At 43.7% G+C, this 257,825-nt stretch overlaps 1 protein-coding gene across 7 annotated transcripts; it reads right to left on the reverse strand.

Moving 5' to 3' along the window:
• Positions 1–19,283: 19,283 nt before the first annotated feature.
• On the reverse strand, positions 19,284–216,855 carry STOX2 (storkhead box 2). 7 transcript variants are annotated; one of them, XM_070364374.1, is made up of 5 exons: positions 216,428–216,855; positions 215,794–216,236; positions 40,023–40,175; positions 31,145–33,410; positions 19,284–25,999 (listed from the first exon to the last, which is right to left on the reverse strand). In XM_070364374.1, the coding sequence occupies exons 2-5, from the start codon at positions 216,155–216,157 to the stop codon at positions 25,804–25,806; spliced, it is 2,979 nt and encodes a 992-aa protein (XP_070220475.1). In that variant the 5' UTR covers positions 216,158–216,236; positions 216,428–216,855; the 3' UTR covers positions 19,284–25,803. The 7 variants fall into 7 exon arrangements, with proteins under 7 accessions (XP_070220475.1, XP_005903216.1, XP_070220479.1 ...); XM_070364375.1 differs by adding an exon at positions 30,936–30,984 and having other exon boundaries at positions 25,860–25,999; positions 215,794–216,855; XM_005903154.3 differs by lacking the exons at positions 215,794–216,236; positions 216,428–216,855 and adding an exon at positions 126,820–127,225.
• Between the last annotated feature and the right edge of the window lie 40,970 nt (positions 216,856–257,825).

Below are 257,825 nucleotides of genomic sequence, written 5' to 3' on the forward strand. Positions count from 1 at the left end.
AATTAGACTTCTATCTGCATCATACAACATATCCAGACAGGTTTTCACCAAATGTAGAGTCATCTGACTTCAAAAAGAGAATGAGTGGTATGGTCGAAATTCACTTTGGGAAAGTGCCAAAGGAAACTTCAAAATGATAGTCTTTGTCCAGAACAGCAGAAACTAGAGTATAACAAAAGTCTCATAGGACTGAAAATTAGAAGAGACATCTACGAATATTAAGATGCCATTAACAAAAATCGGAGACATTTTGAACGTAAGCCCTAACCTGAAAATCACAAAGGCGAACACTTGCCTTCAAGATACTTTTCACGTGAGTCATTCTGCAGGCTGACCCAGGTGAGAGAGAGGAGTTGTTAACTACATGTAATGGTTAATGCTTCTCCAGAGAACTCTAGGAGATCATCCTGCTGAGTCACTTCAGTCGTGTCCGACTCTGTGCGACCCCATAGACGGCAGCCCACCAGGCTCCCCCGTCCCTGGGATTCTCTAGGCAAGAACACTGGAGTGGGTTGCCATTTCCTACCAATGCATGAAAGTGAAAAGTGAAAGTGAAGTCGCTCAGTCATGTCTGACTCTTCGCGACCCCATGGACTGCAGCCCACCAGGCTCCTCCGTCCATGGGATTTTCCAGGCAAGCGTACTGGAGTGGGGTGCCATTGCCTTCTCCGAGGGAGATCATGGAGCAGGTCAAAATAAATCAGTCCCTTTAGGAAAAAAAGTTAAATTATTCACTCAGTCAACATTAAGTCTGAGGAAGACTTGAAGCAACTTGGTGAAGCAGAGGCTTTGGGGATATAAGGTCAACTCACAAGTAGGGAAGAGATTTATAACAGAATTTTAAAATTATAAGTAACTTTAGAAAAGATCATTTTGCAGTTGGGCGAAATTAATAAATTGAGAGGTTAAGTCCATAGCAAAAAGAGGAAAAAAAAGTTCTTCTCCCTGGAGACACCCTATAATGTAAGGATAATAAAAGATTAAAAACATATTAACCTGCAGTGTCAGAGAGATTGGAGAGGGCCCATCCGCAGATGAGGGATTTCCACAAAACTCTGAAGGGAAGAAGGCCTGGGGAGCATGATGGATGAACTACGCAAGGAGGAGGAAGAAAGCATCGAGTACTCACCCGGGGGAATCTGGATCAAAGGGAGGGGGAGATGGTGCGCCCTGTGGGATTCCTCCAGGGCTTAGGAATTGGAGACTTCGGAATGGCAAGAGGGAGGTGAAACTTGAGGCTGCAAACATGTGGCTTCTTTAAAAGTCGGTAAATTAAGCAATCAACGTCCCAGCCTATTCCACAGAATGCTATGACCTAAGCATTCCAAAGCTGAAGAATCAGAGTTTCGTTTTTGGAAAATGAAATAACTACCTTCCCCTTGAAAGACCTCCACATTCTGGCTTTTGATGGACTCCTAATGGTAATAGCTGCCTTCCTGCCTGATAGACCTAACAAAACAAAACAAGAACCTTATTCCAGTACACAATGTTCTCAACCTTCTTTTTGACTCTTACTCTTAAATATGAATGGATAACTTGAGATCAATATAAAGTAAGACTTCATGATAAACAGATTGAAAATGTGATCCCAGAAGGAAGGAATGATGTGGAAAATAGGGAAATAACTAAATGAACACACAACTTTGGCATTCCCCGAAGATTGAAGAATGATATTTTATCTATAAAATTAAAGCAGGATGTTTTGATAAAGGAATGGATATGAAACAAGTTGAAAATTCTTACAAATTAAAAATATGAGAAGTACTTCCTTGGTGGTCAAGCGGTTAAGACTTTGCTTTCCAATGCAGGGGTGCAGGTTTCATTCCTGGCCAGGGAGCAAAGAGACCACATGCCTCATGGCCAAAACCCCAAAACATAACAGAAGCAATATTGTAACAAATTCAAGAAAGACTTTAAAAATGGCCCATATAAAAATATTTTTTTAAAAAATGAGAGGCAAGATGAAATAAATCAATAGGGTAATTGGAGGAAGGAGTCAAGGAAATCTCTTTTTTAAAAAAAAAAAACAACTGGGAGAGACATGCCTAAAAGAAACTATAAAAAAACTAAGAGAACTATATATGACGTCTTGCATCTTTTAGAAATATATATGCTGCTGCTGCTGCTAAGTCACTTCAGTCGTGTCCGACTCTGTGTGACCCCATAGACGGCAGCCCACCAGGCTCCCCCGTCCCTGGGATTCTCCAGGCAAGAACACTGGAGTGGGTTGCCATTTCCTTCTCCAATGCATGAGAGTGAAAAGTGAAAGTGAAGTCGCTCAGTCGTGTCCGACTCCCAGCGACCCCATGGACTGCAGCCTACCAGGCTCCTCCGTCCATGGGATTTTCCAGGCAAGAGTACTGGAGTGGGGTGCCATTGCCTCTCTGGAAATATATATGACGTCCTTCCAAATAACGGTTTGGGGAAGAGAGACTAGAGAAAATAGAGGAGTGAAAATTAGTGAAGATATAACACAGAAAAATTTCTGAGTTGAAAAATAAAAGTCTTTATATTTTCAGAGACCACTTGAATACACAAGCAAATGAATGCATGAAAAAAGGCTTCTATCCAAGCATATCTTAATGAAATTTCAGAATACTATAGATAATAAGAAGAATCTCATAACGTCTTATAAAAAAACAAGTAACATACAAAATGTGAGAAAACAGAAGCAACACTGAAGCCTAGAAAAAAGCAGAGGGCAAAGTATATTTAACTACGGCAATTAATTGATCAGTTTTAAGGGTGGATTATAGACATTTCCAGATGGGACAATCTGCAATTACTTGAAGATATGCTTCAATTAAGCAAAGAACAGAAACATAAAAGGTGAGGGGGAACAGAGGTGCAGGCAAAGTACAGGTGAAGGTAAGTCAAGGGAATTTCCATGGAGCAAGCCTGCAGAGAAATTAACCAAGCTGTTAAAGGATCCGCCTGCAATGCAGGAGACCTGGGTTCAATCCCTGGGTTGGGAAGATCCCCTGGAGAAGAGAAGGGCTCCCCACTCCAGTATTCTGGCCTGGAGAGTTCCATAGACTGTATAGTCCATGGGGTCGCAAAGAGTTGGTCACGACTGGGCGACTTTCACTTTCAGATCAGGAGAATCAGGGCTGTGAATGGCGGATTTCCTGGAAAACACTGGGCACAAGAGAAATACCTACTGTTACAAACCATTTGAAAAGTCTGAGGACATAATAAAGAAAAGCAATGAGAAAAAAGTAATAACAACTTAAAACTCCCAGATAGACAAAAGGGTGTTTACAAAAAGAAATCTCATGTAATTCTGTGACTTTTTAAAAATTGTGGTAAAATGCATATAATATAATTCACCTTTTTAACCATTACACAGTGGTGTTTGGTATGTTGACAGTGTTTCGCAACCATCACGTCTGTCTAGTTCTAGGACTTTTAGATCACTCCAGAAGAAAACTCCACGCCCACCAAGCAGTCATGCACCCAACACCACCTCATTCCCACCTTCGCCCAGCTGCAGTCATTGCTTTTCTGCTTTCTGTCTCTACAGCCTTGCCTATTCTGAATACTTCATATAAACGGAATCATACACGTGGGTTTTTGCATCTGGCTTCTTCCACTTGGCATAATGCTTTCAGTATCCACCCAGTTTGCAGCATATATTGGTACTTCATTCTTTTTGTGGCTGAATAACTTTCCTTGTATGAACACACCGTATCCACTCACCAGATGACGGACAGGACACATTTGGAGCCTATCTCAAGCTTCCGTGGAGCATTAAAAATGCAGGACCTTAAGATTTATGATTTAAGCTAGTTTCCAACAAATACCTCGTCTCCTTTTGGGAGTAACAGCTCCTAGCTTGCCATTAGAACCTGGGTAGGGGGCAGGGCAGAGGGGCAGAGTGGCAACTCACTGCAGTCCCCCAAATGACCAGACAGACACCTGATACTTGCCATTCGTGAACATGTGCTATCTGGTTCGCTTGACCATAAACTTGAACATTTCAAGAAGTGCTCAACCATTACAGAGAGATGATATACACAGGTTGATGCCTAACTGTTCCTGAAGGCACAGATTAGGCCCAGAAGCCAGTCAGTTGTACCCCAGCATGCTCGGACCAGCCACACTGGTGACCTCAGCTGATGCCCGTGGCCTTGTGGCGAATCTCAATGACCAACTGATGAAAAGAGATGGCAAGTCAAGCCAGATTTAGATGGCCTTCTACCAGATGCCTGCACCAGCCCAAAGTGGGCTGACAGTCATTGTAGCCCCATTGGGGGCAGCCAAGGACAGGAAATCCTCCCAGGGTAGCACTTTGTTTGTAAGGTGAGATGCCCTGGAGGAAGACCCTGGATTGATCCACGGAGTGGCTAATGGCTGGCCAGATGGTGAGAGAATGCGTCATGCTTAAAAGAAACCCCAGCCGTATATATATTAAATCATATGTATATTTTATATATAATTATATAAAATTAGACTAATGCTATATAGCATTAGTCTAACTTTATTAAAAGATTTTTATATATACAATATATACTGTTATAAATATATTAAATATGCAAGCCATATTAATACATATATGTTTATTAAAAGATGTATATGTATATACACGCGCATGGGTGCTCAGTCACTTCAGTTGTGTCCAACTCTTTGCAACCCCATGGACTGTAGCTCACCAGGCTCCTCTGTCCATGGGATTCTCCAGGCAAGAATACTGGAGTGGATTGCCGTGCCCTCCTCCAGGGGATCTTCCCAACACAGGGATCGAACCCTTGTCTCATATGTCTCCTGCACTGGCAGATGGGATCTTTTACCAACAGCACCACCTGGGAAGCCCTGTATATGCAGGTATACATATATGTGTACAAATAGTAGTATTAAAACTGTGTATACCATAATGTTAACATTATAGGTGGCTTTTATTTTTTCCATTTTTTTTTACTCATTGTGCATTATTTTTATAAACAGAAAAAAAAGTTAAATACTCTTTTAAAAAGAAACTTCCTGATGGCTTGGCTTCACAGAAACATGACGCTCTGTGGAATTTCTCTTGCTCTGAAGTCTGTCTTCTGTAAACAGCACTGTGGTTAGACTGTGGACACATTCTGCTGTGACCCTTTGCGAGCCTGGTTTGGCATGCTACACTCCAAAAACACTGGAAGCACAAATTGTATAAGTAACTCCGTCTTATAAATAGAAGGGGAAATGATACTTTCCGTTTATCTAAAAGTACAGAAGGCAGCCTGACATCCCTGAGATCTAGGCTTTGGGGTGAGGCTGGCTGGGGTTTGACTCCTGACTCTGCTGTTTGTCACTGTGGACAATAGACCTGACCTCTGAGTCCAAATCTCCCCTTCTTGAAAAGGAGAGGATGCCAGCTACTTAAGCTACCCTGGTAGTGTGATCAAAATAGTGGACAGTGGTGAGTTACGTAAGCCATCTAACTTCCAGGGCTAAGCTCTGCCTACATCTGATGTGGGCACAGGAGGTAAGGCAGAGTGGATGATGGGCGTGGATGGCTGAATATTTCCAAGCTCTTAAATGCTGCTTGCTTTCATCAGCAAGAAAGGGACTCAAAGTCTCGGTTTCCCTCCTGCCCAACAGACTCTTCCCTGGTGGTTCAGATGGTAAACAATCTGCCTCCAAAGCAGGAGACCTGGGTTCAGTTCCTAGGTCAGGAAGATCCCCTGGAGAAAGGAATGGCTACCTAATCCAGTATTCTTGCCTGGAGAATCCAGGGACAGAGGAGCCTGGTGGGCTACAGTCCATGGGTCACAAAAAGTTGGACAGAACTGAGTGACTAACACTTTCAACAGACTCTGATGGACTACATCATGGAGCACAGAGTGGAGAGCTGAAGAAGGCTTCTCACTCTCCTCCCTCGGAGACCTATTCCCTGGGAGGTTACATCCAAACACAGAAGCATGTGAGTCTCCATGCACACTCCTCAGTTAGATGGGAAACCATTGGCTAGGAAAAGTGTTTACAGATTTTTAAGCTCATGAAGCAAGTCTGCTCTGGTGAAAGCTTCACAGGGGTTGCTCCAGCATGGCACTGGATTTCCTCTGTGTCCTCTAGTTCAGGAAACTCCTTAATTTGAGAAAGATAAACTCCATTCATCCCGGGTGGATGAAGCTTGAGAGCAATAAGAGACAGCACTGCAGTTAGAAAAGCTTTTGATCAACTTCCATGGCCACAAGACAGCTTCCTTGGTAGCTCAGCTGGTAAAGAATCTGCCTGCAATGCAGGAGACCCTGGTTCGATTCCTGGGTTGGGAAGATCCCCTGGAGAAGGGACAGGCTACCCACTCCAGTATTCTTGGGCTTCCCTGGTGGCTCAGATGGTAAAGAATCCGTCTGCAATGCGGGAGACCTGGTTTTGATCCCTGGCTTGGGAAGATCCCCTGGAGAAGGAAAAGGCTACCCACTCCAGTATTCTGGCCTGGAGAATCCCAAGGACAGAGGAGTATGGTGGGCTGCAGTTCATCGGGTCACAAAGACTCAGACATGACTGAGAGACAAAGCACAGCACAGCACACGGCCACAGGAAAGCCCTCGAGTTTGTCTCTGTTCTGTTCAGGATCTTCCCCCACGTCAGGAGGAGGAATCCGGAGCTGCAGGGGCACCGGCAGTGAGCACTGAGCCCCGACTGTGGGCCCCCTAAAGGCAGAAAGAGCGCTTCTGCCAACTAGGTGGGTTTGGTGAAGTCATGCTGTTGTACTGAGAGCCTGCAATCAGAGGAGCTGGGAGCACTGAGTGCCCACGGGCCCCCGCACACGTGCATTAGAGTCACACGGGTCTGGATGTGCAGCTTGGGTCACCCCACAGGCCCCTGCACACGTGCTTTAGGGTCACACGGGTCTGGATGTGCAGGCTGGGTTCACCCCACAGGCCCCTGCACACATGCTTTAGGGTCACACAGGTCTGGATGTGCAGCTGGGGTCACCCCACAGGCCCCTGCACACGTGCTTTAGGGTCACACGGGTCTGGATGTGCGGCTGGGGTCACCCCACAGGTCCCTGCACACATGCTTTAGGGTCATACGGATCTGGATGTGCGGCTGGGGTCACCCCACAGGCCCCTGCACACATGCTTTAGGGTCACACGGGTCTGGATGTGCGGCTGGGGTCACCCCACAGGTCCCTGCACACATGCTTTAGGGTCATACGGATCTGGATGTGCGGCTGGGGTCACCCCACAGGTCCCTGCACACATGCTTTAGGGTCATACGGGTCTGGATGTGCGGCTGGGGTCACCCCACAGGCCCCTGCACACGTGCTTTAGGGTCACATGGATTTGGATGTGCAGGCTGGGTTCACATGTTTGGACCACATGCTCCCCTGAATCCTAGACCCCTCATCTAAGAAATCAGGGTGCTGAATGCATCCTTGAAAGTCATTGTCTCTAATCTAACAGAAGGGCCGGCATAATACTAGAGAAATGGGGGAGGTTCAATTATTACCAAGTTCACTTTCCTTAAGGCAGCTGGAGACTTCCTGGAATTTCCTAGGGAGCTTACAGTTCTCCCTATAATTCTAAGGCAACAAGGGCTAAAGCAAAGAGGACGGACTCAACCACAGCTCTGAGCAAGGAGAACTGCAGGAGGGACAACCCAGTGAACCACTGTCCTGCGATGCTGTTCACAGCCCCCTCTACATTGCCATGTCCAAGTCCCACGTCCGAGGTTGCCACCTCTGAGGTATCTCCCGACAACCCCAAGTCCTTTTGCCCTCAGCGCCAGCTGTGGTTACTGAAATGTGGGGCAAGTTATTCCATCAAATGTAGCTGCTGGTGCTGGTTTGGTTGCTAAATTATGTCTGACTCTTTGAGACCCCATGGACTGCAGGCCACCAGCCTCCTCTGTCCATGGGATTTCCCAGGAAAGAACACTGGAGTGGGTTGCCAGTTCCTCCTCCAGGGGATCTTCCCAACACAGGGATCGATCCTGTGTCTCTTGCACGCAGGTGGATTCTTTACCGACTGAGCCATTACGTGAGGTTACTTAGTCAACTTTCAAACCCCCTGAATCCTTTAGAAAAGAAAGAAAAAGATGTGTGTGTTTGTGTATGAGCGTGTGCGTGTGTAAGAAGGGGTGAGAAGGGAGGGAGGGAAGAAGTAGGGGGAGGAGGAGGTGAAGGAGGGAAAAAAGAGAGGAAGAAAGAAAAAGAAGTCACAGCTCTTTCCCTGATGTCATCTATTATGTCTGGGAATGACGGTCATGCAGAAACATCTGGGATTCATCACCTGCCTTATGCTCCACCAGAGAAGAGATGATTTCTGGATATTAATCTAACATGGGGGCACTCCATAAGCCTACCAAAGGGAACAGCAGGCTTTTCTAATTTATTGTGCCAGATGAGAGAATTTAGAGATTTGAGGGAAAGTTTTCATTGCAATGTCAAGGTGGGAGTCCTCAGGACTCCCCCCACCCCCTCCCCCCAAACCATCCAGATAAGTACAAGCCCCATCTGTTTCAGGGAAGACTCAGACTGAGGAAAACCAGCTCACATTCTTGCTTTAGTGCACACACTCGAAAGAAAAAAATAAAAAGTTCAAGGACTTTTGAGACTTTAGTCCTCTAGGGTAAGAGCAGAGTTGCACTTTAGACACAGTCAAGCTGTTTACAAACCACAGTTCTCTTCAGTAGATACTGATGATTACTGTACTAATAGCTTGAAAAAGAGTAACCTATAGGCAAGACTGATATTCAATTCACCCCTGGCGGAACCAAGTTGGTCAAGTAGAGAAATCACAGTCCAGAACTGACAGTGAATTTGTTATCACAGCTGACCATTTAGAGTTCACTTCCACCTCAACAGATCTCGGGACGATTCTGAAATGATTTCTGGGTTGCCCAAATTCCTTTTATAAGGGAGGAAGCTCCAAGTAAAGAGTATGTGTAGGAGTATGGTCCCTACAACGTATAAAACAGATGATTAATAACCAGGAAAGAAAGCAGCACACTTTCCAGAAACAATAGTATTTGTTCCTTAGATAAATGGAAAAGATGGTTTTAAGTCAAAAGACAGCTGAAAGAAGTGGCCTTTTATTTTTGATGGCTCTAAAAATATGAAATATTTATAGAATTTTTAATAAGAGATCATTTGCTTATTGGTAATTGAACTGTTATTTTAAATTAGGGGAAAAAAAGATCTCCAGCTTTTACATGTTAAAAATTGTAATTTTTATTAGGGGCTAGGGACCAAAATCTCTCATTTTATTGATGCTGATGACATATACTCGGCTATTAACCTCTGTCAGTGAAAGCAGAGCATGTCTTCTAAGTTCTAGCATTCAATGAGAATCTAAACATTTCCCCCTCAATATTCTTTTATTACAGACAATTTCTGGTTCAGTGAAAGTGCAGTGCATTATAAGACAACATTCGAAACACTAGGGAGAAATATTTTTTCAACTATTTATCACCCTACAGGGTTTTCATTTTCTGCTGACTGTTATAACTGGAGAATAGAGGGCCTCACTCAGGGTGGGGGTGGGAAGCTATTTATGAATAGTCTGTGATTTGGAGCAGCTGCTCTTCACTATATATCATCCCTTTTTGATAAGCATGTTTTCACCAAAAGCTACCACTAATAAGCGGGTGCATATGAAACAAACCGCTGCAGAGCTGTTACCTTGAAAGAAAGACGTCAAATAAAAAGCTTCTCCAGGTTGAAGTATCCTTGAGTTTCTTCATGATAGGAAAATAATAAATCTGAAAACACGTTGCATCTTGGGAATCTAATGTTCCCGATAGAGAAGAATACTGTCAAGGCGTTTCCAAGCAGCTTTCACTCTGGACTCAAATGAAAAACATCCTCAAGGGAATTAGAGACGCTTTCACTTGACCTGTACCCACAGGGTGAGCCTATCTGGGTTACGCTGCAAGTGTTTTTGCTGCCAAGCTGGAGACTTAATCATACTTATACTGTGCTTCCAACTTGAGACAACAAAGTGGGAACAACTCTGAATTGGAATACGGTTGTTGGCCATCCACGTGAAAAAGATACACAAGCAAAAAAGTTCCTTTCTCTCAACATATTTATGACAAGACATGACTGATTCATTTTCCCACGGTGTACTTATAAAGGTGAAAAAGTCAAAAAATCTGTTATCCTAATACTATTTTGTTAAAGCTTCATTAGGAGATGTGTGATATTAATATCTTTCCTGCTAAAGGCTCGATCAACAGACTGAATAATTCCACAGATTAGACACCAGAATCTAACCCTTGAATACAACTGGCAAAGGAATGGATACAGTTATAAACATACCAAAGTAAAACCGACCTTTAAATACTTTAGAACATAAATCTTATCATAACTTCTGGCAGGAGGGTAATTGGACACAACAAATTGGGAAAGGTAATGTGACAATATATTTTAAAAGTCTTAAACATGCATGCAGATTTTGACTCAGGAATTCTAATTTCAGGGAACATTCAGATTTCTTTAAGGATGTTCGCTGCAGCCCAAAAATTCCAGCATCAGGAAAACATCTAAAGAAAAGTTCAACAGTGAGAAACAGAAGGAAAATGATTCAAGGAAAGACCTATTGTGCAACCATTTAGAGGAACATGGCAGAAGAATATTGAAAGTCATGAGAAATGTTCATGAAAATTACGGGGGAAAAGCAGGTTGCAAAATAGTTTGGACTAGGTGGCCCCAATTGTGTTTAAAAATATGTAAAAATGTTAACAAGAAATACATACTGTACAATACTTGTGATCATCTTGGGAGATATGATGATGCATAATTCTTGTTTGCTTTTCTGCTTTCTTGTAATTTTCAGATTTCCTATAATAAAGATATATTTGTTTTTAACAAAGAAACAATATCAGTGAGGCATAGCACAAAGACCAGACATTCCAAATGTTTATCTGTTCCCCACCTATGAATGGCTTTCCCATTCCTCACACTACTTGTATGATACTGCTATGCTATTGTTTGTATGTGTGAATACATATGTGTGTGTTGGAATCTCTCCAGCCATGTACAATGCAGTGGTCATGTGGTACAAGGGTTCAGGAGAGATTCGTATTATAAACCTAATTCTAATTTTACTTAAGTTGGTGTTCAACTTCATAAATATGTGCTATCCCAAATATATTGCAAATATCATTGTTTCTGTTTTAAAAGTTCTTGATAATCACGCCTCGCTAGGAACGTTGACAAAAACGCCACCCCCACCTCCACATAGATATCAGAATCAGAGCCACATGGTTTTTCTTAGAGGCTTCTTGAAGAATGCACCTTTATTCCACAGTCTCTTCATCTAGTTAGCCACACTTTAAAAGCAGAATGAAATGAGTTCCAGGTGGCTCTCATGGATCTGAGTCTTTGTCGCAGGTCATCTTACCGTCAGTACCTACATTCCGTCAGCCACTCTCATGCACGCCTTCTTTTGTTCAAACATGTATCCATTCATTCCTTCATAAACATCGAGGTTTGTGTCTGCACAGGAAAAACATCAATGACTTAAGAAACAGGCCTTCCCCTCCAGAAGTTCGTTACAGACTGACGGGACAGAAAGACACATAGACAGACTCTTGTGAGATTAGGTGGAAGGTTGTGCCCCCTAGGATTCTCCTCTTGTAGGTTCTTTTATAACATGAACCCCTTTGGAAAAGAGAACTTTTCTAGATAGTTGTTGGCTTTCCTCCTGTATCCGAGAGACAAGGCTGTAGGAAAGAACTGATGAGCAGAGACCAGGACGAGGCTCATTCAACCTGTGTCTCAGGTCCACCCAGGGGCAGCCTTGGGTACGGCGCTCACTTCTACAGAGCATCCTTCAAAGGGTGAATGGGACATTGAATCCGGAAGCAATGGCTCCAGGGGTCTGTGTTAGTGAAAGGATGTGCCAACAGCTGGCACATTATTCACTTCTAGTAGAAACCTTAACATCTCCAGATTGTCTTAAGGATGAGGCTTTCAGTTTAAACAGGATTCTTGTAATTGTAGGGAGGAATGTTTTAGAGGACTTCCTGTCCTTGGAAAAAGTTAGTGGCTGTATAGAAAGTCTCCATAGAATGCGCTTCAGCTTGGCAGTGACATACCCTTGTGTTTGGCTTTTTAGAACTATGTCGGATTCTGTTTTGCTTATACATTCATTTGTATTATTTCGTGGTTATGAACAGGGAGCGGGAATGGCAGAGGGCAAATTGAGGGTAAGGGAGTGACAGATCCAGATTACTCTATGAAGATAGATAAGCTTGGTTCACGGGATTCTCCAGGCAAGAGTGCTGGAGTGGGTTGCTATTTCCTACTCCAGGGGATCTTCCCAACCCAGGGACTGAAACTGCATCTCTTGAATCTCCTGCATTGGCAGACAGATTCTTTACCACTAGTGCCACCTGGTAAGTCCATTATGTAATAGATATAAACCTTAAACTTACATAGTGCTGTATGTCAATTATAACTCAGTAAAACTGGAACAATTTAGACCTCATTTACTTTTCTAGTTTTGCAAAAATCTAGTCCACACCTACAGGGCCCTAAATTTTTAAGCTGCATCTGCTTAATGGACTACCTTTTTGAGGTGATACTTTTTAATGTCTATGATTGTGATATATTTATTAGAAATTATGATAAGAATTGATTAAGTACAACATGAATTGATAAATACTAGATTCCAGATGCAGTAGGAAGTATCTAAAGATTCTTACTTAGATTCTTTAAGAAAAAAAAATCTTTCTTCCTTTTTTAATATTTATTTTTTTGGCCAAGCCACACAGCATGTGGGATCTTAGTTCTCCAGCCAGGGATTGAACCCACGCCCCCTGTATTGGAAGCTCAGAGTCTTAACCACTGCACTGACAGCGAAGTCTTCTCAACTGGATTCTGAGGGCAAATGAGTTAGCTGTGATAAACCAATTGGGAAGAATGTTCAATTACTAAAGTAACAACTAAGGAAAAGGAATCAAGCACCAGCTTATCCGGGCTCCGAATGATTCATCCTCCCCCTGACGTGATGGCTTTTACTCTGTCCCTAAAAGGTAATCCTTACCTTTAATCCTGTTTTCTTCCCCCCTCTTAATCCTACCTCATCTGAGGAAATTCTGGATTGCCTTTTATTGAGACCAGGAGACTGTTTATGCTCTGGAAAGCAGGAAACACATAGATCTGCAACTTGAAAAATTAAGAAGGCTTTTTATACTCAAGAAAAATCTCAGGTTCAGCGTGTAGTCCCCATCAGAGGTGAAGTGGCCACAAAGAGCTGGGAGGAAAGGAAGGACTTGGCTGCCCAGGGAGGATTAAAACACAGGACGACCTCACTACAATTTTTCACCCTTCTTCGACTTATTGTATTCTTAAACGTTTTACATTTTCACAAAGAGTATTCTGACTCTAAAATAATATGTGCTTACTGTAGAAAAATTGGACTAGGTAGAAACTAAAATTAAGATGTGGATTTCATAGAGGCATGACTTTTAGGAAGAATGGAATTGGAAGACTATTCAAGTTACCTAAAACATCCCCCAGAGGGAACTAGACTATGTCATCATTGACTTCATCCTGACCACATCCCAGGGTAGGAACCGCAACACCATTTCTGAGCCCTGGGGCCACAGAGAATAATGCTGTTCCAGCTTACCTGCTGAAAAAGCAAACTCCCAATACCACAGCTGATCTAGAGCTTGGGGGGAGGGGATCTGGTACACAGTCAACCCAGAGCAATGTTTAAAACTTTTTTTAAAGCTAATTTGAATATTTGGGAGTAATAGCAAGGAATTTTGCTATTACCTGGTTGGGCTTTTAAAATAGTCACTGCTACAAAATGAGTAAGTCACAGTTGGGGACAACGTCATAGGCAGATGTGGCAACAATGATCAAGAAAGAAAAAATCAAGGACTTGTTTTAAAAGTGTGAGATGGGGGAGGGGAGAGGAATGAGCATATTAAAAGTGAGTTGTCAAAATCTCACAGATGTTAAAAAAGAAAAAGAGGTTGGAGGTTGGGGAAAGAAATGACAAGAAATAGAAAAACATGTGGTTAAGATAGGCGAAAAAACCCGTGAAATCCAGAAAGTAAACTTTTCATTATACTTTTATGGAACATTTGCATAAACATTTGCATAAACTGTCTTTACATTTAAGATACAGTTAAAAAGAAACATACTGTGTCCGCTGTCATCAACACCCCCACCACTTTGGGGAGACCCACTCTGCACCCACAGTCTCTTACACCCCCACAAACGGACTCCCCATATTCAGTGGATGAGGTCTGTTCCTTTCACATGTTAGACAGCTGCTCGTTCAGTGGCTCCCGAGTAACAGCCCAGGAGTGAAGGATGGGGATAACCTTGCAAAAAGGGACTAAAGCTTCCCATTCCGCTTTTAATAAGCCCCTAAGGTTGTTGGAATCCTGCTAGAAGCCACCTCACTGAGCCCATTTCTTGGACAGTCCAGCCTACCTGAACTTTCCAAGCTCATAAGGACCACTGAGAAACAGTCACAAGAGGAGATCCCCCCACCCCAACCCCAGGAAACCCGGTAAACATTATAAAAGTGGCATAAATTGTTTAGCTAATGTCATGGTTTCGGGTGGGAGTTCGAAGTCCTGACTTTAAAACGAAAATTGGGAACACAGAGTTGGAAACGGTACATTTATTGCAGGAGCAGGCAAGAGGCCATACTCTTGTCAGGACACAAAAGTGGGAAGGGATGTTCAGAGAGGCCTTGTGATGGAGAAGGCATTTGATCTGGCCCTTGGAATATGGTTACAATTCAGATTTGCAGAGACTGGAGTGGGGAGAAAAAAGTAAGGTCTTATCAAACATATGGATATTGCTCTTAAGTCAACATACCACTTTCTTTCCAAGTACTAACAGTGTGACATAAGGAAAGGAGCACATTAAATAATATTAATCGTGCCCTTTTACCCTTTGAACTTTAAAATTCTTTAGAGCAATCCCATTAGGAACTAACAAGCCCAAGGTTTACGATCTTCACAGTACTTCCGTATTAAGCAAGAATAAGTTGAAAATGTTCCATTTTTTCACTTCCATGTTTATCCATATTTATCTAATCAGCTTTATAAAATGCAAAGGATGAGCTACTATATGTGTACACTGTAACTGATTAAGTAAATGGATGATGGATGGTGGATGGTGGGAGCCAGGATTCTTCTCACGGCCGGGGTGGGAGGTTACAGATAAGCAGAGGCGGGAGGCAGAAGGATCTGTGTAGCAATGGATCAGAGTTGTATACATCCATGTCAATTCACATTTAGCTTATGAGAGATACCGATGTTCCACACAGAGATATTATTGACATGGATGTACACAGGTTAGTACACACACAGGTATCTCCTTGCTCTATCAGCTGAAGAAACTTAGGAATTATGGCTCTCCAGTACTGGTGGGTGTACATAACTATCTCCTAGATCTTGGTTTCTTAATATCATCCTTCAATATAAGAAACTACGTGCTCAGTAGAGAAGTGACCGATTCAGAGACTGGAGTGGGATATACAAAATGAGCCTAGAGCATCCTATAATGCCGGGAAATTAGGACGTGCTCACAAAGAAATGAACAAACCACCATGATGATGGGGGTACGTCAAAGGGATACGGGAGCCCACCAAAGGAGCAAACGAGAGCAGAAGCTGAAAAAGCTGAGGCATAACATACATAAAGTAGGAAAGGACTGCAACCCAACGCATAAAACAAGCAAGCATACACTGTGCACAGATACCGATGTGACTCAATTATGTCAAAACAAATGGGGAAGAAGACATTTCCTGTACAGAATTTCAAATAATCTATTTAAATTCTCCACCCTTCAAGAGATGGGGGGTAAATCCTGACTCCAGTGCGAGCTGAGCTTAGTGACTTTCTTCTGAAAAGGACAGCTAGAACTGAGGGATTGGTTCATTAATTATGACCAATGTACTGTACTAAAGCAAAATGTTAATAACAGGGGAAATGGTGATGGGGTAGCTACACAGGCATTCTCCATACAGCAGTCACAATAATTCTGTAATTCTAAAACTGTAATAAAATGTGTGTTTAAAAATGCAGTGGGGGGACTACCCTGGTGGCCCAGTGGTTAGGACTCCATGCTTCCCCTCCAGGGGGCCACAAGCTCAATCCCTGGTGAAAGAACTAAGATCCCACAAGTCGTGCAGAGCAGCCAAAAAAGTCTAAAAATGCAATGGAAGTGCTTTGTTCTCAGTAAGCTATCTACAAAATAGTCTGACTGATGAAGTCTTTAGGGCAGTCTCTCAAAGCACTGGTAGTTCTATCAATTGGCTAGAACAAAAGTCAGCTGTAAAAGATAAGCTCTAATGCGCCCGTTTGCCTGACTTCTTAAGAGGGCCAGATGGAGCCCCTGGTCCATCTCATTGGATCCCTTTTACAGGCAGGAGACACGGAAGGGATACAGCTGTGGAAATGGCATCTCCTGTTTCCAAGGGCATCTCTCCCTGAGAATCCTGAAATGTTCCCAGCCTGAATATCGATCTCTTGACAATTGACACAGATGTCCCATGACTGCCATCAAACACATCTGAAGAGAAGGAATGGAAAGGACAACGCTTGTCTTTTCCAATCCATTTAAGATTTGTTAGTCCGTCACATGTCCTGTCAACAATGACAAGCAGTGTGAAGCTGGACCATTGTAGGGCAGACCCACTGCCACCTTTCCAATCAGATGGGACGGCAACAGGGGACATCTCATGATTGTGGAAAAATTCAAGAAAGGGATTTTAAATGCTAGAACCATTGAACTGTTATTGACATTGAACGAGGTGCGTTACCGGGGGAACTTTTCCCCACAATATAGGATACAGTAAAGAATGGCAGATGCTGGCTTGAAGCATGGACACAAGAGGGTTCCAAACCAATTTCCCAAGATAACAAGTTTTCAATACATCATTAAAACATCTCGTTTTGTTGTCATTTACAGACTATAAAAAAAATACAGAAATCTTTGGTCTAATGCAATATCTATGTTATCATCTGTCTGTCTATCATCATCCATCTGTATATATGAAAGTTTCTAGTGATTTCTCAGGCCTTTGATAGCTGGTGATAAATTTATATCCCAGTGCTGGAGAAAAACAGCCTCTCAGTGCAAAGGTGAGTGGAAATGAGATTAAGCAAAGATAAAGGGCTTTGGATACAAGGAGTGTAAGACTATAAATGTGAAATTTAAAGTGCTAGTAATCAATTGTAGTTATATACAAAATTACTATGTATATAACTTATCACGTGTTATTATTACATATAATACAATATAAATATATATAATGTATATGAATCTCAATTATATACAAGTATACAGTAATATAATATACATTATATTAATTTTATATTTTACATTGTACTAGAATGTCCTTATTAACATAATCCTGTTGTTCAGTCACTAAGTTGTGTTTGATTCTGTGACCCCAAGCAGCACACCACACTTCCCTGTATTATTATTACTAATATAATTAGTGTTATATCCTATTCTGTATTATTCTATGCTACATTATTACAGATATACACTTGAGATTAGGAATGAGTCCAAGCATTAACAGACTAGAAAGCATAACACAAAAATTCTTAGTTTTACATAGAGAAAAGAGTAATAAAGTGAAACAAACCCCAGGTAATAGGAAAGAAAAGTGATGCCTGGAACTTCGCAGCAAGCAAGAGCAACAAGGGGCTGTGAGGGACGCTGGCCTGGAGGCCCGTGTTGGGCCAACTTTGGGGGCTAAGGAACCCACGGACACCGTCACTCAGACACGCACAGGCTGACACGTTCATTCCGTGTGAGCCACAGACACCAGTCCTAGATCTGACTTAGGAAGACAGAGTCCGGTCTTCACCGAACATCAGTAGTTCAATCTTGCCCTTTGAATTCCAAGCTAACATCTCTGGCCTTATTTCTCTTTTAACACACTGCATCTCTCTCCCCCCTTTTATCATCATACTTCTAATGCACTGCTTTTGAGAAGATTCACCCAAACCTCACCCAGGATATCGTGCATGCAGGTGACTTGTTTTTTCTTGACATTTCTGCACAGTGTGTGTTATGCTCTGTGAACATTCATCACACGCACTTATCCCATGGGTTAGATGACTAGCTGTTTGCTTTACAGGAAGAGTCTGGAGCCATGGAGCTCAGAGGGGGAATGTCACTAAATCCAGGTATTCCCACAGAAGGGGTAAGGTTTCACAGTTAAATAAATTATTAAAGTCAGGTGAATAACTTCTTTTTATTATTCAGCGGCTCTTGATTTCACAGCTGCAAGAGCAGAGATGACAAATACCGAGGACTCTGGATTTTCCTTATGGAGGAAAAAAACACACCACTCTAAACACTTAAAAATAAGTTAAAACCATACCATTTCCTTTCGAAAGAAAAGATTTTTATGAACTGTGACCGTTCTCTCAGAGGAGTCAGAATCCTGCCTTCCAGCTTCTTGGTGAGTCACTACATTTCCTCCTGTGTCCAGTTCACTGGAAGGTTCTGAAAGGAACAGACAATTACCTTTCCTCCAGCACAGAGGTTTTTGTTCCTAGCACACAATGCACAGTGTACTTCCGGTATTCTTGTTCCCCCTATTACATGCTTGAAAAATGAAGCGTCTGCATAGGCAAACAACTAAAAATAAGGCTTGTCCTTCAAAGGAGCCCCCTTAGGTTTTCCACACTTACCCAAATGGCTCTGTCATTGTTCAGAACACTTTGGGAAGTCTGCTTTGGGTATCGCCTTCACAAGAAAATTAGGCTAGACTTTACAGCTCCATATTGTTATCGACTAATAATGTTTCCCAGCTCCATCATTTGCTCGACAGCAGGTCACTTTGGGTTTGAAAAAAGGAGGTCCATTCTCCCAGGACAAAGTTTTGTCACCACTGAGGAGAGTCAGAGGAAAGGATAATAGATTCTGAAGGCAGGTAAACACAGAGGCATTCAAAACCAGTACAAAAGGGCCTCCCTGGAGTATGCGGGTAACTTCCGAGTGGGTGCTGGATAGGGGAACCACATTCAGTCGGGGGTAGAAGCTATGATACGAGTGATAACAAAACAAACTGACCACATTACTTTATAATTTCATTTAGAAAACTTAATTATATGCCTCTGTAAGCCTCACTCGGTTTTAAATTTGAATAGCTGGCTAAAAACGGGATCTTTTTAAACATTCCTGGAAAAGGTGTTGATCAGGAATTTCCATTTTCAGTTGTTTTAATTCAAAAGCTCTAATAACCAAGATTGTGCAATAAAATTTTGTTATGATGTAATATTAGTTGAGGAGAGAAATAAAGTGGTCTCACGTAAGGTATTTTTCTCTCAAGTACCAAAAAAAAAAAAAAAAAATCCACTTAGACATATAACCAAATGTTATTTAATATCTTAAAAAGTAACACAATCCAAAATGGATATTTCACACAACACTACATAAACAACATGAACACAATATTACCATATGGAGGGACTTTCAAATATAGACTTACAAAAATCCCTGTGCTTTTTTTTTAAGTTATTATACTAAGCATGACAAGTAATCCTCATTTACAATATGGTACACTGACACGATAAAAAGCATGTTACAAATGTGCTGTTATAAATCAGTAACATTAGGGAAGACATTTCATGAACTGTAATTATTTCATATGAAATACTATACAATATAAACAGAACATCCATCTTGGATGACCTTTACAGCAACCAGAGACCAAGTAATTTAAAATTTTTTTTTTTTCAGTGCAAACACATTTTATTCAAGGCAGTCTTGGCTGCAAAATTCCTTTCTAACATACAGTAAATCCCACTTGCACTTCTTAATTCATTTACCCTAATGCAATAGTCACATTCAGTCACTCGGAGAAAGATACCTGCAGAATTATGATCCCTTTCAACTGAACGTTGAAATTTAATTCTCTTCTAGACAGTTGTATCTATGTCAACTACTCTAAGGACCTTAATTTGTAGCTGTCAATACTTATATGAAGGTGACCCTAGGACAGCTCTATTCCTAACCCATCCTTGTGTGCACAGTACCACACACTGCTTTGCCCTTCTGATGTGGAAACCCTGGAGGTGTATCGGGATATAAGTGGGGAGGAGGCAGGGCGGGCAGACTGGGAGGAAAGGGGGGCGAGGAGCTGTGTGTGTACACGACAGGATGGATTTTGTATAACTGCAGAGGATTCGTGCTGGAGACCTCGGATCTCGGGTTTGGTACCTATTTCAGGAGGCGGGGTGCAAGGGAACAGGCATGTCAAAACCAGGCTCTGGACAAGGAGGGAGGCAGCTGTATGTGGACCAAACATTAAACATTCCTGGAAAAGACGGGTAAGGCTTCTGGCCTCACCCTGGCTTCCAGAGTCATGGCCACCTCACCTGGAAAACAACCCCTTTCCTCGTTGGCAGGGCGTGTGTGTGCATATGTTCACGTTTGAGGACAGCAAGGAGCAAAGAAAGCCCTGTTAACTGGTAATATACAATCATCAGAAGAAGGTTTAGTCCCCCTCGAGCCTTGTAGAATTCTGAACCTTGCAAACCAGCCACTGTAAGTCCTAAAACAACTGTAAAAACGACCCAGAAAGATGGTACGGGGAGGAAGGTGGGAGGGGGGCTTCAGGATGGGGTATGGGGAGGGAGGAGGGAGGGGGCTTCAGGATGGGGAACACATGTACACCTGTGGTGGACTCATGTTGATGTATGGCAAAACCAATACAATACTGTAAAGTAATTAGCCTCCAATTAAAAAACAAACAAACACAGGACTCTAGTGTGAGAGGAGCCATGGCTGGGATGGTGCTGTAAAAGACGCAGAGATGAACTCCATCGAGGAGACGCCAGTGTGTGGTTCCAACACCCCAGGAAACAGAGTAATGAATTTTCTCATAGATCTAATTTATGAAACCTCTCCCGAATAAAAAAATCTATGGGAAAAGATTGGATGTATCCGGAATACTGTAAAACCTTCTGGGAGAGTTGACAGAGTGATGGCTGATTCCTTTATCTTACTTGGCAAAGATCAGACCGATAATAATCTCTTTCCTGTCTGTATTCTACTAACCCAGAGCAAAGCAATGTCTTCCATGGCTTTTGCCTCCATTTTTCCTGCGTCCTAGCTTCCTCAAGCCCTCAGTGTGTGCAGAAATTTGAGGATGGTGGGATGATAAGAGAGCCGGGGTGGGTGGTGGAGAGTCAGGGAGGTTGGGGGGGAAGGAAAGGATCACTTCCGCGGGGGCCACTGTTGCCCGACGGCGCAATGCTAGCTGGTTCTGTGACTGGCCTGTGATAAACGAAGAAGGTCCTCGACCAGGATCTTTTATCTCCTAATTTGAGATTAAAAAAAAAAAACAAAAAACCCACTTGGAACTAGATCAGCTTCCCTGGCAACTCCAGATTCTTCAGATTAGGGCTCAGTATACTGAATTTCAGTTGTGCTGAGAAGCACTGTGGAGAGGACTCGATAAAAGGTTTTTTTTGTAGTGAAAGTTTCTGTATCAGCACCTTCCACTGCCAGGGGCAGTCGTGTTCCTGAAAGACGGTATTTTAGCACAGGATTGAGAGAAGCCCATGGGAAACTGTAAACAAGCGTGTGCGTTCCAGATCTACTTCCGACCCCAAGGGCATCTGGGCGGCTTTTTTTGTTTTTTGTCAAATTCCCAACACCCTGAACTTTTTGAATGAAAATGGACAAAGGTGTCAAGCTGTATTTGTTTTCTTTGACTTTATTAGCACACATCAGAAAAATAGCATTGTATTTCGTGATTTCTCATGAGGGTCTATCAAACAGATAGAAAATAGATCACTGATAGCTGCCACTGTGTTTCTGGGTAATCGTATGTCACTCCTTCTGTTTGTTCAAGTACGGGTATTACAAATAGGACCTGCTCTGTGAACTGTGAATCCGAATGCTTTGGAAGCACTTTGAGATCCCAAAATGAATGTGCGAAGTGCTCATAGGTTGTTCTTGGTTTTTAATCAAGCTCCAAACGCTGCCCATGTTATAAATTGTGAGGCTTTTCAAATCAAGATCACTACTGCATGGTGAGCAATATGCCTATCATTTAAGTTAAAAACGTTATTTTCAAGTACACTTTGTGGTGATAAGTGGTTTGTCCTGGGTAGAATTTTACAAAGCTGTGCCAACCTAAAAAACAAACAATGCTTTCATTGCTGCTGAACAGGTTTTTTTTTTTCTCCCCATGGTGACTGCAATATAATTTAAACTTACATTTTAGAAATGCTGGTTGGATTATGAAAAAGGGAGACTGAGGAACAGCTGGTGTTCACATCGTTGTGATTCCAGATTAACTTTCACTGGATGCTTCCTGAACTTGAACTTCACAACATCAGAAAAGCAGTCATTTATTACTTTTATCCAGCTAGTCCTCTTTCAAGCTCTTCCCGTTTTCTCTATTTGATGGCAACCCCCTTTCATGTGCTTATGAAGGTCCCCTGAGATGTGCAAAATATATAAAATGAAATACAAATTATGGAACGGAAATTGTGGATACAAAGCACAGCTCTTTTAATTCCAATGAAATCTGGGCTCGATACGGTAGCATGCAAGTGAAGGCAGAGAGGCCCAAAGTGCTCCAAAGTTGGCAGTCCAAATTTCTGGTGTGTCTTATGACCGAAAACCTAGAATTCAAATCAGATTTTCATAGGAGTAAATAGCTTGCTAAATCATGTTTACCAACTGGCTCTTGGCCAGAGAGAGCTCTTAGCAGGAATGAGGTGGGGGCAGGGGCGGGGGAGACAAGAAATTTAAACTTTTCATTCATAACAAAATCAAGTGCGCTTTCTGTGGGAAAGAAGAGAGATGGGTTTACAGCTGAGAATGAAATAATGCCATCAAAGAAAAACCATGGCAATGAGACAGTCACGAGTGCACACAGGCAACCACTGACACACACACAGAATGCCATGGCCTAATGGTTAAGAACGCTGTCAACTTTGCTTTTCTGAACAATACACTTGAACGCACTGCGGCCGCTTCATCAAATTTATGGAGGTAGTTATATGTAAAAATAAAAATTACCATAAAGTAATATGCTGTATCATAATAATACATAAGTGTGCAAAATGCCGACAGATGGGTTGACCCTTTAAAGTTGAACGCTACACAGAGATTCAACCAGATTTCAGTTTTGTAAACCTTTCAGTTGATAAACTCTAAGTGAAGTCTAGGTAAGCAGCCGTGGGCCACAAAGCGATCGTTTCACCGGAGGAAAAGGATGCGGGCAAAGCTTGGAGTGGGTTACAGAGAACATCACCGCAGACCATCTGGGGTCATACTTGTAACGTGCTTCCAGCCCCCTCTTCTCCCCCATTCATTCAGGCATCCCAATTCGATTCTGACGGGTATGTATCTGCATGGAACGTCTGCTCACACCATATCCTCCTTGAAGTCCATCGTTTCTATGCTAATGGCTGCTGGTCTAAGGGGGTTTGTTGTTGTTTTTTTTTCCCCTAAATCATGTACCCCATAGCATCGGGCAAAGAATGTATACATTTTATTCAAATGTCTTCTGTAAACCTATTTCTTGTGAAATATTGATAAATTCATATTTTAAAGCTTCTCTTTAAAGGTAATGCTTTTCTTTCCTGTTCACACAGTATGTGATTATTCTAATGGCTACTTTAGGAGGATCAACTAGAGGCTGATGTATTGTTTCAATGGTTCTATTATTTATGAACTGATTGTATGATTCACGCTGGAGAGTAGGTTTAGGGGTGAAAAAAAGAGAATTTAGACAGAAGAATTTAGTAACTGTGTGGTATACAACTCCCCAAGGACACAGACTCTGTGTATAGTCTATTGGATACGTTATCATTCCTTCTGGACAAATTTAAGCAGTGAGACAAGAGTGCATTTGTGAGCAATCAAGGCATGCCTTGGAGGAAATAAAGCATGAGACTGAAAGCCAACCGACAGAAGCATTTTAAAGGTGTGGGAGTTTGCCAAGAAACGTGCTCACGTTTCACTATAAGCGCAAAGAAAGGAAACTATACTAAACTCAACGAGTCCAGTTTGACCCAACGAAACTTCCAGCTATCTGAAAAAGCATGAGAGAGTCTCTAAATGTTTCAAGAAACAGCCCAACTGTGTCTATTTAAAGACTCTACTCTTTTAAACAGATGGCTAGTGACTCAACCTAATACTGAAGCAGAAGTGTTTTGCCAATTTATGCCAATTCCTGAAATCCGAGGTGAAAATATTTTAGATTTATTTTTGGGTATTTATTTTATGGTATATGGCTCCAAACACCACATGCCACTCAGCTAAATAAAACTTTTGGTCAGACCATTTACTGGTATCAAATGAAATCCTTTTGTGAATAAAATTTCCATTATCTACAGATTTATTCCATGGTTCTCCTAAAATAAGACATGGGAACTTTTGAGACATCTCTTTCCTAGAGAAATGAATCTTGATTATTTGTAATTCCTTTGTTGCTGAGAACCTTCTCTGTAGTCATCATGACATTGTAAATGGAAACAAAATGTAATTAACAAGCCATCCTGAAATAAATTGGGCTAAAAACTATACATCCACCTAAAAATGCCTCCTGAAATTGGTTACAAAGTTTCTGTAAACATTACTCTGGCATAGTTCATGTATGCATAATTGTTATTCTGATAAATTTAGGGGGCATACAGTTAGGGTTCCACCACACTTGCAGAATGACCACATTCTGTTGTTAATTACATGGGCACATGTATATTTCTAATCAAAAAGTATTTTAAAGTTTTCTCTATAGATATCTTCCCAGGAATAAAAGGCCTGAAGTTCAGCTCTCCCTAAATTTGCTCTTTCCTATAACCACTAAAAATTATCTCCCACAGCCTAATTTAGGCATTCTATTTAAAACTACATAAAATAGATTTATGTCCTTCCATTAGAAAGAATAACGTCCCCAGGCCATAGTCTTCATTTGTATCACAAAGAACATTTTGCTTTTAAACAAACTAATTATCGTTTATCTCTGATAGTAAGATAGCATCACCCTTAGGTCTCACAAGGAAGAAATGCTCTTCCTTCACTATCTGATGAACACCTTTTTAAAAGTCCGCATTCCCTCTCCCATCACTCAATGCTGTGCCCCAGCCAGGCTGGGGGACCCTTCCTTTGTCCATTTCAGAATCAAAGGCCTATATTCCTGTTTGTGATGATGGAAGGTTAAACATATGGGACAAGCATCCATGACACTTAAAAAAACAAAATCCTGAAAACAAACACTCCCAGTATTTGGATCACGACCCCTTCTGACACACTTCCATGGGCTCCTACAAAATCGTGTCAAAAAAAACTCACAGTGCAAAATGACTGGGGCCTCAGTGATTCACACACAAAGGGCTGGGGTCCCTTTTCATCAGTTTGGCATCGATTTCCCTCAAGGTAGACCCTTGCATTTGACATTTTGTGGTGGCTTAGTTGTTTATCTTTTTTTTGTTTGTTTTCTTTTGGAAGTGTCAAGGATCAGTTCTGTGGCACCATCTGGTCACAGACTGGGAGCAACACGCATCTGTGGCATTTTAAAATGGACTTGGCAACTGCAAGACATCGAAAATGCATATTACACTTACAGTGTCTAGACTTCCCTATGTGTGCTCAATTACAATTAGTGAAGCAAAAGTATACACATCACCCTACTGCTATTCTTGTTGCTACAGAGCCATAAATGTGAAAAGCAATACTCTGAAAGAAAGATTTTTCGGTTGTTGTTTTTCGCCCTAGCCTACTTAGCAGCACAGTTTAAGTCAACACAAAAACTGCCGTTGAGATGCTTGTCTTTCCAAAGATGTAAACACCAGCCACAGTGTCGTAAACTTGGCTGTATCGAATGAGACGGGAGGTCAGAGGCAGGATGACTATCACACACTAGTAACAGAAGCTTGCAAGCAGTTGGAAGGTTTCTGTAATTTCTCAGCTTCGTTGGTGGGGGGGTCCGTACTTGCTCGGAAACTGAAGGCCGGGCCAGCTCCACCGTGGGCTGGGCTCCAGGTAGGGTTCTGACGACGGTTACTTTCAACAATGCTTGATGTGTTGGAAGCCAGGCTCTCCCGAGTGCTACAAGAGTAAAAAGGTTTTGTTTGGTTTGGTTTTTAACATAAATAATTATATATCGAGCCCTAGAGGAAGAGCAAATGATGGAGTTAATGGATTTCCTCTGGCGGTTTATCATGTCATGTATATAGCATCTCATACTGATTATTCACATATGCTCCAGCAACTTGGACTCCAGAAGCTTTTCACAAGACATGTTATCATCAGCAGCACACTGAGTAAAGGGTTTTCATACAGCTAAATATGTCTTCCCTAGACTTTCATATTCAAGGAAACACCTTCAAAATCTGATGTGATAGATGGCTCTCGTGTTCCTTTTTTAAAAAGACTAAAGACTTTAAGAAGATTTTTAAAATTATACATAGGTAATGATTCCATTTCAGGCTCGAAATTCATAGATAGAATTGCTCCTGAATCAACTGCATACTTTTTTTTATCCTAATGATTCTGTTTTCATTCTTGCTTAGAAGATTTTTGACTCTGGAGGTGAACTTCAAGCAGGATACTAGCCAATTTGCAGCAGTGATGGGAATAACATTCTTTTTTAAAAACATCATACCTCTGTTTTAAATACGTAACACTTTAGTTAATGTACATTCTATTTTCAGATAAGGAATCTAAGGTTTTCTCTATTTACATTTATTTCTTCCCTTCTTCCACTTTGGTAGAAATATTTAATTTTTTAAAGGAATCTTTAGAGGTGATTTTAAAGCTTTAGTATTTCGATTTCTCTTTTAATTTTTCTAATTTAGAAATACTTAAATCTATTTTATTGTCCCAAGAGGTTTATAACATTTAACATGTCAAATGTGTAGGACAATGACAGATATAAGATTACTTGGCCTGACTGACGGGAACTGAGTGGGTTTCGTGTTCTAGGTCCTCAAAATGGTAATACGAAACTTACCAGCTCACAAAGAGGTAGAAGAAGAGGATGCTCAAAACATCCACCCTATTGGATAGATTCAAGGTTTATAAAATATTCTTCCATGTTGGTCCCCATCACTGATTTAAAGTCAATCTACCCAGTGGACATCCTCACCACCTGGCTTTCGTTCTCATCCAAAACCCACAGTGAGTCTGTCTGAACATTATCCCTTGGCAGCCATGCCTGACAGCGTATTTCATCCTGACCCTTTGTGGCCTTAAGCTTGCTTCTCTCATCAGAAAGCCAAGAGTTAGTTGTTTAAAAGGGAGTTTGTTCACCGACTACCAAAAAGACAACTGAACGCTTCCTGACTGCAGAGGGTAACTCCAGAGCATTCATAGAAGTAAATCAAGTTCTTTCATGATGCTTATGGTCAATCTGGGCATATCTAAGGAATACTCCAAATATCATCTTTAAGTGATAGAAAAACACTAGACTTACCTACTTACCTGCCTTACACCTCCTCTAAGAAAATCCATCAGTGTTTTTCCAGGACTACAACTGAGAGTCAGGTGGAGGAAGGAAAAAGGATAATAAACATGTAGAACCCCAGAGAGGTCATGACACGCTCCTTCGGTTGCATTCGTAATCACAATAGCAACTTTTTAGGGCATTTGACTCCCTCATCTTTAAAGCAGGTTGGGTTACATGCTGTACCTACTCAGTGACTCAGAAGAAGAAATAAGCAACCAGGAAAGATCTGTACACCCAAAAGCTAGACAAATGCGAGTTATTTCTGTTGTACGTCTGGCATCTCATGAAAAAAATCAGTCACTGTGGGGAGGCTTGGGAATCTATGTATTACTAGTGACTTTTTTTTTCCTATGGGAAAATGCATTTTGAGGTCCAAGGAATTCACTTTTAAACCACTTTTTGAGGTGGGAATTTAACTTGTCAAGTCTCTACTGTATGTCAGGTACCATCAACACACATCATTATAAGAGATGGCCTAAGGTGGGAGCTACACATGTTCTAAGATACCTCGGACTACCTTTGACCACGGCCAACATATTAATAGTGATAAACACAATGGGGCATTCCAGTGTCTCCAAAGGATATATCTCATTACTACTGCAACACTGAGTACAGTGTTTGACAGTCATATGGAAGGCTGTGGACATGACGATGAAACAATTCATGGAGATGGAGGGTGAGCGGTAACAACAGTCCTCACATTTAAAATGTCACACTTTTTTAAAGAGAGCTAATGGAGTGCAACCTATAAAAATCTATAAAACCTATAAAAACCGATAAAATCTCGGAATTTTACAGGCCGAAGAACTGAACCAGGGGCCCTGCTGTTCCGTGTCCCGCATGCACTCCCCTTGGGCCCGCACCTGGACAGCACCGGACATGTCAGACGTGCTGGGCGGCCTGGAGCCCTCTGATTCTTACATCGTGTTTATCAACAGGTTTTCAGCCTCAACTCTGGAATAGCAGGCTTTGCACAACAGGATTCTTCATTTGCAACATTCGGTCTCACGGCATACTTTAAATTTCTACCTTGTTTCCTTCTCTCAATGCACTTTGAAGTGAAAGTGTTAGTCGCTCAGTCTTGTCCAACTCTTTGCAACCCCACGGACCGTAGCCCGCCAGGCTCCTCTGTCCATGAGATTTCCCAGACGAGAATACTGGAGTGGGTTGCCATTTGCTTCTCCAGGGGATCTTCCTGACTAAAGAATTTTGGAAATGTGGCCGAACACGACTTCTGAGTCAGCACTGAAGACTTGACAGTGTGGAGATCCCCCTTTTTTTGGCAGGGGGAGTGGGGTGGTGGCACAGGTCGGACCTTTGTTGCTCAGTGAGCTCTTTCACTGAAAGATCTGAATAAATGGCCCCTGAAGATTCCTGTATCTTAACGGTGGAGCTGTGTCAGCATGATAATGCTATTTGGCAAAAAGACTCCTTACACTGGAGAGTAAAACTTCTTGTAACTCAAATATTCTCGTTCACAGACAATCCTCGTGCATCCGAAAGGTAACTCAGTAAATTTATCGAAGTAGAGGGAATATAGTTTAAAAATAAATATCAAAAATAAGTTTGCCACCCAGGTTCTAACCAAAGGATATGAAAACAAAAGGGGTGCGATCAGGAATTGTTCTATAGATTCTCTAACTGCATGACATTTATGGGTTATCTACATATTCCCGTAAAGAAAATTCTACCTAATAAGAGAGGGCAGATAGCTCCTGAGTGAAGACAGACTCCTCAGGATGACCTACCAGGACAGCACATTTGACCCTGAGTACATTATTAAAGCAACGCACATAAGCTTTGTTCAAGAAATGATCCCGTTCATCAATTCCATTATCTGTACTCCTAATTTAGAGATAATAAAATATATTCTGTGGAGAGACTGGTTCAACAATTACATGAACATTTCTGTTTACCTGCCCCCATACAAAAAACGTTCAATATTATGCAGTGGTCAGGTTTTGAGTGAGAACCCACTAACCTCTCAACATCCCCCTTACAACTATCTCTGGAGCACGGTGGTTTTCCCTCTGTGGAGGTCTAGGGGCCAAGAGTGCCCCGTGAAGAGCTGGAAACGGGTGTGCGGAAGCATCGAGCAGGGAGAACCCAGAGAATAAGAAACAGCAGAGCAGGAGGTCCAGGCCAATAACCCACACCTTCCATAAGCAACATAGCGAACATCTACCACCAAGGGCAGACTTTTAGTCACGCTTATCTGCTATCCCCTACTAGGAAATCAAGAGGAAAAATGAGAATAGAAGAGGGAAGCAGAGAGAAAAGAATATATTGAACAGTTGGTATATAAATTAAGATTTCATGTGGGATTAAAAAACATTCAGCAAAAATTATTTCTGAGCAAAGTCACGTAACAGGCCAGTAGTCTGCAGACTGAGTGCCATGGCCCCCTGAGGTTTTAAGGTCCCTGAGGGTGGGCAGAGGAGACCTGGAGCTCCTGGCTTCCATGTTAACCAGGGTGCCATGTCTGTGGTTTGTTTAGACATCAGACTTCCACATGTGTTAACTCGGAAAAGAAATGTTACTTGACAATAATAATAATGGTAATAAAGAACTAGCCCTTTAAGAAATAACCAAGGTCTAACAGGAGGCAAACAGATGAATGATTCCCTGTTCTTGTTTGGGGATGCTCTGTCTCCAAATTACCCAGAGACAGAGTCAAAGGATTACAACGCAACTAATTTTAATTCTTAATAATTAAAATAAATATAAGAAATATATATTCGTATCTTGGACTTGTTCAAATACAAACTGCTATAAAAAGTTGGGAATCACAACTAATGGGAGATGTCAATCTCTCAACAGTATTTCTGCATCTCAGAGTCACCAATCTGGAGTAGAATTCAGAAGGAGAGTCAGGTCCCAAGTCGCTCTTGGAAGAGAAGGAAGAATTAAGGAGAAAAAAAAAGGAAAGTGGCATAGACTCCCTTTTGCTTCCTAACCCCCTGAACCACTTCAGTGCCCTGGCTGTGGCCACTAGGCACTGCACACTCAGCTGTTAACCCTCTGCTGAATTACCAGCACCTACCAAAAGGAAGGCACCACGATCGGCATGCCTACAAAGTGCCGATTCTGCAGGAGGAGAAAAGAAAGTGCTGGCATGCACTTCGATCTAACGGAGCACAGGCCCCCAGTCTTTCTGGGACGGGACCAGTTCCACGTGCCTGCAGACTTTTGAGTGGTGAGAGGAAGGTGTATGAGAGCAAGGGGTGCAGGCTGCACAGAAAGTCAGGGTTGAGACGATAACAAGCTTCTAGATCTGCTGCAGAGGTTGTGAGATGAGCTATTATATTCTCACTAGATGGATTCCCCATCTTTGAGTCAATCAAGTTATTCCCAACCCCTACCTCCCACCGTCACACTGACTACTCATTTTACTCAAAAAAACTACTGTTTTTTGAAAGACTTAAAGAAAAAAAAAAAAAAAATGAACAACCCTTCCTTTATCAGCATGGTGGCAATATCAACATCGAAATACTGGGAAATGTTGGTCTTAGATTGGACGGGAAGGAGCCAACCCACCAGTCCAGATTGGTGATCTCTACAGCTGCAGAAACATTTGTTTCAATTCCTGAAAAAGAAGTCAGAAACAGGCTGTTAACAATACAACTCACACAACTCTTCACCCTCTTTCACAGAACTGAGACTGAAATTAGAAACTCTGAGTTAACCTGCATAAAGCCCCAGGCCCCGGTGGACGTTTGTGTGCACGCACAGACGCCGCTCCCTACCGTGGGGAGTTGAATCCACTGTCCACTGTGATGCTGCTGCTGTCCATGCTGTCTAGACGTGCCGAATGGGTGGCCCTCTGGTTGCTGCTGCTGTCGGCTTCCTTTGGGGCGAGCAGGGTGAGGTTCTTCTCAAATTTCCTCTGCAAGTCTCTTTCCTTCTCCCTCTCCAGGAGCCACTGCATGGTACCTACATCGTCTCTGTTTTTCTCCTCCTCTGCGTTCTTGTTGGCCCCTTCCTCAGACTCGTCGTCATCAGAGACGTTGTAATAGTCGAAAGAGGCCTCCTGGTTCCCCACTGACTCCTGCTGACGCTGGGAGGCCGGCAGGGCGGGGGTGGCCGAGGTCCCCAGGGACGGCTCTGGTTTCTCGCATCGGCCTGGCAGTGTGTCGGCAGGGGTCTTCGGGTGCGATTTGAGGAGGGACAGGGTTGATTTGTGATAGCTGTTTACAGACAAGGTGCTGTGAAGAGGTTTGAACAGTGTGTCTTTGCTGAATATCTCTTTCCTCTTGTCCAGGGTGCTGGGCTCGGCGCCGTGATGCTGGATGAGGCGTCCGTTGGCAAGGCCTTCAACTACCGCGCCTGGAGCGACTGGACCCCCGCCCGGCCCCTTTGGCGACTCCTCCTTGTGCCCTGCAGGCTCCCTGGAGGAATGAGGGGCCTGCCTGTCCGACAGAGGCAGCTTTTTCACCCCTTCCACCAGGGTCAGAGTGTCGTGGTCCTCTTTGTTCTTCCCCAGAGGAGACGGCGCCGTGAGCACCGTCTCACTGGAAGTGTTGCACTGGAAATAGTCATCTGCAGCCGTCTTTGCTGGACAAGAGTTGAGTTCACCAAAGGATGGCAAACTCTCTGGCGCTTTGCCTGGCTCCAAGAGGCTGCAAGCGCTGGGCGGTTCCTTGCTGCCACTGACTATTTCTGGAATACACACCTCTTTATAGCTTGCAGACGAAACGTGAGCCCTTTGATGACCGATAGTCTGTGTAGGCCTTAAAGTACTGTCGTCAATGTAGGATTGGCTGGGGGTCTGGTCATCTTGGCTACAGCCTTCGGCCAGGTCTTCAGGCGTCCCCAGAGAAGAAGCACCCAGAGGGCCTTTAGAGTTATCCATCGATCTGGACCTCTCCTTGGCCTTGTTGGATCTCTCATTCCTGGATCTTCGGTCCTGGGTATGGCTGTGGCTTCGGTGCACTTTCGAGTGTGAGCTTCCCCTGGAAGGCTCAGGAAAAGGCATTTCAGTCCTCCTTTTGGCCAGTTCCCCAGACACGTCCCATTCTGGGGTCATGGGGAAATGAGACTCAATCACGTTGGGGTTGCTATGCATGATGAAGTTATCCCCTTTGTGTTCGATGATGAAGCAGCCCTCCCGGGGGGCCCTGGTAAGAGGATCGCAAAAGTCATACTCCCTCTCGCCCGGGATATCCAGATGGGAACCATCGGATGGGTCTCCCTTGGATACTCGCGTCTTGCTGTGCGACCGAGACTTTCCGTGGGATTTGCGGTGAGTCCGGCTCTTTTTACTTCTTCCGCTGTGATGGGCGGAGGACCCGGCTTTACTCCGATGCGCTTTCTCTTCTTCAAGTTTCTTCATCAGTGCAGTGTGCCGCATGACGTTTTCCACGGTCAAGTCCGGGTTAATACGCCTGATGATCTCCATCTCCACCTCCCGAGGGATGGTGGTCGGCGTGTCCTCGTCTCGCAGGGGCCACTCTTCGGGAGGAAACTGGGCAGAGAAGTTGGCTAGCTGCTTGGTCTTGTCCTTCTTAAAGCTGAGCCGGAATAACTTGAGCCCGAATTTCTTGGACTGCTTTTCACCATCTTTCGGTTTGGAGAGGGTTTCCGTTTTGTACGAGAAGTTGACAGTACTTTTACTCTTTTCAGTGGCTGGCACCTGGCAGAGGGAAGGAGGGCAGTAAGGGTCTTTGCAGTCCTTGGCGGGCTTCCTCTGCAGGGTGGCCGCGTGCACGGCATGCACGTCTTCCCTGCAGCAGTGGCAGGAGTCGCAGTGGTTCCTGGGCAACGTTCTTTCCCTGACGCAGCCTGAGGCAGAGGGCGTGATGGTCCCCGGCTGGGGAGAGGTACACTGAGACCGATCAGGTATCCTCTCGTCCAGATGGTACCATTTACTGTTAGTTCTTATGAGGGAAGGAGTTATGAAATAAGTCTGTGGAGTGACGATGAAGTAGCCATCAGGAGTCGGGTAGATCTTCCTCTCCCGGACCAGCGTGTTCAGCGTGTGCCGGAGAATTTCTTGGCTTGGGGTGGGAACACCTGAAACCAAAGGACACACTCATGAGAATGGAAGGAGAGGGGTGTGGTTGATTCTGGAGTGTTTTGAGTCTGCTTATGGACTGAATGGTGCCCCCCCAAACTGATCCCCATGTTCAAGCCCTAATCCCCAGGGCGATCTACTAAGAGGTGGGAGTTTTGGGGAGGTGATTAGGTTCAGATGAGGTCATGAACTTGCAGCCTTCGTGATGTGCCTTTATGAGGAGAGGAAGAGACTAGAGCTCTCTCGCTCTGCAATGTGAGGGTATGGCTGTCTGCAAACCAGGAAGGACGCTCTCACCAGACACTGAATCTGCAGGTGCCTCGATCTTGGATTTTCCAGTCCCAGAATTGTGAGAAATAAATGTCTGTTGTTTCAGCCGCCCAGTCCATGGTATTCTGTTATAGCAGTCCACATGGACTAAGACAGAATCCTGTTAATTTTGCCCAGCTTCTAAGTATCATCATACAGCAACTAAGCAGGATTCAAAGGTGTTCATTAAGTTTAACGTGAATCCTGGTTTTCTCTGAAAACTCTTATAGAATTGTACTACCAACAGAACAGGAAAAGATAAACGCTGGGAAGAGAAAAATGGATGCTAGATGGAGTTAGGTGGCTACTGTTGTTACAAACCTTTACTGAACTGAATTGTTCAAGACAGAATTTTATTTTGGCTGCCCTGCATGGCATGACGGATTTTAGTTTGCCTACCAGAGATCAAACCTGAGACCCCCCTGCAATGGAAGTGCAGAGTCCTAACCACTGGACTGCCAGAGATGTCCCAAGGGCAGAATATCCTTAAATGAAGAAAAAACGTTTTCAGTATCTTGTAAGTTTACAGAAAAGACTTTCAATAAAAGCAACTAATGAGGTGGATGAAACTGGAGCCGGTTATACAGAGTGAAGTAAGCCAGAAAGAAAAACACCAATACAGTATACTAACACATATATATGGAATTTAGAAAGATGATAACGATAACCCTGTATGCGAGACAGCAAAAGAGACACAGATGTATAGAACAGTCTTTTGGACTCTGTGGGAGAGGGAGAGGGTGGGATGATTTGGGAGAATGGCATTGAAACATATATAATATCATATAAGAAATGAATCACCAGTCCAGGTTTGATGTAGGATACAGGATGCTTGGGGCTGGTGCACTGGGATGACTCAGAGGGATGGCATGGGGAGGGAGGTAAGAGGGGGGTTCAGGATGGGGAGCACGTGTACACCCGTGGCGGATTCATGTTGATGTATGGCAAAACCAATACAATATTGTAAAGTAAAAAAAAAAAAGCAACTAGGAAGTCATGGTTAAGAGAGCCATCCTGGTATTGAAAAGCAATCTAATATATATAGAGGCTACCACATACACTTGAAGCTGCTCCATACGCTCATTCCAAGATTAAGTTTATTTAATAAACTTAATTTTATAAATTATATAAAAGGGCAACTAGACTTGACCATTGTTTAGGATGTACTTTCCAATTTTGAAATCATCATCTTCAAATTTGAATGTGATGACAGCACTGGTGGTATTTAGGTGAGACCTTCCTCCCTCCTGTCATAAGCCAGCAAAAGGAAGGTGGCAGCAATATGAATTTTTCAAATTCATAGAGAGCTCTAATAAACACACCAGTGAAAGCTCAGAGGCTCTAAATCCATCTGATCACCGAGTCTCAAACTGCTGTATTCTCTACATAGATGTTCCAGAAGAAAATCACAGATACCCTTTTGTACAGTGACTGTTTTCAGAGTTTTGTGTGCACGTATAAGCGCTGTCTTAACACGCTTAAAGAGACGATTAAGAACATGCATTCTTCAGAGAGTATAAATTCTCCAGGCTGTAGCACATTTAATTTCTTTAACGTTCTCTCTTCCTCAGTGCCACAAATCAAGGGTGATCATACTTTGAAGACTGACCTGAATGATATCATTTGGAAATAGGTCAGGTGGAATCATCCTGGCAATATGCAACCATGTCTGACCCACAAAAATGGCAATTTCAGGGGAGACTGAACGCTCGGGCTCCTGTGTCAGACTGCAAGGATCCAAATTCCAGCTTCACCACTGGTGGCTGATGTTACTGGTTGAATTAAGTGTGAGTCCCCCTGCCCCCATATTCATATGTAAGTCCTCATCCCCAGTAGCCTAGAATGTTACCTTATTTGGACATGGGGTCTTTATAGAGATAACCAAGTTAAAGTGAGGTCATTAGAGTGAGCCCTGATGCACACTATGTCTGGTGTTCTTCTACAAAGGGGAAACGTGGACACAGAAATATCACAATGAGAAGAGGAACTGGTAGAAGGCAGATAACTACTAGCCCCAGGGAGAGGCTGGGACAGATTCTTCTCTCACAGCCCGCAGAAGACACCAACCAACCCTGCCAATATGTTGATCTTGGAATTGCAGCATCCAGAACTGTAAGATAATAGATGTCTGGACTTTGTTAAGACTGCTCTAGAGAACTACTGCAGCTGGTAGTTGAGGCAGTCTGAGCCTCGACTTAGTGCCATCAAAATGTAGACAATAATAATCTGTGCATGCTTAGTCGCTCAGTCATGTCCAGCTCTTTGCAACACCATGCACTGCAGCCCGCAAGGCTCCTCTGTCCATGGGATTCTCCAGGCAAGAATAGTGGAGTGGGTAGCCACTCCCTTCTCCAGGGGACCTTCCTGACCCAGGAATAGAACCCAGGTCTCCCGCCCTGCAGGCAGATTCTTTACAGTCTGAGCCACCAGGGAAGCAGGACAGCAATAGTACCTATCTTCAGAGGGATGCTGTGAGTTTAAATGAGTTTAATGTATGTAGAATAGTACCTTACATAGGGAGTGCTCACAAATAATAGCTATCAGTAGTCTCAACTTTGGGTCAGGACCCACGGAAACCCCGATTACCATCAAAGAACATTGTGTAACCGCCTAGAATAACTGGGTAAGCTGAGAGGTTTAGGCTCCCCCAGTCCTTCCAAAACTATGAAAGTAAAATACAAAAACACTAGAAATGGCCTGCAGTTCTCAAGGAGAGAGAGTCCATGTATGATGGAATCTACATATTCAGAGATGTAACAGATGCAAGTTCCAGCTCTGGGTCAGGAGGACCCCCTGGAGAAGTGAATGGCTACGCATTCCAGAACTCTTGCCTGGAGAATCCCATGGACAGAGGAGCCTGGCGGGCTCCAGTTTATGGGGTGGCAAAGAGTTGGAGATGACTGAAGCGACTTAGTACACATGCATGCTTCAGAAGGCACCCTTCATGACCAAGGTAGAAAAGGTTAACAGTACTTCTGAATGATGTATTGTTTAACATAATTATTTAATTTTTGAGCAGCAAGGTTTCCTTTTTGTTTAAGGCTCTCCTCTTGAGAAATGTATGTTGATTTGTATGCAAATGTATGTTGGTTATTAAGGCTGATATAATATCAAAAAAATTTTAAAACATTGTATGATACTTTCTGTTCAAAACAAGAATGAGTTTGAACTGAATTGGGTTGTAACCCAAGCCATATATTTGCAATTTGTGAGAGCCAATATACAACAGAAAATGCTTGCACAGAAGAGGAACAACGTAGCTTCTCTACCCTGTGAGTAGCCCTACGAACTATTCTAGTTCTGCTGAACAACTTCAGGGGGCAGCAGCCACACAGAATCCAACTCTCAGAATAAGACATTATTCACATTAGAGTCTCACGAACGACGACCACTAGAGCTGCGAACCACAGCACCAGATGACAAACTCATATTTGAAACTGACTCTGTCCTACATGGTAGCGTACTTTTGACCAACATTGGTAACGGAAGTTTTTCAAAAAATGGTAAGCCTCATTTAGAAGAATTCATGATTGACAAGTTACTACGCTATTACAATAAAGGAAAGCTGAAGGGTCATTCATTAAAAACAGCTATTATAACAAAAATAGCTATAGCTATTATAGCTATAAGACAAAAATTTCATTGTACTATAGAATCTGCTGATTGGAGGCCTTCCAAGTGCTGATCTTAGAAAACTCAGGGAACTACACGGAATCATGACTGCAATGTAATCATGTCTACTCACCAGGAAGAACATGCTTCCTGGTTGTTCACAAATGAAGGAATAAGAGTTTCCAGAGAGAATTTACAGCTAAAGTTTTGACGGGGATTTTCAAGCACATCAATCAAATAATGTTTAATTGGAAAAAACCAAGTAGAAACATTCTCTGTCCAATCCGTTTTCCATACCCTTAACTGGGAGTTTTCAAAGCTTTAGCTGAAAGTCACTGATGTCTATGATTTTTATTTTACTATTAAGCCTGAGTATAATGACAGATATTTCCAATTATCTATGAAGTTCAGGGTTCCACTAGAAATCTGTAGGGCTCACTTGTAAAGGGATGGCTGTGATGGAGACTGTCAAGGTTTGCATATTCCATCACGTCCAGATTCCATTCCCAAAGTTCATCATGAGTTCAGATTCTGTTGGTGTAAAGAGCAAAGGTGAGCTCTATATTAATATAGGGCTGGAATCTGACCTTTCTCCTTATCCATATCTTTCCATCTCCCAAAGCAAAAATAGCTATTTAAATATACTGCATGCCGATGGGAGGTTATTTAGACACATATTGCTTTAATCTTGCAAGTCTGACAACTGTTGGAACAGAGCACACGTGCTCATGTTCTGTATGGTAAGAACTTTAGACTGAAAACTTAATGGGTTTCTTCAGATGATTTCTTTGTGTTCATGAAGGACGCTGACCGAGGGAGAATTCAGTAGGAAGCGATTTAAGGGGATGAATTGGAGACAGAATACAGCATAGATCACGCCAACAGTCTCCAGCAAACTCCGAAGCCAATGTCAAGTCCATAAGCAGTCACTTTCCTCCCAGGAAGATCCGTGTGTAACAACTTAACATGTACTGGTCCAATTTAACTGATCATTCTGGAGGGATGAGGACCTATTTACTTATTCTTAATTAAAGTTTGGTTGATTTACAATGTTGCATTAATTCTATGGCAAAGTGATTCAGTTATACATACATATATATATATATTCTTTTTATATTCACTCCCATTATGGTTTATCACAGGAGACCAAATACAGTTTCTGGTGCTATGTAGTATGACTTTGTTGCTTACCCACTCGACATATAATAGTATGCAGACCTATTTAGAAAGCTGAAAAGCAACAATTGTTCTTTTCAGATCTTTTAAAAAATACCTATATTTCTGTAATGCGAACTGGTATATAAAAGTTGTTTTAAAAAATTCAAGCAATACAGAAGCATGATAAAAGGGCTTAAGTATCAGCCTACAGATATTTTCACTAGAAAACTCTTACTAAAAACTCTTTAGAATGTGAATGTCCAAAACAGGAATAGAGGTCAAAATCTAGACTATTTTTTCGACTTATAACATATGCATTAAAAATAAAAGTTTGACTATTTTAATAATATTCAGCTAGACTTCAAAACTTTATTCTCAAATAGTAAACTATGAAAAAGTAAACAGTCTAAGCTTTAAAAAACAAAAATATAAATATGACAGCTAAATCCTTCCAAAGTTGTAGAACTGTCATTGAAATGCATTTTTCAAATAGAATTTGAAGAGTATTAAGCTTTCTAAATTGTTCTGTTCTGAAGTAGCTTGCTGCTGCTGCTGCTGCTGCTAAGTCGCTTCAGTCGTGTCCGACTCTGTGCGACCCCACAGACGGCAGCCCACCAGGCTCCCCCGTCCCTGGCAAGAACACTGGAGTGGGTTGCCATTTCCTTCTCCAATGCATGAAAGTGAAAAGTGAAAGTGAAGTCGCTCAGTCGTGTCCGACTCCTAGTGACCCCATGGACTGCAGCCCACCAGGCTCCTCCATCCATGGGATTTGCCAGGCAAGAGTACTGGAGTGGGGTGCCATCGCTTTCTCCCTGAAGTAGCTTGCTGCTGCTGCTGCTGCTAAGTTGCTTCAGTCATGTCCGACTCTGTTCGACCCCATAGATGGCAGCCCACCAGGCTCCCCCATCCCTGGGATTCTCCAGGCAAGAACACTGGAGTGGGTTGCCATTTCCTTCTCCAATGCATGAAAGTGAAAAGTGAAAGTGAAGTCACTCAGTCGTGTCCGACTCTCAGCGACCCCATGGACTGCAGCCTACCAGGCTCCTCCGTCCATGGGATTTTCCAGGCAAGAGTACTGGAGTGGGGTGCCATTAAATGACACCAAAAGAAAAGCAGAAAATCAAAGGAAGAAAAGAAAAAAGAAGGGAGATAAGAAAGGAAGAAAAGAAAGAAAGCAGGCAGGAAACAAAACCTGCCATGAATCAAGATGCTCACGTACTTTAGGAAGGTTGAGCTGTAAAGGTTAAATGGAATTGTGGTAGTTTTCACAGACTTCTTTGTGGATTCTGATTTAGTTTCTTGCCCTCAATGCCAATGAGAAATTATTACAGTTGAAGGTGGCAAATTATTTTTGAGGTAACACTAATGCCTTGATTTTTAATTGCGGAGCTAAGAAAAGTCACTGGTTGGTTTTGGCAAAGACTTTTTTTTTTTCCTATTGAATTTAATCATGGGATGAAGTGTCCATATAAAGTCCCAGGGTGGCCAGAGTGCACATCCATTTGGAAAGTATATCACCCTTTTCCCATTACCTGGGAAACAGGTGGTCAGGTGCTCCATCAGTGCTTCTTGGGTGACAGGTTTTCTTGCCGAGTTCATTGCGGAGATGGCCAAGCAAAGGATTTCCCCAAGTGGGATAAACTGAGATTGACTGATGGGAGACATACTGATTGGTGATACATCACCTGCAGAAAGACAATTACCAAGTAAGCAGTTCGTTAAGACCCAGCCACTTGTCACAAACACACACACACACCCTCCAAAACACACACACACACACACACCCCTCCCATGACTCACCTATTCCCTGTGCTGCAAATACAATCAACCCTCAACCCTGAAATGTGTTACTGCCACAGCCACGTGCACTCAGGTGGAAAGACTTGCACAGAACAGCAGAAGCTTCAGCTGCCTCCACAAAGAAAACTTGCCTTTAAAACCTGAGCTCTCGTTGGAATAGACTTACTACTGAAAGGCGTGCAACTGTGAAGCTTTTTCCCAATGATCTCTGTTTTTTTTTAACTTGGAGCTGATTTGTTTAATAACTGTCATGCACATCTCGACAAGTGCACTTGTGGTACCTTGAAGATTCATTCATTCAAACGCTGGGTGCCCTCTGCACATCAGCATCTTCTGGGGGCTTGAGAAGCACCTTGGAGAGTGAATAAGCTCCCTCCCACCAACATCTCTGCCCTCAAGGAGTTTCTATGTACGTGGAGGAGACAGACAGACGAAAAGTTCCCTATGCAGAAGGCTGAACAATAATCTGGGGCAGAGGGGGAGGGTGACGAACACACCTGGAGGTGAGGATGGGACTGAGACGCAGGAAGTGAGAGAAGGTTTTTCCGAGGTCGTGTAACCTGAATCTGGGGCTGAAGTGGGAGTGTGCCAGCAGCCTGCGAGGTGCTGGGCTATTTTCTGGGGAGCCGCAGAGAAGGGGGACAACTATGAGCAAAGAACTGAGTGCCCAAGGGCTTCATCCTATGAGGGAATTCAAGGAGTGAGAGAGTCAGATGTGAATTTCAGGAAGAGACGCCGGTGGCCACGTGGAGGATGGGCCTACCATCCAGCAGGACCTGTGGCCTCCCGCACACATGGATCTGAAAGAGCAGGCGGAGGGGCCCCACATGGCTCTCGGGGAGGTGGCAACATTCGGCGCATGTAACTGTCTCCCTTGCTGCAATCTTGTATCACAGTGTGATTTTCAAGTCGTGTTCTGAGAAAGGATCTCCAGCGTTCCCCAGAGAGGCTTCTGCGGGCAGGCAGGGGAGCCCCCCGCAGAGGGAGAGGTGGAGGGCAGGGAAATCCCTCCTGACATCTGGGGCCCACCTGTTCCTACCTGGGGTTCTGTAAGGTCTCGCTTGAGAAAGGCCGTTCAGAAAGGGGGTGAGGCTCTCAGCAGAGTATCTGTGAGCTTTGAAGCTTCTTTTTCATATGGATTTACATAATCTCTCCTCCTCTGCTTCCAAGTAGGATTTCACCCTTGTTATAAATCACCCTGACGTGCCAAAACTGGATCCAGGCCAACCTGTGACACTGAGCAACCCCCCTCCACTGCCCGGCAGTGTCTGGGTGCTCTGGGGTGGACCACCTCCTGTGTCCAGACATGACTTCTAGCTTGATTGGGGCAGGGAGGAGTCTCGAGGGCCTTTGGGAAAGAACGTGAACCTTGCTTTAATGGACCAGATGGTTTGATGGATAAAACCAGGTAACAGCGCCTGGGATGAAAACCACGAGGTGAGAGGGTAAGTCTAAGAGGTGCACCAGATGGAGCAGTGGGACCCCAGGTCAAAGGCCCCCGACCTTGTCCCCAAGCCCAGCTCGGTCCAGTATTCCCATCTCCCCGGCATCCCTCGGGGCTCCAATCAGCTCTGCTGTGGCTCCATTCTCTGTAAGATGGGTCTGAGAAGAAGGAGACATTTCCCCTACAACCAGAGGAGGAGTGCCCAGGTCCAGAACAGCAGATGGCCAGTAGAGATAAAAACCAGCAGAAACCAGGAACTGAACCCACGAACTGCCAGGGCCTGTGGCATGTAAGTCTCGCAGATGGACAGACAGACCTTGGAAAGAGTCTTGCAAATATCTGGCGGAGTAGCAGTGGGTGGAAGATGGAAGACAGAATTTCGGGCTGTTCTCAGAATCTGAGTTTCACTCACTGGCTAGTGAAGCTCAGTTCATATCAATGACTCAAAAATGACAGAATCATGTGGGCTGGGACCATCTCCACCCTTCATTCAAACACAACCTTATTCCAAAGGCTTCTGTGTGAAAGATGAATGACTGGTGGTGCTGAGATGCAGTGGAGTTGGGGGGTGGGGGGCGTTTGGAGCGACTGATGTTCAAACCCCCCTCCCCACGGTGGCCCCATAGCTCAGTCATAGATACTCTAATGATCTCTCCTGTGCATTCCTCTCTCTCCTTCCACCTTCCACAGAAGAGGATGAGGGCAGGGAGGCAGGTTTCTTGATGATTTGCTAGGCTGGCCACATGGGGTGATTTTATAAGTCAGATGAAAACGACAATGGGGTTAGCTGACAAAGGGTGGGGAGATCAAAGCGCCTTCCAAGTGTATCGGTATATCGCTTGGGACGCTAACCCCTTCCAGAATTTGCCTATCATAATTATCATAGTCTCAGAAGACGAAAGATCCAAAAATACTACATATTTTCTTTTAAATGCGGGTCTGTCTATTTTCTGATTTTGTATAGGGGAAAGGGAACTTGAGCTTTCCGTAAAAATGGAGTGACCACTAGCAAAACCAACTGGTTTAGGTCATGCTAGTCCTTATGCTTTTAGTAGAAATTATTTAGTTTAACTAACGAAGGTCAAACGTTTAGCAGTCTTCTCAGTTAATTTCTTTGCTGCCAACTGTAAGAGGCAAGGAAGCCTCAAGTGCCTCTGAAATGCATTTATATTGAAAAAGCTCAGTTTCACTATAAGGCTGAATATGTGGAACGACTTTAAACTCAGGTTAGAGAACCAAATGAAATGTGGATGCTCTGAATAACTCCTCCACATCGTCTTTGTTTTTATACTGCACTAAGTACTTGGATGCAATCTCAAAAAAGACAGAATGATCTCTATTCGTTTCCAAGGCAAACCATTCAATATCACAGTAATCCAAGCCTATGCCCCTAATCAGTAATGCTGAAGAAGCTGAAGTTGAATGGTTCTATGAAGACCTACAAGACCTTTTACAACTAACATCCAAAAAAAGAATGTCCTTTTCATTATAGGAGACTGGAATGCAAAAGTAGGAAACCAAGAAACACCTGGGGTAACAGGCAAATTTGGCCTTGGAACACGGAATGAAGCAGGGCAAAGGCTAATAGAGTTTTGCCAAGAGAACACACTGGTCATAGCGAACACCCTCTTCCAACAACACAAGAGAAGACTCTATACACGGACATCACCAGATGGTCAACACTGAAATCAGATTGATTATATTATTTGCAGCCAAAGATGGAGAAGCTCTATACAGTCAGCAAAAACAAGACCAGGAGCTGACTGTGGCTCAGACCATGAACTCCTTATTGCCAAATTCAGACTTAAATTGAAGAAGGGAAAACCACTAGACCATTCAGGTATGACCTAACTCAAATCCCTTATGATTATACAGTGGAAGTGAGAAATAGATTTAAGGGACTAGATATGACAGATACAGTGCCTAATGAATTATGGACGGAGGTTCGTGACATTGTACAGGAGACAGGGATCAAGACCATCCCCAGGGAAAAGAAATGCAAAAAAGCAAAATGGCTGTCTGGGGAGGCCTTACAAATAGCTGTGAAAAGAAGAGAAGCAAAAAGCAAAGGTGAAAAGGAAAGATATAAGCATCGAATGCAGAGTTTCAAAGAATAGCAAGGAGAGATAAGAAAGCGTTCCTCAGCGATCAATGCAAAGAAATAGAGGAAAACAACAGAATGGGAAAGACTAGAGAGCTCTTCAAGAAAACTAGAGATACCAAGGGAACATTTCATACAAAGATGGGCTCGATAAAGGACAGAAATGGTATGGACCTAACAGAAGCAGAAGATATTAAGAAGAGGTGGCAAGAATACACAGAAGAACTGTACAAAAAAGATCTTCATGACCAAGATAATCATGATGGTGTGATCACTCACCTAGAGCCAGACATCCTGGAATGTGAAGTCAAGTGGGCCTTAGGAAGCATCACTATATACAAAGCTAGTGGAGGTGATGGAATTCCAGTGGAGCTATTTCAAATCCTAAAAGATGATGCTGTGAAAGTGCTGCACTCAATATGCCAGCAAATTTGGAAAACTCAGCAGTGGCCACAGGACCGGAAAAGGTCAGTTTTCATTCCAATCCCAAAGAAAGGCAATGCCAAAGAATGCTCAACCTACCGCACAATTGCACTCATCTCACACGCTAGTAAAGTAATGCTCAAAATTCTCCAAGCCAGGCTTCAGCAATATGTGAACCGTGAACTTCCAGATGTTCAAGCTGGTTTGAGAAAAGGCAGAGGAATCAGAGATCAAATTGCCAACATCCGCTGGATCATGGAAAAAGCAAGAGAGTTCCAGAAAAGCATCTATTTCTGCTTTATTGACTATGCCAAAGCCTTTGACTGTGTGGATCACAATAAACTGTGGAAAATTCTGAAAGACATAGGAATACCAGACCACCTGACCTGCCTCTTGAGAAACCTATATGCAGGTCAGAAAGCAACAGTTAGAACTGGACATGGGACAACAGACCGGTTCCAAATAGGAAAGGGAGTACGTCAAGGCTGTATACTGTCACCCTGCTTATTAACTTCTATGCAGAGTACATGATGAGAAATGCTGGGCTGGAAGAAGCACAAGCTGGTATCAAGACTGCCAGGAGAAATATCAATAACCTCAGATATGCAGATGACACCACCCTTATGGCAGAAAGTGAAGAGGAACTAAAAAGTCTCTTGATGAAAGTGAAAGAGGAGAGTGAAAAAGTTGGCTTAAAGCTCAACATTCAGAAAACTAAGATCATGGCATCTGGTCCCATCACTTCATGGGAAATAGATGGGGAAACAGTGGAAACAGTGTCAGACTTTATTTTGGGGGGCTCCAAAATCACTGCAGATGGTGATTGCAGCCATGAAATTAAAAGACGCTTACTCCTTGGAAGGAAAGTTATGACCAACCTAGATAGCAATATTAAAAAGCAAGACATTACTTTGCCATCAAACGTCCGTCTAGTTAAGGCTATGGTTTTTCCAGTGCTCATGTATGGATGTGAGAGTTGGACTGTGAAGAAGGCTGAGGGCCAAAGAATTGATGCTTTTGAACTGTGGTGTTGGAGAAGACTCTTGAGAGTCCCTTGGACTGCAAGGAGATCCAACCAGTCCATTCTGAAGGAGATCAGCCCTGGGATTTCTTTGGAAGGAATGATGCTAAAGCTGAAACTCCAGTACTTTGGCCACCTTATGCGAAGAGTTGACTCATTGGAAAAGACTGTGATGCTGGGAGGGATTGGGGGCAGGAGGAGAAGGGGACGACAGAGGATGAGATGGCTGGATGGCATCACCGACTCGATGGACATGAGTTTGAGTGAACTCCGGGAGTTGGTGATGGACAGGGAGGCCTGGCATGCTGCGATTCATGGGATCACAGAGAGTCGGACACGACTGAGTGACTGAACTGAACTGAACTGAAGATAAAGTATGTCCCACTCCGGTCCCACCCCCAGCCCCATCAGCCATCCTATATCCACTGTGCCCACATGTTTCTCTTCTCTCCAATCCATCTCCAGTGCGACCCCTACCCCAGGCCTCTGTGCCCTCACCTGGTCCATCACAATAGCTTGATGATTCCTAGCCCTCCCTCCTACCGCACACTCCCATCTTTGCAGAGCAGACAGTTCTTAGAAAAACTGAAAACATGCCGCGTCCCTGCCTGAAATTCTCCACTGCCTGCTGCACCTAGGAGGTGGGGACTCCTGCCAGGTCTACACTGGCCTAAGCCTGTCCACCCAGCTCTGCGAGGACCCCCCAGCCCCTCCCCACCTCCGCCTTGCGAAGGGCTCACCACTGCTGTTGTTCTTTGAAGTCACCCACCTTTCCCCACTCACAGCCTCTGTCTTTGTTGAGCCCCATCTGGGGGGCTCCTGGCACTTCTATCCAGACGGGCTGCTTTTCCTTCTCTGGGTCTCCTTTTAAACAGGGCCTCCTTGAGGAGCCCTGCCCAGGGCACCAGATCTAATGCTATCCTAAAACCACAGCACACTCCCTCTCATGTTACCCGATACTGCGGTTTACAATAAGAAATACATGTTTGGTCTTTGTCCTCAAGTCTGGCACAGAGCTCCTAAAACCCGTGCAATTTCCTAAGTGATGAGAGAGACCAAGGTATCCTTGTTGGAGAACCAACCACGTGGTTGTATGTGCATGCTAAGTCGCTTCAGTCATGTCCGATTCTTTACAACCTTATGGAGTATAGCCCGCCAGTCTCCTTGGTCCATGGGATTCTCCAGGCAAGAATACCAGAGTGGGTTGCCATTCCCTTCTCCAGGGGCTCTTCCCAACCCAGGGATTGAACCCGCATCTCTTTATGTCTCTTGCATTGGCAGGTGAGTTCTTTACCACTAGCGCCACCTGAAAGCCCACCCGCGTGGTTAGAGGGCTGGAACTCTCAGCCCAGCCCCCAATCTCCAGGGAGGAGACAGGCGCTAAAGGTTGAATCAATCCCCAATGGCCAATGACTTAATCAAGCATGCTTATGTTACGAAGCCTCCGTGAAAACCCAAAGGATGGGGTTCAGAGAGCTTCTAAGATTGCTGAGCATGTGGCAATTGGGGCAGGGCTGAACCTGGGGAGGGCATGGAGCTCCATGTCCTTTCTTTACACCCTGCACTGTATCTCTCCCATCTGGCTCTTCCTGAAGTGCATTCTTTTACAATCTTCTTATTTTAAACTATTTCTTACTCTAGTAACTGGAAGGTTTCTCCCCGTAGGCTGCTCCAGAAAAGTAACTGAACCCAAGGAGGGGGTCATGGACGCCTCCAATCCACTGCCTGGTCTTTCAGAAGCACAGCCACAATCTGGACTTGTCACTGGCATCTGAAGTCGGGCTTGGGGTGAGCTGGGGTGAGGGCAGTCTGTGGACCGAGGCCTGAACCCATGGGATCTGATGCGTTCAGACAGATGGTGTTGGAATTGCGGTGAATCGTAGGATACTCAGCTGGTGTCGCAGACTTGCTGGTAGAGTGGAAGCTCCACCCCCACACACACACACACACACACACACACACACACACACACACACACAAAGGAATTGGTACCAGGGCCTCACCAAGCCCCTGTCTTCACTCTCTGACTGCGTGCGTGTGTGCTTTTGTGTACCGCTTTACTGTCTGTCTCACCCACTAGAACACAAGCTCCGTGGCAGAAGGAAAGGTGAACCCCACATTCTCACTACGCTCTCAGTGCCTAGAATAAAGCAGAGCCCACACTAGACACCCAGGACATGTGTGCTGAATGAATGAATTTCCATTTATAACAAAATCTGAAGAAACGCTCGGGGTACTTAAAGGGTTATGATTTTACTCATATATTTTGCTGAATAATTTGCAAAACAAACACAAAATTTAATGAGAGAGCAAATGTACTTAACCATGCAATTTCTAAGATTCTCCCTGTTAATTTCTCCCCCAAAACACAGCAGTTACCACAGAAAAAATAACTATATATTATGTGAGGATTAAGACCTGCACTTAGGGAATAAAAGGAATTATAGGTATTGATCAACACAACATAACACATTATTCAAGGTTACCATAATTTTCTTTGGCTCTTAGGTCAAACCTACTTAAGGAGCCAACTAGTCACTCTTAAAACATGCTACTAGAAAATTCTTCCAATAGGTGGACCACATTTATGGTCAAAGAAGAAAACAAGGGAATATAAATACTGCTATAATGTTACTGGTCACCATAATCTACAGAAACAACCACATTTTGCATAAACGATGAATTGTTACTTGTCTAATTTATAGGATGGATTTTTCTACTGCCAGAATTAGTTCTGAACATATTCATAAAGACAACTCCTGTAAAAGCTCACAGCTACTTTGTGGGCTAGCCAATTCTTTCTAAACTGCTATAATGCTGTCCTATTGTTCTAGAAAGCGGGGATAAATAGGTTTTATTTCAGCTTTATTTTCTTACAAACATCCATTTAAGTACTGTCCTCAGGGGACATTTGTCAAATCCAGGATCGTTGGGATCAGGCCAAGTACAGTGCCTTGGACTGAGTGAGCGTTGAGCAAACTTCTGTGAAATGAATTTAAAATGTGAGAAGGCGTGGCAATATTACAATTCTAAGTACACATCTTTGATTTTAAAAACATTTCACATTTGATTTCAAATATCTCCGTGAATATGTGGCCACTGCTTTCATGTAAGGTCAGCTGAGAAGCATGAGGGCGGAGATAAACGTATCCATGGTGATGGGAGGAGGGAAGGATGGAGCAGCTGGACCAGAGGCGGGAGTGAGCATGCGCAAGGCTGAGCTGGGAAGCTGGGGATGTCCTCTGGCAGGGCTGGAGCAGGCTGGGGGTTGAGATGGAGAGAACCGTAGGAGCCAGATCCTGGGTGACCAGAAGGCTGAGACTTTACCCCTGATGCTGATGGGAACTCTGATATTTATACAGAGTAATTATCTATACATGACATGTTTGTGTTGGAAAATCAACTCTGGTGCAACTGTGGGGAACAAACCGGTGACCATTACCATCACTGAGAAATTGACAAGGAGGGTCTGGGACAACAGGCAGAAATCACCCATATGCCGACTTCCTCTTTCATCTTCTACAGCTGGTGACTTATACCTCAGAAATATTAGGAAAAATGCACGTGCATTTTTACTATTTAACTCTATCTATTCTCCCTTCCAACTTCAGGCCAGTTACTTTAGCTGGAATTGTTTTTAAAAATCCTCTCTCATATAATTCATCCTTTTAAGAAATCTATTTGAGTGTGCCTCTTAGATACCCCAAACCTCTGGGCACTAGAGTTCCAAAATTATTCCCATCTTGGTTCTTTTTGTAGGGAAAAAAAAGAACTATAATAAAGCTCAGTTTTCTATGAATGCCACTTTCCCCCCAGTTGCTAATTGAGGTTCTCTGGGCTCCACAACCTTTGCATATGGTGGGGACGCAGCTAAGAAGGCATGACTTCCATGGCAACTCACATTTGTCCCTTCCCAGATGACACCCACAGCTTTCCAAAAGATACCTACCAGAAAAGCAAACATATATCTATTTCCTTTCATCTTAAAGAACCCATATTCACGCAATTGTACACGAAAAGGAAAGCCATAATTTTTCCAGGTGGATCACATCACAATGAACTACAACCTTGCAAGTACCCTGAAGTTCATCTTCTGTCTTAGCCTTCTTTAAATAATTTCCCCCCACCAAATACTAGCATTCCCTTGGAATTATGCTGTTTTCCTGTTTATTTTTAAATGCTGTTTTCCATTGTAAATGTCAATTCATTCTGTACTTAGGATTCAAAAGTTACATTTGACCCTAACGAAGTTCATGAAACAAAGCAACCTCCTTGTAAATGTAGTTCTGAAACTGTACGAATTTATCATTGGGAAATTGCCAATAAAAAAGGCATTCAGGAGGTACTGTTAAGGACCTAGGCTCTTTTAACAAAATGCAATTATCCACTCTGTGTCTGTTTCCTCTCTGTAAGATAAGGGTTTGGATGACACGATTTCAAAGATTCCTTCAGACTCAAATTCTTTGATTCTCCATCAAGGCAGCAGAATTCTGGCATAAAAGCATAATACAATACTGCTGGCTACCTCTATTTCCATCTTGCCGGAGAAAACGATTTTAATGCCCATCCAACCTGAAAAAGTAGGATTTAATTTTTAAAAATGACAGAAAAATAGATTAGCTCTGAATTTTTCCCTTGTAATAAAGACTTCAGAATTTACTCTTTCCTAATTCAAAGTCGTGCTCCTTAGACCCAAAGGGTGCCTGTTTTTTGTTCTCTGGAGTGCCAACATTAACACTAAAGTTAAAATTATAGATGCCAGTAAAATTACCACACACAGTAGATACCATGACTCATAAAAACAGTCAAACATGCCTTTAAAATGTATGGTGGGTACAGCGATAATACAAGTCTATTCCTTTAACAAGCTGTTCAGAGGATGAAGAATGTTGCCAAGGTTTATCTTCCATACCCCTGGGGCTGAGGAAATCATAAGCTCTCTGAGGTTAAGAGAACAGCTTCTCAGAAGCAGAACATCACACAAATCTTGGTGTTTTACAATTAAGTTTAATTTATTAGCCCTGATTTTATGTATATATGTTGTTTTTGGGTCTTTTAACAGATGTTCTTTTTTTTTTTTTTTAAAGCCATTCTAAAAAAAAACACACACAGCCCCTTCCTATATACCCTCCTGCAGACAGAAATACCCTTTCAGCAGGGCAGAACACATAAGCATCATCAACTTACATGATGCTTCATTTTAAGCAGCTTTCCCTAGAAATCAAATTACGGTACTTGACTTTCAAATGTCTGTATCGGAAATTTAAAAGGAAACTGGCACTGAAAAAGGATCTTTTACCAGTTTACTGCATGTCTGGCTTAATGCCACTGATCTCAGAAATTTAAGGTTGAATCTCAATTGCAATCATCAATGGCACTGACAATAAAATTTTTTTTTTAATATTTAGAAACTCTCTAAATTCTTTCGAAAGCTCCCTGGTACTTTATTTCAAGTCTTGGTGTAGTTCTCATAAAAAAGATCTAACTCCTCAGCTATTACTTGAATAACTTGTTTTAATTCAAAAGAGAATGTAAATAAGAAGGTCTCGTTAATATTACTACAGTTAATGGTGTCGATCAGCTATGACTTACTAAGAAACTTCTGCTGCTGCTGCTGCTGCTGCTAAGTCGCTTCAGTCGTGTCCAACTCTGTGCGACCCCACAGATGGCAGCCCACCAGGCTCCCCCGTCCCTGGGATTCTCCAGGCAAGAACACTGGAGTGGGTTGCCATTTCCTTCTCTAATGCATGAAAGTGAAAAGTGAAAGTGAAGTCGCTCAGTCGTGTCCGACTCGTAGCAACCCCATGGACTGCAGCCCACCAGGCTCCTCCATCCATGGGATTTTCCAGGCAAGAGTACTGGAGTGGGGTGCCATTGCCTTCTCTGAAGAAACTTCTAATGAGAGTTACATAAGAGTGGTCACAGTGGCAGACGGCACATGTGCACAAATACAAATGGGTTAGTGTCCACCGTTATCACCTATTTCGCAGTCCATCTAATGCAGAGACGCACCAGGTAGGTCTAACGACAAATCAATTGCTCCACTGGTTTGCAGAAGAAACCTGTTATCTTCCCCAAGCTACAAGCTTTCATTAGTCATATTAGCTAACACTCTCATTACCGAGATTGGACTATTGATAAAAATAAATAAATAAATAAACTGTCTGAGGATAAGCAGAGATGGACAAACCACAAAGGGTGGAGAATCAGATAGGGAAGACAATCGATGGATAGGGAGAAGTGAGAGCTCCCTGGCTCAGGAGCTGTCTTCACCATCAGCAAGGATGATGACTGGCATCTCTGACCACAAAGATCGAACACGTCTAGACCATGCCACTAGTACAATAGATTGTGAGCTGAAAAGTCAGGATGGAAATAAGAGCCCCTGGGCCAATTTATCTGTTTCTGCAACTCACAAAGCTTTGCTAAGAAGTCTCCACATCATAACCCACGTGGTGTGTATATTTAGGCACTACAGAATAAACCTATTGACACGTCAGGCACTCAAATGCTGTCAAGCAAATAGGTACTACATATATAGATGAGGCAAGGTAAGACCCTGCTAGCCACTGAGATTGGGCAAGGAAATGGCAACCCACTCCAGCATTTTTGCCTGGGAAATCCCACGGACAGAGGAGCCTGGAGGGTTATAGTTCCCAGGGTGGCAAAGAGTTGGACATGACTTAGCAACTAAACAACAACAAACCACTGAGATGTTTTCCATCAGCAACCTCGCTCTCCAGTCCCTCATCCAGAGCTAAGTTAAGGCCGTTTACCTCCAGCAATAAAATCACAGTGAAATACCAGTCCTAGATGACCACAGGTAATAAGAGCTCTCAGATGTCATGCAATTCTGTAAGTGAAAGTCGCTCAGTCATCCGACTCTTTGCGACCCCATGGACTATAAAGCCCGTGGAATTCTCCAGGCCAGAATACTGGAGTGGGTATTAAGAGCTCTCAGATGTCATGCAATTCTGTAAGTGAAAGTCGCTCAGTCGTCCGACTCTTTGCGACCCCATGGACTATAAAGCCTGTGGAATTCTCCAGGCCAGAATACTGGAGTGGGTAGCCTTTCCCTTCTTCAGGGGATCTTCCCAACCCAGGGATAGAACCCAGGTCTCTCGCATTGCAGGTGGATTCTTTACCAGCTGAGCCACGAGGGAAGCCCAGGAATACTGGAGTGGGTAGCCTATCCCTTTTCCAGCAGATCTTCCCAACCCAGGAATCGAACCCAGGTTTCCTGCATTGCAGGCAGATTCTTTACCAACTGAGCTACCGGGGAAGCCCCAACTCTGTAAGGAACTTGGCTAACCGGAGTCCTGTGTAATATGTGTGTTTTCCTTTTCTTCGTTATAAGCACATCACATAGGACAGCATCTAAATTTCTATTTTAAGCTACTTCTCTTCTGTCTCCATTCCGTATGGGAACCTAGCCTGACAACAGAGACATAGCAGATGCTCCAAAATCCATGGATGCTATTTCTCAACTATAGTTCAATATAAATCAATCTAAAATTTCCAGAGTCACTCTCTTTCATTCTTCCTAAGTTAGAATCACCATAGCTAATTCTCAACCTTTGCAGTCTTTGCTTAATCTGTTTAGGTCCTAACTACACTGTGACCAACTTCTATAAAATACAATCATAATAGAACAATTAAATGCAGTTCAAAAATATATACTGATAATTCCCAAATTAAAATCAAATCATACAGAATGACTGCAACCAGCTCCCCAAGGACTGCACATCTACCACCCCTTCCAACTGTTATTGAAAGAACTATAGACAGGTACAAAGGGACGAGAGATACAAAAAGCCAGACACACACGCACACACACAGAGGAAACTCCCAACACACTGTACCAGAAGTCACTTTTCTTTCAAAAGTATGGCATTACAAGACAGTGGTAGAGGCCACGGACTTTGTTAGCCAAAACTTTAAGTTCAGAGCCCAGTTCTGTTCCTCATTAGCTGTGTCATTTGGAGCAAATTAATTTTTTTTTTTTGAGTCTCATTGTCTTTTTCCTAAGGTATACACTGTGATGCTCACCTCATAGAGTTATGGAAGGGATTAAATGAGATAATGGATGCTGAGTGCTGACATGGTCCTTGAGACATAACAGATATTTAATAAGTAGTAGTTAGTATTATTGGAGAAGGAAATGGCAACCCACTCCAGTGTTCTTGCCTGGAGAATCCCAGGACGGGGGAGCCTGGTGAGCTGCTGTCTATGGGGTGGCACAGAGTCAGATAAGACTGAAGTGACTTAGCAGCAGTTAGTATTAAAATGATCATCCCCAAGCCCACCTAAATTTATTCCATTTACTCTTTTACGATGTTTGAATTTCTACTAATAAAAAATAATTTGATCCTTTAAAAAAAGCTTTTAAGAAATAATCTAAGGCATCAGTGGGAAACAGAGAGGGCAGCAGTCGTTCTCACTCTGGCATGAATTAGATTGATCAGATTGCTCTCTTCTTGATTCTTGCCTGTGAGCATGGGCACTGAGTGAATGGAATATTTTGCCTGGGAGGCAGAAAAGTTAAGATATAACCTATTATAACATATAGCATTTAGGATGTATTATTGGGCTGGAAAGGATTGGGAAATATGCATTACACAGGGATTTTGGAAATAGAAAAACATTAAAAGACGGGAAATTGTTTGGACAGAGTCACAGGGATATAGAGAATGTTGGCCTATTTTAAGATTTTTGGCTGGGCCGATCTTTTACCTAAGAAAGGGAAAGGAAACTCAGCACTTCAGTACCCTTATGTGCTGAAGATCAGTGATGCTAGGAGTTAAATAATTTCTAATGGAACCTGGGATGCAAAGAGTCATCACGATCATTTCCTCTAAGGAAAACATCCTATAGAATTCAAAAAAGGGACTGCCATACAAAACATTAGAACTCTTTGCAACCCCATGGACCTTAGCCTGCCAGGCTCCTCTGCCCATGGAATTCTCCACACAAGAACACTGGAGTGGGTTGCCATTTCCTTCTCCAGGGGATCTTCCCGACCCAGGGATCCAACACAGGTCTCCTGCATTACAGGCAGATTCTTTACCATTTGAGCCACCATGGAAGCTTACTCCCTACTTAAGAACAGTTTGTCCAAGAATATTATTCTTCCTATTCAAGTAAATCATAACCAGTGTCCATATTTAAGGGACTCACCTTCATATCTGGTCTTAACAACAACAATCCTTTACCAGCAGTGTAAGCTGCTGTCTGTAAACATACCTCAAAGTAAGAACAATCATCATTTCTAGAGTTACATTTAACTCCTGAGGTCTACCTCAGCATTAACCCATCCCGAAGAAGACTGTTAAAATGCACAAACAGCATTCTCACCCTTTATGACAAATAAATGCTTTTTGAACCATCTCTGTTCTTAATCAACTACTTACTGCCCGCTTTCCATGTGAGGGCAACCGCTAGAGAAATGAATTGTAGAGGAAGGCACAAATATTCATCTTTGCCTTCAGCGGGCTTACAATTTATATGGGGAAACATGATATAAACGTGTAAAAATACAAGCAATTATAATGTGTTCAAATTACTGTTTCAAACATCCTTAGAAGAGATATAAGAAGAAAATACTTGAATGGCTAGCAGATTAACTCCTATAATAGGAATCTGGTCTAATTACATCTATCTATCTAGAGAAGTTAATTCTATAATAGGACTAAGACATGATCTCCTACAATCAGAGAAACCCTTCTGTGGGAGGCAGATTTTGAATAAGGTCTTTAAGGATGAGCAGAATTGATGGGTGTGGGGACACTATATTCTCAATATGGTATGACGTGACCAAACATCCTTTGAAACTGACTCAACATCCTCAACTTTGCTTTGAAGATGCCAAGTATTAGTCACAAGGAAGGTACAACTTCACAATGAAGAAAGGAAACAAGCGTTCTTTCCTTCAGTGAAAGGGTGAACTATGGGGGTGGATATGAGAGCAAAGAGAGTTCAAGGGGCCTGCCCAAGGTAGGGTTTGTACTATTTTGAAATGTTCTAGTTATTATCACAAATTGCACTTATGACTGTCAGAAATATTTTTTACTAGAAAGTGCTAAAACCATCAATTTGATGAGATTCTAAAACCATGCTTCCAGATTTGCCAAGTTTCACTTTGGAGCATGTAATGTCCCTTTGAGAACCAAATTTTATAGTCTCACCATTTGTTGTTGTTGTTGTTTTAAAAAGAGCTTTTGTGTGAAAAGTCCATGGATGTTGTAAGAAAACAGCCCTGTAATCACCTGGATCCTAAAACAGATGATGATGAGATACGCTTACTTCCTGAGCCGTTAATAGCAACCTCTGTCTGATGTTAGTGCTGGAAACAGCCCCTGCACATATAAATGAGGCTTTCTGGACTTCAGTGCATCGCATATAGGTTAACAGGCCAAATAACACACGAACGTTATTTAGGGATGACATCAAGAAGAAAAAGTTTGCAAATAATGTTTACTGGAATGCCTCCATCAGAGGGGATGAAAGAGCTATATTACAGCTGATGGGAATGTGGAGCTGTTTAATTATTTCCAATTCACATATCCTACAGTTGACTCTGGTTTCTGATGTGAGGCTGAGATGCATCAGGCTACGGAGGTGGCATCTCGCGGTCACCTCCACGGGGCACCTCTCCTGCCTAAGACTGAGATTGCAGAGGGATTATCACAGCAAGATCACATTTCAGGGGATAGGACACCCTTATCCAAGGGGCTGCAGACATTTGACCGTATTTCTTTGCACACAACCACTCTTGAAAGAAAACGAGGGGAGACCTACCTGGCCCTTTCTGGACTGGCTCCATCCCCCAGGTAGCTTTGGCGCTAAAGCCTGGTGCATGCTAGGGGTTAGCATTCAGGCACAAAAAGGAGCCAGTAACAGAAACGGACGTCCTAGAATCTGGAATAAGAAGAGAGAGTAAACTTTCCAGTCATAATATTCTAAATGAGCATCTCAGAAGGGCTACTGAGGGCCCATGGACCCCACAGGGATCTGGTACTTTACCTGAGTACATCTACTTGAAAAAAGAACTCTCAGCTCTTCTGACAATTCAGGTCTGGAGATACTGGCACAAGTTCAGTTCAAAAGCTTGGCACCAAAAGCACCTTGAAAAGGCTTTATGAATGGACTTTTACCAGTCATGATTTTAGGGGGAAAAAATAATCTTCTTTCCCCTTCTCCCCTCCTGTTCACCCCAACAGCTGGCATCCCAGCCCATGCCCAACCCTGTCCATCACTGGCCCCTGGGGGCCCTGAGCCGACAGCCCACTGCAGTGCCTTGGGAATCGGCAGTGTCTCCTCTGCTGCCTGTCCTCTGCAAAGTGAAGTCACAGGCGTGGATCAGCCAACCTGACTCCTCACTACCCTGCCCAGAATCCTTTGTGAGCCGAAATGAGTCATCACTCCAAGAAAAGCTACAGCCTCCGACTGTCAGTATGGGCTCCTTTGTCTGTGCTGGTGCAGAGACTTTGGGGCTGGGATCGCACCCCCCGCCGCGCCCCCTCGGGGGGCTGGGGGCCGCCAGGGGCACATGGTCCTCTCCAAGGGTGGCCCGGGCCCCCTACCATGCAATGAGCACCAATGCAGATCTTTTCATCATAAAAACAGGAAAAAGGGCAGATGCCTCCGGACTTGGAGAAAACACGCACACATGAACATTGATCTGGCAACGTATACTCACCAGTTCGTAATTATAAATCTGACACATGCGCGCTTTTTTTTTTTTGGGGGGGGGGTCCTTTTTTTTTTTTTTTTTTAAGGCTGGCTTTTCATGGCAGAGAAGGACGTGTCTTCCTCCTGTGTGTAACAGGCAGTGCGACCCCGTACCCTGGATCAAAGTTTAGCTGCAGCGAGCTCTTTTGTCATAAATTCCAGTTGCCGGGCAAGTCCTCGCAAGCCCGGGTCGCATCATTCCGGACGCGGCGCCAGCGGCCTTGCAGCAGAGGCGGCCGGGGAGCCGGCGCGGCTTCCGCCGCCAGGAGGGCGGAGTGGGGAATGAGGTCACTGTGTCAAGAGCTCGTTCCCGGCGTGCGGAGCCCCCCGGCTCCCACCACCACCGGAATTGCACGGGGTGGGATGAGTGCATACGATTTCTTTTACAGCGCTGCTCTCTCTGCTTTTTCTCTTTTCCTTTTAAGAATCGCTGTGCCTCAGATCCGGAAGGCGCGCGTACACACACACACACACACACACACACACACACACACACGATCCCTTCCAGATCTGTGCCAAAATATACCGTTTTCACTGCACTGTCTGTACCGCACCACACGCGCGGATGAGCCCCACCGCCGAGCCCCTCAGGCACAGGCACGTGTGCACACTGTATTTACACACCCACAGACACACATACACGCGGAAGAACTCATTTAGACAGGACCGTGGAGAAGAATGATTCATCTCTATTTACAAGAAACGACACAGAGATGGCTGGAGACGGAAAGAGGGTGGGAGTGGGGAGGAGAGGAAGAGAGGGGAGGAGAGGAACGCTGACCATCACGTTAAAACCAGAGAAAAATGGAGTCCAAGAGGAACGGAATAATTAAGAGCGACGTGAACGAGGGTGTGTTAATTCCTCCAAACAAAATAATACCCAGGCAGGCACCTCTCACTAGCTCCGCTCAGAAATGATGCTGATAAAGATAAATTATCCCCTACTCGGAAAGGAAGTAGATTTGGGTAGCCAAGGATGCCTGCACCCCAAATTCTCCCCCATCCTCTCCAGTAGCTAACCGACAATAAGGATGAAGCACTGGAGTTGGGAAGTACAAAAATGTCATGCATCTCTCAGTAAGACTATCCCGCAGCTCTGAGTTAGAAAGATCACCAGGCTAAAGCCTCAAGAGCATCACGTCATCTCTTCACTCCTGTGATTTAGCCTGTCTTTAAATTTTCTATTTATTTATTTTTTGGCTCGGCTCCATGGCATGCGGGATCTTAGTTCCCCAACAGGGATGGAACCCACACCCCTGCAGTGGAAGCGCAGAGTCCTAACCACTGGACCACCAGGGAATCACCTAGCCCATCTTCAAGGACCTCTTTCCACAGAGCTCAGCCAGTCCAAGTCATTCACATCCTCTGGTGAAGGTTTTCCCACCAACTGAGTTCTGTAACCCCACATAGCAGTTCCCATCCTGCTCTCGGAAAACTAAACAGTGTAGAAATCTGTCTGACAACTCATCCAATGGCTACAAATAATAATCCCATCCCTACATTCCAAGCCATCTCCTCGCTCACTGCCCACCGTCTGGGATACCATAGGTAAGTACACACACTCTATGTACATTTATGGATCCACTGGTACTTGTGATCCCAACATGGTTAAACAAAGCTTCTTCAGCTCCTTCTTCCAGCGGATCCCTCGCAAACTCTCTGCCCTCATGGCTCCTGCCTTTGCTCCCACTCGGGCATGTCAATCTCCCTGTAAAACTGTATGAAGACTCAGGTAGACTTTAGCCGTGTCTCCCCGTGGCACCCTCAACTCCCCCACTCTGGACTCTATATACACTTGGTCTGAGACAGTGGTAGGCTTTCGGCTATTGTCATACTGTCAACCCCCAGAGAACTTTTCTACATTATCTGTGATTAAATGAGGTCTCATTGACCCAATTAAAAAAAAAGAAAAGAAAAGAAAACCTCATCAATGATGCTGTAGACATCAGAAATAGTCTGATGGCAATTTTCCCTTCCAGGAGGTATTAATTCCCCTCATTGGACATGTGCCCTGGGCTCTATCCGTGACAATGACTCAGCCTGAAACCCACCACCACCAAGGAGGTCACCTTTACTCAACTGTCTCTGAGCTTGGTTCTGCTGGTGGTCGTTATAAATCCACCAAAATCCATCTAACTCAGCCCATTCCTCTTAGGCACAGTCTGATCATTATAAGGTCCAAAAGTGTCGTGTTAGTCGCTTAGTCGTGTCCGACTCTGTGATCCCAAGGACTGTAGCCCACAAGGCTCCTCAGTCCATGGGATTCTCCAAGCAAGAATACTGCAGTGGGTTGCCATTCCCTTCTCCAGGGGATTTTCCTGACCCAGGGATCAAATCCAGGTCTCCCGAATTTCAGGCAGATTCTCTACTGTCTAAGTCACCAAGGAAGCCCATAAGGCTCAAAGCCATGCCTAATAAATAAACCCTGCACTTAAGAAGGCGATGACGTACTGAGTAAAAGTTAAGATCTAAATGAGATATTGTGACCTCTGGCCATTTAAGAGCATCTTGGGAAGAAGTTCGAGACACTGGACCACCTCTTGACAGCTAAAAACTCAAGTTTCCTCTATGACACAAACAAGGTTGAATAAATGCATAAAGAAAAAAACAACAACAGACGTTCAAAGAAAAGGGACGGAAAATTACAACTAAAAATATATTCAGATTTTCTAATACCAAACATGTATATTTCCATCTCTATGTGGGCCTACTCTGCCCGTGTATAGATATTCATCCAAACTTTACAAGGACCCAATAAGGTAAGTACTGATATTAAAAAAAAAAAAATTTTAGATTGTGAATCTTTATTAATCTTTTTAATAATACTTTCCACCTTTTTTATTGGCAAATAGTTGCTTTACAATGTTGTGTTAGTTTCTGCTGTGCAGCAGAGTGAATCAGCCACACATATACATATATCCCTTTTTTGGGAAGATAAATATTGTTGTTATTGCCATTCTTTAAACTTTATTTTCTAGTGCATTCTTTAAAAAAAATTTTTTTTTGGCCTCATCTTTAGGCATGCGGAATCTAAGTTCCCGAATCAGAGATCAAACCCATGACCCTTGCATTGGAAGCTTGGAGTCTTAACCACTGGACCACCAGGGAAGTCTCTATAATCACCATTTAAAAAAAAAGATTAATTGCCTTCTTCAAGCTTCCACAACTGATTAAGTGCAGAGACTAGAGCTGAACCTGGGGCAGGAGGCCTTGGAGTCTGCCTCTCAACTATTATAATAAAATAACCACTGGAAACAAATTTTTTTTTTAATCCTTAAATTTTTACCTTTAAAGGGAAGCCAGCTCACCTCATCAGCACAGGAGACCAGCAGAGTGAGGCCCCTGGGCTGGGTCCCTTTAGCAGCGGTTGCCTCTGCTCAGTATTCCAGCCCCTGATGGAGTGTGTTCCAGCCTCAGCCGCAGACTATTACCGAATGGCCATGCAAAGGAGTGTAACTGACCTACCAAAACCACAACCACAAGCTCACTCTGTAGTCCTACTAGTAAGAAGATGAGTTTATGATGAACATGCATTCGCCTCAACTCAGAAACAAAGAGTTGAGGCTAATGCGAAGTCAAGGCACTCTGCTGTCTCGTGTGCCAGTCTCTGATGGAGAGACGAATGCGAGTATCGCCTGCAGACATAATTAGTGCTCCTTCTCCTCTGCCTCTTGATCCTTTGAATAACAGCTTCGGTGTTACAGGAATGATTTACAAACATCATATGGAATATCACATAGGTGATTTCCTTGGTGGATGAGGTGTGGGCAGAGGCTTCGCTGGGCATGTGACTGGTTCCTCAGCAGAGGCTTACGTAGCATCACCAGTCCTGACTCATTCAGGATCCTTCAAAAACACTGATGACTAACGGCAGAGCGTGGTCTTATGGCGACTGTACTTGATAAAGCAGAGAGCACCGGATGTTCTCAAATCAAAGACACTTACTGGAGAAGGAAATGGCAACCCACTCCAGTATTCCTGCCAGGAGAAAGAATCCCATGGACAGAGGAGCCTGGTGGGCTACAGTCCATGAGGTCGCAGAGAGTCGGACACAACTGAAGTGACTTAGCATGCACACATGTACTGAATATTTACATGGTGCACAAACTTTTTCATGAACAGATGACATGGTCTCCACTCTCAAGAGGCTTCTAGTGCACTCGAGGAGCTAAGATATAAAAAATACCAAGAATACAACAGTGTGTTCCAAAGGGAGGAACAGGAAGCCAACGGGTGGCTCTGAAAATCTGGGAGATCTGTGTCTCTTTTGCTGTCTCTCATATAAGGTCATTGTTACCATCTTTCTAAATTCCATATACATGTGTTAATATACTATACTGGTGTTTTTCTTTCTGACTTACTTCACTCTGTATAGTAGGCTCCAGTTTCATCCACCTCATTAGAACTGATTCAAATGCATTCTTTTTAATAGCTGAGTAATATTCCATTGTGTACATGTACCACAGCTTTCTTATCCATTCCATCTGGACTCTGTGGGAGAAGGCGAGGGTGGGATGATTTGAGAGAAAAGCATTGAAACATGTATATTACCATATGTGAAACAGATTGCCAGTCCAGGTTCAATGCATGAGACAGGGTGCTCAGCACTGGTGCACTGGGATGACCCTGAGGGATGGGACGGGAAGGAGGTGGGAGGGGGGTTCAGGATGGGGGACACATGTACACCCATGGCTGATTCATGTAATGTATGGCAAAAACACATTACAATATTGTAAAGTAATTAGCCTCCACTTAAATAAATTTTTTATAAAAATCTGGGAGAAAGAACCTGGGCTGCCACAGTCAGGAATGGCTTCAAGGGAGGGGCCAGCTCATCCTAGAATCTGGACAACGGGGAAAGGGCTACCATCAGGGAGAACATGAGCTCTGTGAAAAGAAGGGTTTTTGCATGCTCTGTTTTTTTTACAGACACATTCTTTTTCTAAAATTGAAGTTCAGTTGACTTACAGTTTTGTGCCAACCTTTGCTGTACGGCAAAGTGACTCAATTATACACATATAGACATTCTTTTTAAATGTTCTTTTCCATTATGGTTTACCATAGGCTATCGACTAGAGTGCCCTGTGCTATACAGTTGGAGCTTGTTGTTTATCTGTCCTACATATAACAGTTTACATCCGCCAGTTCCACACTCCCAGTCCAAATGCTAGTCTATAGCAATACTATATTAAACCTACCCTCATTCAATGTAATTAACTCAACAGTCATTTATGAAATACAATGTCTCAAACATTTATGAAATACAACGTGTAAGCCTCTCTGCTTGTCACTGAGGTCAGTACAAAGCTGAAGAAGTTACAGATCCTCTCCTCACAGCTTTGCACCAACGTCTGAGCCATTCAAGGCAAAGAGGGACAGAGTACCACGAGAACAAAGAAAGATGGTTATTTCTGATACAGGAGAAAGATGGCAAGGAAGCACAGTGGCCACTGGCCAGTGCTTCAGGAAGGAGGCAGCAGTTAAGGGACTTGCAAGATGGGTAAGGATGGGGGGAGGAAGAGAAAAGTCAAAGATGCCTTTCCAAGGAGTGAAGCAGTGTGCAGGGTGATGACGTGAAGTAGAGCGTCCAGGAGGTTTTGGAGCACAGCCGATGGACTATCTAGCGTGGCTGGCACAGGAAGATTCATGGAGGAGACGGGTAGAGATGAACCTGAACGGTGGGTCAGGCTAGGTAAGATTGTGAAGAACATGAAATTCTAAGTGAAAGTCATTAAAGGTTTATACAGGTGAGTGATGCTACTGATGCTGAAAAGTTTAGGTTACTCTGGCAACAGGGTATGGGATGCGTCCAAAGAGAGAAGATAATTCATTCCTGAAACAAGGGAAGAGCCTGTGATGAGAGGCCAAATAAGATGCAAAGAGGGCTTGGAGGCATACTTCCCTGTTCCACAGAAGGACCTGTCCAAAACAGCCAGTGGGAAACATTAGAACACCGTCAGAAACGCATTGCTAGAAGTACTGTGTACCTAACACCACTTGCCCAGAATCTACCCACCTGTATGTGCTATGGTCTGCTCTACAGTCTGGAGCAGAGTCCAGGGTAAAACAATAGCTCAAGCTGAGAAATAAAGGGAAAAGACAGAACCCTCGAGACAAAATCCTCTGGGCACTGATAAGAGCTCAGACTTTGCTGGTTGGATGAAAGCTGGGGAACAGGCACAAATTAAAATCTCAGCGAAAGTGGTTTCAGAAACAGAACGCTCCAAAGTTTTCAAAGCCTTTATAGCCCTGGGTTTACTAAGTTATGTGCCTTTTTATTAGGGAAGAAGAAACAATTTCAATTAAAGTTGGATTTGATGCAGCACAGTACAGGCAAGGAAACTAAATATTTAAAGAACAAATACACTTGGTATCCCTACAAGTGTTAGCGAGCACCAGTATCCACACAAGGTGAAGAGCGTGGCTAATATACATAACTTACAATTCTCAAACGCCTCTGGATCAGTCACTTCTCATAGGATTCTTTGTCTATTCAGTCACTAAGTCATATCCGATTCTTTGTGACCCCACGGACAGCAGCATGCCAGGCTTCCCTGTCCTTCACTATCTCCTGGAGTTTGCTCAAACTCACAGCCATTGAGTCGGTAATGCCATCCAATCATCTCACCCTCTGCCGCCCTCTTCTCCTTTTGCCTTCAATCTTTCCCAGCATCAGGAACACAGAATAATGGCATTTTCGAGCTGGAGAAGACAGAAAGTCATCTAGTACATAATCATTTGACTACAGGTAACCCTAGAGTTCAAGTGGGGAGGATGACTTGCCCAAGGTCACACAGAGTTGGTAGTAAAGTTAGGATTAGTATCTGGACCACCTGAGCCTCGATGCGGACATCTCTCTCTTATTCCACAACATCCTGTACAATTTATTCAAAGAAAATTAAATTCTAAGGCTTCTCCAGATCACTCTGGATATGACACTATAAATTAAGGAGGCAGATGTGCAATTTTCCATACTGCACTGTAGGATGGATTGTTTTTCTGCCCGCAGTTCTTCTCATCGATGTCCAAAGAAGGCAAGAAGGAAAAAGATAAGAGTGAGAAAAGATTAAGAAAAAGATAAAGTGAGAAAACCTGAGAGCCCGTGAGTCTTCTGTTTAGAAGACAAGAGTTGAAATATGATGTCTTGACTGGTAAGAAAACTATGGAGAAGCAAGGGGAAAATGAGAAGTTACCCTTCTCAAAATTATGCTTTTTCTTTTATTACAACAGCATTTGGATTTGTAGACTTTTCATTTCTAATGCACCTGAATGCATCTCAGACATTTCTACATCGTATTTTCCATTGTACAGGAGTGATGGGATGCCCAGAAAGGTTTTCAAAACGCAGGAAAAAAATCATTCTGTCTTGAAGTCTCCCTGAAATTCATACAAGCTATGGATTATACTCTCTAATAGACTGCTTTTGTCTAAAAATTATAAAAACTGTTATCCATTGAACACCATTCAACATTACTTCCCCAAATGTACAGGTGAACTGACCCTCTAGGAAGACTGTCCACAATGATGTTGAAGTTGTGGAAACCTTCAGTGAGGGTCCTGGTCCCTGGAGGCAACTATGCCTCCAATTTGAGAAGCAACAACTACACTTGAAAATAACCTGAAAGGCTATCTCCCAATTAGCTTTCAAAGTTATCCTCAGCGTTTCTGTTGCTTTAAAGAGATACCATTATTGAGTCCTAGAGCTCTTTTCACTGGAATTAGTTAGAAGGTCAAAGAGCGGAAAACTGAATTACTTTATCACTGGGTTATTTAATTACGACTGAGTTATCCTTCCTTCTCTGTAAGATGGAATCAGGGGAAAAAATATCAAAGTCGCAAAAGCTGCCATATTTTTTCAAAGGAGACATATCCGCAGAACTAACCTCTGACCTCAAGGTGCTTCCAATTAACTGAGGAATGAAACGTAAACACACATGAAAAGAAGGCATCACCACACTTCCCCACGAAATCCACGAATAGGAGGGGAAAATGACCGAAACCAGGTCCAGATGCCGGGCAAGTGAAGGAACGCCGGCCAAACCTTCCCCTCACGCAGCTGAGCTCCGCATGCTCGGTTATATGCGTATTTCCTATTGGCTCCCATAGGACCCATCAGAAGGGGTGAGCCGCTAAACCAACCCAGGCTTCAGATAACTTGAGTCTTTCCATAGACTGCTTTCCTGATATTTCAGTATGCCCTGCTGCTGCTGCTGCTAAGTCGTGTCCGACTCTGTGCGACCCCAGAGACGGCAGCCCACCAGGCTCCCCCGTCCCTGGGATTCTCCAGGCAAGAACACTGGAGTGGGTTGCCACTTCCTTCTCCAATGCATGAAAGTGAAAAATGAAAGTGAAGTCACTCAGTCGTGTCCGACTCACAGTGACCCCATGGACTGCAGCCTACCAGGCTCCTCCGTCCATGGGATTTTCCAGGCAAGAGTACTGGGTGGGGTGCCATTGCCTTCTCCGTCAGTATGCCCTGGGCTGACTGCTAATGGGTCCTCAATCCCTATTCCTAGAATGAGAACAGGGTTCAGACTGTATATGGAGGAACCCCAACAGTGGTTGAAAATAGTAGTTTCAGCCCTTAAAATGATCAATAGTTTTTGACTGAAAAAAAAAAAAAAAACATTATTGGGTTCATTATCACAAACTTCTTGTTTCCTCTAACCTCTTTTACTGACCTCAACTCTTAGGGTTATCTCCGTACAGTCTCATAGAAGTTAGATCACACACTTTTATTAATAAAGTGTTTATGTGTGCTCAGTCATGTCCAATTCTTTTGTGACCCCATAGACTGTAGCCCACCAGGCTTCTCTGTCCATGGGATTCTCCAGGCAAGAACACTGGAGTGGGTTGCCATGCCCTCCTCCAGGGGATCTTACTGACCCAGGGATTGAACCAGCCTCTCTTATATCTCCTGCATTGGCAGGCAGGTTCTTTACCACTAACCCACCTTCTTTTTTTTTTTTTTTTAAGGAATTTTTTTAGGAATTCCAGCAAAATGCTGAATAGGATATTGCTTTTGTTCCCAGACTTAAGGGGAAAGTATTCTCTTTCTCTATTAAGAATGATTTTAGTGCAGTTTTGTTTTTATCAGGTTAATGTAGTTGCCTGCTATTCTTAGATTAGGTGTTTTTCATCAGGAATGGATACTGAATTTCAACTGCTTTTTCTGAATCAATTGATATTATCCAATAATTTTTCTTCTTTAGTCTGTTAATAGGGTGGATTACACTGATTGATTTTCAAATGTCTTGTATTCCAGGGCTATTCCCAACCTGGTCGTGGTTTATCATTTTTATAAACTGCTGGATTCAATTTGCTAATATTTTGTGGAGGATTTTCCCATCTATGTTTATGAGGCACACTGGTCTGCAGTTTTATTATACTATCTTTGTCTAGTTTTGGCATAAAGATAATGCTGGTTTAATAAAATGAGCTATGGAGTTTTGCCTCCTCCTCTATTTTTAGGGAAAGACCATGTAGAATTGGTGGTATTTCCCCATAAATGTCAGGTAGAATTCTTCAGAATTCTACCTGAACCTGTTTCGGGGTTTTGGTTTCAGGGGGGCGGGTAAAAATTTTAACTATAAATTAAACGTATTTAAAGGATACAGGACTGAAGTTCCCAGGTGGTCCAGTGGTTGGGAAACCACCTGCCAATGCAGGGGACACGGGTTCAATCCCTGGTCTGGGAGGATTCCACAAGCCATGAGGCAGCCAAGCCTGTGCACCATAACTACGAGCCTACATGCCGTAACTACTGATGCCCGCGCACCTAAAGCCGTGCTCCGAAACAAGAGAAGACCCCACTCGCTGCAGCTAGAGAAAGCCTGCACCCCGCAATGAAGACTAGGCTTAGCCAAGAGTAAACAAACAGTTAAAAGGCTACAGGACCATTCAGGTCATTTATTTCTTCCTGACTGAGTTCTGAAAGGGTATTCTTTCTTTTAGAAAGAACATTTCTTTCCATTTCATCCAGTTGCTAAATTTAAGTGCATAGAGCTGTCTCTAGCAGTTGCTTCTCATACTTTCAATGTCTGTGGGGTCTGCAGCGATATATCCTCTTTCATGCCTCCTATTGACAATGTGTGGCTTATTTGTTTGTTCATCTGGCTAGAAGTTTATCAATTTTATTGCTATTTTTAAAGAACCAGCTTTTGACTTCACTGGTTTTCTCCATTAGTTTTGTTTTCCAGTTCATTGATATCTACTCTTTATTTATGTCTTTCCTTCTGCTTGCTTTAGATTCACTTTGCTCTTCTTTTTCTAGTTCCTTTAGCGAAAGCTTAGATTGTTCATTATAGCTCTTCTTTTCTTTTTGAACACAAGCATTTAGTCTTTTTATTTCCTGCTGAGCCCTGCTTTGTGTGCTTCACAGGAATTGTGATATATTTTTATTTTTGTTCACCTCAAAACACCTTCTATTTTCCCTGAGACTTCCTCTCTGGCCTACAGATTACTTCAAAGTACATGGTTTAATTTCCTAGTATTGGGATACTTATCAGTTATCTTTCTGTTATAGATTTCTTGTTGAATTCCATTATGATAAAATAACATACTTTGAATTATTTAAATTCTTTTAACTTCTCTTAGGTTTCCTTTTATGTCTCAGGATATCAGCTATCTTTGTGAATGCTCTCTGAGGATTTGAAAGGAATGTATATTTTGCTATTTTGAGGAAGAACACCTTATAAATGTCAGGTAGATCTTAGTTGCCTAATGGTATTGTTCAATTTTTCTATATCCTTCCTGCTTTTCTATTTACTTGTCCAATCAATTACTGAGAGAATGGCTGAATTCCCAACTATAACCATCCATTTCTCCTTTCAGTTTTATTTTGTCCCATTTACCCCGAATCTCTGTTGTTAGGTCTATACACATGTAATGTACTCTTTAAAAAAAAAAAAATTATTTTGATGAGAACACTTAACATGAAATCATTCTCTTAACAGATTTAAAGGGAACGATAGTGTACGATACAGTATTGTTTTCTATAGGCACAAAGTCGTACATGAAGTCTCTAGCATTTACTCATCCTGCGTTACTGAAATTTCACACCCCCATTTCCCCATTCCTCGAGCCCCTGGCAACCACCGCTCTATTGCCTGCCTTCACAACTTTGACTATTGTCTTTTATTTTTATTAATTTATGTGTTTTTGACTGAAATGGGCCTTCACTGCTGCACAGGGGCGTTCTCTAGCTGCGGTGAGCCGGGGCTCCTGTCCACTTACAGTGTGCAGGCTTCTCGTCACAGTGGCTTCTCCTGTGGAGAGTGGGCATTCAAGCTTCAGCAGCTGCCACGCATGGGCTCAGTAGTTGTGGCACACGGGCTTAGTTCCCCCAGAGCATAAGGGATCTTCCCAGACCAGGAATCAAACCGGTGTCCCCTGCATTACCAGGCAGATTCTTAACCACTGGCCTACCAGGGAAGCCCCAGACTTTGACTATTTTAAGTAATTTATGTAAGTGAAATCCTGCAGTATTCATCCTTCTGTGACTGGCTTATTTCACTTAGCATAATGTCCTTCTGGTTCATCTATGTTGTTGCATATTGCACAATTTCTTTCTTATTTAAATAAGGCTGAATAATATTCCACTGTATGTAAGTACCACATTTTCTTTATCCACTCATCTGCTGATGGACACTTCGATTGTTCCATATATCTTGCCTGCTGTGAATAATGTTGCAAGGAACACGGGAGTGCCAATATCTTTTCAAGATTCTGCTTTAAGTTCCTTTGGATAAAAACTCAGAAGTGGGATTTTTGGCTCATACGGTAGTTCTGTTTTTAATTTTTTGAGGAAAATTCACACTGTTTTCCATAGCAGCTGCATCATCTTACATTCCCACCAACAGTGTACAAGATTTGCAACTTCTCCAATCCTTGCCAATGTTTTTGCTTTTCTGAAAATAGCTATCCCAACAGGTATGAGGTGATATCTTATTGTGGTTTTTACTTGGATTTTCTGATGACCAGTGATGTTGAGCATCTGTCCATATACCTGTGGGCTATTTGTATATTTTCTTTGGAGAAATGTCTATTCAAGCCTTCAGTTGTTCAGTTACTACTTGTTTCTTTGTCTATTAAATTATAGGAGTTCCTCACATATTTTGGAAATTAACTCCTTATCAGACATGTATGTGGTTTACAAATATTTCCTCCTGTTCTGTGGGTTGCCTGCCTTTTAATTTAGTTGATTGTTTCTTTCGCTGTGCAGAGCTTTTTAGTTTCAGTATAGTCCTACTTGTTTAACTTCGCTTTTGTTGTCTGTGCACTGGGTATAATTTCTAACCATAATCACTGAAATCATTCAATGACAATCACTGCCTAAGACCAACATCATAAAGCTTTGCCTTTGTTTTTCCTCTAAGAGTTTTGTAGCTTCAGATCTTACATTTAAACCTTTATTCCAGTTTGAATTGATGTTTGTATATGGTATATGAGGAACATATACTTTTTAATGGCATATTGGTGAATTTATCCATTCATTTTTTTGCAATGTTCTTTATGTGTGGTAATTTTCCTTGCTCTAAAGTCTACTTTTTCTGACATTGATAGGTTCACTCCAGCTTTCTTTCTTTTAACTAACCTGGATTAATCTGATTAATCCATTCCATGTAATATTCACTTCTATTTATTTATTGTATTTTTATTAATATTTTCATGGTATATCTTTTAACCTTTTAACCTATTCATGTCATTATATTTAAAATATATTCCATTCAGTTCAGTCGCTCAGTCATGTCCAACTCTTTGCGACCCCAGGGACTGCAACATGCCAGGCTTCCCTGTCCACTACCAATTCCTGGAGCCTACTCAAACTCATGTCCATCGAGTTGGTGATGCCATCCAACCATCTCATCCTCTGTCATCCCCTTTTCCTCCCGCCTTCAATCTTTCCCAGCATCAGGGTCTTTTCCAATGAGTCAGTTACTTGTAGGCAAAGTAGCCTTTGGTCATTTTTTTAAAAACCCATTCTAACAATTTCTGCTATTTATTTGGTAGTTTATACTATTTATATTTGATGCAGTGAACGTTTTTAATAGTGTTTATTAATAGTTAAATAATCATGTAACTATTCTATCTGTTGAGCTTTTACTATATTTCTTTGTATAATATTTTTATTTATTGTTTTACACTTTTTCCGTTGTTGTTATCCAGTCAATAAGTCACGTCTGACTCTTTGTGATCTCACGGACTGTGTAACCTGTTTATGGAATTCTCCAGGCAAGAATACTGGAGTGGGTTGCCATTCCCTTCTCCAGGAGAATCTTCCCAACCCAGGGATTGAACCTGGGTCTCCTGCACTGCAGGCAGATTCTTTACAGTCTGAGCCACCAGGAAAGCCCCAGAGAATCCCATGGACAGTATGAAAAGGCAAAAAGCTTTCCATACACATACTTAACTTCAAAATCTACTTAGATTTAATATTTTACCACTTCAGGTGACCAACCTTACCACCACACTGGTTTCTTTACCCTTCTCTCTTTATATGTCATAGTTGCCATATGTATTACGTCTATACATAGTGAAAACTCCATCAGTACCTGTATCTGTTTTCCATCATCATATATATTTTAAAGAACTTAAGACTGGTTATAACTACATTTACCCAAATATTTGCCATTATTGCTTTTCTGTCATTCCTGATGTTTCAAGTTTTCCTCTGGTATTTTTTTTTTCTTGGCCATGAGGCATGTGGGATCTTAAGCTCCCCAACCAGGGATCAAAGCCACACCCTCTGCATTGGAAGACAAAGTCTTAAACACTGGACCACCAGGGAAGTCCCTCCCTCTGGTATTATTTCCTGTCCTTCACCATTTCATTCAGACCAGGTCTTCTGGAAGTGAATGCTTTGGTTTTCTTTTAACTGAACATGTCATTACTTTACCTTCATATCTGAAGGATATCACTGGGTATTTTCAAAATAATAGTCCACTTCATTCTGGGCTTTGTGGTTTCAAATGAAAAATCTCCAGTCTTTTCTCCTTGTTGTTCTAGTACGTGTTGTTTTTCTCTAAATGCTTTCGTTTTTCTTTTTTTAGTTTTTAGCAGTTTACAATATATCTGAACATAGGTTTCTTTCCATTTATCCTGTTTAGGATGTTAGCCTTCTTGAATCTGAAAGTTTATGTCTTTAGCAAATTTAAAAACGTTTGGTCACTATTTCTTCAAACTTTTTTTTTCCCCCAAATCACACCAGAACTTTGATGACACAAAAATTTCAGCCTCAAAAAGGTACCATTTCAGCTCATCTATCGGCCAACGTACCAAATAGCTCCCCCTACCCACCTCCGTGAGAACAGCAGACAGACATGTCAACTAGAACGGACTTCCTTTTTGGTGGGCCTGGCCTCTTTGGCACAATATTTGCTTTAGACTCACTAACGAGCAAGCTCAAGTGATGGACGTGGGTGCCGTGCTCTGGTTCGCCAAGTCCACGCTCTGGCACAAGGACTAATGAGCTTGGTCTTCCGTGTCAGAGGGACCGGGAGAAACGAGACGTGGATGCTGTCCACAAAGCAGATCATTAGCATCAGATGCAATTATTGCCCTGCTTCCGCCCCGCTCCCCCCGATCCCTCTCTTTCATCTCTAGCACACAGAGAGGAGTAGTGGGTTCTTCAAAGACCCCGCACTCAGCCCTGGTAGAGGCCACGCAGCTGAGACGGGAGAGAGGTGTGGCCTGAGGTTTTCACTCAAGTATGTCCAGTCCTCCTACTGCTACTTCAAACTCTTGGTATCTGGGGGCTTCCTAGGTGGCGCTAGTGATAAAGAACCCACCTGCCAATACAGGAGACACAAGAGATGCAGGTTCGATCCCTGGGTCGGGAAGATTCCCCTGGAGGAGGGCGTGGCAATCCACGCCAGTATTCTTGCCTCGAGAATCTTATGGACAGAGGAGCCTGAGAGGCTACAGTCCATGGGGGTGCCAAGAGTCGAATACGACTGAAGTGACTTAGCACGCTTGGCTTTTGGGGTCCCCAGAAGCGTGCCACTCCAACTGGTTCCTATCTGAGCCTGAGAAGCTTCTGCCCTCTATCAACTCAAAAAATTGTACCAAAAATAAAACTCTCAGACATGACCTCTCAACAATTATACCCCCAGCCATAAATAACTTGACCCTCAAACTCTAATGTTCTCCTCCCAGGGGGATACCATGCAATGGCTCCATTAGAAAGAGCTCTATGACCCAGAGGAGTGGGTTGGGGGTGGGTGGGAGAGAGGCTTAAGAGGAAAGGTATTTATGTGTGGTGGTGGTGGTTTAGTCTCTAAGTTGTGTCCAACTCTTATGACCCCACAGACTGTAGCCCACAAGGTTCCTCTGTCCATGGGATTCTCCAGGTAAGAATACTGGAGTGGTTGCCATTTTCTTCTCCAGAGGATCTTCCCGACCCAGGAATCGAACTGGGGTCTCCTGCATGGCAGGTGGATTCTTTACATAATGAGCTATCAGGGAAGCCCATTAATCTATATTTTATTGAGAGTCCATAGGTACCAAGCATTATCAAGGAGGCTTTACATATATATCCCTTTTCATTTATCTGTCACAAGCATCTTTTGAAATAAATCCTATTATCTCCAAGTTATGCATGAAATCTAGGAGAGCTGGGTAACCCCTAGGGACCCAGTCAATAAACAGCTTTAATGACAGTCATAATAACTATGATACTGATACAGTTATATCAACAGAAAGGGAAAGGTTTTAAGCAAAATTCGACAAAGGAACAATCTGCTTCTTTTAATAGCTCTCAGAAGTACTTAGCAGACTAAGTCACAATTTCCACATATCCTAGGTCATCCCCTCTAATGATAAACTTATGTGCTCACGTTGAAGATGGCCAACGACTATTTTTAATTCTGTGTTTCAATGTTAGTGTTTAGCGTCTTCCATCCTCCACAGCCATCTGTAATCCTTTTATTTCATGAACCGAACTGTGTGGTTTGGCTTGAGCACACAACCTCTGCTGAGCACAGCTTCTAGAGAGACAGGGTTCCTGCAAGGGGTGCAGCATGATGAAACGGTGAGGTCGCCGATGGACTCACGAGACCCATCAGTCTGTCAGTCAAACGCAGAAGAGCTGACTTAGATGACGGTGGTTCGTTCCAGCTTTGGCTTTGCAGTTCCAAACAGTGGACTTATCAATTTCTTTGGGGGAAACCAGTCATGTGTAAATCATTAAAGGGAAATCTGGACTCTAAATTCATGTCTAGGGTCTGAGTTTCCTTTGGCTGCTTCTAGAAAGGAGGGCTCGCCAGGGCGCCAACCTTCATCCTCCTCTCTGCCCTCGCTACCCCACTGTGAGGGGACGCCACCCACGATCCCTCCCTGGCTGTAACCCTCAGCTCCACAGAGCTGATGGGGGCCAGCCCTCTCTCTTTGGTCCTAAAACCTTCCCTAGCCTCCTGACTCATCTCTCTCTCCTCTGTCCTCACCGGACAACTCCATGGCCCCAGTGCCTCAAACTCAACATGTCCAAACTCAACATGTCCATAAACCCTGGGGTCTCCTAGTCCAGATTATAGCACTGGCATCAGTGCAGACACGTGACCGTGACCTGTTTTCTGGTCACTGACCATCCCTCACCAGCTCCATAACCTAAAGAGCGTCAGTCTACTCACTGTCTGGATGTGTCTAAACCTACCACTTCTCTCCTGCTTTGCTGTTAGCCAGATCTCTGCCTCACTGAACCGCCAGAAAACCATCTTTGCGGGTTTCTTCCACCCACCCTAAATACACTTGGGCGCCAGAATGCACTTCCTGTCTGATGTTCCTGCATTTATCTAGCATGTCTGGTTTCATACGCTTGAACGTAGGGATGTTATCAATATCAAAGACTCTAAATACACTGATATCAATGACATCCCTGATTTCAAGTGGATAAAACCAAGGATGTTAACATCAACACAACTGATAAAATTTTCTTATCATATCAGAAAGATATCCCTCTAGAATAACAGATCAGAGTTGAACAACAACAACAAATCATTTTTTCTCCTATCCCAGCAGGGAAGATAGCCCAGGAAGGCCAAAAGAATTTGGTCACTGGAGCAACAAAATGCCAACAGGATATAAAGTGTACTGGCATTTATTGAGCAGCTTCTACATAGCAGGGACAACGTAGCAGGTACTTTATGCAGGTAAACATAACCAATACAACCCTGTGATGCAGGGATAATCTTCATTTAAAGAGCTAAGACTAAGTAATCTGTTCTTGGTCTCCAGGAAGCAAGCGGTACAACCAAGATTCAAATGGGGTTTTGTCCAGTATTCCAAACCTCTACACCTCCATATCCCCTCTTCCCAAGAAAATGTCAAAGCTTACAAGAGCAGTGTGTAGATGAAAAATTCCTATACATGGTATAACTGCTTATATTTAATTCAACCATAATACTTCCTTTCACACTGAAACTTCACATTTCGGGAACAGAAGGCTGGTGCGTTGACTGAAGGAGGAACTAGGTAGAGATGAGAACTGTTGCTAATAAGGAAATTCAACAGAACACACAGCTAAGGTTTCAGAGATCCCTTCCATTTCCTGTGACTGAAGTCAAGAGTCACTTTTCCAACAGCCTAAATGGACACGACTGAGTGACTGAACTGAACTGAAATGTCTGTCAACAGATGAACAGATAAGGAAGATGTGGTACATATATACAATGAAATACTACTCAGCTATAAAAAGGGATGAAATAATGTCATTTGTAGCAACACGGATGGGCCTAAAGAGTGTCATACTGAGTGAAGTAAGTCAGAAAGAGAAAGACAAATACCATATGATACCACTTATACGTGGAGTTTAAAATATGACACATATTTGATCATAGTTATGAAACAGAAACAGACATAGAAAACAGACATGTGATTGCCAGGGCGGCAGAGGGGTGGAGTGGGCGTTTGGGGTTAGCGGAAACGAACTCGTATACATAGAATGGATAAGTAACAAGGTCCTACTGCATAGCACAGGGAGCTATATTCAATATCCTGTGATAAACCATAATGGAAAAGAACATAAAAAAGAATGTATATTTATGCATAACTGAATCACTCTGCTGTACAGCAGAAATTAACACAATATTGTAAATCAACTATACCTTCATTAAAAAAGAGCAACTTTTGACATAAAAACCCATCAATTTTTTTAACAACTTGAAAAAGTAAATGTAACAGCACCTACTTCATACTTAGCACTAGACCAGGCATTATGAGAACAAGAGGAAAATACAGATATGGTACTGTTCACCAAGTAAATGACCAACTCATGGATGCCAAGAGAAACATACAGTAATTGATAAAGGCAGCCTTTTCCAGGTGGCTCAGTGGTAAAAAGAATCCACCTGCAATGCAGGAGACCTGGGTTCAATCCCTGGGTCAGGAATATTCCCTGGAGAAGAAAATGGCAACCCACTCCCTCCAGTATTCTTGCTTGGGAAAGCCCATGGACAGAGGAGCCTGGAGGGCTACAGTCCATAGGGTCAGAAAAGTGTCGGATACGACTTACCAACTAAGCAACAACTGTCCAGCTCCAAGTAAATAATCTACTCAAGGATGCCAAGATACACATACAGTAATTCATAAAGGCAGCATTTGCTACTCCACCATTATACCATTAGATATTACATACAACTTTATCATGTGGGCAAACAGTAAGAGCTCCAAATACAAAAGGATTTGACATATGAAAATCATACAAATAGGTAAATTAACCATCATAAAGGAGACTCTATATCCTAAAGGCCTGAAAAGTTGTCCTTTCTAGACATGACCTTTGAATATTAATTAATAATCCATCTGAAGAACTGAAGTGACTTGCAAAGTTTATTCTCTAAAGCAGATCCTCTCCCTTGAGTGCTGCTCCCTCTTCCAGTGCTGTTAACTCAACTAGAAAACCCTCTCTTCATGAACGGAGGAGAAGTACTTTTCATACTAGCCCATGTTTCAATTTTTAACATATCAAATTAGCATGCTGTGAATTGCTAAGGTTTTATTTTTATCATATTAGAAAGAACATAACATTTCTAAATGGATGAAATCAACATGTAACACTGAGTTCCCTTTACAAGAAATTGTGTCAGTTACAACCATTACTTTAATGGCACTTGATTAATGAAGGTAAGTGTTGTACAAATGCAACTTCCTGATGTCATAATAAAGTCCATAAGAACAGAGACCATGGTTTTTCTCAACTGAGGATAAGAGTTACTACCTCCTCATGTTTCTATTTGAAAGAACTTCCCTTAGAATAAAGATCTGGGTGTGTATATGGGTCCCCTCCTTCTGACCTCTGGGAGGCAGTGACTTTTGTGACCAGCAGACAAGCGAGAAGGATCAACTTAGAGAGGATAAGTAACCAAAAGTCACACTGAAAGAAAGCCGAACAATTAGGATTTTGTCTAAATCCAAACCCTAAGACTTTTGATATCCTGCCCGGCAGAGGCCCTAATTTATTCTCCTTCTTTGTTTTTCCTGCCAAAACTTGCACTTCCAGTGTTCAATAAATCCCATTCTCTAAATATGATAGGCATGTTAAGCGTTTGTAAAGTGTGGATTTTTAAAGGAAAGTATTTTTAAACCTCGAGTCCCTCAAACTATCTAAAAACATATTTTTCCCTCTGGATTTCCCCAAAGGATCATATTTTTGAAAACTTTACAAACCATCAGTATTATCAATCACATGTTCCTTTTGAGCAAAGCCCTTGGCTAAGCCACTAGCTTCATTTGATAACATTAGCGATGCAAGGGAGGCCCTGCAATGCTGTATCTGCCATTAATCTCAAAGCATCAGGCTTCACACCCATCAGAAGTCATTTACTGTGGAGCCTGTCACAGGATATAAGGACTCATGCTAGGTGCAACTTGCCATTCCTCCTCTTCAAGAGGGCTTTCCAAACTAGCAAAAAGCTTGTGAGACAGTAAATTAAATGGCAAGTTTCTTGACTTTTCATTTCATTGTTAAATTAACATGGTAATTTTGCACGTGAAATGCTCTAACGTGACTTAATAACGAAGGTTTCACAATATCATAATCTGATCCACAGAGACACACACAAAATCCCCTAAATAAGAAATTCGAATTTTATTACTTGATGAAGGGAACCAAATTAGCATACAATCCACAAAAGAAAGATACCTTCTCCTAAAGGATGAATAAATATGATTTCCGAATTTTAAAGTATGGATCTCTCACAGCCTGCAAGATAACACGGGGTAACAAATCCTGCCAGTCACAACCAGACCATATTCCAAAGTATCCAATTCTCTGAAAACTCTGAATCATTAATGAATTTAAAAAACAGTTTCAATTAGCAAGGCATGCCTGAGATTTGCAGCTGCTTAAGTAATGTAACCCCAAAGAAATGAAGGAAAGGAAACATCAAATTTTTCATAAGAGAAAAAGTGGCTGTTTATCAACAGGTGGATTTTTCTTGCACACTTCACGGGGTCACTGCATTCTGCTTTGTTTTAGACAAAGACTCCAGCACCTGTCCAGGGCCTCCCCATCTAAGGTGTAAAGGCAGGCTGCTCAGCTGCAGCGTTTGAGCCACGAGACAGAATCAACATGTTGGCAAAAAGTCACAACCCAAGATTCTATTGGTGCCACAAGTATTTTGAACCCAATTATTTAAAACCTAGATACACTCTTCACATTTATTTATCCTTGGCTCTGTGTATAAGCCCTTGTTTACTTTACTTCTAAACAGAAACCATCCAGAGGAGTAAAATGAAGCAGACTTTAAAAGCTTGGAAAGACGCAAGCAAGCGCGGTTTGCAGCAAGACCAGATCCTAACTCGGATTCCGTGAATGGTGACGGTGCGGCTGGAGGATCATCGGGTTTCAACCACATGCCCGTGGCCTGACCTCAAATAAAGCGAGGGAGCTGGCAGAGTTCACTGCATTATGCAGGAGCAGCAGAAACCATTTGTTACCGTTAAGGTTTTTACTCTTTTTTTTTTTTTTATCCATTTAAAGGCTTATAAATTTTTATGAACTCTTTGTGAGGTAAATACAACAGGGTGGCAATACGACAGCTCAGTCCAGCAGCCGGCTCACCACCTTTCCATCTGTGATGCGCTGGATCAGGTCATCCACTCGGCTTCTCCAGGTTATACTAACAGCCTTGGGAGGTGCTGCCCTAACCTCTCCAGGGCACTAGGTTACTGTTTATGAATGTGATTTTAAAAAAAACCCCAAAACAGTCTCTCTAACCACCCGAAAAAACCCTGGCGAGAATCCAAGTCACATATCATTGAGGACCAGAATCAGGGCTTAGGATTGTAGCTCACGTGTCTGTGAGACCAGCACCTTGCTGTATTTGTTTCACAAGCCGGCCATAAACATTTCTAAATCTTTGCATCTGTAAATAGAGCTCCCCTTTACAGCTTTAAGTTTCAACTGTCAAACCATTATTCAGCATATAACTGTGGAGCAGTCAGATGTTACTTTCAATTAGTAAAGAAAAAAAAAAAACTGTATCAGATATACTAGGGTACAAACCAACTAATTTCAAGGAATCTAAAATGAACTATACACCTCCTGACCAAGCAAAGCCAACACTCTGTACAACCCCCTTTACATCTATTAAAAGACTTAAAATAAATAAAAGACTTCAGAAAGTAATCAACGCCAAAATAGTCTCTAGAAATGAACGAGTTTGCTTACCCAACATAAATGCACCTTAATACATCATTTATCCATCAATAGGTATTGCCACTGATGCCAGCAATCAAAAGAAATGTTGAGTCTAAGCGGAATGACTAATATGGAGGGTTATCTCTTTTTTTTAGAATACGCTTGAGATTCTATATGCAACATACACACGTGTTATCTATAATACACACATGCATGTACAAAAGGATGAATAAAAGCAGCTGTAAAACTTCTTAACATGGTATAGTCGGTCATTAAGGCAAATAGGAATGAAAACACTGGAGACTGCAGTCTTTTGGAGGCAGGAGCTCATAATCCCCAAAGATTCAGAAGCATTACCTCATTGCAGCCTTGAGACAAGCTGAGCATTCACTGTAGGTCTTACCCAGCATCCCCTGGTTCACACAAAGACAACAGAGGCGTGACCAATCACATTGTGGCTCGCAGGCACTGTTTCAAAGCCCTCTCCCAATATTACCCATTGACATGCTCGCTGGCAGCCTGCTGAACTTGTCGTCATGGCAACACATCCCAGCTGCTCACCGAGGCTTGTTATATTACTTTCCCTTTTCACCACTCACTTGGCTAATTAAAAATTTAGGACTATGTTTTGCATGTTGGATGCAAACTGAAACAATGCAGGGTCCTTTCTCCTTTCTCTCTCGCTCTCTCCTTCCCCCCTCCCCCCAGTGGAGCTTTTAAAAATGCTGGGAAAAGCGATTTGAAGGACACTCCCATGAAGTCCCAATATAACCAATCAATAGAGAGACTGCATGGAGCTTCAGCCAGATGGAATTTGTCGCTAAACCTAGTCTGCAGCAGAGCAAAACCAAACCCTGAACGTCGCGAAGGATGGTCTTCCTGTTTGGAAAGAGGCAAGCCAATTCGGCAAAGATGATTTACGTGGAAATGTTCGCAAGCTTCTCGGCCAAAAACGGTCTTTAAAAATATTTTTTTTAATTTATTTTTTGATTCTGATTTAAAGCAGCCTTTTACCCAGAATTCCACAATGCAAGCAGAGTAAATAAATAGAGCACAGAGGAAAAGACCCTATAAAAACTGCCAATATGGCAAGTGCCAGAAGAGGTTCTCAGCAAAAAAGCATGCCAGTGGATGTGCCATATATTTCAGATTTGCCCACCAAAATGTGCCACCATGGGGGCAGGATGAAAACAGCAGCTCCGCAGTTGAAAACCCACGAAAGAGAAATGCCAGCTTTTGTTTACCAAAGCTCAGCGAGATCAACTAAACCTCCCAAACTCTTTCAGAGAGGATGGGTGCCTCACAGAGATGGCCTTTTAGAAACTCCCATTCTATTTCCAGTTACACCTCATAACTAGAGCTGATACCATAGGCATTCTTGGAATTCTAAGGTCAAAACTTCTCTTGCTATTTCAGTGTTCCTCTTAACACATTTAATAAAGGAGAAATTACTGGCGTGGGTTGCCATTCCCTTCTCCAGGGGGATCTTCCTGACCCAGGGATGGAACCCGGGTCTCCTGCATTGCAGGCAGATTCTCTATGGTCTAAGCCAGGAGGGCCCTTAACAAAGGAGAAAGAACATTAAAATGTGAGCCTATGTTCACTGTAAAGAAGCAGAAACAGCAGACATGAAAGTGGTTTTGAAAACCCCAGTGTTACAGTTTATAGGAAAAGTCTGCACTCATTTCAATTAAATGGGGGAAATCAAGATATCATATTCAGACCTGGGTAAGTCGCTTGGTTTCCTCCCAGAAAGGTCAACTCCTTTCTCTGTCTGAAGTCATCTAGGGCTCTGCCTGACTGGTGGTACTGAGCCCACAAGGCACAACGCAAACACAGAATCAGATAGGCGGGCCATATCTTTTCCAGCATCATCCACATCTCTTTTCAAGTCTACCAACATTTAACACAGGAAAGAAGTCCCACCCACTGAGATGGTTACAAATAGAAACCTTGAGAAAGCCGTACAGAATTCTAATTTGTCAGGAAGGGCTATGGGAAGAACGTCAGCTGTGAAAGTGAAGGAGAGATGACTGGCAGGGCCGTTTCGGGTATCATCAAAGGTAAATATTGTCTCCTTTCTCCCTCCAAGCAACCAACAGATGGAACATCTCTGATGAGGCTCTTGGTTAAACATGGTAGACTGTCAACAGTAGCTCCCAACTCCCACAACAAGGACAGTAAGAGGAATAAAAGAGAAGGAGAGAGAAGACGAAAGCAGATGTCACCCTCAAATAATTCTGGAAACTGGACAAGCAGATGGATGAGAGGTAGCTGAATTAAGAGAGTGAAGAAAGTTTAAATATAATACAAGAGGGGAAAAAACAAACCACGGATGGTGGTGTGGGTGTCATCATTATGAAACAACTTTGTGTGTATGGTGAGACTGAGAAAATTCATAAATACACTGTGGGAGAAGGAATACACAAATATGCAGTGGGGAAAGGAGAGAAGGAGCTCTGTGATGTGGAAGTGTGTGATGCGTATCTGTGTGTGTATTTTTCCCCCTAGCTTCATCCACTGAAATCCCTAGAGGCAATGTTACACAAGTAGCAATGAGCCAACCTAGTCCTCATGATCTTGGGTTCTAAATACTATTCCCCACTACAAGGATAAAAGATTCCTTAGAGAAACGATTAACCTCCCCCGTGCCCCCAGGTCTGAGGCAGGAAACGCTTCAGTGCATCAACGACATCTTTTTGTGCCAGAAAGCAGGAAAAAGGCTCAAAAACTGATGGTGACACCTCAAGTGATTCAGGGACCAAGTTGAAAGGGTTTTCACGGCTAAATCAGTAACAAGTTAAGCATCAAACAGCATGTATGCAAAAGACAATAACACAGTGAATAAAAAAGAATCCAAGAGTTCACTGTGATTAAAATACAAACAAAAAATTACAGTGTGCAGAAAAGGAGAGTGCTTTAAAAAAAATAAATAAATAATTGAATGCCAATTCATAGCTTCAGAAGGTATTTTAGAACCAGAGTTGGCAATGGTCACCACCATTGCAATAAAAGTAATCCCAGCAAGAATTACTGATGCCTGGTAAAACCATAGGTTAAAAGGCTGTTAGAGATTCACAGTCTTGGAACTGTGAAGAGAACAACAGAACAATGAACAGACTACTTTTTAATTACAAACGATGGAGAAAACAAGCAGACACCACTGTAACCAAATGATCAAATATGGTATCACCAGTGAGACAGAGCCACCATGCCTGCCAATGCCACATACTGAAAACCACAGCACAACCTATGAAGGATTCCTGTTCCCCTCTTCTTCTGGCTCATGTGCTCAGTCGCATCTGACTCTTTGTGACCCTTTGGACTGGAGTCTGCCAGGCTTCTCTGTCCATGGGATTTTTCAGGCAAGAGTACTGGAGTGGGTTGCTATTTTCTGACCTGGGGATCGAACTCACGTCTCCTGTGTGTCTCTTACATTGCAGACAGGTTCTTTACCTGCTGAACCATTGGGGAAGCCCCTTTCTTGCCCCCACCCCCACCACAGGTGTTTAAATCTAATTGAAATAATCAGACAACTTCATATTGAGGAACGTTCTGCAACACCACCAGCCTGGAACATTCAAAAAGGTTAACGTCATGTCTGGTAGCTCAGCTGGTAAAGAATTCACCTGCAATGCAGGAGACCCCGGTTCGATTCCTGGGTCAGGAAGATCCCCTGGAGAAGAGCTAGGCTACCCACGCCAGTATTCTTGGGCTTCCCTTGTGGCTCAATTGATAAAGAATCTCCCTGCAATGTGGGAGACCTGGGTTCGATGCCTGGGTTGGGAAGATCCCCTGGAGAAGAGAAAAGCTACCCATTCCAGTGTTCTACCCTGGAGGATTCCATGGACTATATAGTCCATGGGGTCAGAAAGAGTCGGACACGACTGAGCGACTTTCACTTTCACCGTCATGTAAGCCAAGAAGAGCTAGAAAACTGTTTTAGATTAAAATACTGGAGAGATGCAATCAGTGCCACATGTGATGACTGATGAGAGCTTGTAATCTAAAAATAACATTAAAAACAGCTATAGAGAACATTATTGGGATCATAGGAAACATTTAAACAAGATCTGTAGACTAGATAATAGTATTCTAGCAATGATCCACTTTCTGAATTTGGTAATTCTAGCTTCATTATGAAAAAGAACATCCTTGCTCTTGAAAAACAAGCAAGGATGAAGTGTCGTGTTATTTATGAGTGCCATGATATTTGCAACTACTCTCTAATGGTACATAAGGTAGATACATAATAGCTGGATGGATGGATAGACAGGTTGTATTAAAAGTAAATGTACTCCTACAACTCTTGGTGCTTCAGAGAGTAAAAGTTACATAGTCATCATACCATGAACATTGATTATTGATTTTATCTATGAATTCCTGTGTCACTGCACTGGGAGGATAAGGGAATGGGAAGTCAGTATGTTAGGACACTAAATTTTCATTTACCCTATTTTTTAGACAAAAATTTTAACTTAAAAAACCAAGACACAGCATCACAAGCACATTGTTTAGAAACTTGAGTAAATACCAAAGAAACAACTAAAAGAGTCAAAAGGGAGTGCCCCTGGCAAGTGGGAATTAGAAACGGTGGGGGATGGAAGGTGACAGGTGATGGTATTTTTCATCACACAGTCGTCGCTTGGAACCTATGAGGAGTTGGGGGCATTCCAGGATGACCGAAGATACCAAAATCCAAGGATACTTAAGTCTCTTATATATCAGTTCAGTTCAGTCACTCAGTCGTGTCCGACTCTGTGACCCCATGGACTGCAGCACGCCAGGCCTCCCTGTCATCACCAACTCCCAAAGCTTACTCAAACTCATGTCCATTGAGTCGGTGATGCCATCCAACCATCTCATCCTCTGTCATCCCCTTCTCCTCCTGCTCTCAACCTTTCCCAGCATCAGGGTCTTTTCCAGTGAGTCAGTTCTTTGTATCAGGTGGCCCAAGTATTAGAGCCTCAGCTCCAGCATCAGTCCTTGCAATGAATACTCAGGACTGATTTCCTTTAGAATGGACTGGTTGGATCTCCTTGCAGTCCAAGGAACTCTCCAGAGTTTTCTCCAACACCACAGTTCAAAAGCATCAATTCTTCGGCGCTCAGCTTTCTTTATAGTCCAACTCTCACATCCATACATGATCACAGGAAAAACCATAGCCTTGACTAGACGGACCTTTGTCGGCACATATACAAAATGGCATAATATTTGCGTATAACCTTTACACATCTTCCCATATATTTAAATCATCTCTACATTACTTCCAATATCTAATATCAATATAATGCAAGTGCTATGTAAACAGTTGCCAGCACAAGACAAATTCGAGTTGCTTTTTGGAACTTTCTGGAAATTTTTAAAAAATATTTTCTATCAGCAGTTGTTTGAACCCACATTTGCAAAACCTGCAGACACAGAAGACCGACTGTACCAGACGGGGGAAATAGTGTGTATGTGCTTATCACTTGTAAGCACGCCTTAGACTGCAAGGAGATCCAACCAGTCCATCCTAAAGGAAATTAGTCCTGAATATTCATTAGGAAGGCTGATGCTGAAGCTGAAACTCCAATATTTGGCCACCTGATGCTAAGAACTGACTCATTTGAAAAGAGCCTGATGCTGGGAAAGATTGAAGGCAGGAGGAGAAGGGGACGACAGAGGATGAGATGGTTGGATGGCATCACCCACTCAACGGACATGAGTCTGAGTAAACTCCAGGGGTTGGTGATGGACAGGGAGGCCTGGCGTGCTGCAGTCCACGGGGTCGCAAAGAGTCGGACATGACTGAGCGACTGAACTGACTGACTGTTACAGTTGTTATCTGACTGTATACATAATTACCTATGTGAAAGTAAAAATCAAATTATTATAAAAACAAAACTGATGAGCAGCACAGGCTCAGGTACAGCAGATGTCAATTGATCAGTCACACCTTTACCGAGTACCTTCTCTGCGCCCAGCACTTATTACCTGTGTGACTTTACAAAAGTTTTTAACCTCCTGGGATCTTGGTTTCCCCATTAGTAATGTAAGTAAAGGGCATTCCCTGGTGGTCCAGTGATTAGGACTCACCATTTTCAGTGCCAGGGCTCAGGTTCAATCCTTGGTCAAGGAATTAAGATTCTGAAAGCCATGTGGCGCAGGCCCTCCTCCCCCACAAAAATGAGTATAATAAAAAATATGTATCCCATTAACAGCACCTGGCACAGGAAAAAACGCTGAATCAAGTCATCTATGACTCAGATTGTTGTAAATGGGGTCTTGGGCTTGCCCGGGGAACGAACAAGAGACAGTCCATCAATGGGCAGAGTAAACAGGCATTCACAGTGAAGACTGAAGAGGGAACAGGTGTGGGGTTAGGAACTACATCCCTGTACCCCACTTTATCTTGGCACCCCTGCAAGACAGATTAGCATTTCCAAAGGAAATTCCAGAAAACATTACTCTCAGAGAGCACTTCTTTTAAAAAATGTTTGTGGTCAAATCCATCTGGGAAGCACATTATACCAGTTGGGGAGAGTCACCACTCATATTAGCATATTTAGCACTCCAAGCATAATGAAAAGAGTTGAACTTTGTTTAATCCAGTGTTTCTCAGACCAACTTGACCATAGAACTCTTTTTTTTAATCAAAAGACCTGACTGTTCCTCCAACGGCATGTTCTGGGAGCCACTGCCATAGACTTTAAGGCTGTCCAGATGGAGGAATACCCCGAATATGCCCCCTCCTATTTCACGGCCCTTTAAATTCCCTTCCGGTTTACCCCCAGTTATTTTGAAAATTTTACAAACTTCCCAATTTTTAAAGCGGTGAACATATTACTTAATAGAAAACCCCCTAACTATGTGACTTTTGTAAAAAGGAATCTAATACATATTGAAGAAATCTGTATATACTTTTGACCATACAGCCAGTTTCAAACAATTTAGAGCCAAGGAAAAGCTCCAATGAAGCTTTTAGAACAAAGGTAGAATCAGTAATAGATTCTTTACTCTTATGTTTAGAAGAATATTCTGAATTGTGGTTAATTTGTGAAATGGTACATGTTATGGTTTCTGAGGTATATAGAACAAACCTCCCTCCTAAGTCCTCCGCTAACATACCTTTTATATAAAGCCACATGTGGGTTCTGCAGCAGTTTTCCTGTTTTGAAATATGCATGACTTGGATTATTTTACATTCATTCTCTTTCTTGTCTTTTGAGAAAACTCATACACACTTTCTTCCTGTGCTGAAGGTTTTTGAGAAAGGGAGACTAGAAATCCAGTGCTGTTCATTGCATAGAAAACAAAACCACTTTAACGGATAAGAACTAAAAAGAGTTAGAGGGAAAGCATGGGATAGTCAGAATGGTCCATCACCTACCTTTAAAAAAATTGGATGAGACGATCTTTTTCTAAGTCACCGATGGGACTCTCAGGGATGAGGAAGCTATGGGATTTCCCTTTCTGGGTCTTGCTTCTGTTCCCTGACCTGTCACCCCAGGCCCTTTCTCCACACTGCAGGAAAGGGGGCTTTGCAACGTGTCTCAGTGTGGTCACATCACTTCCCTGACACGCCTTTAACTGCTTCGGTTCGCTCTTGTTCAGTCGCTCAGCCATGTCCGACTCTTCAACCTCAGGGACTGCAGCATGCCAGGCTTCCCTGTCCTTCAGTATTTCCCAGAGTTTGCTTAAATTCAGCCGGTGATGCCATCCAACCATCCCATCCTCTGTCGTCCCCTTCTTCTCCCACCTTCAATCTTTCCCAGCATCAGGGTCTTTTCCAGTGAGTCAGTTCTTCGCATCAGGTGGCCAAAGTATTGGAGTTTCAGCTTCAGCATCAGTCCTTCCAATGAATATTCAGGACTGATTTCCTTTAGGATGGACTGATTTGACCTCCTTGCAGTCTAAAGGACTCTCAAGAGTCTTCTCCAGCACCACAGTTCAAAAGCATCAATTCGGCTTTATGAGGCCACCTGCTTGATGGAGGCAGCTGAGGGTGTCCCGCGGTCCTCAGGGTCTTCTCCCCCACCCCCTCAGGAGCCCCAGCCACAATGGAGTCCCCACTGCTTTCTGCAGCGCAGCAGTCTCCCTCCCAAGTCCCCGCCTGGGTCAGAGTCCCTGCTTCTCAATTTCCTGTCTGCTGGCTTCATTCCTCTCCTGGTCTGTTCTCGCTGTCAGTCGGAAGGTCCATAAGGCCTCTGCTCGCCAGCATAGAGCCTCAGATAAATGCCCAGCAGCATCTAGACCTCGGCCAGGCCCACAATCAACGTGCACTGAGTATAGGGATGAATTAATTTTTAAGTGATTTAGTCTACCCGGAGAAATAAAAACTAAAAGAATTTCAGCTACCCTTTCTAGGAAATAACAATGTAATTTAATACATGTCGTGCAGTTAGCACATTAATCAAATATAATAAAAATCCTGTACAATGGAGAGAATAGAATAGCAGGCCTAAAATGAAAATTTTACGATTTTTAATTTAAGTTATTACCTATCTCTGGGAGACCTTAAACCCCCTTGGAGGTACATACACGATGGCAGAAAAGTTCAGAAAGGTAACGTGGCCGGAGGTGGAGGGTAAATGCTCAATAAAATTGAAAAATTTTATTTTTCAATAAAAATAAGGGAAAGCACACAATATAGAGTATAATTTAGATAAATTTCTAGAATTATAAGACCCTCTCAGCCTGAAAAAACAACTCATAAATAAATATGACTAAAAATTATAAAAATATTTGATGAAAATTTGAAATAGTAAAATGAAGAAAGTACAGCAAATTTTAAGTCCAAAGCATTAAAACTATAAAGGCAGCTTCTGGAAGTTAAAGATATAGGAGAAAAGAAGGACAGTGATAACTTTGAATTCCCATGCTTAAAGAATTAATACTGTGATTCTTTTAAAGCCGGCCTATTTATTTGTTTGGGCTTCCCAAATGGCTCAGTGGTAAAGAATCCACTGGCCGATGCAGAAGATGTGGGAGACACAGGTTCGATTCCTGAGTCAGGAAGATTCCCCTGGAAGCGGAAACGGCAACCCACTCCAGCATTCTTCCCTGGAGAATGCCACGGACAGAGAAACCTGGTGGGCTACAGTCCATGGGGTCACAAAGAGTCGGACACGACTTAGTGACTAAGCACGCACACATTTACTTGTTTGGTTTGGCTTCTGAGTTTTTATGACTCGAGGTCATTTCTGAGCCCCCTTTCTCTCCCATATGCTATATTTATGCTTCCTCCTTTGTTGCCTGATCTTTATGTCTGGTGACTGGCTGTGAACACTGTAAACCCTCTCCCCAACTCTGACGGCAACAGCTTCAATTTCCCCATCAGGACATTAAAAACATCAAAATGAGAACTCCACTACTGTGTGGAACTTGAGTAAACACATAACACATATTATTTTTCTCCTAATCTATAAAGATGAGTATGGATAAACTGGGAGCAGGGAGAAGAAACGGTCTAAGATTTCCTGAGCACCACCAAAGAACCAGGAACGGGATTTTACATCATCTCTCATGTAATCCTAACAGCAACGCAGTTAAGCTAGGACTCATCACCTCAATTTTAAAAATAAAGCATTAATGAGTTAATAGCTTCGCCAAAGGCAACAGTCTCTAGAGTCACAGGCCCGGGTGCACCCGAGTGTCTGCCTGGTGATAATTCCCCAAACTCTGTGTGAAACCACCAGTGCTGAGGCTCTAAATTGGAAAACATTCCAACTGCCCATTCTGAAATGCTACATACCAGCTCGAGAACAAATTATAAACGTGCAACATAAAAACAGTCTATTTGTTGGCTTTTACTTTTGAAAGTAAAGAAAGCTCCACGTCCTTCTCAAGCATCGCTCTCGATTTTACCCTTACATAGAAACTCGCTACAACAGAGTCTTGTTTTAACTTAGGAGAGCACAGAATCAAGTGAAAAGCCAACTAATTGTAATTCAGTGCACCAGACGCAATATTGTTGTGTACAAAACGGTGCTGGGACGCACAAGCAGGAACATTAAGCTCTGCTTGGGAGCGCCCCAAAACACGCAGCAAAGAAGGTGACCAGCAAGGATTCTTCACGAAGGGATAGGGACAGAGAAGCACTTCAAGAAAGGAATATAATGCCCCAAAAGAGAGCAAATGTGTACTGAGTGCTGAAGAGTAAGCAACTATCACTTTACTTCATCCTCACAACTCAGAGAGGTCGTACTCTTGTTTGCCCCTTTTACAGACAGGGAAACAGGCGCAGGAAGGACTTTATTTTAGATTTTTTAAAACCCTGGACCACTTTGGAAGTCTTCATTGTATCTGTTATAATCTCATCTCCGTTTTATGTTTTGGTTTTTCTGGCCGTGAGGCACGTGGGATCTTAGCTCACCGACCAGGGGCTGAACTATATCCCCTGCGCTGGACACCGCTGGACCGCCAAGGAAGTCCCACGAAGAGATTACATAACGTATACAGCTAGAGGAAGAGTTGAATTCTTTGTATACTCAAAGGATGGAAGCAACAGGGCACATCTGGGGATGCACACTGTTAGAGAAGCAAAAGACAGATTGGCCCCACAAACACCACAATTAATACACCAGTAAATGCAGGTGATGGAAGGACTGACAGATTTCCTCTTCTTGGGCTCTAAAATCACTGCGGATGGTGACTGCAGCCAGGAAATCAGAAGACAACTGTTTCTTGGCAGGAAAGCTATGGCAAACCTAGACAGTGTTTTCAAAAGCAGAGACATTACTCTGCTGACAAAGATCCGTATAGTCAAGACTATGGTTTTCCCAGTGGTCACATATGGTTGTGGGAGCTGGACCATAAAGCAGGCACAGCACCAGAGAATTGATGCCTTTGAACTGTGGTGTTGGCGAAGATGCCTGAAAGTCCCTTGGACACCAAGGAGATCAAACCAGTTAGTCTTAAGGGAAATCAACACTGAATACTCCTTGGAAGGACTGATGCTGAAGCTGAAGCTCCAGTATTGAGGTCACCTGATGTGAAGAACCAACTCATTGGAAAAGTCTCTCATGCTGGGAAAGATTGAGGGCAGGAGGAAAAGAGGACGACAGAGGATGAGATGGCTAGATGGCATTACCGATGCAATGAACATGAACTTGGGGACAAACTTCGGAAGATGGTGAGGAACAGGGAGACCAGGCATGCTGCAGTCCATGGGGTCACGAAGAATAGGACATGACTGGGTGACTGAACAGCAACAGCAAATGCAGGAGATGCAAGAGATGGGGGGTTTGATCTGGGTGGGGAAGATCCCCTGGAAGAGGGCGTGGCAACCCACTCCACTATTCTTGCCTGGAAAATCCCATGGACAGAGGAGCCTGGAAGGCTACAGTCCGTGGGGTCACAAAGAGTTGGACATGACCGAGCGTGCACATACATAAATGCTGAGGCCAACAGTTAAATATTACTTACTATTACCTTCTTGCTATGTGCTTGGCACTTTTCACGTACATAATCCCACTTAATCCTCACATCAATTATCTCTGAAGTAGTTAAGTCTTATGACAGCAAATTACAGCTAAGAAAAGGTATGTAATTGGCCTGATGTCACACAGCAAATAAATGCTGGACTCAGAATGGGAAATCAAGTCAGGATGACAACAAAAGTCCATCATGATTTTAATCACTAGGCACCCTGCTCTTTTATTAAACACAAGAGGTCATTTGCAACAAACAAAAATCGTTTGTGACCTCGAATCCAGCAAATACCTCGCGTTTGTTTTAGAATGAGACCAGTTATACCTTGAAACGATGACTGCATGCTTATCAAAATGCTTACATCCCGAGTGCCCATTTGCATAGAAAATATTTTAAATTGTTCCATTTAAAAAACTGGCATCCTAAGGGAGCTATGTAGCTACATTCAAAATGTATTATTCAGATTTAGAACATAAAGCATTTCGTGAGTGAAGCTTTTTAAAGAGCTTAAAGAAATACATTCTCAAAGGAGGATAAGATGACTACAGTTCTTAGCAAGGACAGAGGGGATGACGCATCCTAAGAAAACAAACCAAAGATGAAAGAATATATTGAACAAGGACAAGGGATCATTCCCAGAAGTCTTACAGAGTCTTACAGGACTCTAAATTACAGAGTCCCTGTTGTTGTTTAGTCACTAAGTCGTGCGCGACTCCTCTTGATCCCATGAAATGTAGCCTACCAGGCTCCTCTGTCCATGGGATTTCCCAGGCAAGAATACTGGAGTGGGTTGCCATGCCCTCTTCCAGGGGATCTTCCTGACCCACAGATTGAACCTGTGTCTCCTGCTTCTCCTGCATTGCAGATGGATTATCACTGAGCCACCGGGGAAGCCCTGAGTTGCCACTAAAATGGTGTAGTTTGGCTTCAGGAATGTAAAACAACTTCACTACACATGGTTTTCCTCAACCTTCTGCATCATTTGTCATCTTCCAAGAAAACTGAACCTTTTTGTTTTCACAAAACTTTTTCTCCAGAGAAAGGCCAGGGCTGCCATTTCTAAATGTACTTCTATAGGCACTCGGAGAATCTTGCTCCCATCAGAACCAATGCGAGCGCTACTAACGTTTGTTTAAAATGCACATGCAACCTAGAAATGATCTATACAATCTAAAGGACAAAAATAATTTATTGGAGGGGGGGTTCCCCTGTAGCTCAGTTGGTAAAGAATCTGCCTGCAATGCAGGAGACCCGGGTTTAATCCCTGGGTCAGGAAGATCCCCTGCAGAAGGAAATGGCAACCCACTCCAATACTCTTGCCTAGGAAATGCCATGGACAGAGCAGCCTGGAGGGCTACAGTCCAGGGGGTCACAGAGTCGGACACGACTTAGCAACTGAACACACACATTATCATAAAACTTAAGAATAATTTCTATGCTTCCATTTCTCCTCATATATTTTAAATGCTCAATAGCTTTATTTCTTCATATTTTTATTTTAAAAACATTTTTAACATGGAAAATTCCAAACACTCAAAAGTTGACAGATTAGTATACTGAATACTCTTATCAACCCATTTTCATCCTTTTCAGAAACCCAAACTGGAAATCATAGATAATGTTTTATGGGTATGATTTTTGTAAGAAAAACTGTGCATACTCATATGCAAATAAGAGTCCTTAGCCCTACATCAAAATGGTATTTTCAGCTGAAATAAAATATTTCCAATTAAAAAGAAAAAAATGACTCCCTGCTTCAGCTAAGTTTATCAACAGAAAGACTGAGTTACTACTCCTGCTCATGGACAGAGGGTTCCTGGATTGTCAGCTTTGCAAACACAAGGTCACTGCCCCATAACATCCTATACCACCAATTAACGTACTTAAATGATTAAATGTGTTTAAAAATGGGCTGGTGTTGTCTTGCAGCCTAAACTTCCATCTGGAATAATGAGCCTTATTAAATTTAAGGATCTCTCAGCTTCTTTTGTATGCAACTCTGAAAGCTGAATGCATCCCAGAGTCATATGTTTTCCTAGAAAAGCTTTAACTCCTCACTGTCAGAATTGGAACTCAACATCCCAGCAGTTAGAGGAACTGACCCGTAATACTAAATAGCAACACAAAGACCAATGCCTATTTCTTATGACTAGGATAATGTTAAAAAATAACTTCATGTCAGTAAGAAGTGCTTTCAAAAGGAAACCAACTTTTAAAAAATGTGTTAAAAAAAAAAAACATGATAGAGAAAAAGCTTTATAAACATCATCTATCTCTCCATCTGAGCCTGCACTAGACTTGCAGTTCTATAAAGGTCCTGTCATCTGTTTTCTCAAGTTGAAACAATGGTTGGCCCACGTTTTACAAATAAAGAGCTTTTTTCTTCTCTTTCTGGAGTTCCTGAGAAGTTGATTTACCAATTCAATTATGCAATATGAAATTTTTTTTAAGAAGGGGAAGAATACAGTTGAAAGGGAGCTGGAGAACTATGAAAAATAAAAATTAAAGAAGGAGGTGGAAGGATCACATAGGTATGAGCTCAGAAGAATAAGAAGCCTCTTAGTGACCCTTCAGCGAATGCCTGAGACCAGATCTAAGACCTCAGGTCTTAATACGATGGAGTACTAAGGAGTACCAGACCTTAGACCTTAGGTCTGGTACGATGGAGTGAGTCATGAATGTTCTATAATTATCTGAGGGTTTTTTGTTTGTTTTGCTGTTTTTTGCAAGCAAGCTTTGCACATATGTGCATCACAAATGCATGAGAAAAGTGCCGTACAAATGTCTAAACTAAAACAAAATTAGCTGGTTGATCGATCAACAGCAAATTGGATTGTGCTCATCTACTCTCAGTGTCAAAGTTTATTTAACTGTTGGCTGCTGATCTGTTAACATCAAAATTACACTGATTGAGCCCAAATCAAAGATTCCTCTGCTGTTTACACATTAGGCATGAAGGCTAACTACTTACTAATCCTTGAGGGTTTTAGACACTTTTGATGTACTACATACCCCTGAGGACCATGCATATTTTCTAATGGGTTGAGGACAGATCCATCAACACATGTGCAATCTAATAACAGACGAGCAGTAATCGGCTGCCAGGCACGATGAAGGGACGAACATCACCAGGGGGCTCATCAGGTCTGTTAGCACAGAGGAGTCGCCCATTCTCTCTCCAGCCAACGTCTATAACAAAAAATTCACAATCTATTGATTTATAGGACATCCCTGTGCTCCTTCTGGTGGAGCTTTCTAATGCACAATACATGGACTTGGTAATAAGAATTTTATCTACTGGTTGCTAATAACTTATGTGCCAGTACTCTGCTACGTGCTTTGCGTATATCACGTGACGTCCACCTTGCTCATCATCATATGCTCAGTAGGCTGATGCAGAACAGATCCCAGTACATAAATACTGGGGTGCTCAAGAAATTTTTTTTTTGAGAATTTATTTATTTGGCTGCACTGGATCTTAGTTGAGGCATGTGTGATCTAGGGATCAAACTTGGCCCTTTGCATTGGGAGTTCAGAGTCTTAACCACTGGACCACCAGGGAAGTCCCAAGAAACATTTTTTGAATAAATGAAAGAACTGAGGAGTAGGAGGAGAACCAGAAGAACGGGTAAGAATGATTATTCTGAACCAATGCATATTACTCAAGGACTCCATCTGTACACTGACCCCAGAGTTCAGGATGGTCATCTTCTAGAGTAATTAACTTGGTTTATGAAAAGATAAACTGAAGATGACTAATGCTTTTTCAAATACTCTTAACTCATCATCTTCATCTCTGGCCTAGGCAAAAGAAGCTAGACCAGAGCTTGCTTCTTTAAAAATGTTTGGTTAGCTGTAACAGATCAAACCCAAAACAATCCAACACCAAGCTCTGTGTCTCCTGAATGTTTCCTCTCGGTGTTAGCCTAAATGAAACCTGGGCTTCCCTGGTGGCTCAGACGGTAAAGAATCTGCCTGTAATGCTGGAGACCCAGGTTTGATCCCTGAGTCAGGAAGATTCCCCTGGAAAAGGTAATGGCTACCCACTCCAGTATTCTTGCCTGGAGAATCCCAGGGACAGAGGAGCCTGGCAGGCTACAGTCCATGGGGTAGCAAAGAATCAGACACAACTGAGCGACTAACACTTTCACACTATACTTTAAATGAAAACTAGTTTATTTGACACAAGTTTCATCAACATGCATTTACTGAACAATTACTTTATGCAAATAGAAAACAAAATTTTGAAGCATTAAAATACATGGGGTTGGAAATGTACAAAGGCAATTTACGTTTAGCATAAACTATAGGGTGCCGATTATTTAGGATAATGAAGAAGACATTCTTACATCCAGGCTTTTACGTTGCTGATTAGGAAATAAATTTAGTATCACCAAATTAGAAAACATGATGACCTCTCTCGGACATCACACCAACAACCAGCTGGTGTTATCTCATGGTTTCAAATTGGATTGTGCTACATTTTCACTACAGCAATGTCTCTGAAGAGCTGGCTCTAGGGTGGTTACTTTGATCAAAAGCACCATTATGCAGAAACTGGCGTGGAGTATGAATAAGGGCGACAGTGTCCAATCTCATTCCCAGGTCTGAGAAGTTGTGAGGTGCTGAGCGTGTGCACGCATCTACTCAGTAGGTTACTGGAGTTATTTAAGAACCAAAAAAAAAAAAACAGTTTTCAAATTGCCACTAAACTGTTAGGACGTCATTTAAACACTTTTTTAGTCCTTTGCTGCTGCTGCTGCTGCGTCGCTTCAGTCGTGTCCAACTTCGTGCGACCCCATAGATGGCAGCCCAACAGGCTCCATCCTGGGATTCTCCAGGCAAGAACGCTGGAGTCGGTTGCCATTTCCTTCTCCAATGCATGAAAGTGAAAAGTGAAAGTGAAGTCGCTCCGTCGTGTCCGACCATCAGTGACCCCATGGACTGCAGCCTCCCAGGCTCCTCCGTCCATGGGATTTTCCAGGCAAGAGTACTGGACCTAACTAATTTGTAAACACAGCAATGAAGTGCTTTCTTGGCCTCAGGAGTGCCAAGAAAACAATAGGCATGGATGGGACTGTGAATTCACGAAGTCAGGGAAAACAATGAATGTAGAAAAGCACCTTGATTTCAGAAATGATAAAAAAGTGCATCTTCAAATGAGGGACCACCTTATTTGAAATTATGATCACCCCTGACATATCTATCACAGGTGGAGAATGTTCAGGCATACTGCATCTGCTCACCAGGTCACTGCAGAGGAGGAAGGTGAGGTGCAAAGAAACTAAAAAACAGGCCCCCAGGTCACAGAGCTAGGAGATTATCAGAACCTGAACCCAGATCCAGGGCTACCAACCCCCAAAATCAGCCTTTTTCACGCTACCACAGCTCACATGCTTCCAGCAACCACTGCAGCACATCAGGAGGTGCTCGGTAATTATAGGAAGATCTGTTACCATCCGTAATGGATTGAGTGGAGACCCTCAAAACCAGCAACTGAGACCCTATTAAAGAAAAAAGTCTTTGTAGGAAATTCCTGAGCTGTCTTGGGGTTAGGATCCTTGTTTTCACTGCCAGAGGTTCAGGTTCAATCCCTGGTCGGGGGAGTTAAGACCCCACAAGCAGCAAGGCACGGTGAGCAGTGGGGAGGTATTTGTAGATGTGATAAGTTGAGGATCGCAAGATAAGATCATCCTGGATTAGCTGCTCAGTGCTCAGTGTTAGTCACTCAGTCGTGTCCAATTCTTTGCAATCCCATGGACTATAGCCCACCAGGCTCCTCTGTCCATGGGATTTCCCAGGCAGGAATACTGGAGTGAGTTGCCACTTCCCTCTCCAGGGGATCTTCCCGACCCAGGGAACGAACCCGGGTCTCCTGCACTGCAGGCAGATTCTTTACCATCGGAGTCTCCAGGGAAGCTCTGGATTGGCTGGGTGGGCCCTATATCCAATGATGAGTATCCTTACAAGGGACAGAAGAGAAGACACAGAACAGAGGAGAGGTGGTGTGTAGACAGAGGCAGAGATTGGAATGATGTAGCCACGACACAAGAACAGCCTGAAGCCACCAGACACTGCAAGAGAGTGACAAAGACTCCCTCCTGAGACTCTTGGAGGGAGTGAGGCCCTGACAACACCACCTTGGTTCCAGACTTCTGGCCTCCAGAACTATAAGAGAATATATTTCTGTGGTTGTGAGTCACCTAATTTATGGTACGTTGCTATAGCAACCCAAGAAAACCAATACACCATCCTTAGGCCCAAGGTACCAAATGACTGCTATAAATCACTTAAAAATCCAAATTACCTGGTTAACTCTGAAAACCTTTACGCATCCAAAATCTGAAAACCGTCTTCTACCCTATATATACCAAAGCGCTGACTCTACTTTATCACAATGGCTCTCGTTTTAAAAACAATTCATTCAAATAAAAACTATCTATAATGAGTAACCTATTAAAAGAGCATTTTAAATCAGAGCTGACTGATGTTACTGTTCAGGGCTAGGAAAAAAAAAAATCTGAAGTGGGTTTCAAAACATCCTAAAATTAGGTAGAATGTAATCTCCAAAGTCACGAAGACTTATGGAGACCAAAGGTATCACACAGAAGCTATAGCAGTTCAAAGAGCAAACTCTGGTAATAAAATCTTACTGTATACAAAGTGATGGGAAATTAACTTGAAAGAAAACACTATCTTTTTTTAAAATAATAGAAAAAAATGATATGATAAGAACCCTGCATGTCACAGGAAAATCACAATGTATATGCATTTCTAAAAAGTCCCCAGATAAAGGAGTGTTTCTAAGACGTGCTTACAAACCAAATGTCTGCTTGTTACCACAACTTCAGACAGATTAATTATACCAGCACTTCTCAAACTATCTGTGGCAAAGGATACTTTTGCAAATACAATAAAAATGAATTCTTGGGGAAAAATGATATGAAAGACAAACTGCTTTTTTTTAAAAATATTTTTTGATGTGGACCACTTTTAAAGTCTTTATTTGAATTTGTTACAATATTGCTCCTAGTTTATGTTTTGGTTTTTTGGCCCCAAGGCATGCAGATCTTAGCTCCCCAACCAAGGATCAAACCTGCACCCTCTTAACCCCTGGATCTCCAGAGAAGTCAAAAGCAAGCCCAATTTTTTTTCTCTTTTTCCTAAATTTTTATCATGATATGCAGACATAAAATTACATCTCAATAAATATCATCAGAACAAATAAATCATAGGGAAAAAACAAATATTAGGTATTTTTGCTGAAAGTGTGTTCACAGACAATTCACTTATAGAAATCCTACTACACTTGTAATTCTCTTTTTATAATTGTGATGAGACAAAATTTATGGAAGAAAAATATTCCCCATATTAAATGTCTATACGCATACCCTGAACAAAACTAAGCATATCAATAAACCTTTTAATGTGACAAATGAGCTTGCTTCTTGCTTGTTAATTTTCTAATCTAAACTGGATGGATGGCAGCACTACTTAACAGGAGATAATACATGTCTAAAACGCTTCTGAGTTTTGTTTTAATAACAGTCATAGTAGAGACTTTTACCAGTGGTCATGTATGGATGTGAGAGTTGGACTAGGAAGAAAGCTGAGCGCTGAAGAATTGATGCTTTTGAACTGTGGTGTTGGAGAAGACCCGTGGACTGCAAGGAGATCTAACCAGTCCATCCTAAAGGAGATCAGCCCTGGGATTTCTTTGGAAGGAATGATGCTGAAGCTGAAACTCCAGTACTTTGGCCACCTCATGTGAAGAGTTGACTCATTGGAAAAGACTCTGATGCTGGGAGGAATTGGCGGCAGGAGGAGAAGGGGACGACAGAGGATGAGATGGCTGGATGGCATCACTGACTCGATGGACATGGGTCTGGGTGAACTCCGGGAGTTGGTGATGGACAGGGAGGCCTGGCGTGCTGCGATTCATGGGGTCGCAAAGAGTCGGACACGACTGAGCGACTGAACTGACTGACTGATAGTAGAAAAACCAGGCTCACAAAAGGCATGTTAGAGGGAATGGAGATTTTTTTTTTTTAATTCAACAAGGTTGGGATTTTTTTCAAACTTTACTCAAAGCCAGAGATGCCGTACTTTCAAAATTCATCTTTAATGCTCCATTGATGAAATTAATGCCAACAATTTATCCAGTAAAGTTAGAGATAAGTTTAAATCATCTAGCAGCAAAATAAATGGTTTTCAGACTTTACAGCCCTTTGCATTACAGAAACTAGTCCTTCCAAAAGAGGTGTCCACTGAGAACGCACCATCTGCAGCTCAGACCACGCCTGAACTCACGAGACAGGCCTTGGATCCCACTGAAACATCAAACTGCCATCAGCATTTAGATGCTGCTCTCGCTTTTTAAAATATATTTTAGACCACTTTATTGAGGTATGACTGACATACAAAAGGCTGTCCATGTTTGATGTACACAATTTGATAACTTTGGAGATAAGTGTATACCCGTGGAGCCAAACAACATCCACAGTTAACTATATTGAGTATATTCAAAATTTGCCAACAGGGTAGATCCTATGTTATGTATTCTCATCTCAGACACACACATACACACGAATTATAATAAGTTAAAAGGGCAGGAGGATGCTGGAGGATGATGGATATTTAAAAATTTTATCACATAGCCTTTCAGGCATGTATCTCGATATTATGTGGCAGCCTGGATGGGAGGGGAGAATTCTGGATTAATAATTTTTTTAAAACAGAAAGGTTTTTATCTCAGCTGAACCATCACATACATTAAATACTTTCAATGTGCTTGGGATTTTCTTTGCATATTGCTAAGCTTTCTTTTGGGCTTCCCAGGGGCGCTAGTGGTAAAGAACCTGCCTGCCAGTGCAGGAGACATAAGAGATAAGTGTTCCATCCCTGGGTGGGGAAGATCCCCTAGAGGAGGGCATAGCAACCCACTTCAGTATTCTTGGCGGGAGAATCCCATGGACAGAGGAGCCTGGTGGGCTACAGTCCATGGGGTTGCAAAGACTCGGATACGACTGAAGCAACTTAGCACGCACAGCAAGTTTTCTCTTAGGCAGGGCGTGACCCAGAGAAAGAAAAACGCATCAAATGGAATGGAAAAAAAAGTCCATCAAATGAAATGGAAATCACCACAGTCCCCATTAGTGGATGCTTTACCTGGGCATCTGATACCCATGCAGTGTTTTGGAGTTCATTAAAATATATGCAAGTGTAAATTCAAGATACTGTCATGATTTCTTCCCTCCTTACTCATGATGCCTAGTTCAGCAACTGTTAAAATTAATAAGATAATACCTTTGTATTAATATAAAGAAGTCACCATATTTACAGCATCAATCCTTTGGCCACAAAATTACATCTCTAGATGTTTTAGAGGATTGTCCATTCTTATAAAACCCTTATTTCAATAATTAGTTATAATGGAAATAAAGTGATACAGCATTTACAGGACATACAAATGGTTATAACAGATAACTGCATGAAGTCTGAAATAAAGACAAAAAAGTCACGTGTCACCAATCTTTTACAACACCTCCAGGAGTACAAGCAGGCTGGTAATTCTAAATAACAATTCCATGCACCTGCATTTCGCCTTTATATAAATTTATTTATGGTTAAATGTACTCCAAAAGCTCTTGGTTTTTCACAATCTGGTTTTTCTTTTTCACTTTCGGTCTTCCGACACAGTTCTGTCTACAAAATATTCCTGTATAATCACAATATCAATGCAGTGGACTGTATTTTTCATTTTTGAGCAGCTTCCTTATACAAAAACAGCACCACTACCATAGGGGCTTAGAAGGTGAAATAACTTGTTACACTAAAATAAAATCGTGTATTCAATGAACTCATGATCCACTGTGAAAGAAAAAAAAAAAAAGTAAAACCCTTACAGGAGAAATGTAAAAATATATACATCAATCACAGCAGACGCAGAGAAGCCAGGCTGAAGTGATAAGTAGAATCAGGTGGACATTTTACACAAGGATGACTCCAGCAGGTCAGGTAAAAAAGTTTCAAAAAGACAGCACAGAAGGACTCCAGAAGGAAGAACAGCCTTCGCTAAAACCAGGAGGAAGGCTGAAGGAGTAACTTAAGTTTAAATTCTACTACAGGGACTTTCTTGGCTGTCCCAGGGTATGGGTTCAAGCCCTGGTTGGGGAACTAAGATCCTGCATGCTGCTTGGTACGGCCTAAAAATAAAATAAATAAAAATAAAACAACAACAGTGTGAAAACTGTACAAATCTTAATTATGTTGAATTGGTTCATAATGCTTTTCAGGTCTACTATATCCTCCTGCTTCCCTGTATATTCATTCTATTAATTTTTGAGAGTTTGACATTGAAACTACTACTAAAAATCTTAATTTTTCTACTTAAAAAATAATTGCAATATATAATGAAATTATAACCTTGTCTGTATTTTCCAAGTCTCCTTTAAATGTGTTATCATATTTCATAATTTAAAAAATAAAAAGAGAAAAAAGAAAAAGTAAAACAATAATAAAACACCATTAAAATTTTTTTAAAGAATTTAAAAAATTCTATTATAGTAATCAGAAGTCAGATTGGGGTGATGAGACTTCAGGTTTAAGTTTATTTACAAGGGTAACTTCCCTGGTGGCTCAGACAGTAAAGCATCTGTCTACAATGTGAGAGATCTGGGTTCAATCCCTGGGTTGAGAAGATTCCCTGGAGAAGGAAATGGCAACCCACTCCAGTATTCTTGCCTTGAAAATCCCATGGACAGAGGAGCTTGGTGCAGGCTACTCTCCATGGGTTCGCAAAGAGTCAGGCACGACTGAGCAACTTCACTTTCACAACAAAATATTTCTTTTGTGATTTAAAAAAATATTCTTTTTTCTCCAAGAAATGTTTTGAAATGTAAACTCCACATCTAAAATACAGAGGCTCTGTTTCAACCAAAATTCAGGATGCTTCAGTGTACACAATGTACCATCTACATTATCAGGTTTTCTACCTCAAAAATTAAGAACCTAAAAATTAAGCACCTAGAAAAATTGCAGGGAACAATCACTCATACGTTCCCCCTCCTGGAAATGCAAACAGATTATAAACCTCTGCAGCAGATGGTGACTGCAGCCATGAAATTAAAAGATGCCTACTCCTTGGAAGAAAAGCTATGACCAACCTAGACAGCTTATTAAAAAGCAGAGAGATTACTTTGCCAACAAAGGTCTGTCTAGTCAAAGCTATGGTTTTTCCAGTAGTCATGGATGGATGTGAGAGTTGGACCATAAAGAAAGCTGAGCACTGAAGAATTGATGCTTTTGAACTGTGGTGTTGGAGAAGACTCTTGAGAGTCCCTTGGACTGCAAGGAGATCCAACCAGTCCATCCTAAAGGAAATCAGTCCTGAATATTCATTGGAAGGACCGATGCTGAAGCTGAAACTCCAATACTTTGGCCACCTGATATGAAGAACTGGCTCATTGGAAAAGACTCTGATGATGGGAAAGATTGAAGGCGGTAGGAGAAGGGGACAACAGAGGATGAGATGGCTGGATGGCATCACCAACTCAATGGACATGAGTTTGAATAAACTCCAGGAGTTGGTGATGGACAGGGAGGCCTGGAGTGCTGCAGTCCATGGGGTCACAAAAAGTTGGACATGACTGAGTGACTGAACCGAACTGAACTGAACTGCAGAAGGAAGTGGGCAGAGGAAGCCTGCAGATCTTAAGTACAACCTGGGTCCCAGGCACAATGTCAATGACTGCAATATATTATCATCCTATGAATTCCCATATTAACCCTATAAATGAGGCAGATGTGCTCATGTTGCAGGTGAAGAAAGAGACTAAGAGAGTTGGAAAGGGTTTTTCCAGATCAGGCAGCTACCAAGTACACCAAGGATTCAGTCTGGGTTGACTTCTCAGGAGCTACCAAACTGCTCTGCCCTTTCCACGCCCCACCTGTGCCTGCTCATCTAGCCTTTCACGCCTCTTCCCTCAGTTTCCCTTCTATTTTTCTGGAACAGGTAGACAGATTTATCCACTCTAGATCTACTCAGTCCTACAGTTCTCTAGGGAGTTGATCCTCAAATGCCACATTCCAGGTCTAAGGCAAAGGCAGCCCTGAACGTGAACTCATTAATACCTTTCTCCACCTTTTTGCTTCTGCTTCCACAGGGTGGAACCCACGAGAGAAGTCCGGGCCATTTGTGTGGCTGTTTTGTGTGCCACTAAGCCTGAGAGAGTGTCACCGAGGTTCCAAGAGGGAGGTTCCCGTGTGCTCAAGTGCTGCAGTGCACAGAGCAGACCCCCAGAACACGTGTTCCCCGAGTGTACCTTCCAGTGTTCGTGGTAGGGGAGGGGGGCATCCAAGCTGCTAAACGTTTATTTGTAATTATCTGCGCGTAGAACAGAACTCCATTCTATGTGTTAACACAGAACTGCTTCCCAAAGTTTTAATAAATGTTGACTTTTCCAGGATTACGACTGGACATGGAACAAACTTTGCTTTGTTTGAAATGTTGCCTTGAGTTAGTCCTCATTTCAGGAAACTGTCCACAACTGGCCAGGGGGATTATGGTTTGAGCCCTGCATACAGGACGCCTGGTTCAGCTGCCTTTGCACCTGTGACTGTTCTGGAAGGAACAAGCATCTGACGACTCCATCAGGGCTTCAGGAGGGCCCTTTCCAAGCATATGAAAATTTTTGTGATTAACAAAATACTATTTTATTATAAATTACCTTCTAATTCCCACTTATTTTTACAATGAGGTAACAAATCGATTCTTTTGAAATTACGTGTATAGGTAAGTTTATATTTCTGGGTAGGAAGAGAAGCATCACCAAAGTATTTGCAGTTAAAAAAAAAAAAGGAGGTCTATGAAGGCTAAGACAACTATTATGGAGGTTGACAACTACTTCTCTAAATTAAGGAACTATTGAATAAAAGAATCTGGATAGTTGTTTTAATTAACTCTGGCACCGCATGCTAAGTTGCTTCAGTCGTGTCCGACTCTTGAGACCCTATAGACTGCAGCTCACCAGGCTCTTCTGTCCATGGGATGTCCCAGGCAAGAATACTGGAGGGGGTTGCCAATTCCTCCTCCGGAGGATCTTTCGGATCCAAGGATTAAACCCGGGTCTCTGACCTCTCCTGCATTGCAGGCAGATTCTTTACTGACTGAGCCACCAGGGAAGCCCATAGATAGACTATATGAAAATAAAAGATGATTGTACACTTAGATCAGAATGTCAAATAAGCCTGATCCTGATTTAAGAGAATGGAATAGGACAGGGCATTCAGGAAGGAGGGGCGGTGATTGTTCACTGAAGTGCCCTCTTTATATTTAACCTTTAAATACGATGGAATTTCTTGTCGCTTCCAGTAACTACACTATCTTTGTGTGAGTTAAGACATCCTACCTTCAGTTTACTTCTCCACTTTTATTTTTTCTCCCTGTGTCCACTTACTTAATATTTAAAATCATATTATATTAAAAATCTCCCTAAGACATTTCAAATACTTTAGGGGGAGGGAGAATGAGATGGAATATAAACAAATAATAAATGCTTTTCCAAACAGAAGACACTACCATTTTAATTACCGTGTTTGAAATTGAAATTGTCAGGAATACCCAAATTGGGCACAATGTATTATGACATAAAACTCCCCTGTTTTTTAAAGATTTTTATGTAATCACTTTGATTTTAATACAATTAAACATACTTAAGAAAAGCCATCCTTAATTACGTCTTTTGCTAAATCTATGACATCAAATTTAAAATTAATCACTATTATCTAAAATGCAATAGGGAAAGGTGTGATATTTCTGGCCACGAATTAAAATACTTGTTGGATGCAAATTGGACATGTTGGATGGAAAATTCCGCTTCTGAAATCTTCTGGGAGCTTAAGGAGAAACCTTTATATTGATGCCCATTAAAAATATACATATTTGGAGAATATAAACATTAACCAAGTCATATTAATCATTGTCATTTGTAAAGTGAATTCTGCCTCTTGCCAACTTCCCATGTATGTTCTAAGGACATATGGAAAAATTAAAGCAAGCTCTTTAGAGTAAGTGCTTTGTAAATACTAGGTATTTTTGAAGTAGTCTTCTGCAAAACGCTACAAATATTGTTTAAACAAGGAGCTCTCAGGTGGGACATTTCTTTAGCTCTGCTGCTGCTGCTGCTAATTCGCTTCAGTCGTGTCCGACTCTGTGCGACCCCATAGACGACAGCCCATCAGGCTGCCCCATCCCTGGGATTCTCCAGACAAGAACACTGGAGTGGGTTGCCATTTCCTTCTCCATTCTTTAGCTCTAAAGGTGCAGAAACACCCAGATCTTCCAAAGTTCTGACAGGCAGCTGGGGAACATTGTTGCTGTAGGAAGCTGAGCTCCCCGCTTTTCTTCAAGAGGACCAGGGACTGACTTCCCTGCGGTCCAGTGGTTGAGAATCCACCTTCCAGCGCAGGGTATACAGGCTCAATGTGGGGTCAGGGAACTGAGATCCCACTTGCCACGGGGCAGCTAAGTCCTGGTGCTACAACTGGAGAGAGAAGCCCACACCAGAGCCAAGACCCGACACAACCAAACTGAAAGAAGAACCAGCTATACCCCTTCTCACAAGGCTCGAAATGGGAACTAGACTAGTCCAGATTGGCATGGTCCCTTGAGTAAACAAGGCAAATCTTCGGGCTCAAGATCTCAATGCGGAATAAAATCCATACGTAATGATATTAGTATGTTATGCAGATTGATTTTCAGGTTAATACATGAGAGAAAAAATGTCTTTCAAGCATGTCTATTGTCCCTCTACATAAGGGCTTCAAACACAACATGTCCAAAAGGGACCTCGTCAATGCCTCTCTCCCAAACTTGCTCCTCCTCATCACTGCCATCTCAGCAAAGGATGCCTCTCTCTTCCCCCAGAAACCTGGGGACCACCCTTGACTCCTGCATTCCTGCTCAGCTGCCGCATCCAGTAATAACCAAGGTCTGCTAGTTGGGTCTCCAAAGTACCTCTCAGGACTGGTCACCACTCTGCCTCTCTGCTGTCATCATGAGCTCCCAGTGGTCACCTTCTCAGGCCTGGGCCCCAGGAACAGCCCTTATTTGGGTCTCCATGCATCCCTTTCGGCCTTCCACAAAGCCAACTTTTACCACGTCACTTTCTAGATTAAAAACCTTCCTTGGTTCCTTGTTGATTGCCTTGTGAATAGCCTGCAAATCTCTTAACCCGATAAGGTAATCGTGTATCTCACAGGAGAACTGCAGCTTCTGCCTGCTATTCCAGTGTCTTTATTAATAGAGTCTCTTTCCCTGGTCCACACACTCCAGTTTGGAAGATAAATTGTAGGGTCACCCTCCCTACAAAGCCCTCCTGATTTGTCTGAGTCTTTAGGCTCAGTTCTGGCTTCTCCTTACCATGGACACTACCTTCCAGGAAGAGTGACTTTCTTTCGCTTCCTTTCTCTCCCAATTGCCTGTAGCATGGAGAAGGCAATGGCACCCTACTGCAGTACTCTTGCCTGGAAAATCCCATGGACGGAGGAGCCTGGTAGGCTGCAGTCCATGAGGTCGCTAAGAGTCGGACACGACTGAGTGACTTCATTTTCACTTTTCACTTTCATGCATTGGAGAAGGAAATGGCAACCCACTCCAGTGTTCTTGCCTGGAGAATCCCAGGGATGGGGGAGCCTGGTGGGCTGCCGTCTATGGGGTCGCACACAGTCGGACACGACTGAAGCGACTTAGGAGCAGCAGCAGCAGCCTGTAGCATCTACAAGAAGAGGAGCCGAGTTTTTTCCATCCTTAGACTCCTGGGACCTAAAATATTGCTTGTATATAGATGCTAGAGATCACTGAATAAACCAAGAGAAGAGTACCACGAATAGGTCACTCTATACGGAATACATTGTAGTAGATGATAAATGAAGATCTTTTAGGAAATTACAATGAAAAGTTACTCAGCAAGCCAGGGTTTAGGTTTAATACAGTCATTTCAACAACAAACTAACAAACTCTAGTTTCAAGATTAAATATTTTAAAGGCCATTTTGATCCTAAAAGACACTTTCATTATCTCCCAGTAGAAATTTCTATTATGGCTCATGCTCCGTCTCTCTGATACAAGGACATCTACAGAAGTCATCTGTTTCTTGGATCATCACTCGAGAAAGAAAGAAAACATTGTAGTTTTGTATCAGTATTCAGACCAAGTTTTCAGAAATACTGATGGATGCCATTAAAAAATAGCTTCTTCCTCCCACAAGAAAAAGGAAAGAAATATACCTTCTATTATTCTATTAAGCTTTAAAAATGAATACTGAAAACCAATTCCCTTCTTATGTTATGTAGCTAGGATAATTAGTTGTACCAGATGCACAAAAATAATCGGTGACCATAATGTGAACAAGACAGCTTCAGGACCTCAGAAACACATTTCACTACAAGCTCGTCAATGCCTTGGCCCTCCACCATCCAGTGCTGCTAAATGGTCTTTTTTGGGGGTATGTGTGGGGATGAAATGAGATGTATCAATCCTTAGCAAAACAGTCTCTTTGTTCATTTGGTTTTAATGCTTCCAAAAGGCTCAGAAGAACCAGATGTGACTATGTCCAGAGACTCTATCACTTTCTCAGTCTCACTTAGTATACTCGAAATATACATAACCCAGTCAACCAGTTATTGATAGAAATTCTATCTCAAAGACACACTCAGATAGAGAATGACCCAACATGCTGCTGCTGCTAAGTCGCTTCAGTCGTGTCCGACTCTGTGAGACCCCACAGACGGCAGCCCACCAGGCTCCCCCATCCCTGGGATTCTCCAGGCAAGAATATGGGAGTGGGTTGCCATTTCCTTCTCCAATGCATGAAAGTGAAAAGTGAAAGTGAAGTCGTTCAGTCGTGTCCGACTCCCAGCGACCCCATGGACTGCAGCCTACCAGGCTCCTCCATCCATGGGATTTTCTAGACAAGAGTACTGGAGTGGGGTGCCATTGCCTTCTCCGTGACCCAACATATCTGCACGTAATTAGTACAAAGAGAGGGAACATACTTCTAAACCCACCAGACCAAGGGCCATTCTTTTCCCTGAATTCCTAAAACACTTGTATCTAAATATGTACTGGGTTTTTTGAAGGAAGGCAAATGTCACCAAAGAATCAAAAAATAGCACAAAGCATTGAATTTAATTATAGCCAGTTACTTGATATACAGGGTACAGGTTTATAGTCTTTTGGTCTCACCCTATACGCTGCACAAAAAAGACTATAATCTTAGTGACGGCTGAGAGGCCAGACTGCAAAGCTGGCGACATGCAGAGCCTGTATCCAAGCTCAGGCACTCTTCTCCAAACCGGGCCCAAAGTCACTACTTGATGTTGACTCTACATTCAGAAAAACAACAAGGAAGTCCGTGTGTGCAAAGAATTGATAACTGGCTAGAAAAAAAGATTAAGGTCAGTGATTAATACTCCTTATCATGTCCTGTTCTGATCCTCACACCACGATGCCATTGTTGCACTAAACACAACTCTTCCCCTTTCTGTTCCTAGGATATTCTGTTCCTGATATTTTACTCACTGCCCAGTTTCCATCTCCTAATTCTTTTACAGATCTGGTGAAAAACATCATTTGCTTTACTCTAACTGTAAGCTGGAAGATAACACATTAAAGGTTTTTACTAAGAAAACTTACATCTGGATTTGAATCCTAGCTTGGCCGCTTATCAGATGTGCAATGTCCAACCCCAGATTCCTCAACAGCATACTGATATAATAATAGTACCGACTTCACCGGATGGGTTGTTGTACTAAATGGAAGAATGTAATTGGTATCTAGGAGGCTCCCAAATAAATGAAGGACATTATCATCACCAATTCTGAAATAGTCTTTGAGGAAAACAATGTGTTTATTATTTATTTATTCTGGGATACAGTAAATACTACCATTTTGAATATTTTACTTATTTTTGACTTTTATTATTTATTTTTGTCTTAGATTTCATTGTTTTAATTTTACTTTTTAAATTTATCTTGAGCAATTCATTATTCTTAAATATGTCATGTGCATATATTATGCATTTTAAGGTATTATTTATGAATTTTAAAAACACCTGTTCCCATATAGATGGTAGAAAAAGGTATTTCTTTTTAAATATAAAGCAAAAGGCCCAAGATGTCTTTGCTGTTCAGTTGCTCAGTCGTGTCTGACTCTTTGCGACCCCACGGACTGCAGCATGCCAGGCTTCCCTGTCCTTCATTATCTCCCAAAGTTTGTTCAAACTCATGTACATCTCATCCTCTGTTGCCCCCTTCTCCTCCTGCCCTCAATCTTTCCCAGCATCAGGGGCTTTTCCAATGAGTCAGCTCTTCTCATTAGGTGGCTGAAGTATTGGAGCTTCAGCATCAGTCCTTCCAATGAATATTCAGAGTTGATTTCCTTTAGGATTGACTGGTTTGATCTCCTTGCAGTCTTTAAGGATTCAGAATTACCTCATTCTCCCATAAAACAGAATTTTACTTTAATTTGAAATCTACCAATTTGGAATTTGGGGATTACAGAATAGGGTTGGGCTAAAGGTCATCTTTAGCTAGTATAAATAAGTAGCATTAATGAGGTTTCAAGGGACCATATCAATTTCTGAAGAAGGGAAAAATAACTTGCTTTCAAATAATAAAGGAGCAATGTCTTATGTGGCAACAATTGATATGCTAATTATAAATAATTTATCCATTCGTTAGATAGCCTAAGGACATGAAAGTAATGACTCCATTTCATTAAACATTCTATAAAATTTAAGTCTTTCACTTATTTAGACAAGTTTTCCTCCTAATTATCCCAAATTAGTGCAGTTCTAGTTCCAGTTATATTTATTACATTGTCTAGTGTGGGACATTATATACATGGCAAGTTCCTTCTGACAAAGACCTAATTAGACGATCAGTTTTTCTTGAGAATAACACCGATGGTTCTTAGGAAAAAATTCTTAGTGGCACCATATTCAGATTTCAGTTATTCTTAAAACAACTTGAAAAGTGAGTTTTGAACAACTTAGCTTGAGAATAAGAGTCAATTTTTTTGCCTGTTGTATTTCTGCCAATCCAAATTTAATTTGGATTCACCTTTGGAGTATTTAGAACACTATCATCAGACTATCAATGCTATCCAGAGGATTAAGCTGAATCCACAGATCACTTTCCCATCCACCCTCAAGGCCCCACCTCCAAATCAGCCTCACTCACAGGTCACGATACAGGGAGAGAAAAGATCAGCCTCCTGATCACTCCTGATCCTTCTGCATGGCCAAGTGCCAATCTCAGAAAAGTCCACATGTCTGGTTTTCCCACTTCTGCACTCAGATTAAAGACTACCAGTCATGAAAATACACCCAATCAAATTAAGTTAGCTTTAAAACTGTATTCAATCACTCAGTTGTGTCAGAATCTTTGCGACCCCATGGAAGGCAGCCTGCTAGGCTCCTCTGTCCATGGAACTTTTCAGGCAAGACTACTGGAACGTGTTACCACTTACTCCTCCAGGAGATCTTCCCAACTCACGGATCGAACTTGTGTCTCTTGCGTCTCCTATATTGGCAGAAGATTTTTTACCACTGTGCCACTTGGGAAGCTCCCATACTAGATCTTAGCCAAAAGGCCGAGAAGCCAGAACTTTAAAAACTAAATGCCATCTAAAAGTCAACAGCCTATATTCAACAGAAAACAAAACAAAACAAAAATCATGAACGATCACTGCGCCAGCTACGTAGAATTCTTAACACTTGCCGCTGGCTGTCAGCATCATGGAAACCCAGTTTCTCACTCCTCTTTGCCCACGATGAGGAAAGAGCTGCCTGCACAGTCCTGGCTTCCTAGCCTCTCCATGGGAATCAGTAACATGCTTGTGGGATAGGGTTTGCACAGGTAAAAAAGTTATCAGCTGAACGTCTGTTTCAGCCAAATAAAGAAGTTGCTTATATCCTGTGGCTAAGACTCCATGCTCCCAATGCCAGGGGCCTGGAGTTCGATCCCTGGTCGAAGAACTAGATCCCATGTGCCGCAACTAACAGTCTGCATGCCACGACAAAGATCCCGAGTGCCAGGACTAAAACCCAGAACAGCCAAATAAATAAACATAAATTTTAAAAAAGAAGTTTATCATCGATAACGACAACAGAAACTAAATGCCATCACAAAGTCGGGGTCTTCAGCCCCAGCTGGGCTCTTTACGTGGCTCCCCAATCCATACAGCACATCCTTCTTCTGGTACCAACACGGCGATCAGTATTAGAACTCTTCACCATCTCGCCTAGCACCTCTTCCACCTCTCATAGCCAATGGCCGACTTCCTGCTTCCAGGAAGAGCAAGACACCATCATCTCGAGGTTCCTCAATATTCTGACCCCATTACCCCTACGAGCACATCTGTATCCACTGTCCACCTACCAGCTTCTTCCTTTGGGTCCCTCGGCCCATCCTCCATCCTGAGCTGGGATGATCCCTCTCAACTGCAAATCCCAGCATCCCAGAAAAAGTTCTGTGACTTATTACCTTCAGGATGAAAGTGCAGATCCTCCACTTGAAATTTAAGACCGTTGCAGGTTGTGGTCTCTGCTCCCTTTGGTCGTCATCTCCCACCATCCCCAATTAGCCTCCAAAAGGAGAGGTCTGCCCGGGGGTCCCTCCCTTTTCCAGCCTCTCTCCTCCCCACAGCCTTCACCACGTGGCTGACTCCCATCAGACCTTTGAGGGCCAACTCGGGGCTCCCTGTGCCTCTTCTGAGGTCCTTTCCTGGCTCCGAGGTTTCCATTAGGCCCTCCTGCTTTGCTCTGGGACTCCTTACTCAGCTCCTCCACCTTGTGTTACAGCGTTCTGCAGCCGCCTCCACGAGTCTCCAGGGGATTGTGGGCTTCTCCAAGGCAAGAACTGATGGTCATTCTCTAAAGCCAAGTCCATGTACTCAAACCTTCACACGAGCTCTGGGTACCAGTTTGTTAAATGTGAGAGGAAGTGACTGAATAAATGAATGAATCAGCGGAGAGGCTCATAGTCCTGAGAGAGGAATGCAAAATTAGTGGCCCCCAAACCAACTGTCCATCAGAATTGCCCAGGGAGTTTCTAAAAACACAGAACCCTGGCCCTCATCCCAAAACTACAAATCTAAATATTGGAGGAATGAAGCCAAGATGCGTATCTGCTTAACAAGCTCCCTGGATGATTCTGCAGAGGGAACCAGCTCGATGCTGGTGCACAGACGGTGTCCCGGAGCCTCAGTCGGCACAGAATGTTCCTGCCTGGGCTGTGCTCAGGTGAGGATATCCAGAATGCAAGGCCAGTAACAACTCAGGGCCAGTAGCCACAAGCACACCACAACCCAGTGCTACCCACGCACCAGCTCATGGTGGGAACTTGGGCCTTTTCACAAGTCCCGCATTTTGCTCTCTGCAGCTCACCTCCAAGGAGATGCTGGGCTCTCAACCGGGTTTTAAGCAACCCAAGGGGAAGAAGGGCTCCTATCTTTATACCCCACAGCACCGCCTCCTGTCACAGGCCATGAACAGGAATAGCATTTGAATTATCAGAAGTTGACATTACCCATCATGAAGTATGTCTCTCATCTGGGGGAAAAAATAAGAATACAGTATTCAAAGAAAAGCACAAGAAACAGGAACCCTTTTGTTTTATTTTGTGTGTGTGTTTGTGTGTGTGTTTAGTCACTCAGTTGTGTCCAACTCCTTGTGACCTTCATGAAATGTAAACTATCAGGATCCTCTGTCCACGGGATTCTCCAGGCAACAGTACTGGAGTGGGTTGCCATTTCCTCCTCCAGGGAATCTTCCCAATCCAGGGATCAAACCCACATCTTCTGTGTCTCCTGCACCGCAGGCAGATTCTTTACCATCTGAGCCACCAGAGAAGACCCAAGAATGAGCCTTACAGAGTCAAATATGCTTGTAGCTGAAGCAGCATCTTCCTGATCTGAGCCGCAGGGCACAGTGAATCTGTGAAAGTTCTAGCTCAGATAAATGTAATTTCTGGATGTTTAACTTACTGCAGAGTGTTAAAACCCTTTTCTTTAAGGAAGTGGGTTTACCAGTCAAATCTCTCCCAGACTGCCTTCTTGGCAACAAGAAATTAAAACCATAGACATGCAAATATTAAGAAATTCATCTTAGGAAACGGAATACAAGGAAACGATCTTTTTCATCCTATGAGTTTATCTATCTCGGTGCCTTGATCCTAATGTTAAAAATACAGAAAAACTATAAATTATATTTTTTAATTTAAGAGCTGACAACTTTGTGCTATACATATTTGCTATTTTAAAGTCTAGTACATAGAGAATTAAGCGTTCACTAGTTAATCAGCCATAAAACATGGTGGGGGGGGGTGTTGGTTAAAAAGACATATAATTTTAAAGTACTCCATAGTGTGTAAAACCAATTTTTGCTTTTTAAAAAAATAACTGTATATCATAAAACTTTGAGGCTGTTCTTTAAATGTTCTAAAGGACAGGAGTTTGCTCCTGTATTTGTATTGCTTTAAATATTACATAATCCAAGGATTATGCAGGTGCTAGATTTTGCAAGTCCTCCTACCAGCAGAGGTACTAAATGGAGATTATCCATTCGTAGCGTTCACATTCCTTCCGTTGCCATGGGTGACTGAACTCCTCCTCCTTGACCACTGAAAAACTAGGAGAAACTGTACAGGATTTTCTCAGTGACTCCTATGGGGAAATCACAAGGACAGTTTTTTTCCCCCAAAAAAAACATATCTGATGTGTTCTAAATTGGTTAACTGACTTCTTGCTGTGCTTAGTCGCTCAGTCGTGTCTAACTCTTTTCGACCCCGTGGACTATAGTCCACCAGGCTTCTCTGCCCATGGAGAATCTCAAGGCAAGCATATTGGAGTGGGTTGCCATGCCCTCCTCATCATTAAAGATATGGTTCATTTACTCAATTTTAACCATCCATGCTTTTTAAAAAAAATTTTTTTTGATGCAGACCATTTTTAAAGTCTTTAATTTGTTACAATATAATTCCCATTTTTTACGTTTTTTGGGCCACGAAGTATGTGGGATCTTAGTTCCCTGACCAGGGATTGAACTGGCACCTACTGCATTGGAAGGCAAAGTCTTAACCAATGGACTGCCAGGGAAGGCCCCTAAATATCAATACTTTGTAAAAATCATATTCACCAAAAATCCTAGTTTATTAATGTCTTGATTACCTTGGACTTCATGCTATCTTATATCATTCAGACCCATGGAACCCCCCCTTTTTTGACCCCTGATAGCGTAATTTTAAATTACTGGGTGGGGTACTGTCAAATTATTCCATGATTTGTATCCTGGCCTTACTGGGATGCTCAGAATAACTGCTCAGCATAAACTCTTACAACAACAGATGGCAAAAGTTAGACTGCATGAAACCTCATCCTTCTCCAGTTCTTCCTAACAGAAAAAGTAAAGGAGTTCAGAGAAAATGAGTCAGCAGAAGAGAATGGTTTACAAATGAATGAAATTATGTCTCCGTGGGGGAACTTCTTTCCATCTCAAGTTTCAAACGTGGTTGTCAGGTACCTTTCGTACCAAGTAAGACCCAAGAGCTGTGCAATCCCAAGGATTTCATCTCCTCCAAAAAAAATCAGGGGTGTTCACCATACTGACGGACAGCTTCTGATAACACTGGGCCAATCAGGACAGCGAGGAGCTCACAGCAGAAGGATGAGAAACCCCCTCTACAGTGATAAGAGGAGGAAGCCTAAGAAACAGCAGCGCAGGAATATTCCAGCAATAGCCACCCATGCACCCCCGGACACCCTGCCAGGTTTTAGGAGACTCTTCCTATTCTTTGGTCAAAGCGTGGTAACTCTCAGAATATCAGCTGGCAGAGCTGGGATTCTTTTTTCCAATGACATACACAAATACTTGAGGTTAGACTTGTTAGAGTAAGCAGGAAACTCTAAATTCTCTCCTCTCAGTACAAGCCAGGCCTCTCCAACGGGCTCCTTACAGCAAGTACAAGATGAACCACTGGAGTGGTGAAAGCAAATACTTCACATTTACTTAAAAATAAGAAGTTAATTTTACCAACAGGTAGCATGTACACTGGGTTTCCCAGATGGCACAGTGGTGGAAAATCCTGCCAAAGCAGGAGACATGGGTTCAATCCCTGGGTCAGGAAGACCCACTGGAGGAGGAAATGGCAACCCACTCCAGTATTCTTGCCTGGAGAATCCCATGGACGGAGGAGGCTGGTGGGCTGCAGTCCATGGGGTCGCCAAGAGTTGGACACAACTGAGCAACAGAACAACAACAGCAAGCATGTAGACTAACAGTCAAGCACATACAAGATTTTAAGTGTGTGTGTGTATGTGTGTGTATGTATAAAATCTCAGGGGTATGGCCTGTGATGCTTCAAATATTCACCGGTGACTGCCTCCCAGGGCTATTCTGAGATGAAATGAGGTCATTCTTAATTAAGCATTGGCTGGTACCAAGTACATACTCAATAAACAATGGTTCCCTTTCTTGGGCGGAGGGAGGAATTGAGGGTTAAAAGGCCGCCTCTTCATGTCTACATTTTAGGAGGCCCTGGGAACTCTTATCTTGATAGGAAGCCTGTTTTCAGACCAACAGAGGAAACCCTGGGCTCATGGCCTGGGACCTTTGACCTCCGGCTTCCTACTGCCAGGCTGAACAGAAACCTTCTGGGACCTGTCTACACAACACGGCAGGAGGCCCTGAGCATCAAGCCTAGCCCAGCGATGCTCTGCCTGGCTCCACTGGGAGAACGCACTTTCCCACCTCCGGCTGCACTTGACAATGGAAACCATCCTTTCTGGCCCTTCGGCTCAGGATGGTACACCATCATTATGCCTTTGGCATCCCGAACAAATGTTCTTTGAAATTCTCCACATGTTGAAACCACCCACAACCAAGCAGTGTACAGCATATGGGAAAACAAGATCTGCCGTCTCCAAAAACCATGCTTTCGCCCACAAAAGCCAAGGCTTTTGTCTTACTGTGGAGCTATAATTAGAGGAGGCTTTTGAAGTTCAATGACTTGGCCGCAGCCATATAAGGCAAGCTACTTCATATATACTTCAGGTTCTCCTGCAGCTATCTTCCCCTGGACTCTGAAGGAAGGGAGACCTGGGGAGGGGCGATGTGTTAAAAAAACGGGAAGCTCTGAGTTCCCAAATCCTGGCCGGCCATGCTCCGCGTGTCTGCCTCGACAGTGAGGTGAGGCGGAGGTGGCCGCAGCTTCGAAAGCTGCGGAGGAGGGAAAACCCTCATCTCCTTCCCCGGCTCAGTCTGTCATCCCAGAGCCCCGAGTCCTGCTGCCAAGCCATCTGCTCGAAGGAAAGCTGCTGAAATATTAACACAAGCGAAAAGCGGATCCCAAAGGGTAGCACCCCCTTTCCGCAACCCAAGGGGACATGCTGACCTGAGATTCCAGGGCACCGGCCTGACTATTTAAAAGTCACCAAGGGAGGAACATGGGCTTCCCAGATGGCGCAGTGGTAAGGAATCCGCCTGCCAAGGCAGGAGACATAAGAGATACAGGTTCGATCCCTGGGTGGGAAAGAGCCCCTGGAGGCAAGCACGGCAACCCACTCCATTATGCCTACCTGGAGAACCTCATGGACAGAGGAGCCTGGTGGGCAACTCCATAGGGTCACAAAGAGTCGGACACGACTGAAGCAACTTAGCACACACACACGCTAGACAGGGCAGCATTTCCCCGATTTCAGGTGGAGCCAAGTTCTCTTAGATTTCTATCTCATGGGAATGTTGAAAACAACGATTCTCTACCCTGGTTCCTAAGATGGAAACTCAGGGACAAGTGAACCCACTTAGATGAATGAATAATTTTGTGAACCTTTTAGAAGATCACATACCCAAGTCAGGGGGTAACGGAATATTTGATTTGTGAGTAAGTGAGGACCAAAGTACAAGAATCAGATTGAAAGCTGTTTTTAACTCCAATCGACCCTGGACAAGTTATCTGTCATCTCCCTTCTTCTACATGGCTCAAGTATAAAATATTTAGGAACAAGTCACTCTTGTAGAGTTTTGTACCCAAAGAAATAATGCAGCAGCAAAAAATGTACTAAGTTCTTACTATGTGTCAGGCACGATGCTAATTATTAATATTTTGCATGCATTTGCTCATTTACTCCACATGGCAACTACACATTAGATACTACTTTATCCTCATTTTATAAATGAGAAGCAGAGGATACATTGCCAAGATTATACAGGTAGCAAGTGGGTACCAGGACACCAACATCCTGTCTCACTTTCGAGCCCTAAATCAAGGGACTTCCCTGGTGGGCCAGTGACTCAGACTCCTCACCTCCAATGCAATGGGGTGCAAATTCAACCCCTGGTTCAGAAACTAAGATACCACCTGCTGCGCAGCATGGCCGAAGAGTAAAATCAAAGCCCCAAGTCTAAAAGCCTGCCACTATATAAAGGAACTTTATGAACATAAGAAGCCACTATTTCAATTACGGAAAAATCCACCTGAGACTATGACCATCTTCACTGTTCAGCTCTTCTGGGCATGTCCAGATCCTTGGCTAAGAAGACTTTTTTAAAAACCTTTTTAAAAAAAAAAAAAAAAAAAACAGTTTACCAACAGTAGTCCGCTGTCTTCATTATAAATAACCAGTCAGCAAGTGTAGGAGGAAAAAAAAAGGTTCAAATACTCCCTTCAATTACTTTAAAACCAGTCAAAATGAAAATTCAAGTGAGTTCATTAGGTTCACAGGAAGCCCCATTATAAGCTCCAGCATCTAAAGGGATGTTTTATCCTAGAAATTTGGTGGATTCCAAAAAGCTATATTGTTTTATAATCTCATCAAAGATCCATGCTGGAATGCTTGAAATCCCAATATGGAAGCTTATACATGTACCAGACAGTGGTATCTAGAGTGCCCCAGTTTACTCCTTCGGCGCAGTGTGTGTGAATGGGTCAGGATTACTGATAGGGTACAAGGACCCTGGGGGCCTCTCATCATCAATCCCCAGGAGACTGACTATGACTGCTGTTACAGAAAGGAAATACAGAGTCAGAGATCTCACTGCAGCTATCAGGAATGCAGCAAGACAATGAGTCCCCGTAGATGCACCTTTCAGCTCCTACTGTAAGCCTACTACATACCCAGCAACTGCTGGAACAAAACCAAGTGAGGCTAGAACCAAGTTCACAAAGAGTGTACAGTCTAGAGGGAGGATGAGACAAGAAGATGACGACAGGTGTGTCCATGATATCAGAGGCACACAAGGATGCTACGGGAGCACGGAGAAGAAACGGCTTCATCAGGCCAAAGAGGAGAGCAGCTGAATGCGAGGCGGAGGGGACACTGGGTCTTACTGAAGAGGGGACAACAAGGGCCCTGAAGTCTTCACAAAAATGAAGACAACGTAGCTGCAGAGCAAAACTCAACTGTACTTTTTTAAATGTAGCTTATACGCAATTTACACTTGACAGCATACTTTGAAGTGACAATTGTGAGGCCTTGTTGAGATTCTATCTGCTTCCTTCGGGGTTCTTCCATTTCTATTCAACAGGAACCAAAGCAATACTTTACGCATATTAGTCACATAATTCACCCCAAACCGCATGGATACATACATGTCATTATTATTCCCATTTTACAGGTAAGGAAACTGAGGCCCTGCAAAAAGAGGTAACTTGTCCAAGTTTAGCCACTCAGTACTGGAAAAGCTGGATTATGAAGTGATCTGAGCTACATGTCTGCTCTAAATCATTCTGCTACATGGCCCCTCCGAAAAGGAATTTACTGAAAAGTACTGAGAAGCTCAAGATCACAGGAAGGCCTGGAGACCCAGGCTTGGAACTCAGAGCCACTTCAGTGAGGACACCATGGCAGCCACCCTGCGCACAAACCACTCTGCAGCGGGCACTGTCTACCCTGCCACACACAGGACACTGCCTGCAGAATGCCATCTTGCTGCCACACCACCACCACCCAGGGACCGTACCTCACTGCCCTACAAGCGCCCATGCAGAGTCTGGAAAGGAGTGAACACTTGGTGAAACCATGACCGCAAGGCAGGCGGGCCAGGACAGCGGGCCAGTCTCCACAGGGAAGCGAGGTTCATGGGGTCCATGGGGTCCCAGGGTCCATGGGGTCCCAGGGTCCATGGGGTGAGTGCACTGGTTTCCTAGGACTGCTGACAGAAAGTGCCACAAACTGGGTGGCTTAAAACAAAGAGAAATTTATTCTCTTGACAGCTCTGGAAGCCAAGAGCCAAAGGATTGTTTCCATCTGGCGATTCTGGGGGAGAAGCCCTTCTACGCCTTTCTCCTGGCTTCTGGAGGTTCCAAGCAATCCCCATACTGCCTTGGCTTGCAGACCCATCACTCCAATCTCTCCCCCACCTTCACATGGATGTCTCCTCTGCGTCTGTGTCTCTTTGTTCTTCTTATAAGGGCATCAGCCTTACTGGATGCAGGACCCATCTGACTCTAGTATGACCTCATCTTAACTTAATTCCATCTGCAAAGACCTTATTTCCAAATAGGGTCATATTTCAGGGTTACCAGGGGTTAGGACTTGGATGTTATCTTTTGGGGAGGACACATTCAACTCACAACAGTGGGGAGATACACAGACGGCAGGGAGGGAGTTCACCTGCTGGGCAGCCAAAAAAATGACAGTTATCCATGGTACCTCAATCATTATAGGGGCCTTCATTTTATCTAATAATGAAATAAATGATTTCAAAGCAAAAGTTGGATGTGCTGAAGGCAATAAATGGTCTATGAGCTCTCGGAGGGGAATCGGCTTAGACAGGAATCTGCAGTAGGGCTGAGGTGGGGGGTGTTAATTACAAAGTAGACAGTTCCTCTCTCTGAAACTACGGCCATCAGAAGGAGAGGGCTGGGCATAAGTCCTGCTACCTCTAATGCCCACAGGCACCTGCCAAATACTTCTCTTTTATCTTCAAAAAGAGAAAACTTGGCCTGGAGGGGCCATCATGGATTTACATAGGAAGATAAATGGAGATTTTTAACTGTGTATATGAGTTACCTAAGCCATAAATTTCCCACTGAATCGGTATATGACAGATGTTTGAAATATACATTATTTACATAGCTGGTCTAGTCTTTTGTGCTGCTGCCTGCAGAGCTCTAAACTCTTTTCAAACCTGAACTAGAGATACCAAAAGCATATCCCTTGTATCAACAACACAAGGGCTTCTGAGTAAGTGCAAACACTAATCAAACAAATGCAAGCATTAAAAAGCACTTTACTTTTAGGAAAAGAGAGCAGATGATTTCTAAATCCTAACCTTGAGTCTACAGGTTTTCAGAAACCCAAGTAGGATCCAACGTTAACGGAATCCAACTGACCTTCCATCTGCTGGAAATAAAAATAAGCAAGTCATCTGTTCCCCTTGAAGAAGCAGAATGGGAAATACAATGGCTAAGGTATTTCCATGTTCTCACTAACACTGCTAAGTGGGTGACCCCCAAACTACCCCATCATATGTATACCTACTTCTCTGCTTAGACAACCAACTCTTTAAGTCTAACATGGATCTCATCATCTGTTCCATTTCCCCCAGCCTCCTGGTCATGTGTTGCATTCTTCCAACAAAAATCTGATTCACCTTTGATTTCCTCTCCCCTCTTCAATCCAGTCACTTACAAAGGAACAGCCAGGTCCTTTCTTTTCACAGATGGTCCCTTTGCCCTTCACACTCATCCGTCCTTTTTTGGCTGATACAAGTTCTCACTATGAGGCATGAGTACCACTCAGGTACCTGAGTGGGGGTATCACCACATTTCAGGTGGTATCTGTCTGGATCATTTTTTTTACTGAGATAGTGATATAATAATAATTGTAAAGGGGGTCAGGAAAACAACTGTCAAATGAAACCCATTATTTCACATGAAGTTAAAAATGCTTCTTTTTTCATCCATTTAAATATAAAAGTGGGTAGAGTTCAACAGAACTATTACATAAATAAAGGCACAGATGGTATGTGGACACGGTTTGCAAGTTCTCAAGCGTGGTGTGCTAATGCCTAGGAGCGTTGGGAAACACTGCTCTGGGTGGTCCCTCAACACACTACTGCCTGATCAGTCTGTCCCGGCCACCACCTTCCAGCTGGTCTCCTAGCCTCCCAACTCTCATCTCTTCCATCTACCCTGCCAGCCACGCCCAGACCCCTCTTCCTAAGACGCTCCTTTCACTGTTTCTCTCTCAAACTCACAAATCTAATTTCTGCCCCATAAATTCTAAATCCCACCTACATTTCAAGATCCTGCCTGACCGAGCTACACATTATTTCTAGTTACATCCCACAGCTACAGAATGGCAAATTTCACGCTGATATGTTCCTTGCCGGCTGCATGCCTTGGTTCATACTCACTCCCCCAGTCCTGCTCCTCCTCTGTCTCCTCAACTCTTACCCAGTCCTTCAATAAGCAAGGAAATCCCCCCTCCAGGCAGTGTTCTGTACTGGCATCTCTTCTCTAAACTCCTGTTCCATCTACACCAGCCATATCAACCACCCCGCTTAACTCGTGATTATGTTCCAGTATTTACTGCTTTCAAATGATTGAGTCACGGAGAGCTGGTCCTACCAACCATAACAGGAAGTCCTTGAAGAGTAGAATCTTCGTGAGTACAAAAGGATGACTCACATTAGGAATTCAAGATATCTCTTCAACGAACAAACTTTTTAAAGAGAAGCCGTGTTTTATTCATTTGTCCAATACACAATTCCAGAGTCCCTGATATATGCCAAGCTCTATGGCTGGTACAAACACGTAATACCAAGACTGAGGGATTCACTGGCTAGCAAACCCGAGGTGCAATACAATGGAACTGTGTTGCTGCAACACACGCAGAAAACAAATGTCATGTGAGTGACATACTGTAGAAAGAGAGGGGCTACCTGAGCTTGTTCTGGAAGGCTCAACAGCATCAGCTTTATACATTAGCTAAATCTCAGACCTTTAAAGACAGAGAGCACATTCTCAGTGGAATGACATAAATCGCAAGAGGCACACAAACAGCAACAAGATGTTCCCAAAGGTAGAGAGACTCCAGAGCCTGAAACACAGGGTGGGTGGGGGAAGGAAAGGAAGGGAAAGTAGGGCAGGTCATGCCATGATGAGCCTTGGTCTCAGACTTCATTCATAGGCACAAGAAACATCAAAAAGAGTTGGAAAGGAATAGGATCAGTTTTGCTTTGAGAGGGATTAAAAAAATAAAGTCCCTCTGGGGACACATGGAGCATGAATTGGACATGGTCGGTTTAGAAGACATCCTGATGGAACAGAAGATTCAAACAACTGCGGTGAGGGGGGAGGGGCAGATTTTAGAACTATTTAGGTGGTAGAAATCAATGGGATGTTCTGGCCAACTGGTTGTGCATTCCGACGTCAAATAAAAATAGTCTGGAGCTTAACTACTTAAGGAAAAGTTTACTATCTACTTTAAAAATAATTACCCACGTCATTTCTCATGTAACTGGTGAGGGCTACATTATAGAGTCTATAGTCTAAATTCTTACGAACTACAAGAAGCTCTACTCGAAACGTGACAGATCAGGCCTCATGCAGTTTTTATGGCTGATCCACAAAACCTGTCCTAGTTGCGAAAGTCGGCCTGCGTTCCCACCAGCAAGGGTCCAATCATACTTCGCTCCTTGGTTCTGTCTGCACTCAGCATAAGCAATCTTGTACCAAAGAACAAACCAGTGTCTGAACTGCCCTAACTCTCTGGGGTAGAGAGAATTTAAGCCATAATTGCTCTGGAGGTATAAAAATGCTAAGGTTTTTATACAATATACTCATATTCCTTTTTTCAAATAAAAACGTTCTCAAGAGTATAAAAGATATTGAAATACCAAGAGAGGTGACCTTTTGCAACCACATTCACGTTCTCCTGGGAAATAAAGAATAAAGTCATTCACCACCAAGTGTAATATTCCTCACTTCCACGGGCCTGATGCAAGGAGTCAACACAGGTAGTTTCAAATTAAAACACAGTTGGAGCAGCGAGGCTGGAAATGGATCTCTGCAAAGACTGAATAGGAGGCAACAGGATGCTGTTTATGAAAACTCCAAATGATCAGAACCTGCCAGGGCTTCGTCCCTCATCCCCCCTACTCCCATCAGTCTGGTCACCAGGACAAGCCCTAATGCAGTCACTTAATGGAACATCTGGGGATGACAGGAAATAAGACTCCGTTGTCAAAAGAGCACTCTTCCCACACACCCCAGGTACGGAAGCACATGACTCCAATAAGAAAGGGCAAAGGTTATTTCTAACAATTTCTGTGTAAGTGCTCAGAAATCCCGCCTTGCTCAATACAGAGCCTCCACGGAGCCCAATCCTGTGATGGAAACGTGGGCCAGGAGGGCCCATTACAGACGGGAGAGGTCATGTTACCCACCAGGGACACAGCTGGTTTGGGACAGGCCCAGATTAGAACCTTGGGTGCCCATCCTCCACTCCCAGAAAACTCTCATGTCTCTCAAAATAACAGAACATAAGGAACTGGGACACACCATCCACTGTGCCCCAGAATTAGTTTCTAAAAAATGAAAACTAATAAACTCATCAAGGTGGTGTCCTGGCCATTCCTCCCCGCTGATTCACGTTAGTTAGATCAGCAGACCAAACTGACTTATATTTTCTTAAGATGTCAGTTTGGGGCTTCTTCTTCAAATCCTTTAAAACTCTCTGACTTACTTTTCTTTCAAATGACAAGTATCCATCGAAAAGTACCATGACTTTGGGATGTCGAGTTCATAAAGGATATCTTTCATGCACGTGTGCCATAGAACCTTTATAGTGGGAAAAAAATTGCTTTCCAATCTTTATCAATGAAATGTCCCCAAACTTGATGGCATGCCATGTGCAATATAAAGAAGCAGCTACCCCCTCTCCCCCAACCCCTGCCCGCCGCCCTGGCCCCAGGGCAGGGGGAGAGGAGAGGGAAGAAAGTTAAAAGTCAGCCGCATCATTTGCATAAAGAGGTCACAGTTCACAAGGTCCTAACAGAGAAAGTTCTAACTCCTTCATTAACAAAGGTACGGTGCCTTGAAAACCATTTCATGAAGGTAGGTAAGCACATTCCCATATACGAAGCCCTAAGGATTATATGCCGGAGAAGGCAATGGCAACCCACTCCAGTACTCTTGCCTGGAAAATCCCATGGATGGAGGGGCCTGGTGGGCTGAAGTCCATGGGGTCACTAGGAGTTGGACACGACTGAGCGACTTCACTTTATTTTTTCACTTTTATGCTTTGGAGAAGGAAATGGCAACCCACTCCAGTGTTCTTGCCTGGAGAATCCCAGGGACGGGGGAGCCTGGTGGGCTGCCGTCTCTGGGGTCGCACAGAGTCAGACACGACTGAAACCACTTAGCAGTAGCAGCAAGGATTATATAGCTACTTCCCTCTTTGTGGGGAGTTTTACTTTTCTAAGTAATATCATAATTTCTAGTTTCAGAAACTATGGAAAAATAACCCCACATTTATTTGACCTAACCCTTTTTCTTATTCAGATCATGGATGCATATTATTCATCTTGATTTGAACAAAAGGCAAGATTTTTCCCCTTCTGCCCAGAAACCACCTTTGGGAAATTAACATTCAAGATGAACAATGAACACATCTCATGGCCTGTGAACTTGCTGGTTGCCAGGAGGCCTGTGAATTCTTAGGATTATTTTTGATTTGGTAGCATGAGTTGGGGGCTGAAATAGTCACATAAGGCAGTCTTTAAAATTTAAAGTTTCAGAATTCTCTATCTAACCATCTGTTTGCAGGATCTCTTTAAATTTTAGATGTGTCTATTCTAACCTCTTGAGCTTAAGTGTAGTTTATCCCGAAGGTACACGAAAAAGCTAAGGCTAAATGTCAAGCCTATTGCTATAAATCACATTTCAAACTGGTAATTATGCATTAGTGAAGAAAAGACTGTTTGAAAAGGTGCTGTCTCATTAGAAACCTATTATGGAATGCCTGTAATTTTGCCTTAAATAAACACATTTAAACTTGAAATACCTACTGTGTGACAGTAGGCCAGACCAAAAGAAGAACTATTAAAACTTCTAAGGCTCTTTCCTTTCCTAAAGTTAAAAAAAAAAAGTGACTTTCACAATATTTTTAAGGAATTTTTTCAGATGGGGATTTCTAAAAATACCTCAACTGAAATTAAGTCATTTAGTGCTTCTCTGAAGAAGCTTATCTTGTCCTTTGAACTCAACAACAAAATCTCTTTTTACTGAGAAGAAGCACGATAAACACTAGTGGCTATTACGCCAAATGACTGGACAAACAGAAGAAATATGAAAAGCCTCATTTGTTTCTAAGTTGCTTCATTTTCTATTTCATTTTTAAATGACAAAGGCCTCTGTTTGCACCCAGAGTCACTAACTTGATACAAATGGATTTTCTTACATTTGTTAAGGGGAAGAGAACATCTCCCACATGATCTCCAAGTGTCTCAATATACCACCTATTACTATCAACACTTATATTTGGAAAGGAAATTGATAAGCTACTTCCAATCTCCCCCAGAAAGATGTGTATATAAGATTGCACCTACTCTCCCAGTGTTTATTGGAGGAGTTTGTTTAATAATTATTAGATCCTTCCATGAGCCCCAACCCCTTTTATTATATGTATTGGACAATAATTAAAACAAAGAAAAAATAACCACTTTCATCCTTGGACAAAACTATATTATATCCAACCCTGCAGCCCCATGAGAATCTAGCAAGGCTCTCTGCTTGAGGCAGGGGAGATTCCATGAAATGCTGAATGAATCACACAGCTTTTCTTCCCCCACCTTTGGGTTTTCTTTTCTCAACAGTAAGCTAATGTGAAATCTACATAGACCTCCACCAGCCTGAAAGAGCTGATCCTTCAGTATCCCCTGACCAGCTTACCATGTGCACAGCAAGAAATGAAACAAGAGAATCAAAGAAAATGAAAAGCTTCTTCCTCAAGCCCTCAAAAATACCTTGCAAAACTGGCAATAGCAGAGAAGTTCTTTAGCAAAGAAGGAAACAGTGATCATAATGATGCTATGCCAAGAGAGATGAGAATGGGCTCCATGGGTATGCGCCTGAAAGCATTACAGAGTCTTGCATGTCTGTGGAAGAAATGATGGCCACCTGCCCCCCTCCAGCCTCACACTTCGTATCAGTACTGATTCCTGAAGAGAGGTAAAAAGAAAAGAGGGGGAACCATTCAGAGTGGAATGAAGACATTCAAACCTCAAACATATGAAACCTGAGATTATCTGAACACCCAGAGCAGACATGGGTTTATGGACAGATGTGTTTTGAGGTTACATTTGGATTTAGCTGTATTTCAAAATTTACTGCCACCAGCCTGAAGAATAAAGCAACCACAGCAGTGATTGACTTCAATTACTGAAGCATAAACTGTAGTTGTCACTTCCTTTACAAATTTGGCTTTTCATGACCGGGAAAATCAAGGGAGCCTTATTGCCAAAACAGTACATCCTTATGTCACCAGATTTTGCAATTTAAAAAAGATGGTTATTTTATTTAGGTTTTCTACTCATGGAAGTGTGGTCACAAGACACTTTTAAAGCATGAAATACTGGGCCTAGGTTTAAAAAAAAAAAAAAAAACTTGCTATTTTAGGAGAAAGATAGTAGAGCTACACTTTAAGTACCAACTGTAAGCTTAAAGCAATCTTCCCAGGATTTAAAATGGTCTGGTACAGGATGTGTTTTCAAATATAATCTCAGTTCTTCCATGACATTTTGTTTCAAAGAAAATGAATTCATTCCGAATGAAAACCAAATCAACCAAAATTGGTGTCTTACACATCGCTACATACAAGTAGTCAACAAGTCAACAGTAAGAAGAAAACAAGGAGAAAAGAGTCTTACAGTCCTCCTCCTTCAGCATTTCAGGTATTTTATCCCTGGGTTCCCAAGACACACAAGCAAAGCCATTCCGCTGCATTTCCAAAGGAAACTAACTGGCGCCTTCAGAAAGGCTTCTATGTGTTTTAAGACGCAACCCTTTCTGAAGCCTTCATCCTCATTTACCGTCTTGTCTGTCTTTCCTGCCTGGCATGCAAACACATGACACAGCCTCCATTCTTCCCATACAACCTAATTCAAAGCAACATATGTTAAATGCACGCAGAATCATGTGAGCATTCAATCCGCATACACACCATTACCCCACCGAATGCATTCAATGAGCCGCGACACAGCTCCCTGCGTGCAAGCAAGCCGACCAGCCTGACTGCAACCTCTCCCCTGACTCAAACCATCCAAAACTGCATGGAACCTGTTCCCTTGTAAGCAAGAAGGGCTGTTTAAATACCCGGTAGGATATAATAACTGGCCACCGAGCGGGAGCGAGCCAGCCCGGTACTGAGGGCAACCGCGGACGCCGGCTCTTCCACGAGCCCAGGGAGGCTGGGCGCCCAGGCTGGCGGTCATTTATCCGTGCAGCCAAAACGCCTGGCGCGTCCCCCTCCCAGATTTTACCTAACTAACAGCTCTCCAACCCCATATTGAGAGGGCCTGCTGTGGATCTTGCGGAGGTACAAAATGGTGGATGGGAGCTAATTTTTTTTTTTTTTTTGCCCCTGCGTTCCCTATAACTTATCGCATCAATCACCGCGCGTCCCTTCCCGGGGAAGGACCCGAGCACACCCCGCGGCCCCGGCCCGCGGGGTTAGAAACGCGGTTACCAACCTGATGTCATGTAGCCCCGCGAAGCCTGGGGCGCGAAGGCCGCGGGGAAGCGCTTGTGCAGGCGGTAGTCCTTCTCGCTGCGGGACCTCATGCGGTCCGAGGCCCGGTCCGAGAAATCCGAGCTAGGCCAGGCGCGCCGTAAGGTTGTGCTCCGGGTCTTCTTCATGGTGGAGAGGGCGTCCCGCCGCCCCCGATCCTCCGGGCCTCAGCGCCGGGGCGCAGTGCGCGGCTTCATCCGTCTACGGCGGGCACGACCCGGGCGGACTCTGCGCTCATTTTCCCAGCCCCTCCTCGTCGGCGTCTACACCGCCAGCGGCGGGTCCGGCCCTCCCCACGCCCCCACACACCCCCACGGCGAAGGCTCCGATTTTACACACGTCCCACAATGCATTACACTTCATTTGCAATCCGCCCGGCTTATAGCTTCCAGATTCCTGGGGAAGGCACGTTAGGAGGCTCCCCGGCCAGGAGGAGGCGGGGAGCGGGGCGGGCGGGGTGGGGGCGCCGAGACTTGCAGCGTGGAAGCAATGGGAGAGCAGACAATGGCCCGATTCAGCGCTGGAGTGCTTAGCCAACTGTGAGCCCCCGGCACAAAAGCCCCAAACAAATGAGGAAGCCGGGGCCTCCGGGGTTGACCCGGGATCGGGCGCCCGGGAAGCCGGAGGGGGCGGCGGCAGACCCTCTCGGCACCGGGCAGCTCAGAGCGAGGCGTGGGGATGACAGCGTCCAAGTCGTGTCCCCCTGGGCCTACCGGCCGCGCGGCCCGCAGTCCCGGGCACGGGCTGGCTCTGCCTCCCCTGCAGTCCTCGGGAGGCAGTCTTCATTCCAGAGGCTCGGGTGAGGGGGTTGGGGGCGCGTGTGCCCACGATCTGGGGCAGGCTCTGCAGTCAGCAGCTGCGCCAGGCCGGCTCCTGCCGAATTCACGAAGAGCCCGAGTCGTCCTCGCAACTGCAGCGCCTCGTCGGTCTTCCTCCTTCCTTCCGAGGCTCGGGGTGGTGTGCGTGCGTGTGTGCGTGTGTGTGTGTGTGTGCGCGCGCGCGCCGACACGCATGTGCCCCCCCCTACACATGCATGCTCCTACTTACTGGCCGCGGCGGCGACGGGAGCCATGGCTGCCAAGGATGCGGCATCTGCCGGTCAACACCCCGCACGGCGGCACCGCGGCTAGGCGATCGCGAGCGCGCAGAAAGGCTATTGATGGACAGGGAGCCGGGAAGGTGCCCGGCCTCCTGCTAATCGCAGAGCTGCATTAAGTTAGAGCACCGATCCTGTCTGGCTTCTCAATTTCCATGCAAAACACCCGGCGGCGGCGTTGGGAACTCTGCTGGTGCCCCAGCCCGGAGTCCGCGCCTGGATATTTACATTTTTTTGAGGGTTAGCGCCTCCCCCTCGCAGAAAGGAAGAGAAACCGGTCAGTGGGAACGGGGCGATCCGCGGTGCCCTGCCTGGCCCCCACCTGCACCAACCCCGAAGGCAGCTACAGCCGGGGGAAGGGGGCGCCAACCCAGAGCTCCTCAGACCGCCGCCAGCGCCCGGGCACCTGGTTCCACGCCGCCGGGAGAGCGCGGCGGAGGCGGCTCCGACTTGTCCTCTCTCTCCCTCGAGCCCCCGGGGTCAGTTACTCCCAGCCCGACAGGCTGCATTCAGGTCCACAGCCCCTCTGCATGGCTGAGCTCTGCACAGCTGTTTCTGGTCCAACCAACCAATCGCTCAAGGACAACAGTGCGCGCGGCGCGGGACGGGAGGAGGGGGCTATGCGCCGCCCCAGCCGGGGCGCAGGGCTAGGGGCGCGGGGGTCATGCCGAGTCGCAGGCGCGCGGGCACATTGCGGCGAACCCCGACCGCGCGGCCCTGCGGCCGTTTCCCCAGCAACCCTGACCTTCTCCTTCGGGTTTCCAAAAAACGCCTAGGTGTTGTAAACAACAAAAATAAAGCCGATTTTTCTTACGCCTTTGCGCCTTTTCCCGTGAGTGACGATGCAACGTTCAAAACAGTATTTTATGCTGTTTTTTCATCTTCGCAGGTGCCAAGGTACAGAGACGGGGATATGAGGTTGATACCGCAAAAAAAAAAAAAAAAAAAAGCCCCTCCCCCGCAAAGAAAAAAAAAAGCCACCAAGTCCTAAATGGTTAAGATTCAGGAGTCTTGGCACAATTCGGTGCTTTTCCAAGGCATTAATTTTGGGGTGGGGTGGGGGAAGGGGGCAAGGTTCTTGGAGAACGACACAGTAGAGGGCGGAGCTTAAGCCACAAACATGATAGAATCTAGAACTTCCATTCAACATCTCCGGGCTGCCCTCTGTAACCTGGGGCTAGGGTTACTCATAAGCCTCTCTCAGGAAACTAGGGTAAACAAATAAAAAATCACTAAGCAGCCTATAGAACGTGTATTTACACTAATCAAGATTTAGTACCAACCCTACACCAATTAGCTAATGTTCAGTGACATTTTTTAAAAGTTAGAAAAGGACAGTTCCCCAAAAGGCATGCTAAAATGTCTTCTTTACTGTAAGAAGACGGCTAAGAACAGAAAGCCTCCAGCTTTAGAAGCTATAGAAGACTAAATGTGTAAAGAACCATAAAGGTAATAAAAATAATTGTATTAATGGGTGCATGAGATACTGACATTTAGATATCTCAACCCAATTCAACAAACAATTACTCTACCTCCCATGAGCCAAAAGTGGTTCTATGAATGATTATAATAGTTGTGACTGAAGGCTAGTGGTGATTGTTGTGACAGCTGTGAGCTTCCCAAGTGGCTCAGTGGTAAAGAATCCTGCCAGTGCAGGAGATGCAGGAGACCTGGGTTAGATCCCTGGGTTGGGAGGGTCCCCTAGAGGAGGAAATGGCAACCCACTCCAGTATTCTTGCCTGGGAAATCGCAAGGACAGAGGAGCCTGCTGGGCCACAGTCCACAGGGTCACAATTGTGTGACTGAGCACACACACACACACACATTGCAACTGTGATACTTATTCATTCAATAAATTATTGTTGACTAGTATATGCTGTGATGGGTGCTAGGCAAACAGAACACCACACATGGCCCCATGTAACTTACGGTCTAAGAAGTAAGCAAATAAATACACAGATTGTGTTGAGGTCTACAAAGAAGAATCACCTCTATGAAAAAATGATGGTTAACCTGAGACCTACAGGATATGGAGTCATCCAAGCAAAGAGTGGGGAGAATGATGTTTCAGAAAGTGGGAACAGTGCATGCAAAGGCCCTGAGGTAGGAAAGCATCTCGGTTTCCGTGGGAAGACGTGAAAGGAGGCCAGTGTGGCTGGAATTGGAGCGTAAGGGGAAGGCACATGATGAGATCATGGATGAAGCCAAGAGCCCGATCATGCAAGGGCTTGCAGGGCCTGTTAAGGGTTTCGAATTCTATTGTAGTAAGTGAGCCAATGAAGGGTTTTAAGCAAAGAAGCAATGATAGTTTTAAAATTTCTATATAAAGAGGGCTTAGAAGAGGGAATTTGTTTAGGGAAGGGGTCATCCAGGGCTCTTCTGGACGGTTTGATTTGAATTTGAATCATATGACTTAAAACTGAAAAACTGATTCATTGTTGGTATGAAGGAATGAGGGTGGGTTGATAGTTATTTTGGGAGGAGAGTTACAGCTCCACTTTGCAGAGCAGTGATATCACCCAGTGTCCATACTCAAAAAAGAGAACGTTCTCGGAGCCAAAGCCAAATAGCCAGACACAGAAGAACCAGGCAGTAAATAGGGTGGCTTAGCTGAATCAAATCAGTAAAGCAGGAGACTGGGGCTGTTAAGAAATTATCCATCCAAAGTAAGTGGCAACATCAAAAAAAGTTATGAAGGTAAGACTTGAACCTAGCAAACAACATCTTGTGAAACCAATGCCACGGAGAGGTGGAGTCGCATCACTAGAGCCACTGTTAAAATCAGACTCGGTGTGTGCATCCGTCCTGTGGAAAGATTCACTCTGGTCATACACAACTTCTAGGTCTCCAGTCCTAGTTTCAAATCTCTCAACCTACTTGAGACAATCAAGTATCTGGGTCATGACCTGTTCATTAAGTAAGCTCAACTGTGTAATCCCAGTGGTTCCTAGTAGGACAGTTTAGAATTAAATAGAGAAAACGATATAACAAATCACTTTCACAGTATTTGTAATTTTTTAATCAGGCTTAAGAATCATTTGTACCTTTGGTATTTACATATCGGATAGATTAGTGACACTAATTAGACAAACATTTGCTTTGTGATTCTAGTTCAAATGTATATAGTTGGCCCTGGAACAACTGGGTTAATTCAAGTATAATTTATAGCTGCCATCCCATCCATAGTTCTCAGATTTAATCAACCATGGACAGACCATATAGTATTTACTATTGAAAAATACCCACTTATAACTGAACCTGGGTGGTTCAAACCTGTGTTGTTCAAGGGCCAACTCTGATTTTAGACTTGTAGGTTTAAGTTGAAAGTCAGAATTTTTACTTTGATATGCTCCTCATTTAAAACTTTGGTTTATTAGATTTACAAGAGGTGAATGAATTTAATAGTTACAAGTATGTAAACTCCATGAAGGCAAGGGATACTTTTATTTTGCTCATTGCAGTTCATTGTTCTTCTTTGTTCATGGCTGTGCCCAGTGGCTCAGAGTAACTGGCTCAGATATGATGACTAAGGAAGCTTGATTAAGTACTCTGAAAGATTTGGTTTGAAGTCTTTCATAACTGTGTTTTAATTATTGAGTAAAGGGACTTTAGTCTTTAGTTTGAGTTGATCCAGTGCTTTTCAAAGGCCCACTGAGAGTTACAGTTTTTATTTGATCATCTTTAAAATACCAAATGTACAAACAAATAATGCTGATTATAAAAACTGAAGGAAATTTTGGTTTTCCAAGTTATAACTCTATAAGGGAAAATTTGGTATTTTGAATCTGTATATCTAGTACACTGAACATTCATTGAAGATCTAAATATCTATAAGTGATCTTTGCTGTACACAAAAAGTCCCCCTTTGGTATGGTAAGAGAGCTGAGTCTGCAGAAAGGAAACGGGTGCTTACATATTTATGTATGCTGTGACATGTGCATCGAACTTTGTGATTAAAATATTTGTTAAATAAAAATCAGAATTCTGGGGACTTCCCTGGTGGCCCAGTGGCTAAGTCTCTGTTTCCCAGATCAGGACACTAGATTCCCACACACCACACCTAAGAGTTCACAGGCCCCAGTCAGGACCCAGCACAGCCAAACAAATAAATAAATATTTTTAAAAAATCAGAATTCTGAGTCTGATAGTCATTCATCTTTCTGCTGCTTCTTGAAATACAATTTGAAAAAGATATTAACAATTTAACCTGAAAAGTGTGCTTAGTCAAAAGATACATACATATACACAGCTTAAAATCGGACGTTTGTATGGCTCAACTTATGAACCTAAACGGAATATGGAAAACAGTGTGTCCCAGGAGAGTGAGGCTTTTTCAGAAGTTTTTGAGCTGGAAGACTGGGAAAATTTCTTATGCAATGCATTCAGTGTGCTCAGTCGCTCAAGTTGTGTCCAGCTCTTAGCAACCCCATGGATGGTAGCCCACCAGGCTCCACTGTCCATGGGACTTTGCAGGCAAGAATATTGGAGTGGGTTGCCATTTCCTTCTCCAGGGGATCTTCCTGAACCAAGGATTGAACCTGAGTCTCCTGCATTGGCAAGTGGATTCTTTACCAATGTGCCACTTGGGAAGCCCACGTGATATGTCTATATTCATGTATGCACACTCATATGACCTGGGATATTTTGGCATCCAAAAACAGCTAATAAGGTGGACTATCATGTAATTACTAGATATATTTTGTCCTCCTTCACCCAGACCCCAAACTGCTAGCTTTAACGTTATCAGAAAGCTTGAGCATTTATTGTCTGTCTTAGAAGATGCTCAATCCCTGTGTGGACCTCCTGTATGGTTGCCAGCACAGATATTACACTGCTGGCATTTAGGTTCACAGCTCGCAACAGATAATTTGCTCTGGGGAACACTTGTCCTGAGATATGTTACCAAATATGACTTGAAAAGATGTTTCCATTGTAAGTTCAGTGGTTGTTGTTGCTCAGTAGCCAAGTCGTATCTGATTCTTTGCGACCCCGTGGCCAAAACCCGCCAGATTCCTCTGTCCACGGGATTTTCCAGACAAGAATACTGGAGTGGGTTGCCGTCTCTCACTCCAGGGTATCTTCCTGGACCAGGGATCAAACCCGCGTCTCTTGGGTCTCCTGCAGTGGCAGGTGGATTCTTTACCACTGAGCCTCCAGGGAAGCCTCTTTTCTTCTATACGGAGAAGTAAACAAGGCTAAAAAGAAGCCTAAGTTCAGAAGATATGTTCAAGTTACAACATATGCTGGACTTCTCAGAGCCTTTCATGTGCAAACACCTCTTGTAAATCTACCAAAAAAAAAAAGCCAAATTTCTCATCAAGCTCTATCCATAGGACCACTTCACATTTTGGCCAACAGATCTAGACTGGTGGTGGAAGGTGATAAATCCATGGGGTAAAACACATCTAGGAGAGGTCATAAGAATGATGAGACTGCACATATATTTCAGTCTTTTCATTCTTATCAAAATCTAAGCTGAATTTCTCTTAGTCTCTCCACTTAGGTCCATCGTCACCTATAACCCACTTCCAACAGGGCTATATTGAATCATGGTGCCCAGTGAATTCTACTCCCAAAGAAAGCAGTTGTTTGGGGATGCAAGAACTCACCAAGGAGAAGTAACTCAAGAGGGGCCGGAGTCTTTCGGACAACGGGGGCTGGAGCAGGTTGGCAGGATCCCAGTAACCATCTCTAGGCCAGACTAATGACAGTCAGAGTAACAGAGGGCGGTGAGGTGTGGTGATGCCAAGGAGACATGTCTTTGTTGGGGGCCTGGGGAAAGTCAGTCTTTGAGTTCTATTTGTTTCCATTGTGATGGTAATAATCTCTCTCTTAAAGTGCAGATCTGAGGTAAACCTATAAATGTACCCATTCACTGCTGGCAAGGAGAAGGCATCAAGAAAAAAACAGCCAATTTTTGACAAGGCTATGGTTTTTCCAGTAGTCATGTATGGATGTGAGAGTTGGACTATAAAGAAAGCTGAGTGCCGAAGAACTGATGCTTTTGAACTGTGGTGTTGGAGAAGACTCTTGAGAATCCCTTGGGCTGCAAGGAGATCCAACCAGTCCATCCTAAAGGAGATCAGTCCTGAATATTCATTGGAAGGACTGATGTTGAAGCTGAAACTCCAATACTTTGGCCACCAATTCTTTGATGTAAAGAGCTGACTCATTTGAAAAGACCGTGATGCTGGGAAAGATTGAAGGCAGGAGGAGAAGGGGACGACAGAGGATGAGATAGTTGGATGGCATCACCGATTCAATGGGCATGAGTTTGAGTAAACTCTGGGAGCTGGTGACGGACAGGGAAGCCTGGCTGTGCTGCAGTCCATGGGGTCACAAAGAGTCAGACATGACTGAGTGACTGAACTGAACTGATCCCTTTCTGGATTTTTTTGTTCAATCTATTAATCCTGCTCTGCATCAGATAACCAAACAAGCTGAATTCCAGGGGTAGACAGAGCTGCTACCAGCAAATAACAGAAACCGTGGGTGCTATTGAATTGGATAGCTGTCAGAAAAGAAAGAAGATACCCAGGCACAGCAGGTAAAGAATCCTCCTGCCAATGCAGGAGATGCAGGTTCCATCCCTGAGTCAGGAAGATCCCCTGGAGGAGGGCATGGCAATCCACTCTAGTATTCTTGCCTGGAGAATCCCATGGACAGAGGAGCCTGGTGGGCTACAGTCCATGGGGCCGCAAAGGAGTCAGATACAACTGAAGTATGTCATGGCATGGCACAATGTTCCTATCAGAAGCCCAACAAATGCCTATGAATTTGTAAGGTGGATTCCGGGTTATAAAGGAATATTACACATACTTTGTTTTCCCTCAGATCCACCGTGTGTGTGTGTGTTAGTTGCTCAGTCATGTCCAACTCTTTGAGCCCCCAGTGGATTATGTCTGCATAGGATCTTATTGACTTTCATAAGGTTTGAGGTCAGTGAGGCGAGATCTGTTATCATAATTAAAGATGAAAAAAACAAAGACTTAATGGCAGTATGATTTGCCCCCTAGTCATACAGAGGTTGAAAAACCCAAATTCCTCGCTTGAGATTCCCAATCCAGGATTTTTCCTGACCCCATAATGATGAGTGTGGGGAGTACTCGATTTGGGATTATCTGTTAATTGCTCTTGGTTAGTCCAAATGAAGTTCACAGAATTCTTTATATTGTCAGAACAGCCCTCCAATTTCTAAGTTATTAGTGCGTTTTATGAATATACATCAGAGAAGGCAATGGCACCCCACTCCAGTGTTCTTGCCTGGAGAATCCCATGGACAGAGGAGCCTGGTGGGCTGCTGTCTATGGGGTCGCACAGAGTCAGACACGACTGAAGTGACTTAGCAGCAGCAGCAGCGTGAACATATATGCGTGTAGAAGAGAAGACACATTTCTTCGGACAACTCAAATGACTCCCTTGATTGGTTTATACAGACTGTGCATCAGATTTATTTATTTAATACTTCTTTGCCTTTATTAATTTTTACTGGAGTACACTTGCTTTACAATGACGTGTTAGTTTCTACAGTACAGCAAAGTGAATCAGCTAAAAGTATACATATATACCCTCTTTTTGGGATTTCCTTCCCTTTTAGGTCACCAAAGAGCATTGTTCCTACACTCCACCATAGCAGCATGAGATTTAGACTTAAATCCACACGGCTCCTTCAGACTAATCGATCTTGAATATTTTCTTTCAATTCTGTTTGCAGGTCACCACAGACCAGCTTCCCAAGCCAAATGAAAAACCACACTATAACACAGATGGATTTTAAAGGATGAATCTTTTTTGCAACAAATGAAATATAACTGGCTTGGATGAGAGGCTAAGTATGTCCTAAGTATGCAACAATTATGAGAACATCCAATTTGCTTTCACGTGTCATGACAGACTATTACAATCACCACCGCAACCTCAGCAACTAAAGGGGAAAAGTTTGAGAAAGTGATTTTATGGACAAATGACCAAATTTAAGAGCTTTCAGCAGTACCCATGAAATCAGAACAAAAGCTTCCTCCAGCTGTGTACAGCTGCAGGCTTCTGGGAGGTGGCTTACAGCTCTAGGAAGGGAGAATGGAGAGGAGAGGCCTTGAATCATCCTGGAGGAACACAGTCTTCTCTGCTCCCCACTTAGAATTTTGCTAACACAAGGACTCCAAAATCACTGTGGACGATGACTACAGACACGAAATTAAAAGACGCTTGCTCCTTGGAAGAAAAGTTATGTCAAATTTGACAACATATTAAAAAGCAGAGACATTACGTTGCCAAAAAGGTCCGTCTAGTCAAAGCTATGGTTTTTCCTGTAGTCGCGTACAGATGCGTGAGTTGGACCATAAAGAAGGCAGAGTGCTGAAGAACTGATGTTTCAAACTGTGGTGTTGGAGAAGACTCTTGAGAGTCCCTTGGACTGCAAGGAGATCCAACCAGTCAATCCTAAAGGATATCAACCCTGAATATTCACTGGAAGGATAGAGGCTGAAGCTGAAGCTCCAATACTTTGGTTACCTCATATGAAGAGCTAACTCACTGGAAAAGACCCTGATGCTGGGAAAGACTTAAGGCAGGAGGAGAAGGGGACGACAGAAGATGAGATGGTTGGATGGTATCACTGACTCAATGGACATGAGTTTGAGCAGACTCCGGGAGATAGTGAAGGACAGGGAAGCCTGGGGTGTTGCAGTCCATGGGGTCACTCAGACGTGACTGAATGACTGAACAACAACAAGGATTTCCCTGCAAGGATTTTGCTAAAGTGGAACAGTTTAGGAGCTAAAAGTGAATGGTCTGGAGCACATCTGTCAGTGTCTGAATCCCAGCACCTCCACTTCCCAGCTGAGCAACCTCAGACATGCCCTGTCAACAGCTCTTCCTCTGGAACATGGGGGAAAACCTAAGTGCCAATTTAATGGAGTTGTTCTGAGGATTACATGATATAGGTGCCTGGCAATCAGCTAGCGCTCAGTAAATGTTAATTTAATTCATTCTAATTAACACCCTCTACCAGGTCCAGGGCTGAACACACCCACATCTTCTGACTGCCACGTCAGCGGCCGCATCCCTGAAAAGTTCAGGAAGTTCTTTACTGTGCCACGTTAAATCATTTAGGTCTTCTCTTTCTCTCTTAGTGACTTCTTTCATTCTTTCAGTGATTACCCTGATATTTCAACAAGCATTCTTGAACTTGAAAAAAAAAATCTAAGGATCACTACCTCTGTGCTCTCCCAAACAACAAGACCTGAGAACAATGCCACCCACGCTCTACAAACATCACCGGCCCCAGGTGACTGTCGACCAATGATTAGTTCCCGCCTTTCCTTCCTTCCTTCTTCCCTTCTTTCTTCCTCCTCCTCCTGCTTCTTTCCCCTCCCTCCCCATCTCTCTTTCTTTTACGGTTCTAAATAATCAAACCCCGTTGCAACTTACTCTGTTTACCAGTCTCTCTGCTCAGTATGAAGAGGCCAGTTCCCCTGAGGATGAGTTGCTAGTGGTACTGAAAGGTGAATGGAGCTGGGTTTGTGTTTTATGAGACTGAAGAGCCAAAACATGCTATGAAATATTTCACCTGGAAATTTATAGTGATTTTTTTTTTTTAATCAGGAGACTTTTCAGAATATATGGTCTGCTACACTGCTGGAAGGAGAAGGCAATGGTGACCCACTCCAGTACTCTTGCCTGGAAAATCCCATGGACAGAGGAACCTGGTAGGCTGCAATCCATGGGGTCGCTGAGGGTCGGACATGACTGAGCGACTTCCCTTTCACTTTTCACTTTCATGCATTGGAGAAGGAAATGGCAACCCACTCCAGTGTTCTTGCCTGGAGAATCCCAGGGACGGCGGAGTCTATGGGGTCACACAGAGTCGGACACGACTGAAGTGACTTAGCAGTAGCACGCTGCTGGAAATGGAATCAAGCAGGTCACTTTTTCTTTTGTCTCTAAACAGGGAGCATGTCTTAATAATTATAAAATCTGAGGTTTTCAACTGGAGGGGTGGAGGAGGAGGATGAATCTAAAATTTGGGGGCAGGGCGTCTTTTTTCTGCCAGATGGGAGTGGGGATTTCACTTCTGGTACAGGAGAGCTGAAAGGAAGGAACTGGCACATCGCTATCAAAACTAGGAAGGCTTAAAGGAAGAGGCAGAAAAGGGGAGAGAAGTTGACAGAGATTATTCCCGGGATATGGATCTTGTGCAAAGGACCTGAAGTCACGAATGAATGGAAAGGAAGTGTGGGTAGAGAGAAGCAGAAGTGAGCCAGTGACCCTGGACTCAGGCTGAGCCCAGCAGGTGCCCCTGCAGACCCCGTGTCAGTCCCCAGCCGAGGCCCCCCAGTGCCAAGGTCCTCTGATTCTAAGTTGCTTCAATACTGGAAAAAAGAAAGCCCACTTTCCACAAAGGCGCAGGCAGGCCCGTCCAACTTGGCTAACTAATGTTTTCATTTTTATTGTTCGCTCGTTTGTAAGAATTAGTTTGTATCTGTTTGCTACGGCTGCCATAACAAAAAGCCACACACTGAGCAGCTTCAGCCACAGAAACTCTCTCACAGTTCTGGAGAAGTGCACGATCAGAGCGTGGGCAGGGTGGGCTCCTTCTCGGGGCTGGGAGGCCAGCTGCTGGCGGTGCACTGGCCATCCTGGCCTTCCTCGGCTGCTGCTGCATCACCCGTCTTCACTTGGCGTTCCGCCATGTGTGTATCTCTGTGTTCAAATGTCACTGTTTTACAAGGACACCAATGACATCAGATTAGGGGCCACCTACCCGAGGATGACCTCATCTCAACTATTTGCATCAGCAACAACTCTACCTCCAAATAAGGTCATACTGGGGACTTTCTTGGCAGTCCAGTGGCTAAGACCCTGAGCTCCTAATGCAGGGGGCCCATGTTCGATCCCTGGTTGGGGAACTGGATCCAGCATGCCACAACTAAGACCCTGTGTAGCCAAATAAATAACAAAAACACACAGTCGTATTCTGAGGTCTCAGGGCTTAGAATGTCAACATAGGAATGGGGTGCTGCATGCTAAATCACTTCAGACATGTCCGACTCTTTGGACCCAGTGGATCGTAGCCAGCCAGGCTCCTCTGTCCATGGGATTCTCCAGGCAAAAATAGCGGAGTGAGTTGCCATACCCTCCTCCAAGGGATATTCCCGACCCAGGGATCGAACCCACGTCTTTTATGTCTCCTGCATTGGCAGGTGGCTTCTATACCACTAGCGCCACCTGGGAAGCCCAAGGAACTGGGCAAGGGAACCCAATTCGACCTGTGAGAATGTTATTGATGACTATCCTTGAACTTCTGCAAACTCCTAAACCAAAGTTGAATTCATTAAGAAAATAAATAAACCAAGCGAGATGGCCCAAGAACTTCCTTGGCAGCTTATGAAAGCAAACCTTCCCTTTAGAGTAAACCTGTGCAGATCACTCAGGCCGGAAAGAAGCCAACTTGTTTTTCCAAGCTTGAGAAGATGGGAGCATTTGTCCCCTCCCCTCGTCCGAAGCCTAGTGAGCCCACGGAACAAGGGGTCAAGCAGCCACCTCAAGGCCATCTGCTTGATGGCAGGGTTCGAGCACTTTCCAAAAGAAGGAAGTGGAGAACAGGGTGGGGAAAAGCAGCCCTTGAGATGTTTAACTCTCATTAACAGGAGCAAGAATCTGTCTCTTTCTGGTGCAGACTGTCTGACCCTCTAGCTCCTTCCTTGCCAAGCCCCAGGGCCCATAAATAAGCAAGTCAGAATAAGACCTAACCACGGGGTTGGCACCGAGCAGGCAGGAGCGTGCATCCAGATCCCAATTAGGCTGCGCTGCCTCTGCCAGACTTCACGGGGGCCTCCGGGTCCAGGCTCCTTCAAGGCCAGGAGGAAGCCAACAGCACGGAGCCTCCATGGACCTGGGACCTGGGTGGTACAATCAGAGGGCTGGGGGTGCAGAGACTAGAGGCCGCCTGCCTGGGTGAATGCCCTGGGCCACTAACAATCCCCACCGTGTGACCACCTGAGTCTCGATTTTCTCAACTGGAAAATGAGGATGCTAGTAGAACTCTTAGGGCTGCTGTAAGATTCAAATCAACAAATCCACACGAACTGCTTAGAGGATGCCTGCTACGGAGACGTCACTGCAAATGTTCAGTTCAGTTCAGTTGCTCAGTTGTGTCCGACTCTTTGCGACTCCATGATTCACAGCACACCAGGCCTCCCTCCCTGTCCATCACCAACTCCTGGAGTTCACTCAGACTCATGTCCATTGAGTCGGTGATGCCATCCAGCCATCTCATCCTCTGTCGTCCCCTTCTCCTCCTGCCCCCAATTCCTCCCAACATTAGGGTCTTTTCCAATGAGTTAACTCTTCACATGAGGTGGCCAAAGTATTGGAGTTTCAGCTTCAGCATCAGTCCTTCCAAAGAACACCCAGGACTGATCTCCTTTAGGATGGACTGGTTGGACCTCCTTGCAGTCCAAGGAACTCTCAATTCAGAGTCTTCTCCAACACCACAGTTCAAAAGCATCAATTCTTCAGTGCTCAGCTTTCTTCACAGTCCAACTCTCACATCCATACATGACCACTGGGAAAACCATAGCCTTGACTAGATGGACATTTGTTGGCAAAGTAATGTCTCTGCTTTTGAATATGCTATCTAGGTTGGTCATAACTTTCCTTCCAAGGAGTAAGTGTCTTTTAATTTCATGGCTGCAATCACCATCTGCAGTGATTTTGGGCCCCCCAAAAATAAAGTCTGACCACTGTTTCCCCATCTACAAATGTTAGCTACTATTATTACTGCTTGGGGGGCATAGGCTAAGGGGGCGGAACTTGTTTGAAGCCTTGAATCCCCATTCTTTGAAAAATGAAGGTGTCTCACGTGGATGGACCTAGAGTCTGTCACACAGAGTGAAGTAAGAAAGAGAACAAATACCGTATAATAGCGCATATACTTGGAATACAGAAAAGTGGTATAACGATCTTATTTGCAAAGCAGAAACAGACACAGACGTAGAGAACAAATATACGGACACCAAGGGGATAAAGGAAGGCTGGGATGAATTGGGAAATTGACATATACACACCACTACGTATAAAGCATAACTAATATGAACCTATTGTACAGCACAGGGAACTCTACTCAATGCTCTGTGGTGACCTAAATGGGAAGGAAATCCAAAAGAGAGGGGATTTATGTAAATGTATGGCTGATTCACTTTGTTGGTTCAGCAGAAACTAACAACATTGTAAAACAGCTATACTCCAAAAAAAAAAAAATTAATTTAAAAATTAAGTTGTCTCAGAAATACAAGAAAAATGGAGCTCTCCAACACCCTATCTTTTTTCCGTGGTGAAGGAGAATACACTTGGGTCTAAGATACTTGCCTCCATCTGCAGGTATTAGAAAGCTCCTGGATCTAACACTTATTAGATGCGTTACCTTGACCAAAGTCCAAAAATCTCTACGAGGCCATCATTTCCTCCAAGGAAAATGGAGGAAAGGGCTTTCTCCTACTGTTGTGTGAAGAATAAATATGAAAACGTACGTAGCACGCTCAGCAGGGTAACTGCACCACAAGTACTGCAGCCAAACGAATAAATAAATACTTTTTTAAAGTGCATTTTTAAAGGAATATGTCCTACAAATCCCATGAGTTACACACAAAAAGGTTGAAAGAGCAGGACCCTGGGAGTGAGGGAGACACAGAGATGCTGCTCACCCACCGGGCCGGCACATCTTCATCTTTTTACATCCTGTTCTGATTCCAGAAGCTGCGGCGTCTCCTCTTCCTTCCTCGGCACCACTAACACTGCGGAGATGAGGCAGCCGGCCCCACAAGGTCCCACAGATGCGGGAGAATCACCGCATCTCAAGGCCAGGGTGAAAGACGCAAGCAGGAGGTAATCATCGCAGAAGGCAGGGCTTCGGAGAGCCCAGTGGGCCTCCCGAGTCACAAAAACAGCCGCTCCAACCGTAGGATTTATCAGCGATATAATCCCCACCCTTCTCTCTCTTCTCCTGAACACTTGTGCTTCTTAGACCAGCCAAAACCAAAGGCAGAGAGACAAGGTAAAACAAGCACGCGACAACAACAGACACTAGGAAAGATGCGGAGCAAGGACTTTGTCCACGTTTGGAAAGGTGGTAGGGGGATGGGAACGGGAGGGAAAACCTTAAGCAAATCCCCAGGTGTGCCTGCGGGCCCCATAAGCACACGACATAGGTGTATTACGTCCCCGAAGTGAGTCTGGCCTAGACCGAATCTCCAGCTCGCTTCAGATCACATTTCTCTCTGCTGTTAGTTTCAGGGGTGTGACAGCAGGGCAGCACCAAGCACGCGGCTGTGCTTTTACGGCTAGTTTCTTTCTTTTCTCCCATCTGGTTGATTCTCTAGGGTGTTCACTTTCATGACTGCTGCCTTCAGGAAAATCTTGCTGCCTGCTTCTCACCACCCAGGACCCAATTTTCCTACTCTTTCTCTAAGGAATAAAAAGTCTCCTGTAAACAGGTCTGGTGTTCTCATGCCTGCCAAAACGCCTAGCTTTCTTATTACCAAAGACAAGCAATGAGATTTCTTTGTTTTGGACTTCATATCCTGCAACTTATATTCCACACCTATCTGAAGGTGTTGAGATGGGACAGTCATTCAAAAGATGCACTTGACTCCCGTCACTGAAGACATTTAAAAGGAGGAAATGAGGGCTTCCCTGGTAGCTCAGTGGTGAAGAATCTGCCTCCCGATGCAGGAGAAATGGGATCGATCCCTGCTCTGGGAAGATTCCACATGCCGCCAAGCAACTAAGCTCAGCAGCTCCACAGCTACTGAGCCTGCGCTCTAGAGCTTTTGTTGTTGTTCAGTCATCAGTCATGTCCAACTCTTTGCGATCCCATGGACGGCAGCACCCCAGCCCTCCCTGTCCATCACCAACTCCTGGAGCTTATTCAAAATCATGTCCATTGAGTTGGTGATGCCATCTAACCATCTCATCCTCTGTCATGCCCTTCTCCTCCTACCTCCAATCTTTCCCAGTATCAGATTCTTTTCCAATGAATCAGCTCTTCACATCAGGTGGCCAAGGTATTGGAGCTTCAGCATCAATCCTCCCAATGAACATTCAGGGTTGATATCTTTTAGGATGGACTGATTTGATCTCCATGCTGTCCAAGGGACTCTCAAGAGTCTTCTCCAGCACCACAGTTTGAAAGCATGAATTCTTCAGCACTCAGCCTTCTTTATGGTCCAACTCTCACATTCGTACATGACTACTGGAAAAGCCATAGCATTGACTCTATGGACCTTTGTTGGCAAAGTGATGTCTCTGCTTTTTAATACGCTGTCTGCTCTAGAGCCTGGAAGCTGCAGCTACGGAAGCCCACACGCCCTAGAGCTCTGCTCCATGACAAGAGAAGCCACCACAATGAGATGCCCGTGCACCAAAACCAGAGAGAAGTCAGCGCCCATCTCAACTAGAGAAAAGCCCGCAGCAAGTGACCCAGCACAGCCAAAATAAAAAAGTAAATACAATTATTTTTTTAAAAAAGGAATAATTGAAGAAATGAGAAATGCATTATCAACCATTTCCTCCAAAGAATCAATTAATCTTCCCTAATTTGTAATGAACAAAACCTGTCCCCAGCCAGAAAATATTTTATATCCCATGCTAGGAAACTAGAGCTCAAGGAGCTGAAGGTATTCACGTCTGCTGACGCAAAGGAAAAATCTGTTCTGAACCTGCCACCAAAAATAGCCACGACTCTCTCCCTTTCTGTGGTGACAAGTCTCTTTCATACCCTGATGCTTGACTTGAAGGGATTCAAAGAGAACAGCTGCAATGTCTTTGGAAAATATCACATGAAAATTTACCGTTTGGGTAGAAAGGAGAATTAAAACACGGCAAAACCAAGTGAATATCTAGTAAATTCCTTGCTGACTATAAATTCGTGACATGTTTTTATCAGTGATGTTTACAGTCGTGTATAGCCACTCTCTTTTCATTGACCTAAAACACCAACTATTCTTTTTAATTCATTTTATTCAAGTATGGGTGATTTACAACGTGTGTTAATTTCTACCGTATAGTAAAGTGAGTCAGTTATACATGTATATATACACACATTTTTATATTCTTTTCCATATGGTTTATCACAAGATATTGGAATATCATTCCCTGTGCTATGCAGCAGGACCTTGTTGTTTATCCATTCCATGGATAACAGTTTGCATCTGCTAACCCCAAACTCCCAATTCTTCCCTCTCTCATTTCAAATACCCACCATTCTTAACTGAGTTTGTTTCTCCTAGGAAAAATATGTTTGAAAATAAAATGATCATACATTATTTATAACAGATTTTTAAAACAGACTATAGGATATTTGATAACACTTGGAATTACTGCTAATTTATTTCAGTTAATAATTGTACTGTGGTTATCTTTTTACATGTCAATCTTTTGGAGATGCGTACTGATCTATTTACGGATGAAATAATACAATGTCTGAGTTTACTTCAGAATAACATGGGGTGGGAGAGAAGGTAGGGATACAGATGAAACAAGATGAATCATGAATTAGAAATGGTCAAACCTGGCTATTGGGTTTGTGTTTCTAGTCTCTCTACTTTTCTGCACATTAGAAATTGTGCAAAATAAAAGGGAAAAAAGTAACTGCTATATAAAGTGGTCTTTTTAAAAAATCTCCAATAATAACATGCATTTTTCAGAAAATGTTCCTCCTGAGTTTAGAGAGAGGTAAAAATATCACTACATTCTATTCTGATACAAATGACCAAACCACTGGTGCAAGAATTAGGTAACTGGGGTTCTAGCCTGGGTTTTGGTGACTCAGGGGGTAAAGAATCCTCCTGTAATGCAGGACACCTGGGTTCGATCCCTGGGTTGGGAAGATCCCTTGGAGAAGGGAACAGCTACTCACTCCAGTATTCTGGCCTTGAGAATTCCATGGACCTTATAGTCCATGGGGTCACAAAGAGTTGAACACAACTGAGTGACTTTCACTTGCCACTTACTGGCTTTGTGACCTTAAAACAAGTCTTTTGACTTCTGTGGGCTCTGCTGTTTCATTTCTAAAGCAAATGGGTTCAACCAGAAGTTTCCCAAGGTCTCCTCCAGCTATAAGATACTATGAAATATGAAGCCCACTTAAAAATAAGCAGCAAAATATGTCAGACAAGCAGTTTAAAGGGCAACTCAGGCATAGTAAATCCTAACAGCTGCTAAAACTCCATGGCACATTTGTCCAACTACAAGAACTAAGCAGTCAACCTAAACGTTGGGAGAAAGATATTTTTCTGACATTGGCCACAGTCTTGGCTTTCTTCCTCTTTATGTAGTCAGAATTGGGATGGAATGAAGTGACAGAATTTAACTGAATTAAGTTTTGCTGAACTCTAGAAATGGTCCAGGATTAACTGATCCACTGGGAAACAGGAAAGAGTTTTATGTCTGGGAAATACCCTGTTTTCTCTTTTATGATTGCTAAAAAAAAAAAAAAAAAAGGGCAGGAACCCAGCACTCAGGAACCCATAAAGATGGATGTGAATGGAGAGTAAAGAGTCAAAGAACAGAAAGCTCCATACACAGAAAAACCACGCCAGGTCTGACATGGATTGAGGGAATGGAGTTTCATCTCAGAGATTCGGTTTTCCAAATTCCATTTGGAAGTCCTTGTAAAGAGAGAACAGACTGGAATCTGTTTCAGAACAAACAATTCCACTGTAATTTTTCAGAACAGTGAGTCGGGTATTTATGTACATTAGATCTGAAGTTCTAATATCAGCCACTTACTCATACTTCTCAAATAGTGTAGTTGGTCATAAAGCATATTACAGAACGGTACTTTAGCTGGGGCTCTTGTGACATGTAATTAATTCAGTTCTAGGTCAGTTTAAGGGCAAACCAGGCGAAACCGGTTATTTTAAAGTTGTTGATTCAAAGTAACTTCCACTTCCCAAATGGAGATGCCTAAAGATATTTCACCTATTAGGATTTTTTGGTCATTGTTTGCCCGTGTCACAAAGCTACAGGCCAGTGAGACGATGAAATCAGATGGAAAATTTAAATTGTGGATGAAACAGGTTTGAGTGGGTATGAGAATAAAATAATTAAACATAGAACAATTACTCTTTCTGTGCCATTATGACTAAACAGCATTTTACATAGAGATTACATTGTTTTTATCAGGTTTTTAAGGCCCCCAGGTAGTACCTCATGTTGAATTCTGGTTTTTAACGATCAACACTTTGATTTAGTCATTTGAACGAACCGTTTAAGATCTTAAAATGTGCCACGGTGATGTCCTTTCAATTCACTGACCAAGCCTTTTCTTGTTCTCCATGATTTTGTTTAAGACTTCCTCTCCCTCTTGGTGCCTGAGGTTGTACTTCTTTCCTGGACAATCTCTGAGTTTATAGGTAACCTCAGCAGCAGTTGGAGCTCAGGTAAGATAATTCACTTCAATCTCACTGAAGGCAGAAAGGATTTTAAAGAGGTAGGGACCACTCTACAGTGTTATTTACAAAGTTTTCACCCTCATCCTTTCCCCCATATGCAACCAATTAGACAAACCTAACTGCTATCTATCCAGTGGTCTAAATTTTAAATACCCAGCCGTTGTATTCCTTTGTGAATATTCCCTCCTGAGAGTCTGTACACAGATGGAAAAAAAAAATCACTAAATCCTATTCAGAAATATATTACCAAATAGTCAAAACTACTATCCTACAATGTTCTTTATCTGTCAGGGATAAGATGCTAAAATTTCACACTTTGGTTGTCCAAACTTTAAAATGAGAGGAAAATAGTAAAATAACGTCCAATCTTTCTTCTGTCTCTTTCACAATTTTTTCTAGGTCTTTTCTTCTGTATGTCTCATCTTCATAGGCATAAATGCATAAATGCCTATGAATTAATCTTAATCTGAACACTTCAGTCTCATCTTTCCCATCTTCGTGGCATCCAAACATACTTTTCCTGGTATAGTTCATGTAGATGACAAAAATTACCTTTGTCTCTGATCAGGCCATGAAGTTATCTTTTTAAAAATTCTGACAGTATCTTTCAATTCCTCTGCAAAATTAGCACGATGTTTTATCCTCCACAGCATGTCTCTTGGCTTGTTTGGATGGTTGGCTGGCTGGCTGGTTTATGCCTGGGTACTTCAGGTTAGAATCGAGTAGTCTGATAATGGGCAAAGAAGACATTTAAAGCCGTCTGCTCCTACACGTGCACTATATGGTCAGGGAACTGAGCTACAGAACAAGTTTCCCAAGCCTGCGTAGCAAGTTGGCCGCCCAAAATGGACAAAGCCCTGGGTATCTGACTTCTGAATTCAGTGTTGTCTGTACCGTAACACACTATCACCTTTCCCTATCTCTCATCTCCATCCTTCCAAGTATACCTTATCTTTCTGTTTATCATCTGTTTATCTCACTCCCTAAGCCTCTGATGAAGCCAGCCACACACCTAAAACAGTTCCTGCTAACCCCCCCTTCAGCAGCAGCAAACCAACTATGCCACTTGTAACTCCTACAGCTGTGCCTCATTAGTTTGGGATTAATGGGTACACACTACTCTCTATCCCAGGTGGCTCTAGTGGTAAAGAACCCACCTGCCAATGCAGGCGACGCAAGAGACACAGCTTCCATCCCTGGATCAGGAAGATCCCCTGGAGGAGGAAATGGCAACCCACTCCAGTATTCTTGCCTGGAGAATCCCATGGACAGAGGAGCCTGACGGGGTATAGTCTATAGGGTCTCAATAGGACTGGGCAACTGAACATGCATGTGGGTAAGTGGTCAGCGGAAGCGAGGCTGAGGCTGTCTGAGGTCACTGCAGCTAATTTATACCAACTCCCCCAAACACACATATGCTCTTCAAACACTAATGACACATACAAGGTAATTTGGGAGAGACTCATGGCTCTTTATCTTTTGTAGAAACAGGCTGCGAGCACCTGAAATTGTCTGTTGTAGGTGCCAAGTCCTTTCATTACAGCAGCTATTTTTTCAATGACAGATACCATTGTGCTGATTTCATCACAGCTTATAGCTCCAAAAAAAAAAAAAACCTATCAATGAGTGAAGAACAATTCCAGTGAGTGGGGCTTTGGGGCTTTCATTGTAACTCTTTGGGGAAAAGAAAAACAAAGCAAAACAAAACAAAAAAAATTTGGTTTACCCCTTACGGGCTTTGTGTTCCTAATCTCAATACAAAGGTTAGGATTAAAAGCGTTGGCATTAAAATCGCCTGCAGTCCCTGCTTTGAAGTCTAATAATGACAATAGCTGAAATCTTTGGCAACTTTTGAGAAGGCAGAGTCCTCTGAAATCCTTTGAAATGTTAAATACTAAATTGAAGAAGTCGTTATAAAGGAAGATTTTTCATAAAAAGTGCACAATGAACATGCTTTTTAAATTCACACCCCTTCACTTTTCTTTCAACACCAAGACTGCCTGTATGTTCCTGATTTTGCTATTGTCTGCAATTCGAATTTCAAATCAAAATCAGGAACCAACTTCCGAGATTGAGAGCAAGAGACAACTGTTCAAACAGAACCATCAGTCTTTATAGGAGTATCAAATATTTCTTATTTTGGAGCTGCTCCCACTTTTTACAGAGCAAACCCTCCATGGAAGATCTAAGAGAAAAACCTTTCCCAAAAGTAATTAGAAATTGTTTAAAGTCTCCAGCAAGGCCCAGCCCTGGCCGAGTTACAGGAAAGGAGCTTGAGCTGGACTGCTCTCTAGGTGAGAAGCCTGAGCTCTCCCGGGTGCAAACTGCAGTCTTTCCGTCCCAGCAGGTGGCCTTGGAAGGCTTCCCAAGCTGCCCTGGTGCTCAGCTTCCTGTTGTAAAACATTCACGTGATCATCCTCACCGCAAAATACTGTTGTCAGGATTTAATGGGATAAATTATGTGAAAGAGTTAAGCAAAGTGTGGCATCAGGTAGGCGCTTAGAATTCTTCATTGAGTTGAAAAACCACCACCACAAAAATCCTTTTTCCTCAACCAGAAGCTCACAGCTTCCATGCATCCCACCCCAGTGCCCACGGGATACAAAACAACATCCCAACCAAAGTGTTACAGGCCTGTTTCCTTCCTGCATCCACCGTAATCTTCATGTATTTGAACCCATTCATTCTTTTCATCAATGAATTAATCTGAAGACTGCATTCGTGCTTACATACCGATGACTGTTCATGTCTTCCCCCACTCCAAAATAATTTAGCAGAACCCTCCCTGAAATGATATTCTAGTCCATTGCTTCTCAAATTGTAATCTTTGGACCCGTATTAAAATGTAGATGGGGTCTAATAGTCTCCACTTCTCTGGAGTTCTCAGTTGAGGCTGATGTGTTGGAACATGGACCACACTTGGAACAGCATGGGGAACAGAAATCCAAGACCGTAAGATTCTGATCTAAGAGAGAACTTAAGAGATTGGTATTTCTCCCAAAGATGAAAACTAGTCAAATTCAGCTCACATAGAAGGGTTTTCTTTTCATTTCTAATCCTTTAATATTTTTAAAAGTGGGGAAATTTTTACAGATTTACAGCATCAAAAAAAACCCTGAAGATACTGTAAAAAATTAATAAACAGAAACCTCGATTAGAGTTGGGAGACCAGAAGGGGGCACTCTCACGTCCTGTGATGTCAGCAGAGCCCTACAGGAAAAAGGAAGACGCCTCTTCTTTCCCAGCAAGGAAGGACCCAGCCAATGAAAATTGAGGGGCCCTTTGTTTACCACAGCCCCCCAACTTCCGTTTCCCCTCTTTTATAAAAAGAGTTCTCCTTCTCTTGCTGCGTGGGGACTTCGCTGCGGCTCTCCGTGGTTGCCGACCCTGAGTTGCATTTGTGTGCTGACCCCAAATAAACCCATCTTCAACTGCAGGGCTTCTGGCCCTCTGTTTGTCTCAGGTCAACACTAGCATAGCCCAGGGCCTTTATTCCTGAATGGAGCTGAGCCGTGCCCCTGTGGCTGGAGCCCACGGCTCCAGGGTCCTTCCCCCACCTCTGTCCCCCCAACAAAGGCCAAACATCAGTGGCTGTGCATCACGGTGCGAGCACCATCGGCAACTTCTCTCACGCTGAGATCTGGTTCTCCATTCCCAGGTCACAATGGTACCCGGAGGGCCACGAGTGTCAAGACCTTGACCCACCTTACTCATTCACAGCACCTACCTGGCAATCCCTCCGATCGGCAGGCGAGTGAGAGAGAGGGCCCAGCATTTAAGCCACGTGGCTTAGGCCACAGCCGGGCAGCAGTGGGGTGGGGGCAGGGCCCCTGCTGTGCAGGCTGCCCTGGGGGTGGCCTCCGTGCTGGTGGGGGTCTTTTAGCACCTCTCAAATTACTTCAGTTGGCAGTCTCTCCTCCTGTCCCCCCAGCTTAACTTGACTGACTACTTTCATTTTTAAAAACCTCCTCTCCGGTGGAGCTCCCTTTCGGGTTACTAATGCTATAAACAAGGAGTACTGGCTCACGGGTCAGAGCCAGCCAGGTAGGTGGCTGGGCCAAGGCGGGCACTGCCCCCGGAGGAAGTGACGCCCAGGCCCCCGGACCCGCCGCCCGCCCCCTGGAAGGCTCCCTTTGGGAGGCTGCCAAGAGCCTGGAGCCTGGCCAAGTCAGGGGTAATGGCTCAGACCGCTTGGAGTCTCCCCTTCAAGTTCAATGATAGACAAAGTCTCAGTCAAACAAGTCTGTGTGTCAGGGACAGCGTTCACGTGTCCGCAAGAAACAAAACTTGGGTCACCAGGAGACCTGGACCGCCAGAGGTGTACATGGGGCGTTGAGCATCAGCAAAGTGTTCCTGTAAAGATGCTAGTTCCCTTGGGGTCACCAGGACAACAATATTCAAAGTACTGATGCAAGATTAAAATAAGCCAAACACCCTCCCTCCCTCTCAAGAGCCAGGTCTTAAGTTGAGCCTCCAAACATAATGGCTCCCGGGACTACTCAGATGGCACAGTTGTGAAGAATCCACCTGCCAATGCAGAGGTCACAGGAAATGCGGGTATCATCCCTGGGTCAGGAAGATCTCCTGGAGGAGGAAATAGCAACCCACTCCAGTATTCTTGCCTGGAGGATCCCATGGACAGAGGAGCCTGGCGGGCTACAGTCCATGGGGTTGCAAAGAGTTGGACACGACTGAGCAAATAAGCATGCATGCACAGTGTCACTCAAGTTTCTCAGAGGCCTTTGCAAAGGGGCACCAACTACCGCTCCGTCAAAGGCAAAGCCAGAGGCAACGGATGGAGACACTGGAAGCTGGGCTCCCAGGGCATGTGAACAAGGATGCCCTGGGTCACAGAGCCTGGGGGCACCCAGTCTCTGGCTCTTCTCCCCAAAAGGACACCTGGCCTGGGGCACACATACAGACTCCCTAGAAAGGCAACTCAGCCTCTGGAAGGAGGAGAAAACAACCCAATCCCTCTTTCTTCTACCCCATCCTCTAAGACCCTGACTGTGGTACCCGCTACCGCCTGTCCGAGATCAAAGCCTGTAGGAAGAGGAGGGGAGAAAGAGAAAGAAGGGAAGACCCCCTGTTTTTAAGAAAGTAATAACTGAAAGAACTGGAGGACTTCCCTGGTGGTCCCGTGGCTAATACTCCTGGCTCCCTCTGCAGGGGGCCCCCGGTTCCATCCCTGGTTGGGGAAGTGTTAATAGTTCCTACACGCCACAACCAAGAATTTGCATGCCACAACTTAAAAAAAAAAAAATCACATACCACAGCTAAGACCTGGTGCAGTTAAATAAATAAATAAATATTTTGTAGTTTAAAAAAAAAAGAACTGGAGCTCAGCTTCTTCACAAGCCTCAACACATAAGGGCCCTGGATGACCACTGGGGCAGAATGCTGGCCAGTGAACGAGGCAACAGAGAACCACTCCAAGCCTGAGGAACAGGAGCTCTTGACATGTATGTGACTCCATTCTCGAGTGCGTGTAGAAACCAAAGGTTCCCCACAGCGTACAAACTCCATTATAGTGGAAAACAATATTCTCTGTGTATGTTTGTGCATAGATCTACAAATCGAGAGAAAATATTGGTAAAAGAGCTCTGTAAAATTACTTGCAATGATAAGTATGCTTTAAACACTCAAAAAAGTCATATAAGCTCATTCATAATCTCAGTCCTCCTGAGACTCTCTTGAGCTTTCGAGGAGTCAACCCAAGATGACAGCCGCTTCGGGAGAATTCTATAAATCCAATCTCTGGCCCCACGGCTCTCCCCTTCTCTAAGAGACAGTACATGTAAAAGACTTTCTTTTGCAGTTTTGACTGCATGGAGGGCTCGGGGTGCAGACAAAAGCAGACACCACCCCTGCAAAGAAAAGAAAGACTCACTTTTCCCAGGGAATGAGGACTTTCCCACAATGTCACTGATAAGCCAATATCCAACTACAGCTGCAGCCCAAGCGTGGGTAGCATGCACCCAGCTTTTTTTTTTTCCTCTCTCCAAGTCTCTGCAATGTGTTTCTTGCCATCTGCTAGGATGCTGGTGGAAGCCAGTCTGAGTGAGAGCACTCCTTCTCTAGGGAAGATGGAATGATGGTCCACTCGCCATGTACTTACAGGAGCCGCAGGCAAAGTGGGTCTCAGACATCCAGCCCAGGTGGGAAGAAAGGTGGGCTTTTGTACAACAAAAGACACGCACCTGGACCTCAGCTGGAGGAGAGAGCAAGTCCGGGAACAGAGCTTATCCACACTCTCTGATGGAGATGACGTCATTTCAAACTCTCTGCAGAGCCCTGGGATTACCATCCTGGGAAAATGAAGCCATTCCCAACTGGAAGGGTTGGGGGGGAAAGGTGGGCAGCCTTGACGGCTTCGGGCTGATTCAACTATCACCCTGCCTTACCGTGGAGCTGCCCTGTGCAAGTTTTAGAAGCAGCACAATAATAATGGGGGTGAAGCTAATTATATGCCTGATTGAAATAGCTCTCTTCCAAAGAACTCAAAAGCCTGTTCGCATACATTGCCTCACTCATCCTTTCAACATACCTGCGAGACAGTAAAAAGAGCGGCATTATTCCTCCCACAGCATGCATGAAAACAATCCCAAATCACGGTGTTTCAGTAGAAAAGTTGCAGCGAGGGCTGCTAGCACAGCCCTTAACATCGACAAGGCAGTCTTCAACACCCTTCTAGAATCTCGAGCACGCTAAGAAACAAACCGGTCCTCCCCATTTTCACTGTGCATAGTCCAAAAACGCTTACGGACAGATCTAAACAACGCACCAACGGGATGTGACATGCTGGGAAAAGATTTAAGACTCCCTCTGCATTCAAAATGAAGAGACAGCTTCTGAAAAACAAGTAACACTTTAAAAACCCAAGGAGAAACATTCACAGCTTAGGCACGAATCTCAGAACGAGACATTCTTAAATTTTTAGGTCTTCAGGTTGATTCCAGGGTTTTCAAGATTGTTCAAATTTTCACAGAAAAAAAGCAAATAGCAGAACCACAAAGATGACTGACTAATCTCATTAGGCAGATCTGAATTCCAAAGTGTCAGATACACAGATATTGAAGGGGAGAAAACACAGAATTAAAAAAAAAAACAAAAAAACAAGCAGATGGTCAATGAGCTGTGAGGACCAGAGACATCAATTTATGTGGGTTGATCTTGTTTGTTTACTCAGCTTTTGGCAAAAGCAGTCCCCTTACCCTAGCAACAGCTAAATCATATGCTTCTTAGGTCACAACATACCCAGCTTCTAATTTTAAAAACCACCACTTCAAAATCTACAAGAGGCCCAGGCCCCTTCTGTTATTAATGTTAAATATGCCTTTCAGGTCTCTGACACATAGCTTTCGTATTTCTTTCTTATATTTAAATTTTTGGAATACACTTGTGGTTTTTTTTTAAGTACATATAATGTTTATACATATTCTGGAATCTGACGATTACTTTGCCTTTGGGGTTTATACTTCCGTATAAGCCTAAACTGAAGATGTTTCTAGTAAATAAGCCATCTTGAGCAAGATCCGAAGGGCTCCCCTTTATAACATGCTCTCTTAGTTTAAGTTCTTGTTCACCCGTATAATAGGGGTTTTTATGCTGTAACCCTTTGTATTACATTATTGCATTCAGATACGAGGTACAAATGCTCATCCTTATGAAAGTAACTAACATGGATACATAAGCTCCACTATCTCTCCATTATAAACCCCTATTCCTGTAGTAAATTACAGCTGCGCGCTTTTTTTCTTTTTTTTTTTTTGTTTTTGTATTGAATGTTTCATAAGAAGAGCTCATGGTCTGTCAGAGAAATTTTCCAAACGATAACTTATTACATAAGGAATTCATTTTTTCCCCTAAAAAGAACTGGGCCTGAGGTGGTAGTTACAAGGCAGACTAATCGCAAGCAGATGTAAAAATACTTGCACAAAGTAAAAAAATAATAATAATAAAATAAACTTCATATGTTTCACTCCTTTAAAAAAAAAGTCAGATATGGCAGGCAGTAAGTTGGCCCCTGATTGTCATTAATTGCCATTATTATGTGCTGCTGATGGTTCCTAATGGCACTATTTTTCTGAGCAAGGGTTTTTGATTATTTTTCTGGCACAAAAACCTGTTCACACGTACCACAATGTTCTCACACCAGAACTGAAGTGACTGGGAGATTAAAAGCAATTAGCGTAATTTTACTCACTGGCATGAGTCCGGAAAGTAGATCAGGACACACATTTTTCAAGGTTCAAAAACTTTTTCAAGTTTAGCAATTTGAAAAAAAAAAAAAAGAGCAGGAAACGCCTATCAGAGGCACTAAAAAAAGACATGCCCTCTGAAAGGCAGCCAAGAAGAGGGCAAAGAATTCCTATGCCCTGCAGGGATTTCAGAGCCCTTAAAGGGAGAAAGACAGCTGAGAAAGAAAATAAAACAAAACCCCCAAGACCGTGGGCACACCTGGAGCGAAGACCTGGCCCCAAAGAGCTCCCGTGTCAGGGCGATGTGTACGCTAAAATTGTTTTCAGTCATGTCTGTCTCTTTGCGACCCTACGGACTTAGCCCGCTGGGATCCTCTGTCCATGGGATTCTCCAGGCAAGAACACTGGAGTGGGTCTCCATGCCCTTCTCCAGGGGATCTTCCCGACCCAGCAATCTCTTCTTAAAACCCAGGCAGGAATGGTGCCTGCTCCCCAGCGTAACCATCGCTGTGGCCTCGTTTTAGGGAAGACAGAGAAGGAACCAGAGAAATAGAAAGCTCATAAATAACCTGAGGCAAGCATGAAACATGCCACATAAAACCAGTATCTGCATGACATCTAGGTCTGAAGTTTAACTTTCAAGATAGAATCATGGAACTTTTCAGGCAAGAACGTTTTTACATTTGGGAAACTCCATGAATGTGGGCTTGCCAGGGGAAGAATAGCTGGAATTAATAAAAACTGTGAAATAAAGAATCCTTTTATATAATATTGTAAATCATCTACACTTCAATAAAAGAAACAAGGTGCTGTTAAATTTTTTTTAAAAGAATCCTCCCAGAAAGTACACTTTTATATTTTTAAGAATAAAGTTCCATCCACAAACAAGGTCCCATGAACAAGCAACCCCACTCTTAATGATGTAACAATGGAAACCTTCCCTGCTCAATGTAATGAAATTATGAAATTCATAATTATGATGTTGAAAGACTTAGTATGTTGGAAATGCCATGAAGATCATAATTGTGTGATACACGACTATTCAAAGAAAGACTCTTAAATCTCTCAATATTCGTCTTATTAAACAGTTTACTCCCACTCTCATAAATCAAATATGTACACAGGTGTTCTTTGACTTAAAATTTTATAAACCACAACCCACCGTAGAAGGCATTGTCCCAAGAAACATGTTATAAATGATAATGCACGTCATAGTCCAGAGTACAAAAAGCCAACATGGTCCCTCATATAGGTGAAATTACTTTATTATGAGAGTATTAATGTACTACTTTGGTGAACCAGCCCATCAAAGGCACCTTAATCATACTATGGTTCTAGCTGTCTAGTTCTAGTACATTCTATAATAGCACACAGCTTGGACATACTGCTGCTGCTGCTACTGCTAAGTCGAGTCAGTCGTGTCCGACTCTGTGCGACCCCATAGACGGCAGCCCACCAGGCTCCTCCGTCCCTGGGATTCTCCAGGCAAGAACACTGGAGTGGGTTGCCATTTCCTTCTCCAATGCATGAAAGTGAAAAGTCAAAGTGAAGTTGCTCAGTCATGCCTGACTCTCAGCGACCCCATGGACTGCAGCCCACCAGGCTCCTCTATCCATGGGATTTTCCAGGCAAGAGTACTGGAGTGGGGTGCCATTGCCTTCTCCCTGGACATACTAGTACTCTGATATCACAGCCACATGAAGAATGAAATTGGGTGGGTGGTTCAGTCTAAAAATGTATTCACTACTTTAAAAGAGTCTTTCCTTTGCAAATGAGTGCTGAGCTGCTCAAAATCAACTCATAAACAAATGCTGGTGAAGATCTCCATATCACATTATGGATTGTCTGTTTAAAAGTTGTCCTCTGTTAACCAGAGGCCATTCCTTGGTCTGGCCATAATAATGCCTGAAATAAATACATCACAACATCATACATACACACACACACACACACACACACACACAGAGCAAGGAAAAGCAAACCGTCTTCAGGATTCCTTTAGACTGAGGAATGATTTTTAAATAGCTTATCAATGTTTTTCAAGTAGAGGAAAACGTCCAGAGAATGGTCTCTTAAGTAGCTTTAAATAGTCACCGACTGTTTCTATTTATGCAATTATATAATCTAATTAGGCTTTTCACAAATTCTGAAAATAACTCTAGTCCAACTTTTGCCCTAATCATAAAATTTTAAATTAGTAAAGCCAAAATGAATAAAGATTGATTCTGAGTTAACAAATTAACGATGTGATAAATGACCATTCTAAGTATTCTTATAGTTACACCAAATTCCATCTCTACTGATTTAATCTAAGGAAAGACAACATTTCGTATTTTCAAACTATGTAATCATGTGGTATATAGATTCAGTAATACAAATTACCTCCGACGATGAAAATATAACTTAGCAAGTTGAAAAGGTGATAATTATAGCTTTTAACCTTCATGGGATTCTGATGGCTACAGTAAAAAAAGAGCTTAGAAATAACTTAGGAACATCTGTCTCTACCCATCGATCCATATACGCCATTGATACCAGACATGGTTTTGGAATAGCTTTCAAAGACAGTTTCTAGCCACCTTTAATTACATTTATTTTAAGTAGCAGGTTCTATTTTCTTATTGTCCATTTTCTTTCCTTTTGGTGGCAAAACTGTTGTAAGGTAACAGAAGAACATGTTTTCCGTTTGTCATAGACACTAAAAGCAGCCTGCATCCCACAGTGCTGCTGCTGCTGCTGCTAAGTCACTTCAGTCGTGTCCGACTCTGTTCGACCCCATAGACGGCAGCCCACCAGGCTCCCCTGTCCCTGGGATTCTCCAGGCAAGAACACTGGAGTGGGTTGCCATTTCCTTCTCCAATGCATGAAAGTGAAAAGTGAAAAGTGAAAGTGAAGTCGCTCAGTCGTGTCCTACCCTCAGCGACCCCATGGACTATAGCCTACCAGGCTCCTCCGTCCATGGGATTTTCAGGCAAGAGTACTGGAGTGGGGTGCCATCCCACAGTGCTGGTAAACTTTAATGTCACTAACCAGAACCTTCACATCGCACATGAAAACATAACTAGTGTCTTTTGGTTGTTTAAAGTTATAGAAAATCATCTGAATTTCTGAGAGCTACATTCTCATCTGTTACCATGAGATATAATACCAAAGTCAAATGAACTTGGGGAAATCCCCAAACCTCAACTAAATCCCAAAGATTCAAGGGTATTCACTGTATCATATAAAAGACATTTTCATGGACAAGAGGAGAGAAGGGGGAAATGGCTTACTTTTAATAAAAGGATTTCCTTTTTTAATAAAAGGGTTTACTCTTAACAAACGTTTGTGTGTGCCTGTGAAATCGCTTCAGTTGTGTCCGATTCTTTGTGATCCCATGAACTGTAGCCCACCAGGCTCCTCTGTCCACAGGATTCTCCAGGCAAGAATACTGGAGTGGGTTGCCATGCCCTTCTCCAGGGGATCTTCCCGACCCAGGGATCCAACCCATGTCTCCTGCACTGGCGGGCAGGTTCTTTACCACTGGAGCCACCTAGGAAGCCTGACCGAAGGGTTTACTCTTAATTAAGGCAGAAAATTCAATTAAGCCAGGTACCTTATTCCCACTCTTTGGAGGTTTTGCTACATTCCATAAGGTCTTGAACTGGAGGGAAAGGTTAGCATTGCTGCATCCAGGAGAGAAACCCGGCGTGTGAATCCTTCCTGGCCATCAGGAACTCGGTGCTCCTGGATACGCCTCCCCCCAGTGTAATTATCCATCCCTTGTTTCCCTGAACTTTTCCTGCGTACCTGGGCCACCTTCACCTCACGGATGACCTTCGTCTTTGCAGAAGGTTCTACCACCTCACCAGCCCACCTGGACACCCTAGTAAGATTCAGATCTGTCTTTCATTATCCCAACCCATAGGTACAGGAAGGACTTACAGCCACGGCTATTGCAGATTCTGGTGTCTTCTCTAAAAATGTCACTACACTTGACTAGCAAAACAGCTTCTGTGATTTATTGGCCTGATGTCCAAATGTTTTCTTAACATTTCACCTCAGATGCCACTTCAAGACTGCAGTCATGGAGAGAGAGATAATGCTAAAAGAGAGGCCTTCGGGTAAACACAGACTTGCCAAGCAAGAATCCTAAGCATGAGGTACACTCCAATGTTTGAGAGGCATATTAATTTCATGTCCTAGCCTACAGATTTCAAACAGCACAAATGAAAAGCTGAAGGAGTTCTGACTCCTCTTTCTGCCTCCCCACCTCTCTGTGGGTGCTCTAGCGACACATGGTGATAAATTGCTTCCCCGTCTGTTACCCTCTGTGGGTCTGTGAGATATCCAGAAAAGTGAGACTGAAAGTGAAGTCGCTCATCGTGTCCAACTCTTTGCGACCCCATGGCCTGCAGCCTACCAGGCTCCTCAGTCCATGGAATTTTCCAGGCAAGAGAACTGGAGTGGGTTGCCATTTCCTTCTCCAGGGTGAGATATCCAGAGGAGAGGCTATTTCCCTCTGTATCTCCTGTGCTCAGCACAAAACCTGGACCAGCAAAGGAGCCCAGTGATCATCAATGGAGTAAAAGCAAAGGCAGAAGCCAAGCATTAACGACATGAGAGACAAGAGCCTGGGTGGGGGACACACCCCAGGTTCTTAAAGAAGAATCTGCTCTCCTGATGACAAAGGACAGATAATGGCCAGTCCCACTGCAAAGCAGGATCTTGGTTGGCTGAGCCACTGTTCTGAGCCTGTGATCTTTTTATATACCTTTAATGATTATCTGATCAAGAAAGCTCATTTGGCAACACCGCCCTCAGGACCCCTGTCCAAAAAGTGACATGGACACTGGTCACTCACCACGTTGACCTTTGCTCCCTGGGCTCTTGGGCTTAATAAGTTCTATTCTTTCACCCTCTCTTCCTGTATTGTATTTTTGAAATTGCTCTTTAAACCCTCAGTCAAGAGTCTCAGTAGGTTTTAAAGGCAATCCGGGAGTTTCAGAATCAATCGGGATCTTCGTGGAATTTCCTAAAGTGCTATCAGGAAATGAAAATGGAGGTTTAGAGAAAAACTGTTTTCCAAAAGCTTGAGGGATGTGCCCATGGCGTGTGTATGGAATGAATACATTCCTATCCTGATTTACTCTAAAATCGACCAAATTGTTCATAGGCAGCTAAAGAGTTGAAACACAGTGACAGAGAGTGTAGTCACTGATTCCTTGCAGTCACTGATTTATGTAGTCACATAAAATAGCCCCCATTCGTGGAAAAAAAGAACAGCAAAGACAGCTTTTCTTTCTCTCCTTTAATTTGCACCACAGATAGCAAACATGAGGATGAATTGCTTCAACTCTAGACATTGTTGGTTTACAAAATAAAATACACTAATCATTTCATATACTTAAAATAGACTTATCTTACCTGCCCCCAACTATCCATAAGCTAATATGCTATTCCCTTTCAAGTGAGTGCAGAGTCTCAGTCAATCAAGACTACAATAAAATAAAGTCTAAATTTACAACCAAATTGGCAGTCCAAATATACTAGTCATAAGAAAACAAACTTCAAAGACTTCTACTGACAACCAGAAAGTCCAGGTGATTAAATGCTTACACACACCTAAATTTTGCTCTGTTCCTAGATTTCTCAAATAACATTAAAGAAAAGTTCAGTGTAAAACGTAGAGCAATAAGAAGGGTACAAAATGCGAAAGGGTGCAAAGAAGGTGCAAAATGCCAGGCAATGAAATAATGTGTTTCTCAGTGTAAATAATCTGTTAGCTTCTCAACTCACTTTTGTCTGGGAGCATGTTTCAATCAACAGTAGGATGAAATGACAGAGTAGCACAAACATATATACATTATTATGTGTAAAACAGATAGCTAGTGGGAACCAGGGAGCTTGGCTTGGTGCTCTGCGATGACCTAGACGGGTGGGATTGGGTGAAGAGTAGGAGGGAGGCTTAAGAGGGAAGGAATATATGTACACATATAACTGATCCACATTGTTGTGTAGCAGAAACTAACACAACATTGTAAAGCATTACACTCCAGTTTTAAAAAATCAGAATCTGTGTTTTAACATGATTCCTAGGAGACTCAGATATACATTAAAGTTTGAGAAGTACTGGGAAAAGAAAAAAAATACTATAAGAAACCAAAGATAAATCTTACAGATCAGATACTGAACTCAGAATGAGAGTAACAATCTGATTCAAAACTCACAGCTGCTCTAACATTATCACCATTGAGCACAGAGGTCACTAGTCACACCTCAAGTGTTGTCAAGGTATTGTGCTCAGGTTAAATTTGATTCACCAACAAATCTAACAGGTGAAAAAATGCAAACTCCTTTATGCTTCCTTCCTCTGTTGGCTATGATTATGCTTGTGCTAACAGGAAGCATTGACAATATTGCAAACTATAGTAATCTATAATCTGGAAAAAAACTCTTCATTCTATAAAATGACGAACTGCATGCCAGAAAAAATTATACAAAAATGAATCTTATCTAAAGGCGACATTTCTCCAGGAGACCCACCTGTCCCTGCTCTTCATGATGCCACAACTTCCAGCAAAGTTCTGTGAGGTCGAGTCATCCTAAAAGGAACCAGCCCTGGTCCTGCCTCTCTCTCAAGGGTTTGGTTCTACAGTCACACCTCTTTCTCTTACTGTCCTAAGTGATGGCTTCCTGGAACTTTAAAGCTTTGTAGATTGCTTGGTCAGTCAAGTTTTCCCAGAGAAGCTGTGATTTGATAGAGGTGCAGAAGAAAGAAAGAAATTAAAGCATTCTAGATTTGCTAGGAAAGATCACTGGATCCATGGGGAAGAGAGGGAATATCATAAGAAGATCTGGAGAAATAAAAAGGTTTTCAGGATGATTATAATACAGTTTAGTTTTACTGGGACAGATAGTCAAAGGGGTAATGGTACATAATGCTACAGGAATGATTAAGGAAAGTACAGGTTGAGATGTCTGGGTCTGATGCAGAGAGGGATTTGCAGAATAACATTCCTCTAAGATGCTATTAAAGGGGCTGAGGTAGAGGTTCAGTAGTATAAGTTAGGAAAACACTGTTCTATCTCCCTTTTGGAGATTAACAATGCATATTAGACTATTAAAGGCACTCAGAAGTCCTGCAGTAAAAAGCCCTATTTACCTCTGTTTCTTCATATTTCAAAAATTTTGTATTGAGAACTTAATTTAAGAAGTGCTGAACTCCAGGCAGAGGATTAAAATAAAGGAATGTTTTAAAAAGGGTAGACCACAGAGTTAAGAAAATGAAAAAGACAACACACTTGTGGCTGGAACTAGGAAACAGGGAGAAACAAAAGTATTAGGAGACGTGAAAATCTGTGAGAAATTATAAAGTTGAAGCTAGAAGTGAATCAGGCACTTTTCCACAAACTCTTGCCAGAATTCAGGAGGGTTTCTGTGAACATCTATCAGAAACGTTTCCTGCGACTTCAGATATAGTTTTGCAAATCCCTGGGTAAGAGCAGGGAAAAAAAATTAAAAGAAGAGGAATGCAACCAGGTAGAGAAGATTGCAAGCGATCTACAAATAGACTCTTTTCCACGTACACGGACATGCTTGTAGATGATAATCCAAAATCAAAGCCATGCGTGGTTGCGAACATTTATCTCTTAAACCAGTTAAGACTGGTTCCGGCTTTGACAACCAAGAATCCAGAAGTACAAGCCCATCCCGGCACCAGAGTAATGGAAATGCTGTGAGTTCAAAGGGCAAAGTAATTAACGTGAGTGTTCAAAACAGGAGTGGATTTATGATTTTTCAACACTTCGAATCTCCGTTTATCCAGGTTCTTCATGCTAAGCATATGGAAGTGCTTTACAGATGTGGTTTCTAATCCTTTCACAGAGACGGGAGTCTCAGGAAATAATTGAACTCTTTCAAGAGACCATTTAGTAAACACTAAATAGCACCTCCCCAGGCTGGTATTTCTGAATGGCATTCCCAGAACTGCCCCAGATGTTGATGGATGCTGCATATAAAGAGGGGCTCTGTGGCCAGGGGTGGGGAATGGCCGGGAACGTATTTCCCACTGCAGAACTTCTGAGTCTTTGCAACATTTGGCACTGGCACTCTGTGGGGTTTGCGGGGGGGATGCTGTGCACCATGTCCACATTTACTCAACAGGCACCCCTTGTTTCATGAGCACTGTCTGACTGATGCTCCACAAATAACCTTTTGGAGACACAAGAGTCCTCAGCCCTTGCAGGAGTCAATTGGGTTCTTAGGCAAGAAGATTCTAGGCTATTATGACATTAAGACTGCAAACAGAATAGCTGGGATCCCAAACCAGTCTGTTCTAATGGTAAAATTCACACGTGTTCCACTAAACCCTGCTTGAAAGACACATCTAAACTCCAGACTGGCACCCTGAGGTGTCCTGATCCTTCCCTAGGACCTTTCCTACCTAGAGACTGTCACAGGCCAAGGGTGACTGACACTTCTGTCCTTCATCCTCGCGGGTACCTATGAACCTCATAGCCTTTGCATCAATCACACCAGAAATGGTCGAGTCAGGTGCAAAGGCAGACAGCCGGCAGGAAGGGCTCTGTTGGCCCCAGAGTCGCAGGGGTGGGGGGCCCTGCCAAGGTGAAGGGACAGCCCCCTCTGATCTGGAGTAGGGGCGAGGTCTCTGGACTCCCCCCTGGGGATAGGGGCAGTTCCCTCTGCACCAGGGGGCTCATGTCTCCTTCTGAACATGAAACCTGACCACATTCTGGTGTTTCTCCCCAGGACACTTAGAACTGCTCTGAAAGAATAGCGCTTCTACTTAGAGAGATCTGGTGAAACAAGCAGCCATGGGGAGAAAACACACTTTGATTGTTTTTCCCCCAAACAACGACATGCATCACTGCACGCATGTTTCGTAACAACAACTGCAAATGATCTGTTTCTCCAAAGAGTGGGTCACCTTGGAGGGATTAGCCTGGCTGCCAAAATATGATCCCTCTGCAAACGACTCGTGGTAGCACAGATGGGTTTCTACAGGAAGGAGCTTGGCAGGCCAGCGCTGTGGGAAAGGCCCCCACTTACACCCGAGGAAACCCAGAGAAAAACGGAACTGTTTGCCTTTCCTTCCATGCGTCTGACAGATTCCCCCAGTTTCTACGGGGATTTATTATAAAGGTGTCAGACCCTATTGGAAGTTTGATGGCAACCACACATTATCAAATAAATGAAAAGAACCCTCTTTTGTCCTGCCTTTGAAGTTTTCTCAAGTTGCTCTGAATAGCATCCCCCCCTGCCAAGTTCCATGTTTCTTGCATAATGAGATATATTCTAATTAGCATATCACAAATATTCCTCATCTTCTTTACCCGTCCGGATACATTTTTAAATGTTTCTTTTAAAATACATCAGGATTTTTTTTTTACACCCTGGATAGAGGCAGAAGAACTAAAGAAATGTGTCAGTTCAATTCTCTGACTTTTTTTTTTCTTTTCTTTTCTTTTCTTTTTTTTAATAAAACTAGGATGAGGCATGGGGCAGTGGAAAGGTCATAGGACTTGGAAGCCAGAAATCCCAATTTTTTGTTTTGGCTGAGCTGCTCATTAGCTGTGTCACTTTGGACAAATTGCCGCACCTATGACTGCCTCAGTTTCCCTTTCTGTAAAATGAAGAGGTTGGACCACATGGAAAGTCCCTCACAGTTTAAAACACTGTGATTCTATTTGTGAAGACTGAATAGTTTCTTGTCTCCTTGTTCAAAAACTGGAGCAAGTTACTTTTTTGAGTTAAAAATTCACAATGAGTGGGTCTAGACAGTAAGAAGGGATGTGATTTTTAAAACAGAGATATTTAATTATGGGAAGATATATTACCTTTGAATAGTAAAAAGGGTTTTCACTTCTTCCCCAGAAAGGTATAGTTATAGGTTAGCCTAGCTTTAATGTGTTGACAAGTATGTAAACACACACACACACTTTCTAGTCTGCGTTTATATCAGTAAATAAAACTGACATGAATTAATCCTAATAAAAGAAATACTGTGACAATGAAAATACAGTCTTAGACACCATACAGGCTTTGTAGTCTCTTGCTAGACTAGGAAAAAACAAATCCAGTCAGTTTCATAAAATATTCTGGATTGCCCAGTAATATATGGGTTTCCAGATCTGACTTAACAACATCAAAACCAGAAAAACACAGAACTTGATCTTGGTTTCGATCATGCCTTCCTGGGGTACCACAGCCATGCTGCGTCTCTGTGCTTCACCATTTAGTTGGCTTGATCAGAACTGTCTGCTGGGCGGACTGACCCTTTCCTGCAGAGGCCCTCCCCTCCCCAGACCTGTCATCTCTTTCTTTGGGCTACAGCCACACCCACAATCCAGCTCCCCATCTTCCTTCCAAGGACTGTCCCCCTCACCCCATTGTGCAGACTTTCCACCCTCCCCACCCCATCCTCTCTGACCACCAGCTTAACTTGGTAAGCGCTGCAGCACTTCAAGTCAGGCTCCAAAGTCACCCCATAGAGCCCTCTACCCCCGTGGCAGGCACCGCGGTCCTGCCCCGTTGCATCTGCATGTTGACACAGCTGTCAAACACTTTCACTGGGCAGGAGCCAGGGCTGGGGTGGGAGGAGGGGCTTGGTCACTGGCAGGCCCAGGACACTGGACGGCAGTAAAAGGAGAGAATGGATGCAGGAAGAAGCAAGATGCTGAGCCAGGTGCTGGGGGCATGCCAGTAACTGTCCCGCCATCATCCCAAAGCCCCACCGTCCTGCAAGATGTATGGTAACCGCCAAAACGTGGCCTAACCTTATTCCTGACGAGGAAAGGAATGCTGAAGCCTGACCAAGTCAGAAAAACCTCTTTACATAAACAGGAAGAGGTGTGTGTGTGTGTACACGTGTGCACACACACACACACATTTGGGCAACAGAAAGCCACTGATGGTTTTTTGCATGAAAGAATAGCAAGAATAAAAAATGTTTTAAGAAGATGACCTAGCGGTAGTGCACCAAGGCACTGAAATAAGTGTAGAGATTAAAGTCCTGATTATTTCAAATCCTTATGCAGCCATGGAAAATCATTACAAATAATTATACAAATATAATACAAATAATTATATTTAAAGATGTCAAGGGATGAACATTTATGGGCTAAATACAAAAAAGTAGGCTCCAAAACAACATAGAGAATAGAACCACAGTTTGTAAGACAGTTTTCCCATTTTCACATATGAGAATATTCTGATGCATAGAGAGTGCAGAGAAAAGTTCAGGAGGTTAAATATCAGAGTTGTAATAGGAATGTTATCTGTGTGATGCGGCGTGTGAGTTTTCTCTTCTTCCCCTTGTTTTCTTCGTTTACCTGCATTTTCTAAAATTTTTCCACCAAGAACATGAACCACTTGGGTAATTTCTGTAAATCTCCTCTGAATCGGCAAATAGCCCATTTACAAATATTAAAAGGGCAGGAAAGTGGTGAGGATTTGGCCGCCGGCAGCGGCCATGGGAACAGAAAGTCAGGAGCAGAGTGGAGAGCGATTTCAGGGGACCCGCTGACAGCAGTGGGCGAGCGACTGGGTGAGGAACCGGAGGGAAATCTGAACTCTGCGTGATGCCCAGACTTCCAGCCTAAGGGGGTGGGGGGACGTGCTGGCTCCGTGGCCTGAAAGCAGACAGTAGGGGGCACACTGGGGGGAAAAGATGACTCCCTCAGACTTGGTGTGCTAGAGGTGGCGACAGGTCACCAGGAGAGACCATTCCCTCTTCATCCAAGAGAGACTGAAGTTCAAGAGAGAGAGGTCAGGGGTCCAGGGGGCTGTGGGTTTAGGACTCATCCCCCAGGTCAAGTCAGGTCAGGTGCCCGCCACGGATTCGCACAGGAGGCGCAGCACCCCCCGCCCCCCGGCTAGGGGCGGCTCCCCGACAATAAGGATGTGAACTGTGTGCCTGTCTCTCCGCCTCCCTGGACCACAAACTCCAGGAGGCAGGCACCAGTCGGGTCAGCGTTCCACCCTCCACGTGTAGACGGAGAGTAGGCTCTTAACCCACCCTGGAGAAGTGCATGACTGAGTCCTCTACTGCAACAGCTCAGGGAGGTGAGCGGATAAACCCAAGGGCAAGAATAAGGAGACGGGCAGGCCTGAAACTGGGGAAAGAATCACGGAAGCGTGGGCGGGAGTGGCACTGCCAAAAAGCGCATGCAAAAGAGATGCCAAACAAGAACAGCGCAACTTTCCAGAAACCAAGGGCGGGGAGTCACAAAACAGAGCAGGGGACCAGCCACAACCCCAGGCGCTGAGCGCTAGAGGAGGCGGGGCCAGGGAAAACGTTCAGCATCCCGAGGTTACTGCTGATTCCGGGGAGAATCATTTCAGGAAGAAAGGAACATGAAAGCACAACTGTCTTTTTAAGCAGCAGGTGAGGAGGTGGAGGAACAGAGCTCCAGAAGAAGCTGAGTCAGGACCGGACTTCACATCAGAGAGGGGGCTGCCTGACACGTTAGCATGAGGGAGGCACAGGATCAGCTGCTGCAGGAGTTGGCCGGGCGGGAAGAACCTTGTAGGAGGCAGGGGGATTACTGCTGAGGCAGATGAGGAGGCCTGGCTGGGTTTCTGTCCTCTGAACTCCTGCCACAAAGGGCCAGCACCACACGATCTGGCTCCAACCATACACTCACAGTATTCACTGCTGTTCCACATGCCCCACTTCTCATTCAGATGGCATGGACCAAGCCTTCGGGACTTCCCACAGCAAATTCTCCATGAGAGCTGGTAGCTGACTGCTTTAAGCTTAGAGGATAAGTACCAAAGAGAACAGAGTTCCAAAATGAATACAGGATGCAATCACTTCTCAGCAGACACTGCTGCAAAAAAAAAAAAAAAGGACTATTTTTAAAGTAACAATGTGACATCTTCCTTCTCTTTTTCCCTAAGAGCAAAACTCTCCATTATTCTCGGGCAAGGGTATCATCAAGCCCCAGGGTCGATGCCGGCTACTGGCAAGGCAACTACTCTATTATGATTCTGGACCACCCTGCCATCAGCTGCAAGTCAGTCAGGGGACAGATAGCCAAGGGCCTCTGTGGCTTCCGTGAAGGCAGACCCCCAGGGTGTCCTTCTTGTTTTGGATGGAGACAAATTTCCTAGGCCTGGCCTGCTTGGGTCCAGGGGTGCGACACTTAGCACATTTCCAACGAGATACATTTCTGCAGCAAGACTCCACCAATCCGGGAGCCCCCAGCGAGGCCAGGAATGAAACTCTAAACGGGAAACTGACTCAGAACAGACCTGCCAAGGCAGCTACCAGCTTCGGTGAGGCTTGCCCCACTTTTGACCCATGTCAGAGCAGCTGGGACCCAGAATTTGTGTGATGAACTCAAGATTCCTAGCGAGCTGGCACCACTAAGCAGCGAAAATGCCAAATGTCACTTCAAAAAGAAGGCAGGATGGAGGTGAAGGGCCAGCCTGTGCACTCCACGCACACCCCTTCAGACAAATCATTAACATTCCTCAACACGCCATTCCAACCATACCTTCTGCTCAATACAACCTTGTTGCTCATAAGTGTTTTGCAAGAGGAAAAATCAACTATGCCAATTTAGCATTTTTTCTCTGAAGCTTTAAGATGCTTACACAGACAGTTAAAAATGTTATAAACATATTCATAGATTTTATCAAAGATTTTCCTGCAGTGAGATATTTTTGAAAGGTTTGCTAAACGTGCCCATTGGTTTTTCTTCAAGAAGGAGCCAAGATTTCTAAGCCACTCTAGCTGTAAGTTACACTTTCCAGCAAGAAAAAAAAAATGAACATGTGGAAATTATATGAATGTTTTTAGGACACTGGGGTCCATTTAATATATTGAAGCAATAATTTATCAAATAGGACCCAAGAGTCCAGAAAGCCTTGTGAGCCCGTTCACATATGCTAAATTACTCCCCTGAGACTGGTCCATGAACTAAGACTCTGCGTCATTAATTAAAGAAATGGATTGGGCTGTCCTAACACGAAAGAACACCCTGCAGCGAGAGAGACCCGTATACACACTTTAATTGCAAAATGAACATTGGGATGAATAGCTTTCAGAATTAAGCACAATGCGTGCGATTCAATGTCGTTGCAAACCTAGGGTTCAACAGGTGTGGGACCCTTCCCTCATTTCAATTTGTCCAAACACTTCATATTAAATTATTCTGAGAATTTGAGGTGACTGAAGAAAAACACTGCAGAGAAGAATGTCTTGCTAAACATTAAGATTGCCAGGCTTGCAAGGAAAGCACAGATATATCCATGGAATATTTCATCTCCAGGAAACTAGTCTAAGAGCTAAGATTTTAATGTTGCCAAACTAGCCAAGAACTGCCAAGTGTTATACAAAATTCATATGCACGTTGAAAAAAAATACTCCCTGTTTATAAACAATCTTTCATATGTGTTGGATAGAAAAGCACTCAGTGACAATTAATTGGCTGACTTCTACAATCTGTCATTAATTGCTGTTTTCAAGTTAGAATCATCCCATTAAATTTTATTCTCAGAGCTACATATCAAAAGCTATTTACAAGTTTCTATTTCTCAATGAGATGTCAAATAGTTTACCTAATGGTCCCATTGACATAGGATTTAATTCTTTCATGTAAACATTTTAGATAAACAGGCCTCTCTTATTCACTAGTTGTTATTTTAAAACAGACATTCTCCTTTTATAAAAAGGAATAACCCATCTCCCCTCTTGCCACTCCTATCCCGAGCCCACTCAGTGATTCTCGCTTTTCAAGGGCTAGACTTTACAAGTTGAGGTCTCAGATCTCTGAACAAACATCAACCCTGATTAAAGCACACACAGTCAGAAACTTTTTTGTGTCTTATGTTTAGTCTCTATATAGGTTTCAACCGTAGAGAATGCAGCTGTTGGCTCAAATTATAACGTCAGTCAACGTGAGGCAGGAAATTAATCCAAAAATACTTAAAGACTGGCTCATCTGAAAGTACCTTCTTCTGGATAATAAACAGAAAAATATGAGCTAACTGATAGCTGACAGTGATGAGCTGATCAATTCATGACCCAAACACTAAAATGCGCTTCACCACGAACTTTCCACAACTTTCCAGAAAGAACACAAAAACACGATATACAAGAACAATCTGAAATAGAAGAGCAACTTACAATGCTACGTTTACAGAGAAACCATGAAAGTACAATGACCTGGTACAATAAAGGTTTATAACAATGGTAGCTCCCACGTGAAACACACAGGTTTTCAAGATAAACCATGAGGACATGGTTACCGGGAAAAAAAAAAAAAATTCGTCAGGTTTTACGAAGCGTTGTGTTCAAACATTGAGACCAATTTCTAACTTTCTTCCGTCTAAAAACATACACCAGAGTTCAATATACTTACTCTCCGGCTGGATCCTGGCTTTCTGGTTTTGCACAGGGTCTGGAAAACGTACAGATGGTAATAATCTGTGGCTTTCCTTCAAATCCCGACGACTGCTGTTTTTATTCTCCTGATTTCCTTTGGTGCCAAAGATGTCGTTCTGGTCCAGGGTTCCCGCATGTTAAGTGAAACTGCTGTCAACATTTTATTACATTCAGCATTTCAGGTTTCCTGAGAGCTAACTCCAGCAGTAAAGATAGCCATGCTCTATTTTTCAATCCTCTCGCTCTTTTTTTTCCCCCTCCGTGGAAGGGTGCTGGGCTCGCCTTAAGCGGCACAGAGATCTCAAGCTGTACGTTTCCAGACCGCATTAAAATAAATACGAGTGCAATTCATTTCTAGCTTCAGACATTTCTCTCCTTGCCGGGTCGCTCAGCAGTGTTAATTTTCCCACACTCTCCTAGAATGGTGAAGGCTTGTCTGGACAAGTAAGATAACACTTGGGCAGGAGATTAAAAGCCCACACTGAAGTCATTAAGTACCTACAGGGCTGGGCCCTGAATCCACTCAACACGGTCTCCAAACACCGTCACCTTGACTTGAAAAGCAACAGGAAAAGACTAAGACAATCTCATTTCAGCATTTCCAGGCCCTTGAACCACCTGTATTTTATATAACAAAACGGCGGCTTCAATATAGAGGCCAGGACAAGGAGGAAATGCCTGACTTTCATTTCGTTTCACCTTGAATTATGTGACCCGTGAACCACCACTGAAATCCAGAACTCCTGTGACCTAAGTCTTACATTGTTTTGCCCCAGACAATCCTAGTGTGTAACTACTCCAAACATTGACTTCTGATCCCAATAGTGTCCTGCTCTCAACAATATTGGTTACCTTACCTATAGCTTTGACTGCAGTTCTGGAAAGTTCTTTACATTTAGTAGGTGTGTTTGAAAAACTCATGGACACCTCTCCCCCCAAACTCACAAATGATTTTTCAAATAATTCATTCAAATAATGATTTCACTATCCTGACTGTTAAGAATATATACCTTTCTCCTAAGTATAACTTGCACTTAGGCATTCTTATACCAATTTATGAAACCAACAATTTGATGATATTGGTTTTAATTTTTTTTTTCTTTTTCCTTGTTAATATAAATCTTGGAAAACCCTCTCCAGCTTAATATGGAAGAAAAGAATCTTTTGTGGCTTTAAAGGAACGCTCTTCCGAAGTACAGGGTGTGGTCAGGATGTTGAGGCTGGAATAATTTTGATGTGGTTGTGATAAGACAGCATTTCCCATCCTCCCATTTGCTACATGATTAAAAAATGAAGGGGAAAAGTCACAACACATTCTTCTTTGGCCATTTTTAAAAAAACTATCACTAAAGAATCTTGGGAGTTACCCATAAATAACAATTGCTATGAAGGGAAATCATAAAGAATAAACACAAATCCTTGTCTGGGGGATGGGGAAGATGGTATCCTCTGATTTTTCTTTTTTTAAATCCTTAAAGAATTTAAATAAGCCTTTCAGACATGTGTGTTAGTCACTCAGTCTTGTCAGACTCTTTGCAACCCCAGGGACTGTAGCCCACCAGGCTCCTCTGTCCATGGGGTTCTCCAGGCAAGAATACTGGAGTGGGTTGCCATGCCCTTCTCCAGGAGACCTTCCCAACCCAGGGATAGAACCCAGGTCTCTCACATTGCAGGCAGATTCTTTACCGTCTGAGCCACCAGGCATAAGAAGATGCAGGTATTTGGGAAAACTAGGTATAACTGAAAACATGAAGAAAGAAGAATCAACTGGAAATATGAAGGATCTGAGAAAAGAATTCATGGAGAAATCAAATAAATAGGAAACAAATAACAACCACTGGAAGAAATAACTTCTTCTTGTGGCACATAAGCTGAACTGTTTCTCCACGCCCTCTATCTAGTCTCATTACATGACTATCTTGATGTGAATGACTCCAGCCTTCATTTCCAGCTGTAGTCTCTCTCCCAAGCCTCACGTATCAATTACTAACATCCCTACCTCAAGGGGTTTTAGCATCGAAAATGACTGCTGCTTGGACATTTCATATTTTTGTATAAAGCCAGTCACGGAGGCTCAAACGCCAAGATGCCTTTCCTCTTGCCAAGTCCCATAAATGCTACCTCCAAAATATTTCTTGGAGCTCTCCTCTACAGAGCTACATCTTTCCTTTTCCCTCCCCCATGGGACCACTTGATCCCCCGTCTGTAGTAGGTTCGGTCAGATCGGTCAGATCGTCAGTTCCCACCACCAATCCCACCCTGAGATGCTCGACCCTTCACTTAACACAAGCCAGCTCTGCCCCAGGGTCTTCCATCAGGTACCCTGGCTGCCAGTCCCTCCCTAAAGCTTTAATCAAAGGGCTCCTGGTTCCCTGATCCCAGCCTGCCTCCAGCCCTCAAATAACAGGGCTTCACCCTTAAGCTTTGTTCCCAAGCTCTTGTCTTGCTAACTGCCGGGTAAATCTGGCTCCTCCTGGAATTTGGGACTCTTGCCAGTTTCCCAAGTTGGCTCTGCAAAACCCTTTCCCAATCTCCAGTTCAGTGTCTGGAATCTGACTTGAGACCCAGAGTTAGCTGGTTGTCTAAGAGCCTGCAGATTGCCACACCTGCCAGAAGCTGCTTGCCAGCTCTAAGTGGAACATAAACTCCCACCAGCAAACACCAGAGCCAGGAACCAGGCACTCTGAAGGAGCCCATCTGTTCCACCTGGGCCGTGACGTGGGCTCCAGGCCCCCGTCCCAGCTTTGGGAACGCCATGGGCTTTGGCTCACTTTGGCCAAAGTAACCAGTGGGCATCTCTAGTTTTACCCCCATTATATGACTTTTGGACACTTAGTGTTTCTGATCCTCGTTTCTAATCCCTTTAATTCCCTAATAACAATGACACCTTGTTTCACCTTGAATCTTCCATGCAACCACCTCCCACCTTTACCTGCCACCCCTCCTAGTTTCTGTCCATGGCCACCATCCATTGCTACTGCTGCTGCTGCTGCTGCTGCTAAGTCACTTCAGTCGTGTCCGACTCTGTGCGACCCCATAGACGGCAGCCCAACAGGCTCCCCCATCCCTGGGATTCTCCAGGCAATAACACTGGAGTGGGTTGCCATTTCCTTCTCCAATGCAGGAAAGAGAAAAGTGAAAGTGAAGTCGCTCAGTCGTGTCCGACTCTTATCGACCCCATGGACTGTAGCCCACCAGGCTCCTCTGTCCATGGGATTTTCCAGACAAGAGTACTGGAGTGGATTGCCGTTGCCTTCTCCGCCATCCATTGCTACCTTCCCTCTTTGTTTCTGGCTTACAGAATCTTGATCCTTTGATCGCTCTGACTTCCCAGGTGGCACTAATGGTAAAATAACCCGCCTGCCAACTCAGGAGACATAAGACATGTGGGTTTGATCCCCGGGTTGGGAAGATCCCCTGGAGAAGGAAATAGCAACTCACTCCAGTGTTCTTGCCTGGAGAATCCCCATGGACAGAAGAGCCTGGCGGGCTACAGTCTATGGGGTTGCAAAGAGTCAGACACAATTAAAGCAACTTAGCGCTTCAACAGTATATTTACCTGGCTGTGTCAGCTCTCAGTTGCAGCACGTATCTTCACTGTGCCACGTGGGATCTTTTGCTGTGGTACACAGACTCTAGTTGTGGCATGTGGGCTTGTTTGGTCCACAGCATCTGGGGTCTTAGTTCCCAGATCAGGGTTCAAACCCAGGTCCCCTTCATTGCAAGGCAGATTCTTAACCACTGGACCACCAGGGAAGTCCCGGATCCTTTGATCTCTTGAGCGACAGGCCCTTGCTCAGCCCTAAGGAAAGAATCATAACTTGTCATGGAAATTTGGCCAGTGACTGAAATGAAATGGCATGGGACCTACTCATGGCTAATAAAACAGAAGTCTTCTGAGGAGAACTTTCAGCCCCAACATAAAAACAAGAAAACAAAAACAGAAAAAGACGTGGTGCATCAATTCCTGATGCACAGGGAGATACCTGGAGCTGCAGCAGCCACACTGAGATCAAAAGGCAACAACAGAGGCTGTAGGAGCCAATATTCCAATGACAGTGAAGAGAAAGACCAACAGGGCCTGCATGCTTGACAGCACCATTGGGCTACTTCTCTAGCCTTTGCCTGGCCAACCCAGGCTTCTCATTATCTGATATAAAGAAAACCCTATCTGTTTGAGCTAGTATTACTCAAGTGTCTGTTTCAGGCAACCAAACACTGTTTCCCTAAAAGAACAGACACACGAACTATATCACTTTCTAGGAAGACTGTGCTGTGTTTGGTGCCTGAGGTTGGGTCGATTAATATCCCCCTCATTTCCTTTTCCCTTCTTCTCATTCAATCTCTCTCCTCTCCAATTTGCTCTGTACCAAAGGTATTGGCACTCAGCTCACACATATGTTTTCTCTTATATATACAAGCACATGAGTGACATTTGTGAAAATAGTGGAGGAGGGAATTCCACGGGCCAGTCCCTCTACAAAACAGCTAATAAAAACTGTCAGAATCAACTTTATCTGAAATCTGAAAGTTGGTTAAAGGTTTACAGCAACCAGGTGAACTAAGTATCAGTATAAGAGGTTTGTGGCATTTTTAACTTCTCTGGTCCCATGGTCCCCTACCCAACTCAATGGTGGTTTTGAAGACGCAACCCACTTTCCTGGTGTGGGTTACGGGCGCTGGAAGAATCAGAGCAGACCTTGTTTTCAAATAATTATAATTAGGCTTGACCTGTCTCTCTCTCTCTTTTTTTTTTTTTTTTGGTTTGAGATGTTTAAGGAAATTTCTGTCAAAATTGCTAGCTGATCACTACACTAACCAAAGACATCAAGCGCATTATATGACAAAGAATAAAGGCTTCACACAATTGGTTCATAAAAAACACTAAACAAAAATCACAACCACAAAAATCAAGGATAACAAGGCCTAAAAAATTTTTTAAAAAAGAAGAACAAGGCCTGAGGAGCGGGAAACCTGATTTCCAACGTAGCCACAATATAGTATTCAAAACATTCAGTTTTCAACAAAAAAAAAATAATAATAATAAGGCATGTAAAGACACCAGAAAGTATGCCCATATACAGCAGAAAGAGAAAAAATAATAGAAATGGTTTCTGAAGAAGTTAAAATACCAAGCTTTAAATCAACCATTTTAAATATGCCCAAAAAGCTAAAGGAAACCATATACACAGAGCTAAAAGAAACCATGAAAATAACATCTCGCTAAATAGAGACTATCAATAAACAGTCTGCAGAATGAAACCAAAAAGAAGTTCTGGAGTTGAGAAGTACAGTGACTGAAGTGAGGAGCTCAACATCAGATTTGAGCAGAGAGAAGAATCAGTGAACTTGAAGATGAATTAATTGAGATTATCCAATCTTAGCAGAGTAAAAATAAGAATACAGAAAAAAATTGAACATAACCTAAGGAGACCTATGGGATCCCATCAAGCATGCCAACACAAGCATAATGGATGTTCCAGAAAGAGAGAAGAGAAAAAAGCAGAAAGAGTATATGAAGAAATAATGGCCAAAAACACTTAATCTGCACATCTAACAACTTCAACAAACTCCAAGTATGATAAATTCAAAGACGCCCACATTGAGACACACTGTAATCAAAGTATTAAAAGACAGAGAGAGAGAATCTCAAAAGTAGCAAGAGGTAAGAGACATGTCACATACAAGGAAGCCACCATAAGTTTAACGGCTGATTTCCTGTTAGAAATCATGGAGGCCAGAAGGCAATGTAATGACATTCTAAGTGCTTTAAAAAAAAAAAAAAAAACAACCTATCAATGTGGCACTAGTAGTAAAGAATCTGCCTGTGAATGCAGGAGATGTAAGAGACAAGAAGATGGTTTCCATGAGTAAAACTGCTGATTTTACAGTGAAATAAAGCAATCGTTTACCTTGAATTCACTGACCTACTAATGCCAGGCAAGCTGAAGAGGATAATGAGTTCACAGGTGTGATTTCCTAAGAAATCAACTCTTATCTTCCTGAAGACATTTTTCATCTCGAAAATTTTCAACTGGACCATGGGAACTCTCTAAGGCAGTGAAAAAAATTCACCAAATAATGATTTTTGTTATGATAATAATCTATTGAGACTATTAAGATTCAAAATTGGAACTGGATATAGATGATATTGGGCTTCCCTGGTGGCCCAGTGGTAAGAATCTGCCTGTAATGCAGGAGGTGCAGGTTCGATCCCTGGGTTGGGAAGATCACCTAGAGAAGGAAATGGCAACCCACTCCAGTATTCTTGCCTGGGGAACCCCATGGACAGAGGAGCCTGGTGGGCTGCAGCCCATGGAGTCCCAAGAGTTGGACACGACTTAGCAACTAAACCACCACTACATAGATGAGGTTATACTATGTAAAACTGATTATATATAAAGATGTTAACTGGGTAAAAATAAAAGTACAGGACTATGGGTCAACTATAATTATTAGAAATATATTGACACATGAAGAAAATAATGTAAAATAGATGGGCTATTTTATATAATATATATTGCATAATATAGTTATAAATATGTTTCTAATTAATGGCTTCCCCGGTGGCTCAGAGGTAAAGAATCTGCCTGTAATACAGGAGCCATAGGAGACACTGGATCGATCCCTGGGTTGGGAAGATCCCCTGGAGAAGGGCATGCAATCCACTCCAGTACTCTTGCCTGGAGAATCCCACGGACAGAGGAGCCTGGTGGGCTACAATCCATAGGGTCTGTTTGTAATTAACACTACAATTAATGTTCTATATAATTAATAAAGTTATAGTTATATTTTATATAATTAATATATTTTATAATTATACATGGACTTCCTTGTGGCTCAGACAGTATTAATTATAAAATAATATAGAATATTTTTTGAAAATTTCTCTGTTGTTATCTTTATAAGTGACCAAATCACAAAGGAAACAAAAAATCTAGGGTTTTTGGTTTTCAGGGCTTTGGGTTTTTTTTTGCTAAACCCAGAAAAAAATCAACCAAAAAAACTTTTTGTAGCCCTCAAGTTAGTGCATTGTCTCTCAACTTTTTTTTTTTTTGTCTCTCAACTTTTGATACAAATATATGTATTTGTACAAAACCCTTAGGAAAATTACTATTCTTCTGCTAAGTTTATAAACAGCTCTTACAGTTTACCGCACTGTTATTCTCTAAATTGTCTCTAAAAGTTAAATCCAAGAAGTGTGAAAAAAACTGACAAACCATGTTCTCTATTTTTTTAATTTGGAACAGAAAATTTCCTTAGCACCAAGTTTGGAAACAAAGAATTTTTGGGTTTGAAAGTAAAACTCCAAATAAAATGTTGGGTAATTAATCTTTTCTTTTTTTTAATATTGGTGCTTTTCTATTTAGGGCAAAGATCAAACTTAAAAAAAAAAAAAAACCTCTCCAAGCAGCATTTACTTCTTATAAATAAGAGAGGAACACATGCGCTGGTTATTTTAACATGTTTACTTTGTTTGATTTTCAGGTAGGCAATCCTGATAAAAACACCCCCTAAACTCTCACTGGAAGGACTGATGTTGAAGCTGAAACTCCAATACTTTGGCCACCTGATGTGAAGAACTGACTCATTGGAAAAGACCCTGATGCTGGGAAAGATTGAAGGCAGGAGGAGAAGGGGACGACAGAGGATGAGATGGTTGGATGGCATCACCGACTCGATGGACATGACTTTGAGTGAACTCCGGGAGTTGGTGATGGACAGGGAAGCCTGGCATGCTGCAGTCCATGGGGTCGCAAAAAGTCGGAGATGACTGAGCAACTGAACTGACTCTCTCCTCTTATTTGCCTGTCAGCTTCTGTTTCCTCACAATCCTCAAGAAATCAGAAAAAATAAGAAATTTTAGCCACTGGACCACAGCATTATTGCCCCACGATATTTCTTACTGTCACTAATGTTTCATAGTTTCAAATCCATCTTTTTAAATAGACAAACATAAAAGAAATGGCTAAAGTGCTTACAGATACTTTTTTTAAAAGTCTGAAAGCCACCCAAGACCTTCTTGGTTTATAGAGTGCATATTTTTACATCATTGATATTAATACGCTTTGTCTATTTAACCTGGCTTTGGCTATCGGCTGTCAGCTGTCAAATTCTGTTTAGTTTCCAGATGGAATGAGATATATAAAACTGTTCATAATTCGGAAAAGGTTCTGAAATATTACAACAGAAAGTTCTATAATGCTATTAATTGGTGGGCATTGGTGGATTATGAATATACTGAGCTAGAAGTTACTTTTATATATACTTCTTTCTTAAAATCTTTACCTTCCCCCAGTTTTACGTACTTGAAAATCTTCTGAGACTTCAGCCAAAGGAACTGCTTATGCTTTCTTTAGTGGTTATTTCATCTTGTCAATGAGAACGTGGAAAACACTGAAATTATACGCAAGAACTTCCGCAATTCCGTCCACTGAGTGTTTCTCTTCGTGACTGTATAGTGCCTGGTACGGCGGACACTCAATGAACGTGTGTCCCACATCTGTTGAATTTGTAAAACTAAGTCATAAAAAGATTGAATTTAGTAGTCCAAGAAATGCAGAAAGAAATAGTAACAAGTTTGCTGTCAATGACAACAACGTTACTTTTCATGATTACTTTCTAAAGTTCAAGAAACTCTGAGACTCTTTTATACAACCAGTAATGTAACATAACGTGTGCCTGCTCAGTCATGTCCGACTCCTTGCGACCCCATGGACTGTAGCCCACCAGGCTCCTCTGTCTGTGGGATTTCCTGGGCAAGAATACCAGAGTGGGTTGCCATGTCCTTCTCCAGCAGATCTTCCCAACCCAGGGATCGAACCCATGTCTCCTTTCTCCAGCAGATCTTCCCCACCCAGGGATCGAACCCACGTCTCCTGTCTCTTCTGCACTGGCAGGCAGGTTCTTCACCACTGTGCACCTGAGAAGCCGTAGAACCAGCCAGAGCACCATTTAATCAGTGTGGGACAGCTCACCCTGCTGACACAGAGGGTCACTGCAAAGCAGGACTGCTTTAGGTAGCAGAATGCATTTAGTAAACTGTCATTTAACTATACTTAATGACAACCTACTCACCTATGGGAGCGGCTGACTCTCGGAGAGGTGAACAATAGCTCTCTTTGCCTCAGAAGAAACAGACTCAGAACATTTGAGCCTTCTAACAGCCTCTCTAGTTATAATTAGGAGTTCTCAGTACTCACACCATCGCTGGTGTCATTAGATTCTATAAATATAAGTGCATCTCTTGTGCTTCTTTCTTTTTGGTCTCCTCACTCCTTCTTTGCAACTTCCATTTTAAACAGTCCTAAGACATTCAGGGTTCTGAAGTCTTCAAACAGCTCAAGGAAATGGTACCACCTAGCAATACAGATTCTCTGCCTGTGACCCCAGTGGATCACAGCTGTAACTCCCCTTCCTTAGGTGGGGTGGTGAGGAGGGGCTTGGGCAGAAGGCAGGAACCTGAATATCTAAAGAAAAATATGTGATGTCTCTTTGTTTCGAGTAAAATTTAAACAAAAGGGCATGAGGAAACCTAATGTAATGTTGGAAGACGAACAGCTCTCTTCCCAAAACCCTTTAACCTCTTGCACCAGCCTTTCTGGGCTTCTCAGGTGGCACAGTGGTAAGGAATCCGCCTGCCAAGGCAGGAGATGCAAGAGAGGCCAGTTCGATCCCTGGGTCAAGAAGGTCCCCGGAGGAGGAAATGGCACCCCACTCCAGTATTCTTGCCTGGTGCCTGGCGGGCTACCGTCCATAGGGGTCGCAAAGAGTCCGACACAGCTGAGCGCATGTTCATACACACACAGATATTTAAATGCCAGATTTCAGAATGCAAATGGAGAAACCCAGATTCAGATAACGGCAGGCACTCAGTGCCCTGGCAGGTTTCCGGCCCACCTGGCCGCTGCGTCTGGGGCCCGCACAGACTCAGCACCTCCTCGGAAGGACAAGCATGGGCTCGGCTGCCCGGGGTCCCCCAAGAAAGGGAAGACGCCCAGCAGACGGACAGCGAATGACCTTTTTACTGAGCAGTGGCTCCAGGCCAGTTACCATGCTGAGCAATGTGTCAGCTCCTCTCATGGATCCTCAGACTTTTGTCCAAGTCTGTCAACCTCATTCCACGTGTAAGGAAAGAAGATGGCAGAGGATAAGCAGCAGCAAGGGATGGGGCTGAGCCTGAAATCCAGGTTTGGGGACCAGGACTGCCCCAAGAGTTGTTCCTTAAAGAACTTGAAGCAATTCTTGGGGACCCATGTCAACTGCTTTCAGGGACCCAGAAAGTCTAGGAGAATGAAAGCCCCATTGCCCAGCTCATGAAAGTCAAGGAGGCCGGCATGTCCCTCTGTCTTTTCCCATAATGACTCGAGCTGCAGGAGTCATCGGGCAGTCCTGAGGTTCAGCTGGCCTCTCTTCCAAGCCTTGGTGAGATAAACATGCTCAACCTGAAGGAAGCAGCTCTACAAATGCGATTCCCCAGCACTGTAAGAAGTTCCAGCCTAGTAAAATCATTTTATCACCTAAACAGAAAGATTTCCTTCAGATAGGAGCCCTGAGTGGAGAAGGCAATGGCACCCCACTCCAGTACTCTTGCCTGGAAAATCCCATGGATGGAGGAGCCTGGTGGGCTGCAGTCCATGGGGTTGGTAAGAGTCGGACACGACTGAGCGACTTCACTTTCACTTTTCACTTTCATGCATTGGAGAAGGAAATGGCAACCCACTCCAGTGTTCTTGCCTGGAGAATCCCTGGGACGGGGAGCCTGGTGGGCTGCTGTCTATGGGGTCCCACAGAGTCGGACACGACTGAAGTGACTTAGCAGCAGCAGCAGCAGGAGTCCTAAGAGAACTGGATTCTTATCCTGAATACTTACTACCATTAGAAAATGACTTGTTCATGTCTTGCTTCTTTAAAAATTGTTTTTCTATCAGCAATGATTTTTGTTTTTTTTCCTTTCCTACACAAGTTTCTGCTTCAACCAACATTTCAACATAAAAATTTAAATTTTAAAATGCTTTATTCTGGACAAATCTGGCCAGTGGAATAAAGAATCACTGTTAATTTCCTAAGCCATATATGCCTATCCCTAATGTCCTAGGGAATTTAGCCTTAAATGACTACAACAGAATGATGACTTTATCCTAGCAGGAAAAAGGCTTTACCACCACCCCTACCCCCCACAAAATTTCTCCAACACTTAATTTGAGACACGAAATATCAAGACGATCAGAGATGACAGAGCTGGCGGGACACGCGAAGCTGAAACAGGAAACCCTGTTATCCAGCTTCCAAGATAAAGTTAAGACAAATGCTTTCCAACCACCCAGGAGGCTGTAGGAAGTAGCGAGATGTGACAATTACACAGGACACGAGTTTCAATCTCAGCTCTGTCACTAACTTGTGATGTGATCTTGGGCAAGTCTGTCCGACTCCCCACACTTCTGCGCTTGATCTTAACAGCCAGCAGGGTCACAGCTTAAAGACACTGGCCAACCGACTTGACAGGGCCACTGTGAATAGCAAATAACAGGGCAATTATAACACACACACACATACACGTGCATCACTCAGCCGCACCATTAATCTAGCACCGTGCCTAGGATGGCTGGGTACAAGGAATATATGACAAGCCACAAGATGCAAAACTCTGCATGGATATTTGCTGGAAGAAGAGGTAAATTTCAGCCTGCGTGTCAACCAGTTAAGCTCTTCTCCTGGCTCTGGGTCTTCTTTTAAGATTTTTTTTTTTTTGTGGACCATTTTTAAAGTCTTTATTGAATTTGTTACAATATTCCTCCTGTTTCATGTTTTGGTTTTCTGGCCACAGAGTAGGTAGGGTCTCAGCTCCTTGACAGGGATCACACTTGCACCTCCTGCATTTAGGAGGCAAAGTCTTAACCACTGGACCGCCAGGAAGTCCCTGCGTCGTCTTCTTTTCAATCCCTTCCTCCTACCAGTCTTTAAAACCTGTTGCTCAGCTCAGAGAGACAAACTGGGAGGTGACTTTTTGGTGACAATGATGTGGGGTCTTGGCAACAGCAAATACCGGAACTCACTAGCCCTCTGAGAGGATTCATTTCAATTTTGCTCTTCTTATGAAAATGGAAATAAGGAAGCTGAAGAGTGTCATGGACTGAATGCTTGTGTCCCCACCCCAAAATGCATACACTGATGCCCTAACCCCCAGTGTGAAGGTATTTCACTGCATCTGAGCACAGCGTACTGGAGAGAACTTTTGCACTAGGAATTAGCAGCTTGTGAGACACAAGGAGATCAGCCCTGGGTTTTCTTTGGAAGGAATGATGCTAAAGCTGAAACTCCAGTACTTTGGCCACCTCATGCGAAGAGTTGACTCACTGGAAAAGACTCTGATGCTGCGAGGGATTGGGGGCAGCAGGAGAAGGGAACGACAGAGGATGAGATGGCTGGATGGCATCACCGACTCGATGGACGTGAGTCTGAGTGAACTCTGGGAGTTGGTGATGGAGAGGGAGGCCTGGCGTGCTGCGATTCATGGGGTCACAAAGAGTTGGACACAACTGAGCGACTGAACTGAACTGAACTGAGACACAAGGTGGACATATAGTAGCAGCCTCAGAAAGAGAAAAGAGATCATCAGAGAAGCTGAAACAAACTACAGACGCCTCAATCTGAACTTCAGCTAAACACATACAATTTTTTTTACTCTCCTTTATTTTTTTGTCTTTTTTTTAAACTTCTTATTTTGTATTGGCATATAGCCGATTAACTATGCTGTGACAGTTTCAGATGCACAGCAAAGTGATCCAGCCATACATATACATGTATCCATTCTCCCCCAAACTCCCCTCCCATCCAGGCACCACATAACACTGAGCAGAGTTCCCTGTGCTATACAGTAGGTCCTTGTTGGTTATCCATTTTGAATATAGCAGTGTGTACATGTCCATTCCAAACTCCCTAACTATCCCTTCCCCCCTGCAACCATAAGTTTGTTCTCTAAGTCTGTGAGTCTCTGTTTTGTCAGTTCATTTGTATCATTTTAGATTCCACCTATAAGGGATGGCAAATGCTATTTCTCCTCCTCTGACTTAGTTCATTCAGTATGACACTTTCTAGGCCCATCCACATTGCTGCAAATGCCATTATTACATTCTTCTTAATGGCTGAGTACTATTCCATTGTATAAATGTACCACGACTTCTTTAGCCATTCCTCTGTCGATGGACTTTTAGGTTGCTTCCATGTCTTGACTACTGTAAACAGTGCCGCAGTGAATATCGGGGTGCATGTATGCTTTAGGATCATGTTTTTCTCTGGATATATGGTCAGGAACAGGTTTGCAGGGTCATATGGTAGCTCTGTTTTTAGTTTTTAAAGGAACCTCTGTACCGTTCTCCATAGCGGCTGTACCAATTTATATTCCCCCCAACAGTGTAGGAGGGTTCCCTTTGCTTCACACCCTCTTCAGCGTTTATTGTTTTAAACATATGCAATTTTTTAAAAAGCAATCCCTATAGAATGACCAAAGTAGGAATCAGCATACTAGGACCCACACACCAAATCCAGCTTGCGGTTCTCTGGCCCGTGAGAGAAATGCTTATTCATTTTCAAATGGTTGGAAAAAAGACAGTACTTCTTCACATGTGAAAATTATGCAAAATTCAACTTTGAGAGCCTGTAGAGAGAGTTTTAAGAAAAAGTTTGCCAATCCCTGATCTAAAGTTCAGTTCCCATGCAGGTAGACCAAAGCATCTGTACACAGACATGGCTGAGCAAGTACCAAAAATGAGTGGAAAATACACTCACTTTTGTGCCTCAATACAAAAGCAATTTCATCTTCGCCAGTGCTTTCCACACCATGTTCTGAGGGTTCCAGGGGTTGGGGCGAGGCCCCTCTGGGAAGACCTGGGCAAGGCTCTGAACGGCTAGTCCCTCTACCTTAAAAAAGTCATTCAGCCCTCATCCTTATATACTGGGATGCCGTGTGCAATTTCATTTGAAAAAAAGGGTTTCCTTTTCAAAAACAATAAAGAAGTTTGAAACGCACCGTGACTTATTTTATCATGGAGAGATGACTGCAAACTCGAGCACGTTTCAAAAGCAGTGGATGAAAATGGGACCATTATGCATGGAAAAACCGCACAAACCAGAGCTAAAACCCAATCGGCTTGATTTGCTAAGAACAGAATGCAGGCAGCCAACGTGGTATGTTCTGAGAAGACAGAATCTTTGTCATAAGGCACTTTCCCCCACTCCAGCTTAACCCCTTCTGCACATAGCCCTGGAGCATCCTTTATTAAATATTCAATATATAAAATCGCAAAGCAATTTGGTTCACAGGCCTGTACAAGGCTCACACACTCATTTACCTGGTGGCAACCCAATCAGAAACTTTAAAGAAACTTCAAACAGGGTTTTAGAGTACCTATAATTTATTTGTATAAGTAATCAGTCATTAGCAGCTACTTCAGTAGGTATTAATAATTGAAGGAAAACTGATAGAAACAGACCGTGAGGCTCTAAGTTTTCCTGTTTGTTTTGTTAGTAAAGCCATAGTCTTCTATATGTCATTCAGAGCACCCGAAAAGTTAGTTTAGTCATGCAGTATGGAACTAGTAAACCGCTACATGCTAGATTCCAACTAAAAGAGCAGCTTTGGTTTATATTTATTAAGACTGAGCCTTGCAGAATGCATGGGACAGTCAATACTTCTTAAAGTCTCAAATCAAGAAAGACAATAAGAACAACTAGAGAAATGAGGAATCACCTGTGTGTTATATTTTTAATAAATATGAAGTGTAATGAACATAAAAAGATCAAATGACTTCATCATCCACCAAATTTTTTTATAAGGACTAAATGAGGAAATTAATTACGTAAGCCACACACCAGCCAGAATAGAGCACTTGCTGAAAGCCAGGCCAGGACTCATCATCCCAAAGTCAAAGCTTTTTCCATATAAATGACTCTCTGGAATTGCATGCATCCATGATAAAATAAAACTCTCAATATAAGTATTTCTCTTACCCACTATTTTTCAATATTTTGATTCAGGCAAGGTCAATTCTGTATTTGGTTTTCACAGTTCATCCAACAACAAATCCTTAATGAGTTGCTTATTTTTCCTGCTCCTGTTTTCTAAACTTCTCACCTATTCTAAAAAGCTGTCCTGTATTTCACATTGCATGGTTGTCTGGCCATTAGGCTGTATACCTCAAATTTATGTTGTATGTCAATTATATCTCAATTAACTGAAAAAAAAAAAGCATATTTTAAGTTGTTCTAAGTATTCTAAAATAGCCAGTGAGGTGACTTCCAAATGTACCTCACTTTAAGAAGCAGTGTGGGTAGCAAGAGGCAGGACAGGACTCACCCTCAATGGAGGATTCTGATTATTTAATAACAGTATGATGAAAATGCTTTCCCGCAGACCTATAGTCTGCAGTGTCTGAGAACATACTGTAAACTACATGCCTGAGCACTTCTGTAGCCAGATAAATGGATTAAGACCAAACCACAGGCATGGAAGAGGGACGCTGGCAAGTTTGAAATTATGCATACGGGACAAGCACCATGGTGTCAGAATTCCCACTGAAACTGTTACCTGTGTCATAATCATTTTTATTAAAGGATTTCTAAGAAGCTAAGTTGAGTGTGTGTGTGTGTGTACTTTCAGCTGTGTCCGACTCTTTGTGACCCCATGGACTGCAGCTCACCAGGCTCCTCTGTCCATGAGACTCTCCAGGCAAGAATTGTGGAGTGGGTTGCCATTCCCTTCTCCCAGGGATCTTCCTGACCCAGGGATCGAACCTGCATCTCTTGTGCCTCCTGCATTGGCGGGTGGGTTCTTTTACCAGCTGAGCCACCAGGGAAGCAATTGTGGCAACTGTGGCAATGCTATGCAGTGAAATATAGCAAATAAACATACACACATACATACCCCACACACATGAAATCCCTCCTAGCTATAAACAGGCCATAAGAAAACGTCACCTCCGTGGATTTGCAGTGATGAAGCTGCAATCAGACTGACTTTGCTTTTCTTCGCTTGCCCCCTGGTGGGGAGACTAAACATAATCTACCAGATGAAAAGGAGACACCCCAAGAGCCAAAAGACTTCATCCTTCAGACAACAAGTATGGCTGTATCAGTACAAGGACAAAGAACAGACACCAGAAACAAACTCAGAATTTTCAAACAGGCAAGGAATTGTTATTCTTAACTACTCATCCATCCTCCAAAAAATCAGCCTTTTATGCCCAGTGCCTACCTCTAATAAGGTATTCGAACAGTCCAGTCAAGGTGCAAAAGACGCTATAACAACAAGTCAAGTTATGACTTGCATCCCCTTTTCCCGATCAACCCCCAACAGACACATACACCCATCCCACACACACACCCCACACACATACACACACACATACCCACCCCTCTACCCACACACACATTCCCCACACACACCCCACATACACACACAGGAAAAAGAAAAAAGTTTTGCAGGCTGAGCCTTCATGTGTCACCAGCCTTCTGCGTCCCTTAAAGGGAATATTTTACAAAAAAATAAAACAAAACCCTTAGAGTATTCACCAAAGCTAACTACAGACCCAGTACCAACTAATGTAGGTGTTTTGAAAGTGAATTACTTTGTAATTGTGTGTGCGCTTAGTAACTCAGTTGTGTCCAACTCTCTGGAACCCCATGGACTGTAGCCTGCCAGGCTCCTCTGTCCAAGGGGATTCTCTGGGCAAGAATGCTGGAGTGGGTTGCCACGCCCCCCTCCAGGGCATCTTCCCAACCCAGGGATCGAACCTGGGTCTCTCACACTGCAGGTGGATTCTTTACCATCTGAGCCACCAGGGATGCTGTGTAAGATTTCATCACATGCAACTTACATGAACCAACCAAAATAACTCATAAGTTCAACTTACTTCCATCAAAGTATGGCTGGTCATTAACTATTAACTTATATTAATTGTCAGGCAATGAATACAAATGACTAGAATGCCCTCAAATGGAAAGAATATGAAATGTAAAGTCCAAAAGACCACAGTTCTAACTCTAGTTTCTGTCTTTAATTTACTCTGTCATCTTGCAGCATACACTTCGGGGCAGTGGAAGTAACTTTCTCAACTGTAAAATGAGGGACTAGAGAGGAGAGGTCCCCTAGGGTCTCAAGTGTTGATGTTGTCTGCTCTAGAAGGAAACAGTAGATGAGGCACAAGGGAATCTTCCATTTCCCTTGGTCAGAGTGCCCTCTAGTGGCAGACAGGAAATTGCATAATTTGTAAACTATTTTTGCATATATATAGGAAATGGTTGGGAGAAGGCAATGGCACCCCACTCCAGTACTCTCACCTGGAAAATCCCATGGATGGAGGAGCCTGGTGGGCTACAGTCCATGGGGTCACTAAGAGTCAGACACGACTGAGCGACTTCACTTTCACTTTTCACTTTCATGCATTGGAGAAGGAAATGGCAACCCACTCCAGTGTTCTTGCCTGGAGAATCCCAGGGACAGGGGAGCCTGGTGGGCTGCCATCTATGGGGTTGCACAGAGTCGGACACGACTGAAGCGACTTAGCAGCAGGAGATGGTTGGATGGCATCACCAACTCAACCAACATGAGTTTGAGCAAACTCCAGGAGATGGTGAAGGACAGGGAAACCTGGTGTGCTGTAGTCCCTGGGGTTGCAAGGAGTCAGACACGACTGACCAACTGAGCAACAAGGAGAATGTTAAACTTGGTGGTACCATGCCATCCTGAGTAGGCCACGGCACCCAGATACTTGATCAAGCACCAATCTAGATGCGGTGACAGTATTTTTTAGATGTGATTAACATTTTGCCCATAGACTCTGATTAAAGCAGATGAACCTCCATAACGTGGGCGGGCCCCATCCAGACACTAGAAGCCTCAAGAGAAAAAGACTGAAGCTCCCCGAAAGACAAGAACTCTGCTTCCAGACTGGCTTTGGAGTCAGGATGGCAACACCTGCTCTTCTCTGGCTCTCCAGCCTGTCAGCCCACTCTGCAAAATCCCAAAGAAATGGTTCCTCTCCTGTAAAGCAAAGAACACTAATCACAGCCATTCTACAGGTGTGAACACTGAGACATGAGGTCACACATGGCTTGTCCCAGAATGCCCAGCTGGCTGTAACTGGAGGAAGGACATTCATGGCTGGATCTTGTGACAACATACTCTCACATCACTCTTTCTAACTGCTTTAGCTAAACTGCTGTCAGTCTGGGATGAAAAAAAAAAATTCAAGGTTATCTCATGCTTATAATATTTTCAACAGGGAGGACTGGGGCAGAGTAGTAAAATATAGACAAACAAAACAAGCAAAAAACCAGGCAAAACAAAGACTCAGAAGTGGGGACAGGGCACTTGAGGCCAAAGAGAAAGTGACAAAGAACGGGATTTTAAAAATGGGTTAAAAGTTTTGTTTCTTTAAGGGGCTTCCCTGGTGGTCTGCTGGTTAAGACTCAGCGTGTTTCCAGTGCAGAGGGCGCAGGTTTGATCCCTGGTCTGGGAACTAAGATCCCGCGTGCCAAGCAACAGGGGCAAAAATAAATAAACAAATAAAACCTATCATATAGATGGCTTTGAATAGTATGGCCATTAAAAAAAACCAACAAAACAGTTTTGGTTCTTATACAACACAGTCGAGTTTTTATGTGATGGGTCAGTTAACTCTTCACCACAAAATTCCAACACTGAACAAATTATCTCTAGCCCATTCTTTTCCCCATAATTGAAGTCTGAGAATCACCAAATATTTACACCTTTCTCAGTTTTCCATCAGGCTCATCAAAAAGTAATTTTCATGATGACACAATTATTGGAGCTTTCAGGGATGGTCTAACCCCCTGTTTCCTGACAGGGGCTGCAATCTGGCAGCACCAGGAGGAAGAGCATCCAAGTTCAAGGCAGAACCAGGGGCAGAAACGAGGACAAAGAGCCAAGCTCCTTTCCTGTCCAAACCTTCCTCGTGTGCGTAGTTTTCTGGGCGTGTGTTTTCAAAGGCCAACCTTTTCACCGTCTGTATCCTGCCTCTCGTGGCCTCTCCTCTCCTCTGCCTGCTAGCAGCAAACAACTTCCACGGAAACCCACCAGCAGACAGAATCCCACAGCCTCCAGTGACCGCAGGCTGCTCAAGCCTGAAGTTCAGCCTAGTTCTGGGGCATCTCCACCAAGAGGGGCTGAACCAGAATCCCACAGCCCTCCCAAGGCCTGTCTGCCGCTGCTTAGTCGCTTCAGTCATGTCCAACTCTGTGCGACTCCACGGACTGTAGCCCGCCAGGCTCCTCTGTCTCTGGGCAAGAATGCTAGAATGGGTTGCCATGCCCTCCTCCAGGGCAGCTTCCCAACCTGGGGATCAAACCCGAGTCTCCTGCATTGCAGGCAGATTCTTTACCATCTCAGCCACCAGGGAAGGCCTGTCCAGGGCTGATCTAAACCTCAGAGGGTACTTCTGAACTGAGACAACTTTACTGCACTAACTATGTAATTACAGGCAGCTGACCAAAAGATTTTATTTTCAAAAATGCAGCCCTACCTGTTAGAACCACCTTTTGAACGTTTTATGAACACAAAGCACTCTCATTCAATAGTCCTCTATCAGCGTGACTCTCCCAGATGTGTTGATGGTGGATCAGGTGACAAGGAAACCATAACAAATTTCCTAGTCTTGGAAGAGGATCCTTAATTGCTGCCCTTCATGTGTGAGAAAAGCACATGATTCATTTCTTGTCCATGAGCTGCTGGCCTAGGATGAAAAGATATGTTTTTCCACCCCAGCTAATTTCAGCCACCTCAGAGGCCCTGTGCTCCCTTACATGCTAAGTCACTTCAGTTGTGTCCGACTCTTTGTGACCCCATGGACTGTGGCCCGCCAGCTCCTCTGTCTGCTATGTCCTCCTCCACGGGATCTTCTCGACCCAGGGATCGAACCTGAGTCTCCTGCGCCTCCTGCACTGCAGGCAGATTCTTCACCATCTGAGCCGCCAAGGAAAGCCAGAAGGCCCTATATCACCCTGAAATACTTCTTCAAACCTCCACATGAGGAATGACAAGCAGCCAGGCCAGACCAGCCTGGCGCTCACTGAGACAGCAAGGTCAAAGGTGAAGTCAGTCCCAAGGTCAGGGTTCAGAGACAAACTTGACTGCCCTTCCCAATCCCAACACTTAGACCTTCACTCAACGTGTTTTGTTCTGATTTTTTTCCCCTCAAAGGATGATGTATTCAATCACAGCTTCATTTCACCGCCCTGTGGAATACAGAAAGCCATGCCATGACCTATAACGTAATCTCTCAGTGCATCTGGAAAGCACTCCAGCTAGTTCAGAATTTAATAAGTCACTTCTGCTTGCATTTGGCCAATGGCCGGGAAATTTTTTAATTATAGTCAGAAATCAAGTTACATCTGGCCCAATTTTCTACTACTCCGTGCAAAGAAAACAAGTTGGCAGAAAAGCAAGTCAGAAGGCACCAGGTGATCCCGACACACCTTTTATCAGGGGCAGGAGTGAGATTAGTCCTTGTCACACAGACACCGGAAACAGCACCACCTCCACGAGGCCACAGGCCCAGAGCTGGGTAAAGACCCATGGACAGCCCAGAGCCAGCCACAACCAGCCTCCCTCCAGCAGCCGTGGGAGACGTGGGCCCCAGGGCCAGCAGCAGCCACATCACTCACTGCGGCAGGAACAGGTGACGAGGTATGATGATGCCCACCTTCAGGACTGACGAGGAAAATGTCTGTAAAAACACCTTGCATTTGTGCCTGACACACAGCAGGTGTTCAATAATTGCTCCCTTTTCTTCATGTCTCTTTCGGAGTATAAATTCCTTGACCCAGAAAAGAAAATTATTCATGTTCATTTCCAACAGGAAATAGATCTATTTATAAAGTGCAGTAAGTGCTTTTGGCTGCAAGTAACAGAAACCCCCAGGAGAAGGCAATGGCAACCCACTCCAGTACTCTCGCCTGGAAAACCCCATGGGCGGAGGAGCCTGGTAGGCTGCAGTCCATGGGGTCGCACAGAGTCAGACACGACTGAAGCGACTTAGCAGCAGCAGCAACAGAAACCCCCAAGTCGAGCTGGCTTAAAATTGCAGAGGGGATCGTGGCTCACGTGACTGTGAGCCCAGAGAAAGGGCTGGACTCAGGAGGGGCGGGGGCTCAGATAAGGTGACCAGGGACCGATTTCCATATGAAATTCAGAAGGTGTTGTGCTCCTGATCCCAGGGACCTACAGTTTAAAAAACACACATAAGAAAATGAGGAACAATTAATAATCTTCCTGCTTACAGAAATTTTTGTTATTTATAATTTTCTAGATCTATAAATCGGAGAAGGCAATGGCACCCCACTCCAGTACTCTTGCCTGGAAAATCCCATGGACGGAGGAGCCTGCTAGGCTGCAGTCCATGGGGTCGCTAGGAGTCAGATACGACTGAGCAACTTCACTTTTCACTTTTATGCATTGGAGAAGGAAATGGCAACCCACTCCAGTGTTCTTGCCTGGAGAATCCCAGGGACGGGGGAGCCTGGTGGGCTGCCGTCTTTGGGGTTGCACAGAGTCGGACACAACTAAAGGGACTTAGCAGATCTATAAATACTGATGAGTTCTTAAGGTCAGAAAGAGCTACAATAAAGAGAAAGATAAGCAATAAAATGACAATGGACTGAGAGTTTTAATAGGAAAAAGAAACAGGTTTTTTCCATGCTTTCTCTTTTTTCTCTCTGCCACTTCTACAGCTCAATCCCAAAGCAGAGAATATGGAATATAGAGATTAATATTTTTAATATTTAAAAAATAACTTACAGATCTGAAGTTCAATTCAATTCACAGCAGTTTACAAGAGGGTGTGGAGAGAAGGGAACCCTCCTGCCCTGTTGGTGGGAATATAAATGGGTGCAGCCTCTGTGGAGGACAGACAGTACGGAGGGTCCTTCAAAGGCTAAAAACAGAACTACCATATGACCCAGCAACCCCACTCCTGGGCATATATCCAGAAAGACAACATTTTTAATTTAAAAAGATACAGGTACCCCAATGTTCAGGCAAAAACTATTCACAATAACCAAGCCATGAAAACAACCCAGGCACCCATCAATAGACAATTGGTTTAAGAAGATGTAGTTTGGGGGTGTGGAATGTTATTTAGCCACGTAAACGAATGAGATATTGCCATTCGTGCAACATGGATGGATCTAGAGTCGATCACACTAAGTCAGGTAAAGAAAGGCAAATATTACATGGCATCACTCATATGTGGAATCTAAGATATAATACACATCAATCTATATACAAAACTGAAACAGATGTAGGAAAGACACATGGTTTCCAAAAGGAGAAAGAGAAGCAGGGATAAAGTGGGAGTATCAGATTAATATATACAAACTACTCTACATACAATAGATAAGCAACAATGACTTACTATATAACACAGGGCTATTCAGTATCTTATAATAACCTATAATGGAAAACAATCTGAAAAAAACATGTATATGTAACTGAATCAAGCTAACACAAATTATAAATCAACTATACTTAAATTTTTTTAAAGCACATTGGATTAACTGTCTCACCAAAAATCCAGTAGTTTCATGATTCAGTTTTATAAATAACTTTTAATGAGTATGAAAAATGAGTCAGACAGGAATTCAAATAGAATTTCTCTAGCCAAAGAAAAATGTGATAGTTTTGATCGTTTTAAAAAAAAAAAAAAAACTGAAAACCACCTCTTTGGATAGGAAAAGAGTAAAAGTTTATTCCTAAAATCTCTTGTTTCTTAATGGAAGTTGGCAAACTATTTGTGGAGGAAATTAGTCAACTTTATAAGTGCTACTGAATAAAACAGCTGAAATAAGCAAATTGCTATTCTAATCTCCCAGTTGGCACCCAAATCAAACTGTTTTCTTTCTTATGCCTGTTCCAACTTAAATCTACTTGATGAAACACACATGTTTGTAGCAGCAAGTTTCAGCGGTAGATTTTTATAGCATATACATGATTCTCAGCCTAGTTTTAAAGCCCGATTCCATCAAACTCAAGGTAAATCACTTTGAAGTTAGAAAGGCCCTCAAACCAAAGGGACGAATAATCTCAAAGCGAATAGAAATATTTCACAGAATTTAATGTTTCCCGTTCTCTGAATGCTTTTCTCTTTTGACAAAACATTTTCCCCTCCATTAGAGTCAGACGGAACAATAAAAGCACATACCTAAAACCTTGAATCTGTCACCAATGGGATTATGCCACTGAAATGCGTGGATTTACCACCTCCCCCAACACACACACACATTTATTTACTTTACTCAAAGACACAATCGTCATGAAGCTCACCCCTAAATTTCTATCAAGATTTTTTTCAAGGAAAACAAAGCCAGCATCATGACTTCCAAGTTGCCACTGAAAGAAGAATCAAGTGGAAAGTCAGAGAAGAAGAATGGAATGCAGACATATACATGTAGGACAGAATATGATTTTAAGCTCTAACTACAATCCACAAGCCAGAGCCATCACATTTTTCCTGGGCTTGTTTTATTCTTCCACCTTCCCTTTCTCCGTCAAGGCTTCTACTCCTGCATCGCTCACTCCAAGCTTGTAACCTTAGAGGCAAAACAAGCCAATGCCCTCTGCCATTTATGAATCCTATCAGTCACCACGGCCAGTTGACAGCTCCCAGAAAATATCTTTCATCACCCTCGCATTGTGCCTTGCAAAACACACAGACATGTGATAAATATCTGCTGAATTAAACTCAGTAAGTAAGCATCTTCGGGTATTCTGCTTTAAAAATCATCACGAAAAATGGGCTATTTTTTTGTTTGGATCCTGATGTGAACCAATGAATTATTAAAAAAAAAAAGCTAATTCAATCGTCAGAGAAATTTAAACACAAAACTGAAGAGATTAAGGAATAACTGATAACATTTTTAAGTGTGATAAAAGCATTGTGATTATACTAAGAAATCCATCATTTATAGATACATACATAATTACTATAAGTACATAAGGCTTCCCTTGTAGTTCAGTCGGTAAACAATCTGCCTGCAGTACAGGAGACCCGGGTTCGATCCCTGGATTAGGAAGATTCCCTGGAGAAGGAAATGGCAACCCACTCCAGTATCCTTGCCTGGAAAATCTCATGGACACAGGAGCCTGGTGGGCTGCAGTCCATGGGGTCGCAAAGAGTCGGGCACAACTGAGCAACTAACACTTACTTACTTACTTACATAAGTATTTACAGGGAGGGTGTATGTCCAGGATTTGTCTCAAAATAATACAAAGTGGAGACAAAGGAGCGGGTGGGGATACAGATAAAGTAAGATAGGACATGATGATGATCACTGAAGTGGCCTAAATAGGAATTCATTGTATGCATCCCTCTATTTCTGTGTATGGTCAACATATTTTACATATGTAAAGTGGGCTTTTTTCTTACTTCAGTGCTATTAAGAGTACAGCGGAGGCAGCCAGGCGTTCTGAGTTCAAATTCTAAGCCTGGGCAGCTGGGTGCCCTTGGGCAGGTCCCGCAGCCTCTCCATGCCCCGCGTTCCTCATCGCGCGTACAGAACAGCACCTACCTCAAAGCTCTGCTGAGAAGACGCAATGAGTAACGCTCTATGCAACGTCTGGCACGTCACAAATACTTTATACGTTTGCTGTTACCGTTACCCCCACTGTCACTACTGTGACTGCTTTCTGTATTATCATTACCTATCAAGCCAACTAAGCTCAACGCTGAGAATAGAGGGGAACGAAAGCCCATTTTTTGTCTATTGAGGGTGTTTTGGTCCAGCTGGGGATTCAGGACACATAAGAAAAAGAGGAAGAAAGAACATTGGAATAAACACATCCTATGTACTAAGCATTAAACTTAAGTCTCTTCCCGGGAATTATCTCAGGAAACCCTGCAGGACCGGTTTTGCAGCACGAAAAATGGAGGTGAGAGTCGCTGCCAAATTCAAAGCCTGGGCTCCTCTGACACGCTGACAGCTGACACATCCCCATAACTAGGCAGTGTGGGGAACAGAAGCTGCAGATTCGCAAAGATGGGGGCGAGGGGCCACCACTTACTTAGCAGGGAGGTCAGGGCAGTTTTCTCAGCAAGAGGAAGAGAGCTGTGCCTGCAGGGCCAGTGGCGGACAGAGACAGGAGACCCTGGAACCAGGCGAAGGGGACGGACTGCCTGGGGTTGCCCTGAGGTTCCAATGGAAGCAGGGTCTGGAAGAGAACAGTGAGCGGGGAGGAAAGGCAGGAGGCCAGGAGGACAGTGGCAGGGAAAACAGAAAGAAGGGGCTGATCAAAAAGGCAGAAGAGAAGAAAGAAGCTCCAAACCTGATAGAACCTGACTACTAACCAGGTCAGCTTTCTCAAAAGTGGTCCTCAATTCCCCTGCACTAGGATAGCCTGGGATGCAAACTGAAAATGCAGATTCCCAGGCTCGCTCCCGGCCCCGGGAATGCAGCCCCGGAATCTGTTTTTCATGTGCTCCCTGGGTAGTCGGCTGTGCCCTGAACATGAAGAACTTCCGGGGAGACAAACAGGGAATGTCAGAGGAGGAAGTCAAAAATGACCCAGAAGTGCCGAGGCTGAAAACGCCATCAGTTTTCAGCTTGCACCCAAATAACCCATCACTGCCCCTACCCCCTCCGCACTAGGTCACCCTGTGGCCAGACCACCTTCCCTGAACACTGCTTGTCTCCCATCCACCTCTACCAAGGCGCCCAGAGCAGCTTCCACTGCTGAGCGAGGATATCTAACTCCCCTGGGCACCTCGGCCCCACAAAGTCGGGCCCCAGCAGCTCCCCGTCTCTCTAGGTTGAGGTTTCAAGCTGTCCCGGAGGAGAGCGATGGAAGTAAGTGATCATGGCTTTACACCCAGGCCTGGGGCAAGGGGCATCGGGGAGAAGAGGGGGCATCCTCCAAGCCCAGCCGGCAGGGCAGATCAGTTCTCATACATCTGTTGCTGCTGTTGTTTAGTCCCTAAGTCGTGTCCGACTCTTTGTGACCCCGTGGATTGTAGACCTCCAGGCTCCTCTGTCCATGGGATTCTCCAGGCAGGAATACTGGAGTGGGTTGCCATTTCTTCCTCCCGGGGATCTTCCCAACCCAGGGATCAAAGCCACATCTCCTGCATTGGCAAGTGGATTCTTTACCACTGAGCCAGCAGGGAAGCCCCTACATATACCTGCAAAACCCCTTCCAGTTCAGACTCCTGCACCAGAGAGCAACTATACACAGTCCTGGGCGAAGCCTCCCGCCCTTCTGCTTCAGGCTCCTCAATGTCCAGTGCAAGGGTGTTTCACTGGTGCGGCGATGAGAGGGGAGGCTAGGAGTTGACCTCTGCCACCCCAACACACGCTTACCACAAGCCAAAGCACGGACCAGCTTTTGATGACCCCCAGGCTCACCTTGCTCCATACCACTTTGAAAGCCCTATTCAATCTTCTTCTCTCCTCCTTATAATACCCCCTTTCTTCCCCACCCACTGCCTCTCCGTCTCCTCCATGAAAAATTAGCTCCAGATCTTCAAAGCATCATCAGGTGGCAAAGAATGTCACAGCTACGTCGAACAGAATCCCCAGCACTGACACCCAAGACCCTGGGATGAGCCTGAACTCTCAGTTTCTACATCGGCCCCTTTTTTATCAAGTGCCTCCTGGGTCTCTACGTGTCAAGGATTATTCACCATGTTTCTCCACAGCCCCCAAGGCTGTGTGAGGAGGGAGAGGGCTCTCTGGACGTACAGACTGGAAAGAAAGCCAACTTGGGGGCCTCACACTTTGTCCAGGGTAGGAATGCAGCTAGGCTAGTCTGACCTATCCCCCATCCAGAAACCCAGGGAGACTGCCCAGGTGCACAAGATTCAACCCTTCAGCAGCCACCAGTCTCCCCTTCCGTGTGCTCCTGGTAAAGTCATGAGCCCCAAGGGGCGCTGGGGCCAAATGCATGCAGTCTTTGGGTCTCCTACGGTGCCTGGTATCCTCGCATCATGTAATATACACAAAATGCTCCATCGATTGACATACCATTGTTTTCATAAAATGTACATTTTTCTCTCTGCTTCCCTCTGAAGTTTATCGCACAAGTCAAATAAGAGTTTCTGTTAACCAGTTTGTCAAGAAGTAAGTTTTCTGGAGAAGGAAATGGCAACCCACTCCAATACTCTTGCCTGGAAAATCCCATGGACAGAGGAGCCTCGTAGGCTACAGTCCATAGGGTCACAGAGTCGGGCACGACTGAGCGACTTGTCAATGTCAAAAGCTAGGAGGGATGGTGAATATACTTTAAAAATAATCTTGAGACCCACAAATTTTGCTCTTGTCTGACTAGAGAAAGGGCCAAATCCAGTAAGACTGAGCTCTCTGATCATTGTTGTATCAAGAACTCTAGCACAGTATCTTATATGTAGATGTAACTGTTGATTGAATTAATGGAATTGAATAAAATCTTCTTTCAATCAAAAAAAAAAAAGTTTTCTGTTTTGAGTGTTGTTGTTGTTTTGTTTTTACAATCACACAATAATATTTTTGTCATTGTTTATCTGTCATTGCAAGTTCACTGAGATAGCTAGCTGCTCCATTTAACTCTCTCTAGTGTGCTTTCGGAGAAGGCAATGGCGACCCACTCCAGTACTCTTGCCTGGAAAATCCCATGGACGGAGGAGCCTGGTGGGCTGCAGTCTGTGGGGTCGCTGAGTCGGACACGACTGAGCGACTTCACTTTCACTTTTTACTCTCATGCACTGGAGAAGGAAATGGCAACCCACTCCAGTGTTCTTGCCTGGAGAATCCCAGGGACGGGGGAGCCTGGTGGGCTGCCGTCTATGGGGTCGCACAGAGTCGGACACGACTGAAGCGACTTAGCAGCAGCAACAGCAGAAGTGGGCTTTTTCTTATCAGAGATAACCGATATTTATCTAAGGAAATTAACCAAGGCTCTTGGCCTAGGAAAATAAAATAGGCTTAAAGGAAAGTAGAACATAGGTGAGAAATAATTTATATGAAAACGTGGGGAACGTCGGGAGGTGGAAAGTATATTTTATTAGCTTTATGACCCAGAAAAAGAAAAAAGTAAAGTTTCATAGGAGCATATCTGTGCTGAAATTCTCCCACCCTGGCCAGTTTGGATTTATTATCAGATTATTTTAATCCCAAACAATTTTCAAGTAGGTGACACTTTAGGGGATGAAGCTCAATGAAACTGTTACACAAAACTGTCAAATTACTTGAACACTGGATGCCTCCTCGAAGCTAAAAGCACTTCTCCTGGAAAGGATGGCAGCCGGTTTTCAAAGTACAAGGCTGTGCACGTCTGCGTACCTGGGGAAACGATCAAGGCCCAAGGCTGCGTTTGATGGACAAAGCGGTATTGCATTGTTGTTAGACCTTTTTTAATGTACAGTGTACACCGCCTTTTACAATATTTAAAATGTGCCAAAGAATAAAACCTTCCCCCAGCGGGCATTGACAATCTAGGGGCGCGGATGGAAAGAGCCAAGGAAAACTGAGGAGGCTCTAGAAAACAGAAGGGCCAGCTCATCAGGCGAGTTTTCAGACCTGCTGGAACCGTCTCTAGCAGACGGACTCGGGAGCAACAGATACCTGTCGGCATCACTCTCACTTAGTGCTGAGAACTGTGACCACTTGCTTTGCTGTAATTTCTTGTGGGCCAAACATCTGACGACGTGACTGGGCAGGAAAAAGGAGTAGCAGAGGTGGGTGGGAAGGAAAGCCTTTTATTGTACAGTTTGCCTTAGACAGTCTCCTTCTGGACAGCCACGGCCTCTTGATGCTCGTTTAATCAAGAAAAGGAACACCTATTAGATTACTGTAGTTAAATTTATATTTTTTTTTTTTTTTTTTGCCTTGCCAGGCAGCATGCAATAACCCAACCAGGGATCAAACCTGTGCTTCCTGCAATGGGAGCACGGACACCAGGGAAGTCCTAAATTCATATTGGAAGAAAAAAATTGATTGCAAAAGCTTAAGAGAGCTCCTGAAGGTTACAGGGGAACCACAGTGGACCAGGCAGAAGTGGGTGAGTGTTTAGGAAGAAGGGTGCCCAGGAGTGGGTGGGGGGAGGCACAGAGGCTGGCGGATCTGGGGTGAAGCTCTGCACCGCCCCCTCACCTGTCTGACACTGGGTGAGACACGTACTCTCTGAATTTTAGCCTCTTATAAAATGGAGATAAGAAGAAATTCACTGAGTTTCTGTGAAGACTGAATTGCTGTTGTTGTTCAGTTGCTCAGTTATGTCCGACTCTTTTCGACCCCATGGACTGCAGCATGCCAGGCCTCCCTGTCCTTCACCATCTCCAGGAGCTTGCTCAAATTCATGTCCATTGAGTCAGTGATGCCATCCAACCATCTCATCATCTGCCGCCCCCTTCTCCTCCTGCCTTCAATCTTTCCCAACATCAAGGTCTTTTCCAATGAGTAGGCTCTTCGCATGTGGTGGCCAAAGTATTGAAGATTAAATATGTTCATGTATATACATGGCTACTTCAGAATCTACCATAGAGCGAAGGGACAGAGCTGCTGCTGCTGCTGCTGCTAAGCCGCTTCAGTGGTGTCTGACTCTGTGTGACCCCATGGACTGTAGCCCACCACCAGGCTCCTCTGTCCCTGGGATTCTCCAGGCAAGAACACTGGAGTGGGTTGCCATGTCCTTCTCTAGAAGGGACAGTAAGTAAGATCATTCTTAAGGCAACCCACTCCAGTACTCTTGCCTGGAAAATCCCATGGACAGAGGAGCCTGGTAGGCTGCAGATCATGGGATCACTTAGAGTCAGACACAACTGAGCGACTTCATTTTGACTTTTCATTTTCATGCATTGGAGAAGGAAATGGCAACCCACTCCAGTGTTCTTGCCTGGAGAATCCCAGGGATGGGGGAGCCTGGTGGGCTGCCGTCTATGGGGTCGCACAGAGTCGGACACAACTGAAGTGACTTTGCTGCAGCAGCAAACAGCAAAAGGGCCTGCTGGGTCTGGAAGGGCACAAGAACCGCATCCAGGCTCACAATGCGTGGGGTTGACCCTGCCGGGCCATTTCACTCCAGCCCTCGGGTGTGCGGGCTGTGGGTGGCAGCACCCGAGGCCAGAGCCCGAAAGGTCGAGGGGACCGGGAGGGAAGGGAGCGTGAGGAGGGCCGGGCACAGGCCCGGCTCCCAGGACTGTGAGACGACACAAACCCATCAGCTCTCCTCACTTCCGCTCCCACTGCATGAAGGGCCACCTCGGGGAGGACACGCTGGGTCCGAGGGGCCAGTCTGGATCCAATCTCCTAACCTCCAGGTCTGAGCCCCAGGTCCTCCCTCCTCCCCGCCCTACCACGCCCCGCTACTCGCCTACTCACTCACAAACCCCTTGAGGCGAGAGCTGGGGCCCAGCCCGACTGGGACAAGGATGGGGGTGCTGCCTGAGAGAACAAGGCCCCCTTCCCGCTGAACCCCGCAGCCTCGAGCAGGCGGCACTGCAGCCCCGCCCTGGAGACCCAACCGCCTCCCAGGCCCTCTGCAAGCCCTCCCCCAACCCCGGGCCCAGCACCTGCGATATCAAAGCACACAGAAATGCATGAAGCTGCGAGCCCTGACCTTTAAAATCTGGGTCTGGAACACCCTCCGTTCTCTTCAGAGTCGCAGATGAAAATATCCCAGATAGTAGCGGCAAGAGAACTGCCGTCTTCTGAACGGGCGAGCCGTCTGCGGGGCCCTGGCATGAACCACACTGGCGTCTTGCTTTCACTGCGCTTCATAGAAAAGCACCCCACCTGCTAGCACAGGCCCTCGCCTCTTCAGACGGAAAGGAAAATGAAGCCGTGACCCGCATTCCGTGAAGTTCCGTACAGTTACACGAGGGCACCCAGCCAAGGGAGGTCCTAACCCAGCCTCTGTGTACAACTCAGAAGCGAAATAAACGTTGTTACATTCTATTGGATTAGCATCAGGGGAGCAGGGCCCCACCGCCAACAGAACCCTGAGCGGAAAATAATTTCAGCTCAACTGTCTGCACGTCCAGTTTCAAGGTGACTTTGAACATCTCAAAAACCATGACTGGAATCAGCCAAATTCCACTCATCCAACAGCTTGGTATTCAGTCAGCCTCCTTGGAAACCAAGCACGAAAAATTCAGCCCTTTGCAAGATACAAGATATGTATATACTAATAATAGATCGTTATGTAAAAATAAGTAGACCGACCAAAAAAATAAAAAAGGTTCAGTTCAGTTCAGCTCAGTCGTGTCTGACTCATTGCAACCCCTTGGACTCCAGCACGCCAGGCTTCCCTGTCCTGTAGGTTAAGTGACTACATTTGTATTTTTTTTTTATTTCATGAATTTTATTTTTTTACTCCAACCGAACAGGGTCTGGTCTGAGCCCCACAGCTGCTAAATTCAGAGCAGGAATGAGAACCCTAACCCAACCCGGGCTCTGACACCACACCCAGCCTTATCACCTGGCAAAGGCTTACACACACCAGCCCAGCAAGCTACAGGGACTGCTCGGGTATTCCAAAGCCTTCCATGGAGGGCAGAAAGGGAAAGGGTACTATGTAATGAACCTCCTCATGGGTAAGACTCTAATGATAGGGTCAAGCAGTAAAAAAATAAAATAGAAAGTGAGAAGCATAAGCCTAAGCAGTTTATCACGGACACAGAATATCATTTTATTATCGAAATAAAATTAATCTGGACTTCTCAGATTTTCTTCACTGCGCAAAGAGAACCCACCTCCGAAACAGAATAATGAGGGAAAATGCAAAATCAATTTTCTTCTACCAAATATGCACTGCTCCAAATGAAAGCTGTTCATACATGCAGAGAAGGTGGCCTTTTCCCTGGAGTTCCCCAAATTCAGGTATTATGTGTTTTTACTCACAAACCTGGCAAGTATATTTCCCTGTGAGAACCCATCACAGGATGAACCCTGTGATCAGCATCCGAAGAGTCACCAAGCATGGTACCTCCCTGGTGCTTCACAAACTCTCCTGGCCACAATTAAAGCACTGAGTCAGTAAGGACTGAGGTCTTCTCCTAGATTACTGAGCAGTTTTGGAAGCCAGTGTTTTCTAAGTTGGCCCAAAAATTGTCAGAGGGTTTTCTTTGCTTTGACTCAACTCACAAACTTCCAAGGATTCAGACCACATTTCAAAGCTGTGGTGGTGAGTGCTCTCCTACCTTAAGAAGACAAAACAGATCTTTTTTCTTCCTTCATTACTTCAGGTATATATGGTACCCAGACCAGGAGCAAAATTTCAATGATCACGGCAGACAGCAAAAGTGAGCTAGGGCTACAATGAAAATTCAATAGCTTGACCTGAGTTTTCAATCCAATCAGTTCAGTACTGGCCTTAGAGGTGGACAGAGTGGAATTCTCCACTTGCCCTCCCCAAAAGAGTTTTGGTGGATGTAAAAACCTAGTTTTCGTGAGAATCTCTTTGATGAAAACTAATTTTTCTTTTCCAGGCAAGAATACTGGAGTCATTCTTCATGTTCTCCTCCAGGGGATCTTCCCAACCCGGGGATCGAACCCACATCCCTTATGTCTCCTGCATTTGCAGGCAGGTTCTTTACCACTGGTGGTACCTGGAAAGCCCCCAAGAGATTACCCAAATTACAACCTTCACAGCTTTTCTGAATTCCTGATAACCTGTTCTACTTTCATCCGATCTCGTGTACTGGAGAAAAGTGAATTTCCCAGAGGGAAAAAAACTTCACCATTTTCTGAATAAGGTTTTCATGACTAAGGCTAAATGACATCATGACTCTACTTTCAAAAAACTATACAATATGCATTTTATTCTTTACAATGTACATTTGTGAATCCATGCGTGACTAATGCCTCATGAAATTATTTATTATCTCCCAAATTCACCCAGGAATTCTGAAGATTGTTCGGACAGGCCTGCAAAGTAAAAAAGACGTTGAAGTCTCGAACACTGGCAGCTAAGGCTGCTACAGGCATCCAGACATGGAAGTAAATGTTTTGATAATTTCGTGTATCCTAATATATTGTTTTGTTGTTGTTCAGTTACTAAGTCATGTCCGACTCTTTGTGACCCCATGGACTGCAGCCCTCCAGGCTCCTCTGTCCATGGGATTTCCCAGGCAAGAATATTGGAGCGGGTTGCCGTTCCCTTCTCCAGAGGATCTTCCCAACCCAGGGACCCAACCCACATCATCCGCATTGTAGGCAGATTCTTTACCGCTGAGCCACGAGGGAAACCCCATCCTAATAGATACAGAAATACAAACATAACTTTTTCAATGTTTTCTTTTCAGGACATGCACATACAACTTGTCTGTTAATAAATGTGACGTCTTCTTCCGTCCTCCTAAAACACAGTAACTTTGCAGCAACACTTTTAATGTATTTCAGGTCCCGAATTGTGGCTGCTGCCTTAGGTGACCCAACATGGCAACCTGCACGCTTGGGTCACATGCCAGAACCATTAACAATAAAGTCCATTATTTCCAATTATGACCTCATTTCACACCCTTTCCTCTCAAATTCTTTCCCCTCCCTTGACAACAAAAATATTCAGGGATACTAGTTTTCCTTCTTGCTTTTCAAACAGCTGAAGAGGCCAGTTTCTCTGTGGTTTTCCTCAATTATCCAATTTATTTTCTCTTTAACTGAAATATAACTAACATGCCATCTGACTTATTTTTTAAAATCTGTACCCCAAGTCTTATTTTCTAAAGCAGAGTTGTAACTCAAACAAATCTAACATAGGCTGTTAACTATAATCATCATTAGATTATATATTTTATAATATTTTGCCAAAATTATGCTTTTTCAGGCATTGTCAAAACCGAAAAGTGGTTAGGGGGCTTGCCAGTGTGGGGGGCTACAGCAGAGGTGCTTATAGAGAAGAGGGGAAGCAAAGCAATTATTTATTTGGCTGTATCTTAAATGTTTGGCTTACGTAAGAAACTTCACTCAGCTGTTAGTAGTTGTTCTTAAGTTTTGTTTTCTCAGATTCAAGAAAAATCTGGTCGACTCTGGATTCAATTTGCTTACATAAGCTACCAAAGACACTAGGGCTACCCCAGTTTAACGATCTCCTTGTCTAATTATTTTCACAAAAGGGAGTTTAGAAATGACCGCCAGCAGCCAGTTAGCATTAACTATACTTCTAAATACACTCACGCTACACTCATAAATCCACATCACAGAGAGACCTGAAGTAGGACACATAACCGAAGTTTATCGTCTCCATCCTCAAAGCAATGACAAACTAATGCGAAAGACACACTCAAAGGGAGCTGCTAATACAAGCAAGCAGAACATAAATGCCAGTTATTTTAAAACAGGTGAGCATATAAATGGTAGTCATTTTCAACTTTTGTGACTTGAGAAGGCAGTATCTTAATTGAAAAGCCTGGATAATGGTTCTGGCATGAGGACAAAGTTGACACAATGACCTACCTACTTGGAAAATTAAATATGTTGGCAATATTACAAAGGACCACATTCACTCATTCAAGTCCGCATGCATAAGTCCTTAGAACTTTTGCGTACATAGGGTCAGGGCTCAGAGAAAATTACTCACATTCCCTCTCCTTGAACAATTGTGCATACTCTAAATCCCTCCCCTTGAAATTAAAAGCATTTGTTGAATAGATCATACACTTGACCCTTGGATTCAGCCACTCCAGATTTACATTCTTACAGTCCGTCTTACAGTCATTGAAATGATGTGAACTCACCAACTCACAACAAACTGCTCTTCAGAAATAATTCAATGTATGTTCTGTTAGCATTTAACCAATCCTTCCTTCTTCTGCTAATAAATGTCCAGAATTTTTAATGGGAGAGGAGAGAAAAAAGTAATTAAAAAAAAAATGTAATACTTATTTCAGCACGGCACTTTAATACTTATTAAATCTAAAGTCATTCAAATATTTAGGCTCATTAAAAAGGCATTATACACAATAAAACTTTATCAACTAATCATCAGTTTGAGTACATAGAAATTTAAAATCCCACTTATTCAAATTGCATGTAAATTTGCTGGTTAAATTTGCTGGTTAAATTTGCTTTTACATTTTCACCACAAATATAGCTAGATAATGCTGGATTTTATGGAATCCAGGCTTTCTTAGTATTAGCCATGTTATAACGAGTGGGCACCTACTTGAAAACAAGAGAAACTTACACTATTCTAAGAAAACACATAACACTGTAAATCAACTGTACTTAAATTTTTTTAAAAGGAAAGAAACTTTGGGGCTTTCTGAGCCTTGTTTCTTTCACAGTGTCAAAAAGATATGCAACGTGCTCATTTTTGAAAGAAGAGGGGAAAAGTTCATCAAATTAAACCTTTTCCTCACAGTCATCAGTCACATGTCACTACATTATCGCCATCAGCAGTCTCCACCTAATTCTGTCTGCATGGACTTCCGCAAACCAAAGATGCGCCTCTGTTATAAGAAGCTTCTACTCTTTCTTGTATCACCTCAAAATCTCTCTCTACAATTACCTGAGCCTGCTGCTTGCCTTGCGAGCCAGTTTAACTCAGTAACATCCAACATCCCTCACTCTTCTGCTTTTGATCCTGGATCTAAGACTCTTTGCACAGTATAAAATGACAAGTTTTTTAAAAAAGAAGCTAAACAAAGGAAATAGTCCAGTTACCAAATGACACTGATGTAACCTCCTTAGAATAAATGAAGGCCACCCTTGCAGGACATTTGGGCCTGCTCAAAACTTTCGTGAGCACGGGACCAATTATCAAGGACCAGTGGGTGAGGACTCAATGTCTCATGGCCAGTTTGGACAGGACCAAATGCTAACCAGCGCCCTGCCCAAGTATCCTCCCCGTCTTCTGAGCCTTGGTCCTGCAAGGGCAGCCTCCACGGCCTCTGGTCCAAATCAACACTGTCCAAAGAGGGTTTCTAAGCCAGGAAGTGACTGTTTTACTAACTCAGGTCTATACTGGCTCCCTCCCTGAGGAGGGGCTATGGGAGCAGCTATGATTATCTCCCTCTTGGCTTCACTTCCTTAGGGTTGATGATAGAGATTTGGGGATTCACCTAAGCTACAGAATAACTAGGTTGCTGGTTATAGCTACTGCTTTAGTTACAAGGTCAAGAGCAAAGCACCAAAGAAGGTATTTAATTCATTTGTAAAAAGAATGCACTACTTCAACATAAATGATTTGTGTGAAAAAAAAAAAACAAACAAACCCACATTGTAGGGCCTTCCATGTGACATACAAAAGTTTCAAGCAAGAGCAAACAAATGTTATTACAATACAGTTAGTGGTTCAATATTTCTAAAAAGACAAATTTCATATTGGGTTTAAAGTCTAACTCGATATCCTGCTTATAGAACACACACTAAAATAAAAGCATACAAAAGATAAAGCAAAAGGTGGCAATCGATATACCAATCAAAAAGCAGAGATATTCCAGTATTAATTTTGGGAAAAAATTTCAAGGTGAAAAGGATGAGAAAGGACTTGTGTTAAACATGTACGTATAAATATTCTCTGAATCTGTTTCCTCTTCTATAGAATGGAAATATTAGCACAACCTCAGTAAGGGTTACATGAGACTATATTAAAGTGTGAGAACAATGCCTGACCCACAGTGAATATTAACAGACGTTCATTCTTCTTTTTCCTCCTCCCTACTCACCCCTTCTCCAACTCTGAAGTAGACTCAGTAGACATTTAATAAACTGAAGGAGCAAAAAGCATAAAGCCCGTCTTCTAGAATGGTCCTCCTTTAGTACTGATGTAAGAGGAAATGTTCAAGATACAGGAAAGAGTGGAAGGAGGATGAGAGAGCAACCACCATCATCTGGCGCGTTCAGAGACGGGTTCTAAAGAACCACTTTCACTTTTCTATGTTAGTACTTCAGTCTAATAACCTAAAGCCATTTTTTTTTTTACAAACTAATAACTGGACTCTGATAAAAGGAGAGTGATCAACCTAGACAAGGTATGCTGGTCACAAAGTTGTCCCCCATAATAACAACAATGAAAGGAACATCTGTGTATCCTGCGATTGTATATTGACTGTAAAGTCAGCAGGCTCTCCCCAAGCTGATATCATCAAGACCCAAACAGAATGAACCAAGGGGGAAAGGACCAGCCATCAGAAGCTAGAGGCCAAGAGAAGATCTTGGAGGAAGGCGGTTTGAGGATCTGGGTGAACTGTAACAACAGAATGAGATTTCGATTCCTGGGTTGGGAAGATCCCCTGGAGGAGGAAATGATAACCCATGCCAGTATTCTTGCCTAAAAAATCCCATGGACAGAGGAGCCTGGTGGGCTACAGCCCATGAAGTTGCAAAGAGTAGGACACGGCTGAGCGCGCGTGTGCACGCACACACACGTGGCATAAACACGATTATAATCAATGAGATAAAGAGTTGGAATTTCTTTCCAGAAGGACAGCAGTGTTCATTGGACTGTATCATCCTTTGGCCTCCTCTGGAGGAGTCCAGAAAGTGTCTGATTTTTTTGTCCAGAAACAGAGAAAAAATAACTAACATGAAGAAAAAAAAGAAAAAACAAAGAAGCTACACGAACTAGCCAGACTGGACAGATGTTTCCACATAGCAGGAACACAGATTAGATCCTGTAACGCTCCCCCTAGCCTTGGTAAGATGGGCAGGAAAAAGCTGCGGAGAGGACCTGCGCAAGAGCAGAAAACAGCCTCAAGGGGTGAAAGCCGCAGGTTTGGGAACATCTATAAAGAAATAAAATTTTGTTTTGAAAATCACATCTGGGATGGTGTCCCTTTGGAGACATTAAACATATAGAAGTTCTTCCCCTCTTTTTCAGCATGAAAGTGTCAGAAAACTATCTTGACTCATGAAGGTCACTTCCAAGGAAAATGAGGAGCCTGGAATCGCCAGAGACAGTGTTCTTTAGAAGAGCAGGTGATGGAGCTCTGGTGTCCTGGAAATGGACACATAAGGAGAACTTCAGGTTCTAAAAAACTCGGGCTGTTAGGGGCGGGGGGCATGTGGCCTTAGAAGTAGAAAGGCAGAGAAGACATCACCTGTGATTGCAAGATTTAAAAGGAAAAGTTGCCCAAACCTGGAGAGAAAGTAGAAGAAATGGGGAGGAGGGCGTCTGACACAGCGTCAGGGGAAGGGTGACAGGCATGGAAGGAGATGCTAAGAGGGGATGCAGTCACAGCATCCCAGCGCGTCCTCTGAGCACCAGCGGCCTCACCGTGAAGACAGAGGCCATAGCGATCGCAGGTGGTCAGAAGGTGCAATCCTGCCAGACTGGGTCCATAGCTAAGCGACACTGGTAAGCCTTTTGGGACCTCCAGGGACCTGTGGCTTTGTGAGGAGGTTATTTTGGACTTACTATTACACAGCTGGCATCCACGCAGACAGGGGGACTTTAAAGCCTCCCCCACGTGTTTGGTATTGGGAAGTGGGAGGTGACATCCCTGTTTCAGAGACATGCCATTTTACATCCACAGATGGGCTCTCATTATAGAAAACTCCAATATAGGGCCTTCCCAAGAAACTGAGGCAGAGGAAGAATTTTACTGTGTGTGTTGAGCCATTAAGACTCACATCGACAGCAGGGAGGTCTGCTTTCATTGCATTAATATCAAAAGAATATCTCAAGCCCGGGGGGCCATGTCACAGGGTGCCCACCACCATCCTGCGGACTCTCATAGATAGGTGGGTCTGCCACCCCCAAAGGCTCTGATAAATTCCCTGTACCTCTTGACCCAAATCATTTATCAAATTCTTTAAAGAGATACCACTAATTCTGACTCTTGACAGTGTCCAAGATTACGGTTCTTTGTCAAGAGAGACTGATATCAAAATATCCACAGCCGTATCCTCCCATGCCAGTATAATCTAAATTACAACAGTTATCACAAGGCCTTGAGTCTTTGAAGTTCATTCTAAACACTTCATTACGATGAAATTGGCACACCTTTACTGAAAATTTCTTCGAGCCAGAGTGAGGTAATTCATAAAAATATCTTTATGACTAGCTAGAAATCAATAAAAGTTGAAATACATCCTTGTTCACTGTCTAGACAGTGAGATTTTAATACAGGAGGTAAGCTTCTCTAAGAGAGGGTCCCCTGTCTGACGCTTTTCTGGATATTCTACAGACCCCAACCCAGTGCCCTAACTGTACTGGATGCTCAAAACCTTGTCACCACAGAATAAAATACCAAGAGGCCCCACACGACCTGGCGTCGGCCAGCCCCTCTGACCTCATCTCCGGTCACACCTTCCATTCTCTGGCTGGCTCAACAAGCATCAGCCTCAAGGGCTTTCCTTTCTGTCCCTCCGGCATTCAAGCTGATTTTCATCTGCTCCTCCACCACTGGCCCCCAGCTCATCCATCAGTCAAGTGCTACACAAAACAAGAGGTATTATTGGGCTGTCAGTCAAAGCCCTGGCGGGGAATGTGGCTTTGGGACAGAAAATGAAGAATCTGCCTTCCTGTGAGTGAGCCCCGCAGAAAGATCATTAACCACACAAAGCAATGGACCAAACAGTTTGGCTTAAAGGAAGCTTGATCGTGAGGGTCTCTCGCAGCATCCTGGACCGGTGCTGGTTTCCCTTTTCCCTGTGTGGTCTCAGCCACCTCCAAGCAAACCCGTGGCCTCTGGGTACCTGGAACCCTAAACTGCTAGGAGAGTGTGTGTATTGGGGGCCGGCAACCTGAACTTGAATCTTATCTGTATAACCAAAAAGAAAAAGAAAAACAGGCAAAACTTACGCTGCCTGGGTCCAGACCCCAGCTCTCTCTCTTACTAACTAGGCGTCCTGGGAGAAGCACTTGTCCTGCTATTTATTCCTCAGTGTTTTCAACAGTAAAACGGGTAAAATAATGATACCTAAATAGCCAACAGAAATAAAGCATTTATGAAATAGTAAATGATCAATAAATGTTAGCCATCATCTCATGTTTCCCTGTCACTCTCTATCACCTGCTTTTTTTTTTTTTTTTTTAACAGCATCTGGGATGTTAGTTCCCCAACCATGGATCAAACCCGAAATCCCGGCAGTGGAAGCTCAGAGTCTTAACCACTGGACTGCCTGGCAAGTCCTCACCTGCTTAATTTTTAAATCCCTTAAAATACTTTGAAATTCTTACTTTTGTTTAATTTTTAAAATTTCTGTTGCCCTCTTAGAATGGAATATCCAAAAGTACAAGGGCTATGTCTGACCTATTCTCCACTTCAATTCCCAGAACAAATCCTAGGAGATCGGAGGAGGTTCTTCAGCTGTTGAATGACTGGGTGCCTCTAATTCCAAAAGCTTTATAACACTCATTTGGCAATCCCAGACATGAGCCTAGGCATATTATTCAATTTTAAGTTGACTTAAATAAATCAACTTTTGGTTGGGATATATACAAATTCTTTTGAAGTGTACCCTTTTAAAACAATTGTCTTAAAAAGTTACTACTCGGAAAAGCCACTTTAAGAGAGCAACTCTCTTTGAAAAAAACCAATAAAGAATAGAAGAAATGCTTGATGCCCTTATGTTCTAAACAATTTTCTTTTTTTATGGAACTATAGCTGATGTATAATATTATGTGAATTTCAGCGATACAACAGCTAAAAATTTTATAATATATAAGTTCTGATTTAAAGCCTAAAAAGCGTGTTTGGTCCTTACTAAGTTAATAGCTAAGGATAAAGTATAATATGGGCTTCTCAGGTGGCACAGTGGTAAAGAACTAGCCTGCCAATGCAGGAGGGACAAGAGACACAGGCTCAGTCCCTGGGTCAAGAAGATCCCTTGGAGAAGGAAATGGCAGCCCACTCGAGTATTTTTGCCTGAAGAATCCCATGGACAGAGGAGCTTCGTGGGCTACAGTCCATGGGATCACAGAGTCAGACATGACTGAGCAACTGAGCACACACACAAAGTATAATTCAATTTATATAATATGTATAAACATAATATATACCTATATTTATTTATATTTATATAATTATACAAATATATATTTATATGGAGCTTCCCTGGTGGCTCAGATGGTAAAGAATCGCCCGCAGTGCAGGAGACTCAAGTTCGATCCCTGGGTCGGGAAGATCCCCTGGAGAAGGGAATAGCTATCCACTCCAGTATTCTTGCCTGGAGAATCCCATGAACAAAGGAGCCTGGTGGGCTACAGTCCATGGGGTCGCAAAGAATCGGACACGACTCTGTATAATACTATATAAAGTAAAATATAATATCTAAGTATAAAGAGCCACTGGAGGGGACAGAGACACTGAGCCACGGTCCCTGAGATCTTAAGTTAGGAGCATCTATGGAGATGGTCGGATCTGAATCAGGCTGGCAGGTGGGAAATCCCAGGAGCCCCAGGAGGGAGGAACATCTGGGCTCCCCGCAGGGGCCTCACAAGGGCCTCTGGGGCTGTGGGGAGGCTGAAAGGCCCTCCAGACTCAACCAGGCTACAGTGCTATGTTCCAAAGCACAGTAACCCCGACCATGGGAAGGAACTGAGAGAGAACAAACACTCCCTCACAGCGCCCACCACCTCTCCCCACTGCTCTTTCAATAGCTGCTGTACCCGTGCCCAGTCCCCTCCCCTGCCCCAGAATTCTCAGGATACCAAAGATCAAACCCCGTCATTTCCTCTCCCTGCTCAGAAGCTACCAGGGCTTCTCAGTTGGCACCTCTGGCCCAAGCCCCGCTTTCTGCTGTCTGATCATACCGCTGTCCCCCTACTCCCCAGCCAGCCAAACACGTCTGGGATTCGTCCGTCCCGTGACCACTTATGCTCCTGCCCAGGTGGGAGAGCTGTCCTGATCTGAAGGAAGCCCTGCACCAGGCTCAGGGCAAGCCTCTTCTCTGGGAACCCCTCTCCCAGGCCACCAGGAAGAAGTAACTGCTCCTCACTCCCTGAGCTCAGAGGCCTCCGCACATGCCCAGTTCCAGAGTCAGCATCTCTACAAAGACGGCAGGCTTCATCAGTCTTTATAACCTCCAGAAGGACATAGAGCCGGGCGCTAGCAGGCACTCAGTGAACATGTCAGGCGTCCAACTGAGTGTTAAATCAAAGTACACAGCACAACTTTAAAACATTGTTAGTTTCCTGCCCATACCTCCCTTTGGAGGGCCCCAGAAATCAAAAGTCTGAATTTTTATTCCCTCCATGTCCAAAGTAGGTCATTTCAAGCAGTGGGTTTGAATCTCCCAAATCAAAACTACTTTTCCTTTGAGTTCCTTAATTCCTTGCTTCTTATTGAATCCATAGTCATCTCCCCCTTGTTGAACCCGGACCTGAAAAGTGTGTGATTAGAACCACATACTTTTGGAATTACAGCCAAAAGTAATCTGGAATTGCTGGCAACTTCAAGACGCATGTTTCAAGTTACAAGGCAAGACAAGATTGTTTTCAATCCTGCAGTGAAAGTGTAGGCTTGCCTCACCAACGCTGGGCCCCAGCCAAAAAAGAGGGCCTGGGCAGACCTCTTGTCCATGGGGTTAATGCATTTGTGCGCACGTGCGCGCGCGCACACACACACCCCACGAGGAGAAGGTTACTCTGAGATGGAACAAAGGCAATCTTCCCCTTTCGTCACTGAGAGGATCTAACAGGACAATTTTATTACCACGACCTAGAGATGAGCTCTCAGAGACTACCTGGAAAACAACCAAACTTTGTGAATAATTATTAACCATAAGTAGAATAAAATGCAAACTGGCATTTGCCTACCAGTTATTTAAGAGGACTATTTGTGACTGATGAAGTTAATTCAAGTTCAACAAGAGGAAATATGATGCCCTCCAGAAGGCTCATCTCTGTCTGGTTTTGTGGCTGTCTCATACCCACGAAATAATCAAGGAAAATCACAAAACCACATAAAAGCACCTGATAATATAGGTAGTCAGTCTGAGGGATCCGTTGAAAGTTATCCTGCAAGAAATGCATTACTAATAATAAAATCTCACAGATAATGATCAACTCCTGCTTTTGCATATAAATTAGACGGAGTGCCTAAGAGACTGGCACTCACTCCTTCCAGATTTAGAGCTAGGTTCCCTCTGAGTACACGTCTGTGGCTGAGGTTTTGTTTCTTGTATTTTTGAGTGCATGAACCTGTCCACACATATACTGTGCCTCAGAGTAAAAGGTTGTGAGCCAGTTATCAGGGGCTTCTGGACTTTGGAGTTTCAAAGCTCAATAAAAGATCTTCCACCAAAAAATTAGGAAGCCTTGCAGCTGACACGGAGGTTCCCTGAGAGAAGTTTTACAGGAGGTGAACCATCACAAACAATTCAGTATTTTACCATGGTTACTGAATCCCCAAGCAGTTCACAAAAGCTAACCCACCTGGATCCCAGAAGACATCACCCATGCTCCTTGGTCTGCTGTGGGTTTCAGGAGGTGCTCTGCGTGCTGGCCATCATGCTACTGAGGTAAGGGCTGAGCCAGTGCAGCTACTTTACCTGCCAGCTGCCAGTCAGCTTGAGACAGTTCAAGATACCGAGGCAACAGGCCACAGTCAATGAACTACAGCAATCTGTAAACCCTTAAAATGCCAAAATAGTTCTATTTGCTTGATATGACAAATCACCAATTCCCATAAGCTCACCAATTCTGCTAAAATGAAAAATAATACGAACAACCGAGATATTTACAAATCAAACGCTATTATTATAATAGCTGGGATTTTGAACAGTGGGAGAGATTTAAAGATGGAATGAGATTGGTCAAATACTGGTAAGTTCTGAAGCTGGATAATGGGTTCATAGGAGTTCAATATAGCATTTTTTATTATAAGCAAAACCCTTAAGGTTTTGCTTCTGCAGTTTGTTACCTGGAGTCCACTGAGATCCAAAAATATTAAATGGAAAATTCCAGAAACAAGCAATTCATACGTTTTACATTGGGCATCATTCTGAGTAGCTTCATGAACTCACTCCCCCATCCCACCCTATCCTGGGATGTAAATCATCCCTTTGCCCAGCGAATCCACAATGCATAGGTTACCTGCCTGCCCATTAGCCACTTAGCAGTCGCCCTGCCCAGCATCACTTCAACAGTGGTGGTATTGCAGTGTTTGTGTCCATGTAACCATTACTTTACTTAACAATGGCCCCAAAGCAGAAGAGAAATGATGCTAGCAATTCAGATATTCTCTTACTGTAAGAAATTTTAAAACTAAATTTTATCATAGGTATGAAGGTATAGGAAAAAACAGTATTAACATATAGGTCCATCTGGGGTTGCAGGCATCTACTCAAGGTCTTGAAATATCCTGGCAAAGAAGGGGAGAGGGAGAGAACTACTGTACTAGTTTTGCATATTGTTTGAAATTTTCCAAAATAGAAAGTAAAGAATAAGTATGAAGTCAAGGTTAAAAACTATTGAAACGCAATCTCTGCAGTGCCTAAAAATGCCTACATACATTCTTACCTCCTAGTGTGTTGCAGTTCTACAGTAGGAGAGCAGATGAAATCTCGAGACATTAATCTTGGCCCTTTACTAAGGCAGCTTAATTACAGGGACTCCATTGAGGTTTTTGCTAACGTCAAAAAAGAAAGTGAAGGCACCTTTCGAAATTTCAACACACGTTGTAAAACACACAAGAGGCAAGCTTTACTAGTTTTTTGTCTACTGGATTTAAAGAAAGTTTTGTAAAGATCTCTGCTATTCGAAAATTGACAAAACACAACACAACAAAACAAAAATGCTATAAATTTGCCATACGTAGAGGAAGGCACGTTAGCAGGTAAAAAGGTCTGCTTTCAGCAGAAGGTAGCGTAGCAATCCTGGCTAACGAAAAAGGCGGCTTTACTGTCTTTTAGCGTTTGAACTTTTGACCTCCTCCCAAAATGTCACAAAAGAATTTCTAAACCTTGGGACTAGAAGAATGGTTTCTTTCCCGAAACCGTTTCACAAAATATTACTATTTACTATATCCGTTTTGAGCCACCGAGCCTAAAGTACAAAAATAAAAAGTATAGTCTAAAAGAGATGCAGACTGGGTTGAGAAAAAGTAAGGCAATTTAAGAAACAAACAGCAGATCGAGACGCGCTGGAAACGCAGCAGTGAACAGCACCTTGCAGGCTCTTCCCGGACACTGCTTTCTCTTTTGTTGAGGATCAGACTTTTTTCTCTGGTCCTCGTGTCTCTTCCTACCTTCAAACTCACAAAATGACTTGAAAGATGTACGGGCGGCAACGAAATCTACACAGCTCAGTCGTGCACAGAAACACCGGCGCTTAAAAGTCAACCCACCCCGGGAGGGACGCGCCGCCCCAGGCAGAGGCAGCCGGGGGTGGCGCGGAGGGGCCGGGTCCCGGTCCCCGGACAGGATGCACCCGGGGGCGCCCGCGCACCTAGCCGCCGTCTCCCGCGGCTAAGCCCGCTGCCGCTCGAAGCTACCTGGGCGCCGTCTGTCTCCACCTCTCCCTCGTCTGCACGCTCGCCCGCGGCCAGAGCCGAGCGCAGAAGCGGAAACCGGGCAGCCCCGGAGCGGCCGAGGACCCGCCGAGCCTCCCGCGCCGCCGCCCACCTGGTCGGCCCCAGGCACCGCCCCGCAGGTGCCGCCAGGGAGGCTCCCGCCGGCCGGCCAGGAGCGCCGTGCGCGCAGAGGTACTGCTCCCGGGGTTTCGGTGCCAGGAAGCTCCCCCGTCCCGCGCGCGCCCAGGCCGCCGGCCCCTCCCCCGGCGCGGCGCGGGGGTGGAGAGAGACGCGGGCGCCCGGGGGAACCCGGCCTGCGCGCCGGCTCCGGCAGGGCGGGGAGAGGTCCCCGGCGCTACGGCACCGGACGCGACCCGGCGGGACGGGACGGGGCGCCCGGCGGCCGGACTCACCGAGGCAGCGGATGTGGAAGCCCGAGGGCGGCCGCAGCGCCCGGCGCGACCAGCCCTCGCGCAGCGCCTCCAAATGCTCCTCCTTGCCCTGGATCAGCAGAACCTGCTCGTCGATCCAGCCCAGGAAGAACGTCTCGGCCACCGCGGCCGTGACCTTCTTGTTCCAGAAGTGCTGCATGTTCTCGGCTTTGAAGTCGGCGAAGATCTCGTAGCCGATGTGGTGCCGGGAGAGCTGCCGGGGCCCGGCCGGGGACGTGGGCCGGGCGGCCTCGGACCTCTGCCCCGCCGGCCCCTCAGCCGGGCCCAGGACGATGGCCAGAGAGTGAGGCGCGATCTGCAGAAACTTCTCCATCTTCGGAGGCATCCGGCGCCCGCCGCGTGACCCCACTCACAGCCGCCGCCGCCGCCTCCCGCCGCTCCCGGGAACGGCCGAGCAAACTGAGCTGCGGGACACGCGGGGAGCGTTAGTGCCGCCCCCCCGGAGCCGGCCGCGCCCCCGCCACCCTGCGCCCCGACGCCAGGACACCCCGGGACCCGCTTGGGCGCAAGCCCGCGGGTGGGCGCAGCGTGGTCGCCACGCGTGGACGGGGCGCGTGTGCGGTGCCCTCTAGGGCCGGGGGCTGGCGCGCGTTACCTGCAGCTCCGGGCCACCCTCCGGGCACCGCTCATTTTCCAGCCGTGGCACCCTTGCCTCCCTCGGCGCCCGGCGGCCCCGGCGAGGGCGGAGACGCGGAATGGGGGCGGGCAGTTCGCGTGAGGCAGGGGAACCCGCCTGGCCGGACCGGGCCGGAGGAATCCCCAACAGTCCGCGGCGGAAGGTGGTCCCGGGGGGTGCGGATGGCCGGGTCCTGGGGTGCGTTTAGGTGGCGGGTCCACGGACTCACGGCGACTCACGGAAGGCCCCGAGTCCCCGAGCTGCGCGTGTCGCTCCTCCCCACGCTCCACCCCGCCCCCACCTCCCACCTCCTGCTGGAACAAGTGCCTCCGCTGACTGGTTGATGTGCCCTTGGAAGTGGCTTTTTAAAAAACTTAGTCAACCACGAAAAATTGTCATCAGTCCCTCCTCCCAAACCCTTGTGGGAACTCTCTCCCGTATCTGCATCCCGTACTGTGGGCCTAAGGTAGAAGAAACCCGGTCATTCCTAGTGTCTTCTTCCATTGACGAAAAGGATATGAAATTCACCAGGAAAGGTAATGATTATACTCTTTTAGAAAACGAAAACAAACAAACAAAAAACCGATTCATTAAGCTTCTTTCTGTACAAACTCCGTTTTTCTTCTTTTCCATTGAGAAAGACTAGTTGTATATCTAGAACCCTAATTGACCCCAAGGTTTCATGTTAAATTTTCCTGGAGCAACGTTTCTCAAACTTAAGTGCTCACAGAGTCGCCTGCAGCTTTTGTCAAAACAGAGGTACCAGGATGTGGGTCTCACTACTTCTGATTCAGTAGGTCTGCTGTGGAACCTAACCACTGTTCTTTCTAACAAATTCTTAGCTAACTGCTGCTGGTGGTGGTCCTGGGCCACACTTTGAAAACGCCTGACCTGAAAAAAAAAAAAAAAGTTATATGATGAGAGGGATCATTGAAGGGTTTCTTGCCAAGGTTGCAGTGGCCACACTGCCAATGTCCCTGGAAAATTTACATTGTGCTTACATCCCCTTCAGCGGGGCACTTGGGTACATCATCATGAAGGAAGATGCAAATGTTTCTTGGCAAGGAACTGTTCCTTCCCTAGGTTCAGCCTCCAAGACCTTTATCTTGACCCATGTAGTGGAGACAGTTCCTGGTTATTTTCCAAGGAAAACTGTTTAACATCTATCAATGCCTCATTCTTACAAAACTCAAGGAGGAGGAACAATTATTCCGATTTTTCCAAGGAGAAAAATGATGTGAGCTAATTTGGCCAAGGTCACACAATGAATAGTTGATAAGCCCAAGATTTGAATCAGACTTATGACTCTGGAACCCAAGTTGCCTCGGCATACATTGCAGCCTCCAAAGGAACTGAAAACCTCCACGATAAACTAGTATGACTTCATTCAGGAGACACTGCTGCACCGATTTACTTGAAAATGTTCAGGAAGAACTTTTCTGGTAACTTATCAAATAAGAAATCCTCTCTCCCTGGGGAGAACCCTTGCCTCAGTTTTCTCCATACTGAAGCTCAATATCAAGTGGGATGTAAAGAATGAAAGAGCACTGTGAATGAAATTCTTTATCAGCCCTTCTCCCTGCTGCCTGCTGTCAACTGCCTGCCATTCCTGCAAGGAGAGAGGGCTTTGCTAAACTTGCTCTGCTCCAGGCTTATCAGTCGCTGGTTGTCCACTGGGATATAACAGACACTCAGACAGTCATCACTCAGGGAGGTGCATTCCAGCCTAAGGGCCATCACTTTGGAATTTCTGTTCATGGCAGATTGTGTTTTCCAAAGAGAGCTGCCACAATGCTTCCCAGGCTTGTGCGTTTCATAATGTGACCCCGTCACTCCCCTGTCTGGACATAGAATCTCTCTTCACCCCTTGAACTCTGGTTAGGACCTCTGATTGCTTTGACCAGTAGAGCAGAGATGAATTGGAGGAGGGCATGGCAACACACTCCAGGATTCTTGTCTGGATAATCCCATGGACAGAGGAGCCTGGCAGGCTATGGTCCATAGTGTCGAAAAGAGTTGGATACAACTGAAGTGACTTCGCACGCATGAACTGATGCTGAACCGGTTCTGGGAGTAGACTGATTAGCCTCTTAGCTCTCACTTAAGCTTCTTGGAAGCAGCCACCTTGTAACAAGTGTAGGTACCCCGAGATCATCATGTTGTGAGGAAGCTCAAGCTAGTCATGAGAAGGAGGTATGGAAAGAGCACAGTGCTGGCCAGTTCCCAGCCATTCTCACCTTCCCAACTTAGACACCAACACAGGAGTGAAAGAGATATTCTAGCCCCAGCAGACACCAAATATAATAGAACCATGGCCCCAGAGTAACCCCCAATTGAGCTGTCCCAGGCATCTCTGGGTATTCAAGTCAATCCAACTGAAGCTTTGTATACCCAAGGTGATCCTTCCCCAGCTGTGCCTGGTCTCAATTCCTGATCTACCCAACTATGAGCATAATAAAGTGGCAGCTGTTTTTCATCACTGAGTTTTGAGGTACATGATTAAAGAGCAATAGATCATTGGACCACTGTTATAATGTTTGCACTACTTAATGTTGCACTGTGGTAATGTTTGCATGCTTCTTGGGAAAGTCTAACAAATAAGAATCTAGGCAGGAAAGAAGATTTCAGGGATGCCCTGATTGTGGCACCTCTGGAAAGTCAACTTTTATAAAGCAAAATGGAAATTCTGCTACGTTATTTTTATCTCACAAGTGTGATAAGTGATTTAGACTCCTAACTCCATAATTCAAGGCACCAATTGATTAATGTGTCAGGAAGAATGGCATCTGCACAAACCACTCAATAAAACCTCACTGCAGTAGGAGCCCAAGAGTTCCCACAGAGATCTTATAACTGTGGGGTTACTGCTTATTCTAATTAAAAGCCTCCTAAAGGATTCTTTCAAGGGTAAGCCACCAACACCCTTAACTGTAGCACGTGCATGCCTGCATGCTCAGTTGCTCAATCATGTCTGACTCTTTGTGACCCCATGGACTGTAGCCCGCTAGGCTCCTCTGTCCATGGACTTTCAGGCAAGAATACTGGAGCGGATTGCCATGCCCTCCTCCAGGGGATCTTCCCAACCCAGGGATGGAAACCTACATTTCCATGTCTCCTGTATTGGCAGTGCCACCTAGAAAGCCCATGACTTATGCAGCATTAGTGATTCTGTTTGATGTTTATGTCTACATGCTCACCTACTAGCCAGAAAGATGCTCTCAGTGGAATGTCTGTTACTGTTTATCCCAGGTTAATAATTAGAATAGCTAACATTATCATGGTGCTTCCTATGTGTCGTATACACTGTAGACACTTTATTATACTCATTCATTTAATCTGTGCAGAAACCCTATGGGCTGGATACTTTTGTCATCTTAACTTTATAGATGAGAAACTGATCCACAGAGATCTTAACTTTGGTGAACTTCATGTGCTCAAGGTCTTGGTGACTTGGTGTAAAGTTCTCAAGCCAAGATTCACATCCAGGCAGTCTGGTTCCAGAGTCTGTGCTCTTAACAACTGCATAAAGGCCCCCTCCACTCTTCTTCAAAGAGTTACTGATCATCTTGTTATCACAGCCGCACGTGTGTGAATCACTTGAGGATACTGGCTCAAATAGTGGTTGAGAATGAGTTTGATGTTGAAAACACTGCAAAAGTACGTCAGATGCTTCACTTCTCCTGACAGCCTACCAAAGATACTTCACTTAGTCAAGACCTGTATTGATCTTCCTTACAGGGAACAGTTTTTGATGGCTTGAGACAGTTTCTCAAAATGTCTCAAAGTGCTCTTAAATGCTATGCTGATTCCTGGCTCATTCCCCGCCCCCAAAGAATGAATCTCTTCTAAGACAAAGTTTAATATTGCTGCCATAATTGAGAGCCTCATGTAAGCCTAAAAATGAACTCTGGCTGGTTCTTGGATCTTCTGAATAATGCCTCTGTTGAGAGTAACCCAGCCATGACGCCTCTGTATTCTGGCTTTCATATTGTACCAGCCCTGGCATCTCCATCACAAACCGGAAGCCCATCCCAGTTGGAAACCAGTTTTCAAAGAGCAGTGTGTAAAACGTACTTTTCTTTGTCTTCTGTTTCTATGCGTGGTTGGTTCTTGTTCATTTCCTAAAGCTGTACATGGGAGCAGTTGAGAATAGAAGCCAGCCTAGTTTTCCTATTAAAATACTTTACACTCTTCCTGACTATAATTGTAAACCCAACTCAACATACCCCACATTTTATGCTAGAAGTCCATTTTATTTGAACAAAAATTTCATCGGCCATATCAAGTTATTGTGGGTTTTTAAATGAAGTATTTTAAATAGCAGATGTCCATGTTCTTAGCATGCATGCCTCAGTCTTTAACTCAAAGTGATTAGAAGTTACTAAATCTTGCTACCATTCATTAAGAATCATGTATCAAAAAACTTGTATTCTAGGCAGTATGCTGAGTAACTAGAGATACAGAAATAAATAGGACATAATGCTTATTTGTGGGGAGCTTACAGTTTGCAAGAGGAGACAGACAGTAATCCCCCCAAAATGAAATTAGGCCTTATTAGTGAAATAGTGGACAAATGTACATATTACAATGGGGAGGGAGCTAAAAGGAAGGATAAGTTCATTAAATGGGCAACATTGAGAAAGACATAAGACTTCATACAGTGAATAATATTGAACTAAGACTTGAAAGAGGAGTACTTACTGTATGAGGCTGACATATAACATACAGTCCTTTCCAACCTAAGGGACATGATCCATTCGTGAGTCTCAGTTGCTGGGCAGTGTGTCCAAGAAAATGGTTATAAACAATAGTACCTGTTTGGGATTGATTCCTTTTTATTTATTTTTAGAATAGGGTGGATTCAAAGTTCCTCTTGAAATAAGTTTGCTCAATCCTTCATATTCTGCTAGGCTTTCTTAGATACAAAAGAAAGGGGCTGGAGTTACAGCCACCCTGCCAGGGTTCGTGCCGTTCACCAGTGCTCCCATGAGGTTTGGTCCCTCATGTAAATGGCATCTTCTGTGTAGGCTGTGTTGGGGGAAGAAAACATGGCAAACTGTTGCCATGATACGTACTCTACTGTCATTAATTTCATAACTGTATGGATGAGCCTATATAACACCTTGTGGCCATTTCTTGTGAAATAATAGCTGATATTAATAACAAAACGACATGAGAAAACAAACACAATTCTTGTGTATTTCTCCTACTAACTGGAATGGAATCAGTTCATTATCTGTTAATTTTTTTTTAACCTAATTGCCAAGTTCTTCCCTTGATTTTGTCTGTTCCAAATATGGAAGTGGATGCTCAGAGTCTGAGATCTTCAACAATGGAAATTATAACCTGCCAGGACCCTGTCATCTTGCCCAGTCAACAGGCCCGCCTTCCTCTAAAATCACTGCAGATGGCAGATCTCCAAAGGCAAGAAAAGAGCCAACTAAAAATAGATGGTTTTAGGCAAATGCTGTAGTTAATCAGATAACTGCTATCTGAAACATGCAGATACCACAGCATTTTAAAAGACAGACACAATCATTCTCAAGAGAACGCTTAATGATCTTATTCATGTTGTATTTGTTAAAGTGGAACTTCAAAATCATCGACATTGGGCCTTGTTACAAATGGAATTTGATTCCTATGGTGTTTTCCACTTAATTACTTTTGAAATGTGACTAACCAGAGTTTAGAAATCTAATTATATGTAGTTAGTCATTCTTGGTGATTCAAGATAAAGTCATTAACTTCTAAGCATTTGTCTCATTTATTCTAGATGAATAAATGTACCTTTCTAAAAAAATGAAGTTGCTTTATTTGTAATTTGTTATATTTCCCTTATACTATTAATGGGGATTGTCCTGAAAATTTAGAAATGCAAAATAAGTGGCAAGTCAACAAGACTTGTCTACCATCTGTGACAGTTATTGTGAATCTTAGTATCTTTTCAGCACACAGCTGTCAATTTATGTTTATCCTACTTAAATATTTTAAAGGGCGTAAATGTAAATTGAAAAAGTAATTAGGTAAGCACTCTATGTCTAAAAATTAAGTTTCATATCAGAATTAAATATATACATACAATAAAAACATTTTATTAGAAAACATATTTATTATCAAGAAAAAAGCACATTTAGGCCTTCCATTCCTGGCAATAGAGCACAATAGACATCCTACAATTTTCTCAGTTTTTTGTTGTAGTCATGTTACCCCATGGGCTATAGCCCACCAGGCTCCTCTGTCCATGGAATTCTGCAGGCAAGAATACTGGAGTGGGCTGCCATTTCCTTCTCCAGAGATCTTCCCGACCCAGGGATTGAACTCATGTGTCCTGCATTGGCAGGCGGGTTCTTTACCACTGTGCCACCAGTGAAGCCCCAAAACTTCTCAGTACAAGCACTCAAAAATGGAAAGTAAAATGTTTTAAATTAGAACTCAAAGGATGGATTTAAGACTAGACAATATATCATTTTTTTACCTACTAGGGTGGTTATAATTAAAAAACAAAAAAAGGCAGACAATAGCAAGTGTTGTTGAAGATGTGGAAACACCGAAGCCCTCATACAGAGCTGGTGGGAATGTCAAATGATATAGTCGTTTAAGGAAAACAGTTTAGCAGTCCCTCAAAAAGTGCAACAGACCTATATATGACCTGACAATTCCACTTCTAGAGATCTACCAGAGAGAAATGAAATGGAAACATATATCCCCACAAAGACTTGTCCACAGCGGTCATAGCAGCAGCATTTACAATAGTCAAAAAATAGAAACTACTGAAATGTGCATAAACTGATGAATGGATAGCAAAATGTTGAATATCCATACCACAGAATAAGTCAACCCTCAATATTCATGGGGGATTGGTTCCAGACTCTATATTACAGTGGATCTTGCATATTTGTGGAGTCTACATTTGTGGATTCAACCATCCACAGATCAAAAATGGGTTTGATTTGTCCAGAAATCAAAATGTATGATTTTGATTTGTATGAAACATCTGGAAAGGCAAAATTCTCGAGAAGAAAAGTAGGATTAGTAGCTTCCAAGGGCTGGGGAGGAAATGGGGGCTGATTGCTAATGGAGAAGGTGTTCCTTTTAAGAATGACGGAAATGTTCTAAAATTAGGTGGTGGTAATGATTGCACCGGAGAAGGCAATGGCACCCCACTCCAGTACTCTTGCCTGGAAAATCCCATGGATGGAGGAGCCTGGTGGGCTGCAGTCCATGGCGTCACTAGAGTCGGACACGACTGAGTGACTTCACTTTCACTTTTCACTTTCATGCACTGGAGAAGGAAATGGCAACCCACTCCAGTGTTCTTGCCTGGAGAATCCTAGGGACGGGGGAGCCTGGTGGGCTGCCGTCTATGGGGTCGCACAGAGTCGGACACGACTGAAGCGACTTAGCAGCAGCAGTAGCAATGATTGCACAACTCTGTGGATACACTGAAATTCTTTGACTTGTATGCTTAACAGAGGCGAATGTTTTGCTGTATAAGTTACATCTCGGTAAGGCAGTTAGTAAAGATAAAAGCAAATAACAATGGTCACGTGATCCAACAAAGGCTGCTCTTAGAATGTCTTAGTTTGTTCACGTGATTTGCACGTGTGGAATATGTGAATGTGGTGTTTGTGTCTCCCTTCGTGTTTGGGAAGAGCATGTCTGTCACTGTTGCTGCTGGGACCATAACCAGACTGCTGGGTTCACACGAGGAACCAAACACCAGAAAGTGGGTGATTGACTGGATTGGGCAAATTCTAATCATGCCGATGGAGGCTGTGTTACACCTACCACTGCAAAGGGCTTGGGGTTGCCTTTTCCTTAGGACTTCTGCACAGCTGAGTGTATAGGCTCCAAGCTCAGAACCTATTATAATTAACCGACTTCCACATTTCCTCCAGACAGTTTCCATCATGATCCTAACTTGTCTCTAACCCAGGCTTTGACTTACTTTTTTAGTGAAGATCATAGACAAGCCTACCCCAGCCATAGCTAGAATGAATGCTTTCTACGAAAATGTGATTTCTCTATTGATGTTCAGTTTTCCTCCTGACTCAGAACTCAACCATAGAGATCTTTAGACCATTTTCTAAATCTCTAACCTATCTAACCTATCCTAATCAATTCCATGGGTAAATTTAAAGAACAATATATTAATAAAAATAAACTTACTTGGGGGGCTGTCAAAAAGTAAAATAAACTTACTTGGTCACGATCTTGGTACAATTCATCATCTTCACAAATCACCTAATATCTATCAGATCAGATCAGTCACTCAGTCGTGTCCGACTCTTTGCGACTCCATGAATCGCAGCACGCCAGGCCTCCCTGTCCATCACCAACTCCTGGAGTTCACTCAGACTCAAGTCCATTGAGTCAGTGATGCCATCCAGCCATCTCATCCTCTGTCATCCCCTTCTCCTCCTGCCCCCAATCCCTCCCAGCATCAGAGTCTTTTCCAGTGAGTCAACTCTTCACATGAGGTGGCCAAAGTACTGGAGTTTCAGCTTTAGCATCATTCCTTCCAAAGAAATCCCAGGGCTGATCTCCTTCAGAATGGACTGGTTGGATCTCCTTGCAGTCCAAGGGACTCTCAAGAGTCTTCTCCAACACCACAGTTCAAAAGCATCAATTCTTTGGCGCTCAGCCTTCTTCACAGTCCAACTCTCACATCCATACATGACCACAGGAAAAACCATAGCCTTGACTAGACAAACCTTTGTTGGCAAAGTAATGTCTCTGCTTTTGAATATGCTATCTAGGTTGGTCATAACTATACCAATATTATAATATGGTTTGAGTTGGAGAAAGTGTTGGCAAAACAAAAGCAAAGCCATGGTTCTAAATATGGTCAGACCAGTCCAAGCATTGTGTCCCCAGAAAGGGAAAAGGCATCTCTGCTTTGTCTTGCATTCATTAGAGCTAAGTGCTCTTGCACATTTTTGTTTGGTGGCCAGGGATCTCAATGATTACCACCTGAATTTGATGAATCACTCTAAATACTAAAAATGTCCCCGCAGGCAATGTCTGTTTCTCCCATTTGTCCTTTTGTGACTGGAGACTCAGATAATTTCAGCAGCTCAGACTCCCAGGCTCTTATCTACCCTACCAGCCCTCATCTTTAAGGGATTATCCTTCACAGAAGTTGCCTGTGCCCTACAAGGGCACACAGGGAAATCTGCGAATATACTGGCCATGGAGAGATTCTCAGGGCCGGTGGTCCCTGAGCTGTGGGTAGGTGACCTGATGGATGGTCCCCTTTTCTCCATCCAGAGTTTGGGAAGATGGAAGACGTTCTGAAGATGGATGGCAGTGATGGTTCACAACAGTGGAGACGTACTAAAGCCATTGAGCTGTACACTTTAAAATTGCTTAAAATGGTGAATTTTATGTTATTTAAAATGTATTGTTGAAACATCTCTGGAAACTTACATCTCTTCCTTTGGAAACTGGAAAAGTTCTGCTCAGGCTATCCACAGAGTTTTAGCTATTTTGAGAGGAATCCCGTTTGCTCTTTGTTGAAACTCAGCAAGGCTCAGGGGCAGGGCTGTGGCCAAGCCCGTATTCCCCTCTCCTCAGGTCCTTCCCTCCGCTTACCGCATGCCCCCTCTGACTGCAGCGCCGAGCTCAAGCAGCTCTTTGTTTGAACACTTCCATTCCTTCTGTCCCCAGGACTGGGGCATGAGCTCCTCAAGCATTCTCTTGGGCTGCCTTCCAACCTGCTTAAGCCTCTGTCTTAACTACATTCAAGTCCATTTCCTCCCCTCCTCTGACATTTGCCAACCTCCCTCACTTGCCTCTCACCCTTGAAAAACAAACCCCAAAATGAAACACAAACAAGTCCTGCTACACTTTATTCCGCTTGCACTGAACCTTACTACACCAAGTTAAAACTGAAATCTTCATGAGTTCACGGTTTCATTCAACAAATGTTCCTGCACATCTGCTAGTGGCAGGGATAGAGTTTAGCTCGGAGACTATAAAGACAGGTAAGACACAATTATGCTTCCCAGGTGGCTCAGTGGTAAACAATCTGCTTGCCAATGCAGAAGATGCCAGGATGCATGTTCGATCCCTGGGTGGGGAAGATCCCCTGGAGGAGGAAATGGCAACCCACTCCAGTATTCTTGCCTGGAAAATTCCATAGACAGAGGAGCCTGGTGGGTTACAGTCCTTGGGGTCGCAAAGAGTCAGACACAACTGAGCGACTATGCACACGCAAGACACAGTTTCAGTCCTCGTGAAGTCTGTGGTCCAGCGGAGGAAACAAATACTCAGGAAATTACAACCCAGAGTAAAAATGCAACCGGAGGAGTGAGCACTGGGTGGGGTGGGGCGCAGAGGCTGGGGTGGGATGAGGGCACAGGACCCAGTGAAACGATGGAAAGAAGGGTATTTCAGAAAGAGGAGACCGTGTGTGAGGAGCCCGAGAGCAGCTGCTGCTGCTGCTGCTAAGTCGTTTCAGTCGTGTCTGACTCTGTGAGACCCCATAGACCGCAGCCCACCAGGCTGTCCCATCCCTGGGATTCTCCAGGCAAGAACACTGGAGTGGGTTGCCATTTCCTTCTCCAGTGCATGAAAGTGAAAAGTGAAAGTGAGGCACTAAAACAGGGCCTGTAACCAGGTTAGTCTTCCTCCTGGTTCTAGCATTGTGTGCAGGATAGGAAATGCAGCCTCTGAATAAAACTGCTTCTTTGGTTTCCCTGTGAAGTTCTATGGCCTCACCTTAGGAGCTCACAGCCCCAAATTGATTTTTCCAGTTTTCTTGTTCAAAATTTCAAAAGAACCATAAATATCAGTGTGAGAAAGACCGCACGTCATCTTTGGAGCTTACCTCCTGGAAAAGATTCTGCTTTCAGGACCCTGACGCACAACGTCACCTCCCTTTCCCTGTGATTTCCTTCTTTACTTCACACTGGGTAGAAAGACACTGAAAATAATGTGCATAATGTGAAAGCAGCTTGAACGCTCAGAAGTATGGTCCGAGGGTGAGGGATGGATCGTCATAATTAATAAGCAGATACGTTGCTCAGTGGAAGGGAGTAGAGTCTGAAATCTTGGGTGTGGTCCCTCTTCCCTGAGTCTGTGATCTGGAGTACATTTGACACCTCTCTGCAGGGCACCTTGTCATTTTTTACTGTCTTGCATTCCATATTCTTAAGAAGTCGTTCATCCCTGACTGTACACACACACACAGATACAGGTAGATGATGCAAATGTGGATACATTAAAATGTTTAATATAAATAAGTCATTTTCTAGGTAATCAGTATACTATTCTTTTAATTTTCCTGAATGCTTGAAAATTCTTATAATACAAAATTTGTAAACAGCATTTTTATCTTCTGAACGGGAAAGTCATCACTCAGTCATGTCCGACTCTTTGCAACCCCATAGACTATATAGTTCATGGAATTCTCCAGGCCCAAATCCTGGAGTGGGTAGCCTTTCTCTTCTCCAGAAGATCTTCCCAACCCAGGGACTGAACCCAGGTCTCCTGCATTGCAGGCAGATTTTTTACCAGCTGAGCCACAAGGGAAGCCCAAGAATACCAGACTGGGTAGCCTATCCCTTCTCCAGTGGATCTTCCCAACCCAGGAATTGAACCAGGGTCTCCTGCACTGCAGGCGGATTCTTTACCAATGGAGCTATCAGGCCGGTTTCTAATCTGTGATCTGTGACCCTCTGTTGGTTCAAGGCTCCCTTTCGGGTCCCGCGTCATTTCACGCCACCTCTCCCTGCCATATCAACATGTGCTCAGGAATGGACAGGAGCCCGCTACCACATCGCCTTCACTTGTGGTATGTTTATGCTAACTTCTTACCTTTTTAAAAGGCATTTTATCTCCAACTGTGACATAAAGGCTTTTAGGGATTTCAGGATGAACAAGTATTGAGAGGAAGTGGGGGAGGCAGATGTCTTCCCAAAGCCCAGAGAGGACATCACAGAGGCCAGATCCCCTGTCTACACGCATGTGGGCACACCGTGTCCCTCCTGAAGCCACATGTCTCAAAGCGGGTTCTGCTTTAACTTGGCTGCTGTTCTGAGTCCCATGCCTTCTCCGGACCACCCAGTGCTCCTTTGGGAAGTACTGCCATGGTCCCAGCTGTGGACGGGCCGACTCTCCTAGGCTACATATTCAGCTCGTGCATCCCAGGCAGTGCAGCGGTAAAGAACCTGCCTGCCAATGCGTGCGGGAGACACAGGAGACTCGAGTTCCATCCCTGGGTCAGGAAGATTCCCCTGGGAGGAGGAGACGGCAACCCACTCCAGTATTCTCACCTGGAGAATCCCATGGGCAGAAGAGCCTGGTGAGCTACAGTCCATAGGGTCGCTAGCAGTCAGATGTGACTGATACACATGGTTGAAACACCAAAAACACTGGGCTGACTGACCTCCAGGACTCCATCGACATGTAAGACACCGTAAGTTCATGACAAAGCAGAGCGGTTTGTGTCCTCACAGGAGTATCTCCCCAGGCCTTCTCCTACTTCTTCCTCACCCCCTACTCCCTCCCCATTATCTCATTACCCACACTGGTGACCTTGTTCTGATCCTTTCATTCCCCAGGGGCTGGTTCTCCTGGACTCTGCTGATGTGTGACCCTAAAGCAAAAACGTTCAGAAGCAAAGTGGAATTGAGGCAAGTAGTCTAAAATCCAGACTTTTTTTTTTTTGGAAGCTGGGGGAGGAGGGTCATCCTTGAAAATAAAATTGCTTATCTCTCTTTCATGACATTAAAATATATTTTTTAAAAGCTAAACTGCCTTCACTATAGTTTAAGAGGGGTTTTCTGTTTTTCAGAACTCTCTTATTATGTCTTTTTTTGAGAAAAGCTTTGTCAAAGCATATTTCAGTCTAAAAATACAAATACTTTCCTTTAGGAAGTCACCGCTCCCTTCCCCTTACATATTTGAGGAAATACTGCAGATCTAGTCATGATGTTTAAAAAGAAAAAAAAAAAGGAAGCCCGACCACAAAACAAATCCCTCTCCGGTGTTTTCACGGGAGCCAATAACAGTAAAAGCTGAAATGATGGGTAGTGGGTGGGGGCCTCTTTCCCCTCCAGGTCGACCCCCCACCTTCTGTTTTCTGTGGGTTGAACATTCAATAAATCTAAAGGAGAAACAACAAAAGTCCTTTCATTCTGAAAGTATACAAAAACACAGGCTTTAGGCCTGAGGTTTCTGTCTCTTCCGTCGGCTGAATGAACTACAGGAATTCGTGTAACGATCCCTGCGATGATCCTTCTTCAGAGCAGATGTAAACGCCTGGCTCTGTCTGACCGGCTCCAACTCTGACCCTTCTTTCTTCCCTGACTGTTCCCTGCCCTGACTTGCCTGGATTATGTGATTATCACGAGGAATTATCAGCCCCCGGGGGAATCCTTGAAGGCACCCTGACTACTTTCTCTTTGCTTCAGCACATTTCCAAGAATGGACACAGGCAATTCAGAAAAGCCTTCTTTCCTAAAGACAGCTGCTCGGGCCCCAGGTCTGCATACCTCACTCTGACGTTTTTGAGGCACTGAGTCAGTGTGGGAGGTTCTAAGGGGCCTGCTGAATGGGCGCTATCAATTAGCTTTGGAGGTGAGCCTGCAAAAAGAAAATTCACAGCATCTCTCAGAGAGTTTTATATTCAGCTGGAGGAGATAATTATCAATGAGTACATTTCAGTTAAAAGAAAGTGCATGCAGGACTTCCTTGGTGGCCAGTGGCTAAGACTCTGCGCTCCCAGTGCTGGAGACCTGAGTTCGATCCCTGGTCAGGGAACTAGATCCCATATGCCGCAGCTAAATAAAGATCTTGGGTGCCTCAACTAAGACCTGGTGCAGTCAAATAAATTAATTAATTAAAAAAAAAGAATGTGAATGCCATGAATTGCTAAAATCTGTGATTATCACCTGAAAAGAGTGTGCAGTTTGAGTTGAGTGTTTGGGGAACACTTTGTGCCAAATAAACAAAACAGAGGAGCAGTTATGCCCTGGGCTTAGTCAGAAGGGTTTGGTACTTACTAGCTGCAAGAACCCGGAGAAGGCAATGGCACTCCACCCCAGTACTCTTCCCTGGAAAATCCCATGGACGGAGGAGCCTGGTAGGCTGCAGTCCACGGAGTCGCTGAGGGTCGGACACGACTGAGCGACTTCATTTTCACTTTTCACTTTTCACTTTCATGCATTGGAGGAGGAAATGACAACCCACTCCAGTGTTCTTGCCTGGAGAATCTCAGGGACAGTGGAGCCTGGTGGGCTGCCATCTGTGGGGTCGCACAGAGTCAGACACAACTGAAGTAACTCAGCAGCAGCAGCAGCAGCTGTGAGAACCAGGGCGAAATATTTCATCTATTTCTGCCTTAGTTTCTTTCCTCTTCTATAAAATGGAGATAATAAAAGTACTTATCTCCAAAGGCTGTAATAAAGAATGCACAAAAACATATTTACATATATGTATGTATCTATAGTTAAATCTCTATTTTTTAACCTGGTTTCTCACTAGAATGTAAGCTCCATGAGAACAGGACTATTGATCATTTGCTGCGGGGATGACAATGCAATGTCAGCTTGATTAGGCTGGAAGAACTTGCCTAGCATTTTTTTCCAGCATGTTTCTGGGGTTAGGGTTGACCACAAGAGAAATTTGCACGCTATTTGGAAGTCAGGTGAATCCTGTGCCATGTTGGTAGGCTCTGAATAAAGTCAGTGCAGGGGCCCAAGCACCGTGTCAGCTCATATGTGGTGTCACTGATCTGCTGGCCACACCTGGTACAGCAGGCAGCTCCTTCTCCTCCATTTCCCACCAGATCTTATTGCCCAGCTTCTCCGACCCCTGGGCCAGACGTGTGTGTGGCTTGGTGGTGAAGACCAGCAGCTTCGTCAGCAGGCTACATGTATTAGCAGGGTTGGGGGCAGTAGAGATAGACAGATTCTGGTTTGTTCTCATGGGTCCCAGTTGGTCTGGGCTGATTGCATTTCCTATCTAGCTTTCCTGCCCCCACTGTTGGTAACCTAGGTAACCTGTAAAGGCTTCAGGCTCATCACCAGATGCAGAGGCAACAGCCTTGCATAGACCCTGCCCCACAGCTGCCCCCACTACTATGTGAGGTCTCGTTCCTAGAATAAATCCATTTTTCACTTACAGTGATCCTGCTTCTCTGACTGAACCCAGATTATACAGAAATTAGTACCAGAAATGGTTCCAGAGGATGTGTTCTCAGTTCTAGGCCATCTGAAACTGGTTCTCTGATTGTATTCAATTTAAAGGTATTAGTGATGAGAATTATTAATAATGACTAATAATGGTAGTCCATGAGATGAGGTGGCAAAAATTAATTATTATTTGCAATCAAACGTTCATAGAAAGCAAGATTCTAGGTGACTAAGAAGCTTCTTCAATAAAAAGAAGCCCTTTATAGACAATGAGGTTGTTGGGCTACAGTCTGGAGAACTTGGGTAAAGAAAATGATGAGCTCAGGGCTTTAAATCCCCAGCTGAAGGTCTGGCTGAAGGATAAGAAATATTTTTTGAGCATGCGTGCTCAGTCTTGTGTGATTATTTGTGATCTTATGACTGTAGCCTACCAAGCTCCTCTGTCCATGGGGATTCTCCAGGCAAGAATACTGGAGTGAGTTGCTATGTCCTCCAGGGGATCTTTCCCACCCAGGGATCAAACCGGTGTCTCTTGTGTCTCCCGCATTGGCAGGTGAATTTTTTTTTACCTCTAGTGCCAACCTGGGAAGCCTGAAACATTCTATAGTCACCCTAAAAACAAACAACCTTTTTCCTGTAGCTACAACGCCAAGATTTCTGAAAACCAAACCAAAGTCCAATTCAGATGAATTCTAGTCTTCCAGGATCTCTTTTGTTAAAGTTAAGGCAATGATGGAAAGAAGTAGGGCCCTAAAATTGGAGGAGACATACAGGCATAGTCAGTACAGCTGGGAACCTTGAGTTCGCAGATTCTGCCAAGTCTTCCATGCCAGTAAAAGAAATTCCATCTCCTATGTCTAAGGAAGGGATTGTCCTTGAGCCAGAAGATCATGCAATGGTCTCTTCCAAGATCTTTCAAAAGACCGGTGACCCTCTGCAGGATAAACTCATAGATCCTGTGCGTGCTCAGTCAATTCAGTCGTATCTGACTCTTTGCGATCCCATGGACTATATGCCTTCCAGGTTCCTTTGTCCATGGGATTCTCCAGGCAAGAATGCTGTAGTGGGTTGCCATGCCCTCCCCCAGATCCTCCAGGGGATCTTCCTGACCCAGGGATCGAACCCACATCTCCTGTGTCTCCTGCACGGCAGGCAGATTCTTTACTGCTGAGCCACCAGGGCCAGACTCAAATTCCATCAAGTCCCAATAGATACTAAATATGACTTATGAGGTTGCTATGCACACCAGACGAATTGCAGGGTTTTACCAATATATATCAATAACAATTGGGGGCACATGTGTGGGAATCCAATAAATGTGTTAGATCATAGTGGAAGCTGTATAATGTTGAATTGGACTGAATTTATTTATATAAATACATGAAAATAAATGTTGTATAATGTAAATTAAAACAGAGATCCAAGTGTTCTTCATTCAGTGTGTTAGCCCAGTGGCTGGGAGTGGCCCTAATGGTTTCCTTAACTGACTGACAAAAATCTGGACTTAAAAGTAACAACACTAAATCCTTAAAAAAAAAATAGCAGAGAGAGACTTCTGACACAGAATGAACAGAAGATGGGAAAAGGTAATTCCAATTTCAGACACATTTGGCCTTCAAGAATGAATGAAAAGCAAAGAGTTTCATCTTATCCACGTCTAAGAGATTCAGCCTTTGTGAGGTTTGTCTGCTTTTTACACTGGGTCCACGTCTGAACACCATGCGCCATTTTTGCCCAGCTTTGTGTACCATCTACAATCCGCAAATATTCTTGCGTGCTAAAGTATGGAGATGTGGTTAATTTTAATGAGCAGTTATAATTAAATCATTTAGTCATTCAAGCACAAGACCCTTCCTTTTCCGTTGCTCTCACTCCCCCATGGAACGAGTCCTGTGATTGAGGCCAGTGAGCACTGTCCCATTCCTAAGAACTACGAATTCCACCAGTTTTGTGGCTTTCAGTTTTGACCCCAAATTTCCTACCTCTGTGTGTTAGGAAAATGTAAACTTCTTCATGTCTTTCGTGGCTTTAATTAACATGCCTGGGCCAGAATCCAACAGACAACACGAGCCAACTCTAGACGAGGAGGAAAAGGAGGAGCCGGAATTCAATCCAGCTCTGGGGGCTTCCTCACTCTCCTGGCCCCTGGCCCCAGAAACACTCCAGTCTTTAAGAGTTTCAGCAGAAAAAGCTTTCATGGGTCTAAGAAATAAGTCATCTGCCTGAATTTGTCTTCTTTTAAGCACTTCTGTTCCCAAATACTGTTCATGCTCTTAAATTCTGTTTCTTATTTTGAAAAAAGTATTTACCTTTTTTTTGACAACTCTATCTTCTTTAAAGATCTTTTGTGCCCAGTCACTCAGTTGTGTCCAACTCTTTGCGATTCCACAGTCTGTAGCCCGCCAGGTTCCTCTGTCCATGAAATTTTCCAAGCAAGAATATTGGAGCGGGTTGCCATTTCCTGCTCCACGGAATCTTCCCAACCCAGGGATCAAACCAATGTCTCCTGTGACTCCTGTATTAGCAGGTAGATTCTTTACCATCTTACTTTAAAAAATACTTGTAAATGGAGAACAATTATGCAGTGGCATTTTAGGAATCAAAATCATAATGTGTGACCTAGGTGAATAATGTTTTTAAAAAACTCTTGGTGTAAACAGAAGGAAGAAAGTTTTCTGAAAATCATTGCTGAATGTTGAACTCATTTATAACACCCATCATTTATGTTAACATTAGTTACATTCCTTGAAATTATTTGAAGGGCAGAATTTGGTCTGTTTCTCTGAATTTATTTGGAACTTGACAATTTGATTTCATTTTAATTTCTTTTTATCCATTTTTTTTATTTAGGAAATTTAATCCTTTATCATACCAATATCATAATGGAAAAGTTAGGCCATTACAGTGTGAGAGATTAGTTTAACATCTACTATTTATTATAAATATTTAGCAAAAAAAAATCTATGGTTTGGTTAAATGCTGCATTATGTAACCCCTAACATATTTGAATTCCAATTTATCTAATTATTAAATTCAGAACAATTTATTGCAATTTTATGTTTTCCCAATTTTAAGATAAGAAAAATATTGACTGCTGTTACCACTGTACTGAGAGTATGAACAGGGAATTCCCTGCTGGTTCAGTGGCTAAGACTCCATGCTTCCACACTGGAGGCGCTGGTTTGATCCCTGCTGGGGGAACTAAGATCCCCGTGTGCCTCAGAGGTGGCCAAAAATATATACAGAGATAGAGAGAGCATGAACAGAGGTTTACAAGCCCCACTTGCTAATAACTGCTTAGTAATCCTGCACTGATTTATGCCATTGTAGCGATTTCATGCTGGATTTTCCAGAATCAAAGCAGGGGTGTGGTCATTCTGTAAACATGAGCATTATGCATGTGCAAACCTAGAGAATCCTGCTCACCAGAATTTAGAAACAGAGACATCGCCTTAGACATGAGACCTTTACTGGAAGGAGACTCCATTTTCTTCCACAAAGCATGACAATCTTATAACAACCTTATAGTCTTTGCTTTATGGTAAATCTCATTTGGTAACAATCATTATATAGTAAATATTTTATAATAATTTCTCCACTTAAGTCAAAATTTTGAAGCTACACACACATGAACTTTCCCAGAATGTTTCTAATTCAAAGGCAAGATTTATAAAATGTAAAAGTTAGAAGGCTCTTATAAAATATACAATTCTCTCTTCTAAACATTTTTTATAATTTGAAGAAATTTTTAATAAAACAATTTAAAGGTTATTTCTTCTCTTTCTGACCTCTCTGCTTCAACAGCTACAATCAGATTTTTTTTTTAAATGATTATCATTAAATCAAGAAATTCTTGGTTTTAGCTAATTGTTAACATTTTAATGCCCAAAGTACATAGGGGTCTCCTTAAATCTCATTTAAATGACATTTCATGAGCTATTTATTCTTACTTCTGTGAACTGGTGGTTTCTGAGACATTTAATTGAAATATAACATTGCCAAATAAAATATAAGACATCAAGTTAAACTTGAATTTTAAGCAAACAATAAAAACATTTTTATTATACATCCCAAATATTGCATCAGTTCAGTTCAGTCGCTTAGTCATGTCCAACTCTTTGCAACCCCATGAATCCAAGCACGCCAGGGCTCCCTGTCCATCACCAACTCCCGGAGTTCACTCAAACTCACGTCCATCGAGTAGGTGATGCCATCCAGCCATCTCATCCTCTGTCATCCCCTTCTCCTCTTGCCCCCAATCCCTCCCAGCATCAGAGATTTTCCAATGAGTCAACTCTTCACATGAGGTGGCAAAGTATTGGCGTTTCAGCTTTAGCATCAGTCCTTCCAATAAACACCCAGGACTGATCTCCTTCAGAATGGACTGGTTGGATCTCCTTGCAGTCCAAGGCACTCTCAAGAGTCTTCTCCAACACCACAGTTCAAAAGCATCAATTCTTCAGTGCTCAGCTTTCTTCACAGTCCAACTCTCACATCCATACATGACCACTGGAAAAACCATAGCCACTGGTTGACTAGACGGACCTTTGTTGGCAAAGTAATGTCTCTGCTTTTGAATATGCTATCTAGGTTGGTCATAACTTTCCTTTCAAGGAGTAAGCGTCTTTTTATTTCATGGCTGCTATCACCATCTGCAGTGATTTTGGAGCCCCCCAAAATAAAGTCTGACACTGTTTCCACTGTTTCCCATCTATTTCCCATGAAGTGATGGGACCAGATGTCATGATCTTAGTTTTCTGAATGTTGAGCTTTAAGCCAACTATTCACTCTCCTCTTTCACTTTCATCAAGAGGCTTTTTAGTTCCTCTTCACTTTCTGCCATAAGGGTGGTGTCATCTGCATATCTGAGGTTATTGATATTTCTCCCAGCAATCTTGACTCCAGCTTGTGCTTCTTCCAGCCCAGCGTTTCTCATGATGTACTGTGCATAGAAGTTAAATAAGCAGGGTGACAATATACAGCCTTGACGTACTCCTTTTCCTATTTGGAACCAGTCTGTTGTTTCATGTCTAGTTCTAACTGTTGCTTCTTGACCTGCATATAGGTTTCTCAAGAGGCAGGCAGGAATTCCAGTTGAGGTATTTCAAATCGTGAAAGATGATGCTGTGAAAGTGCTGCACTCAATATGCCAGCAAATTGGGAAAACTCAGCAGTGGCCACAGGACTGGAAAAGGTCAGTTTTCATTCCAATCACAAAGAAAGGCAATGCCAAAGAGTGTTCAAACTACTGCACAATTGCACTCATCTCACACGCTAGTAAAGTAATGCTCAAAATTCTCAAAGCCAGGCTTCAGCAATACGTGAACCGTGAAATTCCAGATGTTCAAGCTGGTTTGAGAAAAGGCAGAGGAACCAGAGATCAAATTGCCAACATCCTCTGGATCATGGAAAAAGAAAGAGAGTTCCAGAAAAACATCTATTTCTGCTTTATTGACTATGCCAAAGCCTTTGACTGTGTGGATCACAATAAACTGTGGAAAATTCTGCAAGAGATGGGAATACCAGACCACCTGACCTGCCTCTTGAGAAATATTGCATAGGATATACTAAAATTTTGCAGTTAGGGCCACAAATTCAAATTTAACTTGGCATCCTATATGCTTAAAAACAGCTTTATTAAGAAAGTCATGTATCATAAAATTCCAGAACTTTGTGTACAATTCAGTAGTTTTTAGTTTATTCAGAGTTATGCAACCACCATCACAATCTACTTTTAAAAACATTTTATCACCCAGAAAAGAAACCCTGTAGTCATTATCAGTCACTCCTTTCCCCAGTTCCTTATTCCACAGCCCTAGGCAACCACTAATTTACTTCCTGTCTGTACAGACTTGCCCATTTTGGACATTTTTCATATAAGAACTCATACAACATGATACGTGATCTTTTGTGATCGATTTCTTGCACTTAGCATGGCTTCATTGTTTATCCATGTTGTAGTGTGTATCACTGCATCTTATTTTATGTGATAAATTGGGCAAGCCATGAAATTAAAAGACGCTTACTCCTTGGAAGGAAAGTTATGACCAACCTAGATAGCATATTCAAAAGCAGAGACATTACTTTGCCAACAAAGGTCTGTCTAGTCAAGGCTTTGGTTTTTCAGTGGTCATGTATGGATGTGAGAGTTGGACTGTGAAGAAGGCTGAGTGCTGAAGAATTGATGCTTTTGAACTGTGGTGTTGGAGAAGACTCCTGAGAGTCCCTTGGACTGCAAGGAGATCCAACCAGTCCATTCTGAAGGAGATCAGCCCTGGGATTTCTTTGGAAGGAATGATGCTGAGGCTGAAACTCCAGTACTTTGGCCACCTCATGTGAAGAGTTGACTCATTGGAAAAGACTCTGATGCTGGGAGGGATTGGGGGCAGGAGGAGAAGGGGACGGCAGAGGATGAGATGGCTGGATGGCATCACTGACTTGATGGATGTGAGTCTGAGTGAACTCCGGGAGTTGGTGATGGACAGGGAGGCCTGGTGTGTTGCGATTCATGGGGTTGCAAAGAGTCGGACATGACTGAGTGACTGAACTGAACTGAATCATAAGGTAATTTAAAATAAAACCACTTTGCTAGTGTAAGGCCAACGACTATCTTTACTTCCAGACTCAGATCTGAACGGTTCCCTGGAGCTCTTCTTTCAAATTCTATTGTCTCCTTTGTTTGTACTCTTGGGAACCTGTCCTTCTGCATTTGGAGCCTGGGATCAGAGCTATCTTCAAGGCAACAGGGTTGGGGGGCAGTTAGCGGAGAAGTTGCCAGAGTCAGAGGTGAAGGATGGAGAAAGAGCCTTGTGCCCCAGTTGGTAGTAAAAAGGACCTGAAATAACCAAATACACAAATACAAGGCGAGAATGGTCAGAGCTACCTGTCTGCTTCCACACCTCTGGGGCTTTTGTGATGTCTCCTGGCTTTCTCTTTCCTTTGGGACCTCCCCTTGACATTGGGTGTCACCAAATGTCCCCTCTATGAAATGTTAGAAATATTAATAATGCAGTGGGGTTAATACATGACCTAAAGTTTGAGCTAGCCTTGCTAAAGTCTGAGCTAGCCTTGCTTTCAATAGTGGTCTTCAGCCAGAGCATGTGATTTAAAGAAACAAGAACAGTTTTGCTTTGAAAATCGGAAGAGCTTGATTTCACGTCTGCCAGCATCGCTCTGCCCCAGCCCGGACCCCAGCCCTGACTCCATCCCTGCTCTTCTTCCCTCCTCTCCCTGGCTGCCCCCAAGGACAGGACGATCTAAGACCAAGGCCCTGCCTTTGACCCCATCGTCCATTCTGCTCATAGCCTTGAGAACTATGGTCTACACAGGACAAACCAAACCACGGCTGGAATTGTTAGGGGAAGCACACTGACTGAAACCGCCTGCCCTGGCCAGGCTCTCTAGTAACCATTTACATGAGTTGTTTTATGACAGGAGGAACAGGGAACTAATAAGTCACCACCAACCGGAAGAGTTCAGGAAAGGTCAAAAGGAGACACCACGTGTCCGTCCACCTCCAGAATCCCTCTCTCATGCATCCATTTTGGCTGGCTGATATGTGCACCACCAGGAAGGACTCTGAGTCAGAATGATTGGCCAAAGACAACCCGGAAACTAATCCCATCACCATAAAACCCAAGACCGCAAGCCACGTGGCAGAGCAGTTCTCCTGGTAAGTTCTCCTTACCCTGCTGCTCTCTGCCTGGGTGGCTTCTTCCAATAAAGTGTCTTGCTTTGTCAGCACTTGGCTCCTTGGACAGTTCTTTTCTGAGTGTTAGACAAGAGCCCGCTCTTGGAGCCCTAGAGGGGGACACCCCTTCCTACAACATAATTGCTCTCAGATTTTCCTATCAGATGATGAAGGAGAGTTTTAAAACCTCAGCAAATGACAGTCAAATGAATTTCGTTTTCTTTCTTTGTTTCTCTCTTTCTCTGTCTCTCTCTGCCTCCTTCCTTTTTCTTTCCCTTCCTTCTTTCCTTCCTTCCCTCTTTTCCTTCCTCTGTCTTCCTCCCTCTCTCTCTTTCTTCCTTTCTTTATCTCTGTAGCATTATTCTTTGCCCTCCCCAGACTGAGAGAGCTGACTTGTCATCTGGACAGGTCTTAGAGGAGTTCTGTGATTTTGCTCCTGAGGGTGAGTAAGAGGATCTCTCCTCGCAAGGGATCTGAGGCATGAGTTCAGCCCCGCTCTCTGCCTTGCGTGACAGGATGCTGCGTGCATGCCTGCCAGAATCCAGGACACCGTCCCGGATTGTAAAATATGTATTTCAAACTCGATGTATCTTTCAGCTTAAGCCTTCGTCAAAGCTGTAGCCAGCATGAAGAACTCCCCCGGAGGGCCTCACTCTAACACTTCTCTCTCCCACAGAGAAAGTAACCTGCTGTCACCCCACCATACATGCTCAGCTGGCAGAGTGAATCTTTATCATGTTAAAAGAAGCAGGGGGAAAAGAAAACCACTAATCACAATTTCTCCTCCAGAAACTCTTACGAAAAGGTCAGCTTTAATGCAAAGCATATCAGATGCCTTTTAAGGAAAGCAGGGCTTGGCTAACTTGTTCCCAAACTTTAGTTCTTTAAGGGTTTTTTTTGTTTTTTAAGTTCCCAATCCACTTCAAACTCCAAATATTTATGGTCTTCTGAGAGTGGGTTGTTGTACTTTGCAGCACAGCAACCCCGAGGCAGCATTTTTCCCTGTCAGGATTCTAGAGGGAGATGAAAGAATGATAAATAGAAGTCACTGTGGGCGAGTTTGATCTAAAGGAAGTTCTGCTCCTTTTGTGCTGTGGGAACCGTATCCGGCAGCCACGGCGTGTCCAGGACCAGAGATGCCTCACAACTCAGGAAGGCAGTACCCCCACCCCCCCCAGCCCTCAGCTCCACTCAGCCTCTGCACTGCCCCGCTCATGCCTCACTCCTGGCCAGGTCTGCGAAGAAAGTTCTAGCATTTCTCAAAGTAGATTTCATCATGCTCAGTAATTAACAGCAAGACATAATGAGCCAAGTACATATTGTATGGCATGGTTGGATGGCATCACCAACTCAGTGGACATCGGTTTGAGCAAGCTCCAGAAGATGGTGAACCCCAGGGGAGCCTGGTGTGCTGCAATTCATGGGGTCACAAAGAGTCAGACACGACTGAGTGACTGAACAACAGCAACATATTGTATGTGTAAAGACTAAATAAGAATACTCTAAAAATGAGAAATGCATGAGACGCAAACACAAAAGCACTGAATAACCTGGAAGATTGACATTCTATCCCTGGGCCCAGTAATTTTCAAAACTACTTCCCTCAAGAGACCATTTGCAAGGCACAAATGATAGTTATTTTATCAGTTTATCCATCAAGCGTTGTGTATGGAACGCACCCTATAGTATGTAAGGCTCTGTGAAATGATTACCTAAATCTAAAGTACTGGATGCGAGATGTGATTATCTCATTATTTCAAAATAAAATTTCTAAATGCAAAGCATTACTGAATTCCAAGATTTTATAGAGGTTTGTAGTCTCATCAATAACGAGTGAACTCTCACAACAAAAATTCCCAAGGAAGATAATGGTCCACTCATCCCTCCTAGTCAGTAAATGCTATGTCTTGGGTTTGGCTCACTGAACCAGAGATAAGCTCATTTGAGCTGTGTTATCATTTACCAAGCAGGTCTTCTGAGGGAGTAAACCTTTGATATGGAGTAATTGGGAGGACCCCCCATACCACCTCTGCACCTTATTATACCTATATTGTGTCTGTGTATATGGTCTGTGTGTGTGTGTGTGTGTGTGCACACACAGGCATACTTTAGAGATATTGTAGAACTGACTCCAGACCACTGCAGTAAAGTGAACATTGCAATAAAGTGAGTCACATAAATTGTTTTGGTTTCCCAGCACATATAAAAGTTATATTTATACCACACTCCAGTCTATTAAGTGCTTCCCCCGATGGCTCAAGCAATGAAGAATCTGTCTGCAATGCAGGAGACATGGGGGGTGTGGGTTCAATCCCTGGGTTGGGAAGACTCCCTGGAGGAGGAAATGGCACCCCACTCCAGTATTCTTTCCTGGGAAATCCCATGGACAGAGGAGCCTAGTGGGCTACAGTCCACAGAGTTGCAAAGAGTCAGACATGACTAAGCACACACACACACTAGTCTATTGAGTGTGCAACAGCACTATGTCTTTAAAAAAAATTCATGTCTCTTTTTTTTCTTCAGGTTTTTAGCTTTTTATTTATTTATTTTTTTTATACTTTTTTTTTTTAATTTAATTTTATTTTTAAACTTTACATAATTGTATCAGTTTTGCCAAATATCAAAATGAATCCACCACAGGTATACACGTGCTCTTAACTAAAGGGTCGGACACAACTGAGTGACTTCACTTTCACTTTTCACTTTCATACATTGGAGAAGGAAATGGCAACCCACTCCAGTGTTCTTGCCTGGAGAATCCCAGGGACGGGGGAGCCTGATGGGCTGCTGTCTATGGGGTCACACAGAGTCGGACACCACTGAAGCGACTTAGCAGCAGCAGCAGCAGCAGCAGCAACTAAAGGGCACTGTATTGCTTTAAAAAAATGCTAACCATCATCTGAGCCTTTAGCAAGGCATAATCCTTTTGCAGTAACGACATCAAAGATGACTGATCACAATAATAAACATTAATAATGGAAATTTGAGATATTGTGAGAATTACCAAAATGTAACACAAGATATGGGAGAAGGCAATGGCACCCCACTCCAGTACTGTTGCCGGGAAAATCCCATGGATGGAGGAGCCTGGTAGGCTGCAGTCCATGGGGTCGCTAAGAGTCAGACACGACTGAGCAACTTCACTTTCACTTTTCACTTTCATACATTGGAGAAGGAAATGGCAACCCACTCCAGTGTTCTTGCCTGGAGAATCCCATGGATGGAGAAGCCTGGTAGGCTGCAGTCCATGGGGTTGCACAGAGTCAGACACGACTGAAGCGACTTAGCAGCAGCAGCAGCAGCAGCAACGCAAGATATGAAGTAAGCAAATGCTGTTGGAAAAATGTTGTCAATAGACTTGCTCAGTGTCGAGTCGCCACATTGCTTTGATCTTTAAAAAAAAACCCAATATCTGCTAATGCAATTAAGAGAAGCACAATGAAATGAGATATGCTTGTGTATCACCTATCCTTTGCTTAACTAAATTAATCCGTCGAATTTATCTCTAAAGTTCCTTCAGCTCGAAAATTCCCGGATTCTGGCTTGTGTCAATGTCTAGATCCGTCTGGAGGGAACAGAATCTGGGACAGGCCTAAGCTTTGAGAACTAGGGGGATCTGGAAAACAAGGGGCAGTCTAAGGCGGTGAGAGCAGTGTGGGGCCTGATCAGAGAAGGGACTGTCGATCGGGGGAGGAGTCAGACAGCAGCTGTGAAGGCAACAAGTGAAACTTGGCCCTGATCATGGTTTCACCCAGAGCCAGACCAACACCTGCAAAACCGGATTTAAGGGCAAAATGTCTAAAACTTGCTCAATGAAAACAGTCTACAGACCCTCTTCTCAGAAGAAATGATTGCTGGACCCAATGGGGTCAGCCTCTGAGCCTGCGTTAAAACGTTAAGCCTGCCTAGAAGAATCTGCATTTATACAGTCAATTTCCTCCTACCCTGGAGTTCAACTTTTGACTTCTCCTTTGTTGAATTCTGGCAGGAAAAGGGGCCGGAGGTTAATGGACTTGAGTGTACGAGGCTCGGTAATCTAAGAACTGTTACATTCCTTTACCACTTGAGCTTCTACATATTATCAGACTAAGTAAACACAGCAACACCTCACTCAGCTTCCATTCAGATATATGGCAAATGCATAAATTGGAATCAGGAAAGCAGAAAAGGGGTGGAGATGACAGGCCCTGGAAAGACCGTGTTTGGATTAGAGACAGAAGGACAGACAGACAGATGGACAGAGCCTTGTGTAACCATCCCCGTTAACTTGCAGGCAGCCCGCATCTTGTAGAGTATATCGAAGGGCAGCAAATTCCTTTAAAGAAATCAATTAATGAAACTTGCATGCTTCAAGACCTTGCTTTGAACAAGGGCATATAGCTGTGATTAGCGATACAAGCCTTAAAGAAACAGGAAAGATTTACTGCGGAAAAGAAGAGCCAGAAGCACAGGGACAACATTCAAAGGTGAAGAATCCAGATGGCTGAAACATGGACCACACGCTTAGCTGCAAGACTGAAATGGTATTAGCTCTTCCCTAATTACAAGGAATAGAATACCAATACATAGGATTGTTTCTAGCCTTCTCCAGGTGAAGTGTGATGCTATTTTGTTGAGTTCAAGCTTTCTCAACAAGTTCCAAGTCAGTAGCCTTTAGAATCTTGTCTTAATTCTGTGTATGCTGCTTGCAACAGGATGGACACAGGTATGTGCGTGGCTGGATCACTTTGCGGTACACCTGAAACTATCACAACATTGTTAATCAGCTACACTGCCAATATAAAATAAAAAGTTTAAAAGAGAGAGAGAGAAGCCCCTTGGTTTGTTATTAAGTCTGTATAAGGCTAAATTTTACAGTTATAGCGAACTCGGAGTTCTGGCTTTCCAACTCTCAGAAGATAGAAGTGAGAGAGGGTTTACACAACCACAAATGCTAACATCAAGAAGAAATGACAAGCAATAACAATAAAGGGAAAGAAAATGGGTAAGCTCGAAACAGCCAACCCAAGCGTCAGAGAGCTCAGCCACCCTTCCAACCCCATCACAGACCTTTGTGACAGGCAGTGAATGGCCTACATCTATCGAAAAAATACAACTGATGAATCAGTAGATTTGATGTTTAAATGTTGGGAAATATTTTGTCCAAAGGGGTTAAAGAAAAATGGTCTCTTGGCTACCTAGAGCAAGTTGTCAAGAGATACGGATAAGCTCAGGTCTATACTGGGTTAAGTCATGTCTCCCCAAAATGTCTATCACCCAAAATCTGTAAATGTGACCTTATTTTGAAACAGAATTTTTGCAGATCTAATCAGGTTGAGATGAGGTTCTACTGGATTGGGGTAACTAATCCCATGATGGCTGTCCTTATAAGAAGAGGGGAATTTGGAAACAAAGGCGGGAAGGAAAGAGGACCTCATGGGGACAAGGCTGAGGTTGGAGTTATGCTGTCACATGTGAAGGAGTCCCAAGAATTGCCAGCAACGAGCAGAAGCTCAGAGGAAACAAGGCAGGGCCCTTCCTTGGAGCCTTTTGAGAGCGCATGGTCCTGATGACACCTTGATCACAATCTTCCAGCCTCTAGAACTGCAGGATTATAAACGTCCATGGTTTAAAGCCACTTGGTTTGTAACACTTAGTTTTGACAGCCCCAGAAAACTAAAATAAGGTCTTCTTCTCCCTGGTTCATTCCATGAATTCAGAGTCTGTTGCTTTTGAAATAAATGCTGTTTGGTGAGTGTAGTACTTCATATAGTGAAAATGAAAGTGAAGTTGCTCAGTCGTGTCTGACTCTTTGCGATCCCATGGACTGTAGCTCACCAGACTCCTCCATCCGTGGAATTTTCTAGGCAAGAGTACTGGAGTGGGTTGTCATTTCTGTCTCCAACTTCATACAGTAGTAGAGCATACATATTAGCATAACATTAGCCTAGAATAGTAGATAAATTATCACTTTTAGAGTTAACCTGCTTCCAGTTCAGTTACAATCTCTTCTATTTACCTGCTTTGTGACCCTGAAAAAATTACTCAACTTCTCTGAGCCTCAGTTCCTTCTTTTATAAAAGAGGGTAATGCATAAGATTGATGAGGAGAATAAATAAGAATGTACCTGGCACATAGTCAGCTCTAGAAAAGAAAAAATTTATGTCTCTTCCTTTCTCCTGGGTTTATGCCAAAACAATAAATTACAGAATTTCAGGCACCAGTGAAGCAGGAGGAATTTTTGGGGAGGGCATGAGGGAAACAGAAGACAACATTCTGGCATTCCTGAACCACACGTGTTGGGGGGACACCTCTTTGCCCCCACTTTTCCTTTTAAACTTGAGCGCCCAGGGAGTGCAGTACAGTTTCCCGAAGTGGGCAAACTAGAATGAGATATTACCAGGCAAGGATGACTAGTTAGGCAATTTGGTCAAATGTTTGGATATTTAGTCCATGAGAGGCCAATGATCTGAACACTGCCCTGGATTTTGACCACATATTAGCTCAACTTAAACATTTTTAGCAAATGTATTTGCACTTTAACGCAAATCACTAGCTTTGAGTTAGAAAACCCAAGTTCAAATTCCAGCTCTGCCACCCGTCACCTGCAAATGAATAAATCATTTGACTTTCTCGGGCCTGTTCTGTCACCTACAAAATGAAATTATCTTTGCTCCATCTTTCTCCAAAGGAGATTACGTGAAAACTCTATGTAGACTGTACAGTGCTTCTATAAAGATATGATAACATTATTACTGTGTTATAAAGACATGGAGATTGTTATTCCCAATAATATCGTTTCTGGGGGCTTTCAGTCAGGGCAATAGCATTTATAAATATTTCCAAATCCCCATCAGCACAATAGGAGAGCAACATTTAAACAATCCTCAAACAGTATTTTTGATAAAATTAGGTGACATGGTTTACTCTGGTGGTTTGGGTAGGACCGAACCAGCACTATCCGCTGAACCTACTCACAGCCTTTATAGGTTAGCAATTCTAAGGGAATTTCTCTAAGGGAAGAGAAAACGGAGTTCTGAGGGTGTAGGAGCCAGCTCTCAAAACAGTTTAAAACGTTTAAAAACTAAAACACCAAAACAAACAAAACTCAGAAACCAACTTGACATGTAGTATTTGCTGATCTTTAGGGTATAAATACTCCTCAGTCCTCTTGGAATTTGCAGTGATTCTCAATAAATGATTATTAGTATCATAATCACCACTGTCACCATGACTACCATCCTCATCATCCAAATTTCCCTTATTTGATTTTAAAACATTGGTTAGCTCTGAGCAGGGCACTTTTTAAATTAAACTTTTTATTTTGAGGTCATTCAGTTCAGTTCAGTTCAGTCGCTCAGTTGTGTCCAACTCTTTGCGACCCCATGAATCCCAGCACGCCAGGCCTCCCTGTCCATCACCAACTCCTGGAGTTCACTCAGACTCACATCCATCGAGTCAGTGATGCCATCCAGCCATCTCATCCTCTGTCGTCCCCTTCTCCTCCTGCCCCCAATCCCTCCCAGCATCAGAGTCTTTTCCAATGAGTCACCTCTTCGCATGAGGTGGCCAAAGTACTGGAGTTTCAGCTTTAGCATCAGTCCTTCCAAAGAAATCCCAGGGCTGATCTCCTTCAGAATGGACTGGTTGGATCTCCTTGCAGTCCAAGGGACTGTCAAGAGTCTTCTCCAACACCACAGTTCAAAAGCATCAATTCTTGGTTATAGCTGGGGAAATCTGAATGAGATTGGCAGATTGCAAAAACGTCAAAGTCCTGGTGTGACATTGTACTTTAGGTTTACCTAAGTAAAACCTTTGGGGACACTAGTAAAGAGCACACAAGATCTTTCTGTATTATTTCTTACAATGCACATGATCTACAAAGTGCCCCAAAGACTAGCACAGTACCGCATGCATATTTGTTGAATAACTGGCATTGAGCAAATACTAGTTGAATAAATGAACAATTCTGCAAGATATCTATTATTCGTCTCAAGTTTCAGATGAGAAAACTGGGGCTTAAAAGTGTTAAATAATACCCAAGTGTCAGACAACATATAAAGAGAAAAGTCAGAATCAGCTGATCACAAAGTCTGCTATTAATAATGACATCATAGTCTCCCAAAACACTAGTCTAACTTCCAATAAACCAGCATGAATATTCTTTATTTTGATATCACCACTTTAAGTGCCTGGGCTTCCCTGGTGGCTCAGACAGTAAAGAATCTGCCTGCAATGCAAAACCTGGTTGGGAAGATCTCCTGGAGGAAGAAATGGCTACAGTCCGTGGAATCGAGAATAGTCAGGACTGATTAAGCACACACACATTTAAGTGCCCAGCATCTCCCCACTGAATCTCATGACTATTCCTATTTATAGTGATTCAACCTCAGCCCTCCTCCATGCCTTATTGTTCTCAGAGCATCCTTGTGAGAGCTTATTATTAGTGCCACTGCATGTGAAGAGAAAAAAAGACAAGTTTACATGTGTTTAGAAAATCTACCCATGACTAACATGTTTAAAGCATGATAGGTACTTTAGGAATGTCCATTAATTTATGAGAATACACCTGTGACTTTATACTATTCCAGCTGAAGCTGCCCATGTAAAAATTTGCAAATGGATCTGCTGCCAGGCATAAGAAATAGTTTGAAAATAATAGGTTTGGCTGCCTTGGACCAAGATGATTCAGAAAATAACCTTCCCTGATGTAAAGAATAAACACTGGAAATAAATTCTCCAAGATGTTCAAGGTATTGATCACTAGGTAATGAGATTATGAGTTCTTCATATTTTTCTGCATTTTCCAAGTTTTCTGCTCTGCATGTATAATGGTACTAAAAATAATATAGTAATAAGAAAGTGAATGGTCTGGGTAAAATTTGACAAAGAAGAATTTTCATTTAAGTGAAAAGGTATTCTGGAATAAACTTATCTTAGCCCAGGTTCTCTAGAAATCAGAATGAATGATCAATATGTGCTGTCAACAACCGTGCCTCTTTGGGGTTTCCAAGAGGGAAATATCAGACAGTGAAAAGTTCTGTTTCTATGTATCCATGACTCACATCCTGATGCCTTGATTTCAATGAGAAAAAAGTTTTAAATCACTCTATTTTTGCTGCAAAGAATGTAAGTTAGCAAAATCTCGCAGAGAACTTTAACTGAGATAGAGAAATGACACTGGCCAGCAGGATGTCCCACAGTGACGCTCAGACTCACTGGCCCCAGCCTCTCTCCTTCTAGACCATTCAGAGTGCATAGCTCTAGGACCCACCAGTCACAAAATTCAGTGTGGACAGAGCTGGGCAACATGGCCGCCTGACCACGCCTCTTCCCATTTCTTACGTCAGTAGGGAGCAGACCAGGATCCCAAATGCAGGAAATACAATTTTCTTGGGCTTCCCAGGTGGCGCTAGTGGTAAAAGAACCCACCTGCCAATGCAGGAGACTTAAGAAACGCGGGTTTGATCCCTGGGTTGGGAAGGTCCCCTGGAAGAGGGCATGGCAACCCACTCCAGTGTTCTTGCCTGGAGAATCCCAGTAGCCTGGCGGGCTACAGTCCATAGGGTTGCAAACAGTCGAACACAACTGAAGCAATTTAGCAGGCACACACGCAGTTTTCTTACAAATCGGGGTCCCAAAGACATAAGCACAAGAACAGCAGGCAGCAGGAGGGAGAGAGAGTGACATTTGCAGCGGCCTTGGTCCAGCTCCTCCTAAGACTGTCCTGCTTTATTTAATCCTCGGGCAGATGACTCTGTTCTTATTTTTATGATGATGAAAATGCCATACAGAGTTTTTGAAGAGATTTTTAAAAAAATCAAAATATCATTACAACTGGCCTCATATTTTATTTACCTTTGCAGATGAGTCCCACCTCCCCACCTCTTCCCCAGAGATAGCATTTTCTAGAGCTTTCACTGGGGCTCAGGACACAGAAACCCAGCTTGGAGAGAGACAAGGGGATTTTGCAAAGGGAAACAGGGTCCAGTGCCTGTGGCTCCCGAATTACACAAATTACACTGGCCCTCAGCCTGCAGTGTCTGATACAGCTTCTCCTTCTCACACTTTAAAAATAGTATTTATTTATTTATTTGCCTGCCCTGGGTCCTAGCAGCAGCATGCGAGATCCAGTTCCCTGACCAGGAATCAAACCCAGACCCTCTGCTCCCTCTGGGAGCTTAGCCACTGGACCACCAGGGAAGTCCCTCCTTCTCACGTTTTGACAAAAGTCATTGGCATCCCTCGTGTGGGGATACCAGCGTTCCAGTCACCCTCACGTTTACAAGGAGCTGGAAACAAGAATACCGGGCACAGCTGAAAACGCTTGAGTTTTGGTTTTGGCTTTCCCAGGTCTCAAGACTTTGTTGGGTGGGACTTGGAAGTTTCGAGGGGCCAGACAACAGCTGTGGCCTGTGGGTTTCGTTGTCATTTTTAGTAAATAACTGGATTGGTAGTGAGGAAATGACAAATGGGCATGGGGTGGGTAAGGAAGGAGTTCTCCTGATAGATTGTAAAAGTGAGAAGAAAAGAAGAGGGAGAAAGGATAAGAACTAAGAAAGTAAAGGAAAGAGAAATCTGAACACCTGAGAGGTTTTCAAATAGTAAGTCTACAGTTCATCGCTATATTTATTGATATCAATATTTACCAGTTCCTTCTAATGTGTCGGGAATAGTTCTAGAAGTGAGAGACGGCGCAGGGAATAAAACCTGTCTTTTGGGCACTTACATTCTTGTGGTTCTGCTGGAAGGCCCATTTAGGGTGCTATGGCAAGAAGGAAGCTATTGGGTCCCCTTTAGTTAAGACTTCGCAGCTCTTTGGATCCCTTTGACATCGTCCCCAAGGTCAGTGACCTAAATCGAGACCTGCCTCCTACAGCCCAAAAGCTGAGGCATGACAGAGAAGTTCCCCAGCCACAGAGGATTGGAAATTGGAAGAGAACCAATTCAATGAACATGTTGCCAAGCAACAGATCAGAGTCACCAATATCCTGAGGAATCTTCTGGGTAAGAGAAAAGCATCGTGGTTATAACAGCAGTGGGGGTTCATCTGCTTCTTCCTCGAGTGGCCACAAAACAGGAACCGATCTGTATCTTCTACGAGATAGAGTGTCTCCAGCAATCTACACGGGTGCTTCTCGTGGGTATATTGGTAAAGTATCACCAGGTGTGCCCACCCATGGACTCTCTTCCCACTGGGCCTGTGACACTGTCTTTTTGTTTGTTTGATAAAATTTTTCATTTTTTTTCTGATTAGGAAAAAACCATGTCTACTGTTGAAATCACTGTAGAACAGATAGGTAAGATTAAGAAAATTAAAATCACCTATCATCCAATAAGCCAAAAGTAGAATTTGATGCATATACTTCTGGTGTTTTTCCTTTGAGTATGTATTTGTATTTTTGTGGTGTTTGACAAAACAAGATCAGATCACACACCGTTTTGGAACTTGCTTCCCCCCACCCCCCTCCGCCCCGCCGCCCCACAACACTATAACAGCAACCATTTTCCGTGTTATTAAAGTATTTCCCTTTGATCAGACCTATGTATCTGGATAAAGGTGATTTCACCAGGGAGGAGGGCCCTTCTAACAAAGAAAGACTTGTCCGTGAGGGTTCAGGCCCCACTGAGAGCTCTGCAGATCTGCCAAACCAAACAGGAAAAGAGAGAATGCAGGCGGGACCTGAGTGTAGCTGTGCTGGCGTCTGCAATGCAGGCCACGCTCCCTTCCGAGAGGGAACATTCCTGAGGCACCTGTGTCCGCTGCCCTCCTCCCCTGGCCTCTGTTGACTGAAAAAAGATGCACAACATGAGAGCTGCCAGTTCAGTTATAATTGGGGCAAAATGAGGACTGCAGACTGGAGACGGCGCCTCAGATAGCTCTGGGAGACAGCTCCAAAGAGGCAGGGGGGAAAGGTCAGTATATATGTGATTTTGGTGCAGGGGAATACATGTAATCAAGCACATATTTTTTCCAGAAGGTTTCTACTAGTCTCGTGAAGCTTTGCTAGGTCACGAGAAACAGTCGTCACCATGAAGGATTTTAGTGCTTTTCTAGATATGAGGAGATACAAGAATTGGGCTCATAAAATTAGTTCCTGAGCATAGCTAACTCTCTGAAGACCTGTCCTTCCAGTTCACCCCAAACACAGAGTGCCTCCTTTCTGCTCTCCTCCCTCGGCCCTTCGGGGGTGTCGGAGGTCAGCAGTAGCACGTGATTTAATCCTTGTAGAGGGAGATGGCGACCCCCCACGGCAAATGCCAGTTTGCAGCTGACACCCGGTTCAGATACTAGCCGCCTGCCTTCTGGACACAGAGCTTCTCCACTCTTCTATCAGCATCTGAAGCGGGAGGGGGTGAGCTGGGAGCTCGGGAAGGCCAGGGTGTTAGGACACTCGGTCCCTACATCTGCGGGTAGCCTGGAGGTTCTAAACTGGACACAACCTCTGTCTTTCTCGACTATGATACCTCCTCCTGGAAAGAAAAGGTAGATTTAATAGGGCTCCACACCCTACATGGGCTTGGCAAAATCCTTAGAAGCCTTTTTGCATTCACTTTGAAAACGCCCCCAGGGGCCTCTCTCAGCGTAGCAGCAGGGCCGGCTTTCTGGAAGAGGCTGCACCATGTTCAAGCCAGGGGTGATCCCACTAGGGTGAACTTCCGTCTAAGATGCACTAGGGGTCCTCACGCTGGAGCCCAGCCTGGTTGCCGCTGCAGCGGTGGCATCCCTTTAGCTGCATCCTCGCATCCCTTCAGCGCGCGCTGCGGGGGAGGCAGGGACCCGGGGGTGCGGGGACCCGGGGATGGGGGACGCGGGACCAGGGGTTCAGTGGACCTGGGGGTGCAGGGACCCAGGGATGGGGGGACCCGGGTGTGCAGTGGACCCGGGGACGCGGGGACCCGGGGTGCAGTGGAGGGGAGCCTGCGTGCGTGCGTGCGTGCGTGCGGAGTCCGCGCTCACGCTCCCAGCCAGGGTTTCTGCAGGTCATCCCAGCAGGTACAAGAAAACCTTTTCGCTGGCTCTTCACAGCTGGGTTCCGATTTTAAAACATAAAGGCGCCTTGTCCTGAAGTCACCCAGCCTGTCTAACCACTTTGGAAATTTCTTTCTGCTTCGAAGAACTCGGAGTCAGTCATGCGACAACCGTCCTCCTGCGTCCTGAGCTAGCATTGTTCATGCACTGAGCCTCTCGCAAGGGGCGGCCCTGGTTTCATCTTCTGGGAGGCAGCAGGTGGCAACACTTGAAAAGAAAGGTTCAGCTTGCCCAACCCGCTCAGACACACTTGACTTTGAAAACAGCAAATACTCTACTACCTGATAGACGAAGAATGATTAACCTGAAAAATAAAACATCGTGGTTAATGGTTGTAAGTGGGCATGGGCACCTACCCCTCCTTTGACCAAACTTTAGTCAGGCTCCTCTGGGCACCTCTGCTCAACCAGGTCCAACTTGGGCTTCTCTGCCTGTCTGTGGAGAATCCAGTTTGGGCAAGAATCCTGCTAAATCAGGAGGAATTCCCCACCTTGGTACCTGACCATCTCTGCTGCCTTCAGCAGGCATTCTGTTGAGTTGGTCTAGCAAAAATTCCTCTTACCCCCTAGGGTTTGCCTCAGCAATAAAAAAAATTTCCCCAGGTGGCTCAGTGTTAAAGGATCCACCAGCCAATGCAGGAGATGAGGGTTCGATGGCTGGGTTGGGAAGATCCCCTGGAGAAGGAAATAGCAACCCACTCCAGTATTCTTGCCTGGGAAATCCCATGGACAGAGGAGACTGGTGGGCTACAGTCCATGGGGTCACAAAGAGTAGGACATGACAGAGTAACTAAACAACAGATTTCCCATCCACTGATGCCCACCGGCTCTTTGCCTTCAAACCCACACTCATCTCTGTCAGAGTTGAATCTGATCTCACTCCCCCACAAAACCCCTTTGCAATAGCCTCTCTTGAATAAGTCTGGCTAACTGTCATTAACAAGTATCCCAAATAATTTTTTAACAGTATCTGCATCTGTGTTGAAAGAGCCACCATGCTGTGATAATCGGTTTTCAAAGAATTCATAGAAAATCCATTTATTAAACATCATTGAATCTTTCCTCTGTATCAGGTTCTTGCACTAATTCCTCTAGGGAATCACTTGGAACCTCTGTAATATTGATTTGTAGTGTGTGGTTGGCCCAGGTTTGCAGAAGTGATTGTCTGACAAAAGTTTATAGAAGTTTTCTTGTTGGTCTCATTCTTACAGCTGAAGATTCCTTGTCAAATTTCTTTTCAAAGCAGAGGCTTTACAGGGGTAAACATAGGCGTAAGAATCCCTCTGGGGACCTCCCTGGTGGTCCAGTGGTTAAGAATCTGCCTTCCAAGACTGGGGACATGGATTGCATCCCTGGTCAGGGAACTAAGACCCCACATGCCATGGGGCAACTAACCCATGCACTGCTACTGACCCCACACTCTGGAGCCCATGCCCAGTAACCAGAGAAGCCCAGGCACCGCAAGAAGACCCAGCATAGCCAAAATGAAATAAAGTTAAAAAAAAAAAAAAGAATCCCTCTGTTCAGATGAAGCCAGATGGAGGGCACTGGGTGTCCCTATAGAGAAGGTGATAAAGCCACCAAAATGTCAGAAAGTCCTCACACCAACTCCCCTGTTTTGCAGTCTTTCATTTACGTGATTATTTCATAAGAAGAAAGGAGAAAAGGAGAGGACCAGTAAACCAAAACAAAAACCAAAGTTCTTGGTTAACAAAGAGTTAGTTAAGGTATCTCTCATTACCCTGAAAATTATAAAGAGAAAGAATCAAGTTATTAAAAATTCTTTCTTTCCTATAGGAACTATTTATTAGAGTAATTACATAGACCTAGTAGGTGAGTGGGGAAGAATGCTTCTCAACAGCATAATTCTAGCCAATAAATGCAGGCCAGTATATTAAAATTATATTTTGCAACTTCTAATTAAGTGACTGATTCAGACAATTGCCATTGATGGATGTTTAGCTGAACCTCATAATGAAGGGATTAGGCCGTCATCCTGTAAGCCCACTGATCCATTTTAGCATCACTAAAAGTGAGGCAATCAGGTCTGTGTGGCAATAGATATGCAGCAAATCAACTGTGAGACATTCTTTAAAAAAAAAAATGGGGCAAGGTAGGTAGAGAGGGACTCAGGCAGGCTTTAAACCCTAACTCGTAGTCCACAGGAAATCCAGGGAAGAGAGAAACAAGCCCAATGACACCGTGGGAAGCAACCAGCCAACACCAGGGTGTGGACTTTACAAGACACTGATCCCGTTTCTTCCACAGGTCAATGATAAGGCATAGAAGTGGGGAAGGGACTGTTACAGTAAATGACGCTCGAAAAAGCCTTGGGGCATAATTAAACATAATGATTGACCTTGTTAGGATGCTGATTGAAACAAACCAACTCTAAAAAGACTGCTTAGTCCATTAGGGAAAATTGAACATATGTTGTATATTAGGCAACTTCTAAAGTGACTGCCTGGAGAATCCCAGGGACAGCAGAGCCTGGTAGGCTGCTGTCTATGGGGTCACACAGAGTCGGACACAACTGAAGCGACTTAGCAGCAGCAAAGTGACTGCAGCCATGAAATTAAAAGACGCTTACTCCTTGGAAGGTAAGTTATGACCAACCTAGATAGCATATTCAAAAGCAGAGACATTACTTTGCCAACAAAGGTCCGTCTACTCAACCAGTGGCTATGGTTTTTCCAGTGGTCATGTATGGATGTGAGAGTTGGACTGTGAAGAAAGCTGAGCACTGAAGAATTGATGCTTTTGAACTGTGGTGTTGGAGAAGACTCTTGACAGTCCCTTGGACTGCAAGGAGATCCAACCAGTCCATTCTGAAGGAGATCAGCCCTGGGATTTCTTTGGAAGGACTGATGCTAAAGCTGAAACTCCAGTACTTTGGCCACCTCATGCGAAGAGGTGACTCATTGGAAAAGACTCTGATGCTGGGAGGGATTGGGGGCAGGAGGAGAAGGGGACGACAGAGGATGAGATGGCTGGATGGCATCACTGACTCGATGGACTTGAGTCTGAGTGAACTCCGGGAGTTGGTGATGGACAGGGAGGCCTGGCGTGCTGGGATTCATGGGGTCGCAAAGAGTCGGACACAACTGAGCAACTGAACTGAACTGAACTGAACTGAAGGAATTATTGGCAACTTATTAGATGTAATAATATTATTGCATTGTATGTTTTTTAAGTCCTTTTATTTATGGGTGAAATTATTTAATAGGGGGATAGATGTGGGTCCAGTGCTATGTAGACAGTAGAGAGCAAAGTATTAATGGTTACAGAGCTGAGTAGAAGCATGGAGGTGTATTATAGCCTCTTCTCTTGTATATGTTTGGAAATTTTCTCTATGAAAGAATAAAATGAATTAAGTGGTAGGAATTACAAGCAGAGAAAATATTGTAAACGTAGTCTGAACAACTTGTAGGCACTAACACCTCTGATACACACATGAGCTATCCTGTGTTTAAACAATATTTAAACACATCTTGAATGTAGGGCTCCCTACTGTTTCCTGGTAAGTTGGGTATTTGGGATTCAGTCCTTTGTGGAGACTACGGTTTTTCATTATCACCCAGGGTCAAACATTTTTCAAGCTACAACTCTTCAATACTCTAATGAGAGCATTCTACAACTAACAAGATGACAGACTTTGTTCAAAATTATCAAATTCTAACAGAAAAAGCCCTGCTCTCCAGAAGCAACAGTGCTGAAGAGCAGCGAGCATTCTTTCAGTTTTCAGAGTTTCATTCCTCCCCTAATTCTCTTATCACTGATTGCGAACCTCTCGGGTAGGGAAAACAAAGCCAGCCTGTCTACACTGAGAGAGCTTGGCATGCGAGGAGGTGGGCAGGAGCCGACACCAGCCAGCACCCCTTCGTCACCTTACAAACTTTTATGTTCCCAAAACCCAGCTCCCGTAACATTGTTGGTTCAGGGGCGATGGAAATGCATTCCCTACAGGAAAAACTCCCAGTAGTTTCATTAGGGACATGGAAGCCACTCCTGTGTCACTCCAGGAGTCAGCCCCTCCTCTCGGTTGCTTCCTCACTCACACCCTATAATCACCTCCACTGGGCTTCCTCTCTACCTTGAATCTTCTATGAATTTTTTTATCATGGAAAATTGCAGACATATCCAAAAGTACAGCCCCCAGGCACTCTTTACCTGCTTTAAAGAATGATCAACGATTTTCAGATCTTGTTTCATCTACTTCTTGCTGACCTAGGCTGTCTTCCAGTTTTTGATGTTGTTTTCTGGAGCATTTTAAAGCCATTCCCACACATCTCATCAGTTCACCGGTCTTGTGCCCACTTCTATTGCATTCATCGCATGGCAGCAACTCGTGCTGGACTGGCGGTCCTCAGGAAGAAGATTCCTTTATGCTTTAGCTGCTGACACAGAAACTGGCTCATGGCAAGCACTCTGAACACTTGGAAGTCAATGTGTAATTAAGGGCAACAGCGTTGCTGCCATAGACTTAAGAATAGGTCTCAGTCACAGAGTGCGCAATGCCTCAGTCATCAAACCCGTATTTAGCCAAAGCTCATTTGTTTAGGAGCAAACACGGGCAGCCTTAAAGCGGTGGCTGCGTAGCGTGGAGGTTCAGCAAGTGGGCTCTGCAGGCTGCTGCTGCTGCTGCTAAGTTGCTTCAGTCATCTCTGACTCTGTGTGACCCCAGAGACGGCAGCCCACCAGGCTCCCCTGTCCCTAGGATTCTCCAGGCAAGAATTCTGGAGTGGGTTGCCACTTCCTTCTCCAATGCATGAAAGTGAAAAGTGAAAAGTGAAGTCGCTTAATCGTGTCTGACTCTTAGCAACCCCATGGACCGCAGCCTACCAGGCTCCTCCGTCCATGGGATTTTCCAGGCAAGAGTACTGGAGTGGGGTGCCATTGCCTTCTCCGCTGCAGGCAGAGGGCCTTGATTTGAAACCCAGCTCTTCCACCACGTGTCATGTCATTGGCTAAGACAGGTTGCATTTTCCAAAGATTGCAGTGAGCTCTCCTGTCCCCGCTATTCTTCTAGGATGTGACCATTTCCCCAGCAAGAGGCAGGGTTCACGTTCCCTCCTCTTAAAGGTGGATGGGCCTGTGAGCATTGTGGAAGCGACGTTCTGTGCTACCCAAGGCCAGGCCGTGGAAGGGAATGAGGCTTCTGTCTTCCTGGCTGCACCAGCCACACCAGAGCTCTGTGCCGCCATGGGAGCAGCCAAGCGTTCTGAGACCGTCATGCTGTGAGGAAGCCCAAAGACCGCCTGCAAAGGTCCTGAGACTACACGGAGAGACGCCTGGCTAACCCCATGCGGCTGCAGCCTCCTTGTTCTCACCCTCCTATTTCCTCCTTCACCCACTGTCAAACGAACAGCTGCATGAGTGAGCCCAAACCAGAACTGCCCAGACAAGCCCTTCCTCAATTCCTGACCCACTGACACCATAAAAAATGATTGTTGTGTTGGGCCACCAAGTACTGGGATGATTTGCTGTGCAGTGATAACCAGAACGTCGGGCAAGTTACCTTCTCTGTGCCTGCTTC

This window comes from Bos mutus, chromosome 27 (assembly GCF_027580195.1).
Source record: "Bos mutus isolate GX-2022 chromosome 27, NWIPB_WYAK_1.1, whole genome shotgun sequence".
Classification (NCBI taxonomy): domain Eukaryota; kingdom Metazoa; phylum Chordata; class Mammalia; order Artiodactyla; family Bovidae; genus Bos; species Bos mutus.

Coding starts and splice junctions, on each gene's coding strand:
- STOX2 (XM_070364374.1), bottom strand. CDS start 216,157: ATGCCTCCGAAGATGGAGAAGTTTCTGCAGATCGCGCCTCACTCTCTG. Junction 33,411..40,022: donor CCTGACCACCTGTTTCCCAG/GTAATGGGAAAA, acceptor CTTTGGTTTCAG/GTGTTCCCACCCCAAGCCAA. Junction 26,000..31,144: donor AGTGGATTCAACTCCCCACG/GTAGGGAGCGGC, acceptor TTACTCTTGTAG/CACTCGGGAGAGCCTGGCTT.